This window comes from Uloborus diversus, chromosome 6 (assembly GCF_026930045.1).
Source record: "Uloborus diversus isolate 005 chromosome 6, Udiv.v.3.1, whole genome shotgun sequence".
Classification (NCBI taxonomy): Eukaryota; Metazoa; Arthropoda; class Arachnida; order Araneae; family Uloboridae; genus Uloborus; species Uloborus diversus.
In genome coordinates, this window is record NC_072736.1 from 15209015 (window position 1) to 15497372 (window position 288358).

The window sequence follows — 288358 nt, forward strand, 5'->3', positions numbered from 1 at the left end:
TGTTAGTGCAACCTCTTCGCGTGAAGCATTTACACGCATTCATGTGCCACAACACTTGAACACAACATAATCTTCTTAAGGTTAGTATTATAGGTTTTTTTTGACACCCGCTTGGGAAAATCCATTATTCCGCAGAACTGTGTCATTTCAAGGTAGCTTATTCCAACAGTTTGTATAGCATATGTAAACTGTGAATTAATCTCAGCAGAATTGTTTCATGCACCAATCATTTTCGAGCTTTGGAAAGATTTCTCATGCTATACAGATTTTAATTCGAGGAAAAATTGAGTCCACAAACTGTTTTCTCTTCAATAGTAATGTGATCATGGCATGTTTTGCAACAAAGTTCCATTTCAGAAAAGAAAATCATAAGCTTTATATTCCAAGATTTTGTAACCTTGAAAATCTTCTGCAGTTCCACAGTCTTTGGCTTATTAGAAAGTTTATTTTCTTTGCAGAAGCACTTTCATTCAGAACATGAGTAAGTTTCATTCTGCTTCGGCGTGCGAATATTCCCAGTGAACTTTCTTTTCTTATTTCTTTTTCCAGATGATCACTTCGACTTCAAATCACAAACGAACTCATATTACGTGTTTACAACAATAATGATTAATTTCTATTCCATAAAGAAGGAAAATATAGTTTTGCATTATAAAAATATCAAGCACTATGAAAATATTGCAAGCAGACGAAATCAAAACGAATCGAACGAAGGAGTTAAAGTTAATAAATCTCTTTCTTTTTCTAGAAGAAACAGCAAATAATATTTATTGAAATAAAACATCTACTTCCAAACCAATAAAAAAATATACACGTTAAAAACATTAGATTGCTTAGCAGACGAAAATCATCACCAGCTGTCACTGTCAAACATCTGTCAATAAGATAAACAAGCGTGTTTTACCAAATTTCACATCTGCTATTTTCGTCATATTTTCGGTTCTACTGGGAATTTTTTATGGGGTTTGTTTTAAAATGTTCTCATTATTTCAAACTTAAAAAAAAAAAAAAAAAATCTATTTTTTGACCCTGAAAAGGTACTTGACCCCCAAGGTTTTTACCAACTGTGAAGATCTCTTCTAACTTGGCAGGTGTTTTATCACTTGTTTTTATTTTTTATTGAAGTAAAAAATAGATTAATTTTAATATAAATAGTTTTTTCTTGAGGAGATTCTTGAGCATTGTGAAAAAGTCCTCTTAAGTGTGTCTGAGTCATTGCCTATTGCCCGATATTGGGCATAGTGAATAAGTGATTCTCTTAAGTGTGTCTGAGTCATTGCCTATTGCCCGACATCAGGCATAGTGAATAAGTGATCCTCTTAAGTGTGTCTGAGTCATTGTCTATTGCCCGACATCGGGCATAGTGAATAAAGTGATTCTCTTAAGTGTGTCTGAGTCATTGCCTATTGCCCGACATTGGACATAGTGAATAAGTGGTCCTCTTAAGTGTGTCCTAGTCATTGCCTATCGCCTGACCTTGGGCATAGTGAATAAGTCATTTTAAGTGTGTCTTAGCTAATACCTATGGCCTGAAATGTAACTATTCCCCCCCCCTTTTTTTTTTATAGGTGTGGTGTACCCAGCAAGGGCCTAGAGTTGCAGCATTTAATGTTGGAAAAACTGGCAGGCAAGTATATTTTAAAATATTAAAAAAGATATGAATAAACAATAGTTTAGCTCATATATCTTCAACATAATGTAAACATGAACTCTAAAAAGTAGGCATACTTTTTAAAATTAAAAAAAAAAAAAAAATTGTGAAAAATGGATAATATCACTATTTAGGAAATACACTGCCAGCTCAGTCAATTTCAGCCGAGGACTGCAGTTTCGTGCAGTCCTTGACTGGAATTGACTGAGCTGGCGGTGTATTTCATACATTTCTGCCTTAGCCCTGGCTATAGGGCGGTAACTTACTGAAAATATCACTATTGTCTCTAAAAGTCAAAATGTTTTCTGCATTAGAAAAGAAGTTTCCTTGTAACTTTGAAACAGGTGTATGCAATGTTTTTCAAACTTTGTGTTTTGCTGATAATTTTTTATCATTTACTTATGCATATGGGTTATGAATATTTTTTGAAAAATATAAAAGTGCTCATTTAATCCAATTTATGCTTTTACAATGCATTATCTTTTAATGATCATTACTTGGCCTTTTTTAAGGGTGTGCCTTTTTCTCAATTTTTGAAGACTTTAAATGTTTCTCTTAGTCCTGACCTTCAAAAATGTGTCCCCCTGCCAAAGAGCTGTTTTCTCTTAAACTTTTGCTTTGGAAATGTTAACAAAGTTGATATTTTCTGCCATTTGTTTCATGCAAAACTTAATTTCTTCTACTCCAAAAGTGATATTCAAGTTAATTTTCTATTCCAAAATCTAGTACAAACTGTGTGAGGCCAGTAAAAGCACTATGGTTCTTAATTCTTGAAATTCATAAAAGCAGCCAGGATTGGCTTTTTGATATCACAAATTGATTTTCGACATGACGGGCGTCAAAAGCGATTTAAGTTGTTAAAAACTGAAAAACCTAAGTTAATGCTGGGAAGACAAATTTTATATGAAAAGTAATTTTTCAACATACAGTAGAGAATCACTTATCCGTGAAGTTCGGGACCATCGCTATCCCGGATATCTGAATTTCCCGGTTTTCTGGATCGCTAAAAAGCGCTATTGCCTGATTGTTTGTAAAATTTAAACTACTATAATAAATAGTAATACATATTAACATAAGAAGGAAACAGTTCAGAAACTCTTATAAATATTGAAATATTAAAAACTAATAGTGAGGGAATGATTTAAACACCAAAGAGCTTCAGTTATTCATAATAGTACCTGAGACCCTCACATTCTGTTTGGAAAAGAAAAAAAAAACACTTTTCCATGTCTTAAATCGAAATAAAATGAAGGGAAGGGTAAAATATAATTTTTGAACCTAAATGTGCGATTTTTCTACTAAATTCACATTCATGATCACTTTTTTTTTCTTTTTTTAATTTTTTGTAAAGATTTTGCGATTGCGATGATAGTAGTTATTGATAACTAATAATTTTGCATTTAGTTAACACCAACAGAAATTTGATTTGTGAGTTCTTGCAGCCTTTCTAATCTTGCGTTTAATAGATTTCTAGATTTTACGATCACTTAACTATCCGGAAAATTCGCGAATCTGGTCTTCGGTGTTTCCCGCACTTTCGCAATGTCATTTACGCTAAATGCCTTTAATTGTAGGCCATTCAATAAAATAATGCATTATAATGCGACAATATTCATTTCCTTAGCTTTCTGTTAGAATAAAACACAAAAATTTCAGACTTACGAATGTACTTCTTGAAAATATTTCGGAAGTTTTGCTCCGCATAAATGATAACCATTTTAAGTTAGTGTTTGCAAACATTTTCCTGAGTTATACGTGAGTAATGTTGTTTATTAAGAATTCGTTCATATTCTTTTTGGCATTTCAAAAAAAAAAAAGCTTAATTTTTCAAAAATTGCGAAAAATGTTATTTTTAAAAAATGGAGGGAAAATCGAGAATAAGTTGCCGGTTTTCTGGTTTCCCGGTTTTTTGGTTCCCGGATAAAAGGTTCTACACTGTATTTTAAGTTCTAATTAAATATACATTATTAAATTACATAAAAAATAATTCTTTGAATATATTTTTAACTGGCTTTGTTAATATTAGTTTCAATTGTATAACTTTAATAAAACAAGTTCTTATGGTCATAAAACATATAATGTTTTATGATCACTTGATATAACTAAAATTGAAATGACATGAGGAATGAGGCAACATGTAGAAGGTATTATAGAGGTTTTAGGGGAGTTTGACACTGAAAGATAAATTGGTTTCCTCACTATCTTTAAAATCTTTAAAGTTTATTTCAATTTTAAAACCAATTTAAAACAGGCTTCTTTTCAAAGCACAGAATTTATTGTCACATTTGTACATTACAGTTAATAAGAGCTATTGTAGCAGTGGTAGTAGGTGTTTCTGCAAAATTAAACGAGGAAAAGTTTTTGAATTAATGAACTTTAATATTATACTCGATTCCCATTTAATTTTATGCTGCAGATACGCTAGAGTGTTGGATGGGAAGGTATGATTAAATTGAAAATCTTACCCAAACAATATAATATGGTTTGCAGCAGGGGCGGCAAATAGGGGGGTCAAGGGGGGCGGTCGCATCCCCAAATGTTTTGCGCAGAATGATAGAATTCAATTTATGTAAGTCGGAAATCAATGCTTATTAAAAAAATCTCGCTGGTTCTCAGTAATTATTTGATGAAACTCGACACATTCCCAGACTATAAAAAGTGTTTTTCATTATTTGGATGATGACTTAGAAATTCATGAAGTATTTTCTGGCCTTTTCAGAAAATAGAGTTGATAGAGAACCATGGTTAATTTTAACTAAAGAAGACATTTCCTCATATACGCTAAATATTTCATACTTGTGTGCCCAGTGTAACGATGGTATGTCCAATATGAGAGGCTCGTGCTTAGTATGGTGTGGCTGTATGGTTTTCACAGCAAAATTCCTTGATATTTTACATTCACTTTTACGCTCATTTTTTAAGTGTATATTTATTTAATGAAAAAGTATAGGTTTTTACATAGGGTTTACAAAGCATGGTCAAAGCTGTCATTTGTCAAAAACTTGCCGATCCTGGCTTCAGCAAAGTGGTGCATCAGTGGCGGCTCGTCACTATGGGCCGGGTGGGCAAGGCCCACCCAGAAAAATTGTACACCACTAAATAGATCATGTCAAAATAACGTTTAGAATTTCTCTAAAAAAAATAAAAATAATAAAAAAAAACAACAAACAAACAACGAATTGGGGACATGAAACACATTTTAAATCTTTAACACTTTGCATATCGCTTCTAAAATGTTAGCGTTTCGCTTGCAAGCTCTGAGAATGATTCTTGGGGCTGCGACTGGTTTGCCCCTCGATTGACTTGCCACACCTCCGCACCTAACCAATCACGACGATTCAATCAGACACCAAAACGGCAAGTCCGTGTCACTCCGATTTCTGCTGTGTGGGCTCCCGCTCCCTAGCCCTCCGAAAAATAGCTTTATCCCCAACAGCAGTAGAAGGGCAATAGCAGTTGGGGAAGGATTTGACACACGTCACTTGTACGAAACAACAGTTCGAAAATGGGCAAAAAATGACAAGCCCACTGAATGAAAGAAAGTGCTCTTATCGTTTTCCACCGTCCTTCTTTTGTATTTGTCTTTAATCTTAAATTTCTGTTAGTATCTGGAACTGGCATTTACCATTTTATGGGTTCCCTCCGATTCTACCGCATCGCATGCGTGCGTATTTTTATTTATTTTTCTGTTTGGAACTAATATGATCGGAATTTCTGAATGAAGAGTTTGTTTTCGAATATACTAGTTGGTTTTGAGTGTGAAAAATTCTGAATTGGTCCGAAACTTTTACAAAAAAACTTCAATTGGGCGAGATCTATTCAATTTTCTTTTTTGTTCTGATATTTGGCAAAAGTAATAAGTATTAATCGTATAATAGGTCTTATCGATATGCGTTTTCTATTCTGTAGTACTCTAAAGCGGAACAAACCTGAATTATTTCAATTTGATCCGGTACATCGCTTTAAATCCTTAAAGGCGTAGGGCCACATAACCTCAAAAATGACCAAACTTTTCGATTTTTTTATTGTTTGTTTTAAAACTTCAGATTGTTTCAAACTTTATGAAGAAGAGAGTTTCAACGCTTAGTTTAATTATTTAAAAAGTCATTAACTTTAGGTCACTCACACTAGGTGCGCTTTTTCTTGATTTCGAACTGTTTTTGAGCAATCATGAATTGCTTATTGTGTTCACTTGACCGTTGAATGACGTATGCCTTTGATTTTATTTTTCTATTCTTATACTGTTGGCCCCACTTAAACGAATACCGTCGGTTTCAAGAAATATTCGATTAAGCTGGGAAATTTTATTTATCTTCCCTGGTTGACAACTTTTGCTTAAAACGTAATAATAAATCAATATCTAAGTAATAGAAAAAAATGTTTTTGATTAAAAAGCGTTTTAAATAAGCTAAGTAATCAACAACATAGTATAATAACTAAGTATATATAATACAAGTACATATGAAAATTATAAATATGCAACTTACAACTTGAGGTACTAAATCTACACCTTTTTTCAGTTCATATTGTTTGGAGAAAGTCCATAATAGTGGATTCCTTGCTCAATGTGTTTTGTGAACAGTTTTCTAAGTTCAATTACCGCGTTTTACGTAATCAATAATTATCAATTTCTTATTTTCTGCAATGTTAATATTTTGTTGTGTTTTTTAATTTATTTATCGACTGTCTGTTGGTAATGGCATTGGTAACTATAGAAGAAACTAGATAGAATAATGGAAATGTTTTGATGGAAAATTAATGTTGTTTTTCCCGCCCGTCGTTTGCCGAAAAATGCTATTTTAAGTTTTTAAGTCAGTAATTGCTCCTATTTAATTTATTTTTAACGTATTCAAAAAAAATTTCAGCAAAAATATATGTGAAAGCCGATTACTATTATTCGATTTTCCGAAGAAATTATTCGATTAAGCGGGGATCTCTAACATTACATCTATAGGGGGGGGGGATCTCTAACATTACATCTTTAAATTTGGTTCCTAGAGATTTTACTCGATTAAGCGGGGCTGACAGTAATGCAGGCATCCATGTGCCTCGGAATCGAATTATTTATTAACGACCTTCTGGACTTTACACAATCCTTTTTACGCGAAAAAAGTATCCAGCACATAATATCCAGCATCCAGCCCCAGGCATTCATTTGAATTTTGACGTCAGGAATTCAAAATATGGTTACGATAAAAGCCATTAGTAGAAAAAAGAAATTCCTCCTATCGCAATTCGCGATAGTGAAAACCATACTTTGAATTCAAGATCTCAAAATTTAAACTTTTAAAAAAACGGTATATTCTTCAGTGTTTTGATTTTATGAAAGGGCATGAAAAATAATTATTGGTTAATAAGTAAGCGCATACAAAGATTCCAAAGAATTACATATTTTATTGAAATGTTTTACAAAAATGCTATGAATGTGATGTGACCCCTAGATATTGTGATGTAGTTTCACACAATAAAAATAATTAATTAAATTAAATAATTAATTCTAATTTTGATGTATGAAGAATGCACTAGCGATTGAGGAAACTGTGCTTCTGGAAGAAAAAAAAAATAGTTACCAATTTTGTAATTTGAGATAAGGAAGCATGCTAAAACGAAAGTTAAAGCTTCTGCGTGATCATGTGCTCGTGTTGGCATAAAGAGTGTAATGTAGTACTTTAATTAATGCTGTGTGTTGTTTATTACTAGTTGGCATGGGGTGGGTGTCTTGTCATTAAATTTAGGTTATTTACCTTGAATTTTCAAAAAATGCTCAAGTGGATATTTTTCTAAAACAATTTCAACTTTGAAGTAGAAGAGAAGTTAGAAATGAAACAACTGCAATAAAGACTATCTTATATTGTTCAGCATTACTAACTGCAGTCCTCTCCATTGTATCTGTATAAATATTATTGATAAAACTTTATACAGCGAGCCCACCCGCTAAATTAAGGCACGAGCCGCCACTGTGGTGCATTCAGGATTCCAATCGGTAGTCTACAAATGATGTCACTCTTTAAGTGGGCTGGGGGGTTCGGGATATTGTGGCGGTCTGTGACAAGGGAGAGGGGGGGAGGGACATTTTTTTTGTAGCAACAAGTTCAGGTAATGCAGTATGATTTATGGAAAAAGGAGAGGGGGGTACACTGTATTGAAAAAAAGTGATATCACTAATGAACAGCCCCTAAATGTTTTATTACAATAAGCAGTGAAGTATGTGTATTGATTGAACGTAATTTATTTCTCAAAATCAGGCTTTTGAATGCAGTGCATTTTAGATGGTGAGAGATTTTACTACTTATTGGTTTTATTTACAGATTATATTGTCCCGGTTATGCAATGGTTGGTGGAAGTGTCTTAAGTTCTAATCTTGCCAAAGATCACTTATGTTCCTGTTACTTTCTTGATGTTGATGGTGTTATGAAGAAAATTATTGTGCCTTTCCATTTAGTACTGAGGTTTGGAGCATTTGTTATTTGTTTTACTGTTTGTCATTACATATGCAAGTTTTGTGAAACTTTCCTTACTTAGCTTATTTTCCTGAATATAGTCCGCGGATTATCTGCTAAAAAAGGCAAAGTTTATGAGGTGCGGCTTATACGCAGCCGCGCATTATCTGTGATTTTTTCCCCCTTAACACCAACGCATTGAACCTCAATATTTTTACAGTAGGATTCACCGATCGAGACCGTACGCCGACTGAATGTTGTTTATTTTACGAAGCATGCATGTTCTTCTTTGCTGCCTGTCTGTATGTTGGTTATTTTACGTTGCTTGAATGTTCCTCTTGGCGATTCAGGTCATGTAAAATAAGCAAGATTAAAGTGAAATAGGTAGCCATTTGCACAAGATTAGACCGTTTGCTCCTTTGTCTTGACTCTGTTTTTCAAGTAATTAGCGTACTATAATCAAGATTTCAAAAAGAAATCATAATATTTTAGATTATATTTCAGATTAATTTTGATTATGCCTTCAAAGTAATTACTTTTTCGCGTTTTTAGTTTAGTTGCTCCCATGGTATGTTAAATTCAAACTTTATTTTTTTACATCCTATTATCCACTGATTATAGGAAGCTTTTGTTTCTTCAGGCCAATTTTAGGACCTGCGGATTATAGGCCGCATACGGATAATACAATACGCAGGAAAATATGGTATGAACAAAACTGGCATTTTGTTGAATATTAGATCACGTAAGAGAAGCTTACTTTAATACAAAAATTTTGTTCTAAATTACAACTATGAAAAGACATAAATTTATATAATGTTATAAAATGCGTTAAAAATGCAATTACATAAATTTTCAGTGGACATGATTGTTTTCAGAAAGTATTTTTCAGTGTGAATATGTGCAATTAAAGACCGCAGTTCGTTTGAAAATAATGTTTTTAATTTAAAGAATCAATTTAAACCACAAGATATCGAGTTGCTATTCTAATACATTTCCTGGAATCATAACTCATGTTCTACACTGTGATGTGATCATATATACATGGTGTTCTGGTTTAACCTGCAAGACCTTTTTTTTTCGCAACCTTTAGTCTTAGATGCATACTTCCAACTGCAAAAATGTTCAAAATCAGATGCAGAGTTATGATATTGAAAGTTAGAAGCAAAAATAAAAATGAGTCAAAAAATACAAAATTTAACTTTTTATACGGACTTTAGGTCCTCTAACTTATATTTAGGGAAATGTTTTCCATTGTAATATAATTGCAATAGAAAAAGTTTGACATTAGTACGACCAATATTCACCGAGATTTGAAAAGCAGGGTTTTGTGACACGCCCTCAATAACGCATTTTGGGGGAAAATATAGCTCTTTACAAAGGTTTAAAACTATATGTGTGCATAGAGTGTGGTTTTTCAAATTGTTCGAGGTTTTGTAGTGTGTTTTTGCATATCATGGCATAACATTTGCATTCATTTTTGAACAGCAATGAAAAGTAAAAATATTTTTTTTTTACTTTGACAAACTGTCATTCTTCTGAAAGGACAATAAGTTCCAATCTCATTTTCTGTGTGGTCCCTTAAAACAAACTCGAATATCTCCTTGAGTTTTGGTTGCACAAACGTCAAGTTTTTTGTGTTATTAATATCTTCAATGTAGAGATTATTTCCCAAAATATAAGTTAAGGGACCTATGGTTTTTATAAAAAGTTAAATTATGTTTTTTATGGACTCGTTTTTATTTTTGCTTCAAGCTTTCAATATCTTAACTTTGCTTCTGATTTTGAATATTTTTGTAAGTGGAAATATGCATCTAGGACTAACGGTTGCAAAAATAGAGACCTTGCATGTTAAACCAGAACACCGTGTATATAATGATATTGAAAAAGTTATTTTAAAAATTACACTTCCTGTCTTTGAATGCTAAGCTGAGTAATGTATAAATTGCCATGTGATGCTTTGTCATCTTAAAACTGCTTTGTAATGAGAACTCATGGTACATATATTTTTATGGGAGGCTCTTAAAATACAAGTTGTATTTATAAAAAATATGCCATGCATTATTTGAAAACTCATATTAAATACAGTTTTGCTGTAAATTTGAAATTTTTGTGTTCAACAATGCATTATGTATTTCTTGCAAAAATTAATGAGTTTTAAATTGAATTATATCTTTGGACTTTCTATTTTCCAATGTTGTATTCATTACTTGTCATAAGTTTTTGGAAAACTGTGTTGAAAAGAAAATTTCTTTTCAGTGAAAAAAATAGTAGGCGTGCTCGTGATTTGCACCTACTGAGAGAATTGAAGCTGACACTTAAAAATGTAACTAAAGGTAAGTTTTGTTTTTATATTCATTGTGTAACTATTAGTTTTAATTTTAATGCAAAACTTATTTTTAATTATTTTCAGGTAAATCTTTTGAAATTATCAAAATTCTTCATGACATGAGAACATCCTGTACTCGTATTCAAGTGAGTAATAAAATTTTTAGCGTCTTACGATGTTTTTTTTTGAGCAATCACGATTGCCTATTGCTTTTATTTGACACACTTTTCCTTTTATTTGATTTACACAACTACCCACACATTCATGCCTGCACACATACACAAACACATATGCATACAAACACATACCTCCCCCCCACACACATTCATACACACAACTACCCACACACTTATGCCATTGCACAGACACAAACACACATACCTGCTCACATATACACATACCCCTACACACAAACACACGTACCCCCCACACAAACACACACGCCTACATACACACACTCGTGATTGCGAAAAACATAATTTGAATTCAAGATGTCAAAATTCAAATTATTATTTTTTTTTTTAAATTTTGGTAACTTAGCAGCAGATATGGCTGCTAATGAAAAATAATGTTTTCATAATTTCTTAAAATAATGTAGAAACAATTTGTATTTATTTAACACCTTGACTTGCAAACCACAAGATAACTGGTAGATTGTGTTTGTTTTTCAGAAAGCCAATTACGGGTTATCTTGTACTTGTTTTTGCCATTTTTGTGCAGCTACAATTAAACTCGGAATATATTAAATACTAATGTCGATTTATGGCTTCTATGAAAGAAACAAAAAATCAATGCTGGCTTGCACAAACAGAACCTTTATTAAAAACGGAGCAAAAAATATAATTATAAAAATTAATTCAAATTCAAGAAATAAAATACTATTTTTTATTGTTTGTGGAACTTCTTAAAACAATCTTCCACATAAAGGGCTGGCTTCTCTTTACAGGTTTTACAGAAATAATGCGTTTCTTGCCGCTTTTTTTGCTTGGGTACATATACGACATGGCTTTGTTGGACGCTGTTTTTTTTCTTCTGGAAGTTGTTTTCATTTTTTATGCTTTTTGACAATAACTATGTATGAGAATGAGAGTTTTTAATAATATAATGTAATTAGGTCAAATTGTCATTTTAAGCCAAATTTCTGAAAATTGCTGCGGCAGTCAAGGTGTTAATGTTCTGGTGGGAGAAAGTAGTTTTGTTCTTTAAAAAGCATGTATTTTAATTTTGATTAAAAATATTAAATGTATATTTTACATTAACAATTTAGCCGTCACACAATTTTGGCAAAATTTGTTCAAAAATCATTGAGATTTTCTTAATTGACACTATTAAACATTAAAACTAAATGTATGTCAATATCGAAATACTACCTATATCTTTCTTGAAATTTAATGGCATTTTAAATATATGAAAAATATTCAACGACTTTTCCCTTATTTTTTTTATGTTTGGCTTTTCTTGAATCCTATCCAAGAAAAGTATCAAAACTACAAACGTTATTATGTTGCCATCTGTGTAGCACTAAAAAATTGAATCCATACAGTTTTTGAAATGTCAAGAAGTAATTTTAGAAACTTTTAATTTGTATTATGTTATCATTATATAACTTAGCCCGGTCAAAATAGACATTCGAGTTCGGAAAAATTCGCATAGAGCTGAAAATTGGTGCAGACCTTAAGAATGTTATTATAAGTGAAATGTCAAATGTCCTCATCGATCCCGGTGGAGCTAAAAATTTTATTCAAGGTCAAAGGTTCAAATTATTATTTTTTAGTCGGGAAAAATTCGGACGATGCTAAAAATAGGCACAGACCTTAAATACATCATTGTAAATGAGATATAAAAATTTAAATTGATCCCACTTAATCTACACATTTTATGGAAGGTCAAAGGTCAAAAGAAACAAAATTTTTTTTCCAAAATCGTAAAAATTCACAGAAAGCCAAAAATTTGTACAGACCTTAAATACATCATTGTAAATGAAATATCGAAAATCCCCATTCAACTCAATCTAAACATTTTATGCAAGGTCAAAGGTCAAATAATTTTTTAAAATTATTTTGCAAATATTTCAAAAACGTTACTGTTATCATAAAAAAGTGCATCATTGTTTTCAATATAATCAAATATTTCTATCGTCGTCATAGTAACATCAGGATTTTCAGAACGGGACGACCTTTTTTAAGACCTGCAGTAAGCTTTTGAAAAGAATTGTAGTAACTAGAATGGTAATTCGCTAAAGCAGCAACTAAATCGTACTCATATTGTATGCATGCAATAACAGTTTTTGCTGCGTCATCTGAATGATTGTATGCAATCTTTAGAATGTTATCTTTAAAGGAAAGAGTAGCAACTTGATAAATTGTACACCGTATATTCTGCCACTTTTTCTTTTCAGTCTCTTCATTTGCTTCATCACCACAAAATAAGCAACAGTTTTTAAAATAAAATGTTGTCTCACCTGATCGGACTCCAGTAAGAGGTGGACTACCCAGGGATGTACTGATCTCTGTCTCTCGTTGTCTTTTAGCTGCCGCAATGCTGCACTTTCGGGTGTACATTTTGCGACACTGTACATTAGGGTGGTTCAAAAAAAAAAAAAAAACATTTTTTCAGCTAAAGTCCAGGACTTCCCCTATTTTTTTTAGACTTACTAATAGTATTATGCTGTAAATTTTTTAGCTTCTTACTCAAATTTTAAGAGGGTGCTCAATGACCCCTTATTTTAACATTAGCCATAGCATTGAAAATATCACAAATTTAGAAACATTTAATTTTCACAACTGTTTTTTTTTTTTTTTTTGAGCAATCACGATTGCTTATTGTTCTTACTTGACTGTTTTGATGTCCTATCATTTTATTTTCCCACCGCCACCTTCTGCAGCATCACCGTCGATCGGCTCCTCACGATGCTGCTCCTCTAGCGAAAGCAGTCTCCAGGCTGCATCCATGTCCTACACACACGCGCACACATACACAACTACACACACACATACACGCACACATATACACACATACACCTACACATTCATACACTCACACACATACACATTCATACACCCACACACACATTCATGCCTGCACACAGACACATATGCCTACACACACATACACATACCCTCCACCACACACACATTCATATACACAACTACCCACACACTTCTGCCAGCACACAAACACACATGCCTACACACACATCCACATACCCCTTACACACATACCCCCCACACACAAACACACACGCCTACATACACACACTCGTGATTGCGAAAAACATAATTTGAATTCAAGATGTCAAAATTCAAATTAATTATTTTTTTTTTTTTGTAATTTTTTTTTGCAATGTATATTCATATTACTCCTGCTTATTATAATATGTAGCATTGTTTTTTCAGTTTGATGTATTTTTTAACGCCCCTCCCCATGCTTATGAAGTTTGGGAGAGGGTGTTGAGCACCCTCTTTCAGTTGAAATAGGAAATTAAAATTCTTCCAGTATATTACAATATACAAGTCTAAAAATATTTAGGGTTGTCCTGTTATCTAGGGGAAATTTTTTTTTACATGTATTTTTGATCCACCCTACTCTACATAGACTGCCACCCACAGTTTGTCTTTCAAATACTCAACAAACCCATCGTTCCTTGCACTACTTGAATCAATTAAAGATTTTAGTCCGCATTCAATACAATAACTATTTCCCTTTCAGTCAAAGATTTGCTGCAAATGAAGTGATCGTGCGACATCTTTGAAGAATTATTTCTTAAGAGTACATATTCATATCAAAAATAGTACCAATGAACCCGACTGTTCACTACAAAGAATCACTCCCTATTAATAGGAGCACTTGTGCCACTGACTTTGCTCATACAAAGAAATCTAAGCGCGTCCACTCTCCCCTGAATGTAATTTGATCTTTTCAGTTTGAAGAGGGAGTGTGAATTGTAAGAGGGGATAGGCATAGGGGTCAAGTGTAGTTTCTCGAGGTCACTCGAAAGAAAGAAAAGGAGCTCATGTCAATACTTTTTCTGAGTTTCAAAAACTGGAATCTGGAAACAATTATCGAACTTTTTTAAATACCAAGGGTGGATCCAGCTTCTGGTTTTGGAAGGGCTCATTATCAGAAAGGGATCAAAGTAATTTAGGAGCACTAATAGGGGGTTTAAGGTCAACAAAATATCTGTCATCAAAATGCAGTTTTAGGCAATATTTTGTCGCTGACGGGGAAGCGGGGGGAGGGTAAGACCACCAAGGCACAGCCTCTAAATCTCCGCTTGTTTGTACGTTATTGTATAGTTTTCAAACTTTATATCCTCTATTTTTAAGACACTTACCGTTTAAGAGATATTTGAAAAATTGATTTTTTGAGTTTTGACCTTGAATAAAATAGCTCCACTGGGATTCATTGGGAACTTTTGAAATTTTGTTTATAATCATTTCTCTAATTATTTGTATGTTAATTTCATAGTCAAAATGCAATATTTAGAAAAAAAATTGGGATGTTAGGGCTAATTTTTAGAAATTTGAGTCCTGAACTGCAGTTCTAGGCCCTTTTTTTTTTATCCCTTTAGGGAAAGAGGGTTGTGACCTCTTGACCCATCCACTGAATCCCCTCCCTTTTGTGCATAATTATCTTATTTTCAATCTTTGTGTTCTTTATTTTTACCCGAATACATACCGTTTAAAGATATTCGTGACAAATCGATTTCGACCTTTGACCTTGAATAAATTTTTAGTTTCACTGGTATCGATGGGGACTTCTGCCCCTTCACTTTAGTGTTGTCCTTAACTGTATTTGTGTTAATTGCAAGGTCATAGTACTTAAATTCGGGTACAAATAAGGGGTCTATGGGGAACTTTTTGAAACATATCTCCAATGCTGTTTTAAGTAATATTTTGTAGCTTTCGGATGGAGGGTATGACCCCCATGACCCATCCTCGGAATCCCCACTTGTACTTGTTTGTACACAATTGCATAGTTTTCAAACTTTGTGACCTCCATTTTTTCAGTAGCAATTATCGTTTAAGAGATATATATGAAAAATTGATTTTTTGACCTTTCACCTAGAATAAAATTTTTAGCTCCACTGGGATCGATGAGGATTTTTGACATTAAATGTATAATAATGCTCTTAAGATCTGTACCAACTTTCAGCTCTATGCAAATTTTTCTGAACTTTTGCTTTTTTTTGGTCTATTTTGACCGGGCTAAATTAGTCCCGAATCTATTGAATCTCTTTCATACTTTAATTGCTGCCAATTTTTTTAATGGTTACTGTGAAGAAGCATTGGTTAAATTTTATATTTCTAATGAATGGTTTTTCCTTCCAGTTTTCCTATACCAATAGTGCCAATAAAATGCAGATATTAAACAAAAGGCTACATTTTAAAATGTATGTTTATCAAGATTATCATTGATTTTTTTTGAACTGCAAGAATTCTTACAAATAGGAAAAAAATACTTCGAATGATTAGCTACTGTGTTAGAAACCTTAAAAAAAGTTACTTGTCCCTTGGCTAAAGTTTAGCACTAAAAACAGGACAAGATCATTGTTTTAAGCTATTTAAATTTCAGGCTAACATGAATATTAGGAAAAATTATTATTTTAGCAGGGTAGTGGAACCTTGGAACAGCTTACCGGAAGAGGTGATAATGAGTAAGGGAGTAGATAGTTTTAAGAGGGCCATTGATCTTCACTGGGGATTGTAAATTGACTAGGACCAGCCTAGCTGGGCCCAGAACCTGTTGCTGGTCGTCACTTTTGTATTTGTATATATCAAGTTTTCTCCACAGTAATTTGACCTTTAATATTGCACATTTTCCTCAAAGTAATTTTCTTTTTAGGCATTGGAAAACATTTTGAGCAGTAGGTACTCAACTGTAGAATTAGTTGAAGAAGTTGCTCTATCCTTACTTGGTCATCTACGTAAGCAAGGTAATTTCTTATAAAATGTTTCCTTCCTTGTCCTTCTTTTTTGTATTTTTTTATGTTACTGTTGTAGCCATCTTTTTGTTATTTGAAGTTTAAGAGGTTAAAACTAATTTGTCTTTTAAATTGTGTTAGCTTTTTTAAAACATCATAATTAATACTACATCAATTTAAAATGGATCTGCATATTCCAAGTTATCCGAGAGCGTGCTTTACCATTTTTATATTTCCTTTTTCATTTTTTGATGTTTGTGCTTTAAATTTTAAAGTTTCATGCAATTTCAGATTTTCAATTCAGATACACTTTTACGTCCCTCTTGATTTTCATTCTTATATCCGTTTCTTTTTCTAAATGCTAAAATAACGTAAACAGATGTTATTACTCATAACTTGTTGTTTCATCAGTAAAATAGAAACTGACATTTTTGAAGGACATGAATTGTTTGAGATTTAAAGTTAAAAAATGCATAAAAGATTTGCATAAAAAATGTGAAGTAAAAAGAAATGTGTGCATAAATATACAGTGAAGCACCGTTTATACATTTTTGGATGGATTGTATGAAAAAATGTATAATAGTTATACAGGGTTCGTACGCTCCTTCAAAACTCCTCCAATACTCCTTCATTCAGAAATTTTTTTTGAAGGGCCCTTCAAACTCCTTCATTTTGGTTTTAACTCCTTCAAAACTCCTTCTTTTTTAGTTCAAGACTACAAAATTTTCCTCTATGACAGTAACTTCGATCGGCAACTTAACATCGTCGCAAGGCAAAGGTGTAAGGACGATTTTGATATAGTAATTTTGAATATTTATATTTTTCAAAAGATGTGAATTACAGATTGATCATAGAATTTGAAGGTGAAAATATTATTAGATGACTAATACATTTCATAAGTGTAGTAAAACATGCTTAAACGGTGCTTGGCTATTTTTTCAAGTTTTATGATTGTTGCTTTTCCCTTCACCAAACTCTCAGCAGCAAAAATCAGTTTCTCTAATTATTATTTAGAAATACATAAGTATTTTTAAGATGTACTCTGTTTAGTGATTGTGTTAAAAAGAAAAAGCAATTGTTTAGTTAATCGCAGTTATGATATTGTAAAAAGGGTCATCTGCCTCCACAAGTGATGTCATGCTTGACAGGGCATGAGAGCCAAAGCGGGCCCCTTGTCAGTTATATCACCGGGCCCCTCCCATACCCCAAAAAAAGAAGAAGAAAGAAAATAAAAGGGGGAAAAGAAGAGAAAAAGGGGGAAACGAAAAGAAAAGGGAAAAAAGAAGAAAAAAAAGTGGGGGGAAAAAATAAAAAAATCATAACTGCTTACAAGAAAACAATTGAATCTATTTTAAGTGCCATAAGAGTAAATGTTAAAAGAGGAAATTTCACTTAATCTTTACGTTTTCTCTCATTTGGAGTCCCCACCCCTTTTTTCTTTATTCTTTTTTTTCTTTCTTCTTTTTGTTTCTTTTTCTTTTCTTCCTCTTTTTTTGCGTCACTGTCACCTGTCACTCTCGTTGGGCCTGTGCCTTGAGGGGGAGACGGGTTCATGAAATTGTGATGAGGGAAAGAGAGAGGGTGACAAAAAGTGACATCACACAGTTATTATAATAATATGACATGTAACATTAGGAGTAGTAAGGCGAAGTGTGACACTTTGACAAAGGGGAAAGGAGTCGAAAATATTGAAAAAAAAGTGCAACATTATTTAAGGATAGCCCATTAGTACTCTTTCAAAATCTCATTTTACTCCTTCAGAACTCCTCCAAAACTCCTTCATTTTATTTCTGAAATTAAGTACAAAACCTGTTATTGGATAATGTGTATTGAACTTTGCAGGGACCAATTTAAAAAACTTATAATTTATAAACACATGTAAAAGAGAAACATATAAATTGTGCTTCACTGTATATATTTTTTTCCAAAATTCAGCGAAGATGTAAATAAAATAGTATGCTATACAGGGAACCTGTGGTCTTCGCATTAGAGTTAAAACAACCCCCAGAATTAAATTTTAGCCATAATAGTAGTTCTAGCCTTTTACAGACCTTTATTGCTTATAAGGCTTAAAATTCTAACTTCTGTTCCTTGTTTATAGATCCATTGCATATTGACCATGAAGCCAAACTTCTGCAACAAAGTTGCGTAAGAACGCTGCAGCTACTGAAACTTTATAATGCTGTTAGTAGAATCAACACTAAACCAGAGGCTACATCACCAGGAGATCCCATGATAGATGTGCAGGTATTTAGATATGATTTAATTGGCATTTATATTTCATCTTTTTACATCAAATTTCTTTTTCCATGCACAAGCATGAGAGATGATCTATTATATTTAAATCAAAATGTATCTACCTATGCATGTACATCTGTCGCTCAAACTTCTCATGACTACCAGAGAATTCATGATCAAACCAGTCGTTGATTAGATTCTTAAATTTTCAGACACTATGTTTAGGCGGGGTTTTGTTTTTCTATGACTTAAATTAGTGGAGACATTAATCAACATATCAATCTTTAACGATTTTTCCACCATTTTGAACAAAGAGGAAGCTGGCAGCCTGTCATTTTCCTCCCGTGGTCCTTCTTCCCAAGGTCATGTCACCTTTCTTTTTTTTTTCTTTCCCTGCCATTTTCCACTTCATTGTTTAAAAGTTAGTTTTTAACTCCCGACACAACAAGGAAGGGGTTTATAAGTTTGACATTGCTGTGTGTACTGTGACACCGTAGCTCCTAATTGGGTGAACTAATTTTGATAATCCTTTGTTCCTTTTGTTCAGAAGGAGACTTGATTGAGAGTGTTCTTAACTAGATCTTGTCTTTGTATGACAATAATTACCAAGGGTATTAATTAAAAACCTTAAAAAATAGCATTTATTTACAATTTTAGTGGTGATAACAGATTTGCATGTATAAAATGTTATTACTAAACGAAAGAATGACCTTACTGCATCTGATTTAATTTATTTGGAGCTTCCAAGTTATATATAGAAAAGAATTCGAATTATAATCTTTTTACCCAGATTTTAAGTACAATCTAAGCTTTTGTTTACATAATCAGTTACAATGTCATTGTTGGCAGAGATAAGGAAAGAAAACTCAATGGTTCAAAATTTTATCTGTGTTTATTTGTTTGCTAATAAAAGTCATTTTAGTTAATAAGAAAGGCTTTAAAAAGGATTTTCAATTTTATGTCTTTTATTCTGTTTTTGGGATTAGCAAATTTTACTAATAATGATTATATTTCTTTTTCCCTGTTTCCCATGTCATTAAAAAAAAATAAATGTGTTTAAATTTAATATGTGTTCTGACTCACAAAGTCCATCTTAACAGGAGGTCAGCAATCAGGGTCAGGGTGTTTCAAATTTTTAATTTAATTTTAGTTCTTGTTCTGTGGAATTAATCACTATTATGGTGTTCACTGTTTTTAATACATTTCACTCCTCCACAGTAAATTCCACTCCTGTAAAAAAATGCCAAGGAATATTTTCATGCCTCACTTAGAACCCTGGCAACACCTAACGGTACCACAGCTCATTTCCCAACTTTTGCACGCATGAAAAAATGTTACTTTAAGCCAAAGTGATGGAGATAATTTTTTTTTTAAATTTTAGTACAGATCTTTTTAAAATTTGAATTTATACACATCTGTTTTTCAATGATCACCCCTCTTTTGTTTTAAAATAATTTATATAACATGTTTTATTTTAGGCATATTCTACTAGTCTTTGTATATCTGAAACTGAAGTGGGCAGGATTTTGTCGTTAGTTACGCTACACCAAACTGTTGTGCCGGTACTAAAACGTCAAGTACGTTTCACTGATGACAATGCAACTGAAATGTCTTTTCCAGACTTTGTCACATGTTTTGTAGTCAACGACAGCCATCTAATCAAATCTGGCGAAGAGATAGTTCTTCAAAATTTGTCTGTAGATCTAAGTGGAAATATTTCTGGGAAACAAGTAGAACAGTTAGGTGAGTAATTATAGAAACTTTTAATCTGTCTTAGCATTATAATTAGTCCCCAATTTAAAGGTTTCTTGCATACTTTAATTGCAGCGAATTTTTTGATGGTTCCTGCAAGAAAGCATTGGTTGAATTTTAGACTTCCAATTAATGGCTTTTTCCATCAGTTTTCCTATACCAATAGTGTCAATAAAATGCAAATGTTAATCAGAAGACTGCATTTTTAAATTAGGTTTTTCAAGATTGTTGTGGATTTTTTTTTAAACTGCAAGAATACTTACAAAAAGGAGTTTTTTTTTTCAACTAAATAGCTATAGTGATAGAAATTTTTTTTAAAGTTACTTGTCTTTTTGACCAGTAATGAAGAAATCTTTGCTAGTCACAGACACACGTTGACTGGTTCACAAACAGTTGATGACATAATATGTTCATATGCAAACTGAAACACATTTTAGTTCACATTTCATTGATTTTTCATAAAATTTGCATAATGTAGTTAAAGAAGTCAAGCTACTTGAATTTATTCGATTAATTTTTATTTTCCACTCCTTCAAAAAGAAAAGAAAAAAAAAAGAAAATTAATTTGAATTCTGAAATTTTGGATTCAAATAATGTTTTTCGCAATCAGGAGCTGTGACAGGCACGTATTCATTGGAGTTATTGTTTCTAGAAACGGCTCCTGTCCCCCCAAGCCTTCCCCTCCTCCTAGGCGGTCGCGTGTGTATAGTTGTGTACGTGTATGTGTAGGCTTGTGCGTGTGCGTAGACCTGTGTGTATGTACTGATAGACATCGGTAAACGATATTTATCCGCGTTCTCATTCCTAATGTAATGTAATATAAAATTAACTTTATTCAAATTAGATTAACTTCTCAACTCTTTCGGCACGTGTAAAGTTTCAGTTTTAGGTTGGCATCCTTTGATGCCCAATCATATGCAAGTGAGGCAAGTATAAATAGTGAACGATTCCAATCGTTCTCTCTCTCTTCTTTTGTGTTTGTCAGCCTCTTGTGAGTTAGGTCTGATAGGTGTTGGGGAGTTGCGAACTCCGCCTCCACTTATGGCCGGGTTTTATTCTTAAGAACTTATTTTTGTTAGTTATATTTATTTTAGTTACTATGGACCAATAAATTTTTGGTAAGATTTTAACAAGTTTCCAATGTTCATTTCTTCACATTAATATTTGATTCTGCACCTTCCACTGTGTGATATTATCTCTGCTTGTATAAGCATGTAACATTGTTGACTGACTTACGAAATTTAGCCCTTCGGCTTTTCGTTTAAACATCGTAAGTTATCATAAGGGTTATGGGCCCAGCCCTACCCAATTGTATCATAACAATTACGTGTTCAGTATCATGATGTATTAAGATGTTTTCGAATTGTCAGCAGAGTAGAGTATTAGACTTCGTGTTTTTGTGATGAAATGGAATGTTGTAACTGACTTGTCTTTTTGCTGAATCGGTAGATGACAAGTGTTTGGAAATCTTTTCAAATCGTTTTCCCCGCATCGGCGTTGAATGAAAACTGTGAAAATAGAAGTTTTTCTTTTGCTTTTTGGAAATTTGTATCGAATCTTTAAGCCATGTGTAGTGTAAACTTTTCTCAGACGTTTCGTTTGCATTTTATGGGGGGATATAGTTGGTTTGGTGTTAGGCAGAATAGTGGCTGCTAAATTCAGCGGAAGACCTGGACTTGTTCCAGGGGGGAAGCTGTAACAGTTGCACTATTTAGGTTTTTTTTTCGGGGATATTTTGAGATTTTGTTGGTTGTTTTTTTTGCAATTAGGTTTTTTTATTTTTTGGCGTTTTTCGTGTTCTTATCAATCATGGCATCCCAGAGTGTTCCTATCGAAAAATTAAGGTCTGACAACTATGTGAGTTGGTCATCTGATATTAAATTTGTCCTAATGGAACGAGGTCTGTGGAACATTATAAGGGGCTTTGAAAAAGAACCTTTTTCTAATGATGAAAAAAAGGCTACTGAGCAAGAGATTCGTAATTTTCAAAATCGACAGGATGTGGCTCTATCCATAATTTATTTAAATTTGGAGAAAAATTTCAAAAAGATAATTGAAAATCAGGTCAACGCGGCTGATGCCTGGAAGGCTTTGAAAGATCACTTCTTTCCTGACAATCGTTGTCAGCACATGACATTGTTTTCAGAGTTATCCCAATGTCGTATAAAAGAGGGAGAGTCGATAAATCTTTTCGCTGCCCGTACTCGGCAAATTTTCGAAAGAATTAAGGCTATAGACGCGAATTTCTCTGAAAATTATTTGATTTTTCAAATTTTGCGTCATTTGCCCTCAGAATTCGACAATATTTGTCAAGTTATTCTTAGAACTACTGCACAGGAATTCACATTTAATAAAGTAGTCAGCGAACTTATTGCCGAGGAATCGCGAATTCGACTAAAAGATGAGGACGATAAAATTATCGGCAGAGCTAACTTTGTAAAGAAACCGGGTAATTTTGACAAGAAAGGAGTAAAAGGGAAACTAATTTGTTTTAACTGTAATAAACCCGGCCATAAAAGAAATGTGTGTCAACATAGAGTTGACAAGGACCTCGAACAACGTAACAGAAAGTCAAGATCACCAATCCGGAACAAGAGGAAGGCGAACAAGAAAACTGCGAGGTGCAGTTCCCCATCAGTGGAAAAGGAAGCATGTGAGTACCAGAACTTTTTCATTTCCGAAGTACATCTAAATGAAGTATCAGAAGACCCAAATGAATTTATTTTCGACACTGGTTCCACCCATCATTTCGTCAACATTCGTAGTGCGTTTGAGGACTTTAAACCATTACGAAACAAAGAAATGGCTGTAGCCGTTAGAAATGAAACTTTCCCCATTTTGGGGATGGGAACTGTGAAATTAAAGTTTGATGATACTATCATTGTTTTAAAAGATGTAATGTACTCTCCTAATATACGTCAAAATTTGTTATCGGGTACTAAATTCGATAAGGGGGGTGCTAAGTTTGAAGGGGGAAACGGCTCCGTGACGATATCTGGTCGAAATGGATTTATATTTAGAGCAATTTTAAGAAATGGCATTTATTTTGTAAAACCTCAAATTTTGTATAATAAATCGTATCAAGAAAGTATAAAACCAAATAAAAGTAATGATCATTTCGAAAATGAGAAAATTGAATGCTCTAATGTAGAAAAATTAGAATTGTGGCATAGAAGGCTGGCACATATTAACACCGATAGTATCAGAAAGAGCGGTGAATTTGAGTGTGTCCATGGCCTGCCTAAATTCAAAAATGTAAAAATAGATTGTGAAAATTGTAAAATTGGTAAATTTAAACGTGTTTCATTTAAACCAATAGGTAAAATACGGTCTAAATGTCCCCTTGAATTACTTCATGCTGATGTGTGGGGTCCATGTAATATTAAGGGAAATAAGGGGGAACGTTTTTATTTATCAATCATTGATGATTTTTCACGTAAATCTGCTTTGTATCCAATTAGTGAAAAGAGCAAAGTACCAGAAATTTTCATAAGGCACATAAAGCGTGCTGAAAGATTTTTAAATCTTAAAGTTAAAGCTGTTAGAACTGACAACGGGGGAGAATTCGTAAATAAAGTTTTTGACAATTATTGTTTGGATAACGGTATAAAACATGAGTTAACCAATATTTTCAGTCCAGAGATGAACGGTTTGGCCGAAGTGTACAATCGCTCAGCCGCTAATGCTGCAACAGTATTATTGGAAGAAAGCGGGCTAAGTAAAAGATTTTGGCCGGATGCTATGCTTTATTTCAATTATACTTGGAATAGGATTTGTCACTCAGGACAAACTAAAACACCTTTTGAGTTATATGGTGGACGTAAGCCAAGTGCTAGGCACGTCAAACCTTTCGGTGTTTTATGTTATCTTGGAACACCCCGTCAGCAAAGACACAAACTTGATGTTAAAGCCAAAAAAGGTATATTTTTGGGCTATGCATTTAACACTAAGGGTTTTCGTATCTGGATTCCCGAAAGCGGAAAAATTTTTGAAAGTATAAATGTAAATTTTAATGAAAATGTTTATTACAAAGAAGCTTTTAAAAATATATCAGAGAGTGACTCTAGTGGAGCTGTGCTGGGTCCCTGTCTCAAATGGTCAAATATTCAATCAGATTCTGAAAATTCAGAAAATGAATCGAATTCCGAATCGGATAACGGAAGTGAAAGCCCGAGTACGCCGTCTAAATTCTTATCTTCTGATGAGAGTGAAAGCGAGACGAGCGGGGATGAATCAGATTCGAATTCTGACTTGAGTGAAAATGGGGAAAACCCACCACGCGCCCAGCTGCGTGAAACAGAATGGGTGAGGAAAGCAATCCCAAGGTCAGATAAATCTCGTACTGATATTTATTTTTATGAGAAACATTCTTCTAAACGATTACGTTCTTTAAATGATGTTGAAAAATATTGTTCTAAAAATGCTATTTTGTTTAAGCCACATTTATTTGATTTTAATGGTAAAAATTTATATCAAGGTGAAATTTCTGATCAAACTGTTCATTTAAATTTATGTAACTTATGACTAGATGATGAAATTGTAATTCCTAAGAATTACAAACAGGTTCTTAAATCTAAGCAAAAGGACCAGTGGTTAGATTCAATGAGGGATGAATTAGAGGTTATGCATTCTAGAAAAGTGTGGGATTTAACACCTTTGCCTGCAAATGAAAAACCAATCGGATCAAGATGGGTTTTCAATGTTAAAAGAGATGAATCGGGAAAAATTGTTAGGTATCGCGGGAGACTTGTTGCTCAGGGATATGCACAATCCCCTGAATCGTACGATCAGACTTTTAGTCCGACGATTCATTTTTCATTGGTTCGATTTTTCTTTTCCTTGAAAATATCAGAAGGTTGGTTCGATTTGCAGTGCGATGTGAAAAATGCTTATTTATATGCACCTCTAAAAGAATGCATCTTTATGAGACAACCACCGGGTTTTGCAATAGAGGGGAAAGAAAATCTAGTTTGTAAGCTTAATAAAGCAATTTACGGTTTGCACCAGAGTGGCCGTATGTGGTTTTTTGAGATAAACAGTGTTTTATTGAAAATTGGTTTTCAGAAATTTGAAGAATGTAATTGTGTTTATATTTATAATTCATGTGTCATTTTATTGTTGTATGTTGACGATATTGTTTTGCTCGCACGGAAAGAAAAGAATTTAAATCATGTTTTAAATTTACTTAGGAAAAATTTTGACTTAAAAGTTCTCGGAAAAACGAAAAAACTGTTAGGTGTTGAATTTGAAAGAACTGAAAATGGTTTGAATTTGTTTCAAACGAAATATATCATTGAAGTTTTTGAAAAGTTCAAACATTTTAATTTTCCGGTTTCATCATTGCCCATTTGTAAAGGTACTGTTTTTTCGAAATCGAATTGTCCTAATACAGAAAATGAAAAATTTGAAATGTCAAAGATTCCTTATCGTAATTTGTTGGGTTGTCTTTCTTTCATTGCGAGCAGAACGAGACCGGACATTTGTTATGCGGTCAATATCTTCAGTCAATTTCAAAGCAATCCTGGTGTCATTCATTGGAACGGTCTTTTAAAACTTCTGGGTTATGTTTTTCAAACAAAAGATTTAAAACTTAAATTAAATTGTAATAGAACTCAATTAATAGCTTTTTCTGACGCCGATTATGCAGCTAATCGAGATGATCGAACTTCACTCGGGGGGCAGTTAATTTTGTTGGATAATGCGCCGATTGAATGGCGAACCTTCAAGGAACGTTGTATTAGCCTTTCCACTATGGAAAGTGAGTTTGTGGCCCTTTGTGAAGTGTCTAAAGAGCTTATGTGGTTTGGCCGTGTATTAAACGAATGTTTACGCTGGGGAATTGTTAGAAAAAGTAAAATTAAATCTGTAATGTACGTTGATAATCAATCGGCCATTGATTTTGTTAAATCTCCGATTGAAAATCACCGTACAAAACATATTGATGTAAAATTATTTTTTGTTCGTGATTTGATTCAACGGGACATTTTTACCGTAAAACATGTAGGCAGTAAATCCAATAGGGCCGATATTTTTACGAAGCCACAGACCCGTTTTGAACTGAATCGTTTTTGTGAACAAATATTTTGTTAATTTTTAATGGTATTAAATTGTTTAGTATAATAAATATAATGGGATATTAAAGTATAAATATTTTTTGTAACAACTGAAATTCTTTTTCAAATTTCTCGTTGGTTTAATCTTTGAGATGGAGGAATTTGATTCAGTGACAAGAGTTTATTTTTGGAAACTAAGCGTTTTAAATAATTTTGTCATTGTGAAAAAAAATTTTTTTGTAAAATCATTGTGCCCATCTTTTTCAAAGATACTGTTTCGAGTATTCTTGTCAATTACAGTTTGAGAGGATAGTTTGCAGTGGAAATGTTAATCTTGGACTTACTATTTCCTTGGACTGTGGATCATCAATAGGAAAGAAGGACCTTTTTTGAGAAAGGACTTTAATCAAATGAGCGGTGATGCATTGAGCTGCATCTGCTGATGGATGATATATTATGATGGATATATATCCATATTTGTTTATTGTTGAATTGTTAAATTTTTGTAAAAGATTAAGCCTGGCCCTTTGTGGATTTTTTTGGGTTATTTTTGAATCTATTAAAATTGTATAAAAATTTAAAGTTTAATAACATTACTGAATGAGAAGGGGGGATATGATAGACATCGGTAAACGATATTTATCCGCGTTCTCATTCCTAATGTAATGTAATATAAAATTAACTTTATTCAAATTAGATTAACTTCTCAACTCTTTCGGCACGTGTAAAGTTTCAGTTTTAGGTTGGCATCCTTTGATGCCCAATCATATGCAAATGAGGCAAGTATAAATAGTGAACGATTCCAATCGTTCTCTCTCTCTTCTTTTGTGTTTGTCAGCCTCTTGTGAGTTAGGTCTGATAGGTGTTGGGGAGTTGCGAACTCCGCCTCCACTTATGGCCGGGTTTTATTCTTAAGAACTTATTTTTGTTAGTTATATTTATTTTAGTTACTATGGACCAATAAATTTTTGGTAAGATTTTAACAAGTTTCCAATGTTCATTTCTTCACATTAATATTTGATTCTGCACCTTCCACTGTGGGATATTATCTCTGCTTGTATAAGCATGTAACATTGTTGACTGACTTACGAAATTTAGCCCTTCGGCTTTTCGTTTAAACATCGTAAGTTATCATAAGGGTTATGGGCCCAGCCCTACCCAATTGTATCATAACAATTACGTGTTCAGTATCATGATGTATTAAGATGTTTTCGAATTGTCAGCAGAGTAGAGTATTAGACTTCGTGTTTTTGTGATGAAATGGAATGTTGTAACTGACTTGTCTTTTTGCTGAATCGGTAGATGACAAGTGTTTGGAAATCTTTTCAAATCGTTTTCCCCGCATCGGCGTTGAATGAAAACTGTGAAAATAGAAGTTTTTCTTTTGCTTTTTGGAAATTTGTATCGAATCTTTAAGCCATGTGTAGTGTAAACTTTTCTCAGACGTTTCGTTTGCATTTTATGGGGGGATATAGTTGGTTTGGTGTTAGGCAGAATAGTGGCTGCTAAATTCAGCGGAAGACCTGGACTTGTTCCAGGGGGGAAGCTGTAACAGTTGCACTATTTAGGTTTTTTTTTCGGGGATATTTTGAGATTTTGTTGGTTGTTTTTTTTGCAATTGGGTTTTTTTATTTTTTGGCGTTTTTCGTGTTCTTATCAATCATGGCATCCCAGAGTGTTCCTATCGAAAAATTAAGGTCTGACAACTATGTGAGTTGGTCATCTGATATTAAATTTGTCCTAATGGAACGAGGTCTGTGGAACATTATAAGGGCGTTGAAAAAGAACCTTTTTCTAATGATGAAAAAAAGGCTACTGAGCAAGAGATTCGTAATTTTCAAAATCGACAGGATGTGGCTCTATCCATAATTTATTTAAATTTGGAGAAAAATTTCAAAAAGATAATTGAAAATCAGGTCAACGCGGCTGATGCCTGGAAGGCTTTGAAAGATCACTTCTTTCCTGACAATCGTTGTCAGCACATGACATTGTTTTCAGAGTTATCCCAATGTCGTATAAAAGAGGGAGAGTCGATAAATCTTTTCGCTGCCCGTACTCGGCAAATTTTCGAAAGAATTAAGGCTATAGACGCGAATTTCTCTGAAAATTATTTGATTTTTCAAATTTTGCGTCATTTGCCCTCAGAATTCGACAATATTTGTCAAGTTATTCTTAGAACTACTGCACAGGAATTCACATTTAATAAAGTAGTCAGCGAACTTATTGCCGAGGAATCGCGAATTCGACTAAAAGATGAGGACGATAAAATTATCAGCAGAGCTAACTTTGTAAAGAAACCGGGTAATTTTGACAAGAAAGGAGTAAAAGGGAAACTAATTTGTTTTAACTGTAATAAACCCGGCCATAAAAGAAATGTGTGTCAACATAGAGTTGACAAGGACCTCGAACAACGTAACAGAAAGTCAAGATCACCAATCTGGAACAAGAGGAAGGCGAACAAGAAAACTGCGAGGTGCAGTTCCCCATCAGTGGAAAAGGAAGCATGTGAGTACCAGAACTTTTTCATTTCCGAAGTACATCTAAATGAAGTATCAGAAGACCCAAATGAATTTATTTTCGACACTGGTTCCACCCATCATTTCGTCAACATTCGTAGTGCGTTTGAGGACTTTAAACCATTACGAAACAAAGAAATGGCTGTAGCCGTTAGAAATGAAACTTTCCCCATTTTGGGGATGGGAACTGTGAAATTAAAGTTTGATGATACTATCATTGTTTTAAAAGATGTAATGTACTCTCCTAATATACGTCAAAATTTGTTATCGGGTACTAAATTCGATAAGGGGGGTGCTAAGTTTGAAGGGGGAAACGGCTCCGTGACGATATCTGGTCGAAATGGATTTATATTTAGAGCAATTTTAAGAAATGGCATTTATTTTGTAAAACCTCAAATTTTGTATAATAAATCGTATCAAGAAAGTATAAAACCAAATAAAAGTAATGATCATTTCGAAAATGAGAAAATTGAATGCTCTAATGTAGAAAAATTAGAATTGTGGCATAGAAGGCTGAAAAAGTAAAATTAAATCTGTAATGTACGTTGATAATCAATCGGCCATTGATTTTGTTAAATCTCCGATTGAAAAATCACCGTACAAAACATATTGATGTAAAATTATTTTTTGTTCGTGATTTGATTCAACGGGACATTTTTACCGTAAAACATGTAGGCAGTAAATCCAATAGGGCCGATATTTTTACGAAGCCGCAGACCCGTTTTGAACTGAATCGTTTTTGTGAACAAATATTTTGTTAATTTTTAATGGTATTAAATTGTTTAGTATAATAAATATAATGGGATATTAAAGTATAAATATTTTTTGTAACAACTGAAATTCTTTTTCAAATTTCTCGTTGGTTTAATCTTTGAGATGGAGGAATTTGTTTCAGTGACAAGAGTTTATTTTTGGAAACTAAGCGTTTTAAATAATTTTGTCATTGTGAAAAAAAATTTTTTTGTAAAATCATTGTGCCCATCTTTTTCAAAGATACTGTTTCGAGTATTCTTGTCAATTACAGTTTGAGAGGATAGTTTGCAGTGGAAATGTTAATCTTGGACTTACTATTTCCTTGGACTGTGGATCATCAATAGGAAAGAAGGACCTTTTTTGAGAAAGGACTTTAATCAAATGAGCGGTGATGCATTGAGCTGCATCTGCTGATGGATGATATATTATGATGGATATATATCCATATTTGTTTATTGTTGAATTGTTAAATTTTTGTAAAAGATTAAGCCTGGCCCTTTGTGGATTTTTTTGGGTTATTTTTGAATCTATTAAAATTGTATAAAAATTTAAAGTTTAATAACATTACTGAATGAGAAGGGGGGATATGATAGACATCGGTAAACGATATTTATCCGCGTTCTCATTCCTAATGTAATGTAATATAAAATTAACTTTATTCAAATTAGATTAACTTCTCAACTCTTTCGGCATGTGTAAAGTTTCAGTTTTAGGTTGGCATCCTTTGATGCCCAATCATATGCAAATGAGGCAAGTATAAATAGTGAACGATTCCAATCGTTCTCTCTCTCTTCTTTTGTGTTTGTCAGCCTCTTGTGAGTTAGGTCTGATAGGTGTTGGGGAGTTGCGAACTCCGCCTCCACTTATGGCCGGGTTTTATTCTTAAGAACTTATTTTTGTTAGTTATATTTATTTTAGTTACTATGGACCAATAAATTTTTGGTAAGATTTTAACAAGTTTCCAATGTTCATTTCTTCACATTAATATTTGATTCTGCACCTTCCACTGTGTGATATTATCTCTGCTTGTATAAGCATGTAACATTGTTGACTGACTTACGAAATTTAGCCCTTCGGCTTTTCGTTTAAACATCGTAAGTTATCATGTACGTTGGCATGTGTGTAAAGGCGCGTGTGTATGTGTGAGTGAGTATGTGTGTGAGTGAGATGTGTGTGAGTGAGATGTGTGTGAGTGAGTATGCGTGTGAGTGTGCGTGTGTATGTGTATGAGCATGCGTGTGTGTAGGACATGGACGCCACCGACCGGGAGCAGCGGCTATTAGGAGGAGCTGTACCTGCAGAGGACGGTGGGGGTTGAAAAGGGAACCAGACATCAAGGACGGTCAAATAAAAACAATTAGCAATCGTGATTGCTCAAAAAAAAATTAATTTGAATTTTGACATCTTGAATTCAAATTATGTTTTTCGCAATCACGAGTGTGTGTATGTAGGCGTGTGTGTTTGTGTGCGGGGGTATGTGTGTTTGTGTCTGTGTGCTGGCATAAGTGTGTGGGTAGTTGTGTGTATGAATGTGTGTGTGTGTGGGGGGTATGTGTATGTGTGTAGGCATATGTGTTTGTGTCTGTGTGCAGGCATGAGTGTGTGGGTAGTTGTGTGTATATGTGTAGGTGTCTGTATGTATGCGTGTGTGTGTATGTGTTTGAGTGTGTGTGTGTGTTTGTGTTTGTGTGTGTAGGTGTATGTATGTGTATGTGTTTGTGTGTGTGTACGTGCGTGTATGTATGCGTGTAAGTGTAGGATATGGACGCATCCTGGAGACGGTTTTCGCTATAGGAGCAGCATCGAAATAATAAGCACCGAAGCAAATAAAATGACCGGATATCAAAACAGTCAAATGAAAGCAATAAGCAATCGTGATTGCTCAAAAAACTAGCATGGAAAGAAGAGAGAGGAACAGCTCTGGTTTTGCACTTTTTACATGTGTTTCTCTTTAAAAAAGTAAAATTACAGAAGGAAGACATTAGGTAAATAGATTCTATCTCTCCTCTTTGTTTTATTCTGACATTTGTTACTTCAAATAGCTTAAAACATCATTTCTGCAGAACTCCCCGGCAGTTGGGAGTTGTCCATTTTTGGAATAATCGTAAAAGGCTTGCTTTCCTGATTGAAGCTAAATGTGCTGTTGCACTACTTTTCCTTTTCTTTCTTTTTTGTTTTTTCTTTGTAATCGATTACAGCTTCTTGCTCAAAATTCAGTTATGTACATATTAATCAATTTTAGGGTGAAAAAATAATTTTCATACTGGATAATTTTAGGTGGATTCTTGTTTCATTCTTCCATTCATGTTGGATCCTGTTTCAGTACTCTTCAAGTTGCTCTGAAAGAAAGTGGAGTTATACCTGAAAAGTTGTTGGTAATATTTTAACAAATTTTTCAATTATTGTTTTAAATTGTATGAATAATTGATTGAATCAGAAAATGGGCTTTGGGAATGAGGTGTCATTTCAGAAATCTTTTGAACAAAAAATAGTTGGCTTGAATAGAATTATTCCCTTAAAAGTTCAAGGGGGGGGGGAGAGGAAGACAGACACACATTTTCCCTTCTCAATAATACCTTACTTTCAAATTTGGGAACTTTTCAATTTTAAATTTCATAGTTAAATTTGTTTTTAACACTAGTTTTGTTTTTAGAGCCTTCCTTTTATTATCTTCCTTTTTTTTTTTTGGAATTTTTTAAAAAAAGAATTGTGCATGTTGGCAAAAACGGTGGGTTAGCACTTAAATAAGTGCATGTAATTTTCATTAAACTGTGCTTCGAAATTTTTCGAATGTGCTGTCAATCGCAAAATATTATTAACTTTATCATTCGAAAATCAAATAGTAAAGCACAGTCTGTACGTTTTTGAAAGAACAACATGAAAAAAGCTTATAAATGAAAAAAACCTAAAATGGGTATACTTTAATATGTATTGGACTCTGCTGGGACCAATTTAAAAAACGTACGATGATAAAAACAAATAAAAGAGAAACATATAAGCAGTGCTTCACTGTAGTTTGCAAACCTAATTTTAGTGTCTATATGAGAGAAATTACTGCATTTTTACGTAATGAATATCAATTGGAAAAAAAATTGAAATCTGTTATGCACTTAATGAGATTTTATACTTATCTTTAGCTGCTGCTGCTTAAACATTGGGTGTCTGATGCTGGATTTTGCTCAACTGCTGATAAATGGATTAATTTGCAGCAAGTTATGAAACATATAAGCACACTAAGTGGTATGCACTTTTTTTTTTTAAATAAGAAGTCTGAAGATTTTTTATTTTTTATTTATTCATTTAATTATCTGGAGGATAAATTAATCATATTCTTTAGTCGGAATTTCCAATTTTGTGATTAAAAGAAAAAAAAAGTTTTTTCAAGAAATAATTGTAATTTTGACTGATATTAAAAACTTTAGAATTCAATTGTGGCGTACTTTACCCAAATTCATTAGGTATTTTTACTTCATTGTACTAACTCAACTTGTTTTGATGGGTTTATCATAAATGAAGAATTTTTTATCTGTGATAAATTAAAACATGATGTGATTTAAAAAAAAAAAAACTGTATCATGTGTACTCTGTAGACTTAATATGGTCTAGCTTTTAGTTTTGCGCAAAGAAAAAAAATAAAAGATTTGCAAGTTTGGTTGCAAGAGAGAGAAAAAATAAATAAATAAATAAATAAAATCCTTAATGTGCTTTTTTTTTGAAAAGAAATGGGAAATAAACCATATTTCTTTCAATTGCATTTGATATATAAATAAATAAAAAGATTTATGCTGTAAGAATGGTTTTGCTTTTTAGGTTTAAGTATCTATACCTACTTGAAACTCTTATGATATAGTAATCAGTATTTGATTCAATTTTAGGGTTTCAAAAACAATAAGTAGCTATGGGCAAACCTAGCCTGGCAAAATTGTGAAGACTAAGAAGATCCTAATCACACCATTATGATACTTTGCTGGTTAAGCTTGTCCCAACTGTAGTTGAAATATTTTTTCCTTTCTATTAGGGCTGTGTTAGAGGCTTTACCTTTTGTAGACTTTTTTGCGCTTCCCCCCCCCCCCATATAGCACCCATTCTTTCATATGTCATCACTAACGGCGGTTGCCATTTCCACATTATTTTTGATGCCATGTGGGCTCTCTTCGATGCAAAACTGTACTAGGAATTTAATTTTGTCAAGAATACTTAAAGCGAAACAAATACTTGAGATCTATCACATACTGCATAATTATACAGCATGGTCACTGTTGAGTTTCTGCATCTTGAAAAATCCACCGACTGGAACCAGGTTCAAACCTAGGCCCTTGAGTATAGGAGGTTAAAGCCTAATGACCACATCACTGTGTGGGCAATTAAAAGAAATTAACCTCATAGCAATTTTACTGATGACAATCACTAATAAGAATACATAAAAAGTAGTCAAAAACTTTGTACTGCATAGTGAATAAAATATGACAACGTATATAAAGTACAAATTGAGAATGGAAAAAGGTTAAAAAACCAGCAAACAGCTGTTTCAGCCATTGCCCCATTGTTCGCCTCAACTGTGTTTTAGTCGGGTGAACCTGTCTTCGTTTTTAATGCACTGATGATGGCACTTGTATTTTAGAGTGCCGAAACAGCTGTTTGCTGGTTTTTTAACCTTTTTCCATTCTCAATTTGTACTTTATATACGTTGTCATATTTTATTCACTAATAAGAATGTTTATTTGATCTTCATTTCAAAGATATAAAACTAGTTTTTCTTTTTCTATTGAAACAGATCCTAAATTAGTGAGCTCAGATGCCGAACATGTCTCCCCCTGGTGGTCTTCTGTTCGAGAGACATTACACAAAGCCACTGGAAATGTTGCAGCCTACATTGGTGCAGTTGTTGCTCGCTCAGTTTCTGTCATCATGGCTAATTCATTTAGTGTAGAGCATAAGAAGACTGGAAATGGAAAAAAGAACAATGGTGAAAAAGAACACGATGAAAGTGGCGATAGTGACTGGGAGTCTGTTTCCCTCGATTTAGAACATTGGAACTTACTGGTTAAGCAGCTAGAAGATGTTCTGATGCTAAATATACTGCTAAAGAGTCAACCCTATGGGAAGGCAGTTGTTAAAGATGTTAATATATCAATTGAAACAATTTTGAATGGTGGCCAAGGTAATTGGTAGATATCATTTTATTGAAACTTTTTTGGTTGTACTAGACTCTCTCAAATCCGCCAATATAAAATCTGCAACTGTTTAAAATCTGCACAAGATTTCAGATATTAAAATTGAAATTTACCTATATATATTGCTCAGAAATCAAAGATAAAATTAACATTAATGTTAAAAATTATTTTTATGCTTTGCTACACCTTACTGTAGCCATGTGATATTTTTTACTTGGTTTATGCTGAATTTTTGGTAAACCTTTAATATGTCATTTTAAATATTTATTTCACCATGTGCATTTTGTCTGGTTTTCTCATATGGAACTATGTATTTTTGCAGAGGAAATAAAAAGTAATTAGCAAATATTCGAAGCAAATGAAAACAATCTAAAAAATTGTTAGACTTTTTGCAAAAGACATGCATTTTAGAATGCATGATAAAAAATTCTGCATTTATTTTCGTTGGAAAGCAGATGCATCTGAAAAAAATATCAATATTTCCAAAAATGTGCTTTTTAAAAAGTCCCAACGATTATGTACAGCTTTATGAAATTAGTTTTGTTTTAGTTCAATATGTATAATATGTCCTGGTTAGTTGTTTTACTATAGTTCTGCACTGTCAACAAATCTAAAGAAGTTCTTCTGCCCTTATATAAAAGTTTGGTAAGACCTCATTTGGAGTATGCTGTTCAGTTTTGGTCTCCTTATCTTAAGGAAGATATTTATGTATTGGAAAGGGTTCAAAGGCGGACTACGAGGCTAATAAATGGACTTTCTCATTTAGACTATGATTCCAGGCTTAGAAGGTTAAAAATGTACGGTCTTGAGCAAAGAAGAGACCGAGGAGACATGATTCAGTTGTTTAAATTTATTAAAATGAAAGATGTTACGGGGCTGAAGTTTAGCACTGAAAACAGGACAAGGGGTCATTGTTTTAAGCTATTTAAATCTCAGGCCAACATGGATATTAGGAAAAATTATTATTTTAGCAGGGTAGCGGAACCTTGGAACAGCTTACCGGAAGAGGTGGTAATGAGCAAGAGAGTAGATAGTTTTAAGAGGACCATTGATCTTCACTGGGGATTGTAAATTGACTAGGACCAGTCTAACTGGGTCGGCATCTAGCCGAGCCTGTTGCTGGTCATCACTTTTGTATTTGTATTTGTATATTTAAAAAAAAATCTACTTCCAGGTTCTGTGACTGATCTCGTGGCTGTATGGGCTGTTTCTGTCGGGTTAGAACCAGAAGTTCTATCATCATTCATATCCGTGAGCAGCAGTGAAGAAGTACCTTCACTACAGAAATTTTTAGAAGATAAATCAGAATCTAGATCTTTGAACATTGTGAAAGGTTTGTCTCTCTTTTCATTTTTAAAATGGTGCCACATGTTAGTTTTAATTCGTGACTGTGAGATCTATTCATAGGATAATTAGCAAGTTTGTGTTTGTTGTATGACACAAGACTATCACTATAATTTGCATCTGGAAGAAATCAAAATAAGAAATGTCCAGTGAGATTAGGAGTTGAAGTGACTAAACTACATTTTTACCTATAGTAAAGCTGAAAGTCTCTCTGTCTGGATGTCCAAAGAATGTCTGGATGTCTGTAGGATGTCTGGATCTCTGTGACGTGCATAGCCCCTAGACCGTTCGGCTGATTTTCATGAAATTTGGCACTAAGTTAGTTTTTAGATTGGGGTTGTGCACCTCGAAGCGATTTTTCGAAAATTCGATGTGGTTCTTTTTCTATTCCAATTTTAAGAACAAAATTATCATAAGATGGACGAGCAAATTATCATAACGTGGAACCGTAACATGGGCACAAGCCGATTGGCGAGATACAAAATTATCATAACGTGGAATCGTAACATAGTTTTAATTTTTCTATTACGGGCAAAGCGGTGTGGGTACCACTAGTAAATAAATAAAGTAAAATAAAACTTGCCTTAAGAGACAAAGCAGAACAGAGCTCGGCGTTTTGAGAGGCATGAAAAGTTTTGTGATAAGGAAGATTAAGAAGAAAAGAAGCAAAAAAGTATTTTTGTAATGAAAAAATACAAGGAACACAAAAATTAGATAGAAAAATTAACCAGCCTGGAAAAGTTTAAGGGTCCTAGGGACCTTTAAACTTCAAAGTTTTGATTTTCTAGAAAAAAGATATGTTATACAGAATTTAATCCTGAGCAGTTTGATACCTTATTTATTACTATTTTATTTATGTTTTTAAGGATTAATTTTGCTAATTAGGATTTTGTGGAATTAACATCCCTATAATAGCGACAATAGAGAGTATTGTTCTTTCTTTCCTTTTTTTTTAAAATTTGTTTTTTATGCTATCGGACCTGTACTGATGAAGATTTTTGGAATTAATCATGAAGGAGATCTTCAGAGGGAGATGTTATTTGAAAACGCTGATATCACCATTCTAATAGAGACTTTAGGGAATGTATGTATCTCTTTCCGAAATGAGAAGTTTTTTGTACTATTGTCCTCATTTAAATAGGAACTTAAAAAAAAAAAAAAACTGTTGTGCTTACTCTGATTTTAATGGTACTTTTACTCTGAACTTTTTTTGGTAGTTTAATCAGGACTGTTTAGTTGATTACTACTAATCAGGACTGTTTAGTAGTAAGAGTAACAGATGATTTCCTTCACGTGGGGGATTTTAAAGGTTTGATGTTCTCACTGTAAAGGGACATTATTAGAATCTGTGATTTGTAGTGACTGTTGACCCTATTTTGGGATGATTTTTCCGGTAAGAAGCTATACTATTATATCGATAGCACGTGTAGCGCTGGACACCATTTGACAGGGATGGGGATTATAAGGGAAATGGTTGACTTTATTTAAGAATTGTTGACCTCACTCGAATTGGAATTTCTGAGAATTACCCAAACTAACTTTTTTACAACTCCTGAACGTTTTCCTGATTTATGTTGTGTGATTTTTTGGGTGTCTTCCCAGTTTCGCCGACATTTCATTTACCCCCCCCCCCCCCCGCCCCTCCTTTGATTTTCCGTTTTCATCATATCTTTTGATATATTAAGGGGGGGGGGAGGCCATTTTAAATGTCGGCGAAACTGGGGAGAAACCATTTTGTGGTAACTATTTGACCTCTCCCTGTGTTGACCATTTTGTTGAATCGATTGAAAAAAACATCAACGTGAGCGAAGCCGCTGGTAAAAGCTAGTATATATATATATATATATATATTATTTTTCACATTCCCCTTATATGTATGTATAATATATATATATATACATATATATATATATATGTATATATGTATGTGTGTGTGTGTGTATCTGTGTGTGCGCATATGAGTAGACATTTTGTATATTTTACATAACAATTTAAGGAGCTTGAGTTATTTTATTCTTTATGGGTAAAACACGATGATTTCAGACAAAAAAAAGAAGATATAGTCACTACAATGTTGAATATGAATTTAGACACTTTGAAAGTCTTGTGTCCAAACAGTGGCGAATGCAGGATTTGTTGTTGGGAGGAGCTGAAGTCATGAAAATCATATATAGTCTTGGTGTCTCCAACTTTCATTGAAGTGAATGAAGGCATTTTCTTTTAAAAAGGCTTTCACGAGTTCAAAAACTAGCGAGGAGGGCGTTTGGTATTCACTCAACATTTTTCAAATGAATATATAGCAAGAGATGGAGACAGAGTCCAGAATTTTGCTTGGAGTAATGGGGGGAAGGGGTCATTACTAGCATATGAGCAATCAAATTAAGAGAATTGCATTACAAAAGCGTAGATAGAAAGAGTTAACAATATGAACCCGTAGTCGTAAATACTAGAAGGTCCTAACTCGGAAAAATTTTCTAAATTGAAGTTCTAAAACTGCAGTTTGCACAAAATCTGGAGATGTTAAGAGGAGTAGATGTTCAGAGATTTTTATGATTGGTTCAAGCTCGAAGATTCTTCTTCTGAAATTTCTTGAAATTGAAGTCCTAAAGATGAAGTTTTAGACAATTTTTCACCATATAGGAGGGGGCGGAGAATTCTCTAATTTTTCAAAAATAGAAGTGAAATGCCTCCTTTCCCCCTCCAAAAAAAAAAAAAAAACCGCAGTTGTAGACCATTTTTGTTAAAGTTAAGGAAATGGAAAGCGTTTGGGCTACCTTTCCCGGAAATTTTTTGAATTTTTAGGCCCTAAGTCACGATTACAGGCCATCTTTGCAAACATTAGGACTAGGAAGAAGGTGTGAATTTGGAGTCTCTCCTACAGAATTTTTATGGAATTGAAGTTCAAAAAACGAAATTTTAGAAGAGTTTTAATGACATGGTGGGAAAAAGGATTGAGTGTACTCCCGCGGAAATTTTTCGAAATTTAAGTCCAAAAACCAGAATAGTAGGTTATCTTTGATAACAAAAAGAAATGATCAGAGACCATCACCCGGATTTTTTTTTTTAAATTTAAGGCTTAAAAGCCAAAATTTAAACAGTGTTTAATGATCTGAAAGGGGACAGTAGGCAACCCCCTGGAATTGTTTTCAAAATCCCTTTCTTGGCTATTTTTGATGAAATTAGGGGAAGAACTGGGGTTTGGGGCTCTTCCCCGGAATATTTGCAAAATTAAGTTTTAAAAACGCAGTTACAGGACATTTTTTCAGGATAAAAAATGGGGTTAAGAAAATCTCTCAAAGAAAAAACGAAATTTTAGAAGGTTTTAAATGATGTTAGAGGGAGAAAAATTTGGTACTCTTTCGCGGAAATTAGTAGATATTGAAGTCCCTAAATCGAAATTTAAGATAATCTTAGAGGACGCTGGCGATCAGCTACTGTAGTATAGGAAGGGTTTGATACTGCAGCTGCACAGTTCTTCTCCTGAATTCACCACTGCGCTCAAGTATTGATGCTTCTCCAAAATGATGCTATTTTTTCCCTGTGTGTTTTAACTTTTTAAGCTATGCAATGATATACTTTTCGATTTTGGGATAATGTCGTGACCCCCTAAGAATTGCTTCATGACCCCCTTAGGGGTCGTGACCCACAGGTTGGGAACCCCTGGTTTAAATGTATGTTATATTATGTATTTTTCTCAGATTTTTAGCTTCCATTTAAGCTTAAAATTTTGGATCATAGTTTGTATAGAAATTTAGCTACAAGCTTAAAAATAATGGGTATTGTCGTGTCAAATTAAAATTTTGAGAGTCCTGAGACCCCTTAGTCTTTGAAAGTACGATGAAGGGGGGGTGCTCACCTTCAGTAGTTTCTTCAATTATAAAAGAAATGAGGACAAAGTATAAAATCGAGTTTGAATAAAAATCAATTAAAAGTCTGGCACTCAATTTTAGATTTGGAATAATAATTTAACGAAAAGTAAAGTAATTTTAGGGTATGTGCAGTATCATGTGGTTGTCATAAGTGACGCTAATTAGTGCTGTTCGAGTGCAAATCTTTCAAGGTGAATTCAATTCCAAGCTTGTTTGTCTGTTATTTTTCATGGATTGAAACTGTTGAAATTGAGTTTAAATTAGCTGAAAAAGTAACTAAAACCTTCAGTCCAATCAGGCTCTGACACGTGAAAGTAAACTGGTGCAGTTGTCTGCTGGACCAGATTTACTCTTCAAACACCTGGACAAATGTCAGAATTCCTTTTGGCCCGTCCTGGTTTCTAATCCCATTCATATACGGATGACTTCCTCATTTATTATAGGGCCTCCTTTTTCAACATTATGTGGATGAAAATGGTATCTAATGTTATAGTAAAATTAAAATTGGATATAATTACACATGATATACTATATTTTGTTTTTTAAATTGCATTTACATACAAGTGCTATAACTTTTATGTTTTGGCATTTTATTTTTTAAATTGCATTCATTTACATACAAGTGCTATAACTTTTATGTTTCGGCAGGACTTTTGAGTGAAGTGCGAAGGAAATTTCCTCACAGTTTAAACCATGATGCATTATTAGCAAATTATTGCTGGGAACATATGATGCAGTGGAGCAAGAATAAAGAAACTGTTGTTCATCTTGAAAAGTCTCTTAGTGCATTGAACTTAGTTAAAAGTTCTGTAATAAAAAATGGTATGTTTTATTATTATTGTTATTTTGGAATTAACACAGCTAGAATATGTGTAGTTTTAATGAATTTCTCCTTGTTTGGTTAAAAAATGATTTTTAAATCGTATATTATTGTAGTTAATGACCTCTGTGCAAAAAGCAGACAGCTCCTTAAAAACTTTCTAGAATCACCAAAAGCGTTTTGGAAATTCATTTTTAAATATTTTGTCTTCAATGTGAAAAATTAAAATTAACATTTTTCTAACTTTCAGGTTTTGCTTCAATGATGTGGAAAACTTGCATATTAAAAACCTTCGAAGCTCTTGCATTACTCATGGACAAAGTATGTTAACTTAAATAAATTAGAACCTAAATCTGAATTGTGTATATTTTTCTCAGTTGGGATGAACAATTTTTTTATTTTAAGTTTTACATGTGTGCTGTAAATTCTGCTATAGTACATTAAACAGCAATATAAGTAGACAGTAAGAAGACAGTTACAGTATATTAGCCAACAGAATGCTTGGGTTTATCAATAGATCTATTTTAAACAAATCTAAGAGGGTTCTTTTGCCTTTATATAGAAGTTTGGTAAGATCTCATTTGGAGTATGCTGTTCAGTTTTGGTCTCCTTATCTTAGGAAAGATATTAATGTATTGGAAAGGGTTCAAAGGAGGGCTACAAGGCTAATAAATGGACTTTCTCATTTAGACTATGATTCCAGGCTTAGAAGGCTAAAAATGTACAGTCTTGAGCAAAGAAGAGACCGAGGGGACATGATTCAGTTGTTTAAATTTATTAAAATGAAAGATGTTAATGGGTTAAATTTTTGCACAGAAAGCAGGACAATGAGTGATTGTTTTAAGTTATTAAAATCTCAGGCTAACCTGGAAGTTAGGAAAAATTACTACTTTAGTAGTGTGTCATGGGCACTTGGAACAGCTTACCGGAAGAGGTGGTAGTGAGCAAAGGGGTGGATCGCTTTAAGAGGTCTATTGATCTTCATTGGGGACTAATAAACTGACTAGGACCAGCCTAGCTGGGCCCAGAACCTGTTGCTGGTCGTCACATTTGTATTTGTATTTCCAAAAGGAAAAAAATATAAATCAGTTATTGACTCGCACAAAACGAAGAATCTTGAATTTTTTTTTTAAAGTTAGCTCTCAAAGATTGTTTTTGCTTGGGTTTATAATGCACAGGCTAATGCTGGAAATGGTAAGTCCAGCATTAGCCCATGATGAATTAAAAAGAAGTTGTTGCAATTGAATCTGTCAGTTGTTAGTCATTTAGTGTGCTCTTTTATAATGCTTTTATTGTACAAGCTCTGTACAGTAAACCCTGTCTTGGCTGGGTTGGTAGGACAAGCTTTCTTATTAATTCAACTAACAATAAGCTATTTGAAAAAAAAAAAGTTTAAAACCCAAATTCTTAATGTATCCTGGTTCATAAATATTTTTAAAGTTATGATTTGCAAATTTTGTTGTATTGAGATAAAAGGATAAATTTCAGCAAAATTTTTTTCTTTCTTTTTTTTTAAACCCAAATTCTTAATGTATCCTGACACATAAATCTTTTCAAAGTTACGTTTTTAAATTTTGTTTTTTAGGATGAAAGGATAAATTTCAGCAATTTTTTCTTTCTTTTTTTTAAACCATGAAATCTAACAAAAGTATGGATAAGGGTGATAAGGGTTGCAATTTTCTGTAATAGACATGTTACGGTTCGTTACAAAATTTTTTATACAAACTGATTAAAACAACAAAAGGCTTATTTGCTCGTCAAATGTTGCCAAAATCAATATTGTTGAATGTTGAAATTTAAATTAATTTTCATTTTAGCATTATCGATTCGGGTAACAGTTGACAAGCAAATGAGTATTTTGTTTTGACCAGCTTTTGGAAAATTTTTGAAAGCGCACCAACTGTTCCACACTACATTAATTCCCCCAATCTTTTTTTTCTTTGCCTGATGATTTATTTTCGTTTTTCGACTTTGTAGTTCAGGGATCTGTTTGATGAATTTGATATGAGAATCATTGACGAACGATCTGACTTAATAAATCCAAATTACCACTTATTTAATTTAAATTGCTAAAAGAGACTCAATTCCTATTTTAGAAGACGTTTGTAGTGTTTGAGTTTTAAACTTTTTGCGTTGTATATGTACACTCATGTACTGTTTTACCGCGGATTGTATGTAATTTGGCAATCAGCCAAGTGAAGGCGATTCTATCTAAATGAATCCAATAGGGAAGATGGAAAAATAGCGATGGAATTTTGGTGCACGCGTTTCATAATTTCACCAAGACCTTATTTATTTATTGTCTTTATTGAGTTGAAAATGAGTGGAAACACAATGAGTTTCTATGGAAACAACAAAAAGAAAATAAAATGTTTTCATTTCGTTCGGAAATTTAAAAGCAAAATCGTAAACTCCAAATTATGTTGTAAACAAAATAAATCTATTAACTTTTGAGTGAGAATATCGATCGAATATAGTTTGATTTAAAAATTATTCCAGTGAATAAGTTGCAATTTTTATAAAACTGAGTAGAAATAATTAAGGGACAAACGCGCATATCTGTCAGAAAACTACAATCCCTAAAAGGTAATAGACGCATCCATTTCCGTCTGTAAACCGGATATTAGTCTTTCCATACAATCCGTGGTTAGACAGTATGAATGTTCTTGTAACACAATAAATATTTACTTAATTCTAGTGTTTTTGTGAACATTTAATATATTTTTCTTTTACTCTCTAGGTAGGTAAAACTCCAAAAGAAAGACTTTGTAGAAAGGTATGTTTTGATACTCTTATCCCCTCCCTCCCTTCCCAGTTATACACAAAATATGATTGCGTTGCTTTGGATTTTTTTTTAAACTTTTGAAAAGTATGAGTTATGATGAGGTTTCCATGGAGTATATTTTATTTTTCATACAGCATCATTTTAATTGTTAAATATTTCGTAAAAAATTTTTACTTTTATTAAAGAAAAAGTTAGGAATGATTGTTAAATAAAGTATATAGCTAGAATATAATAATGGTACATTGGGACAACTTGTTTACTTTCTACCTTGGTGAAAACAGAAAAATAATGCTCATACAGCTTCCAAGTTTGCTCCTCATTTTATATTGTATGGTGGAACTTTTATTGCTCTTTAACTGCAATATTTATTTGGTGAATTATTTTACATTTAATGGAGCTATTGATACTGTTGAATTACTTGGTTAAATATTTTAGACTTTAATGAAACTTTTAATGCTGTTTAAAGGCTTGTTTATTTATTTATTATTATTTTTGCAGATTATTTATAATGGCTTAACTTAGCTATTTGGCAGAAGATTTTTCTGTTAATGGAGCTTTTAATCTTGTTTACCATTTTGTTTCGTTTAAAAGCAACTTAAAATAACAAAAGACTTTGTGCTGTTGCGAAATTAGTTTCTCCCGTGTAATTTTGACCAAACATGGTTGATTGCATGGTGAATGCAATACAGTTGTAGAATGTGGCCAACTAGGAAATTTTTAGTTTCCAAGAGTGATTAATCCATTTTGTGTCAAATGTATACTTTTTCTACCCGGCATCTCGGGCACAGACTTATTTACTGTAAGTCGCATTTAATTTAGGAAGTGATTTTTTGGTTTTTAAGATTTTGCTCTCAGTCATTAGAAAATTTTTCTTCAGGGTCTTGGAATTTTAGAATTGAAAAACTTTTTATAAGTGCTTAGCCAATTGTGTAACTGTCCAGGTATTATTCTGACTATAATTTCTCAAAACATGCTTTACATGTAAATCTTTGTTTTATGCTACTTCAGCTTGAAATATAATTATCATTTTCAAAGAGTTAGATATATTTGTTTATATGTATTTATTCTCATTAGCTCTGAAATTATTGGGACTCAATTATAAATTATTTTTACTTTTTATATGTATGATTAGCTGCGTTGGCCGGCTTTGCCTGATCTATCTTGAAAATAAAAATTGTGTCAAGTGACTTATGGTCAACAATCAGGCAATCAATAAAAGAAAAAAAAACATCACTCAAAATTATCCTCCTAAACAATGAAGACAGATATTAAAATACTTTTAAGAAATTGAAATGAAATAGAATTTAAAAAGCGTAACCATGTAAACACAAAATAAAATAAGTTTAAAAAATGAAAATGAGATGGAAAAGAAACAGTGGTTTCAAAAAGCGTAACGGTTAAAATGCGAAAATAAAATGGTTGAAAATTTGAATGGAGATGAGATTTTTGAACTTAATTCACTAAGGCTTGTAACTTTTTTTCCTTTGGAGACAGAAGCTTAGTTTTTCTACCATTGGTTGAGATAGATCTGGAGTAAAAAATGTCGCTTTTTTCAGTGGTGTCAAAAAGAAAACTGTGGGATAATTCCTTCACTTTCTATTGATAGATATATAGATGTAATGAAGAAAGCAGTGCCTAAATTTCAGCTAAGCCTTAAAAAAATTGACCTAAAAATAGTAATAACTCCCGCCATAATTAAGTTAGAGCATTGAAACAAATTGCGTAGAACGCGGAAAATTCGACTATTTCCAAGGATATATAATGTTAATGTGTGCAAATAATTTTTCATTCCCATATTCGGGAATTAGTGTAAAAATTGGGCTTAAATTGGAATAAGAAAAGAACTACTTATTGATTTTTTTTTTTTTTTTGAACTGGTCTGCAAACCTTTCTGGTGCTAAAAGAAAGATGCTGTGAAAATTTCAGCGAAATCTGCCGGGTAGTTCGCGAGTTTTGTGTGTGCAAACAAATAGATGCTTTTTGGAGACTTCATTTTATATTATGTAGAGATTACAAGAGGGCATCGATGTTTTGCAAAATAAGTTTTTCATTGAATGAAAAAATTAAGTTATTTTATTCAAGAGTAATTGTATGTAATGGAAACTAAATTTAGGATGCATTTAAATCTATTTGAAAATAACTTTATTGTAGACTTTAGTTTCAATATTAATTACTGCATTCATATCGGTATTCATTAGTCACTGTCAATTTATATCCTTATGTAGTGATTCCTAAACTGTGCCGCAGTGAAGACTGCATAAAGTCTTCATTGGGGTGCTGCAAAATTTTGCAATAACGTCATAATAAAAGATTTGTTAATTATGAAACTTTTGAAATATCACTCCTGTAATACAAGTAAGATCTATTTGTTGCAGATACAGTAGACCCTCGTTTCATGCAGATTTATTTTACGCGGTTTCGATTATACGCGGTTTAAGATTTGACACCTTTATTTTATTTTATGCGGATGAATTTTGGTTTTACGCAGATGCGGCAATCCAAACAGATAAAATTTTCCTCTCTTGTAAAATCCAAACTCCTAAAGATTGCAGATTATACGCAGGGCCTGATTACAGCACAGGCCAACTAGGCCCGGTTCTGGGGCCCCATCTTCCTAAAAAACCCCAAATCACGTAAAGAATTATGCACAGCATTACAACTATACAAAAAGTACATGTAGTTTTAAAATAACAATAAAAAAATGACTTGTTTACAGGAAAAAGCTTCCTTAAGCGGATAATTTTTATTCATTCTGCCAGTAGTGAATTTATGATGTCACAGTTGTGAGGGGCCCCTGAGTTTATAAATGATTTACATAGTTCTGTGATAGACAAAGAAGCCCTCAAAAAGGCATTCCGACGAGCCTCAAACTTGTAAATCCGCCACTGCATTGCTTTGTAAAGTCCTCAGGGGGCCTCCAAATTATTGTGGGCCTAGGGCCTCAATTTTAGTTAGTCAGGCCCTGATTATACACGTAATAAACTGCATTTTGGCGTGCTAATAATCGAGCTTGAGCTACCGGAGACATTTTATGTAATTGGTTCCAAAGCTCTTTCCAGAAGTAATGTTATTAAACTCACACAGTTCAGAACTCACTGGAAGAAGAACTTTTAGAAGTAGCAAAGGCTGCCAAAACCAACGAGAGTATGGCCATCGGTGACACACAACCAAAAACGTTCACATTGAAAATTTTGAGCTATTCCTAGACAATAGAAATGATCTTTCTGATTTGTTAATGAAGGAAGATTCTATAATGGAAATGACCCAAGTGATCATGGATGCATTAATGCTCTGCAAAGAATTACAGAGAAAAATTCTCAATGACTGCCAAAAGACTATCATTGCCAGCTCCTTTATAAACAGAACACAAAATTAATTCATGTTTCTTTATACTTCTGTCGTTCTTCTGTTGTGCATAAAAGTCGATATAAGTACACATTAAACTTATTATATAGTTAGTCATCACTAGAATGAAGTAGTTTTTTTATCTACGGAACCTAACCCCTATTTTATTAACACTACTATTAAGTCTCAATTTACGCGGTTTTGATTTACGCGGCATTTCCCCCCCCCCCTCCCCCACGTAAAACAAGGGTCTACTGCATATGATTTTTATTTATTTTTGTCTGTTAGTTACTATTGCTTAGGAAAGGGCACCATGAGACGATCCTAATTCCAAGAAAGGTGCCTTGACCTAAAAAGTTTGGGAACCATGTCCTAATGTGCAACTTTTATTTGTTATTTATGTTTGTCATTTTTCTATTTTTCACAGGATTTGGAAATGAGTGATGCCCATTTAGAAAATTTCTTACAATTTTGTTGCCAATTGTTGAATATTATTTTTGAAGTATGTACACTTTTTAAGACGTGAAATGATATAAGCTTTTGATTTTATGAAAAATTAAAAGATTTAAATGTTACTTGTAAAAACTTTAAAAGGTAATGTGTAATAAAGTCTGAACATATTCTTATATGTAATACAGTAGAGTCTCGAAAATCTGAGGTAATTGGGGCTGACGCCACTTCCGATTACTGAAAACTCGAACTATCCGGAAAATTCTTAGCACTTACAATTTTACACTATATTTGGGCGACAAAAAGGCGTACATATATTTCAGTTCTTTGGGCAAAATGTAGGAAATATTGTAGGGATAAAAAAATTTCTATTTTAATCACCGATGAATCAATTTTCAAACGTGGTCTGAGATGTCTACTAAACGTGTGATCGACTAAAAATCCAATTTGTCAACTCCCGAGTTCATGTCGATACTTTCGTTAAATTATTTTGACTTTAGTCAAGTTAAAATTTCACGTCTTTTGAAGAGTGCTGGCTGGCGACACAGCTGTTGCAATCGTTCTTCATTACTTTAGTGTAAGCAGTTAAAGAAGTTTTATAATTGGTAAAAGCCTTTAATTTGTAGGTAACAGAAATCATCTTTAGTTATTAAAAATGTTTGTTATTTAAAAGGCGTACAACGAAGGACCTGATGTAATTTGCACATCAGATCATTTCTCTAATACCTATTGTCTAGGGAATCTCATAGTTACTAAATTTTTTGCTGCCTTTCTCTTTAAGACGAAAGGGAATATACAAAAATATATGTGTGGTTCCAAAATGTAATTTTGCTTCATGAAAAAAACGGAGGAAAAAAAATCATTCCTACTAGCGAGGGAAAAAAATCAAACTTTTTGACACCTCGAATTAAGTGGAATCTCGGACTTTGAGACTCGGATTTTCGAGATTCTACTGTATTAAGTTACCAAAACTTCATTATAGTTTTAAAATTTACTGAAGTGATTGAAAATATTCCTTGAAGAGAGTTTGATATTTTGTTTAATTTCTAATCAAGTGATTTTTTTTCCTTGTTGCTTTACAATTCTGCTTAACTTGTAAATTGCACTTGCAAAGTAAGTATGCAGAATATTTGCACCTAAATCACTTAATATTACTTTTTATTCTCCTCTTTGCATTTAAACCTTTGGGCAGGATTTTTGTTTATTGCAGTTGCATGGAAATATAGTGTATAATTCTAAACGTTATGTTACTGAATATAAGATTTTTGAAAACAGAAAAGGAAGGAAAAACCTAATTTTACTAAATTTATGTATGGTCAGCAGAAAAAGGTTCCGCAAATAGGTGGGAAAATGCAGCTCACTCAAAGCACATTTCTTCACACCTTTGTCTTAGGTTTTAAAAAATACATTTTCAAATTGCAAAATGTGTTGTTCTCACACTTTGTTCTGCAGAAATGTCTATTATTTTAGTTCTTAAATAGTCATATATTAAGAGTTGTTGATATATTTTCATTCGAATATTCTATTGTTTTCAAATAAATGTTTGATGTTTTTGTTTTTCATTTTTTTTACATTGTTTTGAGTTAAAGCTCATGTGCTGTTTAAAAATTACGTAACACTTTATGAAACTTACAATAGCTAAAGAGTATTTTAACTAAGAGTCGTGCTCGAGAAAAAAATGGTAGCATTCTGCTTCTAATTGACATCATCCCTCTGCCTTCAAATTGCCTCTGTTTGAGAAATTTCTGTGCTGCAACAGTTGAAAAAACAATTATAAAGTCGATCCAAATAAAAAATTCTGTGTGTGTGGGGGGGGGGGGCTAAATAAGGCTCTGAATTTGATCAAAATCAAATGCAAAACATTATACAAGCTAATTGTTTCTTCTTCGCCCCTCTCTAAGTATGATAAAGCTGACCGGATTTGACCTATTATGGTAATCCTAAGTATGAGTCATCCTTGCCACCATGTGCACTACCCAGTTTTTTAGGTTTCTTGAAACTTTTTGTCTCCAAATCTTCGGGGTTTAATTTGATGAAAAGAATTGAAAGTGTTTCTTTTTTTTACTTCATTTTACAAAAAAGGAAGTGTTGCGTTCGAGAAAAATGTACACTCAAAAATTGACCTTAATTTCCATTTTACTCACCCCCGAATAAATATTGAGTTTTTTTCGACTCGACCACACGTGGATAAGTGCCTAAGAACGTATAGACACGCGAAATATCCATAATGACCATTCCCGAGTTAATTACAATGAATTTTCTCGCGACGTCTATATGTACGTATGTATGTGCGTATGTATGTCGCATAACTCAAGAACGGTAAGTCCTAGGAAGTTGAAATTTGGTACGTAGACTCCTAGTGGGGTCTAGTTGTGCATCTCCCCTTTTGGTTGCATTCGGGTGTTTCTAAAGGGGTCTTTTGCCCCTTTTTGGGGGGAAATCATTGTTGATTTCTATGTAAACTCAAGTGGTGTTATAATTTGGCGGACATTTTGAGATAAATCGCCAGTCTTTTGGTTGAAAAGTTTTGTCGCCAACTTAGCGACAAATTTGGCGATTTAAAATTTTTTTTTTAAAATCTGTTTCAATTTGGCCATTGTTGGTGATATTTAGAGGGTAAATTATTGAATCACATTAAAATTGCCAGTAATGGGGAAATGACATTAAATTGGAGTAAAAGGAAGTCATGTGATGCACACATCAGCTTGTTTTAAATGTAAATTGAGGCATGGACAATAAAAATGAGTAAGTGCCCAAATTTTTGAAATCTCGTTTTTTCATTGAAGTGAATCTACATTCCATTGCCAATGGCTTCAGCAAGTGGCAAGTAGTAGTGAACTTATGTGGTTTAGTTTCAGCTGTTGCCAGAACAGGATGAATATTCATTCATTTTAATGTTGGACTATCAAAACTTCTGCTTTTCCTGTAAAAAAATTTTTTTGGCACTTGCCTCAGTTTCATTGTCAATGCCTCAATTATATATTTTGCTTAATTATAACTAATAAACGTATACAAATATTTTGCGTTGCTCATATAAAATGTTAAAAGTGTTGTATTCTTTAAAGATTTGTATCGGTAATTGCTTGACTTGTTACTCTAACAGACGAACATACCTTCTGAAGTTGAAGAAGTACCAATTTTTCCTGTTGAAGCAATTTGGCAAGGTCACGAAAATGCAGGCCGCACACCTTTAATCACTATGGCTTTAAGTCAGAAAGCTACTAACAACCGTCAAGTTTATGTCCATCTAATGCTTGCTACAGTTCTTCACTTCATTATCGTGTTTCAAATGAAAAGCGTCAAACCTCTTAGTTTGTTCAGCATTTTGGTAAGTTTTTTTTTTGTCTCTGATTGATTTTTCTGTTCTTAACTTTAGCTACAGCGTGATAAGAGTGAGCATTCCAATGCCCTCTTATTCCCAGTAGACTTTCTAATCCCATTGATTTGCAGTAGAAAGGATGAGAAATGTAAAAGTAACCAGAATGTTAAGAGAAAACTCTGTCGCCCGTCCAGAGCATTCTTCCTTCCTTTGATGCAAATCCTGATTTGTGCAACCAAGCACAAATCTTTTCTGTGCAAACAGGTAGTCAGAGTATATTCCCTTCTACATGGACCAGTATGACACCTGCCTGCTGTCTCTATTGTAAAAGTCTTAGTATCAATACAAAAGAAAACGTCAAGTAGTTTCCAAACTATATCTTAAACTAAAATATACTGCATGTATGTACACTTGGATGGCAGGAGTTGCCGCTGCTTTTCCAGCAAATTCAGAAGAATAGGAGCATCTTTGTTTTTTTCATTAACTAAATAAAGAAGATAAAGACCTTTTCTGAGTTATATCATATGTTTTCATGAATGGTTTCAAGCTTAAAGCAAGGTTTTTTTTTTGTTTTTGGTTTTAATATTTTGGGAGACGGAAGAAAGGAGTGATATATAGTGAAACCTGTGTATAACAATACTGTCTATAACGATAACTTGTCTATTACAATATTTTTTTAAGGTCCCAACAATATCGTTGTAGACAGGTTTTACTGTATCCGAATGAGCGTTATATCGAGGCGCGATATAATGAGGGGCTACTGTATTTTATGTCTTGTTTTGTGTAAATGGTCTGCAGAACTTTTAAATAGGCAATAATTACTCAAAGTGTAGCAAGCCTGTCATTAAAATTGTTTTGAGAGACAAAGTGTAAATTCTTCTTTAAAAGCACAACAACCTTTTGCAGGCCAAGGCTGACTCGCTGATCCTCCTTCAGTTGACCCTATTGGTCACTATGGCTCTCCATGGGTTGACTACCATTAGCTTGAGGTCCTTTTCAACCTCGTCCAACCATCGTGAAGGTGTGTGAAATACACCGCCAGCTCAGTCAACTGCAGCTGAGGACTGCATAATAAAATGCCAAGCATAATAAAATGCAGTCCTCCACTGGAGTTGACTGAACTGGGGGTATATTTCATGTATTTCTGCCTTAGCCCTGGCTATAGGGTGGTAACTTACTGAACATCGTGAAGGTGGACATCGTCTACCCCTAGCTCCTTCAATTTTTGAGAAAGTCACTTTTTTGGTAAGGAAAGTATTGACTTATTCGGTAGGGGAAGTATCGCCGTGTAAATACTCGACGTATATTACATTGAAAAAAAAAACACCCACGTATGTCGAAATGCTCCAATTTCTCAAAGCAAGGTAGGGGAGCAATTGCTTTCTCCTAACCTACCTAAATGGCAGGCCTGAAGTGTGGCCTTTTATGCATCACTGATGGTATGGAGATATTTCCACGAATTTAGTCACACATAATAAAATGCAATTTGTCAGAAAAAAATCAACAAAAACGCAATCAATGTTTTCATGCAGATCATCTCTGTTACTGATCAAAAGCATTTCTTGTACCAACGAAGAAGTCACAAGAAAGTTGTCATCTAGCATGCGAACAAAAAGGAATTGTTCCTGTCATAGTTCATTATAAATTCAAATGTAACAACTGACTCCATTCATCCTTAATTCTTTTACAACTGTTTTTGGTACTTTTTTTGCTTGTCTGATGGTATTCAATGCATTAAACCTTTAAACAATTCTTTAGGACACTAGAAAATCGCCTGTCAAGGTATGACGGGTGAAAATTGCTTCTACATTTGAGCGAAGCAATTGCCTGTTTGGTGATATTTTGATTGTTGAAATTTTAACCCTAACTCCAGTAGATAGCGTTCATTGTTGACCACTTTTTTGTTTCTTAATTTTCCTTAAATTAGTCTTACCAGAAAAACGGTTAAGTTATCGGATCCACTTCAGCCTTTTGCAAGGTTCAGTCAGGCAGAAAAAGTTACTGATCTGGGCATTTAATAAGTCAGGATAAGTTCAGCCAACAGTGCAGCATTGCTAGTAACAAGGCCAATAAGATGCTTGGATTTATCGATAGATCTATTTCAAACAAATCTAAAGAAGTTCTTCTGCCCTTATACAGAAGTTTGGTAAGACCTCATTTGGAGTATGCTGTTCAGTTTTGGTCTCCTTATCTTAAGAAAGACATTAATGTATTGGAAAGGGTTCAAAGGCGGGCTAAAAGGCTAATAAATGGACTTTCCCACTTAGACTATGATTCCATGCTTAGAAGGCTAAAAATGTACAGTTTTGAGCAAAGAAGAGACCGAGGGGACATGATTCAGTTGTTTAAATTTATTAAAATGAAAGATGTTACGGGGCTGAAGTTTAGCACTGAAAACAGGACAAGGGGTCATTGTTTTAAGCTATTTAAATCTCAGGCTAACATGGATATTAGGAAAAATTATTATTATAGCAGGGTAGTGGAACCTTGGAACAGCTTACCGGAAGAGGTGGTAATGAGCAAAGGAGTAGGTAGTTTTAAGAGGGCCATTGATCTTCACTGGGGATTGTAAACTGATTAGGACCAGCCTAGCTGGGCCCAGAGCCTTTTGCTGGTTGTCACTTTTGTATTTCCCTGCATGCCAAGCGTTACCAAAAAATACTATCAAATTGTAAATAACTTGCTGAATTTTTAGTGTTTCAACATTGAAATAATACCGTCACGCATACTATGGCGTGAGTTTCACTGTTAGTGATGTTACTCGATCATTGGCTATTATATATATGAGGATTTGCTTTTTTTTTATCAAAATATCACTGTAATTTACTTCATAAATTTTGAATTATGAATTTATTGTCAAGATCTTTTTGCGTTACGTATTCTGATGAATACTGTACTTGTAACTATATGCTTAACTTTTCTGTTTTAAACAATTTTTAGACTAAAAAAGCACTTTTTCGAGATCTCCATCACACAATCCAAGAACTGACGGAGAAAGACGATCAGAGTTTACGAGCTTCCAGGATCCAGTTCCTGCTTCGTGCAGCCACTGCTGTTGCTCAAACGCTACCCGAAACGTTACCCGATTGTGTTGCTGTAGAAAATAACAATTGTGTGGATTCAACAAACCAAATGGACTACTGTGTTGCCAGCAAAAGATTCAATGACATCTTGGATTTAGCTAGAGGATGGGAACTAGAATTAGATGATATTCGTCGCCATTATGTTTGTGAGTTATATTCTGGTGGACAGGATCTCTTAGCTCAAGAGGTAGATTTTTTATAGATTTCTTTCTTTTTTTTTTTTTTTGTTCATTGGGCGCTGTCTATAACATAAATGGTGTCACATGTTTTTTTTTCAATATATTGGACCTTAAAACCCCTCTTTGTCTTTAAGTGTTACATTTCAGCATGCTCCCTCCCCTTCCCTTTGTAAAGCTTTTTTTCATTAACTTTTTTTTATTTTTTGTAAAAAAATATGTGATGTCACTTCTTGTCAAACTCGCATTTTCACAAGCCCAACCTCAAAGCTTATGTTCGAGGACCTCGACTGTTATGTTAAAAATTGTAGCAGTTGGCTCGTGACAGTAAAAACATATTAGGTGATGTCTGTAATTATTTTTAAATATTTGGGTGAACTTTCATATCTGCATCAGGTTTTTGGGAGGTTGGAATGAAAGAGTTCCCCAGCCCAGTGAGTGAACACCTCAACCAGGGAACAAACGCAGCATTTTTTAGCCATTTTCTTTCTGGAAATGTATAGCGATTAGTGCCCATTCATCTACAAAAAATGCTTTGAAAGCTTATTTAAAAAAAAAAACAAGCTGTTTAGTCACTGTTCATTCATTGGTTGGTCTTCCCTACATTGTTTAAAGATGATTTTGTTAGAAAATATTTCAGAGTAAATCTTAAATTGTATGAACAGCAGTTTGATATTTTTGCCTCATTTGAGGCAGTCTAATCGTTCAACAAGCGAAAAGAAGCTCCATTTTAGATTTGAACTGTGACAGAGCCATATCGACTACTATAACCAGACTTAGGACAAATCACTTAAAGGGGGTGAGGATTTCTGCGGACGGACAGCGTAGTTACCCCAACTTTTGTCCTCATTGCCCAGATGACATCCCACTGTCTCGTCAACACATCTTCAGCTGTCTAGCAATCCAGGCCAAACTTTTTAACATCAGCTTAGGAGACCCAGTGGACCTACTCTATACAGATAAGGCTGTCGATGTTGCAAAAGCTGCCTACAACAGCTTCGGAACCATATAAATGCGCATTATCATAGACACAACATCATCAATTGAGGCAGTGAGAAGCAAAGGGATGTAAGAGTTTTAAGTAAAACGAGTTTGAAGTTATGATCCTAGGTAGGCTTTCATTGAAAATTTTTTCTTAATCATGCTGTATAATAGTACCCACCAGAGCTACTAGTACTGTATCTTGCCCCATGATGGATGAGTGGTTCTCCAACCATTTGTACTGGTTATCTCCAATTTTTAATTTCAGCACTTAATCCTTGCCTCATTTGGGTTTCCTTCAGTCAAAAGTAGTACTTTTTGCCACTGAAATTGATAGAATAAGCAAAAAAAAAAAAAAAAAAAACATGGACCCAGAAAAAATACTTTCATTTTCCAACAGTTATTTTTTAATTAATTTTTTAAAATGTCCGACCTTTGAAACAAGGCGTGGTCTTGATGACATCACAAATGATGCGCTCTGCCGCATCTTTCTACCGCGATTCCACGTTATGATATTCAAGAAGCAAATTAAAATTGCGCTCTACGCTTGCTATCAACCATATCGTTGCCAATACACATCAGTAAGGATGCGAATTAAATATTTTGTTCTGTGAATGGCGACATTGAATGGCATTTCATCATTTGTGATGTCATCGGCAAGAAATGTAAACAATGAAAGATCACCGATTTAAGTAATTTTTCAAAAATATAAAACTTAAACAAATTATTTAAAAAATGGTCAGATCCTATGTTTTTAAGCATGCTCTTTCAGAAAAAAATACTTTTAAAATTTTGGAAACAACCCCATTGTATTTGGAAGTCTGTTTTATTTATTTCATTTCTTTGTCTTAAAAATGAGTTTAGTTTTTTAAAAAATTGCTTTATTAGCCGTTGCATTTATAATGAGTTCCTATTTCTTTTTGATTTTATAACTTTATTTTCATCTTGTGCCTAAAATATTTATTTCTATTATTGTTATTTCTTTCAGAACTTCAACTCCATTTTGTTGCTAAAATGACAATAATATTTTTGTTGAATTTTTATATATTTTTCATGATGGAGTATAATTCTTTTGCTCTGTAATTAGAGATGTAAAATTTCCAGAAATTTTGAAGTGGTGGAAAAAAAAATGTCTTTTTACTGGGTTATTTTTTCAAGATTTTTTTTTTAAATGAATAAAAGTAGGGTTTCTTAATAGCTCTGTGATTCTTGGAACATATAAAGGGTTAAGCATTAAAAAATATATGCAATCTACACATCTTTTTTTTCTGCTTGACAGAAATACACATAAAAGTATGTTTAATTAGAAAAAAAAACTTTTTTGTTTTATAACTGAGAGCTTTCTTGATCAAACACCAGTAATAAGTCAAGTCGTCGTTCAACCAATAATATTGAGTAATATGTGTCTAATCATAACAATTATGTTTTCTATTTTAGAATGCCTTTGAAACTTGAAATAATAATTATAATTTTTGACTTTCAAACATGATTGATATTGTTTGAAAGAAAAATGAGTATTATTTCCCTTCCTTATAATGTAACTTGACTGTCTGAAAGTGAAAGCTATTGAGTTTTGATTTTTTCCAATCCAGTCTAAGTCCTAATCAAAACTAAATTTGTTTTTCTCTTTCTTTCTAAGAGAAACCCCAAACCAAAACTGCGTAATGATTTCTAAAGCTGAATCAGAACTTAAGCTGGAGTTTCATTTTATTCATATGGCTGTGCTAAGCAGAGTAGTAAAAGTAGTCATACCTACACTTTTGGAAAAAACTAAGTTATTAGAACCAACTTTTTCTCTATTTTGTATTTAACTTGATAAATAAAATGCTACAGGATCACCCAAAACTTTTTTTTTAAATAAATTCTGAAAAAAAAAAGACCTGATTCAAATATATGGAAGAGCCAAACTTTAAAATACAATCTTTCTGCTTGAGTTCAACTGCAGATTCCACTTTTGTGCTTGGCTCAGCAGCATACAAGGTGCGGCAAAAAAAAAAAAAAAACTTAAGACTAAGATTGCACCATTGAATGGAAGTAAAGTAATTTCATTTTAATGAGCATCTTATTTTTGTCTCTCACTATATTAGAAAATAATTTAAACTGTATCTCCTAGTTTATGTATTGTTTTTCGGTTTTCTTACAATTTTAAGCAAGAAGACCTGCTATTTTAAAGTTGTTTAAGCAAGGAGAATGACAGTTTGTTTGCTTGTTGTGCCTTGACAAACCGTATTTGAAGTGGTATGCAGTTTAAAGTAGCTTAGAAATTATAGTCGATGTTTGGAATGTGTACAAAAACGAACAGCGAACATTTTAGTAAAACTTCGTCAAAATCCGAAGTCGGGCTTTGTCTGTGATGGACAGCACAGCGACAAAAGAATCTTTTTTTTGTTTTGTTTTGTTTATGAAAGCTATAAAATTAATCAAAGTGTACAAGAAGGACATTTGAGGCAGTGAGAAGCAAAGGGATGCAAGTTGACATTTTCAAGTTTTGGGTAAAACACGTTTAAAGATCAGATCCTAGGTAAGGCTTTTATTGAAATTTTTTTCTAAATCAAGCTGTATACCGGAACCTACCAGGGCTACTAGTACTATATCTTGAACTAAGATAAAGGAGGGGTTCACCTACCATTTGTGTACTGGTTATCTCCAAATTTTTAATTTTGCCACTTGCATCCGATTGCTTCTCACTGCCTCATTTTAGAAGCTGTTGTACTTCTGTGTACCTGACAGCACTTCGGCACAGCAATGTAGACTGGACATTTAAATTTGACTCCACACCAGTTCATACGACCAAAAAGACAAGAGTGGTGCAAGGCGCATTGTTTTTGACATATCATCTTTAGAGTGGACGCTTTACTCGCTAGACCTTAAATCCCATTTATTAAACTTTATGGCCTGTTTTAGAGTCAAAGGTCTACGCTAAACTACACATAAGTTTGGACTCTCTAAACCAATTGCTTTATTGAGAATAGGATTGATTAAAGGACTTGCGGCCCTTCAATGAATTCAATAAGCAGTTACACCTCTGTATTACTGCAAAAGGCTGCCAGTTTGAAACCAAATAATTTATACATTGCTAAAGGTCTTCTCATATTATTATTTTTTGTGTTTTGTTAATTAATTTATTTTTAATAAAGTTACATGAAAAATTGCTTGCCCGTTTTTTTTTTTTTTTTTGCCTCACCCTGTACATTTGGTTCGCACAGTCAGCAGAAACATAGTTCTGTGACTAAAGTTATGGGTGTTTGTTTTATGAAAAAGGAATATAAATTCCTCACTAAGGATATTGGTTTAATTTTTTTTTTTTGGGAAAAGTATCAAATTTTTTTTTGATCTATATGCAAATTATATTATCATACTACAACTTGCATTATCAAAGTTAGACAGTATTTTAACATACAAGATGGGGGTGGGGGGAGGAAATTGCATTAGAATTTGAGGAGAAATTTCTAATCACTTTTTGCTGAAAATTTCAATTAAAACTTCTTTAAAAAGTTGAAAAAAAATTTTTTTTTTCAATTTTTCCCGAAGTGAAAATACACCCCTTCAGGGAAAAAAAGTTTTTTTCCTCTCTATCTGTAATTCATTTGCGCTTATTCCCTTACAGATATTGTCTGCTGTGACGGATAAAGAACATTTGGCATCACAGTTACTTTTATTAGCGGGCCAAAGAATACATAAAATTATTTTTGACAGCAGTGATCCTACAAGCAAACTTGGCTGTTTAACTCCAGATGTAACTGCCTTCTTGAAGAAACTGGTATGGGTTTTTTGTAATTTCATCTTACATACACATACAGTAAAGCCCTATTATAGCACTCTTTGGTGTTATTCTAAAAAATGTTCTTTAGAATCATGTTTACTTCATAGAAGTTGGATAACTAAATGCACTACTCCGTAACGTAAACCAATGGCCACACAGTCTGCTTGTTTCATTCGTTACAATGATGGCACTGCGTCCAAGCAGTTTTTGTCAGAAATAATTATATTTTTTATTTATTTGCTTTTCAATATAGTTTATTAATGGTCAACGAAATTCCAGTTGCCTAATAATTTTGATATTTAAGCATGCTGAGGGCTTTGAGAAGCAACCATCTTCCTCTTCCTTAACCCATTTCAAAAGTTTTCTCAGTTGAGTGCATGCATGTGGAATTCTTCTTCTGCTAATGTTTTTATAACACTAAAAGTTCCATTCATCATCAAGACAATCCCTTTAAAGTCCTTATTGGTATGAATCGACAGTTTCTAAAAGAATCCATTAGAAAAGGTGTTGCAGTCCCTAACAAGGCCTGTTAGAGTAAGGTTAGCATTCCCTAAAATCTTTACTAATAATAAAGCCAAAAGTCTCTCTGTCCGGATCTCTGTCAGGATCTCTCTCTGTTTGGATCTCTGTCTGTCAGGATCTCTGTGACGCGCATAGCGCCTAGACCGTTCGGCCGATTTTCATGAAATTTGGCACAAAGTTAGTTTGTAGCATGTACCTCGAAGCAGATTTTTTGAAAATTCGATGTGGGTCTTTTTCTATTCTAATTTTAAGAACAAAATAATCATAATATGGACGAGTAAATTACGAAATAATCATAACATGGAACCGTAACATGGGTACAAGCCAATTGGCGAGATAATTCACCATACATTATTTGTAAATATACAGGCGAACCAAAAGACCTTTTAATTTTCTATTACGTGCAAAGCCGTGCAGGTACCAGTAGTGTAACATAAAATCATTCTTTGTTGATCACCAATAAGAAATTAGTGACAGGTTCCGACCTTAGAGCAGAAACATAAATGGAGGGAGCAAGTCCAATCATTGGCTTAGCAAAAGCTGAGGCTAAGACTCCAAGTCACGTGACTCAGCAACAACAAATGGTTGACACGTTTTTGCGTGAAACTAGGAAAAGAAAACTGATTTTTTCCAATTCTGTGCTTTAAAATCTATCATGTGGCTTGGGGTCTTTGGTTCATGAATGAAAATCTTCACTCCCTCCATTTTATCTCTTCTCAATGGTTCTGACTATGGCTGATTTAGAAGTTAAAAATTAATTGTGGTAGAATGATTCTACATACTACTTCAAGCCACAAAGTTTGTTAAAGCAATTATTATTCCTGTTCTAACTAATGTATAAATTACCTTTGAAGCAGTGACGCGAACATCAATGAACAAAGTATGTCAAATGTGACTTGAGTCATCTAATCAGAGCTCTGAATCTCATTACAATGTTGCGTTTTTCTACATATTGTTCAGCAAACCTGCAGAGGACAAAAAGCTGATCGTTTAGTGTGTAATGTTATGTACAGTAAAATCTCCCTTAAGGGACATCTACGAATAAGGGACACCTATTTGAGGGACATTTTTTCTGGTCCCAGTCCCTTTTGAATAGGGACTTCCATGTATTTGCCTCTAATTAAGGGACGCTCTATTTAAGGGACATTTTTTCTGGTCCCAGTCCCTTTGAATAGGGACTTCCATGTATTTGCCTCTAATTAAGGGACACTCTATTTAAGGGACATTTTTTCTGGTCCCAGTCCCTTTTGAATAGGGACTTCCATGTATTTGCCTCTAATTAAGGGACGCTCTATTTAAGGGACAGTCACATAGAAAAACAAATATGTACAAGTGCATAAGAAAGAGTGAATATACTGGAATTCAAGTTTCACTTTTCCTCTAAAAATTAATTTCTTTAACATTAATATGTGTTAAAGAAACAAGTATCGTCGCTTTAGAGCAACAGTAAGATATCTTAGCGTTATTTCTGGGTTTAGATATCCTACTGTTGCTCTGATGCGACGATGTATTGTAAAAGTCTTGCTAAAAGTTGCATGCATGATTTGCTCACCAAGATATTTTTTCAAATAGGCTCAGGGCCAAAGGAGAGGGTACAGAAACTGACTAGCTTTTCATATAAAAATTGAAATGTGAACACCAATTGTAATTCACAATGTCTTGCATTGTAAATTGCATGACATGGAGTAAATTCATGAAATGAATTAATTAAAATGAATTGCTTTTTACTAAAAAAACTTTGGACTTACAAAATTCATTAAGTCAAAAATTTTGTAAGTTTTATTACTTCATCAATTATAATTTAAATTGAATTTTATTAACTGTGTCTGAATCATGTATAGTATTTAATCTGAAGTGTTAACAGTTTGAGTTAATAAAAAATATATACTGAGTTTAAACATTGCATGCATAAACTGATATACCTCCGAGGAAGGGACACCTCTATCTAAAGGGGACATAATGTCTGGTCCCTTTTGTGTCCCTTATTGAGAGGTTCTACTGTATATTAAAAAAGTAATTCTTTCCTTTTCAGGGTGATACTACTCTTCGATGCAACAATGTCCCCTTAGATTTAACTTTAGTTCTACTGGACCAGGTACTAGTGTACATGCCGGAAAATAGCAGAGAACAAAAGTTGGCAATAGCTATGAAACAGGCTCTATTGACTTTGGTTCACAAAGACGTGAAGTGTTCTTGATAGTAAGATGAAACTGTTGTTCCTGATGTTTTAGAAGTCCAAAGATAGCTTAATGCATATTATCTTCGTAACTGAGGTGACGTTTGTGTATGAGGTTGAATTTCTCTTGTCTGAAATAATTCAAAATTAATGCACGGGAGCATCAGTACTTTGAAATATGATAAAATATTTAATCATTCGGAGTAACTTTGAGCCACAAGTGATGCATGTTCAACAATTAAGCTTAAATAATAGAGAAAAAATACTGTGAAATTTCTCAGCAAAATAATGATTCTTAAATTTCGTTAACAACAAATCTTTAAATCTGAAACAAATTTAACGTAACCCTCCATTATTATCATCTGCTGGCAGTCCAAAAAAAAAAGATCAAAGAAAAAAAAGATGATCAAAAAAAATATATTAATTTGAATTTTTGGCATCTTGAATTCAAATTATGTTTTTTGCAATCACGAGCGTGTGTGTATGCGTGTGTGTTTGTAGGCGCATGTGTGTGGGTGCATGTGTGTGTGTGTGTATGCATGTGTGTGAGTGTTGTGTATGCAGTGCTGTGCGTGTAGGCATTCGTGTGTGTGTATGTAGGCATGTGTGTTTGTGTCTGTGTGCAGGCATGAGTGTGTGTGTAGTTGTGTATGTATGCGCGTGTGTGTAGGACATGGATGCAACCTGGAGACGGCTTTCGCTATAGGAACAGCATCGTGAGGAGCCGGTCGACGGTGATGCTGCAGAGGGTGATGGCAGGAAAATAACATCAGCGTAACGCCAAAAACAGTCAAATGAGAACAATAAGCAATCGTGATTGCTCAAAGAAAAAAAAAATCGAAAATTGAAAATTTTACTTTAAAGCAAAAAGCAAGAATTGTATTTGTTCACAGTCAAGAAAAAAAATGGCAGATTAAAAATGATATCGTGGCTTTTCGTGGATGTTGTTTTTGGAATTTCAGACCAAAGAAGTTCAACCAATACCTGAAGTAAATGCAGTCTCTAATGGTATGTTTATTACATTCCATTTAGATCTGAATATCGTTTAATTTTTTTTTTGTAATTTTATATGAGTTATGTTTGTGAAATCAAACCAAAAATTTTATATTGAAAAATCTAACATTTATAATGCTTTATGAAACCAAAAATTACATTATTGGCGATGGGTAAATTGGTATAAATTACTTTGTGTTTGAATTGTAAATGCTAGAACTTTTGCATGTTGATTTGACAATCATTAAGTAATATATGTTGATACAGTGAAACCTGTGTAAGTTGACCACTTGCAGTGCAGTACTTTGGTGGTCAGCTTAGGCAGGTGGTCAACTTATAAAGGGGGTAATGATTTTTTTTTAATCACTTCTTGCACCATGTATTCATTTTTTGACTAATTGACACTTACTCTTTCCGTTCAACTCACTTTCATTGTTTAACATTACTTGGAAACAATAATTTAAAATGTTATTCAAATATTTTTAGGGTTTTTTTTTTCTCAGAATGACGTATAATGTGTCATGTAAATTTAAAATTTCAGTAAATTGATCTAAAAAAAATCATTATTTATAAGAAGTTATTTGATATTAATAGTTCCTAAAAATTCATAGCTAATCAAAAATAACAAATATTTTGCTTATTTTTTTTTCTCATATACATTTAATGCATTTATAACCAACAAATCAACAAAATAACTCCTTATTGAAGTTTGGCGCACTTATTAGACACTAGTTTTGGAAATTCCATGTGCGTCAGCTAATTTTCTCTGGGTTTCTCTCTTTTAAATTAATTTTAATATTTCATACTTTTTATCAATCTCAAGTATAACTAACTTGCTTTTTGAAGCCATTTTATGTAAAACTATAACACAAAGAGCAACAAGCTGGACTCTCATAGTTCTAAAAGGCAGTTGAAATTGAAAATGTCCTATTTCTTAATCTCTTGCACCAGAAATACTGCAATGCAAGTAACTTTTACTCTAGTACAATTCCAGTGTTGCCACAAAATATTGCAACTGGAAAAAAATACTTTGTACTTTTCTACTGACACATGTTTTCATTGACCATAGAGTATAAAAGGTAATCTCAAATAGAACAACAAAAGAAAAACAAGTTTGGAGAACAAAAGGGTTCTTAGAGTTTTCCAATGTGATTAAACTTACAAGGAGTTTTAGTTATGTTGCTGTTTTATTTAGTTGGTAAAATGCTGGTCTGGCATCAAAAATATTCTTGGAAAGCTATAAAAAATATTAATAAAATAATTTGTTAAATTAAGTTTTAAAAAATAAACCAAGTGGTCAACTTACAAAGGGTTTTTTACAATACTGCAAACCAAATATGGGCTACATTAGTGTTCAAGATAGGCAGGTGGTCAAGATAGAAAGGTGGTCAAGTTACAGAGGTTTTCCTTCATCATACAAGATAGGACTAAATCCGTTCCTGACAAAAGCGGTCAACATAGACAGGTGGTCAACTTACAAAGGTGGTCAACTTTACAGGTTTTACTGTATTATTTATTAAGAAGACAGAATTGTCTTGAAAAAATATTTTAGCTAGAAAATTTGTGGATCTGTCTGCTCTTCAAAATAACAAAGATACAGTCAAGCTAGCTTATAATGAACCCCGATTTAACGAGAAAATCTGAAATACTTGGTACAATGCTAGGTGTATAGGAGCAAAATTCGCTTTTAACGACCAAACTCTCTTAAAACAAGCAATATTGTTACGATTTGTAAATTTTCTGTTGACTTCCAGCTCAGCTTAGCCTATTTTGGTAAATTTTCTTTAACTTTTCAAAGTTGACCAAAGTTAGTGATAAATCATGAATCCTACTGAGCACAAGCAATGACAGCACTTTTTTTCTCAATTTGTAGGGTAAAGAAAAATTTAAAAATTACATCTGTGTGTTTACATATATTCTTTAACCTGTTCCGGATGAACGACGTGTCTTTGCGTCAGCGTCTTTGCGTCAGCGCTAGGTGGTTCTTTAGAGAGGAAAAACGCATCCCTGCATTACAGTAAGTAAACCGCAGCGGGCCTAACGACGCTATTGTTTTGGATTTGGGACGAAATGTTTACTATTAGATGGCGTTACTTATCCATGTTCCGAAATGTTTACTATTAGATGGCATTACTTATCCATGTTCCGTTCAAATGATTGCTCTCCTGCATTAGTATTTCTCTCTCTGACGTCAGAATGGGGTCTGTCAACTGAAATCAACTTATGTCTGTGATTTATTGGATTTCGTGAAAAAAAATATAAACATGTGCTCGCAAGTGAGAAGGGAAACATATACTCATTTTGAAGTGGGTCTTTCTAGTTTCGATTCCATTTATAATGGGAGTGGAGGGGAGATATTCTAGCAAGGGGTTTTACTTTTATGTTCATTTGGTAGCCATGGTGAACACGTTTTATCTTTCCAAGGAGGAAATATCTTAATTTATGACTGATCCATCCATGGATCTTTTGGGTCACATTGAAACAACTATAAATTATTTTTGTTGGAGTTCTTCATACATTAGTTAGTTTCGAAAGTGATACGCTGAAAAAGAAGGCAAAGAACTTAGACGGCGATGTGTAATTTGCTCAAAGCTGAATAAAAGACGTAACACTACGTATGAGTGTAAAATGCTCAATGCGCATTTATCTGTGCTTGGAAATTTTTCATGCAGCTTTAAAATATGAATTGCTACAATATTCTTCAAGTATTTCATAGCGCTAATATTTTCCCTGTTTTGTAGAAAATATATTGTTTAATTTTGGTATTTTTAGTTTTGTAAAAAACAATATATTTTGCATTTTTATTGTTAAATATCAATTATTTTCATCCAATTTTTTTGTTATGGTTGAAATTTTGATACATTTTATCATATATTAAAAAATGGTTTCATTTCTGCTTAAAGTATACATTTTATCCATTATTATGTATGCGTACTTTCCGAAATTGCACATTAGGCTTAGCGGGAGAAATTGCCCTGGCCTGTGCACACAGTTCGTGTGTAAGCGCTATCTTCTGAGAACTGCCGTCCCGAACGGGCTAAAAACATTGGCATAAGAAAGAAATATTCAAACAGTTCAAGGCAAAGTAACCAACTTTGATACTGTATAGTGTAGAGTAATAAAAAAGAAAACAAGCAACTCTGATGAATTTTTATGATTCTTTTTAGGAGTACTCAGTTATAAGGAGAGCAAATATTGCGGCCCCTTTGCGCTCGTCATAAGCTAGTTTGACTGTATTTTATTGCATTTTTTTCTTTTTTTTTCCCCTTCTTGCTTAGTTACAGTAAGTTATTATTGCTTTCAGGAACATGAGCTTTTTTGTTTTTATTATCATTATTATTATTTGAGATAATTTAATGTATATAATGTTCATGTAAAGGATTTAAGTCATTAGTGGAATTTCAAAACATGTTATGCTTGTCTTGTAAATGGAATTGTAAATCATTTATCAAGAATACAGTGCAGCGATTGCTCACCAAATTCTGTTGAAAATCATATCAAGTAACTGCAGTACATTGATATTATAATCTGTAACATTATCTTTGTTGCCATATTGGTGCCTACACATTTGGGGAGGAGAATTATCTTTACTATCACCTGTTCCTGTTTGCAGTAAAACCCCTCCTAAAGGGCATGCATTAGAAACCTCTCATACGAAAATCCTCAAATATGGACACAGACACTATTTTGGGAATCATTTACACTGATGTTTTCTTTGTTGTGGGGAGATTATTTCAGGAATAAAAAATTAAATTTTAAAACTGAAATAATGAAACATTGGAAAGTTATTTATCAAGTTGATGAAAGCCGTTTCTTTTTTGAAGCTTTGCAGGGTAAAAATTTCTCTTAACTGACAGAAAACTGCTCTATGAGAAATTATCTAAAGACACTTAAAAAATTTTGTCTATGAACCAGTCTCAGGTCAGATTGGCTTGTGACTTTGGATAAAAAGTATGCTAGAGGAAAGAGACAGGTTGTTTTTTATTGGACTATGCAACTTCCCATTTGAAAGACATTCATTAAAAAAATATAGGGACTATCTTGTTAAAAAAACACAACTCGAAATGTCAACCTGCTCATATGGATGCTAAAATTTAGCCTTCAAAAAACATTACAGACAGCTAGTGAGCAAAAAATAAGTAAATAAAAGTTTAAAAAAATAAATAAATAAAACCCTTGTCACATGCCGACACTTTCCTTTACAAACTGAAATGTTTGTTTGTCCCATTATCCCCCCCCCCCGCCCGAGAGGTTTTACTGTACTTGAATAAATTCTACATGAATGGCGATAAAAATTGCATTCATATTCCAGAAATACTATGCATCTTTGAAACTAATTACATACTTACATTTTAAGAATCGTTCAAATCCCCTGTGATTTTTTTTTCTTCAAAATATCAAGTTTTTTTGATGAAAAAACTTAGAATATCAGTTTTTAATTATGGTAGTACTAAGACTAACAAAATTATTGTGAATGCAATACTTGCCGCAATCAACATAACATTGCATTATAGTTGAATATTAAAATGCTTTTTTTTTATTCCACTGAATAAAAGGTGTTTCTATTTAATTGACAAAAATTTAAAAACTGATGTATATGTAACTTTTTTTCGTTTCTGTATTGTATTAGTATTTAGTTTATTTATTATGGAAGATCTGCAGTAATTTGATTTTTACCCTAAATTCGACCTGTATATTGTATTGAAAAACTTTTTTGACCTTCGTATTTGACCAACATTTGACCTTTTCGTTTCATATTGGAATTTTGTCTTTAGTTTTGCAAATGAACCTTCTTTAAAATGTGCATACATTTATTCAAATTGCAAAGCAAATTCCTTAGATGTGTTTTATTTTAGCAACTGTTTTGATAGATATTCTTCTGTTGTAAAAGATTCTAACTGAGATAGTAGGAAACATGAGATTTTAAAATTTAAATTTTGCCAGGGCTTAAGTGTGGTAACTTACTGCTTAATACCCAAGCTTTGCCTTCAATTGACGAGTTGAGCTGCACCATGGCTGCGGACTCTTCCTGGTGAGCTAGAGCCGCTATATAGATAGGCCGACGCATCGGCTTAAGTTTAGCCATTTTGGATCGGATTTTTCATTGTTGCGCAGCTAGGGTTACCACAGATAAGTTTCGGATTTCGCCAAATTTGCCGAAAATAATATTTTATTTAATAAACAATTCACGTGCCGCTAATAATCGCTCGCAGTGAACAATCACCAAACGCGATTACTCGCCAGAAAGACAACCACTCCAACACGCGCTCCGATCCAAAAAGGCTGATCTTAAGCTGATGCGTTGGCTCGTATATATAGGCGGCCTTATGGTGAGCTAAATCCAAAACAAGGAGGAAACTACAGTCTCTAGATGTGATAATACATCTAGAGACTGCACATCAATGTATTGGAAAGGGTTCAAAGGCAGGCTACAAGGCTAATAAATGGACTTTCCCACTTAGACTATGATTCCAGGCTTAGAAGGCTAAAAATGTACAGTCTTGAGCAAAGAAGAGACCGAGGGGACATGATCCAGTTGTTTAAATTTATTAAAATGAAAGATGTTACGGGGCTGAAGTTTAGCACTGAAAACAGGACAAGGGGCATTGTTTTAAGCTATTTAAATCTCAGGCTAACATGGATATTAGGAAAAATTATTATTTTAGCAGGGTAGTGGAACCTTGGAACAGCTTACCGGAAGAGGTGGTAATGAGCAAAGGAGTAGGTAGTTTTAAGAGGGCCATTGATCTTCACTGGGGATTGTAAATTGACTAGGACCAGTCTAGTTGGGCGCAGAGCCTGTTACTGGTCGTCACTTTTGTATTCCTGGCTATCGGTATATTGCATTGGGAAGGTTGTCAAACTCCAACACTCTACTTCTCCTTTTCCGTGAACTTCCTAAGAAAAAAGAAAAAACACTCCCAAAGTCTGACATCTTTCCAAATCTTTAGTATGTATTTGACTCTGGAGTTCTGACCTTAAAAGGGTTCATTTATTGGGCGTTCACTATTAATCCTTGTGCGTAGATCATGAGAATTGTTGTATGAGCCTTTAACTCTTGGACTTTTGACCTTAAAAAAGCGGTCTGGTCACAGGCCTGACCAAGTACCCCCCCCCCCCCCCCCCCCCGCCACTGAAATCCAAAAATGATCTCTCTCACAATCAGACCACATCTTACTGGAGCCAAACAATAGTAGTTCTGAGGTAAAGCAGCTTTCAGATTATATTCTTGTTAGGAGAAAACAAAACAAATTTATGTACAGGTTTTAATTCAATGTAAAAACTTCAAAAAGTGTTTGGTTTTTAAAATTTTATTCTGAATATTATGGTGATTTTTCTAGCTATGTACAGTTAAAGTTAAGAGTGATATTATACGCTATGTAAATAAAAATGTATTCTGTGTAAAGTAAAAAAAAGCATTTGTAATTATGTGAGAAGTATAAAAGTGTAGCAAAAATTGTTAATGTTAAGTTCAATTTTCATGTTTTTTCTTTTTAAAATTGTGTTTCAAAATTATCTTATGTTTTAAACTATTGAACTTTCGTTGCTGAATAACAGAAATATAATCTTTAAAAATTTTAAAGTTGTTTTGTATTTTTTTTATGAGCAGTATATTCTCATCAAACGAGCTGATGTGTGCATCACATGACTTCCTTTTACTCCAATTTAATGACATTTCCCAATTAATGGCAATTTTAATGTGATTCAATAGTTTACTCTCTAAATATCACCAACAGTAGCCAAATTGAAATCAGATTTAAAAAGAAAAAAAAATCTCCAAATTTGTCACCAAGTTGGTGACAAAACTTGGCGGCCAAAAGTCTGGCGATATATATCGCCAAGTGTCTGACAAATTATAACACCACTTGAGTGTACATCGAAATTAACAATGATTTACCCCCAAAAAGGGGCAGAAGACCCCTTTAGAAAAACCCAAATGTAACCAAAAGGGGAGGTGCACAACTAGACCCCACTAGGAGTTTACGTACCAAATTTCAACTTTCTAGGACAGACCGTTCTTGAGTTATGCGACATACATAAGCACATACGTACATACGGACGTCACGAGAAAACTCTTTGTAATTAACTCGGGGATTGTCAAACTGGATATTTCGGGAGTCTATACGTTCTTAGACACTTATCCACGTCTGGTGGAGTTGAAAAAAAAAACTCAACATCCAATTCAGGGAGGGATAAACAAAATAGAAACTAAGGCCGATTTTTGAATGAAATTTTTTTTCGCGAATACAATACTTCATTTTTTGTAAAAGGAAGTAAAAAAATCACTATTTTTATTCAATTAAACGCCCTGGCAGCGCCGGGTATTCGGCTAGTAGTGAACAAATTTCACACTTGCTCCAGAGAAGCCTCGATTCAAAATTTTCATTATGATTTCTGTAACAATGGGTTTCATATTTAATCATTTAATGGGGAAATTGCATGAAATTACCAAATTTCAACTTTCTAGGACTTACCATTCTTGAGTTATGCCACATACATACGTACACACAGACGTCACAAGAAAATCCGTTGTAATTAACTCGGGATTCGTCATTATGGATATTTCGCGTGTCTATATGTTCTTAGGCACTTATCCACGTGTGGTCGAGTTGAAAAAAAAACTCAATATTCATTCGGGAGTGAGTAAAATAGGAATTAAGGTCGATTTTTGAGTGAAAATTTTTTCTCAAATACAATACTTCCTTTTTTGTAAAAGAAAGTAAAAAGACGGCACTGACACCCTAAATGCGAGATAGTAATGAGACAAGTCAATGAAATATACTGGATTATGCATATATAATTAGAAAAATAAATATTTTATTTAATTTATAGTTTTTTTTTATATACAAGGAACAAAATTCACAAAGCTTCAGAAACATAGCAAACAAATGGATCGTTTATTTCAAAAACCAGTCAAGCAACAAAATTGCCAATTTTAGGAAAACATTTATATTACCACATTAAATTATTCAATGCTGATTACAACGTTGTTTATTGAAGGAAATTTATCTAAATATCTCTTTTAGTTTAAAACATTGTAATCCTTATAGAAAATTTTAATACGAAGGTAAAAATGCTTTTTCAAAATTTTAAAGTTTGTCGCTTGATTAGTTTTTTGAAACAAACAGTTCAACTATATGGAACTTTGTAGGTAATTGATGGAAATCTTTAAAGGCATTGTATTGTTGAGACTACAAAGGGTACACGCTTGCTTGAACAGTATACTCTCCATATCTCGAACTTCAATAACTCGAAAACTTTGATCTGATGAAAAATTATTTTCCCTCTTGAATTTGCGTATTTATCTTACGTTGTTTTTCCTTCTTATGCTGAAGAGTTTTCAACCAAAACCTTGTTATGTCGAATATGTTTCGAAGTCAAATATAATTTTTTAGGAAAAACCGTAGTTAAATACGTCAAAGCAACTCGAGCAATGTTTCAAAAATTTCTCAAACCCTTCATAATTACTTTCGGGTGTTAGGAATGATTCGGAGAAGCTTATCTACTGTCACTTGCACTCCCCGGGGGTGTCAGAAAATGAAAGTCCTGAGAAGCTAGAAAACCCAAAAACTCCGGATTCACCGATATATATCAGTTGATATATATCCGATATTTATTTTGAAAATATCATGATATTTTGATATAGTCGATATTTATTTTTTCAACTACGGAATTTTCAATATAAAAATTTAATTCATCATAGTAATTTTGTTCATTTGTTGTTAAAAATAACAAAAAGTTAAATACTATATTTTTATGATGTATTAATACATCATTAATGTAACAAAGTAACATAATATTCCTTTTCATTATCTTTACTAATATTATAAAGGGAGAGGGCGGATTTTTGTGTGTTTATATGTTCGAGGTAATCTCCGAAACCACTGCACCTATTTGAAAAATTCTTTCACTATATGAAAGGTGCTTTCTTACTGAGTAACATAGGCCATAATTCTAAAAAAAATCCGATAAATAGTTCCTTTTTTATTCAAATTTAGGCTTAAATTTCACGTAAATTGCCTATTATTGGCTATTAAAGGGGTGAAAAATTACTTGCACATATATTATATATCGTTGGAAAGGGAAGAATTTTCCGCGTTCTACGCAATTTGTTCCAACGCTCTAACTTAATTGCGGCGGGAGTTATTGACGTTTTTAGCTCGAATTTGTTTAGGCTTAGCTGAAATTTAGGCGCTACTTTCTTCATTAAATTTATCAATAAAAAGTGAAGGAATTGACCTACAGTTTTCTTTTTGACAGCATTGGATAGAGCTGCTTTTTTTACTCCAGATCTAACTCGACCTGTGGTCGGAAGTTTAACCCTCTATCTCCATTCGAAAAAAAGTTACAAGAGAATTAAATGAAGTTCAAAAATCTGTTCTCTATTCAAGTTTTTAACCATTTTATTTTGCGTTTCCACGGTAACGCTTTTTGAACCCATTATTTCCATCTTTCTCATTTTCAGTTTTGAAACTTATTTTACTTTGTGTTTCAATGGTTACCAAATGAATAAAACAGCTGATGCTAAATTAACTCCATTAAAAATGTAAAATAAAATATTAGATATAATATTATTTTAAAAAAACTTAATTTTGAATCGACATATAGTAATAATAATATAAGAAAATGAAGAATGATTTGAGGATGCATCTACTATTTTGAAGACTTTAGTTCGTGCTGATTGAAAATATTGGATATATATCAAAATATCGGATATTTTCGATATTTTCAAAAATATCATGATGTTTTCAAGCCCTGCCAAAACTTTTCACCCTCTTTCTCACGCCATTTCGTTGGACCTTTTGACCTTATTTCCACCTCTATAAAGAGGTTCTGAGCTTTGGGTCATCCTTAAAACATAAAAGGGGAGAAAGGGAGGGAGATCTCTAACAGTGTAAGTTAATTATCTTTTTTTTTTTTTTTGCTTCTTTTCTAGCAAACATAATTATTTTTGGCTCATTTTAAAAATTAAAAATTTTGTTATTGTATTAAGACTTTTTCAACTATTATTAGATGTTTCCACTTATTTTTAGAATATTATTTTTTTATATATGACCTTGTTATCTTGAAAACTCTTTTTTTTTTTAACCGTCCCTTTGACTTTGTGATATCGAGAGTATACTGTATTATAAATATGAAGCTTATAACAATGTTGTTCATTAAAGTTTTGTCTTTGTCAGGAGTAAAGTTGTGAAATCCATTTGCAAACAATTTACGTCATTTCTAAAGAACTCCATCATGACCAGCTTTTGGCTGAGGCATTATTGGTTCTTTTTTATCTTGTATAGAATTTAGGTAATTATTCTCATACAAAAGCCGTTCTCCCCCCCTCTTTTTTTCACAAAACCAGAAACAACAGCGAAAAGATTCTGTCTCATTTTGCCTGTACAATGTACAAAAAATACAACATTAACTAATGCCAAATCAGAGTTACCTCTTTGGATCAACTCGTGAACAAACTCTTTGACTACTTCTTTTTTCTTTAAAAATGTTTCGGCTACAGTGGCTGAAATAAGACTGTGTTTTAATTTTGAAATAAAAGTATGTACATTATTCTGCAGAGCAAAGTGCAAAAGTCGTAATCAGCAGTCGAGTTCTAAATGAGAAATTGCCATTTAAAATTTTGCTAAGCTATGTATTTGATTCAGATACAACTTTTTAAGATTTTTTTAAAAAAATATTTCCCATTGACCAATGACCATAACACATTGTATTTAGGTGAAAAATGTGACAAAGAACGACCTGGTGACTGTAATTCAATTTTGATGAAAATTGCAGATAACACTTTTGTGCTTAGCACGGCAGTATTGGGAATTAAAATTGCTATACCAAGAAGGCGACGTGCTGCACACGAAATTTACACGACACGAAGAATATGCTGTGATATGCAAATGATTACATTTTCAACGCATTCATGTCAAACATACGGCGGTTGTGCCACCTATAATATGTTTAATTAAGCAAAATAGAGCAGCAGATTTCTCGCACACAAACTGCATTAGCAGACTGCAAACTGTTTATGTGGGAAAAACGTTGTTGCAATACCTCATGTATGAAAAACGAAAAAAAAAGACACCCTAATCTATATAGGGAGAAATTATTTCCGTAACCCTTTTGTAAAGAATAAGAGTAAACATTTTATTTCCTCCAAGCGACAATCACTCCACCTATAAGCGTCAGAACACAACAAATTGTTTTCTTTGCTAGTTCGACAAGTTATTCGTCCAAACTTTGCCTTATTATCAATGTTCAATACAAAGAAGGAATTATTATTTCAAGGGTCATGTCAAATTGGTGAAAAGATTTTCCCTATTAAGCAAGATTAACTAGCTATTTTTGCTCCTCAGTGCATAAATTTTACATTAAGGTAATTTCTCATTTTAGTTAATGACTTTTTTTCCCCCAGATTACTTTATAATTTGTATAAGTCTTAGTCGGGCTTTTTTCATTTTGATGTAACTTTCAGTCTTATTTATCGACGTGCTTTGTTTAAGAGTTAAACATTAAGTTGTATATTTCAGCAATATTGATTTTGGCATCACTTAACAAACAGTTAAGCGCTTTTAGCAGTGAGTTACCGCCCCTAAGCCAGGGCTAAGGCCCAGAACTACATGCAATATAACAGACAGCTCGGTATCACATCCTGAAACTGCAGCTTCTTTCTGCACTGCAGTCTCAGTACTTACGAAACTGCAGTCTCAGGATGCGATAACTGGGCCGTCCGTTATATTGCATGCAGATAAGTGCTTTGTTTTGACTAGTTTGGCGAAAATCTTTGAAAAAGCTTCAAGAATTCCTCGTTATGACAAGTCATTAACCCGAATACTTTTTGCCCTATTTATATCACAGTGTTCAACACGAACTTTGAAAAAAATGCAACGTCCCTCAATCGGACATTTTGTTGTCTTTGGCCAAGTTGTGCGCAATCCAGTTGAGGCTGGTCTTCCAGCTGTTCTTCAGGGCCTCGACGAACTTTGACCGGAAGTGCTTGAGGGCTTCCGCTTCCGACATGTCCAGTACCAGGGTGTCCCTTAAATAGTCCAAGTCCTTCTCGTTGCTCAGCTCCGGGATCCCGGTGGAAAGCATCATTGCAAACAGCGAGATGACGAGGGGTCCTTTGCGGCGGAGGATCAGGAAAGCGTTTTCACAGAACTGCTGAAACCTGTAAATATGATAAATACAGTAGGCGCCGCTTAATGTGGTCACTTTGGGACAAATACAATTTGATAACAATAACCGACTGATAGCAATACCCGAAAAGAATCCAGGAGACACAAAATATTTTTTTTCAATTAAGATGCATTTATTTTGGTAACCTCAAATTAAAATCACAATGACTCAACTGAATGCCGTTTTAAATTATAAGTTATTAAACTAATAGAATGGAAATATCTGAATTATAAAAAATTAAAGCTAAATTATGCAATTTTTAATCACATAGTAATAGGTGAAGTAAAATATGACCGTTTTCCCTGACATTCGTAAACCAATTTCAAAGCACATTCAGTTTTTCTATCCTACCCAGAATAGTTTTGCTTGTTGTTTAAATTTTAATCTAATTTCGCTTTAGTTTCCAATCTCAACACAATTTTTTAACAAAGTAATGGCAACAATGGAGGTCCTACATCAATGCCTGCTACATGTCCAGCGACTGAATTTTTTTTTTTTGGTGCAAAAGAAAGTTTTCTTAGGGGGAGTCTGTGGTCACTGGGGGTGAACTTTCTGTAGCTTCATTCCTAGAAAAATTTTGAACTGCTATTGAAAACCACAAAATGCTACACAGAAAGTTAGTCTCGCAAGGGTTTGCCTATGTATTTCTGTTAATTGAGGAACAAAAACGGGGAAAAAATTGAAAGTTTATGAAAAAGTGATAACAATAAACGAAGACGCTGATTACAATATCCGACTTTTTAAAACGTGTGTTAACATACAAGTGTTCCGGAACTTCGTGATTCTGATAACATTAAGCGAATGATAACATTAACCGTGATCACATTAAGCGGCGCCTACTGTAAATACCTTTGTGCAGAACAATAAAGTAAGAAAAAAACAACGTCAAAAAAGCACAAATTGCCGATTACAGCAGACACGTGTTTCGGCGTTTCAGGGAACGTCTTTTTCATACGCCGAAACACGTGTCTGCTGTAATCGGCAGTTTGAGCTTTTTTGACGTTTTTTCTTACTTTACTTGCAAATATGTTCGTAAAAGTGATCAACAATTTTGGTCAAAGTTATGCTAACTTAGTTGTGGCGAGTTTTCCCGCTTTAGTGAGCTCTAGTATGTGTTCTGTTGGGTCTAAATGAGATGAAATTTGAACTACGGATAATTCAAATTATGCGATTTCTTTCTTTTTTTTAAGTTGCCGATTAGTGGCCATGTGCACCGAAAAATCATTTTACGTGCTATAAATTGTAAGAATCCTCAAATATAAAATAGTCAATGATCGAGTAACCCGCGAGTTTCAACAACGAAACTCGCGCCACGGCATGATCATTTGATAATATCTTTTGGTAATGTTTAACATGCTGGGAAAGGTTGTATTGTGATAAGGCTGAACTCGATCCGGTCACTTAACTATTTTACTGGTAACACTGTGTCATTTCAGGTGAATGAAGAAACGAAAGAATGGTCAACAATGAACGCTACCACTGGAGTTTAGGGGTTAATCCACTGGAGTAAGGGTTACAATTTCAAGTATCAAAATATCAGAAAACAGGCAATGGCTTCGTTCAAATGTAGAAGCAATTTTCACCCGTCATATCTTGACAGGCGATTTTCTAGCCTTTAAAGAATCAACATAAAAACTGCACTGCAAAAAAGGTCCGCTTATTAGAAAATTTCTTGGACAATGGGCTTTCAGAAAGGTTTTAGTAACTATAAAACTTCTTAAGTGGCCTTTGCTTAAAAAGAAACCGTATCATTTTTTATTTTTTATATCTTCTTATTTTTTAAAGATTATTTAACGTTTATAACACACTAACATTTTTATCTGCACAGCGATATCCATCGATGATTTTTTTAACCAAGTTTTTTTAAAATTAATAAGTCTCAAACGTATTACTTTAGGTTACTGTCTGACCATCGATTACGTAGAAAGGCTAGTATCCGGTTTATAGGCGGAAATGGAAGTATCTATAAGTTTTTAGGGGCGTTAGTTAGTTTGTTACAGATGCGCACTTTTGCCTCTCTATTTTTTAGCCTTAGTTTTGTAAAAATGAAAATTTGCGCTCAGCAACATTTTTTTTTAGTCTAAAGTGTATTCGATCTGTATTCTCACGGCAAAAATTAATTGATTTATTTATTCACAACAAAGTTTTGAGCTGACCATTTTGCTTTTACGTTCCTGAACGAAATGAAAATATTTTCTTTTCTTTTTGTTGTTTCCATGGTAATTATTTTTGTTTTCCCTTATTTCATTTTAAAGAATGCAATAAATGAATAAGGCACTAGTGACATTATAAACGCGTGCATCAAAATCCCATCGTTATTTTCATTTCTCCCCTGCGAGATTCATTCAGATGGAATAGTCTTTACTTGGCAGATTGCCAAATTACATACAATCCGCGGTCAAACAGTATCTAGTTCCCAATGTCATCTCCTTTGAACCATTACAACACCTTCTAGAATTCTCTGCTTCTGAAGTAAGCAACTCATTTCCTGCGAAGTAATAATGTAAAAATAATGAAGTTTTTGACCCCCTCACCTCCAAGAAAAGAGAGAGAGAAATACCTGAAAAATTCCTGTGACCTCGGATTTTGACCTTTCGTTATAATGTAGACAAAATCGTGTGTTAGTACGAAAGGCACTCGTTCTCGTTTAAAGCCAAACTTCTCCTTAAACTTCCCCAGAATGTGTCCAAAATCCACATGAAATAACTAGAAAGAAAATAAAAATATATTAATTTGAATTTTTGGCATCTTGAATTCAAATTATGTTTTTCGCAATCACGAGCGTGTGTGTGTGTATGAATGCGCATTTGTGTTTGTGCACCCACATGTGTGTGGGTATGTATGCATGTGTGTGCGTGTTGTGTATGCAGTGCTGTGTGTGTACGCGCGCGCGTGTGTGTGTGTAGGCGTTCGTGTGTGTATGTAGGCATATGTGTTAGTGTCTGTGTGCAGGCATGAGTGTGTGTGTGTAGGAGTGTGTGTGTGAGTAGGAGTGTGTGTTTGTGTCTGTGCACAGGCATGAGTGTGTGTATGTGTGTGTGTGTAGGATATGGACGCAACCTGGAGACGGTTTTCGCAAGAGGAGCAGCATCGTGAGGCCGGTCGACGCGACGGTGGTGCTGGCAGAGGGAGGTGGTGGGAAAATAAAATCATAGGAACGCCAAAAACAGTCAAGTGAGAACAATAAGCAATCGTGATTGCTCAAAAAAAAATCAAATAAGTACTTTTTCTTAATGAATAAAAACTAACGTTATTACAGTAAAAACTCCAAATCACTATTGTATAGAACTGTTTTCAGGTGTACTGTGTTTAGGAATACGCAAAAGGCTAAAACATCGTTCAAAGATATTTCCGCAAAAAAAGTTTTGTAAAAAACTACCGCTTAATAGCGTCAAACGATGGGGGGACACAGTTTCAGATGCATAAGTCTACCACAGGGCTCGATTGGTCATGCTGGGTTAAGCAACATGACACTGCTACCGGAATCCAGAGCTTTTTGTAAAACGAAATATCCGAAACTTTTGAGCTGATAACACATTCTAAAACTGAAAAATTATTTTAAAAAAAACTTTAAAAAATTTTCCCCAAATGATTTTTAAATGCATATTTGAAGAGTTTTTACGAGGGTGGGGGGGGGGGGGGGCGAACTTCCGAAAGTTTCAGTCTTTAGAAAATTTTACTTGAATTCATTAACACCTCTGCTGGGATCACCAGATCCCCTTGTGCGTTCTTTCCCTAGGTATATTTTAGCGAATAAATGTCTGTACTTTCTTAGAAAAATAACTGCTGTAAATCCAAGGTAACTGGAGACAGGAGGCAACATCCCGAAGGAATTAATAAATGAAGTGCTTCATGAATCCTTCACAACGCTGTAACGCAGACGCTTTCGAAAATGTGTAGGAAATAGAAAACCGCATGTTGTCTTTCTCATCTCGTCCGAAAGATCCACTAATCGAACACCTGCAGAACCATGGCCAACCATAGTTTCACTGTGAGCTTGATTTATTACTAGCAGTACCCGCACGACTTTGCCCGTAGCAGAAAATTAAAAGGTCATTTGGTTCGCGTGTAGGGGAGGGTGGCCCAAAGCGGGTAGGTTTTCAAACAATGCTAGAAAATTGTAGTTTTTGGACTTTAATCGCAACAATATCGGTTTTATTTCCAAGCAGGGTTCTTGAACTTCAAAATAAAAAGTGACTTTTGTATTATTTCAAACCCAATTTTAATTTATTAGCAAACTTAACAAACATGTGAAAAACCCGCTTTGCCCTACCATTAAGTCCAAAGCGGGTAAGCTTAACTAATTGTGGTTTGGTACATTTTGAAGTTATAAATGGATTAAAATAGTTGACTAGCTACCTATCATTATATAAAAAAAAATATAAAACAGTTGTACTTATCCAATTTAAAATCAGTACATTTAAGTTTATAAAACATAAGGAAATAACTGAGTTAATTAATAGACTAATTAACAGTCATCCTAAAAAATAACTTTTTAAAGTTATATTTATCCTATTGAAAGAGAAAATCTAAGTCAGCACACGAGTCAAGAAATTTTAAATAAATATATGATTAAATCCTATATCCACTTTGCCCGACCCGCTATGCCCAAAGGCACGTTTTTTATTTCAATAATTATAACCTTAAATTAATAATTAAAAAAAACAGAATGACCATTGTAGTTTATAGGTGGATAGTGTCAGAATAAGTTAATATTGTTGACAATAAAAAAAAATAAGCTGGTCTTCGACTAGTCACAAGTTACAAAACTTCATTTTTTTTAAAGCCTGGTTGCGCCATGCCGCTTCACTGCTGCTTCGCTGGGACTGATAATAACTCGGGGGTGTTCGGGTAAACACGACATACGTATTCATCACCGCTAAAACCATGGGGGGGGGGGCATACGAAGGCCTACCCGCTTTGACCCACCCTCCCCTATATTTACAAATAATGGTTGATGAATATCTCGCCAATTTGCTATGTTCATTTGCTCGCCCACGTTATGGTAATTTGCTCGTCCATGTTTTGATAATTTGCTCTGTAAAATGTTCTTAAAATTGGAGTAGAAAATGAACAAATCGAATTTTCGAAAAATCGCTTCGAGGTGCTTACCCCTATGCTACGAACTAATTCTGTGCCAAATTTCATGAAAATCGGTCGAACGGTCTAGGCGCTACGCGCGTAACAGACATCCAGAGACACACTTTCAGCTTTATTATTAGTAAAGAAAATACAGTAATTATAACGTTAATACAGTGACCGCTGCTTATTAAAATCACATTCGTAATCAGGACATTTGATTTTATAAAGTGGCTGATTTTATAAACCGACATACCTACATTTAAAAAAAAAGAAATGTTTTCAAGTTTAAATACTTTAAAAAAACGAAATGAATTACGTCATTTGCTTTTGTTTAAGTATTTCAAAATACAGTTGTCATTTTAACTAAACATGAGGTTTTTTTTTTTTAAACAAGGGTGTCAAAATATTGGCGTATTGCAGTTTGGTTAACATAGTTGGAGAGTAAAAATTCAATATCGTTTGAGAATTTACTAAATGTTTTGTAACGTACAACATTATATTTTCTTCTTTGCTCTAAAGAGCATCGTATATCATCAAGCGCTTTTCTCACATCCATTGAAGAGGCCACGACCAATTCCTTCACTTCTTGGAGCTTCTTCATCAACTTTTGCATACGATGTCCAAACTTTTGATCTTATAAAACGGCGATGGTGATTTTATTAAAGGATGGTTTTAACTTGTTTTGGTATTGCAATGATTCTGTTCGTACAGATTTGATTTTAAAAAGCGACTGATTTTATAATCCAGTGATTTTATTAGTGGCGGATACTGTAGAAGTGTCCTTTTTTTTTAAAAAGTCCTATTCAATATGAAACACTTAATACTGTTACGGATCCGGTGCGACTTCCAACTTTCTTGAAAGGACGAGACAGTTCTTGAGAAAACACAGGAGATTTATCTACACTATGTACAGCAAAGATCGTTAACAACTGCTAAATTAATCATCAGCAATTAAGCAAATATCAATCGACACCGTAAACTCAACAATTACACACGTATTTACATTCAAATGCGCAAAACAGAACAGCGAAATGCCTCGCAATAAACAGAGCTAGTACACTCTCAGTACAACTTCTCAATCGAGACTGACTTTTTATCATGCGGGGCGGCTATTTATAGACATCGAAAGAAAACGCTCAAATATTACACAAGATTCCCGAAAATCTTATACCGTTATCTTATTTCTTTTCTTTCACAAATTTTGTCATTCAGAAATGAAGGGCCCGTATACTTCAGCCGAATGTACGGGGGCTGTATGTTCATTACAAGAAATTATTTACAGATTACATTACTACAGTAATTTTAGATGAAAGATCATTCAATAGACGCCAAATTTAGCTAGATTACGACAAATTCATCACAAAAATAATTACAATTTACAGAATTTGTAACAATACGTCAGCGATTCCTTTGTTAAAGGTTTTTTGGATTAAAAAGTCTATTACTGGCAATTCAACGTACCTGTCCATTTTTCTTGATCATTATATTGTCGCTGTGTCTATCGGCAATACCCAGGACGTAAGTTGCTACGCAATATCCCGCACAAGACATGGTGAACTCTTCAGTAGCTTTGCTCAGGCTGTTGGAGAATATAATAGCAATGTAATTCAGCATGAAGTAAAGACATTTTTCAACAGATTATAATAAAAGGGAGAGTGAATGGCGTTGTATCCATCAGTCAAACGTACTGCTTTTTTCACTCAAGTTGATAGAATAAGCAAAAATAAATAAATAAATGAATAAATAAATAAAAATTAATTGAATTCTGAAATTTTGAATTCAAATTATGTTTTTCGCAATCACGAACTGCGACAGGACCCTACTCCTTGGAGTTATTGTTTCTAGAAACGGCTCCTGTCCTCTCAAGCCTGCCCCTCCTCCTGGGCGGTTACGTGTGCATAGTTGTGTGTGTGTGTAGGTTTGTGTGTGTGTGTAGGTTTGTGTGTGTGTGTAGGCTTGTGTGTGTGAGTAGACCTGTGTGTATGCCCGTAGAAGTGTGTGAGTGTATGTGTGTGAAGTCGTGTGTTTGTATGTGTGTGAGCGTGCGTGTGTGTGACGCCTCCGACCAGGAGAAGCGGATCTCAGAACCGGGGGACAGCCGCCTGCAGAGGACGGCGAGCGGTGGTGCTGGTGTGCCTGGTCCAAGCTGAAAAAGGAACCAAACGCCAGGGACGGTCTAATAAAAGCAATAAGCAATCGTGATTGCTCAAAAAAAAAAAAAAAAAAAAAATGTGGAGCGAGAAAAAACTTTTATTTTTAAAATTTTAATTTTTTTAAAACGTACGATTTTTCAAACAAGGCGTGGTCTTTATGACGTCACAAGTCATGAACTTTGGCGCGCTACTCTACTGGCGCACCGATTGCTAACGCTTGCTGTCTACCACGCTTCCAGGCTGCGATAATCAAGAAGCGAATTAAATATTGTGCTCCATGCTTGCTATCAACCATATCGTAGCCAGTAAAGAAACGAATTAAATATTGCGCTCTGTGCTAATGACATCAGTGAATGGCATTTCATCACTTGTGATGTCATATGCAGAAGCGTAAAAATGAAATTAAATCTGCGCACCAATTAAAGTTATTGTTAAAAAATATTAAACTTTGTCAAATAATTTTAAAAATGGTCAAATCCTATGTTTTTAAATATGCTCTTTCAGAAAAAAAAAAATACTTTTGAAATTTCTGAAACAAACCTGTTATTTCTTTATAAGATAGTCGGCATTGTATCCTGGCGTGCAGTACGCATGTGTACATGCATTAACATTTCCGAGAAGGAACCTGCGAGCTCTTTGCTCCCAAAGAAAGGATGAAATTTGCCTCAGTTTAGAAAAATACTTCGAGAGGGAACTCAGAATCCCCGCGCACCCTTCTTTCTCTTATCATTACCAAACAAAGCCTAACATTACGTTTTTAACATTTTCAATGTTGTTTTCTGTAGGAAAGTCAAAGTATCCCTAACGTCACCAAAGCTAGTCCAGATTTACATCTTGAAGACTTCAGTTTTGAAAATTTTCACGAGAAACCGCGAATCATCGGCCTCCCCTAATACTAATATTTGCGTTTTCCTCGCTCAATGCCGAAAAATTTCCGAACCGAGTTTTCAAATCTTATTCATTCACTTAACGTAACGTCACCAAAGGTAATCTGACTTTCAGTTCATACTTTATGAACCATTTTATCTTTTTATGCACTGATGAAGAGACTTGTATTTAATAGCCTCGAAACAGCAGTTTGCTGAGTTTCCAACTCTACTTAATGCTTTTATTTGTACTGTGAAGCACGTTGACTTATTTTACTCATTTCTTAGTCAAAGTTTCTCGACTTTTTTTTTTTTTTTTTGACATGTTTGTTATTCCTATTTTTTTGGTAGGTTAAATTTTGATATATATTTATACTTTTGTATGTATTTTATGTAATTTTTGTGCACAGTTTAACTTTCTGTATGACTTTGTTTTTAAATGAGTTCAAAATTACATTCAGAGGATTCAGCGGGCTGCAGATTCAGTATTGTTGGTGTAGAACTTCTTAAGCTTTTCTATGCCAGGGGTTCCCAAATTTCTATGATCCGCGGCACCTTATGAAGAATTTGGATTTTCTCACGGCACTTTTGCCTATCTCTATTATATGCCTATATATTGATAACATGGACACTTCGCGGCATCCCTGGCATCTTCCTGCGGCATCCAGTTAGGGAATACTTGTATCAAACAGACTGTAGGGGAAGGTCGTTTAGTATCGGACAGCGGGTAGTTTCGGACAAGGGCTGCTTCTTAATTCCGCCGCCAGGGGCAGCACGTACTGGATCAACATAGTGTGCAGTATTGGGGAGGAAAGCCACAGACGCCATATTGGTTCAAATCAACCGTTCTGGTGTGCAAAGCTAGTTGTTTGTTTGTTTAGAGTTGCAGTGCACGAACTTAACTTCTGGGGCATATATTTAGGCATAGAGTAAGTTATATTGCTTCATTGTTATACTTTTAGACTGATAGTATATCAATCTAAGTATTATGAGCTATAAAAATGTCTAGCTTAAGTAATAACCTAGTAGTGGTTAAACAACTGTAGTTTTACAGTCGGGTTGTATCGGACAAAGTTACTGGCACCAAAATAAAATACTGACGGTATTTTTCTTTGTCCAACAGGTTGTAATGGAAAAATCACGACATAAATGGGATGAAACAAATATGAAAGAAGCTATTGAAAAAGTTGTACTTAATAAAATGAAAATAGGCTATATTTTTCCAACATTGATAAAAATTATTACTTTTTTTCATTTTTAGACTTGTATACTATTTTAAATAACCAACTTCTTTGTTCGTTTCATTTTTTTGCACTATAGAATGTTATTTCTAAACTATTTGTTTTAATTTCAACATTTTAATGTTTTGTCCGATACAACCCTGCAAAATTTAAAATTAGCCAAAAATAGAGTTTGACAAAAATTTGTTAGAAAAATACGACTCCATGTTTTTTGAATCAAAGTTTACAATTTATATTACGTAACTTAGTACACCATAATTCAGTGTAAAAACTAATTCTTTACAAATAAAACAATAAGTGTTATGATGTAAATGGCTTATGTGTCCGATACTACCCGACCTTCCCCTATACAGCGTGATTATCTACTTACATTAGCCTCATGGGGGAAGAAATCAATCTTTGCATTCATCCCTAGTCTCTGGGGTTAAAGGAAACACCCTAGGGTAATTGTAAATAGGATTTCATTCGCTAACAAAGTCCCAAAGTCAAATATTCCCAGTTCCTCTCAGAGAGTCTTGGATAAAAGGCACAAAATTTCGTCTCTCAATTCATCCAAAAGGATCCAAAGTTGAAACATTGAAAGTTTGTTTCCATTCACTGTATGCCCACGGTTGACATGGAATTGGCAAATGTCCAGCTAAGAAGAGTTAACGTGAATGAGAAAGGGGGGGGGGGGTGAAGAGAAAACTTGATGCGCTTTCTTCATTAATTTCAATGCGACTGTTTAATTTAGAGGCCAACACACATCTGCAATAGAGGTTAACAGACATCTGGGATACAGCGGTGCAATGATGAGCGGGGTTACGATAACATGATCGCTTCGCGAGAATAGTTTTTACCAATCTCGCAAAGGGACCGTATGAAGTAGCTGGCGGATTGGTTTGCATTTTAATTCATGTTTTAATGCAATTTCGAAAATGTGCTTCATAAACTTTCAAGAATGTTGAAGTTTAAATTAACAACCAATTGAGATTCAGTAATGGAGTGTTTTGAATCAAGATGTATCTCAAGAAAATAATGATCTTGGGATACAGCGGTGCAACTTCCGGGTTCAATTTCTTAGTATAGTGGTGCCTCTGAATGTAATTTCTTTACTCTATGGCAAGAGCTGACATCCCTGAAAACTAATAGACTCGTCCGTTTCCGCCTGTAAACCGGATGTTAGCCATTCCATCTCAATGGTGGTCAGACACCACATTCGCTTTAGTTTTGACGCAAATGCTGCAATAAAAATGTAAAATCAAGATGAAAAATTAACAGTTACCTGCTTTCGTCTGGATTGTGGTCTTTTAGCCAAGACAATATGGAGCCCTTCTTGAAGGCCGAAGTCACAGTAATTCCTTTCTCCTTCTGAATGTTGGCTATGGTGTCGGCGTCCGGAACAACTTCAATCAGACCCATTTTGTTGCCTGTTGCCATGCATTGGTATGGAATCATGCTGTTAACAAATAAAATAACTGTAGGGTCATATTGCCGTTAACTACTCAAAATAACAGATTTTGTGAGCAACATACGAGGGACGTTTTTAAAGTAAGGTCCGTTTTGAAATAAGAAAAAAACAAGTATAAATAGAGCAAAGACATTTATTGCAAAAAAAATCTACCACCCTTACGCTACATTTCGACACTGCTCCCGTGATTTTCCAAGCATTTGTCATAGCGTGGTACAGGTTTTTGTATACCTATTCGTAGAAAACTGCCGTCTGTGTACTCAACCATGGGGTTACATGTTCTCTGAGCTCATTATTGCTGTTGCGCCACAGACCACCTACGAAAGACTTTAGATGCCGAAACAAATGAAAGTTGCTGCGAGCGAGGTGGGGGCAGACCCAGAGGATGTTCAAAAACGTCCCAGCCAAAGACCTGTAAGAGTCCTCATGATCGTCTACACAGGCGGCAAATTTGTACGAATAGGTATACAAAAACCTGTACCACGCTATGACAAATTCTTGGAAAATCACTGGAGCAATGTCAAAATATAGCGTAAGGATGGTAGATTTTTGTGCAATAAATGTCTTTGCTCTATCTATACTCGTTTTTTTTATTTCTAAACGGACCTTACTTTAAAAACAAGCCTCGTATATGCTGATCTAAATCTAAAGAAATATCATGAAACATTCTCATGGGGTGCTTTACGTTGCACAGTGCACCTCAACATTTTTGGTTCTGGGTGGAAGAGTCAAAAGCTTGGAATTCGCAGGGAATGAAGAAGGCAATAAACGCGATAAGCAAATCAAAACTTCCACTGCGTGTTCCTTAACAAAGACAGGGCCATAACCAGACTTTTGCTTCGGGGAGGGTTTAAGAAATCTACATGATCAATCAAATTTAATTTCAGTCGTAATTGATTTGTATTGCAATAGGTTATTTAAATGATGGGTGCTGCTTTAACACACTGACTACGTCGTCGACAGCCTATATATGGACTCCCTGCGCTAAGCTAATTATTTGAAACAATTTGAAGGAAAACAGATTTATTGAACTTTTTCATGAATAATACAACATACAAAACAAATTCTATATATTTTTCTCACAGACTACAGCACAAAAACTTCGCGCGCTATCTCGTTTGATCGCGCGCACGCCTGCTTGCATCAGAAAATGTTTTCACAGCAAATGCAGTAGTGGCCCATCTTGTGTTCTCTTTTTGAACCTTGTCTAAATGTTCGTTTAATGTAATGTAACTGGTCACTTGCAGTTATAATTCAAATTTGGATTTTAAGAATACCAAACTTTTACTACATTGAGTTCAAGAAGTGAACACCTTCTTTCTCTTTTTGTAAAATTTATTAAGAAAGCCCAGGAGAAACTTTATCTGTCTGATTGATCAATGTAGCCAGTTGCGATATAACGAAGAGTTATTGCATATACTATGTTGTAGCTTGCAGTTCAAAAGTTATCCCCATGAATTCAAAAATATTATTTTAAGACTATAATATTTCAAAACATTTTCCTCTTTTAATTTCATCAAATAAACGAGCTGATGTGTGCATCACATGACTTCCTTTTACTCCAATTTAATATCATTTCCCCATCACTGGCAATTTTAATGTGATTCAATTGTTTACTCTCTAAATATCACCAACAGTGGTCGAATTGAAACCAAATTAAAAAGAAAAAAAAAGAAAAAAATCGCCAAATTTGTCGCCGAGTTGGCGAAAAAATTGGCGACCAAAAGATTGGCGATATATCGCCAAGGGTCCGGTAAATTATAACACAACTTGAGGTTACATAGAAATTAACAATGATTTCCCCCCAAAAAGAGAAAAAAGACCCTCTTAGAAACATCCGAATGCAACCAAAAGGGAAGGTGCACAACTAGACCCCACTAAGAGTCTACGTACCAAATTTCAACTTTCTAGGACATACCGTTTTTTTAATTATGCGAGATACATACGCACATACGTACATACATACCTACATACGGACATCACGAGAAAATTCGTTGTAATTAACTCGGGGGTCGTCAAAATGGATATTTCGGGTGTCTATAGGTTCCTAGGCATATATCCACGTGTGGTCGGGTCGAAAAAGTAACTCAACATTCATTCTGGGGTGAGAAAAAATAGAAATTAAGGCCGATTTTAGAGTGAAAATTTTTTCGCGAATACAATACTTCCTTTTTTGTAAAAGGAACTAAAAAAGAAAAAGATTTCACTGCATCGATAGCTGCAGCTTTATAATCGAATTCAATGAATATCTACTTAACCCGTTCTATGAAGCGTATCAATGGTAATCTATTCGAGTCAAAACAGTTGCCATTCGAGTGTAAGAAATGATGAAAGAAATGAAACCATTCCCGTTAGTTTCTACTCAGAAAACGATTTTCGATATCGATTCTAAACATATGTGAATCGCAGAGCTTGACAGTTTGCACCTCCCACCTAAATGCAGCTCATATATTTTTCTCCGAATCGATAAAAATATTTGTCAATGAGTTATTTTTAACCAGTGGCCCCGCGGCGATGTTGGTAAGATATCTTTTTTTTTATTTATTCATTTTCGCGTGACTTAAAATCGTCAACCTTATCGATTCATCACCTAGACAGCAGACAGGGGGCGCTATTCCGAGTTGAAAAGTTATTCGGAACTCCAGCGCTCGAATACGCTACCTTGCGGTGATTTATAAAACTGCGTCTGCACCTAAAACATTGCCACGTTGCGCATCACGTGTGTCTGTTGACGTAAACACAGGCAGTTTGTTCTGAGTATTTATTAACGCAATCGATGTGTCTTAGTTTGCTTTCAGCTACAGAAATTAATTCGTCCCTTAGTAGTATTCTCGAGCTTCTCAAAATAATGTTAGTTTTTCTTATTTCTTTCAAAAAAGTATTAAATGGTGGAAGCGTAAACAAGAAAACTCTGGATTAACAAAATTGGATAACGTTATACCAGGTAAAAATTTTTATTGTTTTGTATGAATTTGTAAGAATATGAGTTTTTTTTAATCTTAAATTAATTTAACTAATCATATTTTACAGCAGCATTTAGTTGGGATGGACAGTATGCAAAATATTTTCTTGAATATATTATCGTAGAACAAAATGAATAACCGAGAAAGAATTTACTTTATTCCTTTTATTCTCAGCTGAAAGGTTTCGCCAAATTTGTTTAGGGTTATAGTAGTTTTAGTATTGTGCAAGCAAAGTAGCCTTGGCGAGTTTTCGCGTTTTTAGTTAAACCATTTTTAATTTTTATCATGAGTGGAATAAAATGATAGTAAGATTACAGAATTCGATAAGTAAAAAGAAATAATGGTCAATCAACTGAAAAGAAAACTACCACCATATATAAACTGTGAGTACACATTTTATTTATTTTGTTCTGAGTGAATTTGAATAAATATCAGTTTTTCAATTCGATGAAAAAAAAAACGAACTTAACAACATTGACTGGACACTTTTCCTTAACCTAATTCCACATAAATGATTTGAATAACCTTTGTTACTACAGTATCCTACTGAAATAGACAGTATGCAAATAAATTTTCTTGAAAATATTTATCGCAGAACAGATTGAAAAATCCAGAAAGAACGTTAAGAATTTGAACAATAAAAAATAAAAGTTCGCCAAAAATCTGTTTATAGGCTTATGGTTTTAAAATTATGTGAAAGAATAATGTATCTTGACAAGATTTCGCATATCAGGTAAATTATTTCCATGACGAATGAATTAAATGCATGATTTCTTTGGATATCCAATCATATAGTCATAGAAATAAATTATCTAGTGTTAAACGTTACTCTTGACAGTCTGCCACGTATGTGCACTATGTGACAAAAATGTCAACAAATGCTGGAAATGTCACGAAACTGAACTTACTATGTACTAATGTATAGAAAAAACGGTACAAAATGAAAATGCCGTTCGAAGCGAACCAAAAATTTATGAATTCCGAATTCAACATCGTGAAAATGGCTGCTTCAGAACAACTTACTGTGTGTTCTACATTAATTGTTTACTTTCGTAATACTTTTTGGTTTCTAATCTCTTTCTATATGGGTCAGAATATCCACAAGACTTTGAAAAATCTTTTCAAACGAATAAAGCGAAAAAATCATACATACGAACAAAAATCACAACACTTTTAGCATTTTCTTCGCTACCACATGCGTTTGTTTTAGTTTTCAATTCCGCCATTAAACAGTGACTGCAGTGCCCCCTATAGTTCGTTGGAGTTGCGAATTCCAAGATAATGTCGTTTTTCATTCAAAAGAAACATTGTCTTATATGTTCTGGTTTAGCAGGGATAGTCATATTACTAGACCTTAGTACTAGCAATATAAATTTAATTGTAAAGATAATATTCAATCAAAAATAGGGGTGTCGGAGGGCTACCTCCTGGCATTTTTTTGAAATTGAAGATATAAAAAAGCAGTTTTAGACTATATTTTGAGTCAGTTACTTAAATTCTATGCAACTACATATCGTGGAAGATATTGAATGTATTTTCATTTGAATGTTGTTAAACCTAGGGGAATGACTTGAATAGATGATTTACAAATTTTTATATTTCTTACAATAATTAAATTATTTCTCATCAAATGTATTAGAAAGATACTATGATCTGATTCTACTATTAGCCAGAGGGACCCCCTCTACCCGCTCCCCCCAACCCCCCTAGCAAAACATTAATTCAATTTAACGAAGAAATGATGAAATTATATTGACGTAAGACCACGACCTACAGTTCAAAAATGAGCAGTTTATACTCAAGAGAGCGCATTTGATTCAAAAATTTTCTTTGGAGTAGAAGTTATCGAGTTTAAAATTTGCAAATTTATTACAACAGCTCATTTTAAAATAGCTATTTTTCACCAAAAACTTACTAATTTTTAGTGAATGCCTTAGGATTACTATACTGCGTGGGAGAAATGGTAAGTTCTTATTCACAGAATAGTGCCGTGTAGTCTGGATAAAAGACAGATGCCCTAACCACTTGTCCACATTGAACTCTTATAAAGAAACAGTGTCTATTAACTCATCTTGTGTTTTTGATACAGATAAAGGGTGTTTTTTTAGAGGTAGAGAACTTTAGGTTCAAATAAAACACAGTTAAATGTTGTTAATTGCCATGAATGTTGCTTTATTCGAAAGATGATTCTTTGCCATTTTTATTTAAAGATGATTTCTGGCATATGGCCACCTCGGCTGGCTCGGAGAAAGTCCAGTTGGAAAGTCCAGCTTTCTCACTTTTTGCAGCAATAGAGGCCGTATGTCAGTAATAAGGTGGCGATCCAAGGCGTCAATCGTCTGTGGCTTATCGGTGCAGACCAGAGACGCCACATAGCCCCACAAAAAGTGGTCCAGCGGTGTTAAATCGCATGATCTTGCAGGCCAATTCACGGGTCCATTACGCGAAATTATTCGTTCACCGAACGTTTCTTTCAATAAATCAATTGTGACACGCGCTGTGTGGCATGTTGCACCGCCTTGTTGTCTGTTCATGATGAAATGGCAACCCGAACTGAACATAAAACAAGTGACAGCTATCAAAATGGCACACATATCAAACAGTGTTGCCAACTTAAAGTTCTATACCTCTAAAAAAAAAAAAAAAAAAAAAAAAAACCTTTATTTTCCCAACCAATAGAAATGCACGTTTTCGGTGAATCCTATTTTGCTTCAGCTTATTCTAGAATATTCAGCCTGCTCTGCGTCTTCCACTCTGTTCCATCGGACAAGCGAATTATAAAGTCAGAATTTAAAGCAAGAATGAAAGGCAATTGTAGTAAATGAAATTTCTTACCGTAGATCAAGGCCTTCATCTTTCCACAGCCTGTCCATTATGCGTATCATTTGTAGCGTAAGCATGTCTTGTCGAAGATCTACAAAAGATTAGGGTCAGTTGGGGTAAAAGAAGGCATGAGATGAATTTAAACAAGTTCTATTACCACACTTGTCGTAATGGAGGGTTGTCAGCAAAATTGTTTCCAAGAAAGAAGCACTGATTGCTTTGTCTGCGTTGATACTACGCTGGCATAGAAACAACATTTACGGAATTCATTTAGTTTAAATTGGTTCCAAGAGAGAAGCACTAATTGCTTTGTCTGCGTTGATACTACGCTGGCAGAGAAACAACATTTACGGAATTCATTTAGTTTAAATTGTTTAAAAGAAAGAAGCACTTATTGCTTTGTCTGCGATGATACTATGCTGGCAGAGAAACAACATTTACGGAATTCATTTAGTTTAAATTGGTTCCAAGAAAGAAGCACTGATTGCTTTCTCTGCGATGATACTACGATGGCAGAGAAACAACATTTACGAAATTTACTTGTTTTAAAATTGTTCCAAGTAAGAAATACTGGTTGTTATTTCTGCGCTGATACCACGCTGACCAGGGCCGTATCCAGAGGGGGGGGGGGGGGTGCGAAGGAAGCCCGAGATGTTTTGTACCGTAAAACAGAAGAAAGTTTTTTTTTATATTTCTAATGTCAGTAAAGGAATATAGCAAAGTTTTTTAATTTTGTAACTATTAAACGAGTGAAAATTTGAAGAAATACAGAAGAAGCAATTCTAGTTCTCGTTAGCTGCAAAGCATACTTGAAATTTAGACCCTCATATATAATTAGAATTTCCTGCTCTCTTTCCCAATTCAATTCAGGGCTGTGTAGGGTCAAGGTAGTCCCCTTATTAGTTTGGCAGACTTGCCCTCCTCCAGGGGTGTGCACAGAAATTTTGGGGCTCATCACAAATGAATTTTTCACGCCCCTTCCATATTACATGGAATACACCGCCAGCTCAGTCAATTCCAGCCGACGACTGCAGTTTCGTAACTTACTGAATACCCCTTCCATATCGTTTACCCCTATTTTTAAAAATATTGGTCCCCCTTCAGGCTCAGGCCTGGGCCAGCAGGTGTCCCTTCTCCCTCCCCCTGTGCACGCCCCTTCCCTCCTCCCCTTAAAACTCTCACAAAACTTACACTGCACCGGTTTTGAGCAGGAGACTCCCCAAGGGCCGGGCCCCTAGTTTCCGATCAGGCTAGTATCTGATTACCAAGATGTGCCAAATTCAGCTCCTTGATACATTCTGAGTAAAAATGCAATAATCATGATTCTCGCGTTTTTATAGCATATTTTTCAAGATAAATTTTGGTGACTGATATGTTTCATGTCTTGCCATTAATTTAATATCGAATTCAGTATTTGGGAAGTTCTTTTGTTATGGCTTGTTTTTATCTTATTTCTACTACATACTGTTAACATCTTAAGCATGAGAGAAAAAATAACACTTACTCAACTCTATTTCATTTTCTGCACTACTTGATATTGAAAAAAAAAAAATTGTTTGCTTTGAAAAATATTTCGTGACATTTATTTTTATCTTAAAACGGGTGTGTTTTACAAAGTTATAATCATTTTGTAAGACTTTGCAATGAACTTCTGAAAAGTGCAAATAAAGTGCTTCAAATAATTTCAGCTGTTCTAGAGCCTTTGAAAATTATTTAAGTTTTTGAAATTCCTTGAAGTTCTTCAATTTTGTCTCTTATCAAGAAAATAAAGTATGAATTGTCCAAATGACCAGAATATTACTCTTTCTGTTTTATTTTCTGAATCTCTACACCATTTCTTTTAAACCATTTTATACAATTTTTATGCTGTAGGGCATTTGATGAAAAAAGGGGGGGGGGATGTTGGGGAAGTGATCAAAAACAAACAACCCTAAAAGCCGATGTGAGCAAATGACGATGTGCTTCTCTTTTCTCCTCTCTCGTTTTTCCTCTCTGTCGATTAATGTCGACGATTTATAGACCAAGCAATTTTTACTTCGATTGATCTTGATTTGCAAAAGAATGCATAACTTTTAAAAGACTTTGTTTGCCTGTTTTTCTTCATACTTTTGTAGTCTCAATTACCTCATATAAGGCCTCAAAATACAGATTTTTATATCTATTTTCCAAAAAATTTCCCGGGGGAAAAGCCCCCGTACCCCCTGAAATTATAGGTGTTCTACATCCGACTTGAAGGGACACTCTCCTGTTATGCTTACAACTACAAAGTGAATAGAAAAATAGCAAGAAAATTAAAATAAAAAGTAACAACAGTTCAACAGTGGAATCATTAAAATCGCGACAAAAATAATCTTTTATGTTAAATATTTTTATGCACGTATGTATAGATGTGTGTGCGTTAGGGCAATGTGCAAATCCGGGTCCCTTCCGAAAAAAATTTCTGGATACTGCCTTGACGCTAACAGAGAAACAAGATTTACGGAATTTATTTAGTTCAAATTGGTTCCAAGTGAAAATTACTGATTGTTTTTTTTTTTTCTGCTCTGATACTGCACTGTCAGAGAAACAACTTTTACAGAATTTATCTGTATATATAAAGTACCTTGTCCTGACTGACAATCAACGCACAGCCAAACCTACTGAGGCTAGAAAGCTGAAATTTAGAACTTAGGTTGATTTTATGACGTAAGCGCGTGCTAAGAATGGATTTTTCGAAATTTCGATTTTAAAAGGGGGTGAAACGGGATGGGGAATGATCTGCACTCATATGCGAAATTCTTAAGAATGGGCTCGAGTTCAGGTTCGAACCAGGTATTTAAAAAATCGAAATTTTACGAGGGTTACGAATACTTCAGTCTCATCAACGTAGGATGCTAATTAACGGAGATATTAATTAAAAACTCAATTTTATGTCCACTTGAACTTACGTCTATGCCAAAAAATGATCCGATTTTTTTCGGTTTTTGTACCGTTGGAAAGCCCGTAAAAAATAATCATTTCGAAAATATCCGTAAGGACTATAACCGCAGACATCGAAAAATGACTACAAAAAAGTTATAAGCGTTTGAAGTAAAAATTAATTTATTTAAAAAAAAAAGTTTTCTTCCTCCATTTTTTGCAAGAGATTAATTTTAGCTTGAAGAAAAGCTGAACAGTATTATTTGTTGCCATTTCTTGCTTAAGTATCTAAAAGTAAAATTTCTTGCATTCGGTATTTAATGCATTGAGGCTTTGCCTGTAGCAGGGCATTTAGAATATATTTCCCTTTTGATTAGGTTTCCGCAAGTAGATGTTTTCGTGTACGATTTCAATGGATGTGTAGTCTTTATATATAAAAAAAATCTGACTCTTACTGGTTTTGTTAACGTTATTTTTAAATGTGAATGATATATTTGTTTTAATGGTATGATATTGAGGAATATTTCTCTTATTTGAAAGGTGTTTTTTATGCTATTAGACCCATTCCAATGAATATTTTTAAAACTATTCCAGACGATGATTTTAAAGAGCGGTCGATGCTCTTTAAAATGGTACCTTTATAAAATCGAGACACGGTTTTTTCCTACGTTACGCACATTATTAATCGTGGCGATTGTTTTGTTTACTGTTAGTATGATTGATTAAACCTACGTAGAAACTACTTAATTTTGCACTTTTTTTTTGAACAAGAAACAAGACTTGAAACAAGACTAATAATTGAACCAAGCCATTTAAAGTAAAAAAGTACGCCAAATGAAAAGCCCAATTAAAGTGATTCGCCAAACAGACTTTAAATGATATTTTAACGTGTAAAAGTATTGGCTAAATGAATCTATCGAGTCATAAATTAATGCGAACGTTCCATTAAAATAGAAATTAAAAAACACGGAGGAAACATGACGACAATGTTAGAATATTTTTTAAAAATTCTTACATGTCTAACATTTTACGGGGTACAGGATTTCTTTTTTGCCCTAGATGTACTGTTTTTTTTAATTACCTTGTTTTTCTGCAACAGAAATTTCGTTTAAACGTTTTCGTTTGAAAAATCGGATCGCTAATCGGTTGGAATTCGCTTCGCTCGCTAACTGGGTGGGTTAGTGTAGCGCGATCGCTTGGCGAGTTTGGTGATAAACAATAGAGTTGCGAGATTATTTTACAATTTGAAAGCTACTGTGAATGTAATTTAAGGTCTTTTTTGTCTATTTGGAAAAATACTTAAGTTGCAAGTAAATGTTTTTAGGATTTTAAAGGGTGTTTACACATTTTGGAAAAATATAATGATTATTTCACGTTGGGGGTGGGGGGCAGGGATTCCTTTTAATCAAGGGATTTTTTTATCTTTGATCTGATTGTTAATCTACCGTAGTTCGTATCACTCGCTAATCGGCTGGGTTACTGTAGCGGGGTCACATGGCGAGTTTGATGATAAGCAATAGATTTGCGGAACTATTTACTTTTGAAAGCTGCTGTTATTTGGTGAAAAATTTTTAATTGAAGAAAAAAAAAACATCCGTTTCACTCGCAAAAGGGTTGGGTTCCGGTAGCGTGGTCGCTTGGCGAGTTAGGCAAAAACAGCAGTTAGAAAGCTTATTTTATGTCTTAAAGCAACTGAATGTGTAATTTAATGTTTTAGCGAATTAAAATATACTACTTTTTTTTTTTGACGACAATTTTCGAATGTACCACACGGGAATTTTTTTTCTTTTTTAGTTAGACAGATAGGATAGCTAATCAGTCGGAGTTCGCTTCGCCCTCTAACAGCTAGGTTATGGTAGCGTGGTCGCATTACAATAAACAATAGAGTTGCGGAATTATTTTACATTTGTAAAATGCTATTTGCTGTCATTTTTGTTTACATGGCGAAATATTTTAAATTTCAGAAAAAACCGCTTTACTCGATAAAAGGCTGGGTCACGGTAGCGTGATTGCTTGGCGCGTTAAGCGATGAACTATACAGTTGGAGGATTATTTTAAGTTTTTAAGCAACAGTAAATATAATGTTTTCGCGAGTAGTTTAAATACCAAAGAAACTGTAATAGGGTTTTTTGAAATGGCGTGTACGCATTTTAGTTAAAAAAAATGATAATTTCACATCAGTGTGGGGGGAGGGGGCGTGGATTTTTTTTTTTTTATTCAACGGACTTCCTTTAAATTTTTAGCACGGGCATCGCCGTGCGAGTACTGCTAGTTTAATATAAATTGGCTCTAAGTAAGAAGTACTGGTCGCTTTCCCTGCGTTGATACCACACTGACAGAGAAACAGCCTTTACGAAATTTATTTAGTTTAAATTGGTTCCAAGTAAAAAGTTGTTGTGACGTAGGTGTCCGAGTTCTGCGTATTGATTAGATAATTCCGAGGTAGCACAAGAAACACGTTTATTACTAACATTTAGCACACATAAGAAACAATTAACTTTGAGTAAATACTACAATGCGATAACAATTCGATAGAGCTCCCAATGCAGCATAGCATAGATTCGATGGTTGATGAGTGAATCCATTGTTAGATTGATTGCATGAGTCTCGTGCCCAGTTCGACGTGTTGCCACTCCCTTGTTGCGTTCGTAGAAATAGAAAGAAGCACCGATTGCTTTTTCTGCGTCGATACCACGCTGGCAGAGAAACGACGTTTACGGAATCTATTTAAAGTAAACCCTCATTAATCTGGACTCTATTGAACCGGATTTTGCTTAATCCAGACATCCATTTAGATGTATATACTGTGTAAATAAAAGGCGGGTAATGCAATAGTGTATTTTTGTAAGTAAATAATATGGAGGGGGCGTAAAAGTCATTTGTGACGGGCTCCAAAATTTCTGTGCACGCCCCAAACTGGATCCCCTATTAGTCCGTATAAAGGGGTTTTACTGCATTTTAACTTCGTTCCAAGGAAGAAGTACTGGTTGCTTCTTCTGCGCTGATAAAGAAACAACTTTTACCGAATTTATTTATTTTTCATTGGGAAGATACAATCAAGAGGCTTACCAACAAAACTGGTCGCAAGGAAGAAGCAGTGGTAGTTTTTTCTGCACTGATACAGCGCTAGCAGAGAAACGACTTTTACGGAATTTCTTAATTTTCATTGGAACGATACATAACGGCTTACTGGCGAAATTGGTCGTAAGGTAGGAGTGCAGGCTTTTTGTTTTTCTTTTTTGCATTGAAACTGTGCTGGAAGGTAAACCGAATTTTCAGAACTTATTTATTCATCGACTAGTTGCGTTGCCCGGCTTTGCCCGGTCTACCTTGAAAATAAAAATTGTGTCAAGTGACGTAAATTCAACAATCAGGCGTAAAAAATAAATAAAAACAACTTCATCATGACTTCCCTTCCAAACAATGACGACAGATATTAAAATACTTTTAAGAAATTAAATCCAGAAAGATGGATTTAAAATGCGTAACCATGGAAACACAAATTAAAATAAGTTTAAGGAATTAAAATGCGAAAGAAAGTGGTTCACGATTTGAATGGAATCGAAATTTCTTAAACTTGATTTAAAAAGGCTTGTAACTTTTTTCCTTTAGAGACAAAAGCTTATTTTTTCGACCATAGGTCGAGTTAGATCTGGAGTAAAAAAGGTTGATTTTTCCAATGGCGTCAAAAAGAAAGCTGTGGGACAATTCCTTCACTTTTTATTGATTTATTTAAGGAAGAAAGTGGCGTCTAAATTTCAGCTAAGCCTAAAAAAATTCGATCTAAAAAAGTAAATAACTCCCACCGTAATAAAGTTAGAGCATTGGAACAAATTGCGTAGAACGCAGAAAATTCTACCCTTTCTAACGATATGTAATATTAATGTGTGCAAGTAATTATTCACCCCCATATTTGAGAATTTATGTGAAAATTGCACGTAAATTGGAATAAAAAAAAACTATTCATCGAATTTTATTCGAACTGGTCTGCAGACCTTTTCAGGACTTAAAGGAACAAACTAAAAATTTCAGCGCAATTGCCTTGGTAGTTCTCGAGTTTTGCGATTTCAAACACACAGACGCTTTTTGGGGACTTCATTTTATACTATGTAGAGATTAGAGCTAGCTGGTGTGAATTTTGATTGCAGCATAAAGATTGTTGCAAGAAAAAGACCAAAATGAATATAAAAGCACAAAAGCACCCAAAATGGAATGAGGTCCCAGATTGATAATAAACATAGTTCTCCTGAGTGGATACATTTCTTTCCTTTATTTAGTGACTAGCGGTACCTGCACTGCTTTGCCCGTAGTAGAAAGTTAAAAAGTCAGTTGGTTCGCCAGTATATTTAAAAATAATGGATGATGAATTTCTCGCCAATTTGCTGTGTTAATTTGCTCGCCCATGGTCGCATATTGCTCGTCCACGTTATGGTAATTTGTTCGTCTTTGTTATGATAATTTGCTCGGTAAAATGTTCTTAAAATTGGAATAGAAAAAGTACAAAATGAAATTTTCGAAAAATCGATCCCCCTATGCTACGAACTAATTTTGTGCTAAATTTCATGAAAATTGGCCAAACGGTTTAGGCGCTATGCGCGTAACAGAGATCCAGACGTACTGACTTTCAGCTTTATTATTAGTAAAAAAATCGTTTTCCAACACTATGTACCAGCATATTTAACAATAGATTTTACCCATGGCATTGCTCACGTTGATGTAGTTTTTTTCAATTGATTCAAGTTAATGATCAACACAGGGAGAGGTCAAATAGTTACCAAAAAATGGTTTCTCCCCAGTTTCGCCGACATTTAAAATGGCCTCCCCCTTTTAATATATCAAAAGATGTAATGAAAACTGAAAATCATGGGAGAGGGGGGGGAGGTAAATGAAATGTCGGCGAAACTGGGAAGACAACCAAAAAATCACACAACATAAATCAGGAAAACGTTCTGGAAAATAATCAGCCAAATCCATGTATTATTTGCCTATTTTGTGCAAAAAATCTTACTTTAAAATTTAACTTAAGAAAAGCCTTGAACACTCAGACGAAAAGCAAAAATAGTGAACAATACAACAATTGTTGCTATCGTAAGGGAGTTGAGATGATACCCTAAATACTATTTTGTGTTAAGGAAAGCCTTCGAACATGGAACTAAAAAGCTCATAACTCGTTTTTTACTCTGCTTAGAAATTTCAAACAGGTGCCATCTTCAGCAGAAAAATCAGAGCTTTCGATGGACATATAATGTTAATATGTGCAAGTATTTTTTCATCCTCATATTAGAGAATTTATTTGAAAATTGGGTTTTATCGCCCCTAGGGAGGTTCCTCCCCCCCCCCATAACGGGGTGAACACTACCCTATGTGTTATTCTGATGCATAAATATATATTATTGTAAAGTTTCATCAAAATCCATTCAGTAGTTATTGCGTGAAAGAGTAACAAACATCCATGCATCCATACAGAGAAACTTCCGCATGTATAATAGTAGTAAGATTATGAGCATTTACTCACTTATGTACTATTTTGTTATTTGGTAGGTGATATGTTGAACATCACACGGGTTTAATAAGTGCAACAGGTCAGTCCGGATGGGAGAAACAGATAACATAGTGGAACAAATTTTAACTAAACTGCTGAGCTAGATTGTTGAGTGTTTTTTGATAGGCATCGGTAAACGATATTTTAACCGCGTTCTCACTCCTAACGTAATGTAATGTAAAATCGACTTTATTCAAATTAGATTAGCTTCTCAACTCTTTCCGCACGTGTAAAGTTTCAGTTTTATGCTGTCATCCTTTGATGCCCAATCATATGGAAATGAGGCAAGTATAAATAGTGAACGATTCTAATCGTTCTCTCTCTTTTAACTCGACGTTAAATCCCGGTTATCACAAATTTGTCATTTCAACTGCGCTTGCACGCGGACTTAGCTGATTTCAAAAATCTTGCTAAAATTAATTACAAACATTTTAAATTTGGTAATAAATATGAGATGGCAACAGATAAAAATTAGAAATCACAAAGTTTTCTCTGATTAATTTTTTGGCATCGGTAAAGAATGAATTTTGCGTCTTAATTATTAATAGATTCGGTGTCTGATTTGTATGTCCTTTCTCAGGACCATTTTTAACCTCAGAAGAGCGTACTACAATTGCAGCATCACTTCAACTACAAAACCGAACTCTCAACCTAAATAAAAATGTATAACACTAAGTTATTTACGCCTAATGTAAAGTATCCGCAAAAAGCGGATTTCTGTTCTAATATTGCAATCATTTTTGAAGTACACAACGTGTTTTACATTGATGTTAAATAAATATTTCCAAACTAATAAATATTGAAGTGTCATTTTTCTCTTAAGATTATCAGTTATTCATATCCGTAGTTTCATATAATATATCACGAAATCACTGTGAAAATATTCTAATCGCATTCATTAATTTGGTGGGACTCTCGCTCAGCCTAAAAATAAACAAGAACACGAAATCTTAAAACAGAAAGCCCAAAAAGCTAAGTACGCGCGCAAGCGCAGTTGAAATGGCAAATTTGTGATAACCGAGATTTAACGTCTAGTTCTCTTTTGTGTTCGTCAGCCTCTTGTGTGTTAGGTCCGGTAAGTGTTGGGAGTTGCGAACTCCTCCTCCGCTTATGGTCAGGGTTTATTTTCATTAACTTATTTTGTTAGTTTATTTATTTTAGTTTCTATGGACCAATAAATTTTTGGTAAGATTTTAAACAAGTTTCCAATGTTCATTTCTTCACATTGACATTAATTCTGCATCTTCCGCCATGTGGTATTATCTCTGCTTGTATAAGCAAGTAATATTGTTGACTGACTTACGAAAATTAGCCTTTCCGCTTTTCGTTTAAACATCGTAAGTTATCATAAGTAAAATAGGTATGCCTATTTCAAAACTGTATTTCGTTTTCTTCTACCGTGCCATGTTTTAATGTGAGTGGGACCACTTTCCACGGTAGAGCGCGCATCACAGGAAGCCGTACTGTTCTCCTATTGGTTGACATGAACATAACTAAAACATAAACTGACATTTTTTAGGGCTTTGAAACTAATGTTAGCATACATTTACACAAGTGCGGTTAACCCTTAAAAATCAAAGTTAAGGTTTTGATTATACGTCGCTTTCCTTCATACACTTTTTTTTGTTCACGTCAGTCTTTGAAATACGTTTAAACAAAGTTTGACTGTAATAAGCTTTACTAATAATAAAGTTGAAAGTATCTCTGTCTGGATCACTGTGACGCGCATAGCGCCTAGATCGTTTGGCCGCTTTTCATGAAATTTGGCACAAAGTTAGTTTGTAGCATGGGGGTGTGCACCTCGAAGTGATTTTTCGAAAATTCGATGTGGTTCTTTTTCTATTCCAATTTTAAGAACAAAATGATGGACGAGTAAGTTACAAAATTATCATAACGTGGAACCGTAACATGGGCACAAGCCAATTGGCGAGATACGAAATTATCATAACGTGGAACCGTAACATGGGTACAAGCCAATTGGCGAGAAAATTCACCATACATTATTTGTAAATATACAGGCGAACCAAAAAACCTTTTAATTTTTATATTACGGGCAAAGCCGTGCGGGTACCACTAGTAATAAATATAACACTTTCGAATAAGCCAACCTGTTATGTAATATATAAACTAACATTTGTGTACAGGGTGGATTAAACAATAAAATGGGTAATTAAAATGATGTGGCAGCTAAATGAAATTAACAGACGTGATTACGCAATTTTAAGTAAATGATTTTGCAAATTGCACGAAGTCTCTTTCCTAGAACTACGGCCATGAAAAAAATTATGAGAACACGTTGAAAAATGAGTGTTATGTATGAAAATAATCATCAACTGCAAACAAAATCAAACGTAATTTGACACTTGTAAATAGGAAACATTAGAAACCAATTAGTACGAAATTAAATTGCAATATAATTGTTAAATAACAAATTAACACAAATGCATTAGGTGAAACATGGAAAAAGTTATAAGGACATTAACAGATATGTCCCGAAAAAAAAATAATATTCGACAAAATCACTTTTTTTTTCCAACTACCCTTCATCAATCGTCCAGTCGTTGACTCAGAGAGTTCAGCTAAAGCTTTTTAAAGGGGAAGTTTTCGATTTTTCAATTTTATTTTTATATGATAGAGTAACATGTATGAACATCATAAATGAAAATAAATTTTGCGATACGATAAGTAGTTTTTTTAAATTAATTTTTAAAGTTCAAGCTATTGTGACATCAAATGGCACAGGAAGTGACGTCATGCGCTCTTCCGCCGCGCTTAGCTGACAAGGAGAAGCCGATAGGAAGTGCAGTTAGCTTCGAAGACGAAACGTAAGGCTTACCTCCTCGCATTTAACTCCTCGCGTTTCTGGAACATTAAACCTCTCATCCTCTCGGAAATATTCGAATACCACCATTGATGTTACTTGAGGAAGATTATTTATTAGATTGTGCTTTAACGAATCCGGCCTCCATAGTGTGTTCAAAAGGATTATTGAATTCCAAAAAAATAAAAATATCAGCTCGCTCAAAATGTCCGTAGCGAAAACAAGGGATCTTCAGCGGAAGGCTGCCCATTAGTGCCCTGTGACGCAAGCTCGTGACGTTCCAGAAGAGCGCATTTTAGCGCGAGGTTTTTAAAAAATTCATTAAAAATCAATCACGGTGTTTTAAAATTCGGCGATAGTGATTTTTTTAGTTTTGAGGGTCAAGTAACAATATCCAATAGTCAAAATAGGAACATTTAATGGGTTGCAACTTCCCTATTAAATGGATGACGTTCGTTCGTCTTAATTTGCATATTGTGTCCCATTCTTAGAGACTTTTCTAGTCAAAATGCCCCACCGATTCTCTATGGGGTTTAAATAAAAACTTCTTGCTGGCCAGTCCAGAATTTTCTCTGAATTGGCCTCATACCGTGAATGTAATCCTCAAGACGCATGGCAACTTGCACTGTCTTGGTGGAACAAATAATTACCACCAGTGATAAGGGGAGCTACAGGTAATAAACTTTCAGCGAGTACATCAACGTATGATTCTGAATTCAAGGGATCTCGGTTAGATACAATAGGGAAGTTGCAACCTATTAAATGTTCATATTTTGACTACTGGATATTGTTAATTGACAATCAAAACTAAAAAATTCATCGCCGAATTTTAAAATACTGTGATTGGTTTTTAATGAATTTTTAAAAATCCATGCGCTAAAGTGCGCTCTTCTGAAACGTCACGAGCTTACGTCACAGGGCACTAATGGGCAGCCTTCCGCCGAAGATCCCTTGTTTTCGCTACGGACATTTTTGCGCTGATATTATTATTTTTTAGAAATTCAATAATCTTTTTAAACACGCTATGGAGGCCGGATTCGTTAGAGCACAATCTAATAATCAAGTAACATCAATGATGGTATTCGAATATTTCCGACAGGATGAGAGGTATAATGTTCCAGAAACGCGAGGAGTTAAGCCTTACGTTTCGTCTTCTAAGGCAACTGCACGTCCTTCGACTTCTCCCGCGGCAGAAGAGCGCATGACGTCACTTCCTGTGCCATTTGACGTCACAACCGCTTAAACTTCAAAAATTAATTTAAAAAAAACTACTTATCGTACCGCAAAATTTTTTCTACCTATGATGTTCATACATGTTACGCTATCATATAAAAATAAAATTGAAAAATCGAAAACTTCCCTATTGGTGGCGCTCCATAAGCTGCAAAACGTGCCCACACTCATCACAAAGCCGCCTCCGAATTGTCGTGTGAAAAAAAAAAAAAGTTTCGTTTTGTAATCATGCCAATAATGGTGAAAATCATCTGGTCCGTGCAAATAAAAGTTTTTGTCATTAGAAAATGCGCCATATTTCCATCAAAACCCCCCAAAAAAGTGTCTTATGGCGAATTCCAATCAAAGCTTACTTTGAACCTTTGTAAATGGTGCACGTGACCGTAATTTAGAATATGTAACATAGGAATTCTTTTGCAAAACATTACGCACTGTTCGGGTAGAGCAAAGTACATTCATTTAACTTTTAATTCTGTAGAAGTTTTAAAGCAAGCTTCATGAACAATTGCTCGTTTTTGGCACTTAGTAAGAGTGAGAAGTTTGCCTGTACGCTTTTTTCTTGCCATAGTCTTTTGGATTCTTCAAAAAATTATAAATTACTGTTTTAGATCTGTTTACTCTCCTTGCAATTTCACTTGAACTCATTCTACATATTTTGTCAGCAACAATTTGTCACTTTCCACATTCAGAGAGTTGTGTGCTGTTCGGCCTGATAAAGATCGAGATAAATGGATCAATCTTACTGCGTAACAGTTTAGGGTTGTTGTAAATAACCATATGATACGACTAAATATGCAAATTCTTGTTCCCGGTCTCAAAATAACTGTGTGTCCTTGTAATTTTTTCCAAGTCAAAAACTAGTGAAACCTTAAAAATTCATGCATTTTAATAATTTTCAAAAAAATTTAAGCATTTGTTTGCAAATGCTTTGTTTCATGTATTTTTATCATAAAAATATTTGCATACTTTTCCAACCAAGTGGCGCCTTGAATTGGCGACTTATTGCTTGTTTTTATAATTTTTTACCATGACTGTATAAATCCCCCCCACACTCAAAAAAAAAAAAAAAATAATAATAATAATTTGAACTTTGACATCTTGAATTCAAATTATGTTTTTCGCAATCACGAGTGTGTGTGTATGTAGGCGTGTGTGTGTGGGTAGTTGTGTGTAACTGTGTGGGGGGTATGTGCATGTGTGGGTAGGCATATGTGTGTGTGTGGGTAGTTGTGTGTATGTGTGTTTGTGTGTGGAGGGTATGTGCATGTGTGGGTAGTTGTGTGTATGTGTAGGTGTGTGTATGTGTTTGTGTGTCTGTATGTATGCGTGTGTGTATGTCTTTGTGTGTGTAGGTGTATGTGTAGATGTATGTGTGTGTGTGTGTGTGTATGTGTATGGTGTGTGTGTAGCTGTATATGTAAGTGTATGTGTGTGAGTAGGTGTATGTGTAAGTAGGTGTATGTGTGTGTTGGTGTATGTGTGTGTTGGTGTATGTGTGTGTTGGTGTATGTGTGTGTGTAGGTGTATGTGTGTGTGTAAGTGTAGGCAAGTAAGTGACGCAACCTGGAGATGGTTTTCGCTAGAGGAGCAGCATCGTGAGGCGGCCGACCGGTCAACGGTGGTGCTACAGAAGGTGCTGGCGGGAAAATAAAATGATAGCACATCAAAACAGTCAAGTGAGAACAATAAGCAATCGTGATTGCTCGAAAAAAAAAAAAAAAATCTGACTTTGCCCTTGATTATAGGTTAAAAAGTTACTAAAATTGTAAAAAGACGATATATATCTTGAATACAAAGTAATCTTCCACGTAAATACTGAGTTTAGTCTACAGTCTGGCTCTGATAAGTTGACTTCCGATTGGCTCAGGCTTACATGATTCCATTTGCTAAATTAAGTTAAAAGGAAAGCCGGATGTGAGGTTAGCCAGATAATGATTACTCTCCCCCGTTATGCCAATCTTAATTTCTCCTCTTGCAACCCAAACATAAATGAACTCGTACAAGGCTAAGCGTCTTTTTACCAGAGCCAGACTATATTGAATGTATTAAAACCTCATAATTTCTTACCATCTCCATTTTTAAAGATGATAAAAACGTCCTTCCCGTGGTTGTCAGTGTTCTCGAAAGCCAGCCATAGGGGCTTCATCTTGGAATCTAAGAACTTACACTTCTCCACCCTAATGGGGAAGATTAAAATAAGTTGGAAGCTGATTTTTAAAAACAAATTAAAAAACAATGACTCATTTAACGCTCTTTAAATTTTATCTTAGTTAAATTAAATCGAAAATTTGTTCAGTCAAAATAACGAAAACAGAGCGTACACATTTAAACATTTAATAAAAATCTTTTGGCTGTCAAAAAAGATATTGAACCTTTTTTTTTTCAATATTTTTTACCGTTTTCCCTCTTTTTGTCACAAAGTATCACACTTATATTCAGTAAATTACCGCCCATTAGCCAGGGTTAAAGCAGATATACATGAAATACACCGCCAGCTCAGTCATTTCCAGCCGAGGACCACAGTTTCGTGCTCATTAGCACTTATTAGCCCGGCATAGGAAAGTGACTGAGCTGGAGATGGAAAACCTCTTAAAGAAGCCAAGAGTGCCAAACAAACTGGTAGCTAACTCTATATTGGCTACCAGTTTGTTTGGCCCTCTTGGCTTTCTTAAGAGGTTTTCCATTCATTTTTCCTTCAATCTTCGAGTTGAACCGAACTACTGCTTCGGTCACTCGTCTGGTGTGCGCTAATTCTATATTAGCTACCAGTTTGTTTCGCACTCTTGGCTTCCTTAAGAGGTGTTCCATCTCCAGCTCAGTCACTTTCCTATGCCGGGCTCATAAGTGCTAATAAGCACGAAACTGCAATCCTCGGCTGGAAATGACTGAGCTGGCGGTGAATTTCATGTAAGCATCACACTTCACCAGACACCCTTCCCTCATTTGTCCCATGTCACTCTGCGCAGATCCTAATCACATCATCACAACGCGGCCAGGTTAGGTTTTCCCCAACTATAGAAACAAAGCACTAATTGTTCATAAATTTTATTTTTAAACTTTTAACCTAGTTTAATGATACACACGATTTTTAACATAAGAATAATCACCAGAGACCGATAACAATCGTAAAATCTTAGGAGCCATGGAAAAACTTAAGAGTCAGACAAGTTATTTCTAAGGGTTTATGAGAAAATTTAGTCCAACATGGTTTCTTGTTCTGAAAGCACTTGTTGCCAAGGTTTTTATTTCTGTCACTCTGGATTTATAGGACCCTTATAATAATCATTATTTACTTAATTTGTACAAAACAAGCCCACGGTTTACAACTGCTTGCATAATTAATGTACAGAAGTAATTAAACATTAATATAAAAGAGCTAATGAAAACTGTAGCAGTTTGGAATTTGAAATAGAATTCTCTGTGTTTTGTTTTAAAACTTATTTTTACTTTAAGAACAAAATAATTCATAAACAGGGTGAATTTTAATTTTCAAAATTTAGATTTTCAACAAGATTTTAATGTTACTCCTAGCGAAATAAAATCAATGAGCGTACAAAACAAGTCATTATTGAAGAAGAAAGCATTATTGTGTTTAAAAAAGAGTGAGATGGTAAAACATTAAACTACTTTTAAATTTACCAAAATGTAATACGTCACTCCACACATCCTGTCCCCCCTCCCCCCGGATCGAACTGTAACAATATCATAAACGCCCTCTCCCCCTCTTAGAGCGTGACATGGAATTTTTTGATGGCTAATGCAAGATTTCAATAATTCAATGATGTTCCAATTTTGGTTCTTAAAGAACTACTGCCATGAAATCATACAAGAGATTTAAAAAATTATTTTATTGCTATGACAATTCAATGAGCATGGCTTAGAAAAAGAAGAAGCATCATGATCAAAAAGTCTTCTACGAATTATATTTTAATTAGTGATGTTCCGGATATCCGTATCCGTGGATATCCAAGGAAAAATAAAGATCTGTATCCGCAGCCGTATCTTTTTTGTCGGATCCTAAACGGATCTTTTCTATTCTAAAAATTTTTAAATATTTGAATAAAAGACTTAAATTACGTTTAAATTAGGTTTTATTCCTTATTTAAATTAGTATAAGGTATCATTTCAGAAGCCAACGGCCCTCTGAGATTTTTTCTTTCTTTTTTTAATTTTTAGTGTAATATTAGTTTTTGACATTGATTTGGGGTTTCTATTATTCTTCATTTTGGTTTCTCTCGGCATCCTTCAAAAAAACGTAAGACAAAATTCTCCATTTACTGTTCGTAAAGGTGTTCCCGGTTCTGTTATTTCGTCGGTCGGAGTAATCAGGGCGGAATGGGTCAGCGCTGCATTTATGCTGAAATAAAATGTAAGAAATTATTTCTAGCCTATCCAGTAGCAGCTTTACACTTTTGCTCCTGTATCCTACATCTACCGAGCAAGCCAAAAATAATTTTTCACATTCTATCTAAGCATTAATGCAGCGCTGACCCGTTCCTTCCAACTCTCCCTCAATTTTAACGGAGATTTCTTCAAAGAGTAAATCACAGTCTCTATTATATTTTCGCGGTAGATGAAATTTTTTGAAGAAACAGTTATTATTATGACGGGAATACCTTCCGCAATAAATTTTAAACTTGGATAGTTGAAATGGGCAAAAAAATTTTGAGATCCGTATCCGCGGATCTTGACACTAATGATCCGGATCCGTTTCCGTATCGGCGGATCTACTTTTTTAACGATCCGGCACATCACTAATTTTAACTAGGCAAAGAAACAAAAGTTTAATCAAAAAACTATACCTCAATCTTCCAAACTTGAATCTCGGATCGAGAGGATTTTGTAGACCTTTGAAAAGGGTTTGATACAAACCCTTGGCCAATAAGTCTTGCATGATGTATTTAAGCTTTTCTCTCCCGTCCTGAAAAGTAAACTTAAAACATTAATAGTGTTCCAGATGTTCATATTTATGTATCATCATTATGGTCATACTTTGCATTTTTTAATCATTTAAAAAACTTCATTTTTTTCTGCCGGACGTTTGAATTTTTGTTTCTATCTTAATTAGAACGAAAGATATATATATATATATATATATATATATATATATATATATATATATATATATATATATATATATATATATATATATATATATATATATATTGTTGCATGCATTTATATATATAACTAATATTATATTTAACTGTAAAACTTTAAACGCGTTTTTCTCCATGATGCAAATTTTCCCGACTTTTTGTATTCAAACTCTTATAAGTCAAGAACAGATAATTATAAAATAATGAAATTTGAAGCACATCTTTTTCAAACAGTTTACTTTAATTTTTATTTGGCAATTTAAAAAAAAACGGGAATAGCAAAAAAAAAAAAAAAAAAAGATTAAAAAAAAAGTATTTTTGAATTTTTCGAAAGTTTTCTTCGAATATTTTTTATTTTTTATTGAATTAATATTTTTTAATTCGCCGAATAAAAACTAAAGCTTAAATATTTGCATAATTTTTTGAAAAATATTTGAAAATTGATCAAGAATATTTTGTGTTTTTAGCAATTTAAAGTAACCCCATTTACAAAAAAAAAAAAAGAAAGAAAGAAAAGAAAAGAAAAAAAGAAAAAAATAATAATTAAATTTTAATAAAAAAATTTTCTTTTTCATATTATGATTTTGCTTATTAAATAGATGGTGAATTTCAAAACTCTAAATAGTGTTCTAGATGTTCATTGTTGGTTATATTTTAGAATGTGTCACGAACCGCACCCTGGTAATCTACCTTACAGCCCATTTAGCACAGGGTTGGTTTGAATGAGACAAAAATAGCATAGTGAAAATTCTGTATCAGATTGATTTAGCCAGAACAAGTCTGTTCTGAAGCTACAGTCGTACAAGTGTTGCACAGAAACAGCAAAAAAATCTCCTGCTCGTTAAAACGCCGTTGGGGGCACTGTAAATCAAAATGGCGCCATTCACTCAAAACGAAGGAGAGAATGCGTATTGTGTTTTGGAATACAACAAAGCATCCCCGTTTATCGTCGCTCAAAAACATTTTCGTATGAAATTTGGTATCACACTCTAGGGTCCCCCGTTTCCACCACTATTTGTGGTTTAACCAGTTAGGTGGAGCCCTGAAGACAGCTCAGTTTTTTGATACAGATCAGAAGCCGAACAATTTCCGGTTCCCTCCACAGGTATTGATTCACTAGGAGGACTTTACGACCACGACATATTTAACGCTCCCCAGTCACCATAACGAACAGGGAGGATTTTGGTTCGACTGGCTTCGAACCCGAGACCCTTCGGTTACGAGTCCGACGCCATACCGATCAGGACACCACGGCCTTAGAGATGTCATGTTTGTCCCATTGAGAAGAGATAAAATGAAGCGAGTAAAGACTATCATTCGTGAATCCAAGACCTCAAGTCACGTGATAGTTTTTGAAGCAAAGCATTGGAAGAAATCGGGTTTCTTTCGCTTGTTTCACGCAAAACTAACCAACCATTCGTCGTTGTTGAGTCACGTGACTTGAGGCCATTGGGTCAGATTTTGCTGATCCAATGACTGGACTAGCTTCCTCCATTTACTAATTAATGCTCCAAGGTTTGTCCCAGTAAAAATGTGAACAGAAAAAAATGTCTGTAGATTCGTAATTTTTTTTTCTTTCTATAAGACAAACCTTTTGAGATTCATGCCTTGTACAGATCGAGGGAAAGGACCAGGATTTCCATTAAAAAAAATTCGGTTGTTGTATTGAAATACTGTCTGACCATCGATTATATGGAAAGGCTAATGTCCGGTTCATAGGCGGAAATGGACGTATCTATTAGGTTACAGGGGTGTTGGTTGGTTTGTTACAGATTTTTGCCTCTCTATTATTTAGCCTTAGTTTTGTAAAAGTGAAAATTTGCTCACAGCTACATTTTTTAAATCTGAAGTCTATTCTATCTTTATTCTCACGGCAAAAATTAATTGATTTATTTGTTCACAACAAAGTTTTGAGCTTACCATTTTGCTTTTACGTTCCTGAACGAAATGAAAATATTTTATTTTCTTTTTCTTGTTCCCATGGTAACTATTTTTGTTTCCATTTATTTTATTTTTGAGAATGCAATAAATGAATAAGGCACGAGTGACATTATAAAACGCGTGCATCATAATCCCACCGTTATTTTCCCTTCTCCCCTGCTAGATTCATTCAGATGGAATAGTCTTTATTTGGCAGATTTCCAAATTACATACAATCCGCGGTCAAACAGTATTTATGGCTGAATTTAGGATAAAGAAAGCTCTTCAAACCATGAACGTATATTTACTTCCTTGTATTGGTAATAAAATGACAACATCTGAGGCTTTGTCGTACCTTTTTGAAATTGAAGTCGTTCTGGACGATTCTGTTGGCAGCTTTCAACTTGTGGAGGGCTTCCACCTGCTTCTCTAGGGCATCGAGGTGGCGAGGTACGCTCCGACAATAGGTCTCCAGGATCAAACTGAAGCGCATGAACACCGAAGCGCAGTGGATTTCAGACCTGCGGGGAAAAAGAAAAAACTATTGAATTTTCAAAATTAATTTGAATTCTGAAATTTTGAATTCAAATTATGTTTTTCGCAATCACGAGTTGCGACAGGGCCCTATTCATGGGAGGCTATTGTTTCTAGAAACAGCTCCTGTCTCCCCAAGCCTACCCCTCCTCCTGGGTGGTTGCGTGTGAATAGTTGTGTGTGTGTGTGTGTGCAGGCATGTGTGTATGTGTAAGCACCCGTGCGTGCATGTGTAGGCTTTGTGTGTGCGTAGACCTGTGTGTATGCACGTAGGCGTGTGTGTATGTGTATGAGTGCGCGTGTGTGTAGGACATAGACGCCATCGAACAGGAGAAAGGGATTCCAGGAGGCAGTGCTCGGAGCCGCGCCTGCAGAGGCCGGTGGGCGGTGGTACTGGTGTCCCTGGTCCAAGCTGAAAAAGGAACCACAACGCCAAGGACGGTCAAATGAAAGCAAAAAGCAATCGTGATTGCTCAAAAAAAAAAAAAAAAAAAAAAGACATCCAGAATCCACACACATTTGAATTTTCACGTCTTGCATTCAAATTATATTTTTCGCAATCACGGATTGCGATAAGACCACATTAGTTGAACTTCTTGTTTCTACAAATGGAATGAAATGGAAATATCCAAAAATTTTGCATCCGTGATATTCTGGCTGGTGGTTTTCCAGAATAGGCAATACGAGGCCTATCCATAGGAAATTAAGATTTGGATGCAGTAATAAAGATTAAGATTTTATGATCGATATCAATCAGTACATTTATCATAAAGACTATTAATGTGTACAGCGTTATGGTTCGTTCGTACTTCTTATCAATCTTAAACGTTGAGAACTAGTAATCTGAACATTTTGTATTTGGATGAAGGGACATTCCACCGTCACTTGCGGGACAAAAATACGCTTATATTTCATTAACATTTCGTCATATCTCTTAATATTTTAATGAAACAGGGGTAAGCAATTTTTTTAATCTGTACATTTGATACAAAGATACTCCTGACACAATTATATTTTTATTAAACAATTTTGTTACTTAAAATAAAATTTATTTACATGCGTCACGTGCGGGACATCCAAAGTCAACCTCTGGTAACTTGCTTATGAATAAGCTAATATTTTTGCTCTATTAATACAGAAATGACGAAACAAATTGTAGATTTTGAATGCTATGATTCCAACATAAAGGAAACATATCTCATTAGTTTAGAAATAATTATTTGAAACATTGGGAAAAAAAAAAAAAAACGTACATGCCTTTTCTATTGAAACTGACCATTTTGTCCGGCACGTGACAGTTCCTATATTTCATAAAAAAGAAATAATTTTTTAAGAAAGTTTTTGCTTAAGTCTCACATGAGTTTGTGATTTCTTAAGCAACCAAATTTTGTTCATCATCCTTTTCAATCATTATTTTTTATGAAATATATGAAGCGTCACGCGCGGGACAAAATTACCCTTTTCCGTGGAATGGCCCATGAAGCTTTGCTATTTAAGTTCATCATGTTTTTTCCTGAAGAAACTTAATTTTACACAAAAACCCTTTTTACTTCCTTTTACAAAAAAGGAAGTATTGTATTCGCGAAAAAATTTTCACCCAAAAATCGGCCTTAATTTCCATTTTGCTGACCCCCAAATGAAAGTTGAGTTTTTTTTTCAACCCGACCACACGTGGATATGTGCCCAGGAACGTACAGACACCCGAAATATCCATTTTGATGATCCCCGAATTAATTACGAGTTTTTTCTCGTGACGTCTGGATGTACGTATGTATGTGCGTATGTGTGTATGTATGTCGCATAACTCAAGAACGGAATGTCCTAGAAAGTTGAAATTTGGTACGTAGACACCTAGTGGGGTCTAGTTGAGCACCTTCCTTTTTGGTTGCATTCGGATGCTTCAAAAGGGATCTTTTGCTTCTTTTTGGGGGAAAATCATTGTTAATTTCAATGTAAACTCAAGTGATGTTATAATTTGGCTAACACTTGGCAATATATCGCCAGTCTTTTTGGTCACCAAGTTTTGTCGTCAACTTGGTGACAAATTTGGTAGTTTTTTTTTTAAAATCTGGTTTTAATTTGTCCACTGTTGGTAATATTTAGAGAGTAAACTATTGAATCATATTAAAACTGCCAATAATAAGAAAATGATATAAATTGGAGTAAAAGGAAGTCATGTGATGCACACATCAGCTCGTTTTAATGTTAAGCCTGTTTGATTTAACCCTTTCAGGGGCGCGTCATTAGTTTTTGAGAAATCTTAAGGAAAAACACCACAAATGGGTGTATTTGATCATCTAGACGTAGATTTTTCAGTTAAAAAAATTTTTTTTCAGAATTTTTTCAGTCAATTTAAAAAGTTTAAAATCTGAAAAAAATTCCAATTTTTGGGATGAACGAAAAATTGAAAATTTGATGATTTGAACAAGAAATTGAGCCTACGAAGAAAATTTTTTTTTTGTTATTCTGCCATCTAATGTTGTTCATTAAACTTAAAAGAAGAGGACTCAAGCGATTTTGATTTAAAAAATTCGGAAAAAAGAGAGAAAAAAAATTCATAAATTAGCGGTTTCACAGCGCAACCACTGCCCCTGAAAGTGTTAAGCCGGTATGAAATCAACACATCAAGGAAGAGGAGTCCGAAAAGCTTTCCAACAGAAAAGTTGAGTTAAAGGATTGTCCAGATTCTCACCTCAAGACATGAAATACACCACCAGCTCAGTCATTTCCAGCCGAGGACTGCAGTTTCGTGCTTATTAGCACTCATGATCCCGGCATAGGAGTGACTGAGCTGGAGGTGGAAAACCTCTTAAGGAAGCCAAGAGTGCCAAACAAACTGGTAGCTAATACAGAATTAGCATTGACCAGGCGAGTGACCGAAACAATGGTTCGGTTCAACTCGAATATTGAAGGTAGGGCAGGTATATTCAGTAAGTTACCGCCCTATAGCCAGGGCTAAGGCAGAAATACATGAAATACACCGCCAGCTCAGTCAATTCCAGCCGAGGACTGCAGTTTCGTGCTTATTAGCACTCATCACCCCGCCATAAGAGTGACTGAGCTGGAGGTGGAAAACGCCGGGCTAATGAGTTTATTAGCACGAAACTGCTATTAAGCACGAAACTGCAGTCCTCGAAACTGCAGTCCACGAAACTGCAGTGCTCTATTAAGCACGAAACTGCAGTCCTCGGCTGGAATTGACTGAGCTGGCGGTGTATTTCATGTATTTCTGCCTTAGCCCTGGCTATAGGGCGGTAACTTACCGAATACTCACCTCAAGAGCCAAAACAGGCGGTGTCCGTTGTGCCTATGCAACAAGGCTCGCTCCAGGAGGAACTTGGTCAGGTCGTTCAGCAGATAAGGCTCGTGCTTCAACGCCTGAACCAGTTGCAGCATGAACAGAGACAGCTCCTCATCTGGTATGAGTCGCAGGCAGTCCACCGCGAAACTTCGCACCATTGGCTCTGGATAGGCGTAGTCTAGTAACTCGAGGGCCTTGTAGGGCGTCAGTCGTGGCCATCTTTGGAGGAGAGCCGTCATCTGTTGATAATAACGCAGTTAAAGAAAACATACGTCTTCATCATTAAGAGGGTGAAACACAAAAATCGTCAAACTCTGCATTTTTACTTCCTTTTACAAAAAAGGAAGTATTGTATTCACGAAAAAAATTTCGCTCAAAAATCGACCTTAATTTCCATTTTACTCACCCCCGAATGAATATTGAGTTTTTTTTTCGACTCGACCATACGTGGATAAGTGCCTAAGAACGTATAGACACGCGAAATATCCATAATGACGATTCCCGAGTTAATTACAGCGAATTTTCTCGTGACGTCCGTATGTAAGTATGTATGTGCGTATGTCTGTATGTATCTCGCATAACTCAAAAACGGTATGTCCTAGAAAGTTGAAATTTGGTACGTAGACTCCTAGTGCGGTCTTAGTTGTGCACCTTCTCTTTTGGTTGCATTCGGATGTTCTTAAGGGAGTCTTTTGCCAGTTTGTGGGGGGAAATCGTTGTTAATTTCGATGTAAACTCAAGTGGTGTTATAATTTGTCGGACACTTGGCGATATATCGCCAGTCTTTTGTCACGAACTTGGCGACAAATTTGGCGATTTTTGTTTTTTTAAATCTGATTTGGCCACTGTTGATAATATTTAGAGAGTAAATTTTTGAATCACATTAAAATTGCCAGTAACGGGGAAATGACATTAAATTGGAGTAAAAGGAAGTCATCAGCTCGTTTTTAATCATTTAAAAAATTTCATTTTTTTCTGCTTAAAAGGACGTTTGAATCTTGTTTCTATCTTAATTAGAACGAAAGATATAATTTTTTTTTGTTGCATGCATTTATAACTAATATTATATTTAATTGTAAAACTTTAAACGCGTTTTTCTCCATGATGCTATTTTTCCCGACTTTTTGTATTCAAACTCTGTCAAGAACTGATAAAGTAATAAAATTTGAAGCACACCTTTTTCAAACACTTTACTTTAATTTTTATTTGGCAATTTGAAAAAACGTTTATAGCAAAAAAAAAAAAAAGATTTTTTTTTTAAAGTCTTTTTGAATTTTTCGAAAGTTTTCTTCGAATATATTTTACTTTTTATTGAATTAATATTTTTTAAATCGCCGAATAAAAACTAAAGCTTAGATATTTGCATAATTTTTTGAAAAATATTTGAAAATTGATCAAGAATATTTTGAGTTTTTAGCAATTTAAAGTAACCCAATTTACAAAATAATAATAATAATGATAATAATAATCATTAAATTTCAATAAAAAATTGTTCTTTTTCATATTTATAGTATGATTTTGCTTATTAAATAAATAGTGAATTTCAAAACTGTAAACTGTCTAATAATTTTGTTTCAAAATGTGTCCCCCTTAAAATAAATAAACGAATACAAATTCTGATTGAAACTAATTTCAATTATAAAACGAAAGTCTTATTTTATACCCTCCAAATGCTACGGATTCTTCGCAGTTAGCGTGGAAATTAGTCAAACTCAAATTTCAAACACAGAAATCTTTAAAGAAAAGCGAAAACACCTACACTAAGGTGATTTGAAATTTTATCATGATCATATTTGTAAAAGGTTTTGGTCATGTTCATATTGTTTCGGTTATTGTACGGTAAGTACTAATAATGCCTGGTGGTCAATGTTGGAGAGTATTTATATGATAGGTCGTCGGAATTCGAATGGTTAAGCGTATCGGAACATTGGATCGGCGAATCCTGGGCTCAATATCTGCATCCATAAACACCCATTGAGCAAAGATGGGGAGGGTATCTGCTTTTTATGTGTGAAAATCCTGAGTTCGGTCGCTATGAGTCTACCACAGATACAGGAGACTGGAAAACAGTTTCCTCGACTTCAGCCTCTTGTCTAATGAGTGGACGTGGAGATCACTGGTGATGCCATCTATCGATGGTTAAGCCATTTATCGTCGATCGGTGTTGGGAAAACGATGGTCTGCCTACTAAGTGCCCTTTGGAAACGCCCGTCAATTTTTTGGCACTCAATGGGCGAATGGCAAAATGAATCCAAACAAACATAAATACTATGCAGTGAATTACAGCCCACAAGCCTGAGCAAAGACAGAACTACAAGCAATATACAGGGTGTCCAGCAAAGGACTCCCTGGTTTCTAAATTAAATATCTCGAAAACAAATGACGATATTGGAATGAAACAAACGGTATGCTTATTGTGAAACCCATAAAAATCATATACGGGAACTTGGAAATTAGTTTATAAAAGTGCCAACAGGTGGCACTGCACGCTGTTACTGCAATAGAAGTCTCCATAAAAAGTGCTGCCAAGAGGTTGGACGATAGTTTCTAGCGTATATGTAAGCATGTCTGAGGGGCGAAACTACTGCTGAAACAACTAACCTCTTCGCACACTATTTATATAGCCTTCGATTGCAATTACAGCGGCAGTGCCACCTGTTGGCATTTTTAAGAACTAATTTCCAAGTTCCTGCATGTGATTTTTATGGGTTTCACAATAAACACACCGTCTATTTTATTCCAATATTGTCCTTTGTTTTCGAGATATTTAATTTTAAAACCAGGCAGTTCTTTGCTGGACACCCTGTACCAACATCGCAGTTATAACATCCAGAGACTGCATTTTTGTAATCGTCTCAGCCCTGCTTTAAGGGTGGTAACTTAATACCCAAGCTTTGGTTTCAATTGACGAGTCGAACCGCACCATTGTCACGGACTCTCGCTGATGTGCTAAATTTATTTTAGCTACCAGTTTGTTGGCACTCTCAGCTTCCGTGAGACGACATCTGCCTCCAGCTCTGCTATTATCTGTTCCAGACTGATGAGTTCATAAGATGAACGAAACTGGATGCCGTAACCGGGCTGTCGGCATATTGTATGTAAACATAGATACTATTGTACACTCTTTAAAAAATCCTGAAATTGTACGGTAAAAGTTACTGGCATCCATGTTGCCAGTAATTCTTACCGTTAAATCCTATTTTACTGTAAAATTTAACGGTAGAAAAAAAACAAGACTTAAAAAACGCATCGTGCGAACAGCAGGTTCGAACCCGAGACCTTCGTATTGGCAGGCGGCTTTGGTAACCACCATGCCAGCTGGAACACATCGAGTGAGGGGGAAGTACGGTGTTACCTGCTTTGCAGTCACGTGGTGCATCAATTGGTGCTGCAATCGTTTATTGTTTTCGGTACAAATTACTGTAATTTTTTTCCGTACTGTAAACACTCCGTTTTACAGTGATATTTGCCATAAAAGTTTCCTGAATTTTTAACAGTGTAACAAAAATACTGACCTGGGCAGTTTCGCGTCTATCGTTCCACTTGATGCACCTCAGGAGCTTGGGCAGAGAGTGGGGCAGGTGCGAGCAGCAGTCGTTGCGCAGGAACCACATCAGCTCCTTCTCCTGCTCGTGCAGCTGATAGAGGGTGTCTTTGTCGCAGATCTGCCGCAACTGCTCCAAGTGCGACTTGCTGGCCTGAGGCTAAAGAAAGACCAAAGGTAAAATTGATGCAATTTGGTTGGCATTTTATTATCATCAGCGTCCAGGTCAAAGATCCCTTGAGTATGGATGTTTTTGGCTAAATTTAATTCCTTGTACAATTTCGCATCGTAAGATTGTGGGACCAGATGAACGACAGGCGCGTGACCTTTGACGTTCTCTGTCCACCACACAAAATTTCTCGTTTTCGGCGGGAAAGTTTTCCCGCCGCTTGTTTTTGAGTAAACGACACTTGAAATTCTGAAGGGCATTTTCCTCTCTGTGATGCCCGCATTGGGTCAAAAAAGGGGTTAGCTTCTTTTGGACACCTCAACCATTTCCCGTCCCTGAATTACAGCTGCAGGACATAACTCCAGTAGTCTTGACAGTTCCGAGTCCATAATATAGAAACGTTGGAAATAACAAAATTCCATAGTGGCACTTTGCGATTCACCGTACCCCATAAGACATAGGGTTTTCCTGGAAGCTGGCTCTCCAGATGTTTGAACTATGATCCTCAGAAGGGCCCTTTCCAGGGACGCTTTCGACCCCGGAAAAAACCTGCTTTTCACCGCATTCCGGTTATTAGCGGATTTTATGTGGAATCTTTCTACTCCTGCTAGCTTCTGGAGTGAAAGCGGTGTTTTTAGCCGGAATGCATTACGCGAAACAAGTTCGTCTACTAGCCGCTAAGGATGCTGGGTAAAAACCGCTTTCTATGGTATAGTGGGAGAACCTCTTTTTGCATGGAAACGGGGAATTTTTCAATCGATTTTTTTGCGGAGCCAGAGCAGAGATTTACCGCGTCGAAAAATAAGTTGAGAACGCGGCTAGAGAATGTGTCCCGATCAGGGAATGCGCCCCCCGGTATAAATTCCCCGGGGAGTTAGGATTTTTTGAGAGAGATTCGGAAAAACTAGCTGAGGGTAGAAGACTCCCTTTCTCTCCGAGCGTGATTAGTCCGGAGTTTGAAAGCGCGCGAGATACCAATATGGATTGCCTAAAGGATGGACCGGATGGTGGTATGTACTTACGTTAGCTCCCAAACCCCTTCTCCCACCTCTTAAGTGGTTACAGTACCCCAAAAATGACCAAACGATCAAAAAAATTCTTATTGGTTATTTCGAAACTAAACACTAGTCCAAACACTGGGGAAAAGTTTCATTGCTTTAGTTCAAATATTTAAAAAGTTATGAATGGTTTTAGGTCATGCTCGCTATGTGTTCTTATCCAAAAAGAAAACTTTAAATTGATTTTTCTCGATGATCGTTTTTTTTTTTTTGTGTTTTCGTGTCATAAGAATCCCTAAGGATTTCTTTTTATATTAAAGATACAGCTTTAAAGTAATACTTTTTGCAATTAAGATAATATATTTAACAAAACTGTGCATTGGATAAGCATTTTATAAATTATTCAAATGTTTAGAGCATGTTATATCTTTAAAAACCAAAATTTTTTGAAAAAAATTACGATTTTTTCCGTAATTGATCACAGAAAATTTTCTAGTAAACACAAAAGCAAATGAATGCACCGATTTTTAGAGATGATGATTGTGATAGTTTAGAAAAAAGATTTTTTTTATATTAGTTTAAAAACAAAAAAACCTTAGGGATTTTAAAAAATTGAAATTTTCCTAAATGTTTTGAATTTTAAAAAAAAGTAAGCAATATTATAAAATTTTTAAAAAAAATTATTGATTATAAAGTAAGTAAGTATGTTATGGTTTCAACAAAAAATAGAATTTACTTAAATTAAAAAAAATTGCTTGAAAGGTACTGTGACCCCGTAACTGTTAATTCATCGTTAGAAATATAAGATTGGAGAGCAGTCTTTAAAATGTCTGTCTTTAAAATCTTTTAATCTTTATGCATAAAGAGCTACTTCTGCCCGGATGTCCGGGGTAAACTTCAAAACTACTGGACGGATTTTAACCATTTTTTGCACATAGATAGCTACATTATCAGGGAGCAACTTAGGCTATAATTTATTGCTAAAAAACTTAGTTTAAAAACGGCGTGATCGAAAACAGTAAATGTCATGTAATTTCTACATCAAATGATTAAAGATTAAACCCATTGTTATGGAAATTCGCTGCCTTACAACAGCAATATTAAAAGTAATCATAATGAAAATTTTGAATCCAGGCTTCTCCGGAGCAAACATGAATTTAAAGTCATTTAAACATTTGGAAACTCTACTTTTTGCACACTTAGGGAAACATAGTAGAGAGTTTTTTTTTCTTTTTGTGTGTGTGTGTACTATTTAATTAAATAAAGAGCACGTTATTTCAGTGATCTTTGTTTTTGTTAGTTCATATTTTGGAAGTTCTTCAAATTTTTATATGCTTCAATTCTTGCTTTCGTTTCTAAATGAATACTCGTTCGTTCTTCATACTTATTGCTATTTCACTTTTATGGGTAAGGACGAAGTTCGATTTTTAATCACGTCAAAGCGGTGTGTTTTGAGTTCTTTCAGTTAAAACAGAAAACGAAAGAAAGTAGCGATTCTTTCTCACAATTATTACTGATCCAGGCAACGCCGGGTATTTTTGCTAGTTATTAATAAATGGTCCAATAAGCCATCTTTAATGTAAATTTAGATAAAGGAGTGAAAATAGCGAATGATTATTCGATATATATTAGTATCTTAGTGTTATACATAAAATGTTTAAAGTGATAATGGGGTCGTTTCCAAAATTTTAAAAGTTTTTTTTTTTTTTTGAAAGATCATGCTTAAAAACATAGGATCTGACCATTTTTTAAATAATTTATTTAAGTTTAATATTTTTAAAAAAATACTTAAATCTCTGCGCTTTCATTGTTTACACTTCTGTCGTGTGACATCACAAATGATGAAATGCCATTCAATGTTGCCATTCACAGAACAAAATATTTAATTCGCATCTTTACTCACGTGTATTGGCAACGATGGGGCTGATAGCAAGCGTAGAGCGCAAGTGTTAATTCGCTGCTTGATTATCATAACGTGGAACTGTGGTAAAAAGATGAGCCAAAATACATCATTTGTGACGTCATAAAGACCACACCTTGTTTGAAAAAGCGGACATTTTAAAAAAATAATTTTAAAAAAAATGTTGGGAAAATGAAAGTATTTTCTGAGTTCATGTTTTTTTTTTTTTTTTTTTGCTCATTCTATCCATTTTAATACCTAAAAGTAGTACTACATTACATGTTCGAAGGTCCACAAAATCAAAACACAACGCATTATACTCCATTGTGGGATCATCCGGCCCAAACAGTAAGAGCCCCATGTGCCACTTTTAAATAACTTTTTGTTAGATACCAGATGATGCAATGAACCTCTAGAACTATAAATAAATAGCTAAAAACAAATATTAAAGCCACGTGTTTGAAATTTCCAATGAACACTTTTTTCCCTCTTATTTAATTTTCATTCATCGTTATTAACTAAATATATTTCATTTAAAGGTTTATTGCACAATTATATAATTAATTACCATTTTTGCGAAGTTGCAAATGCGTAAGTAAATACTTTTTATGCCAGAGCTATTCGCAACTCCAATAAACTATAGGGGACGCTGCAGCCACTGTCTAATGGCAGATAAAAAAGGTAAAACAAAAAGATTCCTTAACTTATAATTTGCTTTGAAGCTTAATGAATGACAACAATTTTTCATCGTGTTTGTGGGAAATTTTCTTTTCTATTCCTCTCAAATTGCATTACACCACAAACTGTCTGAAGCCTATAATTTTCCCCGAGAAAACACGTGGAACAGAATGTTTTACCTTTTTCTTTAGTATTGTTAAACACCGCAAGGTAGCTTATTCGAGCTCTGGAGTTGCGAATTCGTGCAAATAAAAACTTCGAAAAGATGGTTTGTATAAAATCATGAAATACAAAAAGATTTTCAGGTGAAAACTGAATTTCACCCTTATGAAATTTCATCTAATCTTCTTTATAATATTTCAACTGATTTTTTTTAATGAACTTAGAAAGAAGGATAATGGGGCTGTTGAATTTTTTAAGATCTCAAAAACGATTTTTCAAGCAACAGTTTTCGCCTACCTTGAATTTTTGCTTCCAACTAGCCCAACTGACCCTGCATAGTTTAAATTTACAACAAATAAAATTCAACATAAAACCAAAAGAAAAACACAAGAAGTGAAGAAAGTAACACTTTTTATTTTAGAAGTCTTTATGGAAAAAAAATCAAATATTTATTGATTTTCTTTAATGTTTAGTTGCTCATATTACCTGTTTCATTCTAAATAGGACGTATACAATTTATTGCTGGAATTTAAAAGAAAAAAAAACAATGGCAGCAAATACAGAGACATTATTAGAAAAATCATAATTCTTTATTTAATATTAAGTAAAAGAATACATCTTGAGAACCACAGAAAATTCAATTCCTTACATTTTCCAAATCCCAAAGGCTCTAATTACGACAGTTTTCTGTTCAAAATATTGATTTATTCAAAGGCGAGATTCACAGAAGTGTTATTTCTTATAAATTATATTTCGTTTCTTAATCCTCCCGTAGCAATTAGAGCCTCACATAAATTTAGATAAGGAAATTTCATTTTCGAGTCTGAGTAAAATTTATCAGTACTTTCATTTGGGGAAAGTAGTTACAAGGAGTTTTTTTTTAATCGTTAGAAAAAAGCAGGTAATACAAAAAATGCTAAACACTTTTTCAACTTCTTCCATAGAAAAGTTTTACACTAAAATGATTCCTGGTTTTAAACTGGTTTTATAAAGTAGAATAAAATTCAGTTTCTAGTTTGTAATATATTTAAAAATAATAAATTCCATTAAGAATGTGTAGTTAGGTGCAAAACTAAGCTTTTTATTCCTTTAGTTCATGTATGGCCCCTCTAGATGGCGCTGCCGCTTAATAAGAATTGACAATTTATGACTTTTTCTGTGTTAAACCGATGCAGGTCATAAATCCATCAATCAACGTTTCAAAATTAATTTTTGATTGGACGTCGCTTATTTTGACCGCAAGATGCGCTGAGCGGAACCCCTGCATCCACCAATCAATGGCAACCTAATGAAAACAGGGGTTCCCTGTAGCGCCCTCTTTGTTGCCATGAGTTTCAGCGATTGTCTCGGCCTGTAAGAATTAAGTGGGGCCGTGGTTCATGCTATCTACCAAGTTTCAATGACCCGTTTATAAGAACGAGCTCTACAGAAGATCGAACAAGGGTAACTTGAAATTATTGCCATTCTGCATTTTGAAGAGATAATTAAAAAAAAGTCATCATCAAATTTGAATCTACCAGAAATTTTTTTTAAGTACAGAAGAGCTCCAATTATTCAAACTCCTACTTTCCGAATCCCGGACTATCTGAATGACTTTCAAAATTTCCAAAGAAAAGGAAATTAAGACGGAAAGGTACTGCGATTCATAAAATAATGATTCTCTCTATACACTATGCCCTACACGAACCTAGTAAATCACTTTACTTAAACTGAGATTTTAAAAAAGCAATAACTTTTATTGGAAGTACGGTACGTTCATTCTGTACTGCACAGCACTTATAAGTACCTCAACATGTTAAAGTATTACCTTTTCATTTGATTAAGGAAAAATTCTTCTTCAAAAGCAGCTTTTTCTCCTATTTTCAACATGCATAAAGTAATTCATTAAAATGGACACTTTTTTTTGGAAAAAATCAGATCATCCGAACTTTTGATTATTCGAATGGAACCGGTCCTAATTTATCCGGATTATTGGAGTTCTACTGCAAATGACATCAAAGAAAAATTCTCATAATTTCTGAAATTTAAAAACTGAACATAATTGTGTTCTGGACAGAAATAAAATACATCTCATATAAATAATAGCCAATGATCGAGTAACCCGCGAGTTTCAACAATGAAACTCGCACCACGGTATGATAATTTGATAATATGTTTTGGTAATGTTTTACATGCAGGGAAAGGCTTTATTGTGACAAGGCTGAACTGGATCCGGCAGCTTAAACTGTTTTACTGGTAAGACTCATTTTAGGAGAATAAAGAAACGTAAAAAGGGGTTGAAAATTAACGCTATATCTACTGGAGCTTAGGTTTAATCAACTGGAGTTAGGGTTAAAATTCCAACTATCTAAATATCACCAAACAGGCAATTGCTTCGTTCAAATGTAGAAGCAATTTTTACCCGTCATACTTTGACGGACGATTTTCTAGTTTTTAATAAACAATATTGTTAACGCTGTCAACTGATTTCTTTCTTTATCTTTACTAATAATAAAGTTGAAAGTCTGTCCGGAGGATGTCTGGATCTCTGTGACGCGCATAGCGCCTAGACTGTTCGGCCGATTTTCATGAAATTTGGCACAAAGTTAGTTTGTAGCACGGGGTTGTGCACCTCGAAGCGATTTTTCGAAAATTCGATGCGGTTCCTTTTCTATTCCAATTTTAAGAACAAAACTATCATAAGATGGACGAGTACATTACGAAATTATCATAACGTGAAACCGTAATGGGCACAAGCCAATTGGCGAGATACGAAATTATCATAACGTGGAACCGTAACATGGGTACTAGCCAATTGGCAAGAAAATTCACCATACATTATTTGTAAATATGCAGGCGAACCAAAAGACCTTTTAATTTTTCTATTACGGGCAAAGCCGTGCGAGTACCACTAGTTAATCATAAAACAAAATGCGAACTTTTTTCGGTGTTTGAAGTTTTATGGAGCAGTTCGTAAGTCTCTTAATTTTCGACGGACTTTCCAGCAGTTACTCTATGCAAATCAGCACACGAAAAAAGGATTAAGAAAAACTCACCATGTCAGAGCTTGAAGATGAGGCATTGTTTTCGCCATCCTCTTTCACGTATTCAAGAATCTGTGAGAAAGAAAGAAAACGAGTAAATTAGATGACTAAAACCAAAAAAAAATTTAATAATCCATGACAAATGGTCTTTCCTAGAGTCTGCTTAATTGCTTTTGGCACCGGAGAAAAATGGCGAAAGTGGAATAATTGTTTCCTTCTGTTTAATTTCACGGTTCATGGGAGAGCGATGAGAGCCATTTTTCAGTAAATTTTAATTTGGTTTTGTACAATTAAAGTCGGAGACAGAAGCTGATAAAGAACTATTCGAAACCCAGAATTAATCTGAAAATTTTGTGACATTTCCGAAACGAAACCTCATAAAACATTCGTTTTAACTGTTCTTGAAGCTAAAACTTTGAAAGGATAATTTCATAGTAATGTGATTTTTGTTTGCATATAATTAGAGTCTTTCTTGTGCAATTAGTGTCTTTTGAACAAAGAAAGCTTTTATTTCGGGGGAAAAAATATAGTTAATTTACTTCTGCTGGCAATTTTTAACCGACTTCAAAAAGGAAGCGGTTATCAATTCATACCGTATGTATGTTTTTTTTTTTTTTTTTGTTTGTCCACTCATAGCGTCTCACCTAGTGAACCGATTTTGAGGATTCTTTTTTTAATGGATAGGGGATGGCTCAACTTAGGTCCCATTACTTTGTTTGACCATATTTGTTCTTTAGAAAAAAAGTTATGGGCAAAAAACAGTACATTTTATGCAATTTCCCTATTAAATGATTAAAATGATATTGTTGCGAAGTTCGCACTTTTCATCCGTGGATAACGGTGGCTCAGTGGTAGAATTCTCGCCTCCCACACGAGCGACCCGGGTTCAAATCCCGACTTGGACAAAGTGAATTTTACTAATATGTCGCTTCTACTGTTTCCCGTATTTTCTCGAATGTTCTATTAATTTCTGTATCTTTCCAAGTCTGGAAAGTTCCAGCACTTTCTCAAGTTGTATATAAGGAGATGTAACGTTCATTCGTGGTTCTGAATAAAGATCTCGAGTTGAGACTAACGAGTATTCGCTTCATTTGGCTTTCACATTGTCTTCGCTATCTTCATCTACGCGACAGTATGAAACTCATTGTTATAAAAGTTTGGTGCCATATAACAGTAACATTAATAGTAATTGTAATGATAATTTTGAATGAAGGCTTCTCTGGAGCAAGCATCAAATTTCTTCAAGGGATATTTCGATAATGGGGAATCTGGCGCTGTCGTCTCATTTTTGGCGTAAATAATTTTATTTTAGTAACCCTGCTGATTTATAGAAACCCTATGTGAATTATCAAAATCTTCCTTTCTTCAGTGCTATTGCTCCATAGTAGGGGTAAACCTAACCTAGAAGCGAGATGATGCAGTGATTAGGATCTGCTTAGCCTTCAAAATGCTACCATTAGGTTTGACCCAACTACTCTGTAGTATTTTTATCGTTATCATCTATGCCGATAACAGATGATCGGGGCTAAGTAAAAAAATACAGGATTGCATCATGAGCAACTTAGATGCTGTGGAATGTAAATTAGTTAGGAAAAACGTAAATGGTTATAATTAAATTAACTACGCATGATTTCCAGAGAGGAACAAAGATAAGTTTTTAGTGCCAATCGCTTCAAGTTTAACGCGTGTCAATAGTTTTGTTTTTTTTTTTAGTATGGAGCATTTTTAAGAAAAAAATGTGAAGTTTCGTAATTGCAACTTCTTATTATTTCTGAAATACCTACATTTACACTAAAAAGAATGAAATAAAAAAATTTTGAAAAAAAAATAGAACCGACTTCAAAATTGCTCTAAAAAGTGAAAAATAATTTTATTCTTTAAACACCATCGATAATGCTTTTAAACATAATTTTTGAAGTTGGCGCAAAAACGATAGATAAAATCATTCACAGCCATAACTCAAATACAACTATAAATTTAACCAGGACCAGTTTCTTCACTATCACATACATTATGCATTAATGACAGCATATTTGAATAGCGATATAAATGTTTCGTTCGTAACTTTGGATGCTTTTCTGAAAAAAAAATATGAACGAAGCATGGTTACAATGGATTTTACGTTTTGTTTTTGCGCCAACTTCAAAAATTATGTTTAAAAGCATTATCGATGATGTTTAAAGAATAAAATTATTTTTCACTTTTTAGAGCAATTTTGAAGTCGGTTCTATTTTTTTTTTCAAAATTTTTTTATTCAACATTAGTGACAGAAAAATGTATGTATGCTTCTAATCGATCTGATTTTTTACAGGAAATGCTTAAGAGCATTAATAGTTTTGAAAATGGGGTCGTTTCCAAAATTTTAAAAGTATTTTTTTCTGAAAGAACATGCTTAAAAACATAGGATCTGACCATTTTTTAAAAATAATGTCTTTAAGTTTAATATTTTTTAAAAATTACTTAAATCGTTGCTTTTTCATTATTAAACGCTTCTGCCGATGACATCTCAAATGATGAAATGCCATTCAGTGTTGCCATTCACGGAACAAAATATTTAATTCGCATCTTTAGTCACGTGTATTGGCAACGATAGGGTTGATAGCAAGCGTAGAGCGCAATTTTAATTCGCTTCTTGATTATCACAACGTGGAAACGCGATAGAAAGATGAGCCAAAGTGCATCATTTGTGACGTCATCAAAACCACGCCTGGTTTGAAAAATCGGACATTTTGAAAAAATAATTAAAAAATAACTGTTGTGAAAATAAAAGTATTTTCTGGGTCCAAGTTTTTTTTTTTTTTTTTACTTATTCTATAAATTTCAGTGACAAAAAATACTACTTTTGACTGAAGGAAACAACCCCATTGTCCAGTAGTTAATGTGCCAAAATGAAGTTCCATAGACGAATTCATTATGACTTATCTTTCATTATATTGTTACGTAGAATAAGTACACGCTATAACTGTAGCGATGAAAGCAGGTTTATTCCAAACAAGCGAACGATCAGGCTACAAGCTCACAACTGCCATCTCTCTGCTCGATAGAGGGCTTTTGTGCAGAAACTGAACATTCGATAACAATGCAAATTAAGGATATTTATGTCTATTTATATACACTGCTCAAAACAATTAAAGGATATTAAGGTTTTGGGTTGATTTGGAACCTGGAGAACTTTTTGGATGATTGATACATTATCGACAGGCGTTAGTAAACTATTTGAGACAAAAATTACATTTGTAAGGCAGGAAAAAATACTTTTTTCAACTTTTGGGTTCAAAAGAGAAAAAAAACGCACTTTGTGCGTATGAGAAAAGCGATAAAAAATTGGGGTTTTCTTAAAAGAAAATCGCTTCTAGTAGGGGGTATGGTAACTTCGGACGGCCAGCAATGTAAAACACCTCTGATTAATGGAATTAATGCGGCTATTAATGAAGGGCTAGGGTATTCTGCCCCACTCCTCCTGAAGCGCTCTTTCCGGTTCATGGAGAGTTTGGGGAGGTGGTAGGCGTCCAAAAACTCGTTGCCTAGAATGTCCCAAACATGCTCTATTGGGTTCATGTCTGGAGAACACGCTGGCCATTCCATTCGTATGATTCCTTCCGCCAAAAGAAAATCATTCATCAAGTAAGAACGATGTGGTCTGCAATTTTCGTCGATTAACATGAAGTCACCTCTAATTGCTGCAGGGTAAGGGACTACAATAAGTGTAAAGATCTCATCTCTACTTTGACGACCGGTCAGAGTTCCATTCGGAATGACATGTAGATCGGTGCGCTCATCAATGGAGATGCCAGCCAGTGGCGTAGCTAGACCCGACTTTCGGGGGGGGGGGGTTACTTCTTTTATATATATATATATATATATATATATGTGTGTGTGTGTGTAATCGCTTGGAATTTTTTCCTTTCTCTTCTCTCTTCTTTTTCTCTTTTTTTTTTTGAGACTAACTTTTCGGGGGGGTTTTTGTCCCCAAACCCCCCCCCTTAGCTACGCCCCTGATGCCAGCATGCACCATCACACCACCACCACCAAATCTGACACTTTCGGCCGCGAAAGCTGGATTGTTTCTAGTGCTAAGCTCCCTCCAGATGAAAATACGCCATTATATGGATAAAGACAATAACGGGACTCGTCAGAGAAAAAAATATTACTCCATTCATTTCTTCTCCAATTCACATGCTCTGTTACCCACTCCCTGTATCGCGACGGTGTCTCGCAGCTAATGTGACACAGACCATTGGTCGACGAGCATACAGACTTACAGCGTGAATGCGATTTTTGACAGCTTGTGTCAAAATTGTGGTGCCAGTACCCGAGCGAAGGTGTCGTTGTAGTGGGGCGGCATTCATACTTTGGTGCCTCGAAGCCGTTAAGGGGGGTCCGGGACACATTTTGAAATTTTTTTTATTATATACTTTAGAGTTTTGAAATTTTTTGCACTGATTCACCATTTATTTAATAAGCAAAATCATAACATAAATATGAAAAAAAAAAAACTTTTTTATTTAAATTTAATTCGTTTTTTTTAAATGGGGTTGCTTTAAATTGCTATAACTCAAAATATTCTTGAGAAATTTTCAATTTTTTTAAAATGAATTACGCACAAATATCTAAGCTTTAATTTTTATTCGGCGATTTTAAAAATATTGATTCAATAAAAAATAAAAACTATTTGAAGAAAAATTTCGAAAAATTCGAAGATACTTTTTTGTAAAAAAAAATCATAATTTTTGCAGTAAACGTTTTTTTCAAATTCGCCGAATAAAAATTAAAGTAAACTGTTTGAAAAAGATGTGCTCCAAGTTTCATTACTTTATCTTTATCGGTTCCTGACTAATAAGAGTTTGCATGCAAGAAATCGGGAAAAACGGCATCATGGAGAAAAACGCGTTTAAAGTTTTAAAGTTAAGTACACATTAGTTAGGCACATGAAACAAAAATAATTATATCTTTCGTTCTATTTAAGATAGAAACAAGATTCAAACGTCCTTTTATGCAGAAAAACATGGAGTAATTTTTCACATGAAAAAAAAAATTGCAAAATTTGACGATTTTTGTGTCCCGAGCCCCTTAAAGCTAAATAACTGTCTTTGTTGAGCGTTGTTGACGATCTACGACCTTGCCCTAATCTTCGGCCAGCATTTCCAGTCTCTAAAAACCGTTTCCACCTCATAGAAATCACACTTTGCAAAACACCAATAGCTTCTTTTGCCTTGACTTGTGTTTGACTTCCCTCTAGCCTGACAGCCACTTTAGAAGCTTTTGATTCCTTTAAATGAGTTCGTTGAAGGCATCGCATTCATCGAAACAACGCGCTTACTGAATGTCGATCATTATTTTCTGCTTTGTCTCATAAAAAGTTAAGAGCGAAACCTCATTCGCCGCCACTGAAACGTCATTTTCGACGTCAAACTCAAAATTTGCATACTGCGATGCTTGAAATTAAAAAGGATTTGCATTTTTAACTCCCTTCTTCGATTCTATGCAAAAAAATATTTGCTAATACTTTTTTTGTACAAAAACTTACAATATCCTTTAATTGTTTTGAGCAGTGTATTTCTACAAAATTAGAGAAATTAAGGAAAGTAAAAGGAACTGAAAAGTCAAACCTGAGGTCCGAACTTACAATCTTAGGATGTCCTGCGCTCTAGACATTCGGCCAACCGGGCGTTCGCTTGCAGCGCGATGTATGGCAATATTTATTGAGCAATCACGATTGCTTATTGTTCTCACTTGACTGTTTTGAATTCCTATGATTTTATTTTCCCTCCCTCTGCAGCACCACCGTCGATCGGCCACACGGTGCTGCTCCTCTAGCGAAAACCATCACCAGGTCACACGCATACATGCACGTACCTACACACACACACACGTACATACACCTACACACACACACACGTACATACACCTACACACACACGCATACATACACACAATTACCCACACACTCATACCTGCACACAGACAAACACATGCCTACACACTCATACAAATACCCTCCCTCTCACAAACACACATACCCCCCCCACACACGCCTACATACCAGAGCCGTGTCCAAGGGGAGGGTTTTAGGGGTTAAACCCCTCCCATTGGCGAAAAAATAATAAGGAAAATGAAGAAAATATATGTTTTTTTTTTTTTTTTTGGCTTAAATTAATTTTAATGTAAAGTTTGTGTTCAGAGTTTTTTTTTTTTTTTTTAAACTTTCTCTCTTTTCTTAAGTTTTTCTGCAATTTACAACTGTTAAAGCTTTCTCAACTGAAATAATATTTTGGAAAAACTAAGGTGGAAGAACTGCTGAATGATCTATCAATGCAAAGCATTAATATTGCTTATTGTAAGGAGATTATGATGAATTTAGCATATGTTGTAGCAATGAAAATGCATTAGTGATGGTGTTTGGTAATGTAATTTGTATCTGCAATAACCTCTTTCTTGTTTAGTTTATTAAGCATTATTTCAATTATTTAGAACATAAAACCTGATATACATTCTACATTATAAAACAATTTGTGGATAAATTTTAGTATTTATTGCAATGTACCGCATAGTAAGCAGATTTAATTAAAAAGAAACAAACAAGGTTTGATTAAAGTGAACCTGTAAAATGAAGAATTACTTTGTTCACCTGCACAGCCAAAACTATCCCTCAAAAAAAAGGGGGGAGGGTCCAGCAGCCCCTCCAGGTGTATAAACGCCATACTGGGATCGGCAATTTGTCGTAAACTAAAGGTTGTGGGGGGTTCAATTCCCCCTCCCCCAGGTAAGATTAAAACCCCTCCCTTTATGAAAATCTGGACACGGGCCTGCTACATACACACACTCGTGATTGCGAAAACATAATTTGGATTCAAAATGTCAAAATTCAAATTATTTATTATTATTTTTTTTTACATTCACGTCGTTATAAGGAGTAAGTTACCGCCCTTAAGACAGGGCTAATGCATAAATACATGCAATATAACTACAGCCCGTTTGTCACCCAGAGACTGCAGTTTCGTCCTTGTTGTGGACTCGTCTGTCTAGAATAGTCAATAACCGAGCTAGAGGTCGCTTAAATGGGGTCCTGATTCCCATGACACTCCCTCTGCATTCGCACTTGAACTATCATAAGTTTTAAATAGACTCGCATAGTGACTGTTCAGAAATTCATATAGAACTAGATTGCTTCGCTCGCCAAACCTCGTTCACCGCCCGCGGCGGCTCGAACACCAACACATCTTCGTTAAATTTGGCGCAAGCCCAACTGACAATTGATGACTTTATTGTTATTTTTATCAATTAATATCTGCGACTCGCTTAGGTTTGAAGGAGTGAGACAGGAAGGAAAGGCTTCTTCCGACTATTCACCGGTGCTAATATCGACCAGGTAGACTTTGACAGTCTGAAAGAGATAGGGCTGCAGACACACACACACAGACTTCAATAGTATAGACATGATAATTTGATACTTACCTCTTGCAGGTGTGGGTATGCAATCTGTTCCGTCTGGTTGTACCTGTCGAAAGAAATGGTGAGAGCCGAGGACTGGTCTTTGATGTGATTGCCTACAACGAACCCCAGAGGCTTCAACATCATCGTGGGCTGCTCGTCGCTTTCCAATCTGTAGGGCCACGTGCAGAGGGTGGCCTGGGCACACTTCAGGTGACCTCTGTAGTCGAAGACTGGTGTGTTCACCCAAGCTATAGGGCAAGCGTAGGCTTCCTGCAAAAATCGTTTTCTTAAAGTAGGATCGCTCAGAATGGTTGAAAAAATTAATTTTAAAATCACTCTAAAAGATAATTTTTTTAAGTTTATCTTTGGAAAGAAAATGGAATGCACTTAAAAAATAAAGCCTTTGTATCAAGTTTTGCCAAGAGCTCGATTGCAGAACAATGTCTAGTTAAATTGTGAGATTTATCAGAACAACAACAACAAAAAAAAAAATCTTACTGGGGCTTAATTTGCATAGGACCTCACGGAAGCTCAGCTCGTGCACTTTTTCCTTTTCCTTTTTTTTTTGGCAAATTTTAGCATTTTATATACAATTTAGACTATTTATGCTTAAAAATAAGTTGTGGGAACTATAGGGATCCTGTTTTTGGCAGAAATTGAGCCTTGATCTCACTAAATTGTAATTTCTTTTCTCTGACCAAAAAAAAAAAAAACGTGAGGCAAAAAGCATCTTAAGATGGATCAGTTCATCACTTCTACTCATTCTTTTTGCCGTGATGAAAGTAAATTTTTACCATAAAACGGAAGTGACGAAACGGATTGAAAAGTGAAGTAGCGGCAGAAGTTGACAACTACTTGGTGAAATACAAGGTCGGGCTATTAATTTCCAGGACTGAATTAACTGTAAGAGAACGAAAAGCTGGGGAAGATGGCGCTAATGACTGCATATTGAAGAGCGTTTTCTTGCGCATGCGCAGTGCAATCGGCTCCGTTCTGAAGTAAGTGGTTCTCGTGGAAAGATGTATTAAAACGTAGCTCTTCAACTCCTGTTGTCACCATAATGCGAACTTTTTCAATTGCTTCCAGCGTTCGTATAGACCATGTGTTTAAACCATTCAAAAGTTGAAGTGAACTTGTTTCAACATTTCGTATGTTTTCTGCAGCTGTCTTGCCCAATTTAAAGTAAAATTTAATGTAAATTCTTTGCTCCATTTTCACTTTGACGATAGGAATTTGAGAGCTACGTTTTAATGCGGTTTTCCATGAGAACCACTTACTTTAGAATGACGCCGATTGCTCTGCACATGCGCAGGAAAACGCGCTTCAATATGCAATCATTAGCGCCATCTTCCGGCTTTTCGTTCTTCTACAGTTACGTCAGTCCTGGAAATTAATGACCGCTTGTATATCATGTAAAACGCATATACAGGGTGTCCAGGAAAGGAATCCCTGATTTCAAAATTAAATATCTCGAAAACAAAGGCCGATATTGGAATAAAATAAACGGCATGTTTCTTGTGAAACCCATAAAAATCACGTACAGAAACTTGGAAATTAGTTTAAAAATTGCCAATAGGGCGCAATACACATTGTTACCTGCAATTGAAATCCCCATAAATAGTGCTGCGAAGTGGTAAGGTGCTTCAGTAGTAGTTTTGCCTCTCAGAGACACTTACATTTTCGCTAGAAATTGTCGTCCAACCTCTTCGCAGCACTATTTATGGGGACTTGTACTGCAATTACAGCGTGCAGCGCCCCCTGTTGGCAATTTTTGTTACTAATTTCCAAGTTTCTGTACATGATTTTTATGGGTTTCACAAGAAACGTACCGTTTATTTTATTCCAATATCGGCCTTTGCTTTCGAGATATTTAATTTTGAAATCAGGGAGTCCTTTCCTAGACACCCTGTAAGAAAGTAGAATGGTGGTCGTTTCAGATTTCTTGGATCAGTACGTGGCTCAAATTTGTGGATTTCCTTACCTCGAACTTCCTGAACCTCGCATTCTTCTGCGTAGGGCTAACTTCATAAATGCAAATGCACAGTTTGGCCATTCGAGGTACGTTGTGCAGCTTCAGGTCAAACTGTAAGGTTTCTTCCCATGTCGCTTTCCCATCTTCAACGAACTTATCAGAAGTGTGTACGAGATTGCTGAGGATTTCGTCGCTGTGGAATATTCCGCACTGCACCGCTATCTGCAACAGTGAAACGACCAGAGGTTACCGACAGCGACAGTCGTCAAAATGAACTCGACGTTAAATCCCGGATATCACAAATTTGCCATTTCAACTGCGCTTGCGCGGACTTAGCTGATTTCAAAAATCTTGCTAAAATTTATTACAAACATTTTAAGTTTGTTAATAAATATGAGATGGCAACAGATAAAAATTAGAAATCACAAAGCTTTCTCTGATTTAGTTTTTAGGCCTCGGTAAAGATTGAGTTTTGAGTCTTAATTACTAATGGATTCGGTGTCTGATTTTTCTCTCAATTTTTTGACCTCTGAAGAGCGTACTAGAATTGCATCATCACTTCTAATACAAAGCCGAACCCCCAACCTAAATAAAAATGTATAATACAAAGCTGTTTACGACTAACGTAAAATATCCGCAAAAGACGGATATCTGTACTCATATTCCAATCATTTTTGAAGTACACAACGTGTTTTACGTTTATGTTAAATAAATTTTTCCAAACCAATAAAAAAAGTGACATTTTTCTCTTAACATTATAAAGATTATCAGTTATTCATATCCGTAGTTTCATATAAAATATCACGAAATCACTGTGAAAATATTCTAACCGTATTCATTAATTTGTTGGGACTTCAGCTCATGCAAAATATAAACAAGCAACACAAAATCTGAAAATAGAAAGCCCAAAACCCTAAGTCCGCGCGCAAGCGCAGTTGAAATGGCAGATTTGTTTAACCGGGATTTAACTTAAGAGTCACGTAGTAACAAACAAGGGTTCAGTAAGAGACAGTCATAAGTTTGGATTTAAATAATAAGAATTTTAAGCGGGTAAAACTGATGCTGCTGCTGCCGATGAATAAGGTGCAACCATCTAGTGTTATCGAAGTGAAATTCATGAGCCAGTTGGTATCTACAAGGCAGTGGTGGAAGGTTATGAACAGCTACCTCGAGGTCAGCCGTTGTTTCATGTTCATTTGACTTTTAATAAAATTTTAGTTCTAAAAACCTTTACTAATAATAAAGTTGAAAGTCTCTCTGTCCAGATCTCTGTCTGTCAGGATCTCTGTGACGCGCATAGCGCCTGACCGTTCGACCGATTTTCATGAAACTTGGCACAAAGTTAGTTTGTAGCATGGGGGTGTGCCCTCGAAGCGATTTTTCGAAAATTCGATGTGGTTCTTTTTCTATTCCAATTTTAAGAACAAAATTATCATAAGATGGACGAGTTAATTACGAAATTATCATAACGTGGAACCGCAACATGGGCACAAGCCAACTGGCGAGAAAATTCACCATACATTATTTGTAAATATACAGGCGAACCAAAAGACCTTTTAATTTTTCTACTACGGGCAAAGCCGTGCACGTGCCACTAGTAAAGAAGAGTTGCGCATTTTGAAGACAAAAAGGGGATTTTGTCCATTTCTCATTATTTCCTCATCCTATCTGTTTCTGGGTATCGTCAGATTTTTTGATGTCTGTTACTGAGGGTCGGACCTCTTTTCAAAATTGAGCAAATAAAAATGAAATTGACTGATTCAGATGATCTATAAGCAGCCAAACCTTAGATGAGATGTAGTTGCATGAGAGATAAGTAGTTTTAAAATCCTAAATACATTAAAAGGCTCAGAAAATTGAGTCAACTTGAGAGCGATGTCTTAAGCATGTCTGTTATTGGTGCAATTACCCTATAGTGTGTCCGAGAAGTTAGCGTACTTTTACATTTCTTGTTTCTACTGCCATAAATTTGTATTGTTGCGAGTTCCGGTGCAGCTTCAAGCTTTCTTGAAAGGACGACACAGTTTTTGAGAAAAACACAGGAGATTTATTTACACTATGTACAGGAAAGATCGTTAACAATTGCTAAAATAATCATCCGCAATTAAGCAAATATCAATCAACATCGTAAACTCAACGGTTACACACGTATTTACTTCCAAATACGAAAACAACACAGCGAAATGCCTCGCAATAAACAGAGCTAATACACTCTCAGTACAACTTCTCAATCGAGACTGACTTTTTATCATGCGGGACGGCTTTTTATAGACATCGAAAGAGAACTCTCAAATATTCCACAAGATTCCCGAAAATCGTAGACCGTTATCTTATTTCTTTCCATTCACAAATTTTATCATTCGGAAATGAGGGGACCGTATACTTCAGCCGAATGTACGGGGGCTGTATATTCATTACAAGAAACTATTTACAGGTTATGTTGCTACAATAATTTTAGATGAAAGATAATTTAGTAAACGCCAAATTTAGCTGGATTACGACAAATTAATCATAAAAATAATTACTATTTACAGAATTTGTAACAGTATGTTTCTATATCAGGTCTTTTTCTCACTTTTCGATACTGGTATCCTTGCTAGTACGTAATAAATGAATGACCCCTAATGGATGTCTTTAGATATCTTTTTGCAAGGCTTCACCTAGTAATATAATAATATATGTACTGGGGTACGGGGACTTCTCGAGCACACTACAATGCAAGACACAACAACAAGACACTACAATGCACTAGAAACAGCACTGCTCAACCATGATTTCTCGAAACACTGGTGTTGAGCTTTCCAACACCTTACCCGGCTTGATGAATAGATATTGCTCAACCAGGATTTCTCGAAACACTGGTGTTGAACTTTCTAACACCTTACCCGGGTTGATGAATAGATATTGCTCGACCAGGATTTCTCGAAACACTGGTGTTGAACTTTCCAACACCTTACCCGGGTTGATGAATAGATATTGCTCGACCAGGATTTCTCGAAACACTGGTGTTGAACTTTCCAATAACTTACCACAGGTTGATGAATAGATATTGGTTGAACATCGCGTACTTTTACTAATACCATGTATCTTGCTCACCCTTATTTTGCTTTCGTAATGAAATCTATGAACATGATGTATCTTGAGCATGAGCGGCTCGTCGATGGACCAGGTAGAGACGGTGGGGATCTGCCTCCTTCTGGAGAGGGAGGCGTGTCCGTTGCTCACAGAACGGCTCCTCTGCCTCTCGATACCCTTGTCAGTTGGTTTTCGATCAGGGCAGGAGTCAACTGGAAGTAAAAGATCAACCTACGAAATACAAATACAAAAGTGACGACCAGCAACAGGCTCTGGGCCCAGCTAGACTGGTCCTAGTCAATTTACAATCTCCACTGAAGATCAATGGCCCTCCTAAAACTATCTACTCCCTTGCTCATTACCACCTCTTCCGGTAAGCTGTTCCAAGGTTCCACTACCCTGCTATAATAATAAATTTTCCTAACATCCATGTTAGCATGAGATTTAAATAGCTTAAAACAATGGCCCCTTGTCCTGTTTTCAGTGCTAAACTTCAGCCCCGTAACATCTTTCATTTTAATAAATTTAAACAAAATAGGATGTCCGCAAAGTCTTGCAATGTTGAAGAAAACTCATTAAAAATAACCGTAACAGATTTAAACAGATTATCAGCTAGACGCTCAAACTGGGTACTGTAGGAAGAGACGAGGGGTGCCGCGAAGTGTCCATGGTATCAATATTTATTTAAGGTGGGTGTGAAAAATATAATAACATTTTCACCAATGAGGTCATCTCCTCATTGATGTAGCATAGTATAAAGAACGTGACTTCATTGTCATCAGAGGCAATAACTGATGCTAAAATGTTATCAACAAGCAGTTTCTAATGGGGTTGTTTCCTTCAGTCAAAAGTAGTACTTCTAGTCACTGAAATTGATAGAATAAGCAAAAAAAAAAAATTACATGGACCCTGAAAATTCTTTCATTTTTCTAACAGTTATTTTTTAATTATTTTTTTAAAACGTCCAATTTTGCAAACAAGGCGTGGTCTTTATTAAGTCACAAATGATGCTCTTTGGCGCATTTTGTACCGCGTTTCCAAGTTATGATAATCAATTAAAATTGCGCTCTACGCTTGCTATCAACCCTATCACTGCCAATACACGTGAGTAAAGATGCGACTTAAATATTTTGCTCTGTGAATGGCAACACAGAATGGCATTTCATCATTTGTGATGTAATCGGCAAGACACGCAAACAATGAAAGCGCAACGATTTAAGTAATTTTTTAAAAATATTAAACTTAAACAAATTATTTAAAAAAATGGTTCGATTCTATGTTTTTAAACCTGTTCTTTCAGAAAAAAAATACTTTTAAATCTTTGGAAACGACCCCATTACCATTCAACTGAAACAAACATAAACCAGTTAACAGAAGTTATTACAGAAGAGTGATGTCAAAACTACCTGATCTTATTTTACAGTAAGTTTCGTTTCTACATAGGTCGCTGTAGGTTACTAGTATAAAAAGGTTATTTATTGTTCTTGAATCCTAATTTATGTTCCTAACAAGGCAAAACCGGCTTTCTTTGTTAAAACTGCTGAAAAACATAATTAAAAGTAAAATTTTCACTTGCTTAATTTTTTTCTCAGTTTTTATGATGAGTCGTCTGATGACTATGCAAAAGCTGAAGTCAATGTGGTCGCTTCCAAAATTTTAAAAGTATTTTTTTCGGAAATAGCATGCTTAAAAACATAGAATCTGACCATTTTTTAAATAATTTCTTTAAGCTTAATGTTTTTAAAAATTACTTAAATCGGTGCTCTTTCATCGTTTACCGCTTCTGCCAATGACATCACAAATGATGAAATGCCATTCAGCGTTGCAATTCACGGTCCAAAATATTTAATTCGCATCTTTACTCACGTGTGTTGGCAACGACATGGTTGATAGCAAGCGTAGAGCGCAATTTTAATTCGCTGCTTGATTATCATAACGTGGAAAGGTAGTAGAAGGTTGCGGCAAAGTGCATCATTTGTGAAGTCATAAAGACCACGCCTTGTTTGAAAAATCGGACATTTAAAAAATTAATTAAAAACAAATTTGCTGGGAAAATGAAAGTGCTTTTTGGGTCCATGTTATTTTTTTTTGCTCATTCTATCGATTTCAATGACTAAAAGTAGTACTTTTGACTGAAGGAAACCACCCCATTCAATCAAAAATGAAAGAGATGCTAGGACATAAACGTCAGGGTGGTCTTATTTTGTGCACTCACCTCATAAAATAGAGACAGACTGGGGTGCCATGACAAAGTCCTAAGTCTTCAAAAGGTGCAGCGAGTGGAAAAAGTTTGAGAACCCCTTGGCTAGAGTAACTTGGACTTTTGCCTGTTACATTGACCCAAAAAACTAAAATTCAATCGGTACTACCAATAATGATTAAGTCAAGCAAGTGCTCTCCCCTATTTGCCCCCCCCCCCAAACAAGATTTTAAATTTAGCCAACAGTGCAGCATAGCTAGTGACAAAGCCAATAAGATGCTTGGATTTATCAATAGATCTATTTCAAACAAATCTAAAGAAGTTCTTCTGTCCTTATATAGAAGTTTGGTAAGACCTCATTTGGAGTATGCTGTTCAGTTTTGGTCTCCTTATCTTAAGAATGACATTAATGTATTGGAAAGGGTTCAAAGGCGGGCTACAAGGCTAATAAATGGACTTTCCTCAATTAGACTATGATTCCAGGCTTATAAGGCTAAAAATGTAGTCTTGAGCAAAGAAGAGACCGAGAGGACATGATTCAGTTGTTTAAATTTATTAAAATGAAAGATGTTACGGGGATGAAGTTTAGCACTGAAAACAGGACAAGGGGTCATTGTTTTAAGCTATTGAAATCTCAGGCTAACATGGGTAATAGGAAAAATTATTATATTAGCAGGGTAGTGGAACCTTGGAACAGCTTACCGGAAGAGGTGGTAATGAGCAAGGGAGTAGATGGTTTTAACAGGGTCATTGATCTTCACTGGGGATTGTAAATTGACTAGGACCAGTCTAGCTGGGCCCAGAGCCTGTTGCTGGTCGTCACTTTTGTATTTGTATTTATATAAGTGATAATCACTCTCCTTTGTTTAATACAGTGAGGCCGATGCGGCCTGATCGGTAAGGCATCGAACTCATAACCGAAGGGTGCGAGCTTGGGAACCGAAGGCTTTTACTTTAGAGCAGAAATTAGTAAATGAAGGGAGCTAGTTCAATCATTTGCTAAGCAAAAGCTTGGGCAAAGACCTCAAGTCACGTGACTTAACAAAGACGAATGGTTGTCACGTTTTGCGTGAAACTAGCAAAAGAAACCTGATTTCTTCCAAAATGCTTCGCTTTTAAAATGTATCACGTGACTTGGTGTCTTCGCTTTACAAATGAAAGTTTTCACTCCTTCTATTTTATTCCTTCTCGATTGGTTGCACAGTTCTGACCTGCGTTTAAGTACACTAGGTCTTTGGTCTTTTGCACATCCGAAGTTTCAGGGCAAATCTTTCAAGTTTGTTCTCGGCAGGGCCTGATTACCACACAGGCCAACTGGGCCTGGGGCCCCATCTTCCTATGCGATCCCAAATTACTTAAAGAATTATGCATAGCATTACAATTATATGATAAATACATGTATTTTTAAAATAATAATAAAAAATTATGACTTGTTATTTTGAAAAAATCTTCCTTAAAGGAGAATTTTTATTCATTCTGCCAGTAGAAAAATGTAGGGGTCACAATAATGAGGGGCGATTAAGGGGATTCAGAAATGCATATGATAAATGATTAATACAAAAAATTCTGTGATAGACAAAGAAGCCCCCAAAATGCATTCCGATGGGCAGCAAACCTGTAAATCAACCACTGACTTCCGCTACAGTCTTCAGGGGTTCTCCAAATTGTTATGGGCCTAGGGGTCTCATTTTTAGTTAGTCGGTCCCTGGTTCTAGGTATTCGATAAAACATCTAAAATCTAAACTAACCAGTCAGTGTAATGTACCGACTGTGGCAAACAGTGTGTATAAACATTCTTTGAAAAGTACTAAAACAACCGCGAACTAGAGACATTTTTCCAGCTTAAGGAGTTAAAGTACCTCAAAAATGATGAAACGATCAAAAAAATTTTTATTGCTTATTTCAAAACTAAAAACTATTCTGAACACAGGGGAAAAGTTTCATTGCTTTAGTTCAAATACTTAAAAAGTTATGAGTGGTTAAAAAGCTATGTGTTCTTATGCGAAAGAAAAATTTTAAACTGCTTTTTCTCGATAATGGTTTTTTTGTGTTTTCGTGTCATTAGAATCCCTAAGGGTTTTTTTCTATTAAAGATACAGCTTTAAAGTAATACTTTTTGCAATTGGGGTAACATACTTGAAAAAACTGTGCATTGGATAAGCATTTTATTAATTACTCAAATGTTTAGAGCATGTTAAACCTTTAAAAAACAAATTTAAAAAAAAAACTTTGATTTTTTACATAATTAATCACAGAAAATTTTCTAATAAACTTGTAAGCAAATGAATGCACAGATATTTAGAGATGATTATAGTGATCGTTTAGCAAAAAACCTTTTTTTTTATTAGTGCAAAAATAAAAAATCCTTAGGGATTTTAAAAAATTGAAATTTTTCTCAATTTTTTGAATTTTCTAAAAAAATAGGCAATATTTTTAAATTTCGAAAAAAATTATTGATTACGAAATAAGTATGCATGTTATGGTTTCAAAAAAATATAAAATTTACTTAAATTTAAAAAAATTGTTTGAAAGGTACTGTGACCCCTTAAAAGGAGTATTTTGAAATCTGCTTAATTTAAAAGAGGTGTCAACGGCATTACTGTCACCAAGTCTTTGTTTCAAATTGAAATGCGTCATAGAATTTTTAATTTGCATTTCAGGACAAATGAGTAGTAATAAATTAATAAGTATGCATGTTATGGTTTCAAAAAAATATAAAATTTACTTAAATTTTAAAAAATTGTTTGAAAGGTACTGTGGCCCCTTAAAAGGAGTATTTTGAAATCTGCTTAATTTAAAAGAGGTGGCAGCGGCATTACTGTCACCAAGTCTTTGTTTCAAATTGAAATGCGTCATAGAATTTTTAATTTGCATTTCAGGACAAATGAGTAGTAATAAATTAATAAGTATGCATGTTATGGTTTCAAAAAAATATAAAATTTACTTAAATTTAAAAAAATTGTTTGAAAGGTACTGTGGCCCCTTAAAAGGAGTATTTTGAAATCTGCTTAATTTAAAAGAGGTGGCAGCGGCATTACTGTCACCAAGTCTTTGTTTCAAATTGAAATGCGTCATAGAATTTTTAATTTGCATTTCAGGACAAATGAGTAGTAATAAATTAATAAGTATGCATGTTATGGTTTCAAAAAAATATAAAATTTACTTAAATTTAAAAAAATTGTTTGAAAGGTACTGTGGCCCCTTAAAAGGAGTATTTTGAAATCTGCTTAATTTAAAAGAGGTGGCAGCGGCATTACTGTCACCAAGTCTTTGTTTCAAATTGAAATGCGTCATAGAATTTTTAATTTGCATTTCAGGACAAATGAGTAGTAATAAATTAATAAGTATGCATGTTATGGTTTCAAAAAAATATAAAATTTACTTAAATTTAAAAAAAATTGTTTGAAAGGTACTGTGAGCCCTTAAAAGGAGTATTTTGAAATCTGCTTAATTTAAAAGAGGTGGCAGCGGCATTACTGTCACCAAGTCTTTGTTTCAAATTGAAATGCGTCATAGAATTTTTAATTTGCATTTCAGGACAAATGAGTAGTAATAAATTAATAAGTATGCATGTTATGGTTTCAAAAAAATATAAAATTTACTTAAATTTAAAAAAAATTGTTTGAAAGGTACTGTGAGCCCTTAAAAGGAGTATTTTGAAATCTGCTTAATTTAAAAGAGGTGGCAGCGGCATTACTGTCACCAAGTCTTTGTTTCAAATTGAAATGCGTCATAGAATTTTTAATTTGCATTTCAGGACAAATGAGTAGTAATAAATTAATAATTAGCAAAAATTGTAAAATAGTTTGAAAGTGACTTATAAGTTATCACTTAAACTTTCTACTTACGCTGTATCCTGTCGGAAGTTACCAAGACCAGCTCCGGTATCTTGTCACAGGAAAGGGAATCTTGAACATACTATAAAAAGTAAAAAAAGTATTTGTTTTATTTCTAAAGACAATTTCTATTTACTTTGCACGTACTAAAAGTATGAAACGAAATGAGTTAGGGTATACCGGTGCACGTTTACGCATGGGGCACGTTTATGCAGCGCCCTTTTTTCAAAACGAATTATAACTGGAGAGCCAACAGCCGTAACAAATTGATGCTGCTCCCTAGCAAATGTCCTCGCAAGTTTTTGAGCATCAGTCGAGCTTTGGTCTAGCATGCAGAAAGAATAATCTGTTTTCTTTAAGTTGAACATTTTAAAGCTTATTGTGAATAAATAATATTTAGTTAAAAACAAACAAATATATAAATTTAGCAGAATTTTATCCTTTTTTACTTCCTTTTACAAAAAAGGAAGTATTGTATTCGCGAAAAAATTTTCACCCCAAAATCGGCCTTAATTTCTATTTTTCTCACCCCCGAATGAATGTTGAGGTTTTTTTTTCGACCCGACCACACGTGGATACATGCGTAGGAACTTACAGACACCCGAAATATCCATTTTGACGACTCCCGAGTTAATTACAACGAATTTTCTCGTGACGTCCGTATGTACGTATGGTGCGGTAATTTGGTCCCCAACAATGTTTTCAGAAACCAATTTCTAAATATATGGCTAACAATTTGTAACATTGTCATTAATCGTGTTCTTCGAATTGCAACATTTCACAAAACAACGGGCCACACGGATCAGCTTCGCGGCACCTGGGCCATAGGTTGGGCACCACTGGTTAATAATATTGTTAGGAGTGAAATTAAAAAAAAAAGGAACATTCCGGTAACATCATAAATTTTCAAGCTGTACGCGTATAATCATAGTACTGAACTAATCAGTGCGCAATGTTTCGGAAGGAGGGGCGGGGGGGAGGAGCAGCAAGAGGGGTTGGGGTCGGGACTGTCAAGGTTTTAGTTTACACTTTATGTACTAACATCGTGCAAAAATTCATCTTTATCTTAATTAATTTCGAAAAGATAAGCGTATAATCATAGTACTGCTTTTGATGGTCTAAATGCTTCGCAGAGGGTGGGGAGGAAAGCAAGAGGGGTAAGGGTCGGGAATTTGTGTTTTTTTAGTGTTTTCTTTATTTACTAACGTCCTGCCAAAATTCAGCTTTCTGTTAATTAGTTGCGACACGAAAAGAGTATAATCGTAGTACTGCTCCTGCAGTGTTTCGGACCAGGTGTGGGGAGCGGGGGGGGGCGGGACTTTGTGGTTTTTTAGTGTATACTTTATGTACTAACATCCTGCCAAAATTCAGCTTACCCCTAATTAGTTGCGACACGAAAAGCGTATAATCATAATACTGCTCTTTCAATGTTTCAGAGGGGGTGGGGGGACAGCAAGAGGGATGGGGGTCGGGACTTTGTATTTTTTTAGTGCATACTTTATTTGCTAACATCCTGCAAAAATTCAGCTTTCCCTAAATTAGTTGCGACAAAGCCTATTTTTTTTACCTTCATTGACTGGGCTAAACTCATAACCCCCAGAACGGTAGGATTTCGTCTGTGAATACTCAAAGCACCTTAGAAAATGTTAAACATTGCCAAAATTCGAAGTTACGCTTGGTCTGTGATGGAATCAGCACAAGCGGCAAAAAATGTTTTTTTTTTTTTTTTTTTTGTAGATGAGGGCTGTAAAATGAATCAAAAAGTATACCAGAACGACTTTTTATAAGTTGGTGTACTTCTGTGGACCTAAGAGCACTTCAGCACAGCAATGTAGACTGGACATTTCAATTTGATTATACACCAGTTCATATGGCCAAAAAGACAAGAGTGGTGTAAAGGCGCTATTGTTTTCCACATGATATCATCTTTAGAGTGGACGCTCTACTAGCTAAACCTCCATCCCATTTATTTATTACACTGTATGGCCTATTTTAGAGTCAAAGCTCTACCCTAAACTATACAAAAGTTTGGACTCTTTACACTAATTGCTTTAGAGGGAATGGGATTGATTAATGTAAAATACTTGCGGCCCTTGGATGAAAATTTCAATAAGCAGTTGCACCTCTGTATTACTGCAAAAGGCTGCCAGTTTGAAACCAATTAAATTTATTGATTGCTAAAGGTCTTCTCATAGTATTATATTTTGCGTCTTGTTAATTTATTTATTTTATATAAAGTTACATGGAAAATTGCTTGTCCGGGTTTGTTTTCCGCACCCTGTACATTTGGTTCGCACAGTCAGCAGAAACATAGTTGTGTGATTAAAGTTATGCCTGTTTGTTTCATAAAAGGAATAAATTCTTCACTAAGGATATTAGTTTCATTTTTTGTGCAAAAAGAATTAAATATTTTTTGATCTATATGCAAATTATATTATCATACAACAACTTGCATTATCAAAATTAGACAGTATTTGAACATACAAGGAGAGGGTGGGAGGGGGGAGGATATAGCATCAGAATTTAAATATGAGATATTTTAAATTTTATCCTTTTTGCTGAAAATTTCAATTAAAACTTCCTGAAAAGTTGAAAAAATTAAATTTTTGAATTTTTCCGAAGCGGAAATCAATTCCTTCGAAAAAAAAAACGTTTTTTTTTTCGTTTTCTTCGGAAATTTTCCGTATGTTTTCATCTCTATTCAGATGTCTTTTTTTTTTTTTTTTCAGATTTTTTAAAACATTAGTTTCTGATCAAATGACACTAAAACATTTTATTTATTAAGTAAAATACGGAATGTGAAAAACTTGGTTATAATAAATCAGTTTTGTTCAAAGGTGCAGGTATGACTATTTTTACTACTGTGCTTAGCACGGCCGTATGATTAAATTGAAACTCCAGTTTAAGTTTTGGTTCACCTTTAGAAACGATTACGCTGTTTTGGTTTGGGGTTTCTGTTGGAAAGAAAAAGAAAGACCAATTTAGCTTTTAGCTTTGATTTGGACTTAGACTGGATTGGAAAAAAGCTAAACTCAATAGCTTTCATTTTCAGATATTATCGAAGGGAAATCATACGTATTTTTCTTTCAAAGAAGTTCAATCAAGTTTGAAAACCAAAAATTACAATTATTATTTCAAGTTTCAAAGGCAATCTAAAAAGATAATGAAATTGTTATGATTAGACCACCTTACCCACATCAGTGTGCCGAGGCACACCGGTTGAGAAGCATTGAAATAGACAATCAACACACAAAAAGAGCGCACCATTATAAATTTTAAAGCTTTATTTTAGCACGGATGTAATTTAAAGTAAATTGTATAAAAGTAAAATGGCGAAATATTCAATTAGGTAGTATTTTTCAATACGTATGCTGACAAATTGACCCGTTTAGCATTTTGGAGTATGCAAAAGCTTAGGGCGCTGGTTGGTTGACCACTTACCTTGTACTGAGACAATGCGTAGGGTCCTATGATGTATTCTTCTTGGCCACAGATTTTGAGGAGATAGTCTTTGTTCCCTTGTAGACACAAAGATGGTCCCTTCATTTTCAGAAAGTGGTCGAACAACGCAGTGGAATCAAATTCAGGAGGGACGCTAACCTTGTATTTTGTCTGAAAGGAAAAAGCTAGTAAATGAATAGTGAATTTCAAAAAGAGCCTAGAATAACGAAACCTGAGGGCGGTCATTCCAAGCTCGTCAGCTTGCGAGATCGAGATGCAAGATCAACTTATCTTGCGGCTGGGTTCGAGTAGATTAGAATACTACTTTTGTGACATTTCTACGTAACAACCAATCACGTGAGCGAGAATCTCGATCTCGCAAGCTGACGAGCTTGGAATGACCGCCCAGTAACAGACAATGGTCCAGTAACAGACAGTCGTAATTTTGGAATTAAATAATAAGAATTTTAGGCGGTAAAGCTGATGTTGCTATGGCCCATGAATACGGTGCAAACATCTAGTGTTATCAGAGGAAATTTCATGAGCTAGTTGGAATTTACAAGGCAGTGGTGGAAGATTATGAGCAGCTACCACGAGATCTGCCGTTGTTTCATGTTTATTTGAATTTAATAAGGTTTTAGATCCAAAAATAAAGAACTTTTGCTCATTTAGAAGCGAAAAGGGAAAATCAGTTCATTACTCATCCTTTTCTCATCCTATCTGTTACTAGGTATCATCAGAACTGTCGGTGTCTGTTACTGAGGTCGGAACTTTTTTCGAATGGGGTGGTTTCCTTCAGTTAAAAGTACTACTTTTAGTCATGAAATGGATAGAATGAGAAAAAAAAAATGCATGGACCCAGAAAATACTTTTATTTTCCCAACAGTTTTTTTTAAATTAATTTTTTTAAATGTCCGATTTTTCAAACAAGGCGTGGTCTTGATGACGTCACAAATGATGCATGACGCATCTTTCTACTACGTTTCCACGTTATGATAATCAAGCAGGGAATTAAAATGACGCTCTACGCTTTCCAACCACCCTATCGTTGCCAATACACGTGAGTAAAGATGCGAATTAAATATTTTGTTCTGTGAATGGCAACATTGAATGGCATTTCATCATTTGTGATGTCACACGACAGATGTGTTAACAATAAAAGCGCAACGATTTAAGTAATTTTTAAAAAATATTAAACTTAAATAAATTATTCAAAAAATGGTCAGAACCTGTGTTTTTAAGCATGTTCTTTCAGAAAAAATACTTTTAAAATTTTGGTAACGACACCATTTGAACAATTAAAAAAAAGAAAAATTAAACTAATTCAGAGGATCCAGAAGCAGCCAAACGTTAGATGAGATGTTGTTGCATGAGAGAAAAATAGTTTAAAAAGTCTAAATACATTAAAAGGCTCAGAGAAATGAGTTAACCTGAGAGCGATGTCTTAAGCATGTCTGTTACTGGTGCTGTAACTCAATTCTGTACTCATGTAGAATGGCTATTGAATTTTTTTTTCATAGAGGGTCATTTATTCTATAGTCACTATAATATTCACACACAAACACATAGCTGATTTTTTAACTCTTTTTACTTGAAACCTAAAGTAAAAAGAATTTTTTTTTTTTTGGTTTAATATGCAGATTTAAAATGTACAAGGAGATTGTTTTTCATTTTTACCAAGAGTCTGAAGCAAAATAATCACTGATAGGTATTTTTTCAGCAAAAAAGGCATAGTGACTAACGTAAAATTTTGCAATCCTGAGAAACAATGCTTATGTTACGAGGCAAATTTTTCTGAAAATCACCCAGGCATTTAAAATTGGCTGACATATTTGTAAAGGGTAAACAGTTTATTTTGAGGAATGTACTAAATATTTATTATAGCTGAATATATTTTGGCCTTTAGTGGTATTCTTACAAAAACTGTGTGTGACTAACGTAACCATTGGATAACAAGCAGTGCATGCATATAAAAAACTTTTTGTAATTAATCTCTTTTTAGGAACATTTTAATGTTGCATTATGATTCTTTCTTTACTTTTTTTCTACATTAGTGTAAAAAATTGAATGGAAGGATTCAGTTTAATTAACTCAATTGAATATGCCAAAAAAGAAAAAAAAAAAACTGCTGAATAACATTTTTGGGCTAATTAAATCCTTCATATCTCAATTTTAATAAACTAACTTGATACAAGCTGACAGTTTCACCGAATTCTAATATTCTGACAATGTACTAGTTATCGTCGTAAGAAACTCCGTAGTATGTTTGAACGATATATTATTCTTCAAGGTTTACCGATTCATCGAACAAATAGTCTTGGATTGTCTTGATTTAAAAAATGTAATATAGAAAAAAAAATTCAAAAAATTTTGAATTTATTTTAATTCTAGATATCACCACAAATGTTTGAATTTCTAAATCATCATTTATTCATTTTCTTTAATATGCTACACACTGTATCATATAACATCTTCAAATCTTTTCCGACTAGCTGCCATTACTCCATTTTAATAATCAGTGGAGATATTTTTCAAAAAAAATAAACGTTCTTTTTTGTTAAGATTGTCTTTCCATTTTCTAAATTCTTTAGCTTGGATTCTTGTGTTGAATGCCTATCCATCAGAGTACTCATTTTGCTTTACCCACCCTTCTTTTCAAAAAATAACCATTAATCTTTAAACTGAAAGCATTTCTTTTTAAAGAAGACCTTTAAAAGGGCCATTCTTTACTTCCTTTTACAAAAAAGGAAGTATTGTATTGTAAATTTCACTCCAAAATCGACTTTAATTTCCATTTTTTTTCACCCCCGAATGAATGTTGATTTTTTTTTCGACCTGACCACACATGGATATGTGCCTAGAAACGTACAGACACCTGAAATATCCATTTTGCCGACCCCCGAGTTAATTACAACGAATTTTCTCGTGACGTCCGTATGTACGTATGTATGTGCGTATGTGTGCATGTATCTCGCATAACTCAAAAACGGTATGTCTTAGAAAATTGAAATTTGGTACGTGGATTCCTACTGGGGTCTAGTTGTGCACCTTCCCTTTTGGTTGCATTCGGATGTTCCTAAGAGGTCTTCTACTACTTTTTGGGGGGAAATCATTGTTAATTTCGATGTAAACTCAAGTGGTGTTATAATTTGTCGGACACTTGGCGATATATCGCCAGTCTTTTGGTCGCCAAGTTGGTGACAAATTTGGCGATTTTTTCTTTTTAATTTGGTTTCAATTTGGCCACTGTTGGTGATATTTAGAGAGTAAACAACTGAACCACATTAAAATTGCGAATGATGTGGAAATGGCATTAAATTGGAGTAAAAGGAAGTCATGTGATGCACACATCGGCTCGTTTTAAGTAGACATAATGTCTGCATTACAACATTTCTCTAGAGGTATTTTTCATCCTAAACATCTTTAATCAATGTAGAATGCCTCATTCAAAATTGTTAATGAAAGTGTACTTTAAAATAAATAAGTTTTAAATGATATCAGTCATTTTTAAAATGTTACGTTAGACACATCTGACTGTTACATTAGTCACAGCTCAGATGTTACGTTAGTCACATCAATTATTTTATATCTTCTGTATCTAAAACAAATATTTTGCACTTTTTAAGTAGATATGATACAGATGTAAGAAAATTAAAAGTGTTGACTGTACAGTTATCTGGTTTAGTTTTTTAAACTGAAAATGGTACATTTTCGTGATTAACGTAACGCAACCATTTTCAGTGAAAGAACCGAACTAATTAAAATACTTATGATATATGTAAAAAGAACAGTCAATTGCATTGGGTCAACATCTAATCTTTTAGAATAAACATAGTTGTTTTAAAAATTTTGCAAAAAGTTTTACATCACGCAAGAAAACTAAGAGGTATGCTTTTTGCGCATGCTAAGCCTTTTCTAAAAACCTTGCACGTTTACAAACAGAAGAAAAGCACCGAATAGAAATTTTACAAACTGTTACTGGATTTATATACAGTAAACTCCCGATTATCCGCGGAATTGGGTGGTACAAGTGCCGCGGATAATAAAAATCGCGGATAACCGCAAAAAGACTAAAATGGGGGACAAATCAGGTAAAAATTGTCCCATCTCAAATTCGTAACTGTATTGATGCATAACACTTTCTGCAAACAGTGAAAATATATATAGAGTACAGTACAAATGTTTTGTATTTTTGCACAACCGAACTTAACATCAATAACAAACAAGTGTATGTACGATGAAGAACGCACACACACACAAAAAATAATAATAATAATAATAATAATACTAATAAAATTAAATCAAAACAATCAAGCAAGCAAAAACAACTGAGTGTAAATTTACAATTTTTCAAAAAAAAAAAAAACAGCCACTGGTATTCGCTTTTTACTGCGAAAATACATGTTCGTGATTGTTGATTGATTCGCGGATAATCCGCCCCGCGGATAAACCGCTCGCGGATAATCGGGAGTCTACTGTACTGGAAAGTATGCTGAGTGAAATGATAGGTCTCAATTAGGGCTTTGTGAAAAAAAAAATCCGAGGCTGAGGTTGACATTTTTATGGAATGACCCAAGAGGATAGCTATTGTACTTTAACTATCGCTTATTGTAGTTTTGTATACCTTCTTGTTAACGGAATGCTGTTTGCGTGTGTGCGAGTGTTTTTTTTTTTTTTTTTTTTTTGAAGAAAAAAGAAGTGTGTGAACAATGTGCAAGTTAAAAAAATTAATGTATTTTCAGTCATTCAACACAAGTCTATTTTATTGGTTGTCAGTTAATAGTAAACACACCTCTTGCATTTATATCTAACTAATATCTCAAATTTGACGGCAAATATCTTGAACGAAGATCTAATTTCTACTCGTCATACCATGACGCTGTAATTTTCAAGAAATACTTTTATACATTTACCAGAATACAGCTAGCTCTACATAACAGTGTAGCACTAAAGAAAATTTCCGTGCCAACTTCAAAAGCGATACGAGATCATTAAATTTAACCGAGCTTTTACTCTCGACAGTAGTTTCTTTAATTATTATATATGTCAGGAAGAAAACAATTCCACTTTTCACGCCTCAAGCTCTTAATCTCGAATTAAATTCTCGTTCGAAACATCCAAGCCGCAGCTTCGAAACATGGGTTCAATTTGCGACCAGAGAAATAATTTTAATTTAGCAAACAGCACTCAAAGAGCTAATTTGGTTGTATCTTTATAGACTAGACTCGTTTAGGAATAAAGAAGAAAAAATAATAACCCCCACAAATCGTGAAAATTATCGCACAAGCTCGCTCCGTAGTTTTAATGAAGAAGATTTTCAACTGCTTTAGTTCAGGAACATTATGATTTTGTGAAGTGCAACTATTTGTGGTAGAAAATGTTTCGCAATTGTGATTATTTAAGCATTGATTAGGAGAGGAAAAATGTTTATTTTATAAGCTCTCTAGCTGCGTCGCCCGGATTTGCAAGGTTTACCTCGAAAATAAAACCTATGTCAAGTGACACGTGTTCAACAATCAGGCTTCAAGTAGAAAAAAAAATACTGTAAAATTTCCCGTCACATAATCATTCTTAAAGAAAGGAAACGGAAAATCAAAAATTCCCGAATAAATTGAACGCAAATCCTCCATAAATACAACTAAAATCCTTGATTATCTTCTGCTAGTAGTACAAAAAAAAAGAAGGTAAATCGCCAAATAATAATCAGAAGGAGAACATTTTATTTCGTCTCAGTCGCAGAAAAAAAAAAGTGGCAACCTTGTGAATGGTTTTATTCACGCTAATGGCGTTGTTTCCTTCAGTCAAAAGTAGTACTTCTAGTCACTGAAATTGATAGAATAAGAAAATAATAATAATAATGACATGGACCCAGAAAATTCTTTCATAACAGTTATTTTTTCATTAGTTTTTTAAAACGTCTGGTTTTGCAAACAAGGCGTGGTCTTGATGACGTCACAAATGATGCTCTTTGGCGCATTTTGTACCGCGTTTTCACGTTATTATAATTAAGAAACGAATTAAAATTGCGCTCTACGCTTGCTATCAACCCTATCGTTGCCAATACACGTGAGTAAAGATGCGAATTAAATATTTTGCTCTGTGAATGCCAACAGAGAGTGGCATTTCATCATTTTAGATGTGATCGGCAAGAAATGTATACAATAAAAGCTCAACGATTTAAATAATTTTTTAAAAATATTAAACTTAAACAAATTATTTAAAAAATGGTTAGATCCTATGTTTTTAAGCATGTTCTTTCAGAAAAAAATACTTTTTAAAATCGCGCAAACGATAATTTTCCTATATGAAATTCTGTTCCATTAGGCTTAAAATGATGTTAAATTTTTTCCCGGTGATTTTACAGCCTTGGTTTCTTTGAAATTCGAAGGAAATAAATCGTTTTCAGGAGTATTTTTGCGAGCTTTCGAACGGTGCTAAATTTTAACTGATCGGATAATTAGTTCTGGTAGAAAGAGCCATTTAATGCCATTTTTGGGACCTAAAATTAAAATTCGAACAGTTCGGTACTTTTTTGGCTTTTGAATCCCCCTCCCCTACGTTTCTTCTCGGATGCCCAAGTACCATCCTTCCAAATTTGGTCAAGATCCGACGTAAACTGTGGATTTGTATAGGGAACATACACACATACATTCATACGTATATATTCTTTGTTTTATTTATATAGATACAGATTATTTCAAATTATGTTTGCTTCAGCTATTCTTGTTTGTGATAACGAAATTAGTTCAAAGCCTTATACTTAGGGGGGAAAATAAGCAATCAAATAAGTAATGAAGTAATTTAAAATTTTAGACAGGACGCAAAATTCTGAAGACTGAAAAAGTGAGCAAGAAGTATTAACAAATTTGGAATCAGAGAAAAAAAAATTACCGAGTGGGAAAAAGTTTTTTAAAGCAGTTAGCCCAAAAAATTTTCCAGTCTGCCCTTTTTAGAGTCCAAAAGAGTTTTAAAAAAATATTAAGCCAGAACAGTTCTCATTAAGTAGAGTTAATTGCACAAAGTAGAATCATAAATATTTTTTTCAACCTTAGATAGAGCAATTCGATTAAAAACGTATCAAATATGAGACAATTCGATTGACATTAATAGATTATTAATATATAGCGAAAAAATCTTTCAAAAAAGTATTTATCGTGAGAGAATTATTTAAAACATTTTGTTCTTTGTTTTATTCTATCAGAACCCATGGCGTTCTTTAATGATATCAGAGTTCTATTTCTTCTTCGCTTCATTATCCATCCTTGTTCTATAATTTAAAACTGAAACGACCCAAAATAATTCGTCTCTTAAAGAGGGAATCGTTGTCAGACTCTTCTTTCTCCTTCATTTGTTTTGAAAAAGAAAATGGCGCCTCATTCCAATAAAACCCTTAATAGATCAGGCGCATCGACGACGGCCCCAAAGGCGATTAAGAAACAAATTGGAGCTGTTACTGAAGATGTAGATTTTTAATTGGAAAACGGCACACTGCTGCTTTGGATACAGGTTTCGTTTTTGAATAGAATGATAGGACACACAGGTAAATTGTTTTCGTTTAATCCCCTCAAAACGATCGGCAGAACAACTCAGGCTTAGTAAATCGCAGGGGATTGTGAGAAGCTTTTAATTAAATGGATCACGGAATTGAAATGGCTTGTACTTCCACTTTCAGAAGCGAATATTTTTTGTAGCTTCATGTCGCATCTTAATTTTCTTTGTCAGTTGATTAGATTTTTGTTTATTTAAAATTAAAGTCGAGTGAAATGAGTTTACAGAAAATATTGATTCTAATGTATTATTTTAGAATAATCGAAATGCAATTTCATTTAAACACTCGCATGATCAGATTTAGTATTACTTTAAATGTTTTAAAATTCGCAACTCAAATAAACTATAGGGGACACCGCAGCCACTGTCTAATGGCGGATGAAAAAGGTAAAACAAACACAAGCCGTAACTTATAACTTGCTTTTTGACGCTTAGCGAATGACAGTAATTTTTCATCGTGTTTGTGGGAAGCTTTCTTTTCTATTCCTCTGAAATTACATTACACCTCAAACTGTCTGAAATCTGTAATTTATCCCAAAGAAAACACGTGGAACGGAATGTTATACCTTTTGCGGTAGTATTGTTAATCACCGCAAGGTAGCGTGTTCGAGCTCTGGAGTTGCGAATAGTAAAAAGAATTAAAATGTATGTAGAGGACAAGAAAATGTATATTAAGTTTAGATGATGAAATGCTTACAAATGACACAAGATATTTTTGAAATCTTGTTCAGTTGATTCAATTTATAACTGCTTTAAATTATACTAGAAAAAAATAATTTCAAAGTATTTATTTAATTCGGGCGTTGTTCGGTTTTAGCCTACTTTCCCAGTAAAAATCAGAGAACGAAGAAAAAAGCATGAAAAAAAAAGCTTACTCGCAACTCCAGCCCTCGGATACGCTACCTTGCGGTGATTTTTAAAATTAAAGAAAAAGGTAAAACATGGCGTTCCACGTGTGTCTGTTGGTAAACATAGGCAGTTTGTTATGAGTATTTATTAACGCATTCGATGTGTTTTAGATTGCTTTCAGCAACAAAAATTGTTTCGTCTCTCGATGGTTTTCACGAGCTTCTCAAAATAATGCTAGTTTTCATTATTTCCCCCTAAAAAGTGAGATGATTGTCGTAAATGGCGACAGCGTCAACACAAGAAAACTCTGGATTAACAAACTTCGCATTAACACGAAATTCTCATCTGTCCGATGCATTTTTTTTTCTTTTGTGAAAAATCATAACGTTATACCAGGTAATTTGTTTTTATTGTTTTGTGTGAATCTGTAAGTATATGGGTTTTTTAAATCTTAAGCTCGAAAGAAGGATTTGATAACATTAGCAAAAGAATTAGGACTTTCATCTCCGTAAAAATAATTAATTTAACTAATCTAATTTTACTGCAGCATTTAGTTGGAATGGAGAGTTTGCAAAATATTTTCTTGAATATATTATCGTAGATCGGAATGAAAAATGTTTAACGCTGAGAATTTTCATCGCCAAAATAGTGGGATTATAGTTTAGGGTTATAGTTTTAGTATTGTGCGAGCAAAGAACCCTTGGCGAGATTTCGCATGTCAGATGTAAACCATTTTTATTTTTTATCGTGTGTGGATTAAAATGGTAGAAAGATTACAGAATTCGATGAATCTAAAGAAATAATGAAAGATCAATAAAAAAGAAAACTACCACCATGTATCCGTGAGAATTTTATTGATGATGCATGACAGAATTAAATCGTAATTCAGAAATTAGAAACACACGAAACAGAAAAAATAAAAATTTAACAATTCGGCAATTTGAGAAATAACTCAGCTTCAAATGTAAAACAATTAGCATTAGCCAAACAAGACAAAGAAGTATCATCTTCCTCTTTTGATAATACTGGTAAACAAAAGTTTTGTTACATGAAATATTTATAGTGTTCTTATGGCCACAATGAAAATGTAATTCCATCAAGAATTGATAAATATCGAATTCAACATCGTGGAAATGGCTGCTTTAGAACAACAAACTATATGTTTTGCATTATTTCTAATGTTTAGTAACGCTTCTTGAATTCTCATTTCGTTCTACGTGGGCCAGAATTTCCACAAGACTTTAAAAATTAATTTAAAAAGAATAAAACAAAAAAGTCATGCATACAAACAAAAATTACTAGGCTTATTAGCATTTTCTCCGCTACTGCGTGCGTTTGTTTTACCTTTTTCATCCGCCATTATACGGTGGCTGCAGTGCCCCCTATAGTTTGTTGGAGTTGCGAACTACATCTTAAAAATTGTGAAGTTTTAGATGGGGGAAAATGTCTGTCTGCTCCCCCCCCCCCCCCAATAGCTTTTGAGTGAATTGTCCGATTGTATTTTTGCTCGAAAGATCTAATCGAGGACACCTCATTCCCACATTTAACTTTTTGATTTGAACAATTTTTCGTTCAATGGGGTCGTTTCAAAAATTTTAAAAGTATTTTTTTCTGAAAGAGCATGCTTAAAAACATAGGATCTGACCATTTTTAAAGTAATTTGTTTAAGTTTAATATTTTTAAAAAAATACTTAAATCGGTGAGCTTTTATTGTTTACACTTCTGTCGTGTGACGTCACAAATGATCAAATGCCATTCAGTGTTGCCATTCACAGAAAAAATATTTAATTCGCATCTTTACTCACGTGTATTGGCAACGATGTGGTTGATAGCAAGCGTAGAGCGCAATTTTAAATCGCTTCTTGGTTATCATAACGTGGAAACGCTAGAAAGAAGCGCCAAAGAGCATCATTTGTGACGTCATCAAGAATACGAATTATTTGAAAAATAGGACATTTGAAAAAAATGTATTAAAAAATAACTGTTGGGAAATTGGAATTATTTTCTGGTCCCATGTTATTTTTTTTCGCTCTTTCTATCAATTTCAGTGACTAAAAATTCTACTTTTGACTGAAGGAAACCACCCCATTACAGTTCAAAAAAACTTAACATTAGCGCCTACGGGGAAATTCAAGGCAATCCCACGAACTTAGAGGCAAATTTGCTTCAAGCAAACTTTGTAGGCAATAAGCAATATTTTAATAATTTAATGAACATAATTTCATAAAAACTAGGAAAATAAAAGCAGACTATTTTTTCTTTACAGTTAAAATATTTGAATTTAAATCCTTTTTAATAAAAGAAAAAAAAAGTACTGCAAAAATAAGTATGTTTTTAAAAATATTTGAAACAAAATAAAAAAAATAATAATGAAACAATCGAAGCGAGTAAAAGACGTAAACATGGTAACATACAAATGTTAATTTCCGTTTCGAAAATAATTTTCACTCGTCTTTAATTTTTGATTTTACTCTCGAGCTTAATTATTTAGAATCGTTTGGCTTGCTTAAGGTAAGCCTTGGGTTTTGGTTTTCTTTAAACGATTTCTAAAGCTCTCCTAATACGCGTAGAAACTTCGAACAAACTTCTTCTTATGCAGAAAATTCCAAGCTTTCGAATGACTTAAAACTTAAAAATCTGAATGAAATATTCATTTCCCATATTATCAAATTTGTGTGACAAAAGGGCTTCAAATTGGAATAAAAAAAGAACAGATTCGAATTTTCGAAAAATCGCTTCGAGGTGCACACACTTATGCTACCAACTAGTTTTGTACCAAATTTCATGAAAATTTGCAGAATGGTCTAGGCGCAGTGCGTGTCACAGAGATCCAGACGGACATCTAGACATCCTGACAAACTTTCAGCTTTATTATTAGAAAAGATTATCAAATTTGTGTGAAAAGTGGGCTTAAAATTGGAATAAAAAAAAGAACAAAATCGATTTTTTTGAAAAATAGCTTCAAGGTGCACATCCCTATGCTACAAACTAATTTTGCGTCAAATTTCATGGAAATCGGTCGAACGGTCTAGGTGCTGTGCGTGTCACAGATTTCCAGACATGTATCCAGACATCCTGACAAACCTTCAGCTTTATTATCTTTACTACTAATAAAGCTGAAAGTCTAACTGTCTGGATATCTCTCTGTCCGGATCTCTCTCTGTCTGACAGGTTCTCTCTCTGTCTGTCTGTCTGTCAGGATCTCTGTGACGCGCATAGCGCCTGGACCGTTCGGTCAATTTTCACGATACATAAAAAGTATTATCATATTTATTCAATTTTCATGATATTTGGCACAAAGTTAGTTTGTAGCATGGGGGTGTGACCTCGAAGCGATTTTTCGAAAATTCGATGTGGTTATTTTTCTATTCCAATTTTAAGAGCAAAATTATCATGAGATGGACGAGTAAATTACGAAATTATCATTACGTGGAACCGTAACATGGGCACAAGCCAATTGGCGAGAAAATCCACCATACATTATTTGTAAATATACAGGCGAACCAAAAGACCTTTAATTTTCTATTATGTGCAAAGCCGTGCGGGTACCACTAGTTAGTAATATAAAGATAAAGAAAATAATATAAAGATTGCTTGAAAATCGGCTGAATGGTCTAGGTGCTCTGCGTGTCACAGAGATCAAGACAACTAGACACCCTGACAAACTTTAACCTTTATTATTAGTAAAGACACTAAATTAAAACATTAAACATACACACATGTTATACATTAAAACTGGATACGAGCCCCCCGATTAATGTTTTTTTTTCCTTTTCATTTTTCTCATCTTGGTACTTCTTATGGAACACAAATCATTTTCTTTTAAATCCTTTGTAGATAAAATTTTACGAGCTTAAAAAAGCAACTTTTAAGTTACAATAATACAAAAAAGTTTCTACTGTTTAAAATTTCAGATTTCTAAACGTTATTGAGCAATCACGATTGCTCATTGTTCTCACTTGACTGCTTTGATGTCCTTTGATTTTATTTTCCCACCGCCACCCTCTGCACCATCACCGTCGACCGGGTCCTCACGATGCTGCTCCTATAGCAAAAGCCGTCTCCAGGTTGCATCCATGTCGCACATACACGCGCATACATACACAACTACACACACACACACACACACACAAACACACACACATACGCACACAAACACACACATACGCACACACACACACATACGCACACACACACACACATACGCACACACACACACATACGCACACACACACACATACGCACGCACACATACGCACGCACACACATACACACACACACAAACACACACACATACGCACACAAACACACACATACGCACACACACACATACGCACACAAACACACACATACGCACACAAACACACACATACGCACACACATACGCACACACACACACATACGCACGCACACACATACGCACACACACAAATACGCACACACACACAAACACATACACACATACAAACACATACACACACGCATACACAACTACCCACACATTCATGCCTGCACACAGACACAAACACACATGCCTACACACACATACACATACCCCTACACACAAACACGCATACCCCCCACACACAAACACACACGCCCACATACACACACTCGTGATTGCGAAAAACATAATTTGAGTTCAAGATGTCAAAATTCAAATTAATTTTTCTTTTTCTTTCTTTCTTTCACTAGAAACTTAACGAATTCAGTTTAAACTTTAAATTTTTTATTGAAAACTAATTTATTCAGTGTTTGGAAAAGCTGCACCTGCGCACAGAGTTGAGTTTATTTTTATTCAATGTGCTCGCTATTTTATTTAGAACAAAACATTCATTAAATTTGTTAAGGAAATAATATTTTCATTAATCGCAACTTCAACTTCTCTTTAAAAAAAAAGTCAATCTAAAGTTTCTCTAATGAAAACAGAGAACTTGTTCATTTGAAAGTGAATAGTTTTTTAACACATGTAATATATATATGAAAACCAAGCGGAAAGGGAGAGGGAGTAAACGGTTTGGCACGCGTCTTCCAACAGCTTTTTTGCCGCTTATCAAAGAAAAAAGCAACACCTGACAGTTTAGAACTCTGTAGGATTGCAGACATATTTGTAAAAATGGTTCTATAAAAGAAATTGCTTCAGTATTCGATGAAAAATATTTTAAAAACTTCTCGGATACTTCGTCTGCAATTTTATAGCAGAAAAAGATAAATAAAAAACAACTTGAATAGTTTTAACCAAGTGTGATTTCCAAGACTTTAAAAATAACGCGCGCAAACTCACTTAAAACTAAATCGTTAGGATAAGTTTTTATCGTTTGCAGGAAATCTTTTTTCCCCGTGCATTTTTTTTAAAGCTTCAGCACATTTCTCTATGAATCGCTCTTCAAATAAAAGTTTCTAAGATAAAACGTTTTATTAAAGAACTCTTTTAGAATTAATATTTTTCATGAAAGTTATTTTCAAATTACCTTTTTTTAGAATATTTCTGAAGTAGTAAATTGAAAAAAAAAAAAAAAAAAAAAAAGACGAATTTCATGAAGGAAAGAAATGGTAAACGGTATTCTGCAAAGAAAATTCCTAAAATTTTCTCTTCCTTTAATTATTTCAGAACCCTTTAAAAAAATTTGAATTCTCTTTAAAGTTTTTAAAGAATTAAGATAAAAAAGTTTTCTTTCAAATAATTTAGAAGGAGTAAAATCAATCAGTAAGTGTAAACAATAACTATTGAAATTTCATCCTTTCAAGTGTTGCCAGAAGTTTTTCGCGCTAATGTTTTTTTTACCCCTTTCATTAAAAAAAAAATTATATTAATTTGAATTTTTGGCATCTTGAATTCAAATTATGTTTTTCGCAATCACGAGCGTGTGTGTGTATGAATGCGCGTGTGTGTTTGTGTGGGCGCAGGTGTGTGGGTGCGTGTGTGTTGTGTATGCAGTGCTGTGAGTGTAGGCGCGTGTGTGTGTAGGCGTTCGTGTGTGTGTGTGTGTATGTAGGCATATTTGTTTGTGTCTGTGTGCAGGCATGAGTGTGTGTTTGTATCTGTGCGCAGGCATGAGTGTGTATGTATGTGTAGGCGTGTGTGTGTATGCGTGTGTGTGTATGTAGGCATATTTGTTTGTGTCTGTGTGCAGGCATGAGTGTGTGTTTGTATCTGTGCGCAGGCATGAGTGTGTATGTATGTGTAGGCGTGTGTGTGTGTATGCGTGTGTGTGTCGGATATGGACGCAACCTGGAGACGGTTTTCGCAAGAGGAGCAGCATCGTGAGGCCGGTCGACGCAATGGTGGTGCTGGCAGAGGGTGCTGGTGGGAAAATAAAATGATAGGAATTCAAAACAGTCAAGTGAGAACAATAAGCAATCGTGATTGCTCAAAAAAAAGAAAAAAAAAAAAAAAAAAAAAAAAAAAAAAATTATATATATATATATATATATATATATATATATATATATATATATATATATATATATATATATATATATAGTTACAATACTGTGATTAGCAATCGAAAATGGTTTCTGAAAATTGTGAACATTAAAATAACCAGTAAAGGATAATTAAAACTCAAAAAAAATCTTCACAAAACTTATCAGAACTATTTTTAAATCATGACAAAATCATTGCCTCCTAAGCCAGAAGAGCGCATCTCTTTTTACTTCCTTTACAACAAGAAAGTATTGTATTCGCGAAAAAAATTTCACTCAAAAATCGGCCTTAATTTCCATTTTGCTCACCCCCGAATGTATGTTGAGTTTTTTTTCGACCCGATCACACGTGGATATATGCCTAGGAACGTACAGACACCAGAAATATCTATTTTGACGACCCCCTAGTTAATTACAACGAATTTTCTCGTGAAGTCCGTGCGTATGTGTGTATGTATCTCGCATAACTCAAAAACGGTATGTCGTAGAAAGTTAAAATTTGGTACGTAGACTCCTGGTGGGGTCTAGTTGTGCACCTTCTCTTTTGGTTGCATTCGGATGTTCCTAAGGGGGTCTTTTGCCTCTTTTTTGGGGGAAATCATTGTTAATTTCGATGTAAATTCAAGTTGTGTTAGAATTTGTCGGACAATAGGCGATATATCGCCAGTCTTTTGGTCGCCAAGATAGTGACAAATTTGGCGATTTTTTTTAATTTTCCTTTTTTTCCATTTTGGCTTCAATTTGTCCACTGTTGGTGGTATTTAGAGAGTAAACAACTGAATCCCATTAAAATTGCCAGTAATGGGGAAATGACATTAAATTGGAGTAAAAGGAAGTCATGTGATGCACACATCAGCTTGTTTTCTGAAAACATTTTTCCACTATCAGTTACATAATATTACGATTATAGTATAATTAATAAAATCCTCATATATATAATGAGCCAATGATCGAGTAACTCTTTTGGCGTCATCAACAATGAAACTCGCGCCACGGCATGATAGTTTGTTAATGTGTTTTGGTAATGTTTAACATGCAGGGAGAATGAAAAAACGAAAAAGGAGTCCACAACGAACGCTACCTACTGGAGTTAGGGTTTAAATTTCAATTATCAAAATATCATCAAACAGGCAATGGCCTCGTTCAAATGTAGAAGCAATTTTAAAGCGTCATATCTTGACGGGCGATTTTCTAGTTACATATATTTGCCAAATAAGAACATTAATGGGCAAAATAAAAAAGCGAAACAATCATTTATAAAGAAACCTATATTTAAAGTTACGGTCGGATCCGGATTTAACGAACCTCTATTTAACAAATTTCTCGATTTAGCGAATTTTTCTTTTTCCCCGACAAAAATGAAGGCAAAACCCCTTATTTACCGAATAATAAACCCCGAATTATTTTAGCAACTATTTTTTTTCGTCAATATGAGTTAGAAATATTGGATTGTTTTCCAAATGATATATCGATCTTGTCTGAAGCGTAAAAGTAATTTTTTTGGGATCGCCAATTTTTGATGGGTGAGGGGGCATTTAATGAATAGCGGTTCTGATGCAGAAAGCGATAATTAAACTCACATTAAAAAAAAAAAAAATTGAACTTTGACATCTTGAATTCAAATTATGTTTTTCGCAATCACGAGTGTGTGTGTGTATGTGGGCGTGCGTGTTTGCGTGTGTGTGTGTGGGGGGGGGTATGTTTGTTTGTGTGTAGGGATGTGTATGTGTGTGTTGGTAGTTGTGTGTTTGTATGTCTGTAGGGGTTATGTTTATGTCTGGGTAGTTGTGTGTATGTGTAGGTGTGTTTGTTAGTGTGTGTGTGTATGTGTAGGTGTGTGTGTATGTGCAGGTGTGTGTGTATGTGTAGGTGTGTGTGTATGTGTAGGTGTGTAAGTGTTTGTTAGTGCGTGTGTGTATGTGTGTGTGCGTATGTGTGTGTGCGTATGTGTGTGTAGGTGCGTATGTGCGTGCGTATGTGTATGTGTCTGTATGTATGCGTGTGTGTATGTGTTTGTGTATGTATGCGTAAGTGTGTGTTTGTGTGTGTAGGTGCGTGTATGTATGCGCGTGTGTGTAGGATATGGATGCAACCTGGAGACGGTTTTCGGTAGAGGAGCAGCATCGTGAGGCGACCGGTCGACGGTGGTGCTGCAGAGGGAGGCGGGGTGGGGGGGGGGGGAATAAAATCATAGGACATCAAAACAGTCAAGTGAGAACAATAAGCAATCGTGATTGCTCAAAAATTCTAATGCTATGCATGACCTGGAGACAGGGGCGGCATTTCAGCATTTCATTTAGGGGGTCGAGTTTCTTAAATATGTATTACCACTGTGCGGTCCCAAACACACATTAGCTAACAGGAAGTGTTCATGAAATCGGTTTAATATGAATAAAAATTAGTGTTTAGTAACAATTAAAATTTTGATCCACTTTCTAATAAGTTATCATACAAAACAATTCGAAACTAACCTTTCGGAAAAGTTTCAATGCGTGATTTTTGGAATTGGAAGAGCAGGGAATCGTGTTAATAATCTGTCAGTGCCTAGTGTCGTGCTGTTTTGCCAGTATAGCTAAATGGATTTTTTTTTTCCCCATTGTGCTTCGAAAATAATTCTCTAACCTCCTAAAACATAAAAAATAAAAAAAAATCTCTACTAGCTGAGCTGATTAGAATAGTTAAAAATTAATTGAAGTAACGAAGTTATGTATGAAAACACTTTTTATATCTTGCTCTTCAAAGGTACACAGGGAACTTCAAAAATTGTGAGGGGCTTAATTTTTCAGCATTGAATAATCTAGTCTCGTCGGCGCGCTCAGCTTCAATGAGATGTTATCTGCCTCCAGCTCTGTTTTTCACTATTCCGGACTGATGAGTCCATAACAAGGATGAAGCTGCAATCTCTGGATGTGATATCCGGTCTGTCGGTATAATGTAATTTTTATTGCCTCATGCTAAAAATTTTACTCATAATTGAAACATTTTATTTTTCGTTTTCAAAATCCAATGCAGATAATATGGAGCCAACCATACAGGAAAATAATTATTATCAAATTGTGTTAATTTCATTCGAAACTAAATCTATTATTTCATACAAAATATTAAAAAATCAATGTTTGACTTCACATCATAATGTCATTCTTTTATTTATTTATTTATTTTTTTTTTTTTCGCCTTTTTAAAATTGGCTCAAAGGAAGAATTTTTTTGAAAAGTTTCACGCTTGATTGAAATATACATCTACGTAAAATGTATTTTCAGTTTCAATTGTAGATTTAACTATGGTAGTATGGTGCACAGATCAATTGTAGATTGAACTGTGGCTTGAATAGTCCGGAAATTAAGGGTAGTGGATTGAAGATGTTTTGATAGATTAAAGCATTTTTCAAAAACTTTCCTCAATACAAACAAATTGAATAAAAATTCAAACGAAGTCATACATGCTAAAGTGCATGAGCTTTTTCACCATTGAAAGAATCGTTTTGCAATAATTCTTCTAGTCGTCAAATCACTCCTTTGAAGTTATAGAGAAACGTTTTTATGGTTTTAACTCTTGAAGACCATCTTGTGTCACTCCGAGATTGCATAATTATGGAACCCCATAAAAAGTATTTGTTGATATGTTTTTTTATTCAATAATCACATACTTTTTAAGAAGTTTCTATGAAAGCATATAATGCATTGAGCAGCTCAAACGTGTTTCTAGCAGAAGAAAGCGATGAACGCTCATTAAATAAATGTTCACTTAAAAATGAGCGTAAATGTTAATGTAAAATATCAAGGATATTTCTTGTGAAAATGATGCAGCCACACCACTTTGCACGAGCGTCTCATATTGGACGTACCATCATTACACTGGGCACACAAGTATGAAATATTTAGCCTGTATGAGGAAATGTCTTCTTTAGTCAAAATTAACATCAGTTTTCTATGTTCTGACAAGGCCGGAAAATACTTCATAAATTTCTAAGTCATCATCCAAATAACGAAAAACACTTTTCTAACCTGGGAACGTGTCGAGTTTCATCAAATAGTTACTAAGAGCCAGCGAGATTGTTTTTAATGAACATCGATTTCCGACTAACATAAATTGAATTCACCCATTTTCTATCATTTTGCGCAAAACTTTTGGGGGTGCGACCACCCCCTCTTGACCCCCCTATTTGCCGCCCCTGCCTAGAGACTAAAAACATCTCTCATGCAGCAGGCTGTAAATGACACAGTATTTTCTTCGCTCCATAAAGTCGAAAGAGAATTATTTCGACTCCAGTATCAAGGAAATTGTCAAACATCTACTACTCGGTACTAGAGGTACGACATCGATGGCAAAACATCGATGTTGGAAATTAAAACATCGATGGTATTGATACATCGACCAAAAAACATCGATGTTTCCGAACATCGATCTTTTTGTCAATATTTAACATACTTTTTTTATCATACTACACTACAAACTTACATAGATGATAAACTCTACCAAATGTTTCCTGATGGGTCAGGGAATTCTTTTGGCATTGCGTCTAATTTAAGCAATACAAAAGAATGCAAACCCCACGAATATATTGAAACTACTAAACCGCAAATCATGAATACAATTTAATAGGAATAATTTCGCAACATCTTGGTACTATAATAAGATAAACTAGTATGTTGTGGCCATCACGAAACTTTCTTCTATATTTTTCTTTTTTTTTTCTGATCCCTCCCCATGCTTGACGAGGAAGCAATATTCCCAACAAAAACAAAATTACATATGCAAAAACTTGACGACCATCCCAATGTCTGAATTATTGCAAGAGCAAAGCAAAGAGCGAAAATTGAAAGTTATTTTAAAAGTCTTGCTTGAATTAATTACAAATATTTTATTTGTTAACAAACATAAGATGGCAACAGTTAAAAATTTTAAATCATTGAGATAATATTAACGATCATTTCCATACAATTTAAAACACGGGAAATACGCAGACGACAATCTATTACGATTTATCTTTCTTATTCGGAACTCCAGCGCTCGAATACGCTACCTTGCGGTGATTTATAAAACTGCGTCTGCACCTAAAACATTGCCACGTTGCGCATCACGTGTGTCTGTTGACGTGAACACAGGCAGTTTGTTCTGAGTATTTATTAACGCAATCGATGTGTCTTAGTTTGCTTTCAGCTACAGAAATTAATTCGTCCCTTAGTAGTATTCTCGAGCTTCTCAAAATAATGTTAGTTTTTCTTATTTCTTTCAAAAAAGTATTAAATGGTGGAAGCGTAAACAAGAAAAGTCTGGATTAACAAAATTGGATAACGTAATACCAGGTAAAATTTTTTATTGTTTTGTATGAATTTGTAAGAATATGAGTTTTTTTTAATCTTAAATTAATTTAACTAATCATATTTTACAGCAGCATTTAGTTGGAATGGACAGTATGCAAAATATTTTCTTGAATTTATTATCGTAGAACAAAATGAAAAATTTTTAACCGAGAAAGAATTTACTTTATTCCTTTTATTCTCAGCTGAAAGGTTTCGCCAAATTTGTTTAGGGTTATAGTAGTTTCAGTATTGTGCAAGCAAAGTAGCCTTGGCGAGTTTTCGCATTTTTAGTTAAACCATTTTTAATTTTTATCATGAGTGGAATAAAATGATAGTAAGATTACAGAATTCGATAAGCAAAAAGAAATAATGGTCAATCACTGAAAAGAAAACTACCACCATATATAAACTGTGAGTACACATTTTATTTATTTTGTTCTGAGTGAATTTGAATCAGTTTTTCAATTCGATGGAAAAAAAACGAACTTAACAACATTGACTGGACACTTTTCCTTAACCTAATTCCACATAAATGATTTAAATAACCTTTGTTACTACAGTATTCTACTGAAATAGACAGTATGCAAATAAATTTTCTTGAAAATATTTATCGCAGAACAGATTGAAAAATCCAGAAAGAACGTTAAGAATTTGAACAATAAAAAATAAAAGTTCGCCAAAAATCTGTTTATAGGCTTATGGTTTTAAAATTATGTGAAAGAATAATGTATCTTGACAAGATTTCGCATATCAGGTAAATCATTTCCATGACGAATGAATTAAATGCATGATTTCTTTGGATATCCAATCATATAGTCATAGAAATAAATTATCTAGTGTTAAACGTTACTTTTGACAGTCTGCCACGTATGTGCACTATGTGACAAAAATGTCAACAAATGCTGGAAATGTCACGAAACTGAACTTAATATGTACTAATGTATAGAAAAAACGGTACAAAATGAAAATGCCGTTCGAAGCGAACCAAAAATTTATGAATTCCGAATTCAACATCGTGAAAATGGCTGCTTCAGAACAACTTACTGTGTGTTTTGCATTAATTGTTTACTTTCGTAATACTTTTTGGTTTCTAATCTCTTTCTATATGGGTCAGAATAACCAAAATACTTTGAAAAATCTTTTCAAATGAATAAAGCGAAAAAATCATACATAACAACAAAAATCACAACACTTTTAGCATTTTCTTCGTTACCACATGCGTTTGTTTTAGTTTTCAATTCCGCCATTAGACAGTGACTGCAGTGCCCCCTATAGTTCGTTGGAGTTGCGAATTGTTGCATTGATAAAAATATTTTTTATTCGCAAAAAAAAAAAAAAAAAAATCAACACCTCTTGGAGCGATTGGCGTCAAAATTGAACCAAAGCCTGTTTACATATGGATTTACATATATTCCAATTTTCAACCAGAACGTAGCATTACTTCTTGAGATAGGGCACTCACAATGGAAAAAAAGAACGGGCGATTGCGCTACCCCCCCTTTTTAGTTGTTGACACCAAAATAAAATCAGTTCTTATACCCACTAAGGGCTACTTGTCGATAAAATTTTCTTTCATTCCGTTCATTATTTCTTGAGATACAGCAGTCACAATTGACGACAAAAAACGTTCTATAGCTCAACCCCCGTTTGAGTTATTGACACCAAAATTGAATCAGCACCTGCTCCTGTTAATGGCAACATATGGACCAAATTTTGTTTGATTCCGCCAGTTACTTCCTGAGGAATAGCATGCACGCGTAACTCAAAAAACGTCCCATTGCTCCACCCCCCTTGGAGGAATTCGCGCCAAATACCAATGGGCACAAGTTCTCATAGGGGCACATATGTGTACCGAATTTCGTTCGATTTCATGCGGTAGTTTTTGCTGTAGAGCGGCCCCAAAAAACTGGCCACACACAGACGTGACACACACACACACACACACACACACACACACACACACACACACACATACACACACACATATATATACACAGACAGACAGACATTTTCCAAAAATGGTCGAAATGGACTCGGCACACCGCAAAACGTTCGAATCCGTCAAAATTCGAAAATTTGCACGAATCCAATACTTTCTTCTATATATTAGATATCGAAGAAAGTAAAAATGATAATAAGACTTGCAATAATTGATACAAACTAGTTAAATCTGCGAAAAAATATATCATAGCACTTACAGTCAGTTGTGTGATGAGAAAATGTTGTGCAAATTATACTAAAAGTACAAAATTAATTCTGACAATTATTAAGAGCAAGAAATATGTTTTGTACTGTTAGTGCTATATAGTTAAACACAAATTGTGAGTAATTGAGGGACGGCTTGTTGGGGGTAGACGCAGTGGTAGATACAAGTAAGGGGGTCATAACCCCCCTTCCCAGCCCGCAACAGTATTTGAATGTTTGCTCGAAAAATAAACTAGTATGTTGTGGCCATCACGAAACTTTCTTCTATATTTTTCCTTTTTCTGATCCCTCCCCATGCTTGACGAGGAAGCAATATTCCCAACAAAAACAAAATGACACATGCAAAAACTTGACGACCATCCCAATGTCTGAATTATTGCAAAAGCAAAGCAAAGAGCAAAAATTGAAAGTTATTTTAAAAGCCTTGCTTGAAATAATTACAAATATTTTAAGTGTTAACAAACATAAGATGGCAACAGTTAAAAATTTTAAATCATTGACATAATATTTCCGATCATTTCCATACAATTAAAATCACGAGAAATACGCAGACGACAATCTATTACGATTTATCTTTCTTATTGTTGCATTAATAAAGCTATTTTTATTCGCAAAAAAAAAAAAAAAAAAAAAAAAAAAAAAATCAACACCTCTTGGAGCGATTGGCGTCAAAATTGAACCAAAGCCTGTTTACATATGGATTCACATATATTCCAAATTTCAACCAGAACGTAGCATTACTTCTTGAGATAGGGCACTCACAATGGAAAAAAAGAACGGGCGATTGCGCTACCCACTTTTTAGCTGTTGACACCAAAATAAAATCAGCTCTTATACCCACTAAGGGCTACTTGCCGATAAATTTTTCTTTCATTCCGTTCATTATTTCTTGAGATACAGCAGTCACAATTGACGACAAAAAACGTTCTATAGCTCAACCCCCGTTTGAGTTATTGACACCAAAATTGAATCAGCACCTGTTCCTGTTAATACCAACATATGGACCAAATTTTGTTTGATTCCGCCAGTTACTTCCTGAGGAATAGCAAGCACGCGTAACTCGAAAAACGTCCCATTGCTCCACCCCCCTTGGAGGAATTCGCGCCAAAAACTAATGGGCACAAGTTCACATAGTGGCACATACGTGTACTAAATTTCGTTCGATTTCATGCGGTAGTTTTTGTTGTAGAGCGGCCACAAAAAACTGGTCACACACAGACGTGACACACATACACACACACATACACACACACATACAGACAGACAGACATTTTCCAAAAATGGTCGACATGGACTCAGCACACCTCAAAACGTTCGAATCCGTCAAAATTCGAAATTCGAAAATTTGCACGAATCCAATACTTTCTTCTATATATTAGATATAGAAGAAAGTAAAAAACTTGATCGAAACCGTAAGAAGTGTATACAAGGAGGAGGAGGGGGATCATGGGGGTCATCACCCCCTCCTCTCATCAAAATCTGCGATAAAACTTTGTAATCTGTTTCAATATTCATTGCATTTGAGTAGTGAAAATGACTGCTTGAAAAGAAAAAGAAAAAAAAGCCGGACCGAAACCATAATAAGAAAGAGTAAATAGTTCTCGATTTTTTTTGGAGAGGGGGGGGGGAGGGGTATTAACTGTTACTTTTCTATTTATAGCATATGTATTTAAAATATGTAGAGAGTAAAAATAGCTTTTCTTGAGACAGTTAGTCTACGGCGCTGGGTTCAGGAGCCAGTATAATGAAAGGTAACAAAGAAGTGTCTGACGCCCATTTGCTTTTTATAAGCAACAAATTCAATCAACGATAGTTTTTGTAAAACCATATGCAAAGCTTCAGACATCGCTTCAATCGATAAAACATTTGAGTCCGTAAATGTTTTTTTTTTTTTAATGTAAAGTCTCTATAGATTAGAATTTCTGTTGTAATTTTTAATTTTTAGATAGTTCAGTTTTTAGTCGTGCTGAGTTTATTTTTACTTTCTTCTATATCTAATATATAGAAGAAAGTATTGGATTCGTGCAAATTTTCGAATTTCGAATGATTCGAACGTTTTGAGGTGTGCTGTGTCCATTTCGACTATTTTTGGAAAATGTCTGTCTGTCTGTGTGTATGTATGTGTGTGTGTATGTGTGACCAGTTTTTTGTGGCCGCTCTACAGCAAAAACTACCGCATGAAATTGAACGAAATTTGGTACACATATGTGCCCTTATGTGAACTTGTGCCCATTGGTTTTTGACGCGAATTCTTCCAAGGGGGGTGGAGCAATGGGACGTTTTTTGAGTTTTGCTCGATTGCGATTCCCCAGAAAGTAACTGGCGGAATCAGACAAAATTTGGTCCATATGTTGTCCCTAACAGGTACAGATCCTGATTCAATTTTGGTGTCAATAGCTCAAACGGGGGTTGAGCTATGGAACGTTTTTTGCCGTCAATTGTGACTGCTGTATCTCAATAAATAATGAACGTAATCAAACAAAAATTTATCGACAAGTAGCCCTTAGAGGGTATAAGAAATGCTTCTATTTTGGTGTCAACAGCTAAAAAGGGGGTGGCGCAATCGAACGTTCTTTTTTTTCCCATTGTGAGTGCCATATCTCAAGAAGTAATGCTACGTTCTGGATGAAATTTGGAATAATTATGAATCCATATGTAAACAGGCGTTGGTTTAATTTTGGCGCCAATCGCTCCAGGGGGGGCTGATTTTTTTTTTTATTTGTGTGAATAAAAATAGCTTTTTAATTGCAACAATAAGAAAGATAAATCGTAACAGACTGTCGTCTGCGTTCAGCTCGTGCTTTTAATTGCATGGAAATGATCCGAAATATTATCTCAATGATTTAAAATTTTTAACTGTTGCTATCTTGTGTCTGTTAACAGATAAATGTTTGTAATTATTTTCAGCAAGGCTTTAAAAATAATTTTCAGTTTTCATTCTTTGCTTTGCTTTTGAGATAAATCAGGAATTGGGATGGTCATCAAGTTTTGGCATGTGTAACTTTGTTTTCGTTGGGAATATTGCTTCCTCGTTAGGCATAGGGAGGGATCAGAATTATAAGAAAGATATAGAAGAAAGTTTCGTGATGGCCACAACATACTAGTTAAATGTGCTGTAAATATTTTATTAGTTTAAATCAGTGTTTAGGATTTATTCTCGTGCAAGAAATGTAAAATTTGAGTGTCGTGTTAGCGCAAAACCTCATTATACATAGGTTCTCGCATGGGTGCCCACCTAATCAGTGGCGGATACAAGGGGAGGGTCATAGGGGTCATGACGCCCCCTAAAACGTCGACAATATTATCCGTTCGCATTGTATTCAAACACTTTATGGATAAAATGGAAATGATTTCAGTTTTTGTTTCAGTTTTTGAATTATTTTTAAAAGTAAATACTTGAAATCCTACTTCTTTTAATTGTTTATAAAATTTATTCGTGAGGTTTTTGTCCTATGAGGTGCCATATTCCTGGCCGATGTGGTATTTTTTAAACACCTAAGCAGTTTCAGAAATTTTTCATACCAAAAACCATAAATTTATTCATGAAGGAGGGGGAAGGGTCACTCTTTAGCATGAACCCCCTAAAATGTTAGTTTGTATCCGCCCCTGGGTAGACGATAAGTAATCTACAATATTCGGTGTTTTAGCGCTTTTTTCTTTTCGCTGATTATTCCACCAGGCAGAGAAAAAACTCTTTCCGATGAAACAAAAGTCGCCATCACTATCAAATACTTCGACACAACTTTTAACAGTTCTGAATTTTTACAGTTATAATATTCACCGTAGTAATATATAGAATTCTCCTTTAGTTTAATATTCGGAGCCTTAGAATCGACTGTAAGTTCTGGCAACAGACTACTAGTGTCGAGTTCTTCCAATAGCTTTGACCTCTTCCTCACCCTCCAGTTATCTCTTACCATCTTGTAGCGATCTTCCCAAAAATCATCCTTTACACAGAAAAATCGATCTTTTTAAATGTGTGCACATAAATGAAATTTTTGGAGCAATTTCATAAGTAAACTTAATTACCTAGCAAGAAAATTGGAGAATTTTACTATAATTTTCAATTATAATACAAAAACATCAACATCGAAAAAACATCGAAACCAAAACATCGATGCTCCGAAAACATCGATGTTAAAAACATCGATGTTTTAACAAAAACATCGATGTTTCCAAAACATCGACATCGATATCGCACCACTACTCGGTACTTTAAAATTTCAGATTAACTAGCGTGTAATAAGTCGCGGAATGCTGAATAAAAAAAGTATACCTTCTAATTTTGAACATGTTTGTGCAATTGCTCATTAAGACTTTTAGATAAGGTAATGGCAATTTTTATATACTTTTTTATCACTCCGATATTACGAATAACCCCGATTTAGCGCATAAAAGTGTCGCTCCCGTTGAATTCGTTAAATCGGGGTACGACAGAAAATTTTGCTGGTAATCTCTTTTCTTTCTATATAAAAAAAACATTCTACACAACTGCGACTGGGGAAAAAATCATAAAAATTATTGACGAACTTTTATGAGAGGAAAGTGGTATAGAAATTGTGAATCATTAACTAAATCTGACGGATTCAACATAAATCTTTATCTTTATCTTTACTAATAATAAAGCTCAATGTCTGGATGTCTAGATGTCCGGATGTCTGTGACGCGCATAGCGCCTAGACCGTTCGGCCGATTTTCATGAAATTTGGCACAAAGTTTGTTTGTAGCATAGGGGTGTGCACCACGAAGCGATTTTTCGAAAATTCGATTTTGCTCTTTTCTATGATTTTATTTTTATCACGATTGGTGAATTTAATTCCTCTGCACCGAGCGAATTACCATAACATGGACGAGCAAATTCACAGAGCATACTGGCGAAAAATTCATCATCTGTTATTTGTAAATATACAGGCGACTAAAAGACTTTTTAATTTTCCACTACGGGAAATGCCGTGCGAGTACCGCTAGCTTTGCAATTTTAAATAAAAATGCAAAGTATCTATCGCGCTTTTAAACTTTCAACCAAAATAATAATCTTTACTAATAATAAAGCTCAAAGTCTCTCTGTCTGGATGTGTGTAGGATGTCTGTGACACGCATAGCGCCTAGACCGTTCGGCCGATTTTCATGAAATTTGGTACAAAGTTAGTTTGTAGCATGGGGGTGTGCACCTCGAAGAGATTTTTCAAAACTTCGATGTGGTTCTTTTTCTATTCCAATTTTAAGAAACAAAAATATCATAAGATGGACGAGTAAATTACGAAATTATCATAACGTGGAACTGTGACATGGGCACAAGCCATTTGGCGAGATACGAAATTATCATAACGTGGAACTGTGACATGGGCACAAGTCAATTGGCGAGGTACAAAATTATCATAACGTGGAATCGTAACATGGGTACAAGCCAATTGGCGAGAAAATTCACCATACATTATTTGTAAATATACAGGCGAACCAAAAGACCTTTTAATTTTTCTATTACGGGCAAAACCGTGCGGGTACCACTAGTCAATAATAAAGCTGAAAGTCTCTCTTTCTGTCAGGATCTCTGTGACGCGCATAGTGCCTAGACCAATCGGCCGATTCTCATGAAATTTGGCACAGAGTTAGTTTGTAGCATGGGGGTGTGCACCTCGAAGCGATTTTTCGAAAATTCGATGTGGTTCTTTTTCTATTCCAATTTTAAGGACAAAATTATCATAAGGTGCACGAGTAAATTACGAAATTACCATAACGTGGAACCGTAACATGGGCACAAGTCAATTGGCGAGATACGAAATTTTAGCGTGGAACCGTAACATGGGTAGAAGTCAATTGGCGAGAAAATTCACCATACATTTTTTGCAAATATACAGGCGAACCAAAAGACCTTTTAATTTTTTCTATTACGGGCAAATCCGTGCGGGTACCACTAGTAACGAAATAAAATAGGCAATACTAATTGCAATTAATGCCAAAAGGGCAGTCCATAAATGATATTACGCATTGAGGGGGGGAAGGTTAAGCGAAATTGTGACAGTTTGTGGAGGGGTTATTAAAAGGAGTGACATCACACATTTTTTTATAAACATACAGTCAATTCGCGATAACTCGAATTCCGATAATTTCGAATATTACTATAACTCGAAGTTTTTATCAAGTCCTAACACCTTTGTCATTAATTTCCTGTTAATTATTCCCAATATTTCGAAGTTAACTTCCTTTAACTCGAAGTTTTTCAAAGAAATTTATTTTGAAAGAAAGAAAAAAGAAACAAGTGACTATGAGAGAAAAATTAATTTTCCTTCACTTGCAATTCCTTCACAAAAGACCTCTAAAGCAAGTAGAGCACCTGTTGAGTCAATGTGCGATAAAGGAGTTGCACGTGCAGAAATGAGTTAGCTTGTTTTCCTTTGCTGTAACGTACTGTTTACACTTCGACAAGTTGCTGGACTACGAATTTGCTTTTAAGCTGTCATGTTGTCAATTCAACTGATTGTACCTTTTCTCAAAGGCTGACCTAAGTTAAGATGCGTTCCCCTTCATTCTTTAGTTCGATCATTTGCTGATAAGTTCCTGAGAGACAGAGTGAGTTTTCGATAATATTAAAGATGTGTGTGTGTCTAAGCAAATGCTCTATCAGTGATATTAAAAAAAAAAGTGGTTCCAGCAGTATCGAAATCAAAACCCTGCTTTTGACTTTTTTCTCTCAATATTTTTGATTAAATTATGCATATTGTGCTTAAAAACTTTTATTTTCTGCAATTTTGCCTATTATATGTACATATTAATTGAAATATTCGATGGTTTTTCTTTAAAAATGTCAAAATCCAAAACTATCGGTAAGTCGAACTTCCGATAAGTCGAAGTTTTTTGTCGCTCCCTTTAGATTCGAGTTATTGCGAATTGACTGTATTTATACGTATTATGTCTAATATGCTTATGGAAAATAGTGTGAGATGTGACAATGTGACAATGAATGTGTGGGGGGGGGGGAGAAGTGTCACACTTTGTGACAAATAAGAGGAGAGGTCACAGATTTTGAAAAACAGTGCAACATCATTTATAGACAGCCCCTAAATGTGCTACCTTCAATTTATATTACTGCGGCAGGTACAGTAATTATTTTGAGACTCAAATGCAGAAATTTGCTTTTTTTTTTTTTTTTTTTTGGAGGGGAGGGGGGATTTTAGTAAGTTGCGTTTAATTTATTCGGGAATTCTTGATTTGCTGTTTTTTCTGTAAGAATGATTTATTTTGACCGGAAAATTTAAAGTATTCTTTTTAATCTAATTGAAGCCAGTTGTTGACACGCGTCACTTGACATAACTTTTATTTTCGAGGTAGACCGTGCAAAGCCGGGCAACGTAGCTAGTTAGACCTATAAAAATTGAAACATAAAATTTAGTAAGAGCAGAAAGCTTTTAAAAGTGAACATTTAAACTAAAATAATTTTTATCTTATGTTAACTTCTATACTACTAAACTCACACTCTATATGTCCCTATTAGAAAAAAAAAATGTTTTCAGTTTTACCGAACACCATTTGATACAGATTTTATTTTACACTATACAAACGAATTTTTAAAGAAAGTTAATGTAAAGTGCCATTTCATAAGAAGTTAATTACGTCATGATGGAATAAATCGTTTTTCTTGTACATCGAAAATTAAGTTCTTTTGGAAACAATACATTTCAGAAAATGAGATTACATTCTAAGGAACAACAGAATTAATCTATTTCTAAGCTTTCGTAACACCTTTTTCAATTATCTCACTCAGTAGGGATTTCAAATCTTTTTTTTCCCCCACGTGATTTTTTAACGTCGCCAACAATGCCAATCCTCTTTTTCTTTTCTCACAATAATTGCTTGTCCTTTTAATAAAAGAACTAGTCAATTTGGAATTGAACATAATTGAATAAAGAATATTTTAAGTATAGATTATCTGAAATCAGTCTCAAATTTTGCAATTTAAACTTTAATGCATTTCTATATATATATATATATTTTTTTTCAAAGCAAACTGAAGATTTGTTTTTCACTATTAAACATTGATATAATGGAATAAACAGTTTCCAACGTTTGAGACTTATTTTCAACGTTTCGAAATCGGTTTTCGTAACATTGCATTTTTTCTCTGTTGCTGCAAAATTAGTTTTCATTTAATTTTTAATTAGTCTTGAAAATTTGAAGCTCCGCTTTTTTTCCAATTACCAAGTCTGTTAAAGAAGCAAATTTGATGTTCTATCATGTATCCTGTATCTCCGTCTTTTGAAAACAAAATGTTTTTCAGAGTATCGTTTCCAAAATTGATCTTTCTTAAAACTGTTCAAAAAGAATTACGTTAAACTTACCTTTTCTTAAAAGAGGGAGGGGAGTGGGGGGGGGGGGGAGTAAATCTCCTATTATTCTAATATTTCAATACATAACATTTTTCAAGCTTTCTTTTATTCTTTCTCCCCCCCCCCCCTTCCCCAGACTTGCAGTCATGAAATTTTCTTCGACAAATTCTAAGTTTTTAATTTACCCACTCTTATTATAATGGGGAGGTTTCCTTCAGTCAAAAGTACTACTTTTAGTCATTGAAATGGATAGAATGAGCAAACAGAATTGCATGGACCCAGAAAATACTTTCATTTTTCCAATAGTTTTTTTTTAAATTAATTTTTTAAAAGTTCCGATATTTCAAACAAGGCGTGGTCTTTATGACGTCACAAATGATGCAATTTGGCGCATCCTTCAACTACGTTTCCACGTTATGATAATCAAGCAGCGAATTAAAATTGCGCTCTACGCTTGCTATCAACCCTATCGTTGCCAATACACGTGAGTAAAGATGCGAATTAAATATTTTGTTCTGTGAATGGCAACATTGAATGGCATTTCATCATTTGTGATGTCACACGACAGAAGTGTAAACAATAAAAGCGCAACGATTTAAGTAATGTTTTAAAAATATTAAACTTAAATAAATAATTTAAAAAATGGTCAGATCCTATATTTTTAAGCATGCTCTTTCAGAAAAAAATACTTTTAAAATTTTGGAAACGACCCCATTGTGGTATTGCACATATTGGCATAAAACAGTAGTAAAACTCTTAAGTTATCCAAAATAAATGAATCATTAGTGCAAAAACCATTTAAAATGCATGGTAAACCTGGTTCCAAGATGTTCTGCCTCCTTAAGCTAAGCCACAATAGCTGTTTTTGTTTCAAAATGCCAAGAAGTACAATCATTAAAAACGCAATTAAGCTCTTTGTTAGAACCACTGGGTTTTATTAGTAACTAGCTACGTTGCCCGACTTTGCCCGGTCTACCTTGAAGATAAAAATTGTGTCAAGTGACGTATATTCAACAATCAGGCTTAAACAAAAGAAAAAAAAACCATCATACAGAGTTTCCCTTCCAAACAATGTCGATACAAAATAATTTTGAGAAAATAAATGCGAAGGATGGATTTACAAAGCATAACCATGGAAACACAAAACAAAATAAGTTTGAGAGAAAGATGGAAAGAAACAATCCATTCAAAAAGCGTAACCGTGGAAACGCGAAAATAAAATGGTTAACAACTTGAATGCAGATGAGATTTTTCGAACTGGACTTAAAAAGGCTCTTAACTTTTTTCCTTTGGAGATAGAAGCTTCGTTTTTGGACCTTTGGAAGATTTCAAAAGCGTAACCATGGAAACAAGAAATGAAATAATTACCAACTTGAATGGAAATGGGATTTTTCAAACTTGATTTAAAAATGCTTGTAACTTTTTTTTCCCTTGGCGGTAGAATCTTTGTTTTTCCAGATTGCTCTGAAGTAAAAAAAGGCGCTCTATCCAATGGTGTCAAAAAGAAAACTGTAAGACAATTCCTTCACTCCTTATTGATAGATTTAATAAAGAAAGTAGTGCCTAAATTTCAGCTAAGCCGAAACAAATTCCAGCTAAAAAAGCCAATAACTCCCGCCATAATTAAGTTAGAGCATTGAAACAAATTGGGTAGAACGCGGAAAGTTCTACTCTTTCCAACGATCTATAATAACGTGCAAGTAATCCTCCCCCCCCCCTTATTTAGGAATTTATGTGAAAATTGGGCCAAAATTGGAATAAAAAAAGAACTCTTCATCGATTTGTTTTCGAACTGGTGTGCAAACCCTTTCAAAACTTAAAGGAACAAACTGAGAAAATTTCAGCGAAATCGGCCCTGGTAGCTCTCGAGTTTTGCGAATTCAAACATACAGACGCTTTTTGGAGACTATTTTATACTATGTAGCGATAACTAATAAACCATTAAGTGCACCAGTAAAGGGCCACAAGTTCGTCAATAATAGACCATTTGGTTCAATACTAGTTCTGACCATCAAATAACAAATTCAAATGAAAACATACAGAAAGTCTAATCAAAGCATAAACTAAACAGCAAAACAGTAAACTAAAAAATAATTCATGTTCAAGCAATTAGCCAACCTGTCCATTAATGAAACGTTTGAACAATACATGACCCTTAAATGAGTCACCATTTAAATGCTATAACAGGTAGTGTTTGCAGTACCGGTATACCTAATACCAGAATTTCATGCTATTTTGCAATTTCGTAAAACCGGTATTTGATGAGGCCTGTCGTATATTTGTCATATTTAGGCATACACAGCAAAAGGAAATATGTTTTGTTACGTGTTAACGTTTAACATGACGAGATGCGAATGTATTACAATTTTCGTTACTCTAAAGAATAAACACATTAAAACGAAACGAGTTGAGTTGTCTCGTTTCCAGCCCCACCAGCAGTTATTCTTTCTTCGTTTCAAGGCCGAGATCAATCTTCACAAGGCCAACTATCGGCACTTACGGTATTAGCTACAATGATGTATTTTGAATAGGGGAGAGTGTTGTATCTTAGGACACTTTTCATATTTTAATTTTTAACGTCAATTATTTGAATCAAATTTAAAATCTAAAAGTCACATTAAAAGACCCCAACATACTTTTATGCAATTTATTTTTTTAAATTCAGACAGATTGAAAATAAAATGTTGCCGGCCATTTAAAGTAAAAGTTCCAAGCTGTTCTAAAGCACAACATCCTATTTTACCATGGGACACATCCTGTTGTAGCATGGGAAAGTCTTCATGATTCTGAAAACAGTCATATTCTTAAACCAACTTTGCATCAGAAAACGAAAAAAAAAAATTTTTTTTTCATGGTAGTGAAGGGAACCGGGACGTTTTATACGTTCAAAAATCGATTTTTCAATTTTAGCTGAACAAAATAAGGGACACTTCCCCAATCCCAAAAATGTATATATTGTGTGGGTATCAAATTCCGAAAGCTAATTAATTTACTATTTAAAATGTAAACAAAAAAGCCACGCCCCTTTTAAAGGGACGGTATCTGAATTGAATATTGACACAAACCACGGCTTTCTTTTATCAAATACTAGCTGTACCCGACGCGCGTTGCTACGTCAACAAAAAAATACATCATTATACTGATTTTCATGACAATCGGTTGAACGGAGCAGAAGTTGCTACTCTGCAGTGCCACCTGGTGGCGAGTGGCTTCAATGAGCATATTATGCACCTTCTCCGTGGAAAAATACATATATATAGCAATTTTCATAATAATCGGTCCAGGTATCAAGTGAAGCCGTCACTATACTCAAATTTTGTACTCACGCAGTTTGCAAGATCAATCAATCGCTAAAAATATCAAATAGAAAAAGTTTTAAATCCCCCCGTTGCATGAAAAGCCATAAAACAATAAAGAAAGAATTTATTTGTTCAAACTCAAGAAAAATGGCAACAGCTAACTTCGTATCAATGAGATCAATTAATTTCTGCAGCCGATCATTTTATTCGTATTTATCCAATGGATTGTGACTTAAATTGGAATAAAAAAGGAACTATCGATCGGATTTTTTTCGAACTGGTCTATAAACATTCCCAGTACCAAAAATAACAAACGGTGAAAGTTTCAGCCAAATCTGCCGGGTAGTTTTCGAGTTCATGGATGACATACAGACAAACATTCATTTATATATATATAGATTTCATGATTCAGTTACTTTTACTCTTTTTTTTTTTTCTATTTACATAACGTAAACTTAGAAAATGCCTCGGCGTAAGCAGTTCGGGAAGCGTATCGCATGCTTACCAGCATTGTCAAGGTCAACACGTTTTCCCGTTTTTCAGAAAGCACATTTTTTTGAACTTTAGGTACGCTTAGATAAAATTCATATCAATGCATGATTATGAAACTTTGTATTATAACATATACAAGCATTTTGCATGCGTTAAACATATTTTTACTTTTGCTTAAGTATTATTGTATTTTTAAGTGGCTAATTTTAGTGAAAAATATCGCACTTTTTCGGGATATTATGAAATACTATATTTTAACATTTTTTGTGGTTTTTTAATTTGAAGGTAACTGAAAACTAATAGGCTCACTGTAATTTGTGACCTTTTGCCTGTATAATATTGAAGTTTAGAGTAATTTAATTCAGAATTGTATTTGCTAAGCGTACCTATTTGCAGTCATAAATTTTCAAATTATCGTGCAACTATATATTTTCTATTTACTATTCAAAAACTTATTCTTTAAAGAAAAAAAAAATACTGGTCAATAATGAGAAGATTATATTCTTTCTATACACAATAGTTGTTAAGTCACACTTGATTTTAAAACGAATAAACACCTCGTGATTTGCAACTAAAAATTTGACTTTTTTTGTTACCGAGAACGTCCCGGTTCCCTTTATGAATATTTAATAATGAATTATAAATAACGAATTATATGTAAATTATTATCCGATATTAAATGTGTTTAAAAAACTACATAAGATTAGAACTTTGTTCCACGTTCCAAAACATATCTTAATTATTAAGAACCATGCATATGTTGTACCTTGGAACGTGTCCTAAGGTGCAAAATGTTTGGCTGTCTCAAGGTACAATCACCACGTGGTTTAAGAAAAACCAAAATGATGGTCAATTTAGATGCACTATCATTATTTGCTCATAAGCAAATTATTTAAAGTATTTCTTACTTCCTTTTAAGAAAAAGGAAGTATTGTATTCGCGAAAAAAATTTCACTCAAAAACCGACCTTAATTTCCATTTTACTCACCTCCGAATAAATATTGAGTTTTTTTTTTCCGACTCGACCACACGTGGATAAGTGCCCAAGAACGTATAGACACGCGAAATATCCATAATGATGATTCCCAAGTTAATTACAACGAATTTTCTCGTGACGTCCGTATGTACGTGCGGATGTGCGTATGTATGTCGCATAACACAAGAACGGTAAGCCCTAAAAAGTTGAAATTTGGTACGCAGACTCCTAGTAGGGTCTAGTTGTACACTTCCTCTTTTGGTTGCATTCGGGTGTTTCTAAATGGGTCTTTTGCTCCATTTTGGGGGGAAATCATTGTTAATTTCGATGTAAACTCAAGTGGTGTTACAATTTGGCGGACACTTGGCGATATCTCGCCAGTCTTTTGGTCGCCAAGTTTTTTCGCCAACTTGGCAACACATTTGGCGATTTTTAAAACAATTTGTTTCAATTTGGCTACTGTTGGTGATATTTAGAGAGTAAACTAGGAGTAAAAGGAAGTCATGTGATGCACACATCAGCTCGTCTTTTATAACAAAAAAAAAAAATCATTTGAGTAAATTTACAAACACAAAGACATAAAATGAAATAAAATGAGGAAAATATTTACTTTGGAGTCATGAAATTTTCTTTCTCTCACAAAATCGTCAATTTTACTCATTTGATGCTGATTTTTACTGTGGCAATATTTAGTGGTGAAGGTTACTATCAGAGATTACAAAAATATGGCTGCTAAAAATAGATTTTTAGAAATTAACAGTATCCCAAGGTACAAACGTCTCAAGGTACAATACCCTCCCCTAAAGTTTTTAAATTAAACGTGTTAGATGTCTACTGCTATTTTAAATGCATACACCCCCTATGGTTAATGACTCCCAAGCCGCTAAACACAAAATAAATAAACAACAAATAAATAACGCTGTATCCCTAACCTTTGCAAAACCCCTAATTCCTTGCTAGAGTTGATCTTTTTTCTATCCTAAACAGAATGGGGTTGTTTCCTTCAGTCAAAAGTAGTACTTGTAAACTGAAATTGATAGAATAAGGAAAAAAAAAAAAAAAAACATGGACCCAGAAAATACTTTCATTTTCCCAAGTTATTTTTTAATTAATTTTTAAAAATGTTCGATTTTGCAAACAAGGCGTGGTCTTGATGACGTCACAAATGGTGCTATTTGGCGCATTTTGTACCGCGTTTCTACGCTATAATAATCAAGAAGTGAATTAAAATTGCGCTCTACGCTTGCTATCAACCCTATCGTTGCCAATACACGTGAGTAAAGAAGGGAATTAAATATTTTGCTCTGTGAATGGCAACACAGAATGTAATTTCATCATTTGTGATGTCATCGGCAAGAAATGAAAACTATAAAAGATCACCGATTTAAGTAATTTTTTAAAAATATTAAACTTAAACAAATTATTTAATTAATGGTCAGATCCTATGTTTTTAAGCATGTTCTTTCAGAAAAAAATACTTTTAAAATTTTGGAAACGACCCCATTGCGAAGAATGATAAATACTGTTTTGTATTGTTACATTCCACACAGTCATTTAAACAGATATCAACTAAAGTTCAGGATAATTTTACCATATTAAATCTATTCATTTCGGAAATATCTTTTTCAATTAAAACTTCAAACCTTCCTTCTTCTCTTCTAGCTATTCTTGGTGTAAAATACTTGATTATCTTTTAAATGTTAAAAATTCTTTCTTTCTGTCTTTGGAAGATGTTCCCGTGATTGCTGTTTAAATATTTATTTAACACTGAAGAATTTAATTGATGTTACAGACGTCTTACCTTTAAAAGGTAGTTTTTTTATGCCTGAATTATGAATAAATTTTCCGATTCGGCAGTCTTGATTTTCAAAATGAATAGATAAAAATATTGCTTACTAAGTGGAAATTAAAAAAAGAAAAGAAAAAACCCTCTTAATTCTTCATCAAGAACACTTTTTTTTTTGACTTTTTTTTATTCATGATAAAAGCAATTATTTTATGAAACTTGAATTAAAGCTTTTAAAATGACTCATTACAAGTCTTTAGTGCTTCGAAAAAGTATAAAAGAAGTTTAAACAAAAAATTTTCTTTCATTTATTATTCATGGTGTTCCGTTTTAACCTGCAAAGACCTTTATTTTCGCAACCGTCAGTCCTAAATGTATACTTCCAATTGCAAAAATATTCAAAATCAGATGCAGAGTTGAGATATGGAAAGTTTGAAGTAAATATAAAAATAAGACAAAAAAAAAAAAAAAAAATGAATTTTGACATCTTGAATTCAAATTATGTTTTTCGCAATCATGAATTTGTGTATGTAGGCGTGTGTGTTTGTGTGTAGGGGTATGTGTGTTTGTGTGTAGGGGTATGTGTATGTGTGTGTAGGCATGTGTATCTGTGTGCTGGCATAAGTGTGTGGGTAGTTGTGTGTATGAATGTGTGTGTGTGTGGGGGGGGGGTATGTGTAAGTGTGTGTAGGCATATGTGTTTGTGTCTGTGTGCAGGCATGAACGTGTGGGTAGTTGTGTGTAAGTGTGTGTATGTTTTTGTGTATGTGTAAGTGTCTGTATGTATGCGTGTGTGTATGTGTTTGTGTGTGTGTATGTGTTTGTGTATATGTTTGCAGGTGTATGTGTGTGTACGTGTTTGTGTGTGTGTGTAGTTGTGTATGTATGCGCGTGTGTGTAGGACATGGATGCAACCTGGAGACGGCTTTTGTTGTAGGAGCAGATTCGTGAGGACCCGGTCGACGGTGATGGTGCGGAGGGTGGCGGTGGGAAAATAAAATGATAGGACGCCAAAAACAGTCAAATGAAAGCAATAAGCAATCGTGATATCTAAAAAAAAATGAATTTTGACATCTTGAATTCAAATTATGTTTTTTGCAATCACGAGTGTGTGTATGTAGGCGTGTGTGTTTGTGTGTGGTGGGTATGTGTGTTATGTGTGGGGTTATGTGTATGTGTGTATAGGCAAGTGTGTTTGTGTCTGCGTGCAGGCATAAGTGTGTATAAAATATAGATACAGTTTAACTCGGTTAATAAGAAATATCAAAAAAAAAATCTACAAATTTGTTCGTATTAGCCGTTATTCGTAACAACCTATGAATAAGTGATACTGTAAAAAAACGAAGGAATGCTTGCCTATATAAACAAAAAAACGTTACTACTAATGCACACTAAGGCAACTACTATTTCACGATGAACAGTTTTATCTCCGAGTAAATGGAAATGCTCACAGGTAAACAAATGTACCGGTTTTATTTTCTATGCAAAACGTTTCATGTGTTTTTTGCTTGATAAACAATGGGAGACTTCTGCTACTCAACAAGATGATGAATACTAAAAAGGAAAATTACATTACTCAACCACGAACATTTCAAGTAAAGAGGTCAGAAACTTCTGTTCGCATTAGCCGATACTTTCAATTGAATGTACGTATTAAAATGTGAAATTTTCAATGTTATTAGATAGCAAACCAAACTTAACGAACAAAATGTTTTAGCCGTGATTTCGTATTAAACGTGATCGTATTAAGAGAGTTCAACTGCACCTTGTTCTTCTTACTTTGACGACCTGTCATTCTTCTGAAAGGGAAATAAGTTCCAATCTCATCTTTTGTATCGTCCCTTAAAACTTTGAACTGGAATATCTCCTTGAGTTTCGGTCTCACAAATGTCAATTTTTTTGTGTCAGTAATGGTTTTCAATGGAGATAATTTTTTCTAAATATTAGTTAGGGGACCTATTTTCCCTCAAAACGTGTTATTGACGGCGAGTGAAAAGTGGTGTAAGTCACAAAACGTTGCGTTTCATATCTTGGTGAATATTGGTCATAGGGTCACACGGGGGAATTATGGGTCACTCTCTTTCCGGGGTAAATAATGGTCACCAACTTTTTACTCTCAAAAAATGTTTTTGCAAAAAAACTAAATTACGCTAAGTCATCCTTATACATTCAATTTTCCTATACCAAGATCAAAAACAATGCAACAGTGAAGTAAATAAGAGAGAAAAAATAGTTTTCACACTTCGAAAGGGTGTCTCAAAGTTAACGCAAGATTTGAATTTGCCACAATTTTTGCTGTGAATTGTTGGCAGCCACGGAAAAAGAACAATTTGACAGCTGGGAGTTTAGGGTTAGTAAAAATGGAGTGTTATGCTATTATACAGCCAGCGAAACAATTCAATCACTGCATAAGGAATTTCCTGTTCGTATACTCTCTCGTTTCGGTGATATGAATTGCACCCTAGATCGTGTGATTTTACATCATTAGACTTCTCCCTATGGGGTTATTTGAAGTCAAACATCAATGTCAGCAATCCCACAACCACCTGCGCATTACCTAATTGCGATATCGAGCGCCAATAACAGTAAACTGCTTGACCTGCCCAAACTTTCATTATTTTTCAAACAATTGTTCGATAATTAAAACGCATTATAGAATCGAAAACGCTCCATTTGTAATAACCCAAGACCCTCAGCTGCCAAATTGTCCTTTTTTCAAGATTGCCCACAATTTATTGCAAAAATGGCGGCAAATTCAAATCTTGCGTTAATTTTGGGACACCCTTTGTAAAAACATCTTCAAAAAAGATTGCCTCGGAGACGCCAAAGAAGCCAATCAATGACAAATTACGAGGATAACTTAAAATTTCTAACTAAGACCATTTTCAGTGCACATCTGTTAACTCATTCATTATTCCTTGCATAATTTTCCGGCCCAGAGACAAAGGTTATTTGCATGTAATGAAGCAACCAGCCAGAAAATGGAAGTCGTTTCATTGGTCGCAATGCCGTTAATTAAACCAACCCGTCTTCGGGAATGGCGATCATTCTCTGAGACGCCAACGCCATAGCGCCATTAATGTTCGCCCTAATGGAAGCTTTCTTGCGATGATGTCTTCTCGAAGTTCAAAGAAATGTTGCAAGAGGGTGAATTAGTTTCTGTCTAGATCTAAATTGAAATCTCGGAAGTGGAATTATATGCGCCTTTGTTTCGTCACAGCAGAAAGGGGGTTAAGGTGTTGCGAAACTGGTTGGCGAGAAGTAAAATTTATATTCTATCTTTTAGTTGAAAAGTTTTTTCTTTCTTAAAGCTTATAGGTGATGAAATGTAGCTTTTCAAAGCAGAAAAGGACAAAGAAAAGGGATGTTTTTGACTGCATTTTTGAAGTTTTACTTCTTTCGTGAAATGTTAAACGAGGTGACGTTATAAAAATGGCAACCATATGGTGCAACTTGGCGTTTTCTCGCCAAGTTTTGAGCTTAAAACTAGATGCAGAATCCATCAACGCTTTTGCTGTGCTTCTCATGAAACCTCATCTTCATATATATAATAGCCGATGATCGAGTAACGCGCGTGTTTCAACAATGAAACTTGCGTCACGGCATGATAATTTGATAAAATATTTTGGTAATATTTAACATGCAGGGAAAGGCTTTATTGTGACAAGGCTGAACTCGATCCGGTCACTTAATTATTTTACTGGTAAGACTATCATTTCAGGGGAATGAAGAAACGAAAAATCTGTCAACAATGAACGCTATATACCTACTTGAGTTTTGGGTTAAACCACTGCAGTTAGGGTAACAGTTTCAACTATCAAAATATCACCAAACAGGCAATGGCTTCGTTCAAATGTGGAAGGCGAAATTATGGGAGATTTCCTAGTCATGAAAGAAGATTTATAGCCGCTCCTTTTTACTTCCTTTTACAAAAAAGGAAATATTGTATTCGCGAAAAAATTTTCACTCAAAAATCGGCCTTAATTTGCATTTTTCTCATCCCCGAATGAACGTTGAGTTTTTTTTTTCGACCCGACCACACGTAGATATATGCCTAAAAACGTACAGACGCCAGAAATATCCATTTTGACGACCCCCGAGTTAATTACAACGAATTTTCTCGTGACGTCCGTATGTATGTGCATATGGTTGTATGTATCTCGCATAACTCAAAAACGGTATGTCCTAGAAAGTTGAAATTTGGTACGTAGACTCCTAGTGGGGTCTAGTTGTGCACCTTCTCTTTTGGTTGCATTCGGATGCTCCTATGGGGGTCTTTTGCTCCTTTTTTTGGGGGGAAAACATTGTTAATTTCGATGTAAACTCAAGTAGTGTTATAATTTGGCGGACACTTGGCGATATATCGTCAGTCTTTTGGTCGCCAACTTGGCGAAAAATTTGGCGATTTTTTTTTTAATCTGGTTTTAATTCGGCCACTGTTGGTGATATTTAGAGAGTAAGCTATTGAATCACATTAAATTCGCCAGTAATGGAAAAATGACATTAAAATTGGAGTAAAAGGAAGTCATGTGATGCACACATCAGCTCGTTTCCCAACAATATACTTTCAAACAACAGTATTGTACTATTGCTTTGTTCAAATGTAGAAGAGTAGAAGCAATTTTCACCCGTCATACTTTGTAGGGCTAACTTCTAGTTCAAAAGGATTAGTAAGATTTCTATTCACAATCTCTGTTGAACTGTGATTCCTACTACATCTTCCTCACTTCAACCTGTAATAATTTTACACTATTATTTTTTTTCTTTTACAATTTTCATTTTGATACTGTTAAAACATAGCGGATTTTCAGAAAATTGGCTGTTTCTCGCCAAACTAATATCATGTCCGTTGAACAGTAGGTTCTAATTGGCGGTTTGTTGTCACGTGACAGAGATGACTTATTCACTATGTGAGGGACAATTGGCGGCTATTAATCATAAAAATGAGCCTTTCCATGTCCGTTTTCTATGTAAAACAAGAAACAATAGTTTCGAAAATGACTGGAATGTCGAAACTTCTTACATATAAGACAGTCCTCTTAAAAAGAGGAATAAATAAAGAGGAAGAAAAAAAGACACTTTTTTATATGAATTGGGGTTGTTTCCTTCAGTCAAAAGTAGTACTTTTAATCACTGATATTGATAGAATAAGCAAAAAAAAAAAAACATGGAACCAGAAAATTCTTTCACTTTCCCAACAGTTATTTTTTAATTATTTTTTTTAAATGTCCGATTTTGCAAACAAGGCGTGGTCTTGATGACGTCACAAATGATGCTCTTTGGCGCATTTTGTACCGCGTTTCCACGTTATGATAATCAAGAAGCGAATTAAAATTGCGCTCTACGCTTGCTATCAACCCTATCGTTGCCAATACACGTGAGTAAAGATGAGAATTAATGAATTAAATATATTGAATGGCAACACAGAATGACATTTCATCATTTGTGATGTCATTGGCAAGAAATGTAAACAATGAAAGCGCACCGATTTAAGTAATTTCTTAAAAATATTAAACTTAAACGAATTATTTAAAAAATGGTTAGATCCTATGTTTTTAAGCATGTTTTTTTCAGAAAAAAATACTTTTACAATTTTGGAAACGACCCCATTATTTTGTACCATAGTCTATCCCTTCTGTTTAAACCGTTGCCAGTAAGTGCCATCAAAATAAAGCCGACATTGAAAAAGTTCTAAAATGTTAAGGATCCGAGTCTCAATTTACGGCATTTTTAAGCATAAACTCCATATTTGACTTAAATGAACTTCATGATGTAATATTTCCCTCTTTACTTGGAGAAATACTTGAAATTCAGAAAGACCGAAGATTCATTATTCTAAAATTATTAAAAGAGCTATGAGTTCTTTAGAATTTCTGCTTTTATTGACGTCATATTCATAACTTTTAACAATTCCAAACTTTCAAGAGCATAAACTCTCTTAAAGATGAGCAAAATAAAGATTTTTCAAAAAGCATTAGTGAAGCACATTATGCATAAAAAATTTAGCGAATTTATTCCTTTGGAATTCTTTCAAGAAGAACTAATAATGAAGTTTCATTTTTATTTTGCTTCAGCTCAGAGCTTAGTTCTGGCTTTCGAAGGATTTTGTAGCCGTTTTCAAAGCATTTTATTGCCTCTTTGCTGGCGCTCTAGAATGCTTTCCCATTCAGTGGTGACATATTCAGTAGCTTTTATGTAAAATATCCAATTCTGCACACTGCCTGTCTCAAACGAGTGGGTTATTTTCGAGTAGGGTATTAAATGAAAAGTAAATGTTTCAGCAAGCAGTTTTTATGTTTTTAAAACATGCAAATTTTTGTTTCATTGAGAAACGTAATCTTTAAGACAGTAATAAAGCGAAAAGAAAAAAAAAATCAATCAGTTTCCAATAGATTAAAAGTTTTTTCATTCCAGCCAGAAATACCTTCTAGACTGTTTTTTTTTTTTTTTTGATGAAAAATACCTTCTGGAGGGGTTTTTTTTGATCAAAAATATTTTCTGAAAGGGATTTTTTGGTCAAATATAGCTTTTGAAAGGGATTTTTTGATAAAAAACCTTCTGAAGGGTTTTTTTTAATCAGAGCAACCCTTTCATATGCATAAACTACTGTATTAGAATTTGCATTTGTGTTAAAATCAATGGCTCGGGGGGGGGGGGGGGGGGGGGGGGGGATTACCCCTAAACCTCTCTTCGCAGCGCCACTGATTCTAGGCATAGAGTAAGAAGTTGCACCGATATATCCCAAGATGCATAGCTTCTCGCTAAAGATCTTGGGACAGATTTAGGTTCAAAGTTTTTTATTACTGAGTCTTAACTAGTTAATTTAAACTTAGATATTGTTGCAAATTTATAAAACAAGTTTTTGAAATTGCATTAAAACGTGAATTAAAATGTAAACCAATCTGCCACTTCCTTTATTTAGTCCCTTCGCGAGAATTGTTATAACTATTTTCGCGAAGCGACCACGTTATCATAACCCTGCTCATTTTTGCACCAATGTACCCCATAATTCAGATTTCAGTTTCATCCCCTTTTTATCATAAATGCGGTCTCTCTATTTAAATTTCTTTACTCTATGACAGGGGTTCTCAAAACTTTAGACATTGGGACCCCCTTTTTAGATTAAGTTTTTGGCCACCCCTCAAAGTTTTAACTCTGTCCAAACCCCTAAAACAATAACTTAAAACTACACAAATGGTTAAGTTTTACCCTTAAAAATACAAGTAACTAGTAAAATAAAGATGAATTTTTGTCTTGAATTATTTTATAATAAGAGGCAGTAGTAGACCTTACTGATTTTATAATCTTGCTGTAGTTTTATGAGTTATTGACCGTGATTAAAAAATTAATTTTCTTTAAACTTTTCTTCCACATCTGGTGACCCCCTAAACATATCTCGCGACCCACAGTTTGAGAACCGCGGCTCTATGAGATGATGACTATCCCTGGTCGCTTGTAAAATGCACCCTTTGCTTAATTTTGCTCAAAGGGTAACATAAACTTAACTCCCTGAACCATTAATTAGTACGCCACAGAACTTTCACATCGTCTTCTACCACTACCAGTCATGTGTTATCAGATGATTTAAAAAAATCGTTGGTTACCTTTCATTGCAACCATGCAACCCATTCGGTATATTTTACACACACGACACGAAACGAAAGCAGTTAGTAACTGTCCAATAGTTACACTCGACGACCGATTTCCGTCAGTCACTTTGGTTGCATGGATAAAGACAACAGTTTTCAGCAAAAAAGACGACACGAAACGAAAGCACTCAGTAACTGTCCAATAGTTACACTCGACGATCGATTTCCGTGAAAGTCACTTTGGTTGCATGGATAAAGGCAACAGTTTTCTGCAAAAAAAGGTTTGTGGTACCATACTGTCCAAACCACGGATTGTATGGAATTTTCAAACGTCCAGACAAGACGAATCTATCTGAATGAGGGGGGAAAGTAAAAATTTGGGTACCAGAATTCCGCTCATTTGAATGAGACTGCTTCTGCAAAAGCTGGCATCGCCAAAAAATAAAAGTTTCGTCCACTTCCGGCTGTAAAACGGATGCTCGGCTTTTCATACAATCCGTGGTCAGACAGTACTTGTTTTCCGGCGAATCATTAGATGGAAAATTGTTCTTTAAATTTTTAAACACTGAATGAAAAATTCAACGGTACATCAGAACAACAATTTCAACAGACTGAAATCAATGAGTTCAGGTTTAAAAATCGTAAAAGCTTTAAAAATCAAGGGCTGCGTTGTCGGAATCGAACTGATTTTGAGGTAAAGAGTGTGGAATCTAGAGACGAAGGCTTTAAGATTCCGAGAATCAGAGTCAAACTTTTGTGTCAGAGACTGTACCATTGCTGCAACGTAAGAGACTGACTGATTTTGGGGTAAAGGAGTCTGAGTCGAAAGTTCTAGATTCCCCGAGTCGGGGTTGGTTATTTTCCCTCTGACTTCGCAGCTTTGGTAAAATCACGCAAATAGCTAAGAATTGCAAACACGTGTTTCGAAGTTAACGAACGCCTTTTGCAATCCAAACTAGTATGTTGTGGCCATCACGAACCTTTCTTCTATATTTTTCTTTTTTTTTTCTGATCCCTCCCCATGCTTGACGAGGAAGCAATATTCCCAACAAAAACAAAATTACACATGCAAAAACTTGACGACTATCCCAATGTCTGAATTATTGCAAAAGCAAAGCAAAGAGCGAAAATTGAAAGTTATTTTAAAAGCCTTGCTTGAATTAATTACAAATATTTTATTTGTTAACAAACATGAGATGGCAACAGTTAAAAATTTTAAATCATTGAGATAATATTTCCTATCATTTCCATACAATTAAAATCACGAGAAATACGCAGAAGACAATCTATTACGATTTATCTTTCTTATTGTTGCATTAATAAAAATATTTTTATTCGCAAAAAAAAAAAAAAAAAAAATCAACACTTCTTGGAGCGATCGGCGTCAAAATTGAACCAAAGCCTGTTTACACATGGATTCACATATATTCCAAATTTCAACCAGAACGTAGCATTACTTCTTGAGATAGGACACTCAAAATGGAAAAAAAGAACGGATGATTGCGCTACCCCCCTTTTTAGCTGTTGACACAAAAATAAAATCAGTTCTTATACCCACTAAGGGCTACTTGCCGATAAATTTTTCTTAAATTCCGTTCATTATTTCTTGAGATACAGCAGTCACAATTGACGACAAAAAACGTTCTATAGCTCAACCCCCGTTTGAGTTATTGACACCAAAATTGAATCAGCACCTGTTCCTGTTAATACCAACATATGGACCAAATTTTGTTTGATTCCGCCAGTTACTTCCTGAGTAATAGCAAGCACGCGTAACTCGAAAAACGTCCCATTGCTCCACCCCCCTTGGAGGAATTCGCGCCAAAAACTAATGGGCACAAGTTCACATAGGGGCACATATGTGTACCAAATTTCGTTCGATTTCATGCGGTAGCTTTTGTTGTAGAGCGGCCACAAAAAACTGGTCACACACAGACGTGACACACATACACACACACACATACACACACACATACAGACAGACAGACATTTTCCAAAAATGGTCGAAATGGACTCAGCACACCTCAAAACGTTCGAATCCGTCAAAATTCGAAATTCGAAAATTTGCACGAATCCAATACTTTCTTCTATATATTAGATATAGAAGAAAGTAAAAATGAAAGTAAATGACTGGTACTCGTAGAAGACGATGTAATTTGTGGTGTATTATTTAATGGTTCAGGGGGTTGAATTTATCTTAAAGTGTGACCTCCCCCCCCCCCCCCGAAGAGTTGAGCCTCCGCCCCGCCTTGTTTCAGAATTGTCCCTTTTCGTGGAGGGGCGATATGGAAAGAACAGTTGAAGATCGGAATTTGAAAGTGCGTTATTGGTTCTAGAGCTGAATACGTCGACTTGGAATTTAAGAATTTAGCCAAAGAGGTAAAACATTTTAATTTTATGCGACCAAGGCAGATGTCTCATTGGACAGGTCACACCCTACGTAAGTGGGTGGGTCTTGGTTTTACTTCTTTCAGCAGCCATTGGTTAGGGATAACAACGCCTCCTGTAAATAATTTCAATTGAAAATTGCCGAGAGCAAGGTTAAGACTGCAAAGCTTCTCATTACTTTCTTCTATATCTAATATATAGAAGAAAGTATTGGATTCGTGCAAATTTTCGAATTTCGAATTTTGACGGATTCGAACGTTTTGAGGTGTGCCGAGTCCATTTCGACTATTTTTGGAAAATGTCTGTATGTGTGTGTGTATGTGTGTCACGTCTGTGTGTGACCAGTTTTTTGTGGCCGCTCTACAGCAAAAACTACCGCATGAAATCGAACGAAACTTGGTACACACATGTGCCCCTATGTGAACTTGTGCCCATTGGTTTTTGGCGCGAATTCCTCCAAGGGGGGTGGAGCAATGGGACGTTTTTTGAGTTACGCGTGCTTGCTATTCCTCAGGAAGTAACTGGCGGAATCAAACAAAATTTGGTCCATATGTTGCCATTAACAGGAACAGGTGCTGATTCAATTTTGGTGTCAATAACTCGAACGGGGGTTGAGCTATAGAACGTTTTTTGTCGTCAATTGTGACTGCTGTATCTCAAGAAATAATGAACGGAATGAAAGAAAAATTTATCGGCAAGTAGCCCTTAGTAGGTATAAGAGCTGATTTTGTTTTGGTGTCAACAGTTAAAAAGGGGGTAGCGCAATCGCCCGTTCTTTTTTTCCATTTTGAGTGCCCTATCTCAAGAAGTAATGCTACGTTCTGGTTGAAATTTGGAATATATGTGAATCCATATGTAAACAGGTTTTGGTTCAATTTTGACGCCAATCGCTCCAAAAGGTGTTGATTTTTTTTTTTTTTTTTTTTTTTTTTTTTTTGCGAATAAAAATAGCTTTATTAATGCAACAATAAGAAAGATAAATCGTAATAGATTGTCGTCTGCGTATTTCTCGTGATTTTTATTGTATGGAAATGATAGGAAATATTATCTCAATGATTTAAAATTTTTAACTGTTTCCTTCTTATGTTTGTTAACAAATAAAATATTTGTAATTAATTCAAGCAAGGCTTTTAAAATAACTTTCAATTTTCGCTCTTTGCTTTGCTTTTGCAATAATTCAGACATTGGGATAGTCGTCAAGTTTTTGCATGTGTAATTTTGTTTTTGTTGGGAATATTGCTTCCTCGTCAAGCATGGGTGAGGGATCAGAATTATAAGAAAGATATAGAAGAAAGTTTCGTGATGGCCACAACATACTAGTAATTGTATGGAAATGATCGGAAATATTATCTCAATGATTTAAAATTTTTAACTGTTGCCATCTTATGTTTGTTAATAAATAAAGTATTTGTAATTAATTCAAGTAAGGCTTTTAAAGTAACTTTCAATTTTCGCTCTTTGTTTTGTTTTCACAATAATTCAGACATTGGGATGGTCGTCAAGTTTTTGCATGTGTAATTTTGCTTTTGTTAGGAATATTGCTTCCTCGTTTTTTGTGTCAATAAAAATAGCTTTATAAATGCAACAATAAGAAAGACAAATTGTAATACTGTCGTCTGCTTATTTCACGTGATTTTAATTTTTGAGAAATAATCGGAAATGTTATCGCAATGATTTAAAATTAATAACTGTTGCCATTTTATGTTTGTTAACAAATAAAACATCTAATTAATTCAAGCAAGGCTTTTAAAATAATTTTTACTTTGGATTCGTGCAAATTTTCGAATTTCGAATTTTGATGCATTCGAACGTTTTGAGGTGTGCTGAGTCCATTTCGACTATTTTTGGAAAATGTCTGTCTGTCTGTGTGTGTGTATGTATGTGTGTGTGTGTGTCACGTCTGTGTGTGACCAGTTTTTTGTGGCCGCTCTACAGCAAAAACTATCGCATGAAATTGAACGAAATTTGGTACACATATGTGACCCTATGTGAACTTGTGCCCATTGGTTTTTGGCGCGAATTCCTCCAAGGGGGGTGGAGCAATGAGACGTTTTTTGAGTTATGCGTGATTGCCATTCCTCAGGAAGTAACAGGCGGAATCAAACAAAATTTGGTCCATATGTTGCCACTAACTGGAGCAGGTGCTGATTCAATTTTGGTGTCAATAGCTCAAACGGGGGTTGAGTTATAGAACGTTTTTTGTCGTGAATTGTGACTGCTGTATCTCAAGAAATAACGAACGGAATCAAACAAAATTTTTTTGACAAGTAGCCCTTAGTGGGTATAAGAGCTGATTTTATTTTGGTGTCAACAGCTAAAAAGAGGGTAGCGCAATCGCCCGTTCTTTTTTTTCCATTGTGAGTGCCCTATCTCAAGAAGTAATTCTACGTTCTGGTTGAAATTTGGAATATATGTGAATCCATATGTAAACAGGCTTTGGTTCAATTTTGGCGCCAATCGTGCCAAGAGGTGCTGGTTTATTTTTATTATCATTATTTTTTTAGCGAATAAAAATAGCTTTATTAATGCGACAATAAGAAAGATAAATCGTAATAGATTGTCGTCTGCGTATTTCTCGTGATTTTAATTGTATGGAAATGCCACGGAAATATAAGTTCGTTGCTTGAGGCACCTGGGGCCCTGCCCCTTATCCTCTGGTGTGGTATGTTGATAGTTCCCCGGTTGGGGCCATGGCTTTATTTTGGCGCAGAAGATGGTTGCGTGGATGTACGAGAGATGTGGCTTCCTCTAACGGGAGTACCATAATGGTTAGCCGAAGGCTCTTCAAAGTAAATTTCAACTAAAGTTCTTCTTTATTTAAATAAGTTTAAGTATTTTTTTTTTCGCTTCCTACATATTTTTTTAAAGTTTTATACTTTTTTTTCCCCGTGGGGAATTTCTAGGCTATTTGAATGAATAAAAATAAAATAAAATTAAGACAATGATAAAATGTTGATAAGAAATTTAAAAAGAAAATAGTGAAATGAAAATAGATAGGAGCATGCTCCCAGCCAGAGTGTAGCACAATAACTAGAGTCGAAACGAGGTATGAACCCGATAAGGGATTCACTCACCCCGTTTCGAAATTGAAACTAAGCTAGCAGAGCGCGAGGCCTGCGAGAATTTGCCGGATCCAATGGATCGTAATTTGGAAGGATGTTAAGTAGTGGATTGCCAACACGGGGGATGTTGTAGTGAAATCTCTTGGCGAGCTTTTTGTAAAAGTTGTGGAGCGTCGGGATGCCAACCTCTTCCACCAGCTTGTCCGTACGGACGTACCAGGGAGGGTCGCACGCCGCTCGAACCATCACTCTCTGCAAGTTCTCAACTCTGTTAAAGTTAGAGATTGCAGAAGTCGCCCATATGGGCTCTCCATAGGTAATAATGGGTCTTAGGCAGGACTTATAAATGAGCAGTTTATTATCCGTTGATAAAACGCTTTTTTTGTGCAGGAGACAATTTAGTGGTTTTTTGGAAGTGAGGTACTTCTTGCGTACCTCTGCAATGTGAGGTCGCCAGGTTAAATTACGGTCGAACGTTATGCCTAAATATTTCGCCCGCTGAGACCAATCAATCGGGTCGGTATAAAGATGCAGTTTAATAGGAGGGAGCTCAGTTGTTCTTGCAAAAAAGCAGGTAGCTATACTTTTGTTGGCATTAACTTTGATTTTCCAAGTCCTTAGCCAGATATCTAGATGTGTTAAGTGGGTATAGAAATGATCGGAAATATTATCTCAATGATTTAAAATTTTTAACTGTTGCCGTCTTATGTTTGTTAACATATAAAGTATTTGTAATTAATTCAAGCAAGGCTTTTAAAATAACTTTCAATTTTCGCTCTTTGCTTTGCTTTTGCAATAATTCAGACAGTGGGATGGTCGTCAAGTTTTTGCATGTGTAATTTTATTTTTGTTAGGAATATTGCTTCCTCGTCAAGCATGGGGAGGGATCAGAATTATAAGAAAGATATAGAAGAAAGTTTCGTGATGGCCACAACATACTAGTTACTTTTTGGCTCATTTATGAAAAGATCCGAACACTTGTTTCGGGGTTGCAAGGAATACTTTTTTCACTGCCAAAAATGAACTTATGGTCCCAACATAAAAAATCCTTTCTCAGATTTCCTTTTGTGTATCAACTCCCCCCCCCCACCCCATAGAAAAAATTTCTTTAAAATACCGAAACACCGGTCAGATTATTTGTGTAGATTTAGCGTTATTTCACAATTTAAACAAAAACAAATGCTTTTTCAGTAATTTACCGCCCTATAGCCAGGGCTAAGGCAAAAATACATAAAATACACCGCCAGCGCAGACAGTTACTGTTTCGGTCACTCGTCTGTTCAATGCTAATTCTATATTAGCTACCAGTTTGTTTGAAACTATTGGCTCCTTTTAAGAGGTTTTCCACCTCCAGTTCAGTCACTTCCTATTCCGTGCTGATGCGTGCTAATAAGCACGAAACTGCAGTCCTCGGATGGAATGACTGAGCTGGTGGTGTATTTTATATATAAACGCTTTAATTCCAATTCTTGATTACTTAAAAACAATTAAATGAAAGAAAAAAAAATAACTGTAGTTGAAAAAAAAAATACCGACACTATACGATTATACAGTGTATGCAGATTATTTTAAACACAATTTCAGCAAGTAGATAATTTATTTATTCATATAGGATACGAATAGTAGATACGAAATATTTTCTATCCAACAAATAGTTTTAGAAATTCGTAATTGACCATAATATAATTACATCAAAAATTGAAATCACATTTTCATAACGTAAAGCGAATTTAAGGGTTACCTTTTATTATTTGTAGCTACGCATTTTTACGACTGCGAACAATGTGTTTCTTTGTCAGAATAAAATAATGTTATAGAATAAAGAAAAGGGGGGGGGGGGAGACAAACGGCTGCTTTCCAGGTACGAGTAACACCATTACCATCCATTAAATACACTCAGAAAGATTATTATGGCTAATGGATTCCATGTTAAGGGACATCTTACTAAACAAATGTTGATCCATTAAAGATCGATGGCTTATCCAATGGATTTTAAAAGCTTGCACGGATGGAAAGTTTGCGGTTTGGTCATGGGAAATATTTCAAAGTCAAAGATAATACATTATTCTTAACACCGAGTTGATAAATAAAGTTTTGCTGTTATGAAAATTTTGTTCCCCATGCCGAACAGTGGAGGGTTTAAAAACCTGGAGGCCCAACGGTTTATAAGGGTCTGGGTGAGGGTTTATTGTACTTTTTAATGATTAAATTTAGTTATTTAAGAATTATTTTTTCCATTTTATGGAACTTTTTAATCTTGGTTTAGTGGACATCTTATATAATTAAAAGCTGAGCGTATTTATGTATGTACCTATGTATGTATCTATGTATGTATCTATGTCTGAGTTACCCCCTTCTCCCGGACGCCAGTAGACATACCATCGAACCAGGTATCGACAGATTCGTAATTTTCCAGTCTTTATGATTGGTTATTTAACATAATTCTCCGATAATAGTTAGCGGAGATATCAATTAAAAACTAGTAATTTAATTATGATACTTAGATTTCGACATAAAATCCCCATTTTTCGAAGGCTTTCCTCCATTCAAATTCTTATTCAGTGCTTCATCTCACCTTTCTGCAACAATCTTATATAATTAAAAACTGAGCGCATGTACCTATGTATCTGTGTTCCGCGTTTCCTCTCCCGAACGACAGTGAACTGACCATCGAACTTGGTATCGATGGATTCGTATTTTTCCTGTCTTCATGTTTGGCTATTTAACATAATCCTCCCATAATAATTACGGATATATCAATTAAAAACTAATAATTATGACCCTTAGATTTCGACATGAAATTCCCATTTTTCGAAGGCTTTCCTCCATTCAAATTATTATTCAGTACCTCACCTCAAATTTTCCGCAACAATGCTTTTATTAAAATTTATTTATAGCGTGAAGCATAGACTAATAATAATAACTCGACGTTAAATCCCGGTTATCACAAATTTGCCATTTCAACTGCGCTTGCGCTCGGACTTAGCTGATTTCAAAAATCTTGCTAAAATTAAGTAATCATTTTAAATTTGTTAATAAATATGAGATGGTAACAGATAAAAATTAGAAATCACAAAGCTTCCTCTGATTTAGTTTTTAGGTCTCGGTAAAGATTGAGTTTCGAGTCTTAATTATTAATGGATTCGGAGTCTGATTTTTCTATCAAATGCCATTTTCAGGGCAAAATTTTCAACCTCAGAAGAGTGTACTAGAATTGCAGCATCACTTCTAATACAAAGCCGAACCATCAATCTAAATAAAAATGTATAATACTGCTGTTTACGCCTAACGTAAAACATCCGGAAAAGACGGACATCTGTACTCATATTCCGATCATTTTTGAAGTACACAACGTGTTTTACGTTTACGTTAAGTAAATATTTTCAAACGAATAAATATTGAAGTGTCATTTTTCCCTTTACATTATAAAGATTATCAGGTATTCATAACCGTAGTTTCATATAATCTATCACGAAATCGCTGTGAAAATATTCTAATTGCATTCATTAATTTGTTGGGACTCTAGCTCAGCCTAAATATAAACAAGCAACACAAAATCTTAAAACAGTAAGCCCAAAAAGCTAAGTCCGCGCGCAAGCGCAGTTGAAATGGCAAATTTGTGATAACCGGGATTTAACGTCTACTATAATAATAACTCTTATTATTAGTCTATGGCGTGAAGAAAATCGTTGAGACGAAAGATCTGTTGCCATTTTTTTCTCGAATATGAACAAGTGAAACTGGATTTTGTTTTAAAGGCTTTTCCTGTAATCGGGGGTTTTAAAATGTTTACTTTTCCGCAATTTGCCGCAAAACTTTACTAATTTTTTTTTAAATTCTTTTTTTTTTTTTTGTTCAAGCCTGATTGTTGGACACGCGTCACTTGACATAACTTTTATTTTCGAAGTAGACCGTGCAAAGCCGGACAACGCAGCTAGTGCTTTTATTAACATTTGTAGCGGGAAGAAAATAATTGAGACGAAAGATCTGTTGCCATTTTTTCTCTCTAATATGAACAAGTAAAATTCTAGATTTTTAAAGGCTTTTCCTGCAGTTGGGGGATTTAAAATGTTAACTTTTTGGTTATTTTCCCGCAATCTGCTGCAAAACTTTACTCATTTTTTTAAATTCATTTTTTTTTTTGTTCAAGCCTGATTGTTGGACATGCGTCACTTGACATAATTTTTATTTTCGAAGTAGGCTGTGCAAAGCCGAGTGACGCAGCTAGTTTTTGTTTAAAAATTGAACATTAATATTTAAATTTTAGCAGCATTGTTTTTGGCAACACTTGACAAGATCATTTTCTTTTTGCTATCTCTGTAAAACATATTTGAAACTAGCATTCCCGTACCCGGCATTGCTCGGGTAATGGAATTAGCAGGGGTTAACAGTGCTTGGTGCACCTAGTTTCGAAAATCCCCTATAATAATTACTTATTACCTATAACTTTTTTTAATTTGGGGAGGAACCCGGGGCCCCTGGACTCCTTACATATATGCCCTTGCCCTTAACCGATCTTTAACTGTTATTAACGATCCTTTTTAAGTATTGATTATCTTTACAAACACAGGCCATCCACATTTTATTGTTATATCTATGTTTAAGCAAGCACTTCTTTGTATACAACATTTTTAGTTATTTTTTCTGGTGCTAAAATTATTAAGCTGCTTGATGAACTGACTTTGGAGCAAGCTACATAAAATTGGCCGTGTTGGAAAAAAGTCTTCTCTTAAATCGATCCCTGCTACTTTTAATGTCTGTCCTTGTGACTTATTAATGGTTATTGCAAAGCAAACTTTAACAGGAAACTGCACTCTTTTAAATCCAAAAGTATAGTCCGCCTGTGATGATGTTCTTAAAAACTTCGTTTCTAGTTTTGAAAAAATTAAAGCATAAGACAGAAACATTATTATTTGACTTGAGAAAAGCCTCGAAGAATCACGTGAGAAACAAAAACAATATCAAATTTAAAATTCGCTATCAACCAAAAGTTGAGATGAAGTACTGAATAATGATTTGAATAGAGGAAAGCCTCTAAAAATCTTATACATATAAAATCTGAGTATCTATCTATCTATCTATCTATCTATCTATGTCCAAGCTTCTTCTCCCGAACGACAGTGAACTGACCATCGAACCAGGTATCGATGGATTCGTAATCCTCCCGTCTTCATGTTTGGCTATTTAACATAATTCTGCGATAATAATTAGCGGAGATATCAATTAAAAACTTTTAATTATGACTCTTAGATTTCAAAATCAAATCACTATTTTTCGAAGGCTTTCCTCCATTCAAATTATTATTCAGTGCTTCAACTCAACTTTCCGGATGAACGCTTTTATTAAAATTTACAGCGTGAAGAAAATCATTGAGATGAAAGATCTGTTGCCATTTCTTTTTCTCGAATATAAAGAAATAAAATTAGACTTTTGTTTTAAGGCTTTTCCTGTAATCAGGGTGTTTAAGTTGTTTACTTTTCGATTATTTTGCCGTAATCTGCAGCAAAATTTTGCTGTTTTTTTTTTTGTTCAAGCCTGATTGTTAAATACGCGTCACATGACATAACTTTCATTTTCGAGGAGGACCGTGCACGTCGTAAAGTAAATGAGTGATTTACAAGTTATTTGAGTTCTTTGAGGGTTTGTACCTGGAAAACGGATTGATGTAATTCTTGTACGACCATGTGGATAGAATCCATCCAAATATTTATCTGAGTGGTATGTTGCATTAATAAACACCCGGGCAACGCCGGGTAGTAGACTATTTTATGTAAAAAGCGGATTGTTATTGTGCATAAATATTTCCGATATAGTCTATCAGATGTAATTCAGTTTAACGTGAGTAAAGATTATAGTTGATAATGCATATATTTTCCCCTTTTGTGCTGACTGAAAATGTACTCATAACTTGTATCATTGATAACGATTATTAACGTTGATGAGGTGTTTTGGCAAAAATATGTTTTACTGGTGTTTTGCAAACCTTGCTTTACGCGCATTTATTTATTCTTTAACGCGTTAGAAACTAGTGTCAGTGTACTACAAAAGCATCAACTGGACTGCTCTTACATTTTTTAGGTAGCCCGTGCAACGCCGGGCACGCAGCTAGTAAGGAATTTAAATTTCAATAACAGGTTTTAATTTCACAGAAATTAATGGGTTTTAATTAATTTCTCCTGAACTAATTGATTATTTCGAAAAATCCTTTCTTAGTGGATACTTTCATAATCAAGTGGACATGCCTGCCAAATTTCAAGTCTGAAGCTTCAGCGTTATTGGCTGTGCGTTGATATATATATGTATATATATATATATATATATATATATATGTTATCTCAGGACAGTGATTTTTATATATTAAGATTACTCCAACTGTTCTACCGCTATGATAATCCCCCCCCCAATATAAAGCAAAAACGGAAATCTTCTCTATTTCTCCATCAACTCATATAAGCTGTCCAGTAAGTGATAATCAGAACGAAAAATGCAAGCTTAATTAAAGCCGAGATAACCTATACATTTTAATGAATAAAAGAAAAAATAAATTAAAAAGTCAAAGAGCTCGGGGTATGAGACCTTTCTCTTTCAGAAGAGGAATCTCCGGCGGTAAATTTGCATAAAAATACACGCAAATAATTTATGCTTAGACACTAAAATGCAATGATGTGAAGATAACTTTTGTAATTATCTGAGTCACGTCTGAGCCGGAAGCAGCAAAAGTCGAGAACTTTTTCGAAATCTTAAGTTTTATTCATATTTCGTCCTTAATCCATAATCAGATACGTGAGAGTTCATTAAAAAAAGCTCGCCTTCAAGGACTTTTTTTTTCTCCTCTATTAACGGAATGTCTTCAAATATTGATTTTGCTCTTGGACATTTCGGTAAATATTGGGGCGGTTCTGTGAAGGTAGAAAAATGCGATATTAAGATTAAAGCGCGCGGACATTTTTATGTCGCCTTGCGAGCATTTAAATGTGGAGTGTTATTTAATGCTGGAATATTTTTAATGAGACGATTAAGATTCGCTTTGGATTTGATGAGGCCTGAAAGTTTGCGGGAAGAGTTTGTCGAGTTTGAAGATCTAGTTTGGAGTTTTGATTGTTTAGTTTGGGTTGAGTTCGAGTTTGAAAACTTGTTTAGGCTTGGTTAAAGTTGCAGCAATAAAATTTAGAGCAGCGATTCTCAACCGGTGGTCCAGCATCGGTCTATGAAAAGAATTGACCGCTTCTCAGAGATTTTTTGCTCATCCATGTTAAAAAAATTTTTTTTGCTCAAAAAAACAGGAAGGAAAATGAAAACAGCAATACTACTACTACTACTATAGGTGAAACCTATCTGGTGGGTAACACCCCAAGTTGGTTTCAGAGTTTAAAAAAAAATAAATACTTTAATTCTGAAAAATCTTATATAATTAAAAACTGAGCGTATGTACCTATGTATATATGGTATGTCCAAGTTTATTCTCCCGAACGACAGTGAATTGACCATTGAACCAGGTATTGATGGATTCGTAATCTTTCCGTCTTCATGTTTGGCTATTTAACATAATACTCCGATAATAATTAGCGGAGATATCAATTAAAATCTATTAATTATGACACTTAGATTTCGACATAAAATCCCTATTTTTCGAAGGCTTTCCTGCATTCAAATTATTATTCAGTGCTTCATCTCAACTTTCCGCAACAATGCTTTTATTGAAATGTAGAGCGTGAAGAAAATCATTGAGATAAAAGATCTGTGGCCATTTTTTTCTCGATTATAAACAGGTAAAATTCTTGTCTTTGTTTTGAGGCTTTTCCTGTAATCAGGGGATTTAAAATGTTTACTTTTTTTGGGGAGGGGGGGGGGGGGTTCCGCAATCTGCCACAAAATTTCACTGACTTTTTTTGAGCAATCACGATTGCTTATTGTTCTCATTTGACTGTTTTTGGTGTCCGTGACTTTTTCAACTTGGACCAGAAGCCTTTGCAGCACCACCGCCCACCGTCCTCTGCTGGCGGCGCGGCGCGGCTGCTCCGGCTTTGAGCTATCCGATCTCCTGGTCGGAGGCGTCCATGTCCTACACACACGCACATTCACACACATACACACACACAACTTCACACACATACACTCACACACGCCTACGTGCATACACACAGGTCTACGCGCACACACAACTATGCACAAGTAACCGCCCAGGAGTTGAGGTAGGCTTGGGGGGGGGGGGGGGACAGGAGCCGTTTCTAGAAACAATAACTCCAATGAAGAGGGTCCTGTCTCAGTTCGTGATTGCGAAAAACATAATAATTTGGATTCAAAATTTCAGAATTCAAATTAATTTTTTTTTTGTTGTTGTTTGTTTTGGTTCAAATATGAGTGTTGAACTCGCGTCACTTGACATTACTTTTATTTTCGAGGTGAACCGTGCAAAGCCGGGCGACGCAGCTAGTATCCCCAATAAGTTAAATTATATTTAATTTTTAAATTTCAACGAAAATAATGTCTTATATTGCGGAGACAGGCCGGGTATATCAACGTCTGGAGCAAGTTTTATACAAAATGCGGCGTACGAATTTGTACGAATAGCTTTAACTATACCTATATTTTGTTTTCGCTAAATTTTTAATTTTAATTTTATTGGCTGCTTAGAATTAACCTTAGCATGAGCATTTTAAGATAACTGCAGTTATTGGGTGTTGTAACCAAGAAAACATATGCTTATTTTATTTCATAATTTTTTGTGAGAACCAAGCTTGAAGATGTAGTCTTTAGATTTAAAGAACAGGTATATTTTATCGGATCTTTTGAATTCGCACTTTCGCGCCTTCACTTATTTGAATTCACCGAACACCCTCAGAAGTTTCTTCCCGAGTTACTGGCCCCGACTTGCTCGAGGGATACTTCCCTTTTACTATTTTATAACTGATATCAAAGTAAAAAATATATTATTATTTTCATTTGAGAGTGATTACTTAGAAAATGTTAGGCAACAGAACAGTTTGCTGATGGTTGCTATTAGTTAAAGAAAATTAGAAAACCAATTAAATTAGGAGACCACGCGGCGTAGCTATTACAGAAAGTTCGATAAATAATCAAGACAGCTGGTTGCCAATCTGGGCCGTCCCGTTCTTATGTGCGAGGTCGTGCGACGCACGGCGGCGCCAGAGTCAAAAAAGCGCCGAGCTCTGCCAATCAAAAATGCTGCAAATGGAGAGAACCTCTCTTACCAATAAATAAATAAATAAATAAATAAATAAAACTGACTTTTTCATTAAATCCAGAGCCTGATGAAGCCAAAGTGATGCCCAGGCCCTGGCAAAATTTGGTGCCCCTCTCACAAGAAAATCTCCACATTTTTCACGTGGAAGTTTCCAAAAAAGGGAGAAAGAAATTAACCCTATTTTGGTATCCCTAAATTTGTGGTGCCCAGGTCCATGGACCTGCGGACCGTGAGTTTACCAAGTCCTGATTATATCCAATGGTGGCGGTGAAATTTCACTGCTCATTGAAGCAAGCAATAATCTCGCTGCCTGTCCAAAAGTAAAAATTAATGCCTTGTTTCGTCTAAATGTACTATTCAAAAGAGCAATCTTTTACACATGACGCTAATTATTGCATACGTTAGCGATTTTCTTCCTAATGTGGAGCTGTTAATGCTATTTCGGTATGTCTACACAAGGCTGAGTAAGCATATGAGGCACAAGAAATTTTCTACTCCCCATTTTGATTCTTGAGGTGATTATGTTGTATTGTAATTTGTGAAATATATCCTTTTTACTTCCTTTTACAAAAAAGGAAGTATTGTATTCGCGAAAAAATTTTCACTCAAAAATCGACCTTAATTTCCATTTTACTCACCCCCGAATGAATATTGAGTTTTTTTTTCTACTCGACCACACGTGGATAAGTGCCTAAGAACGTATAGACACGCAAAATATCCATAATGGCGATTCCCGAGTTAATTACAGCGAATTTTCTCGTGACGTCCGTATGTACGTATGTATGTGCGTATGTGTGTATGTATCTCGCATAACTCAAAAACGGTATGTCCTAGAAAGTTGAAATTTGGTACGTAGACTCCTAGTGCGGACTAGTTGTGCACCTTCTCTTTTGGTTGCATTCGGATGTTCCTAAAGGGGTCTTTTGCCCCTTTTTTGGGGGGAAATCGTTGTTAATTTCGATGTAAACTCAAGTGGTGATATAATTTGTCGGACACTTGGCGATATATCGCCAGTCTTTTGGTCGCCAAGTTTTGTCGCCAACTTGGCGACAAATTCGGCGATTTTTTTTTTTTAAATCTGGTTTCAATTTGGCCACTGTTGGTGATATTTAGAGGGTAAACTATTGAATCACATTAAAATTGCCAGTAACGGGGAAGTGACATTAAATTGGAGTAAAAGGAAGTCATGAGATGCACACATCATCTCGTTTGATTTTAAACTATCGTTCGTAGTAATTTGAACAATGTCATCATTACATGGAAAAATACTCTAAGCCCATTTGCATACATTTTACTTGTGCATAATATTTGTGTACTGTAGACATCAATTTTGGTTAACTTTTTAGTTCCAAAAAGTAGCGACTTGACCATAAATACTCAATTACCACCCCCCCCCCCCCTTTTTTTCTTTAATTATTTGAGTATTTAAAGAGCTATGGACAGTGAGTTTGTTTTAGATATCATATTCAATGCCTTTTTAATGATTCCTTATTTTAGAAATATTGGTTTTACCGCAAAGGATTTCAGTTTCAGATTTTAAGATGCTATATTTCAATTTAGAAATATAAGTACCCTGTTGTCATGTTTTAACAGGCGTAAAATTATTTAATTATTCATCAATTAGAGATTAGAGAGATATTTAGAGCGTCGTTTACTTTGATATTTAAAATTTTAGCTTATCAGAGAAGCTACCGAACTCGAAATAACTTCGAGATATGAAGTAGAAACATACACTGTAATCGAAAATTTAATACACATTTTTAAAAAAAATTTTTTAATAAATTAAATGCTTAAGGGTTTTTTTTTTTTTCACGTAACATTTGTCTGAAAAATCTCATTCCAGGTGTTAACTATATTTTCGCCGGACGCCAATGCATAAAGGCGCTCAAAAGACATTAGCACAACAGCGCCGATCAGGCTTGGCACGGGCCTGTTGCCAATAACTGTTATTCTCTTACTATAGGCCTTTATACATAACAGAAAAAATTGGAAATCAGTTTTTGAAAAAAATACAAGGAGTTTTCCCTGAAAATTCAAGAAAAAAAAAAGGCCGGAGTCGGCATATTTTCTAACGACTCCGATTCCTTTACCTCAAAATCAGTCCGACTCCGACTCTTCAACTTCACAGCCCTGCAAAAAAACACTGTAGCCTTGAAATAGCTGTATTTTTCTTGAGAGTTTGCGCTTTAACTACGTTGATTTTTCCTTTTATTATATTCGACTAATGTTATTGACTGAAAGCTATTCTTGGTTGCTGATATGAAGTTGGCAAATACTCTTGCTTAAGGGTTCCTAAACGTTTTCGATTCACAGCATCTTATTAAGGATTGAAATTTGCTCATTGTACTCTAGCCTATCTGTTATGTTATATGTATGGGCATTTCGTCGCCTCCCTCCCCTCTCCCTGAGGCACTCACTTTGAGAACTCCTGCTCGTCTATGTCCTGCTAACCCTATCTCATTATTACTTCGTAATACTAGACAGTTTGTAAAGATTTAAAAACTGTGATGGTAATGAGGTCGTTTCCAAAATTTCAAAAGTATTTTTTTCTGAAAGAGCATGCTTAAAAACATAGGATCTGATCATTTTTTAAATAATTTCTTCAAGTTTAATATTTTTAAAAAAGTACTTAAATCGGTGCGCTCTCATTGTTTACATTTCTTGGCGATGACATCACAAATCATGAAATGCCATTCGGTGTTGCCATTCACGGTCCAAAATATTTAATTCGCATCTTTACTCACGTGTATTGGCAACGATATGGTTGATAGAAAACGTAGAGCGCAATTTTAATTCGCTGCTTGATTATCATAACGTGGAAACTAGTAGAAAGATGCGCCAAATTGCATCATTTGTGACGTCATAAAGACCACGCCTTGTTTGAAGAATCGGACACTTAAAAAAATAATTTAAAAAAAACTGCTGGGAAAATGAAAATATTTTCTGGGCACATGTTTTTTTTTTTTTTTTTTTTTTGCTCATTCTATCCATTTCAATGACTAAAAGTAGTACTTTTGACTGAAGGAAACCACCCCATAAGGGGAGTTTAGACTTATTTAATTTCATTTTTACCTGGAAACAATGGCCGACTAACGTCACCTCTAGAAGAAATAGCAAAAAGCTTCGTCTCAAACTAAACAAGCCTACTTTCCTTTACACCAACTTTGCTTTTCTAATATCGGCTCCATCTTCTACCTCAGATAAAGTTGCAAATTATACTGTACAAAAAATTTGAGTATTCCTTCTTTGTCCTTTTAATGATTGTAATCAAACCACTTCAATACTTATTCCCTACCAAAAGAGTGACTTTCTCGAAGAATGGGGTCGTTTCCAAAATTTTAAAAGTATTTTTTTCTGAAAGAAAACATAGGATCTGACCATTTTTAAAATAATTTGTTTAAGCTTAATATTTAAAAAAATACTGAAATCTGTGCGCTTTCATTGTTTACGCTTGTGTCGTGTGACATCACAAATGGTGAAATGCCATTCAGTGTTGCCAATCACAGAGCAAAATATTTAACTCGCATCTTTACTCACGTGTATTGGCAACGATATGGTTGATAGCAAGCGTAGAGCGCAATTTTGATTCGCTTGTTGATTATCATAACGTGGAACCGGGGTAGAAAGATGCGGGAAAATGCATCATTTGTGACATCATAAAGACCACGTCTTGTTTTCAAAATCGGACATTAAAAAAAAATTAATTAAAAAATAACTGTTGGGAGAATAAAAGTATTTTCTGGGTCCATGTTGTTTTTTTCACTCATTCTATCAATTTCAGTGACTAAAAGTTGTACTTTTGACTAAAGGAAACCACCCCATTCAAGGGACTAGACGTAGAGGACGACCACCTTCACGATGGTTGGACGATGTTGAAAAGGACATCAACTAATGTGGGTCAACCGATGGAGGGCCGTAGTGACTAATAGGGTAAGGTGGAGGAGGATCGGCAAGTCAGCCTTGGCCTGCAAAAGGCTGTTGTGTTTTTGAAGAAGCAAAAGAATCAAAACACCAATATCAATAAATTGAGAACATTAAGCCATCCTCGGTCGTTTGAAAATTAATGTATCAATAATTGAAGGGTCTGCAGCAACAAAGAGTTAACTCCATTTTTTGATTGTTGGGAAATTTCCTGGAGTTAACTGCACGTTTCCTCAAGCGAATGAAGCAGTTAACTCATTCTAGCGAATAACTTGAGAGCTATCAACTGGAGATGATTCCTTGTTGAACTAAACGAACTTCGGAACTATCAACCGGAGATAACTCCTTGTTGAACTAAACAACCAAAAAATGGAGTTAACTCCTTGTTGCTGCAAAAACCCTTCAATTATATTTGTCTCACCTCTGAACCTTGATGTTCATAGCTGATGGAGAAGACCAACTTCCCATTCGTGGCCTCCAGTTTATTCTGCAGGTACTGGGGTAAACCAGGATTTGCTTCCAGAGCAACTGGATACTGTCGCAGGACACGTTTTTCCAACGAACTGGAATCCTCCTGCTGCAGAAGCATCACCACAGACTCGCAGAACAGTTTCATTTGCCTGCGGAAGTCCTGGACTTCAGAAATGTTGCTTTCATCGTATTCTCTGATGTCTAAAGGAAGAGAAAAATAAAGTTTGCTAAAACTAAAAGGTTCCCTCCTGAGTACATTCGATCTGTGTCACGCAATACTGTCAAATGAACGGGATAAAATAATAGTGGTGTTAGAAGCTGTCTACAAAGGTTGCGTTCGACGAGCATGACCGAGAGCGACCGGTTAGTTAATCACGTGACAACTAATGATCAAGTGCTCCAATCAACCAATCAACTGCTTAGAATGGTAACCGGCGAGGTAACCGGTTGATCATAGAACTCTGCGGTTTGTAACTGGTTACTTACCGGTCGACCGGTGAGGTTCGTCGAACGCAACCAAATATTGTCATGCATTGTGGAAGGAGGGGGTTTGGTAGGAGGTAGCAAGAAGAGCGACATCACGCATTTTGAACTTCACTTTTTATGGGAGGGCTTTGAAATTCTGATCCGTAACCTTTTTGCGGTTAAAAACTAGGTTAATGATTCATTTTAAATGGATTTAATAACTATTGTTTCCCAATTTTAAAAAACTAGGTATAGGTGCACACTACTTTAGGAATGGCTCTCTGAATCATTTTATTTAAGATGGGTAACGTAGACCAGTGGTCTCAAACCTACGGTCCGCGAGCAGCTTACAAACTGAAAAAAAAAGAACACGTTTTTCAACTGGGTAATACAGTAAAATCTCATTACAGCGAATATTAATGCAACGAAATATCCGTTTCAGCGAAATAAATTATCTGTTCCGATTTTTAATTGAGCTATTAAAGCTAACTTAATTAAGCTAATTGAGCCCTTGAGTAAAAAAGGTTGGAGACCCCTGACGTAAATGAAGTCTCCAAAAACCGTCTGTGTGTTTGAACTCGCAAAACTCGAGAACTATCCGGCCGATTGTGCTGAAAGTTTCAGTTTGTTCCTTTACGTCCCGAAGTTTGCAGACCAGTTCGAAAACAATTCGATGAATAGTTCTTTTTTTATTCAAATTTAGGCCCAATTTTCACATAAATTCCCGAATATGGGGGTGAAAAATTACTCGCAATTAGTAATATTATATATCGTTGGAAAGGGAAGAATTTTCCGCATTCTGCGCAATTTGTTCTAATGCTCTAACTTAATTGCGGCGGGAGTTTTTTACGTTTTTAGCTCAGATTTTTTTAGGTTTAGCTGAAATTTAGCACTACTATATACTCATTAAATACATGAATAAAAGTGAAGGAATTGTCCCACAGTTTTCTTTTTGACAGCATTAGAAAGAGCTGCGTTTTTAACTCCAGATCTAACTCGACCTAACGTCGAAAGTTTAACCCTCTATCTCCATTAGAAAAAAAGTTACAAGCGAATTAAATGAAGTTCAAAAATCTGTTCTCTATTCAAGTTTTTAACCATTTTATTTTGCGTTTCCACGGTAACGCTTTTTGAATCCATTGTTTATTTCCATCTTTCTCATTTTCAATTCTTAAACTTATTTTATTTTGTGTTTCCATGGTTACGCCTTTAAAATCCATCTTTCTCATTTTGTTATAATTTCTTAAAAGTATTTTAGTATCTGTCGTCATTGTTTGGCGAGAAAATTTTTCATGATGATTTTTTTTTCTTTCATTTAATCCTGGTTATTGAAGATATTTCACTTGACGCAATGGTTTTTTCAATGTAGACCGGGCAAAGCCGGGCAACGCAGCTATTATATACTATGAAAAGAGAGAAAAAGAAGCAGTTAATAAGAAAACATTAATGTATGTATGCTTTGTGAGTTTGTGTGTGTGTGTAGAGGACAGCATTCTTCTTCATTATACCACCTACCACAAAAGCTAAGCATTCTCTGCAACTTTTGAATATCTTCCAACTGCAACCCCAGAAGACTACGCAGAGTCCACATTAAGTGAGAACGAGTAGATGCTTTAATGTGTAAAAGCACATTAAAGCACGCGCGGCGCGCACGTCACCCCCATCCATCACACCACCAGATTTTAATATCAAAAATACAATGAGCTCCCAGCTCGAGCTGGAAGCCCATTTTCCGTTGTGGAGTCCCTGATAAATGCAACTTCTCCGGAAGCCCTAAGCCTATTCTGCTGTAAATCAAGTCATACAAAGGACAAGATTGATTTCTCGCCTACCTGAGCGGATGCAGGAATTGATAAACTGGAGTCGATTGCACTGCGAGGTCTTGTGTAATGAGAATGATAAAATTCTAGGCATGGACGAGATAAAAAGTTGAGCTCAGTAATTTGCGGGGGGGGGGGGGGGGCGATAGAGATGTGATTAAACTTTGGGCACATCATGCAGCGATTTCAGATCATGTGAAGTTTTAAAGTCACAATAATTTTTGTACATTAAAAAAATCGTAATCTGAAAAACGTTCATTGGCAAAAGGATTATTCATCTGGACTTCCTTTTTTTTCCAAGTAAAGATAAAATGTAAAAAAAAAAAGGTTTTTTTAAAAAAAGGTAAAAGGTTTTAGAAAGGTAAAATATTTTTAAAAGGATAAGTTTGATTTTTACAAGAATTTTTGTTAAAAGGTAAGGGGGGAAAAAAGAAAATATGAAAAAGGATAACATTTTTCACTTTTTTGAGCAATCACGATTGCTTATTGTTCTCACTTGACTGTTTTGATGTCCTATCTTTTTATTTTCCCACCACCACCCTCTGCAGCTTCACCGTCGACCGGCTCCTCACGATGCTGCTCCTATAGCGAAAGCCGTCTCCAGGTTGCATCCATGTCCTACACACAAGCGCATACATACACAACTACACACACGCACATACATACACAACTACACACACACACACACGCACGCACATACACACACAAACACATACACCTACACACACATACACACAACTACCCACACATTCATGCCTGCACACAGACACAAACACACATATCCCCCACACACAAACACACACGCCTACATGCACACACTCGTGATTGCAAAAAACATAATTTGAATTCAAGATGTCAAAATTCAATTTTTTTTTTTTTTTCAAATTGAAAAAAAAAATTAATTTGAATTTTAAAATTTTGAATTCAAATTATGTTTTTCGCAATCACGAGCTGCGAAAGGACCCTACTAATTGGAGCTATTGTTTCTAGAAACGGATCCTGTCCCCCCAAGCCTGCACCTCCTCTTGGACGGTTACGTGTGTATAGTTGTCTATATGTATGTGTAAGCTTGTGTGTGTGCGTAGACCTGTCTGTATGGACGTTGGCGTGTGTGTAGCGTATGTGTGTAAAAGTGTGCGTGTACAATGTACATGTGCGTGAATGTGTATGTTTATGAGCGTGTGTATGTGCGTGTAGGACATGGACGCCTCCGACCAGGAGAAGCGGGTTCCGGGGACAGTGCTCAGGATCGCAGGAGCCGCGCTTGCAGAGGACGGTGGGGTTGAAAAAGGAACCAAACATCAAGAACGGTCAAATAAAAACAATAAGCAATAGTAATTGCTCAAAAAAAAAAAAACGTCGGATAAAAGGTAATAAGAGGTAATCTCTGAATGGATAAGATAAATTTCTCGTTTAATTGAGGGGGTGCTGAAGAGGATAAATTATAGTTGATTGCTCCGAATTGAGAATTATAAAATTCTAAGCATGGATTTGAGTAAAGCATGAGCCCGGTCAATTGTGGGTTGGGATGAAGATGTGATTTAACATGGGGTACGGGCAGCGATTTTTGAGCATAAATGTTGAGTTGTTACAAAAAAAAATGTTAAATGCACTAACATACGTTACTAATAATTGAAATATTGGAACCTAGCTTGCATAATTTTTATTTTTAAAAGATAAAACTAGTTTCAGATAAGAACAAGAACTAATTGTAAACAAAAAAATAAATAATTATGCCGACTCTGAGGCAGACCACATATTAAAATGAATCTGCGAGTCAGAACACATAAAAAATTTAAATACATTTAATTTTTTAACAGCTATTAACAAAACAACTAAATAAATTACTAAATTATTAAACGAATAAAATAACTAAACAAACAAACTAAATAAATAAATAAATCCACTAAATGAAAAATCTACTAAAAATAACCAATTAACAAGACAACTAAATAACTAAATAAATACATAACTAAGTAAATAAAACCTAAAGAAGTAGCTAATTAACTAAACAGACAAATAAAATAAATAAGTTAAGCACAATATAAAAATAACTAAATCTTTACTAATAATAAAGCTGAAAGTCTCTCTGTCCGGATGTCTCTGACGTACATAGCGCCTAGACCGTTCGGCCGATTTTCATGAAATTTGGCACAAAGTTAGTTTGTAGCATGGGGGTTGTGCACCTTCGAAGCGATTTTTCGAAAATTCGATGTGGTTCTTTTTCTATTCCAATTTTAAGAACGAAATTATCATTAGATGGACGAGTAAATTACGAAATTATCATAACGTGGAACCGTAACATGGGCACAAGCCAATTGACGAGAAAACTCAACATACATTATTTGTAAATATACAGGCGAACCAAAAGACCTTTTAATTTTTCTATTACAGGCAAAGCCGTGCGGGTACCACTCGTGATTAAATAAAGAAAAATTAACTAAACAACTAAATAAATAAAATATCCACACAAGCAAATAAAATAAATAAATAGAAAACTGAAAAGATAAATAACTAAATAAAATCCTATTTAAAAAGAACTAAATTAACAAGAGAACTAAATAAATCATATAAATTAAGAGATTAATTAAAAAAATAAAATACATATCGTAAACGCGGGCTACTTTGGCCCTCGGGTCCTAGATTGGCCCAAATTGGGAAAAAGATACATCGTTCTCCGTCAACTTTCAGGAAGCAATTTTTAAGCATATTTTAACAGAATCCGTTAGAGGGCATCCCCAAGCACTCAGTTCGATAGCTCTGCTCAAGAAGCAACACTAGTGGTTCTCCGTTCCTTGTGCTAACATGTGTCTTCATACTAGTGATGTTCCGGATATCCGTATCCGCGGATATCCGAGGAAAAAGTAAAGATCTGTATCAGCATCCGTTACTTTTTTTGACGGATCTTAAACGGATCTTTTCTATTCTAAAAATTCTTAAATATTTGAATAAAAGACTCTTAAATTCCGTTTAAATTAGGTTTTATTCCCTATATAAATAATAAGGTATCATTTCAGACACCAACGGCCCTCTGAGACATGTTTTTTTTTTTTTAAATTTTTAGTTTAATATTAGTTTCTGATATTGATTTGGGGTTTCTGTTATTCTTCATTTTGGTTTTCCTCGGCATCTTTCAAAAAAAGTGAGACAAAATTCTCTATTTACTGTTTGTAAAGATGTTCCCGGCTCTGTTACTCCGTCGGTCGGAGTAATCTGGGTGGAATGGGTCAGCGCTGCATTTATGCTGAAATAAAATGCGAAAAATTATTTCTAGCCTATCCAGTAGCAGCTTTACACTCTTGCTCCGGTATCCTGCATTTACCGAGCAAGCTAGAAATAATTTTTCACATTCTATTTAAGCATTAATGCAGCGCTGACCCGTTCCTTCCAACTCTCCCTTAATTTTAACTGAGATTTCTTTAAAGAGTAAATCATAGTCTCTATTATATTTTCGCGGTAGATGACATTTTTTTGAAGAAACAGTGTTATTATTATGACGGGAACACCTTCCGTGATAAATATTAAACTTGGATAGTTGAATTGGGCAAAAAAAAATTGAGATCCGTATCCGTATCCGCGGATCTTGACACTAATGATCCGGATCCGTATCCGTGGGTTTACTCTTTTAACGATCCAGCACATCACTTCTTCATACGATCTCAAACTTTTACATATAGAAGCAGTTCTACCTCAGCTAAGAGTTTGCTAAGTACCTAATACCTATTTGTGAGCACTATTAAATAGTTTATGTAGTAGCATAGTTGGAATTCCTCATTTCTGTTAAGGTTTTTATTTAAAAATTTCATAATGACAATATATCTCCTAACCTAAAAATTACGACCTACTTTGGCTCAGCATAAAAACAAGAAACGAGTTGATGTGTGCATCACATGATTTCCTTTTACTCCAATTTATTGTCCATTTTCACATTTTTCACATTATTGGCAATTTTAATGAGATTCAATCTCATTAAAAATTTCTCTCTAAATATTCGGGCTATAATTTCTCTCTAATTCGGGTTCAATTCTCTCTAAATATCACCAACAGTGGCCAAATTGAAACCAAATTTAAAAAAAAAAAATCGCCAAATTTGTCGCCAACTTGGCGACAAAACTTGGCGACCAAAAGACTGGCGATATATCGCCAAGTGTCCGCTAAATTATACCACTTGAGTATCCATCGAAACTAACAATGATTTTCCCCCAAAAAGGGCCAAAAGACCCCTTTAGAAACACCCGAATGCAACCAAAAGGGAGATGCACAACTATATCCCACTAGGAGCCTACGTACAAAATTTCAACCTTCTAGGACATACCGTTCTTGAGTTATGCGGTAAACATACGCACATACATACATACATACGTACATACGAACGTTACGAGAAAAGTCGTTGTAATTAACTCGGGGAATGCCAAAATGGATATTTCGGGTGTTTATATACGTTCCTAGGTACTTATCCGCGTGTGGTCGGGTTGAAAAAAAAAACTCAACATTAATTCGGGGGTGAGCAAAAAGGAAATTAAGGCCGAATTTTAGGTGAAAAATTTTTTCGCGAATACAATACTTCCTTTTTTGTAAAAAGTAAAAATCCGTCAGAGAGATCTGGAAAAGAAAAAAAAAAAAAAAGCTAAAAGCATAACTCTGAACAGGAAAAACACAAGAAAGAGCGATTACAGACTCGATTCATCAGGGCTCAGTTACATGGCTTTTATTATGGGAGATGACGAGGAACTGAAAGTTGTATCAAGTTTTGAAAAAGTTGACCCATTTGCATCTACTTCTTGCAATTTTGTTAAATTTGTTGGAAAGTTGACGAAATTTATTGTTGTAGGATAGAATGGGCTCAGGTTTCCAGAGATAGCTTTTGATGCGAGAAGAAGATCATGTTGAGAGAAACGGAGCGCACCAGCCAATTTCCGAGACAATACAGTCGAACCTGTCTATCTCGAATTTTACGGGAGAAAAGAAAAATTCGAGATATGGAGGTTTCGAGGCACAGAGGTTTTGAAAAAAGTTCTAAAAATAAGAAATTGGAGCAATGACTCAAAAGTAAAACTTTGGAAGCAATTTTACTAATCAACAATGTCTCCTTCCTCTCAGTTTCCGAATGGATATAATAGCTGAAAACTTGCTTCTTGTATATAAAGTTTTAATTCTGGAGCATTATGTGACTGCTTATATTAAGAAAAATGGTTTTTGTCTAAAAATTCCAGTTAGTAAAGATCGTTGGGGATCGAATTCAAGAAGGACCCATTAGTCGAAATTCGAGATATACAGTTTTTCAGAAAATTTCATTCGAGACAAACATAGGGAAAACATTGAATTAATACTTTATGGTACAGGGAAAATGAAAAACTTAGACATAGAGAGGTTTTCGAGATAGGTAGGTTCGAGATAAAGAGGTTCGACTGTAGCTAAATAAGCACACAGATTTAAATTTTTTAAAAAATTTCCTTAAAACAAAGATGTGCGATTCAAACTTCTTTTAAAGTGTATTTTTCTTTTAAATAAATATTTTTTCGGATGAACACACGTCTATCTTTGACTCTAGTTACTTCTACAATGGTTTTAAACAGAGAAAACCACTTTTGGCCAAAGTAACCCAAACGCAAGGGTAACATTCGCCCTAATGAAAAACAATAATAAAGGGTCATAATGCTTGGAAATAAAATGATCATTATTCAAAAATTAAATTAAATGAACTCTAGACGCGTAAAAAAGTTTCCACAGCTGGAAAATATGAAAAGTTACAAAATTATTGAGAAAAGATGAGAAAAGTTCCAAAATGTGGGCCGAAGTAGCCCGCGTTTACAGTAACTGAATTACTAAATAAATCGAGCAAATAAGCAAATTGCTAAATAAGTAAAATAATTAACTACTTTACTAAATAAATCAAACAAATAAGTAAATTGCTAAATAAATGAAATAAATAAATAAATAACTTTATTAATCAATTTAATAAATCTGTAACTAATAATAAAGCTGAAAGTCCCTCTGTCTGTCAGGATCTCTGTGACGCGCATAGCGCCTAGACCGTTCGGCCGATTTTCATGAAACTCGGCAAAAAGTTAGTTTGTAGCGTGGGGGTGTGCACCTCGAAGCGATTTTTCGAAAATTCGATGTCGTTCTTTTTCTATTCCAATTTTAAGAACAAAATTTTCATAAGGTGGACGAGTAAATTACGAAATTATCATAACGTGGAACCGTAACATGGGCACAAGCTAATTGGCGAGATACGAAATTATCATAACGTGGAACCGTAACATGGGTACAAGCCATTTGGCGAAAAAATTCTCCATACATTATTTGTAAATATACAGGCGAACCAAAAGACCTTTTAATTTTTCTATTACGGGCAAAGCCGTGCGGGTACCACTAGTACATAAATAAATAAGCATATAAAACTATCTGCATTACAAATAAGTAAGAAAATTAAAATATCTCAAAGAAACTTCAAATTTCTTTTTAAATCAAAAGAAATTTTGCCATTGTTCATTCACTGGGTTTTCGCAATTTTTCGAACCCAGTGACTGAACACCCCTCTACATGAAAATCTACGCATTCTGCATTGATTGACACAATTTAAATACATAGCCAAAATATGTATACTTAATTTTTCTTTCGTAAAGTTAAAAAATAAAATTTATCAATAAAAATAATATTCATCAAAATATTTGCTTGCGCGAAACCAGCCTTATTATTTTAAAAGAGAAAAAGAACGATTCACGACAGTAAAACTTTCAAATTTTTTTTAGGAAAAAAACACGTATCCAAAGTAACCAATCAGGTGTCAGATAACTTAGAATATCAATAAAGAACACTTTTGTAGTGAATTTACAAAAACAAAATTAACAAATAAATAACAACGCAAATTAAATGAATAAAATTAAGGGAACAAACTAAACAAATACAGAACAAAATAAAAACATTATGTCACTCCAAGGGGTGAGGAATCCAAACCCCCCAGTTTTCTGATAAGCTCTCTTTCTGTAACACTATCAGAAACAATTAAACTCAGCAAGCTAATCCGCCACTGTCTTCCAAAAATCCATTATCCCGTTTCCCACATGAATGATAACAGTTCCGATATCAGCTTTTGCTTGTTCCTACTCTTCACCGAGAAGTCTTATCTTAGGACATTTCCTGAGTAGGGCCACTTCTTTCCGGCGCGATAACACTACAAGATAAGACAAAGGACATATTTCCACCATAAAAGGCTCAATAGTGCCCCTATTGCCTCTTTCTCTATTATTTCCTCATCATATGGGAGAGTGTTTTATTTGGAATCCGTCTCAGGGTAAAGAAAAATAGCAAATATACATACAGGACCCGACTAACTAAAAGTGAGGCCCTGGTTTGGCGAGAAGCTTTTTGCTCACCAAGCAACCACCTCAATTAGAAAAGCTTCCCGCCAAACAAGATAACCAATAGGGAAGTTTTCGATTTTTCAATTTTATTTTTATATGATAGAGTAACATGTATGAACATCATAGGTGAAAAAAATTTTTGCAATACGATAAGTAGTTTTTTTTAAATTAATTTTTAAAGTTGAAGCTTTTGTGGCGTCAAATGGCATAGGAAGTGACGTCATGCCCTCTTCCGATAGGGGAGAAGCCGAAGGTCACGCATTCGACTTCGAAGATGAAACGTAAAAGGCTTATCTCCTCGCATTTAACTCCTCGCGTTTCTGGAACACTAAACCTCTCATCCTCTCGGAAATATTCGAATATCCTCATTGATGTTACATGAGGAAGATTATTTAGATTGTGCTTTAAAGAATCCGGTCTCCATAGTGTGTTCAAAAGGATTATTGAATTTCTAAAAAATAAAAATATCATCGCGCTCAAAATGTTCCTAGCGAAAACAAGGGATCTTCGGCGGAAGGCTGCCCATTCGCGCCCTGTGACGTAGGCTCGTGACGTTTCAGAATCGCGCACTTTTGCGCGTGGATTTTTAAAAATTCATTAAAAATCAACCACGGTGTTTTAAAATTCGGCGATGGTGAATTTTTTAGTTTTGAGGGTCAACTAACAATATCCAATAGCCAAAATATGAACATTTAATAGGTTGCAACTTCCCTAAAGGATCTATCCATATTTCTGAGGAGTTGAAGGTGGGAGGAGGTTCTAACGGAAGTAGGTGTGATGAAAGAGGAGAACAGGGAGGATGATAGTTTGGCAGAAACTTGGCGGGCAAACTAGATATGACTTTTTAAGGCTGAGGTTTTTTTTGTTGAGGATGAAGGCTCTCTTTTTTGTGGGGAAGAGTTAAAGGTTTTCTTGGCGGGGAAATTTTCACAACAATGTTGTTTTTGATGAGATATTTATTCCAGTATATCTGCATTTACATTTAAGAAATACTGGTGACCTTCAAGTTGTTACTCAGGCTGAAATACTAATTTTGAATATACTACTATTTTTTCGGTAAAAGCATACTTTAAAAAACTTAGCTTTTGAGTTATTTCTTTCAAATGAACATTAATAATTAATAGTTCAACAATATTAAAATCCCTTCAGTTTTATTTTTCCGTATTCTTAAATTTGTTACTGGCCTTAAAGTTTTTACTTTGGCTGTATAAGGCAACACCTCGTCCATATTTGTAACGTATTTCAATTGTTAAATACACTTATTTATTTCATTGCAACGCCTCATTGTTGAAAAGTAAAAGATGCGCGAGATCGTGTTCGATAGATTTCTAATTTAATTGAGCGACGACTTCTTGAATGTGTAACAACGTTATGTGAGACGTTAATAAAGTTGGATTGGTTTTTCTTTACTAATAAAAAAGCTGAAAGTCTCTCTGTCCGGAGGATCTCTGGATGTCTGTAGGATGTCTGGATCTCTGTGACGCGCATAGCGCCTAGACCGTTCGCCCGATTTTCATGAAATTTGGCACAAAGTTAGTTTGTAGCATGGGGGTGTGCACTTCGAAGCGATTTTTCGAAAATTCGATGTGGTTCTTTTTCTACTCGAATTTTAAGAACAAAACTATCATAAGATGTACGAGTAAATTACGAAATTATCATAACGTGGAACCGTAGCATGGGCACAAGCCAATTGGCGGGAAAATTCACAAGACATTATTTGTAAATATACAGGCGAACGAAAAGACCTTTTAATTTTTCTATTACGGGCAAAGTCGTGCGGGTACCACTAGTGTAATATGTGAGCCAACCTTTGTGTACAGGGCGAATTAAACAATAAAAAGGGTAATTAAAACGATGTGGCAGCTAAACGAAATTAACAGACTTGATTACACAAGTTTAAATAAATGCTTTGGCAAATTACACGATGTCCCTTTCCTAGAACTACGGCCATGGAAAAAAAATTATAAGAACACGTTGAAAAATGAGTGTATACAGTCGAACCTTGATATCTCGAACCTCCTTATCTCGAAGCCCTTGATGTCACGAAAAAACATTTTTCCCTTGCATTTTCTATAAAAACTCCAATGTATTTTCCATAGTTATCTCGAAATTTATTTTTCGAAACCCTTGATATGTCGAAATTTTTGCACAAAAGCAAGTTTCAGTTGTCGTTTTTCTTAGGCAATTTTGTCGTAAAAGAAGTTTTAGGGACCAGTTTTCATCTCTCTTCTTGGAAACTTTGATTAGGGGATTGAAGTAAGATAATAGGGAAGTGTTGGTATGAAAGGGGTGCTGTGTTTTCCCCAGAGTTTAGAATCTTTGTGCATTTCTCTCGAACATGTTGTCCACTTTGAGGAAAGGGGGTTGATTTTTCGCCAGTCAGATTTCAAGTGAAAACGGAAAATGCGTTCCTCATTTTCATCATTCTGCTTTTTTAACTCCTACAAAATGGCTACTGAAATCTTTTTTGAATGTGGGGAGCTACTAGTTGAAGATAAGGATTTTTAAATCTTTAGTGAAAAACCAAGCTGAAATTGTTGTTCATTTCAAAATCTCTTCCTGTGCACTTTCGACAATTATAAAATTTCAAATCTAGTAAAATATTGAAGACTACTTTATTGATCGTAATTCAAAGTGGTCTCATATTACATATATAAATGCATATAGCGTACGTGTCTGTAATTGTAAGAATTTCTAGTGTAATTTTTTCAAAAACCTTGATAACTAAAAAACTCGATATCTCGAATTTTTCCCCTGTCCCGAGAGATTCGAGATATCGAGGTTGTACTGTATATGTACCAGACTCATCAGACTTACCACTGCCGATGACCACCCTGAGGCTTGCGAGGAGCTTCTTCTCCTTCTTGTCGCCCTTCCTCTCGAGCAGCCTGAGCAGGGCCTGGAAGGGCCGCACCTCGCTCAGCAGACGATTCTCATCCAGCAGTTCGTCCCGCTGAGCCGTCACCGGATTCACGCACTGGAACACGTACGACTCGCTATCTCTCAACAGCCCGAACAGGGGCTTCTGGCGGGCTGCCTCCCACACTTCCTGGGGGGAAAAGAAAAACGATTTTACTACAGTAAACTCCCGATTGAATGAATGCGAACGATTTGTAACCATGGCGACGAAAATTTGTCCTCTTAAGGGGGGTCCGGGACACATTTTGAAATTTTTTTAAATATACACTTTAGAGTTTTGAAATTTTTTGCACTGATCCACCATTTATTTAGTAAGCAAAATCATAACATAAATATGAAAAAAAAAATATATTTAAATTTTATTAGTTCCTTTAAAAAAAATGGAGTTGCTTTAAATTGCTGTAACTCAAAATATTCTTTATCAATTTTCAATTTTTTTTCAAAAAAGTATGCACAAATATCTAAGCTTTAATTTTTATTCGGCGATTTAAAAAATATTGATTCAATAGAAAATAAAAAATATTTGAAGAAAAATTTCGAAAAATTCAAAGGTACTTTTTGTTAAAAAATCATAATTCTTGCAGTGAACGTTTTTTTTTTTTCAAATTCGCCGAATAAAAATTAAAGTAAACTGTTTTGAAAAAGATATGCTCCAAGTTTCATTACTTTATCTTTATCGGTTCCTGACTTATAAGAGTTTGAATGCAAGAAATCGGGAAAAATTGCATCATGGAGAAAAACGCGTTTAAAGTTAAGTACACATTAATTAGGTGCATGCAACAAAAATAATTATATCTTTCGTTCTATTTAAGATAGAAACAAGATTCAAACGTCCTTTTAAGCAGAAAAAAAATGGAGTAATTTTCCACATGATAAAAAAAATTGCAAAATTTGACGATTCTTGTGTCCCGGACCCCCTTAATACATTTTGAAATAACAAGTTAAACATATTCTCGTCGTCATAGCAATCTGAAAAATCAGAGCAACATCAACTTTTGCCGAACGAGAATAATGAGAAATTCGCGATTGCCCAATAACCATTAAAATTCAATTCTCATTTATGGTATTTAAACTTTTAAGTGGTCACAGTACCTCAAAAATGACCAAACGATCAAAAAATATTTTATTGCTTATTTCAAAACTACAAATTATTCCAAACACAGGGAAAAAGTTTCATCTCTTTAGTTTAAAATTTAATAAAATAATAGTTTAAAAAACTAAAAAAAAAACGCTTTCGTAGCAAAATGAACTAAAAAGTGAAAAATAATCTTTGGATGATAGTAGTTGACCAACCACTTAATTTTAATGTAATACAAAAGAGCGTGGAGTGCTGTCTATTTACATTTTTGCTTGGACAACAAATGGAAGAAATTCAAGACAACTGATAAGAAGCCCCCCCCCCCCCCACGCTTTTTTTGTATTGCATTAAAATTAAGTGATTGGTCAACTACTATCATCCAAAGATTATTTTTCACTTTTTAGTTCATTTTGCTACGAGATCGTGTTTTTTTAGTTTTTTAAACTATTATTTTGTTTTTCTGTTTTTTAGTCTTATGTTGGAGAATTATCAGGGGACGAAATTATTTATAAAACGAGTGCGAGGTAATATCTTAAAGTTAAGACGAGGGCACCCCGATGGGAAGCTACTGTGAGTCATCGATGTATGTTTGCGGAAATCATATTTATATTACTTTGAAAATTTGAGATGCATTTGGATAAAAGTTTTGTTCAACAATGGTCTGATCAGCAATGAATTTCCAATTGAAGGTTCTTCAAAATTTTGGCATGAAATTAGTTAAAAACAATTATATTTCATGTTCTAATTACCTTGGAACATTGGAACAAATTTTGTCTGATGCAGAAAAATTGAACGTTTTTGTAGATATTTTTAAATAATGATTAAAATGGGAGGAAACTAACAATTAAAAGAGTTAATTAATTTGATTATAGAATATTGCATTGTCATCGGGTCTGAAATCGCGTGCCAAATTTCAAAAGAATCCGATCGCAGGAAGTGGACGAAATTTGAGCTGCAAGATTCCGTTACAAGATACATACATACATACAGGTGAAGCTAATAAAAGCGTGTTAAAAAGATATGAGTAGTTTTAGGTCATGCTCACTATGCGTTCTTGTGCAAAAGAAAAACTTTAAACTGCTTTTTTTCGATGATGGTATTTTTGTGTTTTCATGTCATTAGAATCCCTAAGGATTTTTTTCTATTAAAGATACAGCTTTAAAGGAATACTTTTTGAAGTCAGGATAATATATTTAACAAAACTGTGCATTGGATAAGCATTTTATAAATTACTCAAATGTTTAGAGCATGTTATACCTTTAAAAAGAAAATTTAAAAAAAAATCCGATTTTTTACTCAATAATCACAGAAAATGTTCCAATACTTATATAAACAAATGAGAATGCACAGATTTTTAGAGATGAATAGTGTGATTGCTTAGCAAAAATCTTTTTTTAAATAAGTGCAAAAACAAAAAAGCCTTAGGGATTTTAAAAAATTGAAATTTCTCTAAATTGTTTGAATTTTTAAAAAAAGTGGCAATATTTAAAGATTTTGAAAATAAATTAGTGGTTGCAAAATGAGAGTGCATGCTATGGTTTCGAAGAAAAATACAATATTTGTAAATTTAAAAAAATAGTTCTAAAGGTACTGTGAGCCCTTAAATTTTAGCATAAGTCTGCCGGTTTATATAATCAGTCACTTTATGAAATCAATTGTGCCAGAACAAATGTGATTTAAATAAGCGGTACTGCGAATGTAACCTAACTCAAGCTCAGTGCCGAATGCTCTTCTTTATTACCCGAAACAGGGTTAACATTGTCAAGACAATGCCTCAATTTACCAGACAACCCTATAGGGGAGAGGAGGGAGGATTGGGACACTTTTCACATAAATGATTCTTATTCATAATCCTCTACTTATTCATTAATGCAAAAGCTCACACAATAAACTTGCATATTATAACTACATTTTAAAAATATACACAATGTTTAAACATTTTATTATTTTCACACTTGACTAATTACAAATTTCAAGAATTTTGTCCCATTCCTCCCTCCTGGGAGGGAGGAGTGGGACATGAGTATGGGAGGAGTGGGACACATTTGAAAATTACAGAAAAATTAGCGAGTGTCATAATTAGAAAGGTCCACATAAAAAGAAAAACAAAACTGTGCTCTACTAGTCCTACCAACCAATTGCGGTGGCGGTAATTTCATGACAATATCTGTTTTATCTATAATGCTACAGTCATCCTGTTGAAGAAAATTAAAATTTCATGTCCTTTCTCATACATTTTGCATTGTAGCTTTCAGTATCATAAATGCTCTCCACCCTTGCTACATAGTATGGGGGGGGGGGGGAAACAACTTATTTTTGCTGACAACGGAAGGGGGTGTGTTTGAGTGATGCTTACGTAAGACATTTTCAAAAATCTTAAACTGTAAAAAAAAAAAAAAAACTAGAAAAAAAATTCAAAGGGCTAAGTTTTTTTAAAATTGTGATCTAAGAGTTTTTCTTAAATAAGGAAATTAAACAAGCATTTTTTTTTTAAAATTAAGTCTCATTTTAAATTGAATTTTTACTGTTAAGAAAAGGGGGGGGGTTGCTATTAGCCTATGTTATTATTAAGGGGGGTTTGCGATTTGCATATTTCTGCTGACAAGGGGGAGGAGAGGTCAAAAATTGATAAAAACATGCTTACGTAATATTTGAACAGCCCATTTACAGAAGGGACATATTTATGGGGCATGTCCCATTCCTCCCTCTTCGGAGTGTCCCATTCCTCCCTCTACACATTGCTTCTAAAAAATAACTTGTCGCATAAACCATGCTGGTTTTTGGGCTTAATTAAACTGCAGATAAGCATACATTATATACTTAAGATTACAACGATAATATATTATGTTAGTTTTACAAATTACATAAATAAAGAAATAAAACTAAAAATAGATTAGAAACTTATTTTGGAGGTGAGAAATTTAACTTTTTCCAACTATTAACTGAAACTTCCTGCTGGATAAAATGCAAGTATGAAACAAAAAGAAGCTATAAACAGGCCCTCTAGTGGTCAAACTGACAATAAAATAAAGTGATTTATTTTGCCATAATTTTAGCTGTCCCACTCCTCCCACTGTCCCATTCCTCCCTCATCTCCCCTAATCTAAAATATAAAACACGATCAACAGCAACATAGCATTAAAAAATTTGAACAATGAGCAGTGAGCAATGAAAGAACTCCTCGACAATACTATGCTGTGACAGTAATCGCATTTGCAACTGTAGCAACTTTGTATTTGTTCTCCCCACGGAGATATTAACTCTCCCAAGGTCAGGTCTCTTCTTACCAGAGCCAGACTACACTAGACATCCTAAATACGGAGCGATTGGACAACTACCGAACGGCGGCCATCTTATGTCCAAGGATGCTCACTCTCCGTAGACCGTAATGCATCTTCTGCCCCAAATATCACTGAACATTGTATCGAAAAAATTGGAAGTTAGTTATGATGTTTTATTAATGAAATGAACAGATCACAAACACCTGTTTGTTTTCTATCTTTATGAACACATTTTTGAGAAAAAAAAATTTTCTTTGTAAGCGCTATGACGATACGAAACGATTGGAGACGGATTGACAGACTTGGCGCTCACTCCATTTAATGAAAATACGAGGAGAAAATAAATCAGTCTGTTCTTTAAAGATTTCATGTCCTATATTCCGTGGGAAAGTTAAAAATTCACACGGGGCATCATTTAGAGCTGACAACACTTGGACTAAACATGGCGGAGATCGGCGCGTCGTTGTCCAATCTCTCCGTATATACTAGGATCTCTAGACAGTGGCGCACACAGGAATTTTTCAAGGGGAGGGTCCAAGGTCGAAAGCCTCATTCTCATATCATACCCCAATACGCCGTCAATTTCAAACATACTGACTTAATTATATCGATTCCTCGAGAACGAAAAACAGTAGAAAATAAACTATTGTTTAAAAAAATGAGCATTATTTAATGTAATATACTCAAATAAAAAACCAGAAAGTAAAATAATTTACGGTTTTACTTTTCTTATAATTAAAAAATGGATTCTTCAGAAAATCTCATTTTAATCTGTAATTACAAAACCAAAAACATGATTATTACCGTGTATTCATTTATAATCCTGCTTCTTATAGGAAAAGTGCACAACTCTTTTAAAAATCTTTTAACATGAGGATTTTACTTTTTCACTTTTTAGAACTGAAGTCATTGTTACCTTTGTTTGAAATTAATCTACGTACTAAACACATAGATCGTAATCAATCGGGAAAAAAAGCAATTCCTATGGGAGGGGTCCGGACCCACTGGACCCCTCCCTTGTGTGCGCCACTGTCTCTAGACTACACTTCCTTCAGCCCAAATTACTTCTAAGGCCAACTATCCTGCAAGAGACAGAGTTCAGAAGGCTTCGTTAATTGGACAGCATCCTCACCTCCTTGATTTCGTGCAGGGTGGCGTCCTTCCTGACATTGAGATCCAAGAAAATTCCATTCGGAAGGAAGACGTCCACCACGACCGTCCCTTCATCGTCCCAGTCCCAGATGTCGGGGACGACGCAGCTCGATTCCATTTTAATGTAGGAGGGCCGATCCAGCGCCATGACAGCTCAAGGTGGAGTCCTTGCTCTTTTATTTTTCTGAAAGGAAAAAAAAAAAGAAAAATAAGGAAAGTGAAAATTACATCAAAAAAAATAAATAAATAAATAAATAAATAAAATAAATAAATAAATAAATTAGGCTTCAAAAATTCATCAGCATTGTTGCATTCAATTTTTAGAATATCCGCCAAAGAAAAGAAAAATTAATTTGAATTTTGACATCTTGAATTCAAATTATGTTTTTCGCAATCACGAGTGTGTATGTAGGCGTGTGTGTTTGTGTGTGGGGGTATGTGTGTTTGTGTGTAGGCATGAGTGTGTGGGTAGTTGTGTGTAGGTGTATGTGTGTTTGTGTAGGTTTCTGTATGTATGCGTGTGTGTATGTGTTTGTGTATAGGTGTATGTATGTATATATGTGTGTGTATGTGTGCGTTTGTGTAGTATATGGACGCAACCTGGAGACGATTTTCGCTATAGGAGCAGCATCGTAAGGATCCGGTCGACGGTGATGCTGCAGAGAGTGTCGGTGGGAAAATAAAATCATAGGATATCAAAACAGTCAAATGAAAGCAATAAGAAATCGTGATTGCTCAAAAGAAAAAAATAAAATGTCCATTAAAAGGTAAAATAATTCGCTAAGTCCATTATCTGTCACCAATCTCGCCAAGATTCTCAGCCTCATTTAAAATTGCCGTACCCGAGTTTAAAAAGAAAAAACAGTCCTTTGTAATTTTTATCAGGAATATAAGAGAGCGTGCTATCCTTTTCATGCGCCAGACAAACGTTTTTCCGCTCTTGTAAAGTAGCGATTATGTAACTTACGTTGTTCTGGCTCTGAGGTACAAAATGGGGTGGTTTCCTTCAGTCAAAGGTACTACTTTTAGTCACTGAAATGGATAGAATGAGCAAAAAAAAAAACATGGATCCAGAAAATACTTTTATTTTCCCAACAGTTATTTTTTAATTACTTTTTTAAAATGTCCGTTTTTTCAAACAAGGCGTGGTCTTTATGACGTCACAAATGATGCACTTTGGCGCATCTTCCTACTACGTTTCCACTTTGTGATAAGCATGAAACGAATTTAATATTGCGCTCTACGCTTGCTATCAACCCTATCGTTGCCAATACACGTGAGTAAAATTGCGAATTAAATATTTTGAGCTGTGAATGGCAACTCTGAATGGCATTTGATCATTTGTGATGTCATCGGCAGAAGCCTTAAACAATGAAAGCGCTCCGATTTAAGTATTTTTTAAAAAATATTAAACTTAAACAAATTATTTAAAAAACGGTCAGATCCTATGTTTTTAAGCGTGCTCTTTCAGAAAAAAAAATACTTTTAAAATTCTGGAAACGACTCCATTGTAAAAAGATTTTTTCAGCATTAAATTGAATCCGATGCGTGAAAAAATTCCTATTTCAATTCGTGAAAAATAATGCATTAACTGGAAATCCGGAGACTACGCGATCAAATGCAACAAATACCGATATCACTGTTCAGCTGCGTCCTGCAAATCCCAGGTGCGAGGTCACCCGAACGACTAAAATAATTCCTTGGCGACTAGTTCTTTTAGAATAAGAATCTTTCGGTAGTCACATGACACTGAATTTTCCTATAAACTCTGAAAAATAACTTGTCTAAGCCTAAATCTTTTCCTGGCTCCTAAGATTTTGCAATTTTTGGCGGTCTCTATTGTATAGGAAAACAAGCAAAATTATCCGTGGAGTAATTGATTGTTTTTTTGAGCAATCACGATTGCTTATTGTTCTCACTTGACCATCCTTGACGTTGTGGTTCCTTTTTCAGCTCGGACCAGGGGCCTCTGCAGCACCACCGTCTACCGGTCTTTGCAGGGGCGGCGTCAATACACACTCGCAGTGTGAGTGTGTCTCTCACACATACACACAAACGGTTTTACATACACATATACATACACGCCTACGTGCATACACACAAGTATACGCACACACACACAAGCGTACACATGCATGCACGCGCCTACACACACACTTACGCACACCACTTACACACGTAACCTTCCAGGAGGAGAGGCAGGTTTGGGGGACAAGAGCCGTTTCTAGAAACAATAACTCCGATGAGTAGGGTCCTGTCGCAGCTCGTGATTGCGAAAAGCATTATTTGAATTCAAAATTTCAGAATTCAAATTAATTTTAAATAGGTTTTTTTTTCTTTTCTGTTTTCATAATAGTTTGGAAATCGTTTCTACTTAGTCGTTTCTTTAACGTTTTGACAAGTTTTGTTTCATACACTCAATTTTTTGAATGTTATCTAAACAAATTGGAGAAAAGACGGAAACTTACTGAGTACATACTTCAAAAATTTCCCTGTAAATGTTTAACACATTCGTGAAATTAACGTTTTTGATTTTTAATTCTTGAGCACTAAGGATTTCTCATTGATTTCAAATTGCCGTCGCTTGGGTATATTTTCATTCGCTTTGTGTCTAGTAGATAGCGAGTCATGTGATCCGCTGCTTTGAGTGGCGGAAGGACCTTGGGTAAGGCGATGTTGTGTTCTTGTCTAAAATCCTCAGATCTAGTAGATACAGTATTTATAACTAAATATTCTTTAAATCATGTTAAACTTAAGAATTTCGTCTACCGGATATATTAAAATGAGTTTATTTTGAACGTGCATTTCATTTTCACTAAAGGGTGTCCCAAAATTAACGCAAGTTTTGAATTTGCCACCATTTTTTCCATACATTGTTGGCAGCCATGAAAAAAGAACAATTTGACAGTTGAGACCACTTTTTATTCAACCACTTTTCATTGTTCATTCCCTAAAATGACTGTCTTTATAACGCTCCATTTTTGATTACCCTAAACTCTCAGCTGTCAAATCGTTCTTTTTTCAGGGTTGCCAACCATTTATTGCAAAAATGGCGGCAAATTCAAATCTTGCGTTAATTTTGGGACACCTATTTCTACTTGAAGGTAGGCGAACACCCTAAATATTTTTTCTTCAACATTCATTGCACCTTTCGAAAGCTTTATACGATTGTTAAATATGACACAAATAATACATTTTGATTACATATGTGCTGAAAAAAAATATTTAATAGTTTTTTTAGTGGCCATTTTTTTAAGCAAAAAAAAAAAAAAAAATTTCCTTAACCATTTCCGGTGCATTCACTTTTTCATAATTTCAAAAACTTTTTGTGTCTATCTCTTTGTTAGATTCCAGAGAGTGATCAGGCACTATAATTTGGAAATAAATAGCTAAAAACAGGTTTTATGGATAAATGTTTGAAAAAAAAATTCCCCCGAAAAACGTGCTTTTTTGCCCCGTAACTTTAGTAGATCATTATCAAAACAACACATTGTAAATACATTAGCTTTTCGAGGTTTCTCTATCACAGTAATACTATTTTTCCAAAATTTCAAATGTATAGAATGGTTACTTTTTTCACTAGAGCTATTGGCTCAAATGAAAACTTTGAAAGCGTGGTTATGAGAAAATCAAGAAAGAAAAAGTGAATTTCAATAAAAGCAATGCATTTAAGTTCAGTAGTCTTCTAATTTTCTCAATAATTCATCGATTTAAAAAAAAAATGTGCATTTAGAAAGAAGAACATTGGGGCTTCCTAAATTTGCTCAAAGTCTCAAAAACAACTTTTTTCGAAAGTCGGGTGTTCGCCTACCTTAAAATAAAACGAGTTGATTTGTGCATCACATGACTTCCTTTTACTCCAATTTTAATGTAATTTCCCCATTATTGGCAGTTTTAAGTTGGCGACAAAACTTGGCGACCAAAAGACTGGCGATATATCGCCAAGTGTCAACCAAATTATAACACTACTTGGGTATACATCGAAATTAACAATGATTTCCCCCCAAAAAGAGGCAAAAAACCCCTTTAGAAACACCCGAATGCAACCAAAAGGGGAGGTGCACAACTACACCCCTCTAGGAGTCTACGTACTAAATTTCAACTTTCTAGGACGCACCGTTTTTGAGTTATGTGAGATACATACGCACATACGCACAGACATACGTACATACGGACGTCACGAGAAAAGTCGTTGTAATTAACTCGGGGAATGTCAAAATGGATATTTCGGGTGTTTGTACGTTCTTAGGCACTAATCCGCGGGTCGGATTGAAAAAAAACTCAACATTCATTCGGGGGTAAGCAAAATGGAAATTGAGGCCGAATTTTGAGTGAAAATTTTTTTGTGAATACAATTCCTTTTGTAAAAGGAAGTAAAAATAGTTATTTTTTTCTTTAATGCTGCGATTTTATTAACAGTATGTTTTATGTAACAACTGCGCACATTTCGTATTGCTTAGGTTTGATGATTTTGTCATGCATATGATAGCTTTTTTAGTATGAATATTTATGTGCGTTATTTTCGCATTATATTTAGTATGAATAAACAATCTGAAAAGACTGATGACTGAAATTCATGAAAAATTATAGCTTTTGAGAACAAGAAGTAATCAAGTATATAGCGCAGAAATTCCAGAAAAAAAAGTTTCAAAACCTAACTGCAATCTTTGATTGCTTTAATTTGTCAGCCACAAATTAATTTTTTAGTTAATTTCAACACAGTAAAGCTATCCATTCAAACAAATCGAAACTTTGTGGTTGCAGAATGTATGATTACATTGTTTCCTTTTAAAGAAGCGGAAGAGAAGGAAAGAAAAAAAAACACAATGTCAAAAGAATGTTTTCTCGAATAAACAAACAACGAATACGACGAACAACATTCCACGATGTCTCAAACTTCTGCCAAACCACAGACAGAGTGGTGCGAGATTGATATTTTTGGATTGGTGAATCTAGAGGCTTCCTGTTTCCCTGACGTCATTTCCGGCTGGGATCTACCTTTGTAGTTTCCGGAAGGAATTCGATTTCTTATCTGCTTGATGAACGAGAAACTTTCTGGCGTACGATCGAATTATTCCTGGTTTAACAGTTAAGGCGAGCTCGTAACTTTCCTTCATTTTAGGTCACGCAGGTTTAAGTTTTGGATTTCTAGAAAAAAATTTCGGAAGCATTTTTTCCTCTATCTTAACGAATTACATTTGAAAAAAAAAAAAAGTTTCGAAATTAAACTTCAGTCCGTTAACTTTGCAGTTTCCGGAGACAAAGTTTGTTTGCGAGTTTCTTTTACTTTAAAAATTTATGCAAGCGATTTTCACAGCAATTTGATTTCATTTCCTTTTATTTTCGTTAAAAATTCCGGTTCGTTTGCTTATAATTTAATTTTTCGTTCCTCCCTCTTTCTCTCTTGACCTTATTATTATTACTTTTTCCCCAAACATTTTATTTTGAACAAATCTACTGTGTAGAAGGCGATTCTGCATAAAAATACATCATGTGCTTTTGAGTTCAAACGAAACTGTGTTTTTATTGTTGAGTATATGTGTTATATCAACGAAAAAATAATTAGCTATTGGCTTTTTTTAATCACATTTTTTTCTTTCAAAAACTTGCAGTTTTGAAGAGCATTTTATTTCAATGTTTTTAAGTGTAACATTTTAAGAATATCGTTTCACTTATTTGAAATGCAGTTACTGATAATTAAAAAAATAATAATAAAAGGTTTGAACTAACTCAAGATGCGTCTTAAAGCAATAAATTTTTCAGAAGTTATTTTATAGTACAAAGTGACTAGGGGTAGACAAATTTGCCAGGTTTAAATTCATGTAAATATGAAAGGAAAAAATTGTACAGTAAGTTTATAAGTTGAGGAAAAGGCTAAAAAGATTAAGCGTAACCCATCTAACCGATTCATAACTGTCTAATTTCTACCCATACATAAAATAGTAAATACATCTTGGCAAATTTATGTTTTCAACTACGTAGTAGTTTTTTCATTTACATACTCAGTTTTATGTGCAGTATATTTACTCTAATTATCAGAAAATATATTTGTACTTAGCTGGTTAATTATTCACCTAATTTTGAAAACTTCAGACACAAATATTGCAATTTTTATAGACAAAATACTTTATTTATTTCTGAATTATTTCAATTTAAAAATAAAATTTTGACAAAACAAAAATGTAGGTGCTAAGCTCGCATGACAAAGATCAATTATCTCTAAATGACTGTTTTGGTCTGGACCCAACTTCAAACCCCAAATCTTTCGAAGTTTTGATTTTTGATTAAAGATACCAGCAGCTGTTCAGCAGGCAGAGCACGAAACAGCTTGATTGAGCACAGGGTCCTTTTCTGTCACCAGCCGCTGTTGTGCGATCATTCTATACTTAAATGTGATAATTTCGAGTTATTGAACAGTGAAAGATCGTAACATCCGTCAATCAATTCATTGACGGCAGCTGCGGTCTTTCTGGATCAAGAGTTAACTTGAATTTATCACATTTAAGTATAGAATGATCACTTTAACAAACGAAAGTGATAAGAAAAAGAGTTGTATTGTGTGTAAAACTGATCATTCTATACTCTAAATGTGATAAATTTGTAGTCAGCTCTGAACTGTCTTTTTTTCTGCTAGTGAAATTTGCAAAAACGTCTTTCTATATCCGATGGCAATTTTGTTTACAATTTAATTTCTATTTATGAACCTCTGTATTCCTTTGTACTTATCGACTGTTCAGATTGTTATGATTCTTACAATATAATTTTCTAAGTTAAAAAGTTTCATTTCTAAATTTAAAATGCCGTTTTCTATGCATATAACTAGGCTAGCCAGACGTCCCGGTTTGACTAGGACAGTCCTGGTTTCAGACAAAATCCCGGTGTCCCGACCGGTTAACTTCACGTCCCGGTTAAAGGTAAATTTAATTACAGATGATTAAAAAAGTCTAAAAATGATTAACTGTGAAGGATTATTTAGGATAACTAATTTGTCATTAGTAACATTGACCGGAAAAACTAATACATCGGATTAGCTTGTGCGGATTTCTGCAATAAGATTAAGACAAAAAAAGACTTCCTAAAAAAAGTTCCATAGCATTGAGAATGAATCCTCTCTAAGATCCAGTTGGGTGGGGGGGGGGGGCACACTCCAGTGTTCCGGTTTAACATTTCAGAAACCTGGCAAGCCTATATATAACTCTTCTATTCGTATTTATTACCTGCAAGTGCGCTAGGCCACTATATGTAGTTCCCCTTGGCGACTTTTTCTTTATTGGCTACTTGGTAACCATTTGGCGACATCTCTATATGTTTGGCACCAAGCATTGTCAATTTCCTAAAAATCCCTTTTTAAATAAACCTATTTTTCAAATAGTTAAATGTTTATCAAATTGCACCATTTTAAGCACATTTAAAACTGAAGTTCCAACAACCAACCAAACAAACAAATAAACAAAAAAAAAAATAATAATAATAATAATAATAGTGATAATAATAATTTGAATTTTGACATCTGGAATTCAAATTATGGTTTTCGCAATCACGAGTATGTGTGTGTATGTAGGCGTGTGTGTTTGTGTCTGTGTGCAGGTATGAGTGTGTGGGTAGTTGTGTGTATGAGTGTTTGTGTGTGTGAGGGAAAATGTATGTGTGTGTAGGCATATGTCTTTTTGTCTGTGTGCAGGCATAAGTGTGTGTGTGTAGGTGTCTATATGTATGCGTATGTGTGGTATGTGCTTGTTTGTATGTTCGTGTATGTATGCGTGTAAGTATAGGATATTGACGAAACCAGGAGACGGCTTTCGCTAAAGGAGCAGCATCGTGAGGAGCGGGTCGACGGTGATGCTGCAGTGGGTGCTGGCGGGAAAATAAAATGATAGCACATCAAAACAGTCAAAGAAAAGCAATAAGCAATCGTGATTGCTCAAAAAAAAAGTTTTCTAAATTACATAAAACATAACATTAAAAAAACAAGTCAAAAATCCGAGCCGGAGATGCACTCATTTCGGCGAAAACTTTGCCAGCATTCAGTTAATTAACGCAGTCGTGGCTTGATTTTGCGGCAAATTAGTCGGAGGCTTTAAAACTTTAAGAGTCGGAGTCTTGTCATTTACCCCTCCGACTCCGCAGCACTGTTTAGCACAACGTTCAATTTTTCTCATGACGCCCCCCCTCCCCACACACAGGCATCTATTGTTCTTTTAACCCACAGACATTTGTTCTTGTCGGTTTATGATGTTGAAACCAGCAAACCAGTACAGTAAAACCTGTCTACGGCGATACTGTTGGGACCGAAAAAAAATATCGTAATAGACAGGTTATCGTTATAGGCAGTTTGATTATTCATGCTGACATTTTGCTGGGGTCAAAAAAAATATTGTTATAGACAGGTTTTCGTTATAGACAGTATCGTTATACACAGGTTTCACTGTAGTGATATTACATATTCTTAGTGTCCCGATAGGCTTTAATTTTTCGGAGGTTTCAGCGTACTATGCTATCAATTTTCAACATTTCGTCGCTTCAGAGCAACAGCAAGACATCGAATCCTAGGAATAACAGTAAGATATCCAACAGTTATTTCGAGGCGACGATTTACTTATCAAGCATTCCCTCCTTAAGCATACCCTTCAAAACTCCTTAAGCATTCTATTCAAAAAGTCCGGACGCGTTAGATCCTCGTAAATAAGATCCTGCTCATCGCACAACTGCCTCCATGACGCTCCATTACAAGCAAGAAGATGAGCAGGACTTGCAGAAAGTCTCCTAAATACCAAATTAGTTTTAACGAGCTGATGTGTGCATCACATGACTTCCTTTTACTCCAATTTTAATGTCATTTTCCCATTATTGGCAGTTTTAATGTGATTCAATAGTTTACTCTCTAAATATCACCAACAGTGGCCAAATTGAAACCAGATTTTAAAAAAAAAATCGCTAAATGTGTCGCCAACTTGGCGACCAAAAGACTGGTGATATATCGCCAAGTGTCCGCCAAAATATAACACCACTTGAGTATACATCGAAATTAACAATGATTTCCCCCCAAAAAGGGGCAAAAGACCCTTTTAAAAACACCCGAATGCAACCAAAAGGGGAGGTGCACAACTAGACCCCACTAGGAGTCTACGTAACCAATTTCAACTTTCTAGGACACACAGTTCTTGAGTTATGCAACATACATACGCACATACATAAGTACATACGGACGTCACGAGAAAAGTCGTTGTAATTAACTCGGGTAATGTCAAAATGGATACTTCGGGTTTTTATACGTCCTAATGCACTTATCCGCGTGTGGTCGGGTTGAAAAAGAAACTCAACATTCATTCGGGGGTGAGCAAAATGGAAATTAAGGCCGATTTTTGAGTGAATTTTTTTTTCGCGAATACAATACTTCCTTTTTTGTTAAAGGAAGCAAAAATTCACAGTTCGAACATTCTGAAGCCAAGCCCCATTTTTAAATCATCTACCCCCAGTATACCAAAAAGCTCAGTTTGTGTTCTATTAAATTCACGATTCATTAAAGGATACAGGGGTGCCCACAGGGGGCGATTATGGCGCAAGTTGCGCCATCAAAATTCTTGGGGGGGGGGATTTAAATTTTTTTTAAATGTATTTATTTAAATTTATTTATAGATTTATTTTTAAGTCAAATTATTTTTATTTTATTTTATTCTGTTTATATTTTATTTCATTTCTTTATTTAGTTGGCGTGTGTGTTATTGGTGTAGCACAGAACTTTTCTAATAAAATATTAATAATAATTAAAAATAAATAAATAAATAAAAATATTTTAAGAAATAAATAAATTAAAAGATAAATTAATTAAAAATATTTTTTAAAAATATATAAACAAACTATTTTTTTTAAATAAACTAATATGGGGGGGGGGGGATTTGCGCCATTGAACTTGGGGGGGATGGGCACCCCTGAAAGGATAGTTTTAGGCGATGAATGGTGGAAGTCGGTTATGAGTCCTTCCAAAATGATGAGTAGCTTAAAAGTGTACGAATTTTGGATTTTCAAAGCTAATCCATTACTGGTTTAAGGAGGTAAGGAGGAAATTCTTGCTAAGTAAATGTTGTTGATTGACAGCATAGAACCCTTAAACTCATAAAATTATCAATTTAAGTTATTAGGTTCAAAAGTATTCAAATATGGCAACTATTTTGACCTAAATTTAGCAACAAATTTTGAACGTAAGGATAGTTACAAATATGTAGTTACTTACGAGTTATATTTGACCAAACATGGACGCTAGCGTCTTATTCACAAATATAAGATCTAAACAAAGAATAGATAAGTCCTAACAAAGATTCCTTGGGAATTCTAGGGGCAGCCACCGGAATTTCGTTAATGGGGAAATTTACCTTCTGCTCTTTCTCCCCACTCAATTTGTTAAGGTTTTTAACGGCGTAAATGAACGCGAGGGGGAGTTTTCACCACCACATAATTGTGATGTTACCACCCTCTGCAGGTAATCCAATAAGTGACGAGATTTGTAAATAATGTTGATTAACGAAGCAATGATTATTGCTTTGAAAAATTAAAGAGCAATTTAGGAACTTGTTCCCGGGCCCAAAGTGAAGTGAAATGACAAACTACAGCGGATGTTTGAAGAGTTCCAATTCCAAGTTTGATGCTGTGTTCTTATTTGTTGATGAAGATTTTTGAATTGGCAATCAGTTCGTTTGATTGGAGAAGCCGCCCGTAATCGCTGTGTGTGTATTTAAAATGAATAAATTTTGTTCGATTCAAAGAAGTAGAACGGATAACGGACTGATAATTCAATTATGCGGTGAACGATGTGAAATGGAATTTTAATTTTATTTTCAGTATGATGGATTCCACTTAAGGTGTATTGTATTGTCTGTAAAAATAGTTTTCCATTCTGCACCAAGAGGAGGTTTCAGTTTGCTGGCTACAAAGAATATGCATATTTTTACAACATTTCTGTAGAGTATACACAAGATTCGTTTTTTTTTTTTTTTTTTTTTTTTGCAGCAAAACACAAAAATATTTCTTAGTCTTGATACCCTCCTCATCAAACGATATATATATATATATATATATATATATATATATATATATATATATATATATATATATATATATATATATACATATATACATACATACACATAATACACATATATACATTAAGGTGGTCCTTATTTATATGGGGAATTTTTTTTTTCGGAATTCAACAAGTGACGCCCCCTAGTTTTGTGACACTATAATAAAAAGTAATCGGTGCAAAATTTGAACTCGATCGGTCAGTAACAACACGTGCCCCTAGGACATTGAACTTTAACACTTTTGATAATTTTCTTACATCTTCGAGTTTTTACTTCAAACCCCGTACATCGTTTCTCCTATGTTTGCAAAATATTTTTACAGCGAGGTAGCACTAAACTTAATCTTTTTAATTACTTCATATCGTCTAAAGATTTTACATTGAATAAGAATGAAATATTGCTTTAGAAACTTCCCCTTAATCGTACGCTTTTCTCAATGTATCTCAATCGTGTGCATTTTTTTCCCAATAGTCTTGGAGTGTCTGTAAAATACTAAATTGCTTTTGTGACTCATATTTGGTAAATTGATTGTGAAATTCTTCGATTAATTGTGCTCCTCTTTCATTTGTATCATTCGCAACTTTCAGCATTTTAACGATATCTCTTCCCTTTAAATAGCTTCCTTCATTTTGTCAAGAATCAGAATCAAATAGGAAAACATCTTTTGGTGTTTGTAACTTATCAAACAGTTTTATTGACTTGTAATTGATTCTATAAAGAGGAAGATTTTTACTAAGAAAGTATTCCATATCATCTACTGTTATTTGAAATTTTTTATACAGTCATCAGACACGTCTTCCTATTCAGCAAGCATTTTTTTGAAGTAGTCTTTTCCTATCTTCACAAAGTTAATGCCTTCATCCAATACGGACAAAGCTACTACTAGTTCATCCCCTAAGTACCATAAGTGATTTATGAATTTTTCAATCACTGCTTCTGCTGCATGTTTGTCATAATTTTGTACGCTGCAGGTTTTTTAGATACTAGACTTTATATTAATTTAAAAGGCATAGAATGGGTTTCTGCGAAAACTAAATCTTCATATAACATTTAACTGTAAAACAGCATTTACGGGCAATCTCTTCATGTAGTGTCAATTTAAATTGCTTCCTAAAGATATAAATTTTCAAACAAGAAATTCCTTTTGCCACCCCTCTGGGTCAGATAAGCTCCAGGTTGCCGAAAACATATCCCTGTAGGAGGGAGGACTTCACCAAGAAATATTATTACACGTTATGAGAATTCTCTGTAATATTTCTTAATTCCGCTTTCTATGAACAATAATATTTCATCAAATTCTTCTTTTAGAATTTAAGTGGTATGTGTAATTTTTGAATTGTGAAGCGCTTAAATAATGGAATATCGAGTCTAGAACTAAGAAAGGCAAGAACTTCTTTAAAGACACTCTGCACTACGATTTCAAGTGCATGATGATAGCAATACAAATGCAATACATCACCGTTCAGCTTTTGCTCTAAAAAAAAACATGCACAATTTATACGGCCGGTATTGTAAGCAGCTGTATAAAACACTACAGCTTGAACAGTTAGCAATAAAGAGTAATCATCTAAGATATTATATACAACTGAAGAAATATCTCAGAAATTCTGAGTAGCTGTTCAACATTGGAACCTAAAGCTATCATGGTAAGCCTATCGGGGTTTTTTTTTTTTTTTCAGTTACATCTGTATGTAGCTTTGTATCCCAGGGAATAACTAAAAAATCTAAATTTAAATTCATGAAATCTGATTTTACCTCTCGAAAATTTTCTCTAGCTCTCTTAAGTCTTAAGGGATGTACGATTGATCATAAGGTTATTTGGATTTAAATTTACTGCATCTACATAGGCTGTTAATACATGAACAGCATCTTTGTCCCTAATATGACATTTGTCTAACATTGACGAAATGCGAGCAGATATCAATAGTTGTGAAGCTTTTTTGCATTGTGGTAGACCAGATATAGAAAAAAAATTCAACAGGTTAGGATAGATACCCATTTCGGTTTCTAAATCTTGTGAATTGCAAGAGGAATTTGATGATAATAAAGGACTATGTACTGAAATAGATGACAGTTTAAAGTATAGATTTTTACATTATTCCTATCTGGAATTTTTTTTAATTTATATTTTAGATATGTGAAATAGATTTTTTTTTTTTGGTAGGGTAATCGAGGATTTTTCAAAATTTAAATTATAAGAATGCAAAAACATTTAATTATATAACCAAAGAACAGCGAATTAAAATATAATTGTCATTGCTTATATTTATAGCATGGAAACCTAGTGACCCTATTTGCCACACCTAATACATGCACAGAAAATTTTCTGAATCAACACCCCCAAAGCCTGAAGGAGGTAATTTGTTGTTGTCAAACATCATTCATTAATGGCCTAGGACATTCATTAATGGCCTTTAGAATCCCTTGTGTCCATCTTGGTGGAAAGAACTGTTCCCCTGCCGCTTGGTTTGAAACGAGCGCGAATAGCGGTATGCCTGTCCCAAGGCCATTGGTGTACATGTACACTATGTAATATGTAAAATTTTACAGAATGAAAGTGAGAGAATGGTTGGCCTGGAAGTAGCAACATATATTGAAGTTCAAAATTACCTTAAATATGAAACCTAGGAATATTTTTACATAAAAATGAGAAAATCCGCAATTTTTTCTTTAAAACTCAAAAAAGGGGGCCCTAGGGGCACGTGTTAATATTCATGGATTGACTTAAAATTTTGCATGAATCATTTATTTGTGTAATGGAACAAATTGAGGGGGCGTCGTGTAAAATATCTACAACTTCAAAACTAAGAACCACCCTAATATATATATATATATATATATATATATATATATATATATATATATATATATATATATATATATATATATATATATATATATATATATATAATTCTATAAGTAATTGTAGAACTTTCTTTAAATTGACTCACTTTGACAGAACCGAGATTAGTAAGAATACAAACTATACAGAGGTAATGATGATGATTTGAACCCCTCTGACTTTTTGAGTTAATCAAGATTGTTTATTGATTTCCCTTTGCCGTGCTTTGACGTTTTTTGTTCTCTGCTGTTGGTAGATAGCGACCACGTGATCCATTGCGACGTAGCCAATAAAATTTATTCACTGGAATTACATAGTTTTGTCTGCTTTCTTTACATGCATAAAAAATGTTTATTCGCAATTCTAAAGCTTGAATACGCCTCCTTGCGCCGATTTAAGAAGTTAGCCAAAGAAGTAAAACGTTTCAATTATACACGAGCAAGGCAGATGTCTCATTGGAAAAGTCATATTCGACTTCTTCCAGCCGCCATTAGACAGAGATTGCAGTGCCTCCTGGGGTGGTTTCCTTCAGTCAAAAGTACTATTTTTAGTCATTGAAATGGATAGTTTGAGCAAACACAATTACATGTTCCCAGAAAATATTTTCATTTTCCCAACAGTTTTTTTTTTTTTTAAATGTCCGATTTTTCAAACAAGGCGTGGTCTTTATGACGTCACAAATGATGCAATTTGGCGCATCTTTCTACTACGTTTCCACGTTGTGATAATCAAGCAGCGAATTAAAATTGCAATCAACCCTATCGTTGCCAATACACGTGAGTAAAGATGCGAATTAAATATTTTGTTCTGTGAATGGCACCATTGAATGGCATTTCATCATTTGTGATGTCGCACGACAGAAGCGTAAACAATGAAAACGCACCGATTTAAGTAATTTTTTTAAAATTACTAACTTAAATAAATTATTTTAAAAATGGCCAGATCCTATGTTTTTAAGCATGCTCTTTCAGAAAAAAATACTTTTAAAATTTTGGAAACGACCCCATAGCAAAATTTTATTGATTTTTTTCTTTTTTATATATTTATTTAATTTTTTTATTTATTTATTTATTTTTTTTTACAGAAGGTGATGTAACTTTTAGAATATTATTTCAGGAGTAGGATTCAGACCAGGGTTGGTCATTTTCCCTCTGATTCCGTAGACCTGTTTAGATGAGCTTAGTTAAATATCAGCACATTAGTTAAAATAATGATTTTACAATAATCTTTTTATGTGATGAAAAATGACGTACAAAACTTATTATCCATAGCAACTTCTCCGTAGTTCATGTTAATATTTATATTTTAAATCTATATATATATATACATATATACTATATAAATATACATAATATATATCTTTTGAGCATTACAATTTTCTTCTGTATATATCAAAATTAAATGTTACATATGTGGGTTGTTTGTAAAATTTCCCATACGTCATCCCATAAGTCGTTAAATTTAACACTGTAGAATATGTACAAAGGGATGGCGTATTAAAAAAACTCCTTTGTAGTAACAATAGCACTTAGAAGTACATAGATCTGAAACAAATTTGTAAACAAAAGTTTCATCAAACGTGACGAAAAACAATGATTTTATCATCAATGACGAATGTGAATAGTAATGACTAGTGAAACTGACAGGAAAATATGTCAGGAATGGAGCAATATCCGTTAAATTGAAAAAATATTTCGACGATTTGAAACACAGTCTGAAGATAAAACTGAAACAGTTCCGCGTTAACTTACACTAGTTTTGCATTTTAAAAAGCATCATTCCATATCACTAATTGTTTAACTGTGGCAGAGTGTCTACGTAATCGTTTCACTTTTTATAATAAGTTGGGAAAAGGAGCTAACCGAGACAATAGGTAAATAAACTGATAAGCTGATGGAAAATCAAATACAGGGAGATAAATTTGATATCATGTAGCAAGATACATTTGAAACTGGTAGATGAGCACGTCGATAAATTGGACATACCAGCATATAGGAGCAAATTTAGAAATTCTGTTTTCAAATGAAGTTACGTAAAAACTATTCTGTTTTTTAAAAAAAAAGGATGTTTGATGTAATGTGTGTGTGTGTATGTACGTACAGTGGTGTCCCGAAATAGACTGACTGTTTTTTAAAATGTATAACACTGGACAACGGTTAATGATAAAAAACAAATTCTTGCAAAAAATTCATGTGATGGGCCGTAAATGTTTTCCCCCCCACGAGTTCCAAATTTTAGTTCAAAAATTTTTCAACAGATGGCGCTTCGGATAGTAAGCCCGTAAGTCAAAAGAGGAGAATTGAAATTCACCAATTTTTTCTCCCATTACGACATGTGATTGCAGCCGACAGTAGACAGTTTGAAAATCTTGTTCTGTAATTTTGTTCATCAAAAACATTTTTCGAAAAAGAAATATGTAATTTTCAATCTTTCTTGGATTTACGAGCTTACTATCTGTAGCGCCATCTTTAGGAAAAATTTTTAACTAAAATTTGCAACTCTGGGAGGAAAAAAAATACAGCCTGCCACATGAGTTTTCTGAGGGAATTATTTTTTATCACTAACAGTTGTCCTGTTATAAATTTTTGAAATCAGTCTTTCTCTTTCAAGACACACTGAGTGATCGCTATACACATCCAGTTTACGTCGGATCTTTACCAAATTCGGCACAGAGGTCCCTTGATGCTCAGGAATGCACATAGAGGGGTTTGGGGTTTTCGCCAGAAAATACTGAATGTTTAACCGTCGTTGGTGTTGTCTTCTGCCAGCTAGGCTGGCAATTTTAGGTTCTCTGCTATACTTTTCCAACTGTACCATAATTTGGTGTGAAGTCCGACTTCCACAGTACGCACTTGCCATAATGACCCGTTTTTGGGTCAGACAAACATTCACAGCATAACACATTCACACAAAGAAAAGACTAGGACAAGAGAGGGAAACTATTGACCGAGCCGGGATTTGAACCCAGGACATCCCCATCGCAGTCACATTTCTCTGACCTCAGGACAAGGCGGCCGACGTTTACACCGGTTAATGTCAATAATTGAAATTTTGGAATTTTAAAAATCCAAAGAGGTCTAAAGATAAATTATGAGTCATAAAATTACTCTTTTCTACACGGTGACGGGAAATCTCACACTATTTTTTACTTACTTTTACAAAAAAGAATATTGTATTCGCGAAAAAATTTTCACTCAAAAATCGACCTTAATTTCCATTTTGCTCACCCCCGAATGAATGTTGATTTTTTTTTTTCCGACTTGATCACACGTGGATAAGCCTAAGAACGTATAGACATGCGAAATATCCATTTGGACGATTCCCGAGTTAGTTACAACGAGTTCTCTTGTGACGTCTGTATGTGCGTATGTATGTCGCATAACTCAAGAACGGTATGTCCTAGAAATTGAAATTTGGTACGTAGACTCCTAGTCGGGTCTAGTTGTGCGCCTCCCCTTTTGGTTGCATTCGGGTGTTTCTAAGGGGGTCTTTTGCCCCTTTTTGGGGGGAAATCATTGTTAATTTCGATGTAAACTCAAGTGGTGTTATAATTTGGCGGACACTTGGCCATATATCGCCAGTCTTTTGGTCGCCAAGTTTTGTCGCCAACTTGGCGACAAATTTGGTGATTTTTTTTTAATCTGGTTTTTATTTGGCCACTGTTGGTGATATTTAGAGAGTAAACTATTGAATCACGTTAAAATTGCCAATAATGGGAAAATGACATTAAATTGGAGTAAAAGGAAGTCATGTGAGGCACACATCAGCTCGTTTTTCTTTTATTTAACCCTGAATGTTGAACATGCGTCACTTGACGATGTTCAACTGTCCGATTTACTGAGGTTTAAAGGATTCCACTTGCTAAATTGAGCGGCGAGGAGAGTCCGGTAGAACTTCTCCTCTTCCAACTAAAACTACACTGCTTGACAATTGCTAAGGAACAATTAGAGTTTTTGAAATAATTAGGAATAGACAATGATTAAAGAAACAGAACTAAGTACATAGTTAGTAGGGAGAATGTGCCTTTATTATAAGTACAAAATAGTACAGATATTACTGTACCGATAAAGTAAAACTTTAAAAAAAAATCCTACTTATGTGATTTTCAAACAACCATAAAAAAATTGATCTAGGTCATAATGATGGAGACACGAGTACCTTAGTATGATGTGTGATTAAACACACATTTTGCATCTGTTTTCCATACTCCCCGCTAAACTATTGAGAAAGGCTTGGGGAATATTTCTCGCTCCTCTCTCAAGGCGGATTTGAGCTCTTCTACTATTCTGGGAGGGATGGTTCTTTGCGCAACACGTCTGCGCAGAGCATCCCAAGCATGTTCAATTGGATTTAAGTTGGGAGAGTAAGCATGTCACTGCATACGGAGATTGTTTTCACTTTGCAGCGTGTGTGATACTTCAATGCCGTGCACTGTCGTCCATCAAGAGAAAGTCTGGACCTACAGTCCCCCTAAAAATACGAACATGATCCTGTATAACTTCTCTGAAAAGCTTTTGCGACGTGACGCTTCCTTATTCAAAAATGTGGAGCGGTGTTCTGCCATTGTGCACGATACCTGCCTACACCATCACACCTGGGATATACCGATCACGTTCACAAACAAATTTTTGTGCATAACGTGTTCCACGCTCTCTCCACAGTAGATGGTGACCAGAATTACTTGTCACACTAAAACGAGATTCGACGGAGAACATCACTCTATACCAACTTTGACGAACCCAACCAACATGTTCCTTACACCAGCGTCATCTCTCTCGACGATGGCGTGGTTAGAGTGGGATGCAACTTACGAATTTCCGTGAATAAAAACCAACAATATTTAATCGCAGTGAGATGGTTCTTGCAGAGACATGCATACCGGTAGTGGCTGCAAGATTTGCAGCTATCTGTCCAGGAGTGAAATTTCTGTTCCTTTTTGCGACAAGGCTACATAGCGATCCTCTGAAGGTGTAGTGTTCGTACCACAACCCCCGGCATGCTTTTTCAGAGCATTTCCACATTTAGCGGACTTCTTTAATAGCGAGATGACACTTTTTGATACACCCATAGCAACAATTTACAGTGGTGACATTTTGACCAACTTCCAATCTTCCAATCGCTCGTCCACGATCATAGGTACTCAAATGATGTCTTGCTGACATTTTACTCTTAAGTATTTCAACAACTAAACTGAATTTCAGAGAAAAAACTTTCTCAACATCAAGCACTTTATTTGTCAAACACCAAACAACGTGAATTTTCGTACGAATTTTGAGTTTGTATGATGCATTGTCTTTTATAGAGATAACGAGTCTTGATCTACCACGCCATCTAAACTTGAATTTATTTCCATTGGCCAGCTGTCTGAGGCATAAATTTGCATAAATCATTTGTTCCTTAGTAATTGTCAAGCAGAGTGAATGAGCTCGTCTGAGGACAAGCATCAAGTTACCATAACCACATTATGACATGGACCAGCAAAATTTGAGTCGTGTTTTGTCGCTTAACTTTTTATAAATGATTCCTAAAAATATATCTAACGCTGCATACAGGAACGAACTTTTAGTTATTTATTTCCGTCACACTAGTACTACTTTCTTCAAAATAAAAAAAATTTCAAAAAAAAAAAAGAGAGAGAAAAAACTAAATGGGCTTTAAATGTTGTTTTTGTATTTTTATGTTATTGTCAAGCAGTGTAAATGAGCTCGTCCGAAGTCAAGCATCAAGTTACCATAACCACACTATGACATAGACCAGCAAAATTTGAGTCATGTTTTGTCGCTTAACTTTTTATAAATGATTCCTAAAAATATATCAAACGATGCATACAGGAAAGAACTTTTTGTTTTTTTTTCGTCACACTAGTACTACTACTTTCCTCAAAATAAAAAAAAATTAAAAAAAAAAAAAAAAAAAAGAGACAGAAAAAATTAAATGGACTTTAAATGTTGTTTTTGTATTTTTATGTTTTTACTTACGCTATGCATTATTCTGTTCGCAAAAACGAAGTGCATTAAAGAGAAATTGGAAGATTATATATATATATATATATATATATATATATATATATATATATATATATATATATATATATATATATATATATATTTCAATTTTAATGAAATTTTGAAATTTTTAGAAAGAACCTTTATGTAATTTCATTGTTTCAAAAAAAAATAATTAATTTGAATTTTGACATTTTGAATTCAAATTATGTTTTTCGCAATCACGAGTGTGTGTTTGTGTGTGTATGTAGGTGTGTGTGTTTGTGCGTGTGAGGGGGTACGTGTATGTGTGTGTGGGCTTGTGTGTTTGTGTCTGCGCAGGCATGAGTGTGTGGGTAGTTGTGTGTGGGGGGGGATGTGTATGTGTGTGCAGCATGAATGTGTGGGTAGTTATGAGTATGTGTATGTGTAGGTGTCTGTATGAATGCGTGTATGTGTTTGTGTGTGTGTAGGTGTGTGTATGTATGAGTGTGTATGTTGGATATGGACGCAACCTGGAGACGGTTTTCGCTAGAGGAGCAGCATCGTGAGGCGGTCGGCCGACGGTGTTGCTGCAGAGGGAGGCGGGGGGGGGGGAAATAAAATCATAGGAACATCAAAACAGACAAATGAGAACAATAAGCAATCGTGATTGCTCAAAAAAAAAAAAATGCTAGAAAAGGTACATTTTTACAGTCAGGGCCGCAGAGAGCCAAGGTGGGCCCCGTCTGTTGTATCGTCAGGCCTCTCCCGCCCCTCACCCCAACAAAAAAAGGAAAAAAGAAAATTAAAGGGGGGGGGAGAATAAAAAAAGGGGAAAAGAAGGGAAAGGGGGGGAGAAGAAAAAAGGGGAAATTAAGAAAAAAAAAAGAAGAGTAAATTTTTCTAAATCTTTATGTTTTGTCTTATTCGCAGTCCCCCCCCCCCTTCTATCTTCCTTTCTTTTTTTCTTTCCTTCTTTTCTTTCTTTTTTTGCGCCAGTATTGCTGCCCCCCTCCCCCTAGGCCCGGGCCCCTAGCTTCCGACTAGGCTGACATAGCCTCTCTCTCGTCGGGAATGCTTGCAGTAAGCATCAATATAAACATGAGATTACCTGCACTCTTTAATATCCACAAATTTCAAATTTATATAGTATTCAAGAAACCTCATTGCTTAATGTCCTCTATCGCCACAGTTCAACATTGATTTTGCATAATCATTGACTTCAAGAACAATCTCCAAGTATTGCTATTTTATTTTAACACACTGCCTTATACTCTTTCCGAAACTCGAGCTTTCTAGAAGGAGAATGGCAGGGACAGCAGCAATTTCGTCGAAAGCAGAGATTCACTCAACCTTTTCTCCCCGTCAAATTTGCTCGCAAGGGTTATTAAAGTCATTACCGAACAACGAGGGGGGGGGGGGTGACTCTCGTTTCGAACATCGCAACGACTTACTCTGTAAAGTAACTTTTAAACAGCATGGATCAGAGGAGAAAACGATTATGTCGGGGAAAGATTTTGATTGTGGCTTATGCAGCTATGTTTGTTCTAGGAAAATTGTTGAAAAAGGAGAAAGTAGTGTGCAAATAAACATTTTGGAAAGTGGTATTCTGATGGGAGGTCACTGTGACCTTCCAAAAATATCCTTATTCGGTAAATTTTGTCTGACAATTCGGCAAAATTATCATTATTCAGCGAAATTAGGAGTTCTGTTCGGGAAAATTAATATCATTCGGCAAATTTTGGAGTTCCATTCAGAAAAATTATCATTTGGTGAAATTTGAAGCTCCATTTGGTAAAATTGTCATCATTTGGCAAAATTTGGAGCTGCATTCGGAAAAATTGTCATTATACGACAAAAGTTGGAGTTCCATTCGGAAAAAATATCATTTAAAGAAATTTGTAACTTCATTTGGCAAAATAATTCGGTAAAATTTGGAGTTCCATTCGGCAAAATTATCGTTTGGTGAAATTTAGAGCTTAATTCGGCAAAATTTGGAGTTCCATATGGAAAAATTATCATCGTTTGATGAAATTTGGAGCTCTATTCGGAAAAATTATCATCATACGACAAAAGTTGAAGTTCCATTCGGAAAAATTATCATTTGGTGAAATTTGCAGCTTCATTCGGCCAAATTATCATAATTCGGCAAAATTTAGAGTTTCTTTAGGAAAAAATATCATCGTTTGGTAAAATTTGGAGTTCCATTCGGCGAAATTTGGAGTGCCATTCCGAAAAATTATCATCATTTGGTGAAATTTGAAGTGCCATTCGGAAAAATTATCATTATTTGGTAAAATTTGGAGCTCCATTCGGTAAAATTATCATCATTCGGCAAAATTTGGAAATCCATTCGGCAAATTGAGAATTTCCGTCTACCCAAATATTTAAGCTCGGAGCGAATTTCATTATTAACAATGCTTCACTTAAAATGAAGAATTTCAGAGTGAATTAATGGAAAAATCTGTTTTTTATTTCAGTGATATCTAAATTGTACTCCCTCCGTCCAAATTAGTCGCCTTATTTAGGTTGAAAATTTTATCAACATTACCTGCAACACTTTGATACGTTTATAAACATTGAAAGTGATTATTTTACGATTTTATTTAAACACTTTCATAGATTTTGAGTGACACTATCTTTCAATAACATTTACTTATCAAGCCTTTCGTTTCAATCATGAAAAAATTGCTTTAAAAAATCGTGGTTCAATTTAGTTATGGTTTATGGCTAAACAACGACTTGGCGGCATCGGGCTTTAACTGAAAAAGCAACAACCATCAAATGTCCCAAAACATTGATAAAAATTGTAAAAATGCTTTACTATTTAAATAGCGGTAGAACTTGATTCGTCATAGAATTAAAAGAAAACATTTTCAGGCGTACTACACTAAAGAAGAAAAAAAATCCTACCTTTGCAAATGCCAAAAAATTAATTTTTTTTTCCATCAGCTTGGTGCATTTACAAGTTTAAAATTGATTTAATAGCATCTTCAGTCAGGACTGTTTTGGTTTTGACCACTATAGAGTTTCAATTTGTTCTTATAGTATTTTAGAAGACTAAATTGGGTATGGTAACACGATGCATTCAATGGTATCAAATAAATTTCAAAAATCCAGGGCTCTCCTTACCCCATTTTGTAAAAACTTTTCCTCTAGTCACCGGATAAAACTGTCTACTAGCTAATGAAACGTGACTCCATAGAAAGCAAGCTGATATTTCTGGTATACAGCTGGTAGAGGCCTTAAAAATGGGGCGTGGCTTAAGAGTGTGCGAACTGTGGATTTTTGAAACTAATTTGGTATTTTGTAGTAAGTTACCACCCTAAGCCAGGTATAAGGCAAAAATACTTAAATACACCGCCAGCTCAGTTATTCCACCCGAGGACTGTAGTTTCGTGCTTTTTAGCACTCATCAGCCAGAAATAGGAACTACCTGAGCTGGAAGCGAAAAACCTCTTAAGGGAGCTAAGAAAGCCAAACAAACTGGTAGCTAATGTAGAATTTAGCACAATATAGAGTTAGCACAGACTTGCTTTGCCATCAATCTTTGAGTTGAACCGCACCATTGCTGCGGTCACTCATCTAAGCGCAGCTTATAATAAGCTAAGCATAAGCTTATTATCATTAGCACAGCCAGATGGCTGTGCTAATTCTACATTTTTTCGTCTCCAGCTCAGTCACTTCCTATTCCGGGCGATGAAAGCTAATAAGCACGAATATTTGCAGTCCTCGGTTGGAACGACTGAGCTGGCGGTGTATTTTACGTATTTCTGGCCTTCGCCCTGGCTATAGGGCGGTGAACTTACTGAAAATCATTCCTTGCCTGTAATCTTCGAGTTGAACCGAACCATTGCTTCGGTCTCTCGTCTGGCCGGTGCTAATTTTATATTAGCTACCAGTTTGTATGGCTCTCTTGGCTCCATTAAGAGGTTTTTCGCCTCCAGCTCAGTTAGTTCCTATTCCGGGCTGAAGAGTGCTAATAAGCACGAAACTGCAGTCCTCGGATGGAATAACTGAGCTGGCGGTGTATTTAAGTAATTTCGTATTTAGTTAAAGAGGAAATGCTTGATAAGTGATAGCATAGCACATTGAAATCTATGAAAAATGCTGAAACAAAATCATGCAATCTTCAGTATCATCAACAAGGACAAAAGTATTCTTTTAAGTCACCCCCCCCCCCCATTTTGAATGGACTTTTCCTCGACTTTCACCCGTCATCTCCTAAAACTATCTTCTAGCTAATGATTCGCGAGTTCATTAGAAAGCAAACTGGTCTTTCTGGTATACTGGTGGTAGAGGCCTTTATAAAATAGGGTGTGGTTTAAGAGTGTGCGAACTGGGTGGATTTTTGAAACTAATTTGGTTTTGATTAAAGGAGGATTGATAGGTAATTAAATACTGTTAATTGATAGCACAGCACTCTGAAAATATTCGAACAAAAAAATCATAAAATCAGCAGCAACAATAATCAGTACAAAAGAATTCAAATGCACTGTCTGACCACGGATTGTATGGAAAGACAAACATCCGTTTTACAGCCGGAAGTGGACGAATCTATTATTTTTTTAGCGATGCCAGCTTTTGCAGAAGCAGAGTCTCATTCAAATGAGCGAAATACCGGCATCAAATTTTTACTTTTCCCCCTCATTCAAATAGATTCGTCTTATCTGGACGTTTGAAAATTCCATACAATCCGTGGTTATATTATAACCATTAATTTGTGACTAAAGGGGGGAGTATTTCAAATCTTGCACCATAAAACTTAATAAAATCAATCAATAACTAACAACAATATGGTTGATTAAGGTTTATGACAAATTCTGCCCTTTCCTAAAAAGGTTTTGTAAAAATGGAAAAAAACTAAAAATAAAAATATCCGGTAATGACACTCCTTGCTTTAACTTTTCTTGCGCAAAACAAAAATTTCTATACAACTAGAACCCACATTAGTCTTCTGGCAAAAATAAGTACTATTTTCGCGACTATTTACCTTTGTTTAATGCATCATGAGGACAGTGAAGATTTCCGTTATGGAAGATGACGACACTTGTTTTCTCGAATCCGAAAATGGTATTCGTTCAATACCCTCTAATTTGTCTTCATTAACCGAAAGAGAAAAAGATGAAGGGAAATGGGTTAAGAAAAAGAAAGTATTTTACTATTCAGATTAGTTAGTTCCGTTGAGATTTGTAGTACAAGAGTTCCTTATTTGAATGGTCGGCTGGAACAACATTGGATGTTACAAAAATTTTCTGAGAGCGCAATTAAATTTGAAAAGCTGCCAAGAAAATCTCCCATCAAAACGTTGCTCCACTGTAACAGACGTTTTCCTCTAAAGGATAAAGTTAAACCTTAATTCATTTTTTAAAGAACCAACCAACATTATTTCACCAGAAAACCAATTTGGGAGGAAAAAAATAATAATAACATATCCAACGCATTTCCAGCCGACCATTTATTTGATATGTGTTTTTAAATCTAAGGTCAAGTTTTTAGTTAAAATTTTATTAAAGTTAATGAATTTTATTAGTTAAGAATTCACCTAAATTTTAAGATATTAAAATTAACTACAATTTTTCAGGGTTATAATCAAAAGAAATCACATACTTATTTTATTTCATACTCTTTAATGGGAACCAAGTGAATAAAAATAATCTTTTGATTTAAAAAAAAAAAAAAAACTTTTTTGTATTTTATTTTAAAGTTTTGTTTTCGTTCTGAAATTTGTTTGAGGTGAAACTTCTTAAAATGTAAAGCATATTTACCTGTTAGCTATTCTTATTTATTTATTTATTTTTTAAGTATTGGCTTTCTTTTTAATATTAATGTATTGTGCATAAAGGGAGAATAGATTAAATTTACCATTATCTGCTTTAAATATTGACAGTTTTTGTGCTCTAATTAAGAAGCAATTTTGAACAAGTATAGTAAAAAAAAGAAGGAAAAAAGCTTTTAAAAACGCTTTTAAACTGATGACTTTAATTTTAAAAAGAACGAAACTCTGCATTATTTGAAAAGTTTAAAATACCCTAAATCCCCAAATATATGCTTGCTTAAGTTCAGCTTTGAAACTATTTTTTTCTTTTTGAGCAATCACGATTGCTTTTTGCTTTCATGTGACTGTTTTTGGCGTGCTATCATTTTATGTTCCCACCGCACCCTCCGCACCATCACCGTCGACCGGCTCCTCACGATGCTGCTCCTATAGCGAAAGCCGTCTCCAGGTTGCATCCATGTCCTACACACACGCGCATACATACACAACTACACACACACACACAAACACATACACACAACTACCCACACATTCATGCATGCACACAGACACAAACACATATGACTACACACATACACATACCTCCCCCCCCACATACACACACATTCATACACACAACTAACCACACACTTATGCCAGCACACAGACACAAACACACATGCCTGCACACACATACACATACCCCCTACACACAAACACACACGCCTACATACACACACTCGTGATTGCGAAAAACATAATTTGAATTCAAGATGTCAAAATTCAAATCAATTTTCTTTTTCTTTTTTTTTTAATTTACTGACTAAACTAACTTTATAAATATTATTTTTCGTTGTTTTTGGCAACATTTAAAAAGCGGAAGTATGTTAACTTTATAGTTACTATTATTTTTCATCGTTTATGGCAACCGGAAGTAAGACGTGGGCATTATGATAAGAAATAGTTTTGAAAAATATCTGAAACTCCAAACAACTGGCGTTAATCATTTTATTTTTTCGCCTTTTGGTTAAATCACAAGAAAACTTAACGTGTTTGCGCGCGTTATTATTTTGCTGACTTTGGAAAAAAAAAAGAAAAGGGAAGAGACCTTTCGAAGTTCTTGAACCCCTTTTTAAAAAGTATCGGAAATGTGCAAAGCTGTAACTAAAAATCTTATACATATAAAATCTGAGTATCTATCTATCTATCTATCTATGTCCAAGCTTCTTCTCCCGAACGACAGTGAACTGACCATCGAACCAGGTATCGATGGATTCGTCATCTTCCCGTCTTCATGTTTGGCTATTTAACATAATCCTCCGATAATAATTAGCGGAGATATCAATTAAAAACTATTAATTATGACTCTTAGATTTCAAAATCAAATCCCTATTTTTCGAAGGCTTTCCTCCATTCAAATTATTATTCAGTGCTTCATCTCAACTTTCCAAAACAATGCTTTTATTAAAATGTATAGCGGGTGAAGAAAATCATTGAGTTGAAAGATCTGTTGCCATTTTTTTTCTCGAATATGAACAGGTAAAATTCTTGTTTTTATTTTGAGGCTTTTCCTGTAATCAGGGGATTTAAAATGTTTACTTTTTGGGGTTTTCCGCAATCTGCCCCAAAATTTCAGTGACTTTTTTTATTTTTTTTGGTTCAAGCCTGATTGTTAAATACGCGTCACATGACATAACTTTCATTTTCGAGGAGGACCGTGCACGTCGTAAAGTAAATGAGTGATTTACAAGTTATTTGAGTTCTTTGAGGGTTTGTACCTGGAAAACGGATTGATGTAATTCTTGTACGACCATGTGGATAGAATCCATCCAAATATTTATCTGAGTGGTATGTTGCATTAATAAACACCCGGGCAACGCCGGGTAGTAGACTATTTTATGTAAAAAGCGGATTGTTATTGTGCATAAATATTTCCGATATAGTCTATCAGATGTAATTCAGTTTAACGTGAGTAAAGATTATAGTTGATAATGCATATATTTTCCCCTTTTGTGCTGACTGAAAATGTACTCATAACTTGTATCATTGATAACGATTATTAACGTTGATGAGGTGTTTTGGCAAAAATATGTTTTACTGGTGTTTTGCAAACCTTGCTTTACGCGCATTTATTTATTCCTTAACGCGTTAGAAACTAGTGTCAGTGTACTACAAAAGCATCAACTGGACTGCTCTTACATTTTTTAGGTAGCCCGTGCAACGCCGGGCACGCAGCTAGTAAATGAATATAAAAAATGAATGAATAAACGAAAATCATTCAGTATATTTGCCCTACTGCGAGCATTTATGATAAATCAACAGACATCCAATTGGTGTTCGTGCTGTGTATTGAACATAAAGTGTAGAATAAGTAAACTGGTCTTTAAAAAAAAGTAATGGGGTGGTTTCCTTCAGTCAAAAGTACAACTTTTAGTCATTGAAATGGATAGAATGAGCTAAAAAAAATTAAATTGACCCAGAAAATACTTTCATTTTCCCAACAGTTTTTTTTAATTATTATTTTTTTTTTAATGCCCGATTTTTCAAACAAGGCGTGGTCTTTATGACGTCACAAATGATGAACTTTGCCGCATATTTCTACTACGTTTCCACGTTGTGATAATCAAGCAGCGAATTGAAATTGCGCTATAATTGCGCTCTACGTTTACTACCACCCATAATCGTTGAAAATACACGTGAGTAAAGATGCAAATTAAATATTTTGGACCGTGAATGGCAACACTGAATGGCATTTCATCATTTGTGATGTCAGCGGCAGAAACGTTAAACGATGAAAGAGCACCGATTTAAGTAATTTTTTAAAAATATTAAACTTAAAGAAATTATTTTTAAAAAAAAAAGGTTAGATTCTATGTTTTTAAGCATACTCTTTCCGAAAAAAAAAAATACTTTTAAAATTTTGGAAACGACCCCATAGCATCATAACGGCATAAATTTTGCAGTCGTAAGCATCGATTGCCTACGACTGCAAACTTTCACTGCTCTAAGCTTACTTTGAGAATGCTGATAAAGTAATGACAGCCATTTTTTTTCAATCTTTTTATTATTTTTATTTTACAAAACCAAGTAAATATTGGATGCTTAAAAAAATAAAAAAATCTCAGTAAGTAGTGAACTCTTAGTAACCTTCATATAAATATCTTTTTCGAAAAAGATCGTTTTGAAGAAAGAATGACAACGTTGAAAATGGCGTTCGATTTCAATAACTATAAACATTTGCACAGCAATGGCTTTTCCCCCCTAAACTCCATCGAAGGATCAACACAAAGTTTTCTTTGATGCTCGAGTCTGATGATTTATAACAGCAATTTAAATCAACTATCAAAGCAAAATTGCATCCAACGGAATTTTCTGAGATTTAGAACAAACATTTCGCATTTACGCTTGAATGGAAATAGTGTAAATAAATATGCTAATGTAGGGTTAGGTAAATAGAAAAGATTTATTTTTTATAGAAAACTTTAAAATTGCCGTGCTTTTGAATATAAAAAGGAAAAATATATAAAAGTTGAAGAAAAAGAGTCTCATAAAGAGAAAAAAAATAACATGGTGTTATATGTTAAGGAAAATATAAAACTAACAAAAAAGGAGAGCAATAATTTGCATAGTGTAATAGTTGTTCAAATGGAACATGTTCGGTGTTCGTTTAAGGAGTGATGGGGAAGCTTGGGCGATAACTAAACTATTTCAGTTCAAAAAACAGGTGCAATTCGCAACTCCAATAAACTATAGGGGGCGTTGCAGTCACTGTCTAATGGCGGATGAAAAAGGTAAAACAACCAAATGCCGTTACTTATAACTTGCTTTGACGCTTAGTGAATGACAGTAATTTTTCATCGTGCTTGTGGGAAGCTTTCTTTTCTATTCTTCTGAAATTACATTACATCACAAACTGCCTGAATCCCTCTAATTTACCCCAAATAAAACACGTGGAACCGAATGTTTTACCTTTTTCTTTCGTATTGTAAATCACCGCAAGGTAGCGTATTCGAGCTCTTGAGTTGCGAATGTACGCATGTTAGAATTGTTGTATGAATTCTTAACGACAATAAGGTTTTGGAAGGGTGCTCAGTAGAAAGGTCATGGCACGGAATGAGCAAATTTTTAGGGGGCATTTCTTGAAACTCAGGTTGTTTTTTTTTAAGGAGGGCGGGGAGGCTCGTATTTGAGGTTTGGTTGAAGAATTTTGAGCAGGCTTGCCCAAATACTACGGTAGGGCAGCATCTCTGACGTTTCGTTGAAATTCGGATTTTCTCTTATCTTACCTCGGGTGTACCAGGAATATGAGGATTTCGGTAAAACATCAAACCTCAGGCATCATGGTGACCGGAAAAGGATTACAGTGCTGGCCAAATTATTAGACCAAGACTTTTAAAAGCAAATTCTTTATTGATTTCATAACTATGGACACATTAACGAACAGTGAAATAATTTTCTAATATTTAGTATCCATTCCCTTGTTCTTGATGAGCCTTTTAAGTCTTTTTGGCAGACTTTTCACAAGGTTTACACCATTTCTTAATTTTTTTAAAAAGGAGGTAAAAAATTGTTTAAACTCACTATTATATACACTCACATACACATACTCACTAATTACCTAAAACTAATTTTAAATATAACAGAACACACTATAAAAAGAACTAGTGAACTGTTTAAGCTGATTGAGGTTATGTTCCTGGTAGGTAGATAAACAAAGAACATCAACAAAGCAGACGGTGCTGCCACCTGCAAACATCAAATTGTGCTAAAATAACGTAATAATCAATGTACAGTATGTACTGTACTTTAACAGTAAAATAGTATTTTAGTACAAATAGTGTACAAAAAACAAAAACAAAAAAAAAACTCTTTAGTTTAATAATTTGGCCAGCACTGTGTGTAAGAGCGTGATCAAACACGGCTGACGAAAGTCATTAAACGGGACAAACGAGAAACTCTCGCTCAAAATTGCTGCAGAATTCAATGCGGGTGTCATCAATAACTGCCACCGTGCAGAATATTCAACGGGCTCTGACTTTGTGCTTCCGGAACTAAAAACCTAGTCATGTACCACTGCTGGCTGAATAACACAAAGCTTTATGCTTCGCCTGAACCCGCCAACATTACCACTGGACTGTTGACGACTAGAAACACGTGTGGTATGAGAAGTTTCGTTTTCAACTGTTATTGGGCAGATAGACGTGAACGGTTATGGAGACAACCACATGAACCAACGGATCCTTCAAGTCAACAATGGATTTCAAGCTGGTGGGGGCTGTGTCATGTATGAAGGTTGGTCAGCTTGAGTGATATCTACTAATCCTGGTACGTCTAGATACTAATTTAACAGGTAAAAATGCATGGACATCTATCCTCGACTACCTGCACTCATTCATCTACATTCTGCATTCCAATGGACGAACCCACCAACATTACCACTGGATTGTTGACGACATAGAAACACGTGTGGTATGAAAAGTTTCGTTTCCAACTGTATTGGAGAGATAGACGTGAACGGTTATGGAGACAACCACATGAATCAACGGATCCTTCAAGTCAACAAGGGATTTCAAGCTGGTGGGGGCTCTGTCATGTATGAAGGTTGGTCAGCTTGAGTGATATCTAATCCTGGTACGTCTAGATACTAATTTAACAGGTAAAAATGCATGGACATCCATCCTCAACTACCTGCACTCATTCATCTACATTCTGCATTCCAATGGACGAACCCACCAACATTACCACTGGATTGTTGACGACATAGAAACACGTGTGGTATGAAAAGTTTCGTTTCCAACTGTATTGGAGAGATAGACGTGAACGGTTATGGAGACAACCACATGAATCAACGGATCCTTCAAGTCAACAAGGGATTTCAAGCTGGTGGGGGCTCTGTCATGTATGAAGGTTGGTCAGCTTGAGTGATATCTAATCCTGGTACGTCTAGATACTAATTTAACAGGTAAAAATGCATGGACATCCATCCTCAACTACCTGCACTCATTCATCTACATTCTGCATTCCAATGGACGAACCCACCAACATTACCACTGGATTGTTGACGACATAGAAACACGTGTGGTATGAAAAGTTTCGTTTCCAACTGTATTGGAGAGATAGACGTGAACGGTTATGGAGACAACCACATGAATCAACGGATCCTTCAAGTCAACAAGGGATTTCAAGCTGATGGGGGCTCTGTGACGGGTGGTCAGCTTGAGTGATATCTAATCCTGGTACGGCTAGATACTAATTTAATAGGTAACAAATGTAGGTAACAAATGCATGGACATCGATCCTCGACTACCTGCACTCATCCATATACATTCTGCATTCCAATGGACGTAGATAATATCATCAGCCCAATGTATAGTCCATTTTCCACGACAAGGCACTTGATTCCTTCCTCGTCACGTAGTATCCGATGATTCTATTTCGTTGTTTTCGGCAGAAGATATTTTCGGATCATAACATTTCATTGTAAAAGCAGCAGTTTTAAAATGCAAGGATAACTAAAATGAAAACAGAAAAGTGAAGCAAGTGATGTAAAGGACACTAACACTTTTTTGCCCATTAAAATGCACGCCCAAATTAAGGCTGTCTGGTTGTTTCCTTTAGAAGCACGTGGACATGTTTACCAATCACCCCCGCGTAAAATCAAACGCTGTGTTCGAAGGCGGGATGAAGTGCCTTCTCGTAAAAAACGAACAATATTACCCAACACTTTAAGCGTTGCTACAGAGAGAAACTCTTCTGAGCTGACACACTTCTGTTGGCCACCTAAAATCCCCGGACATGAACTTTATGGAAATGCTCAAAGATGCCTTGTTGAGACATCCACAGGAGAGGAGTCACACCATCTCGCAATACTATGGATTTGTGGAAAGCCCTGCAGGATTTATGGAGAATGGGACTAATTCAACTGCAACAGAATTCGATTGAATCGAATACGATCAATTGCATCTACCAGAAATTTCCTATGCTCCACCCAGAAGTAACTTTCACTATGCTACTGGTTGAAAGAACTCGATCGAATCGAACAAAATCGAGCTAAATCTGCCCCTAAATTACTTCCAGCATAACTCCATGCATTAGTGTATTGCCCTTGCTGGGCCAGGTTAAGTCACTTCTGCGCACTCACTGGAGCGCAACGCGATGTTAGGAAAGGATACCAGCTATTTTGACACTTCGGTGTATATTTTCATAATCATCATCAAAAAGTCTATAAGAGAAAAATTTCAAAAAATTAATTTGAACTTTTACATCTTGAATTCAAATTATGGTTTTCGCAATCACGAGTGCGTGTGTGTATGTAGGCGTGTATGTTTGTGTGTGGGTAGTTGTGTGTATGTGTGGGGGGTATGTGTATGTGTAGGTAGTTGTGCGTATCTGTAGGTGTGTGTGTGTATGTGTTTATGTGTGTAGGTGTATGTAGGGTATGTGTGTGTAGGTGTATGTAGGGTATGTGTGTGTAGGTGTATGTGGGGTATGTGTGTGTGGGTAGTTAAGTGTATGTATGTTTGTGTGTGGGGGGAGTATGTGTATGTGTGGGTAGTTGAGTGTATGTGTTTGTGTGTGTAGGTGTATGTGGGGTATGTGTATGTGGGTAGTTAAGTGTATGTATGTTTGTGTGTGGGGGGGGGAGTATGTGTATGTGTGGGTAGTTGAGGGTATGTGTTTGTGTGTGTGTGTAGGTGTCTGTATGTATGCGTGTGTATAGGTAGTTGTGTGTGTAGGTGTATGTGGGGTATGTGTGTGTGGGTAGTTAAGTGTATGTATGTTTGTGTGTGGGGGGTATGTGTATGTATGGGTAGAGTGTATGTGTTTGTGTGTGTGTAGGTGTCTGTATGTATGCGTGTGTATAGGTAGTTGTGTGTATGTGTTTGTGTGTGTGTTTGTGTATGTTTGTGTGTAGGTGTATATGTAAGTGTAGGCAAGTAAGTGACGCAACCTGGAGACTGTTTTCGAAAGAGGTGCAGCATCGTGAGGCGGCCAGCCGATGGTGGTGCTGCAGAGGGAGGCGGGAAGAAAATAAAATCATATTAATTCAAAACTGTCAAGTGAGAACAATAAGCAATCGTGATTGGTCAAGAAAATCGACGATGGTGAGTGTCATGGCCTGGATGATTTAACATGGATTGACCCCAAAAACTTTTACACCTAATTCAAGATTCTTTAGCAACTAACTCAGAACTGATGTTGAATTCCGAATCTCATTTTAACGCCAAAGTTTTCTTCGCCAACTTGGGGACAAAACAATTGATATTGACATGCGGTCACCAATTTATTACTTTGCTTCAGTTGTATTTTAGCAGTTCCCCCGAATCGGAAAAATACTGTTACAAACTCTATAAATAGTAATTATTTTTGTGATTAATTTGTCGTAATCTAGCTAAATTTGGCGTTTATTAAATTATCTTTCATCTAAAATTATTATAGTAACATAACCTGTAAATAGTTTCCTGTAATGAATATACAGCCCCCGTACATTCGGCTTAAGTATACGATTCCCTCATTTCTGAACGATAAAATTTGTGAATGGAAAGAAATAAGAAAGTGTAGAACGGTCTACGATTTTCTGGAATATTTGAGAGCTCTCTTCGGGGTTTTATAAATAGCCGTGCCGCGGAATAAAAAGTCAGTCTCGAGTTAGTTTTTGCTTGTGAATCGTGTCAGCGGTACGCTGGAGAGCATGTGTATTAACTCTGTTTTGTGAAGCCTTTTGAGCTGTATTTTTGCGTGTTTGGATGTAAATACGTGTGTAACTGTTGAGTTTACGGTGTTGATGGATATTTGCTTAATTGCTAATGATTGATTTAGCAGTTGCAACTACGCTTCCTCTACATACTGTATATAAATCTCCCGTGTTTTCTCAAGAACTGTGTCGTCATTTCAAGAGAGTTAGAAGTCGTATCATGAACGTTTAACAATACATTGCTTAGTAATTCATTTAAATACATTTCCTTAAAATAGCTGGGAATAAATATAACGAGAGATCTTTATACTCAGGACAGAAGCAAAAAATATATTTAAAACAAAATAGAAGAGAACGGAGAAATGATAGAGAGCATATTAAAATCCACTATAATATTAAAATCTGTTCGCGTCCGTCTGTCTGTCTGAAGATCGATCTTCTCGAGAACCGCTGCGAATCGAGAGTCAAACGAGATACCGATCAATTCGAAATTTTCCAAAGAAAACAATAGGACCAATCTTTAAATGTGCGACTTTAATTAGCGAAGATATTAATTAAAACGTTAATTAACATAACGTTATTCAGGAATTTTTATTTCTTTCCTGTTGCCATTTTGCATATGGGTGAGCAAGTAAAATTCTAATAATTCTTTTAAAAGAGATTCTTTGGCTGCTGTCCAAATCTTAAAACAAAGTTTCCATCAAGAATTCCATTTTAAATTAGTTTAAAAATTGGTTGCCCTATTCGGACATAGACTTGATTTTATCGTCTGTCCTATTTTCATTTTTTACATTCATCGTTCGTAACTCTTTTCAGCATATGAAAGTAGTTTCTTTAGCTATGTTTATTGATTGTAGTGTAAGTTTATCATTCACCGGCCTCATATTTTGGTACATTTAGGATGTGCGACTAATTATGTTTATTTTGTTGAACTTTTTCCCCTCACATGGGTGAGTTTTCGAATTGTAGTAACTCTCTTTTTCCTTCCTGTTTCTATTTTTGAAATACGGTTTGTATCGTTAAAAGAACATGTTAAGTTAAGATTGTTCGGATTTCTTTTAGTGAAACAGAGTTGAACAAGAAAGATTGTTTTTAAAGATCTGAACCAAAGCTAATTTGGAATCTGATGACTTGGTATTAAATTAATGCTTATTGGTATTTATTTAGTCTTGGTGCTTTAGTTTCACGTAATCAACCAAAAAGTATGTGTCATTTTATGTAAAAAGCTGATTGTAATTGTACATAAATATTTCAGACATAGTGAATCAGATTTAATTTAGTTTAAAGTGAGCACAGATTATAGTTGATAATGCATATATTTTCATCTTTTGTGCTACTTGAAAATGCTCATAACTTGTATCATTGATAGCTATGATTAACGTTAAAAAGATTTTTTCCAAAAATATGCTCTACTGGTGTTTTGCAAACCTTGCATTACGCGTATTTATTTACTCCTTAGCGCTTTAGAAACTGATGTCAGAGTAATACAAAAACATCAACTGGACATCTCTCATTTTTTAAGTAGCCCGTGCAACGCCGGGCACGCAGCTAGTAATAATAATAAATACTGTTTTCACCTTGCTACAGATAGAGATATCGCTCTCCCTGCTTCCTGCTTTGTCATTTTTACTGATTTTCAGATTAGCACTCAGAATCTAGTTTCCTGTAACCTTTTCGGAGCATTTTAAACAAAGTCATGTTTGTAAAGCATTTTCCAAAATTTTGCTGTTGCATATTTTGACGGGGTAGTCACTTAAAAAGAAGAATCGATTTAAAGTGGTCCGGGACACATTTTGAAAAAAAAAAAAAATATTAAACAGCTTAGAGTTTTGGAATTTTATGCACTGATTAACCATCTCTTTAAAAAGCAAAATCATGGCATAAATATTTAAAAAAAATTTTTTTACTTAAATTTATATGTATTTTTAATAGGGTTGCTTTAAATTTCTAAAACTCGAAATATTCTTGGTCAAATTTCAATTTTTTTTCAAAAAAATATTCACGAATATCAAAGCTTTAATTTTAATTCGGCGATTTAAAAAATTTATATTCAATAAAAAATAGAAAATATTTGAAGAAAAATTTCGAAAAATTCAAAGATACTTTTAAAAAAAAAACATATTTTGCAGAAAACGTTTTCTTTTTTTCAAATTAGCCGAATTAAAATTAAAGTAAACTGTTTGAAAAAGATATGTTCCACATTTCATTACTTTACCTTTATCAATTCTTGACTTATTAGAGTTTGAATGCAAAAATTCGGAAAAAATTGCATCACGGAGAAAAACGCGTTAAGCATAGTATTAGTTAAATGCATGAACAAAAATAATTATTATATCTCTCGTTCTGGTTAAGATAGAAACAAGATTTAAGCAGAAAAAAAACGGAAAAGTTTTTGAAATGATAATTCCAAAATTTGACGGTTTTTGTGTCCCTTAAATATTTTCGATCATTTTTGTTGATTTTTATAATATTCGCAGCTACTAACGCTTCAGCTTTCAAGACAAGCTTAATAGAAATGTGAAACACGCACACACACTTTAAAAAAAAAGTTTTTTTTTTTAAATTTTAAATGATGGGTAATAGCAGCGAGTGAGCAAAGCGTCTCTTAACGCTGTGTTAAAATGGTGATGCAAAGGAGCATAAGACAGGATTTTTTCATCAATAAAGGGGGGGGGGGGAGAGAAATGCAAGACGTTGATGATTTTTTTGAGCAATTACGATTGCTTATTGTTCTCACTTGACTGTTTTGATGTCCTATGATATTATTTTCCCCCCGCCTCCCTCTGCAGCACCACCGTCAGCCGGCCGCCCCACGATGCTGCTCCTCTAGCGAGCACCGTCTCCAGGTTGCGTCCATATCCTACACACACACGCATACATACACACACCTACACACACGCATGCATACATACATACACACACCTACACACATACGCACACACACCTACACACAAATACGCACACTAACAAATACATACACACAAACATACACACACCTACACATACACACAACTACCCATACATAAGCACATACACACAAACACACACACACCTACACATACACACAACTACCCATACATAAGCATACCCCCCCACACACATAAATACACAACTACCCACACACACACACAAACACACAGCTACCCGCACACACACGAACACACATGCCTACACACATACACATACCCCCTACACACAAACAAACATATCCCCCCCACACACACATAAACACGCACGCCTACATACACACACACACTCGTGATTGCGAAAAACATAATTTGAATTCAAGATGTCAAAGTTCAAATTATTATTATTATTTTTTTTTTGTTTATTGATTAGAATGTCTTGAAGCTGTGTTATTTCCTTTCTTTTTATCAAGAAGGCATTGGGAAAATGGTCTATTTAGGAGTTATGGAAGAGAGTTAAATAAAATTCTCTCTCCCCCCCCCCCAAACTTCTTCTGTTATTACCTCACTTTACCCTACACAAAAACTTGTTCGTGGAACATATTTGTTCATATCTAGCCAAGAGTTATAGTTCCATAAATTGGAGCTCATTTCCGAAAGAAAGAAATGGTGAATATCCCTTTTGTTTCAATATCTTTCTATTTCTTGCAGATGTGTTCGCGACATTACCAGAAGCGTTGAACTCTCCCCCCCCCCTTCCTCCATGAAATAGCATCTGAAAGACTAATACCGTAATTTGAACCAACTACTGCAATGGGAACGCATAGTTCCGGTTTTTTTTTTCGAAAAAAGTGAAAACAGACACGAAAATATAACTGAAAAAGCATTGAACAAATGCATCTATTTTTTCCGAAGATTTTGAAAGTATCTTCTTTTAAGAGTTTTTACTTAAATGCAGAGATAACTCAGTGGGAATGACCAAATATATTTTATTATAAAAGACACAAGCACTTTTCAAACACATAAGACCAAACATTTTACTTGAACTAATTTAGTACGTTCTGAAGATATAATATTTTAAGTGTTGCCAACCTAAGACAACTAAACATTAATAATTACTTCTTAACATTCTTAAACTCTATTATGCTTTTTTTTAAAGGTAAAAATACGTATAAACTATTGAAGAAAATTACATTTTCACTCTCACACACAAGCAAGAAATCCGGTACTTATTCAATTTTAATAAACGCAGGGGTTTTTTTTTTTTTTTTTTTTTTTGAAAAAACATTTTTCTGCTACATATAAAAAAAATGTATGATGTATTTTTTAACTGTCTTATTTTTGAGATACATTTAACAAATTTATTTAACCAGGAATCTTTCTTACCAAAAAAATAAATAAATGAAATAAAACAATGGAAAGATCAGTACGCAGTACACATTGAAAAAAAAAATCCAACGGAGAGACAGCGTGCAGTGAATGCTACGCAGCTACAATTCAGCTTTTCATGCTGTTTCCAGGAAAACTCAACAAATCAATATTTTTTCATGGTTTTTGGGAGTGTGACGACTTGATTTGAATGTTATTAAACTACCATTTCCTGAATTTTATTTAATTAGAAATATTTATTTCTTCATTCGATAAAATATTTTCCAAACAGCAGTTTAAGATTAATAATAGTTATTAATTATAAGTAAGAGTAATTTTCCATTGCTCTTTTTATGCACTGAAGAAGGGGTTTCCTTTTATAACCCCGAAAACTGTTTGCAGAGTTTTTGCAGAGTTTGCAGAGTTTTAAATGCTTTTATTTGTACATATATACACGTCTTCATATTTTTACGACTTGTTATGTAATCAATTATGCCCTCAAAATTTTAATATTCTGTTTTCCCCAAGTATACCGTTACCTATTTGTAATACTTAGTCGATGAAGTGTTTTGCAAATACTCCGAATCTTGGGCTGAATAAAGAGCCATCGCAAAGTTGACCTGTGAGCAGAGTTAAATTTTTCATATTTGAAGAACTTTTATTGATAAAAATTCTCATTTTTACTTCCTTTTACAAAAAAGGAAGTATTGTATTCGCGAAAAAAATTTCACTCAAAAATCGGTCTTAATTTCCATTTTTCTCATCCCCAAATGAAAGTTGAGTTTATTTTTCAACCCGACCACACGTGGATATATGCCTAGGAACGTATAGACACCTGAAGAATTCATTTTGACGATCCCCGAGTTAATTACAACAAGTTTTTTCGTGACGTAAGTATGTATGTGCGTATGTATTTCGCATAACTCAAGAACGGTATGTCCTAGAAAGTTGAAATTTGGCACATAGACTCCAAGTGGGGTCTAGTTGTGCACCTTCTCTTTTGGTTGCATTCGGATGTTCCAAATGGGGTCTTTAACACCTTTTTGGGGTAAAATCATTGTTAATTTCAATGTAAACTCAAGCGGTGCTATAATTTGGCAAACACTTGGCAATATATCACCAAAATTTTGGTCGCCAAGTTTTGTCGCCAGCTTGGCGACGAATTTGGCGGGGTTTTCTTTATTTTTTTAAAATCTGGTTTCAGTTTGGCCATATTTAGAGAGTTAACCATTGAATCACATTAAAACTGCCAATATTGCGAACATTTATCTGTAGAAAACGTTTTCTTTGCTTCGGTTCGCAAAAGACTTGGAATGAAAGTACTTAAAGTGTTTCTTTGCTCACTCCGAAGCACTATTACCTTTAAATTGGAGTAAAAGGAAGTCATGTGATGCACACATCAGATCGTTAATATTTCTTTCATGCCTAAAAACCTTTACGTTACATGCTGCTAATGTCCTGGCTATCAAATATTGAATCCGTCAGGCTCTTAGCATTTGATTTATTAAGCGATTTTTATTTTCGTCTGCGAGATTTTTTTTTTCCTCCAGTGGCAACAATGCAAGAGAAAAATCGTCGATATTAGAAGCTACGCCATGGAGGTATGAAAGATGACCGAGAAAACGCTGAGATATACCTTTTTGTTTTGAGTGTAAAGTTATCGATGCTATTCAAAAACGCAATAAAGTATGAGATGCAGACTGCTATTGTTATCTAACATCGATTATTTCTTCCTTCCATTCTTATCTTATCTTAATAAAAAGTTGTCTCCAAAAGAAAAAAATTTTCCTAATACTTTTCCTATCTTTTACAGCACCTTTATGTTGAAATGCGATACATTTTTTGTATCCTCAGTAGGAAGGAATGTCCTCTTCCGAAGTTTTTAGTTTCTAAAGTACGATCTTTTTAATGTCATTTTCAATTAAATTTGCCACTTAGAATATTTCACTACATGCGCAAGGGTTCCTCAATAGGAGGTCATGTGATCTGAAAATAATAATAATAATAATAATAATAATAATAATAATAAATAAATAAATAAATAAATAAAATAAAATAAATAAAATCCATATTCGGAAAATTTTGTCCGACGGTTCTGCAAATTTGGAGACGGTATTAAAAATTTTCAATTTTGTTTTCTTTTTCTTTTTGACTTTTTTTTTAATTATTCGGTAAGGTCTTGAGTTTCAATCGGTAGAGTTTCCCCTCCCCAAAGTTTTAAGGCCGGTGTTCGGCCTGTTCAAGCATTGGAAGAAAATCGACAAAAGAGTTACGAAAGTAAAACCAACAAATAAATAAATAACGCCGTAATTTTTGTGAAACAAACAAACCATTATAAAGAATTCAAAAAAAAAAAAAAAAAATCTAGAACAAGGAAATGAAAATTGACTACAAATCCAGCAAGATACAAATGTTTGAAATATGCAAACAATATTGTTCTTTTTTTATATCTCAATCAACACATTTCGAGATCCCCTACACATCTAAAACTTTGTAAAGAGCCTCCCTTTCTTTAAAAATTTGTATTTCAGCCTTCAAAATTTGTAAGTAATCTAAATAGCCATACTAAAGTTTTGAGCTCACAAAAACATAGTACATCCCCTAACGTAGTGTTTAGAAAAAAATTGAAAAATTTATTAAAGCTTGCAAAATCTAGGAAAACTTTTAAGATTATCATGATAACCATCTCAAAAGAATGTTTGGAACGTAAAAAATCACTTTTGCTAAGTCCCTATTGTCTTGTCCAAATAATGCAGATGAGGAAAATAACGCCGAAGGCAACCAAAACAGGAGTGGAAATACCACTAACGCATTTAAGTGAAAAATGCGTTTGTTTTCAAGAGTTAGTTTCAATCGATGCAGAAAATTACAATTCAAAAATTGGTCGTAAATATCAGGTACGATTTATTAGTTTAGAGTTGAAGAAAGTATAAAATTATTTTAGTTAAATGAAACATGTTACCTTGACAGTCGAAACAATTATAAACAAGCTAATATAAAGAAGTTTGCCGAATTCTTTACAATTAACTTAAAAGATCGAAATAATTATCAATTATAATTCATTTTTAACATATTGAAGTCTGAAAATTTTGTTTTGCTTTCTGTGAGATAGTTTTAATTCACCTCAACAACGTCCATTCAAACAATTGTTGCTATGATAAACCATTAAGATCTTTTCACAATTAACAAAACAAAAAAAAAAAAAAATCGCTAGATTAGTAAACTGTGTGAACACACCATCTAATTCTAATTGAACAAATAAATATCCAATTGTAACACTAAATACTGTTTGCAACAAGCATCGTAAAAAATACAATCGAATTCCTGCAGATTTAAACACGTTATCAGAAAAAAATGTAAAAAATTTTTTATCACCATAAATTTAATAAATTTGCGTAAAAAATTCTAAACATTACTAACCTTTAATCATCCTTCAAGCAACCACAAACCATTTAATCCTGCTGGCGGAACAAATATGGACACCCAATGGCCACAGAAATCATTCCAAAATGACACATACCCATTTAACCGAAGCAAAAGCACACTAACTTACTCTCTTGCCACTTGTTGCATTTTCCGATTAGAAGTAGCGTTATCGCTAACTGGCAGGCGGGCTGTTCCGATTGCACACGTGATCATTTTGCATTGTTTTCGTCGTTCCTAATCGTCTGTTGTTGTTCATTAAAAGAGTGTTTGACTTGTTAGATTCGGTCATTCCATTAGTGTTTGGCGATCTGAAAGCCTATTTGCATTTGGAACGGAGATTAGATAACAGTTATAGAACTGATTAGTTTGTTATAAATTAAATGTGTAATTGATTGTGATTAATGTAAAATTGATTATTATGAGCTAAGTTTAAATGAATTCAAGGTGTGGAGAGAGGTTTTTCTGCGTTAAAGTTACCGAAGAAAAGTGTATGATTTTATGCAGTTCGAGATTTAGTAGTGTCAAACAGCAATGCATTATACTGCCGTGTGCAGGTAAAGAGCAGTAACTGCAGATTTTTCATTTTTTTGTCATCTATTGTACGTTATCTTTATTGTCCAAGCTCGCTTATTTGGTTTCCTTTGAAGAAAAGGCGCGAAAAAGACGTCTAATTCCAACATTTCTCTATTGTTAGAATTGAATCCGAAACGCGTTTTTTCAAATATCTCAAAAACTCATTTCTGCACATACTGCAGTTTAACTGCACACGGCAGTATACAGGGTTAGCATAAAATAATATCCCGGTCTTAAAAATGTATTTTTCATAAAATATTACACTTAGCACTATAAATGATAGAGAAAAAAAAGATAAACTGTGTAAGTTTTTTGAGCAATCACGATTGCTTAGTGCTTTCACTTGACCGTTTTGATGTACTATCATTTTATTTTACCGTCAGCACCCTCTGCAGCATCACCGTCGACCGGCTCCTCACGATGCTGCTCCTCGTCCATATCCTGCACTTACACGCACGTACACACGCACAAACACATACACACATACATACACCTACACACACAAACACATACACACATACATACACCTACACACACAAACGCATACACACATACATACACCTACACACACAAACACATACACACACGCATACATACAGACACTTACACATACACACACACACCTACACCTACACACACACACCTACACCTACACACAAACACATACATACACCTACACACACAAACACATACACACACGCATACATACAGACACTTACACATACACACACACCTACACCTACACACACAAACACATACACGCATACATACAGACACCCACACACACACCTACACACAGACACCTACACACACACCTACACACAACTACCCACACACTCGTGCCTGCACACAGACATAAACACACATGCCTACACACATACACATACCCCCTACACACAAACACACACGCCTACATACACACACACACACTCGCCTACATACACACGCACACACACGCCTACATACACACACACACACTCGCCTACATACACACACACACACACTCATGATTGTGAAAAACAAAATTTGAATTCAAGAGGTCAAAATTCAAATTAATTTTTTTTGAGCAATCACGATTGCTTATTGTTATCACCTGACTGTTTTGATGTGCTATCATTTTATTTTCCCGATAGCACGATGCTGCTCCTATAGCGAAAGCCGTCTCCAGGTTGCGTCAATATCCTACACTTACAAGCATATATACACGCACGTACACACACACAAACACATACACAAACACATACACACACGCATACATACAGACACCTACACAAACACATATGCCTACACACACATACACATTCCCCCCCACACACACAAACACATATGCCTACATACACATACACATTCCACCCCCCACACACAAACACATATGCCTACATACACTTACACATTCCCCCCCACACACAAACACTCATGCACACAACTACCCACACACTCATACCTGCACACAGACACAAACACACACGCCTACATAAACACACACACACTCGTGATTGCGAAAAACATAATTTGAATTCCAGATGTCAAAATTCAAATTAATTTTTTATTTGTTTTTTTTTTTCACTCACAAATGTTCGATGTGTGCTCCTTTCGTAACGCGACACATATCTTTCTATAACATACATTTGGAGTGTTTCACTGTCAATGTTTCGTAATGCTACACATATGAGATCTTTCAGTTCGTGCAATGTTGTAGGAAATTTTTGGTGTATAAAACCTGTCTTTGACGAAAACTCATAAAAAAACCCACATGGGGTTAGTTTTGGGGATCTGGCTGGCCAACGCATAAAGGGTAAATCATCACACCTGCATGGTCAATCCAACATTGCGGAACGTCAGTGGCGCAGCGAAAGGGGGGGTAGGGGCTTGGGGGTAAACCTCCCACTTCGCTGGGGGGGGGGGGGGTTGAGGGTAAACCCTTCACCCAGTGGTCTTGGTTTTAACATTGTTACCAATCCTAATACAGTAGTTAATACACGTGTAAGGACTGTTGCTACCAAAAACCTCTTCCGGGAGGAATTACTGGCTGCGCTAGTGTAGGACGTGCACGTTTAAGTAGTTACCTACGTTCAAAAAAACTTTCACAGCTTATCTTTGTTTTTATTGAGCAATCACGATTGCTTATTGCTTTCACTTGACTGTTTTTGGCGTCCTATCATTTTATTTTCCCACCGCCACCCTCCGCACCATCGCCGTCGATCGGCTCCTCACGATGCTGCTCCTAGAGTGAAAGCTGTCTCCAGGTTGCATCCATGTCCTACACACACGCGCACACATACACAGACACACACGCATACACACACACAAACATATACACACATACACCTACACACAATTACATACAGACACCTACACATGCACACACACAAAAGCATACAAACACACATACACACAACTACCCACACATTCATGGCTGCACACAGACATAAACACATATGACTACACACACATACACATACCCCCCCCCACACACACATTCATACACACAACTACGCACACACTTATGCCAGCACACAGACGCAAACACACATGCCTACACACACATACACATACACCCTACACACAAACACACATACACCCTACACACAAACACACATACACCCTACACACAAACACACATACCCCCCACACACAAACACACACGCCTACATACACTCGTGATTGCGAAAAACATAATTTGAATTCAAGATGTCAAAATTCAAATTAATTTTTCTTTTTTTTTTAAAACCATTTATAGTGGTAAGTATAATGGTTTATTAAATATAAACTTTTAAAACCGGGATATTCTTTTATGCTCACGCTATATTATGAGCTAAGTTTAAATGGTGGCCGTGGTAGCCTGATCGGTAAGGCATTGGACTCGGGACCGGAGGGCCTCGGGTTCGATCCTTGCTGGTCGAAGACCCACCGTCGTCATTAATGGGGACTGGGCGACGTTAAATATGCTCGTGGTCTCAATGTCCTCCAAGTGAAACGATACCTCTGGGGGTGCTAGTACTAGGTAGCTATTAGCTCCTGGGCTAGTTCAAAATTCTCACTAACTGTTCGATCCGGTGATGGTGCTGCCATCTATCGGTATATAAAATAATAGAGGCAAGGCACATAATATGCAGTCCTCGACATAAATACAGTTGAAGTCAGTTGTGACTCTTGAATAGAATAGAAGTTTAAATGAATTCTAGGTATGGAGATAAGTTTTTTTTTTTCGCGTTAAAGTTACAGAAGAAAAGTGTATTATTTTGTGCTGCGCGTGATTTAGGAATGTCAAACAGCAATGTATTATATAAGTAATGCTTTGGTTCGAAAGGGGAGATGTGCACCTTAGAATGCTGTTCCCGCAAATATTTACTACTAGTGGTACCCGCACGGCTTTGCCCGTAATAGAAAATTAAAAGGTCTTTTGGTTCGCCTGTATATTTACAAATAATGTATGGTGAATTTTCTCGCCAGTTATCTTGTGCCCATGTTACGGTTCCACGTTATGATAATTTCGTAATTTACTCGTCCATCTTATGATATTTTTGTTTTTAAAATTGGATTGGAAAAAGAACTACATCGAATTTTCGAAAAGTAGCTTCGAGGTGCACACCCCCATGCTACAAACTAACTTTGTGCCAAATTTCATGAAAATCGGCCAAACGGTCTAGGCGCTATGCGCGTCACAGAGATCCTGACAGACAGAGATCCTGGCAGACAGAGATTCGGACAGTAAGAGGGACATTCAGCTTTATTATTAGTAAAGATTTTAAGAATTTTTGGTGTTTCATTTTTCAAAAAATATCTGAAGAAGTCCTTGGACACCTTTTTAGTGTTACAGTAAGTGCAGCATCAATAAGCCAAATAAAGAGGTTATACAGTCGAACTTGCTTATAGCGAGCCCTGATTCAACGAGAACCCGTATTTAGCGAGGAAACCAGAAATACTTGGTTGGTACAGTGTTAAATCTATGGGAGTTCAAATCACTTTTAACGAGCAAACCTCGCTTAAAACGAGCAATATTTTTGGGACTCATTTCTATTAGGGATGTTCTGGATATCCGTATCCGTATCCGTGGATATCCGAGGAAAAATAAAGATCTGTATCCGCATCCATTACTTTTTTGACGGATCTTAAACGGATCTTTTCTATTCTAAAAATTCTTAAATATTTGAATAAAAGACTCTTAAATTCCGTTTAAATTAGGTTTTATTCCCTATTTAAATTATAAGGTATTATTTCAGAAGCCAACGGTCCTCTGAGACATGTTTTTTTTTAAGTTTAATATTAGTTTTTGTTATTGATTTGGAGTTTCTATTATTCTTCATTTTGGTTTTTCTCGGCATCCTTCAAAAAAAAAAAAAAAAAAAAAAAATGTGAGACAAAATTATCTATTTACTAATTGTAAAGGTGTTCCCGTCTCTGTTATTCCGTCGGTCGGAGTAAGTTGGATGGAATGGGTCAGCGCTGCATTTATGTTGAAATAAAATGCGAAAAATTATTTCTAGCCTCTCCGTAGCAGCTTTACACTCTTGCTCCTGTATACTACATCTACCGAGCAAGCTAGAAATAATTTTTCACATTCTATTTAGGAATTAATGCAGCGCTGACCCATTCCTATCAACTCTCCCTCAATTGTAACGGAGGTTTCGTTAAAGAGTAAATCATAGTCTTCATTATATTTTCGCCGTAGATGGCAGAAACTGTTATTATTATGACAGGAATACCTTCCGTAATAAATTTTACACTTGGATAGTTGAATTGGGCAAAAACATTTTGAGATCCATATCCGTATCCGCGGATCTTGACACAAAGGATCCGTATCCTTATCCAGGGATCTACTTTTTTAACGATCCGGCACATCACTAATTTCTATTAACTTCCAGCTCAGCTTGTATCTTTTTTTTTTGGTAAATTTTCTTCAACATTCCAAAGTCAACCGAAAGTTAGTGATAAGTCATAAATACTAAAAACAAGTGGTGACAGCACTTTTTTAATTAGTGGAGTAACGAAGTATTTAAATATTTATTAATAATAAAGCTGAAAGTCTCTCTGTCCGGATCTCTGTCTGTCAGGATCTCTGTGACGCGCATAGCGCCTAGACCGTTCGGCCGATTTTCATGAAATTTGGCACAAAGTTAGTTTGTAGCATGGGGGTGTGCATCTCGAAGCGATTTTTCGAAAATTCGATGTGTTTCTTTTTCTATTCCAATTTCAAGAACATTTTCCGAGCAAAAATTATCATAAGATGGACGAGTAAATTACGAAATGATCATAACGTGGAATCGTATTATGGGCACAAGCCAATTAGCGAGAAAATTCACCATACATTATTTGTAAATATACAGGCGAACCAAAAGAGCTTTTAATTTTCTATTACGGGCAAAGCCGTGCGGGTACCACTAGTATGACATATATGAGTATTCCTCAAAAACAATGGCACAAAAAACACATTCAGACAGTTCAAAGCAAATTAAACAACTTCTTTAGTGCTGAACAGAGGTTTAAAAAAAGAAGAGTAAAAGAAACTGTGATGAATTTTTATAATTTTTTTCCATGAGCTCGGTTTTTACGAACACTCGGTTATAGCGAGCAAATATCGCGGTTCTTGTCATTCGTTATAAGCAAGTTCGACTGTATATATTTTTACTTCCTTTTACAAAAAAGGAAGTATTGTATTCGCGAAAAAATTTTCACTCAAAAATCGACCTTAAATTCCATTTTGCTCACCCCCGAACGAATATTGAGTTTTTTTTTTTCCACTCGACCACACGTGGATAAGTGCCTAAGAACGTATAGACACGCGAAATATCCATAATGATGATTCCCCAGTTAGTTTCAACGAGTTTTCTCGTGACGTCTGTATGTGCGTATGTGCGTATGTATGTCGCATAACTCAAGAACGGTAAGTCCTAGAAAGTTGAAATTTGGTACGTAGACTCCTAGTAGGATCTAGTTGTGCACCTCCCCTTTTGGTTTCATTCGTCTGTTTCTAAAGGGGTATTTTGCCCCTTTTGGGGGGGGGGGGGGAATATTGTTAATTTCGATGTAAACTCAATTGGTGTTATAATTTGGCGGACACTTGGCGATATATCGCCAGTCTTTTGGTCAACAAGTTTTGTCGCCATCTTGTCGGCAAATTTGGAGGATTTTTTTAAAAATCTGTTTTAATTTGGCAGCTGTTGGTGATATTTAGAAAGTAAACAATTGAATCACGTTAAAACTGCCAGTAATGGGGAAATGACATTGAATTGGAGTAAAAGGAAGTCATGTGATGCACACATCAGCTCGATTTCTTCTGCCAGACGCTGACGAAGGGCCGACTGCACTCGAAACTGGTTTACGTATTTAACATTTTTAATCGCGCCTTTTGACGTTGAGCTTATTTTAGTAGTTTCAATGCAAAGACTTGATTTTAAGTCCATTTAATAGTCTGCATTTTTTGATAACTAAAAAATACGTTCTTGTACTCATGTACGCGAATTTGAAGTAGTACTTAATTAAACGCATACATATTGTTTAAATGCTTTTTTTTTTTTTTAGCAATCACGATTGCTTATTGTTCTCACTTGACAGTTTTGAATTCCTATCATTTTATTTTCTTGCCGCCTCCCTCTGCAGCACCACCGTCTGCGGCCTCACGATGCTGCTCCTATAGCGGAAACCGTCTCCAGGTTGCGTCCATATCCCACACACACACGCATACACACACACACACACATGCACCCACACACACACGCATACATACACACACACATACACCTACACACACACGCGTACATACACAAGCATACACGCACATACACACAAACACATACACACACACAAACAGATACGCACAACTACCCCCACATACACATAGCCCCCCACAAACAAACACACATACATTCAGCTACCCACACACACAAACAAACATGCCCACACACACATGCACATACCTCCCACACACAAACATAACCCCCACACCATGTCACCCGTGAATGAAGATCAAACAAAAAACAAAATGAATCGCAAAAATGAGTCGAATAAGGTTCTATGCCAACATTCGTTCGCGTTCAATACTTTCTACGAAACAATGATCCTGTTTTAATTCGTTTTCTTTCTTTATTTTTTTCTTAAGCCAGGAAAAGGAAAATAAGAAAAGAAAAGGAACTTCATCGTAAATTGTTCTTTGTCCTTGCGATGATTCGTCTTTTTTTTTTTTTTTGTCTTTAATTGAATGTACCGTTGTGTATGTTTGTTTTTGTTTTGATTTTTTTCTTTTTGCCAAACAATGCCGCTGTATATTCTTTTTTATAAAGTTTTATCGAACTCGCAACTTTTGAAAATTTGTTATAGTGTTTGTTAGATTTGGCATATCGTCTTAAAATTTTGCGAAACTTCTCAACTCATTTGACTTTTTATTCAAAAAATCGTTTTCTTTTTTTCTTTTTTTTTTTTTTCGGATTCGTAATCAGGGTTGCCAGACGTCCCGGATTTCAAGCGACAGTCCCGTATTTTGTAAAATTGTCCCGAGTCCCGGGGAACTTCCATACGGGACGGCTAAAGTCCCGTATTCTGGCTAATAACAATATTTTACAGAAAGAGGCATTTTTTGAGGGAAAAAAAAAGTAAAACACAAAATGTGAAATAAAGAGCAATAAGAAAATCATGTGGCAGCAAACGAAAAAATTATTTTTCTTTTAACTTGGTTTGTATATTTTTGTTTCAGTAGCAGACCATGACGAACTGAATGATTGCTTCAGTGGTTGGAAAAACTACATTTTTTTTTGTAGCGAACTACAACTACAACTACTTTGTTACAAATGTAGTTAACTACAACTACAACTACTTTTTTCAAAATGTAGCAACTACAAACTACTTTTGAAATGTAGTCGCTACTTCGCTACTTTCTAAAAAAATAAGTAAATAAAAAGCATACACAATAGGTTGTCCCTCAAAAAATTAAAGTCAATATTTCAAGTCGTATACCCTCTTGTATTTTTCCTCTTGTGTCAAAACAATCGTGAAAAAATTTTTTTCATATAATTTGCACAACAGCAATCCGTGCCGACTTGCACCTGAAAGTGTAAAACAGTACTTGTATGCTATGCCAAATCGAAAAAAAGAAAACATTTTTTTTTTAGAAACTCGAAATTTCTGTTAATAAAACGTTTCCCCTGTACCCAACACCCCACATGTACCAAAAGAACATTTATTCAAATTAAAAAACATTTAGATATGCCACACTTGACCTAAAATTTATAATTTTATTTAAAAAAATGATTTTTTTGTCAGTTATCTTTTAAAAAATTGCATATAAATTTAAATAGAATATCAAGTTCAAAAATTACTGGCGAACACATTTACAAATCAACAATTACAAACGAATAATAAATACATAATATAGTATTTTAAATGAAAATTTTAACTCAACCTGGAAAAAATCCATATCTTTGAGTACTAGTGGGAGACTTAAAAATTGCAGGAAAACAAAAATTTCTATTTAACGCTAATTACCCACTTTTCTATTTTACTGTATTTTTTTCTTTTTTTTTTAAGCTTGATAATTTCGTAAAATCTTACTTTTCTGAAAATGTGTATCAGAAACTTAATTTTTTGATGAAAATTATAAATGTTAGGCCACGTGTGGGATATCTAAATGGCTTTTAATTTAAATACATGTTTTTGAGGTGCATATGTGGGGTATAGGAGCAATGTTTTATCAACATAAATTTTTTGTTTCTAAAAAAACATTTCATTTTAATTTTGCCTAGCATTACAAGTGCTGGTTTTCACTTTCAGACTTAATCGGCACTTGTAGCCGTTGTTCAAATTATATGATTTTTTTTTTTTTTTGACGTAAGAGGATTAAAATATAAGAGTGTGCGACTTGAAAAATCAACTTTCGATTTTTTTTTGGGGGGGGGGGGGGACACCCTTATACACACACACCGTAAGAGGTTTGAACTTAAAACGATTGATAAATTAACTCATCAGAAGACACTATGAAAAATGCCCGTTATCATACTCTCATACACTGTAATGCTGGTATTTATTGTAAGTCCTCCAGAACAGTTCAATTTTTTCCTTTTCTATAACATTTTTAGTAGCTTCTTTTTATTAGGTGAATACTGTCGAAAATTTAAGCCTCGCTAAAATATTTTTATTTTACAATCTTCGGTTTGTTCATATAAAATTCACAAAATTTTCAACTTGCGAAATCACCGCTATCTTCATTTTTGCGAAAATAAGTGCTTTTTTCCATATAAATATTGGTGAAATATGAAAATTACGATGACAAACTAATGGCGTCAAACAGATAGAACGTATGGCGTCAAAATGAAATGCCTGAGGTCAGCTGGTATTTTTATGAGTCTTATTTCTCATTGCATCTGATGATGTACCTTGTGTAAAATTTACGCCAGTAAAATTCGTTTGAACCTTGATTTTTTTTTTTTTCAGTTTATTTAAAAGTAGTTTCCAGAAATCGCTACAAACTACTATTTTTTGTAGTTAACTACTCACTACACTACTTTTTAAAAAAAGTAGTGCGCTACACTATAAACTACTAAAAAATGTAGCTACTACAGTAGCGTCGCTACTTGTAGCGCGCTACTTCCAACCACTGGATTGCTTTGACGCATCGACTAATGTAAATAAAATATATCTCTGCGCATGCGTTGTCAAGCGCAATAAAACGGATTTTTGTACTTTGATCGGCGACATTTTGTAAGATTTAATGCTTTGTTACGATTGAATTTTTCATATTTATCAAGAATAGACGTTCTACATCGAAAAGCACGCCCTCAATTTCAAAAATATCCCCCCCCCCCCCTTTCACTTCTGGAAGCCTGTCCCGTATTTACCGTTCTTAAATCTGGCAACCCTGTTCGTAATTTTAATAACAAGTTGGCGAAAAAAAACTGAGACTTTTGCTCCAATCAACTCAATCAACAAATGTAAAAAAAAAAAAAAAAGAGTTTGCCACGGTAAACCATTTTTCTTAAAAAATGGGATCGAACCTTGTCCTTGTTAAAGTCATTGATTCTTTGTACTCTTGTACCCTTTGTAGCCTTGAACCATTGATACAAAGAACTGAATGCAAAGGAATATACCAACAGTGCAAAAATCCAATTACGAAATTTTTCTAAACTTATCAGTTTTTTATTAATGATACATATCAACAAAATAACAAACGAGCTGATGTGTGCATCACATGACTTCCTTTTACCCCAATTTAATGTCATTTCCCCATTACTGGCAGTTTTAATGTGATTCAATAGTTTACTCTCTAAATATCACCAACAGTGGCCAAATTGAAACCAGATTTTAAAAAAAAAATCGCCAAATTTGTCGCCAAGTTGGTGACAAAACTTGGCGACCAAAAGACTGGCGATGTATCGCCAAGTGTCCACCAAATTATAACACCACTTGAGTTTACATCGAAATCAAAAACGATTTTCTCCCAAAAAGGGGCAAAAGACCCCTTTAAAAACTCCAGAATGCAACCAAAAGGGGAGGTACACGTACCAAAGTGTACGTACCAAATTTCAACTTTCTAGGACACTCCGTTCTTGAGTTATGCGACATACATACGCACATACATACATACGTACATACAGACGTCGCGAGAAAACTCGTTGTAACTAAATTGGGATTCGTCAAAATGGATATTTCGCGTATCTTAGGCACTTATCCACGTGTGGTCGAGTCGAAAAAGAAAATCATTTATTTGGGGGTGAGTAAAATGGAAATTAAAGTCGATTTTTGAGTGAAATTTTTTCGCGAATACAATATTTCCTTTCTCGTAAAAAGGAAGTAAAAAGAAGGAAAAAAATTCATTTTGTGCTAAAGCTTAATAAAAATTATAATAAAGTTCTTGGAAATTTATTACTTAACGGTTTTTTCCCCGATGGAACTACATAATAAATTTCGGCTCCATGTGTCATTTCGTCTTTGTTGTTCTGTTCAATTCCATTTTTTGGTATTTATTCTGTCTCTTGTTCCACCGTGTTGCTTTCCTCGGATGACTTTTCATCCAGAAGCTCACATTTCTTTGCATTGAAAAAGGTGTTCCTTGTAACACCGAAAGACGTGTCTGCAGTAATTTGCAATTTTTGTGCCTCAAAACGTTGGTTAATTGATTCATTTAAAGCTTAACTATTGTCATCATTACGCACAGTTTAAAAAAATATCTGCATAATAATGGGGTCGTTTCCAAAATTTTAAACGTATTTTTTTCTGAAAGAGCATGCTTGTAAACATAGGATCTGACCATTTTTTTAAATAATATATTTAAGTTTAATATTTTTAAAAAATACTTAAATCAGCGCGCTTTCATTGTTTAAGCTTCTGTCGTGTGACATCACAAATGATGAAATGCCATTCAATGTTGCCATTCACAGAACAAAATATTTAATTCACATCTTTACTCACGTGTATTGGCAACGATAGGGTTGGTAGCAAGCGTAGAGCGCAATTTTAATTCGCTGCTTGATTATCATAAAGATGTGCCAAATTGCATCATTTGTGACGTCATAAAGACGACGCCTTATTTGAAAAATCGGACATTTTAAAAAATTAATTTTAAAAAGACTGTTGGGAAAATGAAAGTATTTTCTGGGTCGATGTAATTTTGTTTGCTCATTCTATCCATTTCAATGACTGATTGAAACCACCCCATTAGGTATTTACTTTCTGATAGACGACAAAGAAAATATTTATTTTAAAGTAGCGTTTTGAAGTTTGGTGGATGGAATAATGTCCCCTTCGAGATCCACCAGAAATTAAAAGTTCAGTGCATATGATTACGGTTTTTAATCTGTTAACCAGGCATCGTGAGTTTGAGCAGTAAATTACCACCCGTAAGCAAGGGCTATTTGTTCTTAGAATGAAACATAGATGGCGCTAGTATTACTTTGAAGCGTAATTTTTCTGGTTGAGTCTTATATAAATAAAGATGGGAAATAACTTCTATTAAATAGCACATAATACCCCAAAACTGTACTGGCGGGGGCAGATTAAACGGCAGTATCTGCAGAAATGAGTTTTCGAGATTGTTGAAGAAATGTGAGTTGGATTCAATATTAACAGTAGGGAAATGTTGGAATTAGATGGATTTTTTCGCGCTTTTTTTCAGCGGAAACGAAACCAAATGAGCAAGCTTCTTTATCTTTACTAATAATAATGCTCAAAGTCTCTCTGTTAGGATGTCTGGATGTCTGGATCTCTGTGACGCGCATAGCGCCTAGACCGCTGGGACGATTTTCATGAAATTTTGCACAAAGTTAATTTGTAGCATGGGGGTGTGCACCTCGAAGCGGTTCTTCGAACATTCGATTTTGTTCTTTTTCTATTTCAATTTTAAGAACATTTTCCGGTGCAAAATTATCATAACATGGACGAGTAAATTACGAAATTATCATGACGTGGAATGGGAGAGCGAATGAACATAGGCAAGTGGCGAGAAATTTATCATCCATTATTTGTAAACATACAGGCGAACCAAATGACCTTTTAATTTTTCTACTGCGGGCAAAGCCGTGCGGGTACCACTATTGTAAAATAAAGCTAACGTACAACAAATGACAAAACTGCACAAAAAAAAAAAAAAAAAAAAAAAAAAAAAAAAAAAAAAAAAAAATGAAACATGAAAAATTTGCAGTTACTGCTCTTTACTTACCCACGACAGTGTAACTCTTAACAGGTGGTGGTGCTTACCTGTAAAAATCTGCAAGTACTCCCCAAGGGATTTTTCAAATAAATAAATTTGAAAAAAATTAATAAAAATTAGTCGAATGAAGAATGGTTTTATTCTTGTATTTTAAATTTAGCTAAGGTTTATTGTAGTGATCAAGTTATCTTGTTACGAGTAACGATTGCACTTTACGGTGATTGTTCAGACGCGGCCTCAGAAAGTTATAGAAGTAATAAAAGCTAATGTTCATACATTTAGAATCAGAAACCAAAGAACTGAGGGAAGTTATACTAACAGGTAATCCAACCCAAGTGTGAATCACCGATTGGAACAAAGTTTTGCACATCGATAAAACACTTAAAAATATTGAACCCATGTCTTTTTGCTCTTTTCTTTATTATTATTATTATCGGCAACAGACACCTTTGATGGGGTGGATTTTGCCCCTAAATATTGGATAATTGGGATATCGAGGATTCAATTTATTCTTTTATTTCAAATGTTAATTACAATGATTGAAAGTTTGAAAAACTAAACAAAATAAAATTGATACGTTTCACGATTTTTCTGAAAATACTATTTATAGGGATGAACCATTCTTCGCAATTTTTCACATCACGGTGAACCACGCTGAAACTTAAATCTATCGTAAGAAAGTCTTGTTGCATATATCTATAGAAAGCTTCATATTTTTTAGCTTTACCATATTGAATTTTTATTCTACTCTAGTTAAGAGAGGAGTTACGCACTTTTCATTTTCTTCGCACATTTTGAGTTTTTCATCGGCCTCTATCTCAAACAATTTTGAAAATTGAGATCTGAAAATTGGAAGGTTTACTTATCTTGTACACTCTTAATTCAAAAGAGCGAAAAAATAACTCTTAAAAAGAGTGAAATCTATTGCGGGTGCATTCATTCTTTCTGAGTGCTAGCTTTATCGAAAAAAAGACGCTTTACGAAAAAACCAAGATTAAAACTTTTCTTTATTCGCGTGAAATTCGGAAACACTCCATTTGATGAGCGAAATATGAAAACATTCTTTAAAAGAAGGACTCGAAAACATTTTCATTGGTTCGATTCTGTCACGTGATTTTGTTTAGGGAGAATCTTCTATACCTCCACGTTAGGCTTACCTAACGTTGGTCGCGAGTACCAAGTGGATGTCGCTATCTAAATGTCTTCATTTAATGAATTTAAACAATATTTGTTGCCGAATGAGGTTTCTGAAGGAAGTGCACAAAAACTGCATGGTAAGTGCGAAGAATTTTCTTTTTTATTAAAACTTGTAACTGTTAATATTTCTTGAACTGCTCGTATATCATTACAAATCACCCACGTGCAATGTTACGGCGAACTTTTTGTAACTTTTTCTTCCAAATGAATGAAACTTTCATCAACAATTTTGTTTCGGTCATCAAATCAAAAATAGGACATTTGAAACAGTCGTTACCATCTTTGGTGTGTGTGTGTGTGTACTGTATATATATTTTAGGCAGGTGTTACAGACCCGACCATGCGCAAATCTATAGGTCGGATACCGAATCCGCTCCCGATGGTCGGAGCTCCAACCACTATGTATATTTTAAATTAATCAAATATTGTTTGTGTGTATAATAAACTTTAAAGAGTATCATAAACTTTGTACAATACACTCATTCATATGTGTAACATCTAATTCATTAATTAAGTAAGTGTCCTGAGGGGAGGGGGTGGAAAATTCTCTACATACCCTTGCTTGGAGGGGGGGGGATTAGATCCATTCTTGCTAATATTTTCCAAGCCGATATTTTATATTAGAAATCCGCGGTCAAGTGGTTTTTCAAATATTATATTTCATTTGCTTCAGGAAGGTAAAAGTATGTATTATAGGATGAGCTGTTTTGTGTTTCAAAGAATGAAACGTGTAAAATATAATAAAAGAATCGCTCTGTGTTTTGCATGCCTTATTTTTAATTAGTATCGCATCATATACAAAAATTATTTGTCGAAAAAACATTCGGTCTAGATTCCTTACAGTAAACATTTCTTTACTCAAAAAGGTTTTAAAAAAATAATAATGATAGTTAATTTAAGAACGATCCCAGTGATGTAATATTTGTTATTTTATTATTGTGAAGAAAAAAAAGAATCTTACGTAAGATGGGGGGGGGGAGGGAATCTTACATACCCTTACATAGGGGGAAGGGAAGGTCAAAAATATTGCCAAAATTGTCCTTACGTAATTAATGAATGGCCCCGAAGAAACAAAATTGAATTCAAACGTATCTTGTCATAAATTATGAGTGACTTTTTAAATTAATTTGAACTGAGGTAACTTTTAAAACATTATTAATGTTAAAAGGCACACCGAGAATATCAATATAGAGTTTCAAAATTTTAAATCTATTTATTTAGAACTGTGTGGGTTTGTTTAATTTTATTTCAATCTTTAAATTCGGAAATGTACGTAATATTGCACGTGGGTGATTTGTAACGATATACGAGTAGTTCAAGAAATATTACCAGTTAAAGTTTTAATTAATTAGAAAAGTCTTCGTACTTACCATACAGTTTTTGTGCAACCTCTTAGGAAACACTATAAAAAAGTTTTTTTTTTTCACACTTTTTTAACCTAATTTTTTTTTCAAATGAAATAACAATTTTAAAAACAGTTTTAAATTCAAATACACAGCATAAGCACATGACCACACATTTAAAAAACAATTTCACCAAATGAGAGTGAAATGATTTTATCTATTTTATTCTAAAAAAGAGTGAAATAGCGGCTTTCCAAAACGGAAAGCAGTCACTCATTTAGGATATTAATTTAGTCTTAAAAAAGAGTGGAAAACACTTATCAAAAGGGAGTGAAATTAGCTTATCCAAATGGAGTGAAAATAACCGCTCCGCAAAAGGAATGAAATTCACTCCTATAAGGAAAGTGCGTTTTCGAAACTGTAAAGAAGTGAAAATTTACTGAGTCTGAGTTAAAATCGCTGGAATTTTTTAAGAGAGTAGTATATGTCCCTTATGCCAAATTTTATTGAAATCGGACTTAGAAAGTTCTCTTTTCTGACAATACAGATTTTGTGGTTCAGGGGTTTAAATCCAACAATTTCGATTTAAATTCAAAACTGTTGGATATAAATCCTTGAACCATTCGGGGCTTCAGGATGTTCGTGAACCCACGAAAGTTCACGAACCCTGTTCTGGGCTCAGTTCGTGAGGAGCAAAGGAGAAACTCTCAATCAGCACCACATCAATCAAGGACACTAGTATCCACCCAAAAAGATGGAGCGAAGGAGAACCTCTCAATCAGCACCACATCAACCAAGGACACTAGTATCCACCCAAAAAGATGGAGCGAAGGAGAACCTCTCAATCAGCACCACATCAACCAAGGACACTAGTATCCACCCAAAAAGATGGAGCGAAGGAGAACCTCTCAATCAGCACCGCATCAATCAAGGACACAAGTATCCACCCAAAAAGATGAAGCAAAGGAGAACCTCTCAATCAGCACCACATCAATCAAAGACACTAGTATCCACACAAAAAGATGGAGCAAAGAAGAACCTCTCAATCAGCACCACATCAATCAAGGACACTAGTATCCACCCAAAAAGATGTTTTGTGGTTGTTTCGGCGTTTTGGAAACGGAATTTCTTGTTGCCATGGAAGGAATGATGAGCAGTGCCAGTTACTAAGTCATATTGACCTGACTTTGTGTTAGCTTGTGGATGTGGGTTTACAGGAAAAGCATTCATCCGGTCTGTCATTATAATGAGCGTTTCATGTAGTTTATACTTGATGAAAATTGCAATATATATCACACGAAGAATATGTCCAAGGTGTAAAAAACTTTGAAAGGCTTATAGGGGAAAAAAAGCGCAACTTTGTTGTTCGTCACAAATCAAAAATAACATTTGAAAATTTTCGATCACTCTTCTTCTATGGGAAGATTATTAGTGAGATTATTTGTTTGGATATGATTTCTACCACAGTTCCACAAAAATCTTTGGCAATTTCAGTTAACAGCGGAATAGAACACGCGCCCATTGCCTTTTTTGTTTCTTCGTAAGTTTTTAAATGACAGATTGCTGCACCAGTGGGTTGGTTATCGAGTACCATAGACTTTGTGCTTCATCAATGACCTCCTATTGCGTCACGCCAGAAGTGCTCAATATCAGTGGCGGCTCGTG

At 34.7% G+C, this 288358-nt stretch overlaps 2 protein-coding genes across 2 annotated transcripts in view; one reads left to right on the forward strand and one right to left on the reverse strand.

Moving 5' to 3' along the window:
* The window catches only part of LOC129224236 (rab3 GTPase-activating protein non-catalytic subunit-like), a 78449-nt gene extending 15630 nt beyond the window's left edge, over positions 1-62819 (forward strand). Inside the window, exons 5-23 of the mRNA XM_054858661.1 lie at positions 1569-1627; positions 7960-8100; positions 10348-10424; positions 10502-10563; positions 16262-16352; positions 18442-18587; positions 20057-20321; positions 31930-32027; positions 32790-32892; positions 34427-34813; positions 36001-36159; positions 40688-40861; positions 41110-41180; positions 43600-43635; positions 47417-47491; positions 50543-50767; positions 53699-54028; positions 58606-58758; positions 61316-62819. Of these exons, the coding sequence (XP_054714636.1) occupies positions 1569-1627; positions 7960-8100; positions 10348-10424; positions 10502-10563; positions 16262-16352; positions 18442-18587; positions 20057-20321; positions 31930-32027; positions 32790-32892; positions 34427-34813; positions 36001-36159; positions 40688-40861; positions 41110-41180; positions 43600-43635; positions 47417-47491; positions 50543-50767; positions 53699-54028; positions 58606-58758; positions 61316-61480 (2817 nt within the window). The 3' untranslated portion in view covers positions 61481-62819. The remainder of the gene's footprint in view (positions 1-1568; positions 1628-7959; positions 8101-10347; positions 10425-10501; positions 10564-16261; positions 16353-18441; positions 18588-20056; positions 20322-31929; positions 32028-32789; positions 32893-34426; positions 34814-36000; positions 36160-40687; positions 40862-41109; positions 41181-43599; positions 43636-47416; positions 47492-50542; positions 50768-53698; positions 54029-58605; positions 58759-61315) is intronic.
* Positions 62820-74338: 11519 nt separating this feature from the next.
* LOC129224238 (phosphatidylinositol 4,5-bisphosphate 3-kinase catalytic subunit delta isoform-like) lies at positions 74339-229055 on the reverse strand. Its single transcript, XM_054858664.1, has 20 exons — positions 228888-229055; positions 223295-223526; positions 210776-211026; positions 146982-147152; positions 143549-143622; positions 139077-139113; positions 137526-137672; positions 134439-134651; positions 132479-132727; positions 125036-125095; positions 118065-118253; positions 114523-114788; positions 111070-111235; positions 108498-108616; positions 105763-105872; positions 91214-91292; positions 85230-85403; positions 81167-81284; positions 77184-77329; positions 74339-74615 (listed from the first exon to the last, which is right to left on the reverse strand). The coding sequence occupies exons 1-20, from the start codon at positions 229053-229055 to the stop codon at positions 74339-74341; spliced, it is 3246 nt and encodes a 1081-aa protein (XP_054714639.1).
* Positions 229056-288358: the final 59303 nt, after the last annotated feature.

Coding starts and splice junctions, on each gene's coding strand:
- LOC129224238 (XM_054858664.1), bottom strand. CDS start 229,055: ATGGCGCTGGATCGGCCCTCCTACATTAAAATGGAATCGAGCTGCGTC. Junction 139,114..143,548: donor TCCGACAGGATACAGCGTAA/GTAGAAAGTTTA, acceptor CATAGTCATCAG/ACGACTCATCATAAAAACTG. Junction 134,652..137,525: donor ATTACGAAAGCAAAATAAGG/GTGAGCAAGATA, acceptor TCACTGTTGCAG/ATAGCGGTGCAGTGCGGAAT.